Source organism: Lissotriton vulgaris, chromosome 2_1 (assembly GCF_964263255.1).
Source record: "Lissotriton vulgaris chromosome 2_1, aLisVul1.2, whole genome shotgun sequence".
Lineage (NCBI taxonomy): Eukaryota > Metazoa > Chordata > Amphibia > Caudata > Salamandridae > Lissotriton > Lissotriton vulgaris.
Genome location: NC_141687.1, coordinates 214,565,195 through 214,853,552, shown reverse-complemented (window position 1 = coordinate 214,853,552; position 288,358 = coordinate 214,565,195). Strand labels below are relative to the sequence as shown.

Sequence of the window (288,358 nt, the reverse complement as noted above, 5' to 3'; positions counted from 1 at the left end):
ACACATAACAACATAACAGCATAATTTAAACATAACAGCTTAACAAAATGCAACAAAACTACTGCAGTACTACACAAAATTACACTGCAATAATGCAGCACAAAACATAGTCACACAATAAACTGTACACATCACCACCACAACAAAATATCAAACAACACATATGCACAAATGTTCTTGTCACACATTATCTGCTCGAGAATCCTGTTTTCATAATCTGGTGGTAAAAGAGGTTTGCTGTAAGCACTGCCTTACCTACCACCAAGCACATGAAATAAACAGCACAAATGTGTTTTTATCCAGCCCAGCGCCTTGAGGCCCTCACTGGTAAGTAGTGCGCTTTACAAATGCTATGATTGATTGATTGATTGATTGCAGGAGAGATTATGAATTAGTATAACTGGGGAATATAACCAGGTCAAATATCCTAAAAGAAGAAAAACGGGGTAACTAATTAGTATCGCACATGTCTAATGACATCACATTGAATGAAGCAGATGTCACCGCCATATAATCCATGCTATGAGAGCAGCTCCAGGGTTGGTTTGAGCAGCCTGCTCTGCCGCTCAGACGCTGCCTTGTAGCATGCAGCATTTCTCCAACCCGGTTGTGAATACAGCTGAGTTGGAGAAATAGAAGTGTGCATGTCTGTTTAGCCGGCTAAACTTACATACGCACTTCTTAAGTGCCCGCCACTCCCCCCAGCCCCGCCCCGCCCTACTCACATTCCTAAGGCAGCCAGTCACAGAAAAATAAAATTATGTTTTATTATCATTTTATTTTTCTATGACTGATGAATAGGGTGACGCTCCTCCGCCATTACGGAGGAGCCGCCCCTGTTTAGGCCTATCTAACCGAGATCGGTGAATGCAAAGATAAGAATGTTTTAAGTCATAACCAAGTCTACATTTAAAGAATAATATGTACATTTATAAATATTGAATAATTTGCACAGTATGAAAGAGTGAACTAAGATAAGCACTTGCGGTGCAATTAAACATAAATAATAGAATGCAGTAATTGTTTCATAAGCCATGCACTCATAAACCATTATTAATTATTTTTTTAATTCTTCAAGTTCATATCGGGGTTGACATAAAAATGTAAAGACAATAATTAAAATGAAAAAGTGACATGATCCACTTAGGAGTCTGTCTTGTAATGTGAATGGGTTGGGATGCAAGATTAAAAGAGGGAGAGTGGCACAGTACCTCCGTCACCTCATCCCAGATATAAAAATATTGCAAGAAACCCATCTTTTGGGGAACAATTGGAAATGTCTTCAGTGAGGCAGATACGCCTCGTTTGTGCATGCAGGGTACACAGGGTGAGGGGGGGGAGGGGTGCCACGAGGGGTGGAGAGCAAGGTTAAAAACCACCCCCCATTTCAGGTGGAAAACTGATGGTTAGAACCAGGCGGTCAATATGTTGCGGTACAGGAAACGTGGAACAGGAAGACTCTTCTGCTGGTTAATCTCTGAGCATCTCCCACGCTGCAACCAGGTGTCCTTGATAAGGTGGGCTCCATCTTACTAGCCCCGGAGGCATACCTGCATATCATATGGGGACTTCAGTGAGGTGATGTGCAGGGCAATGGACAGAACAGCGGTTCGGGACTTGCCTCAGAGAGGGGCCATGGAACTGTTCCAATTTGCAAGGGCCCTGGGATCGGTGGATGTGTGGAGGCCGAGATACCTCTCGAATAGACAGTACTCATTCGTGCATAGGTCCCTGTTTAGATTGGACTTTCTCCTGGCAGAATAAATTCCGTGGTTCAGGAGGCAACTTATTGCTTAGTGGCATTTCCGATAACTCACCACTACGGGTCACTATAGGCACACAGAGACTGGGGGTCGCCAATGCATGGAGGTGAGATGCCCGGGCCCTACAAGACAGGGAGTCTGTCTGGGCCTAATGGGATGAGTCCAGGTTACACTTTGATGAAATGAGGGGATCGTGAACCCCCCGGTTTGGCTCTGGGAGGCCTAACCATCTGCTTTCCAAGACAAGGCCCAACATTTGGTGGCCCTTAGGAGAAAAAAGAAGGAAAGTCAGGTGCAGGAGTTGGAGAAGAGGCTCCTCGAACTGGAAAATGAATGGAAGCAAACATGGGATTATCTACAGCCAGGGGCAATCAGGGAACACTACCCAAATCTCTCACGTAACACAGTATATAATCAATACTTCTCAACAGAGGCAGTTATGCTAAACCGGGTACAAGGCACGGTTGGGTAGGAGAAAGAGGGGCCGAGATGGGTGACGGAAATGCGGACTGAAACAGGGGAGGGGGCCTGTACTGACAAAGACACAGCAGAGGCATTGACACCCACTACAAGAGGTTATACGCATGACATGACAGGACCAACTCTGACATAAAAGCGTTCCTAAAGGAAGTCCCAGTACAGGTTTTGGAGTAGCCACTAGAAGACGACCTCTCAGTCAAAACAAGCGTTTGCAATGCAATATGTCTCGCATTAGGAAAGTTTGAGCTATTGGTCCTGTAAATGACATTTTTTTTTATTTTTGTGTTGGTTTTGAAAATAGCGAAATTAATAGCTTTGTCATTTACAATGCCAATAGTTATAACTTTCGCAAATGTGACACCTATAGCATTTGTAATGCAATATGTGTTATATTTACGTGACTTAGATGTATTGCTATTACACATAAGAATGGCTTTTATTTTTTTTTAAATAATTAATACTTAAATAAAAGTTATTGTAATTTATAATGGCAATAGCTTAAACTTTTGTAAATAACTTTTGTGAAGATTATGTTCAGTGTATTTTATTGTGACGAAAATCCAAGAACAGAATTGAAATATTAACATCTTTTTGTGACATTTGTAATAAAGCTTGAAACATTGACAGAACATATTTGAACCAGTTGTTGTTGAATGGTTGCTCAGATGGATGCTGTGGTGGCGCTGAGTGATGTTGTGGTGGCGACGAGTGATGCTGTGGCGTTCAGTGATGCTGTGGTAGCGCATAGTGATGTTGTGGTCCCCCTGAGTGATGCTGTGATAATGCGATAGATAGAATGAGTGCGATAGATAGATAGAGTGAGAGCGATAAATAGATAGAGTGAGGGCGATAGGTAGATGGAGGGCGATAGATAGAGTAAGGACAATAGATAGATAGATAGATAGATAGATAGATAGATAGATAGATAGATAGATAGATAGATAGATAGATAGATAGATAGATAGATAGATAGATAGATAGACAGTGAGGGCGTGTGGGGTTGTGTGTGTGGGGGGTGTGGGGTTGTGTGTGGGGGGGTTGTGTGTGTGGGGGGTTGTGTGTGTGGTGTTGTGTGTGTGGGGGGTTGTGTTTGGGAGGGTTGTGGGTGTGTGGGGTGTGTGTTGGGTGTGGGTGTGTGTGGGGGGGTTGTGTGTGTGTGGGGTTGTGTGTGGGGGGGTTGTGTGTGTGGGTGGTTGTGTGTGGTGTGTGTGTGTGTGAATGAAAATATGAACCAGTGCAAATGTCATGTGTCCATCACCATTAGGAAGGGTTCCAGGAAAGGGCAGAGTACTCTATTAAGCAAAAGGAGCGCGTAAAGGGTCTCTTAATGTGAACGGAACGGTGGAGCAGTGTTCTCATCTCTGTACAGTGGCCCCCGGATCTGTGCATTAGGGTCATCAAAAGCAAACAGCGAAATATCACGTTTATCAAGGGGGGCACACGAATTGCACACAGTGTCCTTTGCTATCACTGTTAAAGTTCAAACAAGCACACAGTGTCTAGATTTCACAAGTGACCAAACAGAGTATTTTTTTTTTACGTCAATATGCATAGAGATGACCACACAGGTCACAAGTGGCGGTTCAACAGAGCAGCCACACATGCGCCATGAAAGGGACTCGAGGCTCAGAGATGTTAGCGAAGAACGTCTCGGTCTTTGGCACTGAAAGTCTCAAACGCTGCATTTCACAAGATATTGTTTGGTTGAAATCTTACTTTTCGCATGACTGCCGTTTAATTACGTCTAGACTGCATCTTTTATAAGAGAAACTGTCCTTTTTTGTCTATTTGTAAAAACAAAGTTGTTTCTTTGCTGGTTTTTCACCCACCTTCCATGCTCCAAAGTCCGCCCTACAGCCTAAGGCCTTCACCCTCGGTTCACACATTAGAGGCGAACACAGGCAACGGAGACAAAGTGATTTGGAAATAGCAGCAAACGAGCAGCTGCAAACAGATCGTTGCAGACCCTGCACTGCGCACAAGCGAAAACGGGGATTAGCAGGATTCGTAAACAAATTGGTCAGGACAGATGACACGTGCATCCTTTAGTCCAAACAAGCTTGCTTGCACATGTTGCCACAAGAGGGCGCCAGTGCTCCATTTCTTTCTGTAATGCAGATAAAGGATCCAAAAAATAACTAGCGCGCGCCTCGTGCTGAAGTTAAAAAACAAGCTCTCGGCATTGCGTGGTGGGGGCGGGGGAGCGCCATTGGGTCGCAGGGGCGGGGGAGCGGCTTGGGAGTGGATTCCTTTGAAGTCTGATGCCGAGGCTCAGACAAATGGTGGTGTGCAATGTGGCTGGCGATGTGTACGCACCTGGCTCACATGAACTGTACCCAATCCGCAGTTTTGAGTAGACTTTTGAAAGCCTTACAATAATCTCGACAAACAAGCATTGCTAAAGCAATGCTGTAGTCGAGACCTAAAAATAGGGGTTACCTTGGGGGCGATGAATTTGGGGAAGGTGCTGGGAAGCAATGACCTCCCAATGGGATTGTTCAACCGCCTGAACTCGCTCCTCAAACCGCACCTCAAGAATATGTATCAGGCAGCTAGGGGCGAAGGTCAGCTCCCGCCTGACTTGAACCATGCAATTATAGGGGTGATCCCCAAACCCAATAAACTCACAGATCAATGTGCCTCATAAATGTTGATTTCTCTCTTGAATGCAAAATAACGTTTTGGGCAACCAGGATGGCCAAAGTAATTACCTCTCTTGTACATTAGGACAAGACGCAATTTATGCCAGGACAAGCCCCGTTGTCAATCTTAGATGGCCTCCGGTGTGGATAGATATACTATATTTAGTATATATAATACTTCAGTGGTGGGGTAGTGGTAGTGGGTCGGGCGGGAGCTGTTTCAAAAAATAGAAAATTCCACTTAGCTGCTCGCCACCTCTCCTCTGTTCTTCTTCTGTAGGCTCCCAGACTTCCCTAGCCAATCACAATACTGCTAAAAGCAGCGTTGTGATTGGTCTGAGCGCCATAGTTCGGTGCTCAGACAGGTAGTGCGAGCCTATGCATGTTCTCCACCCAGGCTGTGTAAAACATGCTAAGTGCGAATGACTGCTTGTTCGGCACAAGACCGCCAGCCAAACCGCCAGGCGCACTTAAGTACATATACCACTCCTCTCCCTGCTGGCTGACAGCCGAGCCCCACCCTGCCTGCACCTTAACCCCTCCCATGCTTGTGACGGAACCGCTCCGTCACAAGCACAGCTCGCCCGCGAGCTGTGACGGAGCGGTTCCGTCACTAGTATGGAGCCGCTGCGCGGGTGCCCCACCCCCCTTAGCGATGCGGCGGAATAGCCGCCGCAGCGAAGGGGTTAAACAAAACACAACAGGGCCAGTACGGGAAAAATAAAATGATAACATTTTGGTATTATCATTCTATTTTTCCTGTGGAGCGACATTCCTCCACCTTAGCGGAGGAGCTGCAGCTGTAATACTTATGGACTAATATCTCAAGGATCAGTAAAATTTGATGGTACTTTGAGGTATGGATGCATGGCTGCTTAGACTAATGAAGGGAGTAAGTGTGAATTATTTTTGTTTAGGTTTTTAATAAAATTGTTAATATTGTATAGGCTGAGGTTTTTAGTTTTAGATACAAATTGTGAAAATACAGCATGTTTATTTGTTCCTTGAGTTGCTTAGCATTTAGGTATTTTAATTTTTTTTATATCAATAAATTCAGCCGCTAGGAATTTTCATATAAAATAGTGTTTTCCCTGCCCAATGGAGCGTCCAATATTTATATTGGGTCCTGATACACTAAAATGCCTTTGACTCTATAGATTGGAGTTTTCTCCACATGACCCTGGGGTGACCGGGCAATCTGAGAAAATCTTGCAATATAGTTGGGGTTCAAGTACCTGAGTATTGAGATCACCACTGGCCCTTGAGGGGAATTTAGGAGCAGTCCTAGAAGAGTTTAGGGCAGATGCGAATAGGGAGGTACACTGCCTTTAATGATCACGGGCAGAGCCTCCCCATATAAAATGATTACCCTGCCAGAACTACTGTATGTGCTGCATAATAACCCATTTGAGATATTGGAAGCCTATTTTACTAAGCTTGATACCATTCTTAGACAGTTGTTCTGGAATGAGCGTTAGCATTACAGAACTTCTATAGGTCATGTTACCTGCACTGCCGATTAGTTGGTCGCCTTGTTTGCTTCCGAAAACAAGATGGCAACATTACACCATTTCTCGCCTCCCAAAATGGCTTACGACACGTCCACCATTATAAGAACAGAGTGAGAGTTTTTCCCCCTTACCGCCTGAGCCTCACTTCGAAACAACTCTCTAAGCAGGGAACCTAATCTGACCTCCTGGTGGCTTCCTTTGTATTTTTATGTGAAGATCTCATACAACTCATCAGTGCATTGCAAGTATCCGTAGGTGACCAAAGTGAGTGTTTTTCACCCCTCACACCGCCCGAGCCATCCTCGAAGCAATATAACATACTGTCCACCAGGCGCGCAACACCCATTGGGCTCACGGGGCTTCAGCCCCCCCATCACCCCCGTCGAATGTGTCAGCCCGGGCTGACACAGCTTTGCGGGCTGGCGACCATCTAATTGCAGCCGCACCTGAGTGAATGGTCTTTAAACGACCATTTACTTGTAAATTAGGCGTTTATTGTGTTTTTCCCTCTTCTCTCAATCACTCTTTCTATGGTTGGAGAATTAGCACCCACCCCCTCCCCCCGAAATATTTTTCAGCCCCCAAAATTTGGCTTTAGTTGCCCGCCTGCTATCCACTCAGTCTTGACCGAAACCCTCCCCTCACCTCCACTGCGCACTGCGCCCCAAGGGATACATACGGCCTGCAACTACAGCCACTGAAGGCGCTCCAATCTGGCCGCCATCCCTAGATTTGTCCCTCCTTACCCACGGCTGAATCCTTGATCTAGCCCCGCTACCAAACTTTGAATTCGCACATTTCCATAGCCCCGATCTGGTTTCACCACCAACTTTGGTACCCAGACTGTGACTTCACAAAGTTCGCTTTGCTGATGTGCAAGCACTATAATTCTTTTATTAGTGTCTAATATTTATGTTGATGTGCTATCACTTTAATTATTGTTTCCTTTTCTGAATTTTATACTGAGTGCTGATGTTCCATCAGAATTATTATCGTTACTTTCTCACTCTTATTTTACTATTATACTGATGTGTCGTTAATGTGAATACCTTGCCATGCCATCACTAGAATTATTGTTTCTTTTGTTGAATTTTATATTGAATCCTGATGTTCTATCATTATTATTATTGTTACTATATCACCTATATATTTGGCAATCTATTCATACTCCGTCATACCCTTCTGGCTTCCCCGCTGAATACCGTCTCCACTATATCTCTGGCATTTGGTCTACCCTTTGGTTTTTCCCTCCCCCGCACCACTTACTCCCCTCTCCCTCAGGCGATTCTCCCCCCTGGCTTCTCCTCTCAACCGCCTCCTATTTGTCACTTCTTTATGTCCCACCCCCCACCTCTCTCTTCCTCCCAATTCCCCCTCTGATGGCCTATCATGTACCCCCCATCTCCTGTCCCCACTCCCCCAGTTCCTACCCTCTTAGGACATGGTCCCAATTCCTGGAACATCGTATACCCATCCAATCTGTCCAAAAATGCCAAGAAAAACTTTAAGCATAAATTACTGACTCATCACCCCGAAATTCTCAGTTGACTCCTACCATAGCCTCACCTCTCCCATAAAAACGAACCTAACTTTCTATTCCAAATGCCCCTCAAAATAGAAAAGCATCTTACTGTGCATTCCACCACCCTAATCCCGACCTTATCCAACGACCGACATCCCCAAATCCACCTCACTGCTGATTACCTCTCCACATCTCCCCGATTCCTCTGCCCTGAACGTCCACCCTCAACCCCCCCGGCACCTCAAGCACCCACTACTAACTACACTCCCCCACGCACACAGGGGTAATTTAGTCCCGTCCCCTTCACCCACTGCTTTCGGCTGCTTCGCCCATCACACCTATATCTCCACCACCAAATTACACTCCTCCCCCTCATAATGATCTTACCTCCCCCTCCACTCCTCTCTCCATCATATTATATCCATCATATCTCCTCCCCCAGCACAGTGGCCTGCCTGCATGACTGACCCCTCCACCTTCACGTCCAACCTCCCTAGCTCCCCTCTGACTCCCCCACTCTGCACCTCCTCCCCTCCACCCATCAGGCTCTCGTCTCTAGCCAACATTGAACCCCCGTGCTCCACCCTCCCCGCTGCCCGAGCTAACATTCAATCTTATCGCTCGGACACTTTCTAACATTGAACTTAATCTCTCTACTGTTCAGACGGAACTTATGATACTCAGATTTCAGTGCCCTTAACAACAAGACCCATCTCAATTATAATGGTTCTGCCTACCCTTGCCTCACTTACACCTCCCATCCTAACCACTGGAAAACTTTTCCTATCCGCAACAGATCTTTTAAGCCACACTGTGCTAGGAACGGCCTCTCTTCCTCTGTCATGATGGACATATGCAACTCTTACCTTCCCAATCCCCGGTGCGCCGATCATACCCTCCATTATTCAAGCCTCCCAGTGATTTTGGGAACGAGCAGAACCCTCTCATCTCGCCCAGACCCCCAGCCCAACTTACTACCATATACTTGTGCCCCACCACCGAAACCAACCCTAAACCTCTCTCCTGCATGCTCGTCAACTGCCACTCAGCTGTCCGACACACAACTGAAATATCCGAAACCCTCCTCAGTGGCATCCTTGACCTACTCACTGTGCCTGGCTACTCTACCATTAGGAAAGACAGATCAGACAGAATTGAAGGTGGCCTAGCTATTATTTACAAACATGAACTGCAACTCTCCTGTGTTAAAAACTCTGACCACTTAACCTTTGAATATCTTGGCGCCGAACTCACTATACACGGTTCTCCCTCAATTCACCTACATACCATCTACCACCCTCCGGGTGATCCACTTCCCTTCGCTGAGGAACTATCCAACCTTTTTCCTCAACCTCTCTCTCTCCAACTCAAAAAACCTCTTCCTAGGAGACTACAACATCCACTGGAACAATGCTGTTGACCCCAAAGTCACCCATCTCATCAATCTTCTAGAGATCAATGGCCTTGTTCAACTTTGTCACTCGCCCATTCACACCAAAGGTGCCACTCTTGATGCCATCATTTCCAATAATGACCTGGCTTCCATCTCCAGCATCCTATCCATTGACTGGTCTGACCATCACCTCATCCTGTTCAAGATCAAATCCCTTCCCCCCACCCACTATTAAAAACTATATACCCATGAAATGGACCAGAAACCTCAATCAAATCTCTCCTGGCGAACTCGAGTCTAAGCTACAAGCTGAACGTCTTCTCACCCCTCTCTCTCCCAAGAGGCAAATGAGCTCACCGAACTTTTCAACAATATCGCCAATGAGGTAGTTGATCTCCTAGCCCCTCCCTAACTAAAAAAGCAAAGAACCATTCCATCTAAAACTTGGTTTAACTCTGACCTCAATGACGAAAGGCGCACACTTAGACTGACTGAAAGATCATGGAGACAACACCCCTCCCCCGCCAACCTCGCCTGTCTCCGGGCCGCTAGATCATCTTATAAAAAACTCATCTTCAAGGAAAAGGCCTCCTTTTTCCGCACACAACTCGATCATGCCAAAAACAGACCCAGAGAATTATTTAACATTGGTTGCAACAAAACATCCACAGCCCCCCTTTAACTTACTGCCTCAACAATTAGATGTCAGGAAATTGCCAACTTCTTCTCCGATAAAATCGTCAAAATCAATCAGTCCTTCCACCTAACTGAGTTCCCACCCAACTCCCCTTTTGTCGCTGAATCTACACAAAATGATCCTCCCGTCCTGACTCTGCCTCCTCCCCCTTCCACTAGATAAACCCATTAACAACTTCAACCTTCTAGACCCCTTGCAATCCGGCTTCAGAAAAGGCTGCAGCACTGAAACCGCCATGCTAAATATTGTCGATGACATCCACTCTTCCCTTGACAACGGTGAATCCTGCCTACTCATTCTCCTTGACCTCTCAGCTGCCTTTGATACAGTCAACCACAATTCCCTACTCAACTCGCTTAAGTCCCGCTTTGGCCTTAATGGTCAGGTCCTTAAATGGTTGACCTCATTTCTTCAACACAGAACACAACAAATCATAATGAACGACTGTCTATATAACCCCTCTCAGGTTTCCCTATGTTTCTGCCAAGGCTCTATTCTCTCCCCCTCTATCTTTAACCTCTTTATGGAACCTCTTACCCTCATTCAGAAACAAGCTGGAATCAATTACCACCTCTATGCGGACGACACCCAACTTTACTATAGGATTAGGTCCCACTCTGACGTACTTCACCTTAACCATATCTTGAACAAGATCCAATACTGGTTCCACTCCAACCATCTCAAACTTAACTTTAAGAAAACTGAAATCATCCTCTTCTCCCCTAAAAACAATGGGCTCCCCACCCAAGCCTGGATCTCTAATCTTAATGCACTCAACTGCTCGCTCTCTTTGACCAATACAGTGAAATCACTTAACGACCACATAAAAAACTCTGCCAAAGGAGCTCTCTTCACTCTCCGTCACCTGAAGAAAATCAAACCTTTCATCCCGCCGAAAGACTTCAAATGGGTCGTCCAATCCTTGGTAATTTCTAAAATCGAATTTGGTAACGCTGTCCTCACGGAAACCCCAAAGTCCACCTAGTCCCACTCAAATCTGTGCTCCACCTAGCAGGCAGGCTTATCACTGACTATAACTGTTTTGACCACATCTCTCCAGCCCTGAAGTCTCTCAACTGACTTCCCGTTGAAGGTAGATCTTCCTACAAGACAGCATGCATCACACATAAAGCCCCACACCAGAATGCACAGCTGTACCTCACAAAGAAACTCAAAAAAGCGGGCGGCTCCAGAACGATGTGGAGCACTAACACTTTCCTCCTCGCCCCCCCTTACTCAAAAAGAAAACCACCAATCTCGCTCCTTCTCTGGAAAGCGCCAATCGTCTGGAATGCCCTCCCAAAGGAATTGTGTTGCAACCCCTCCTACACTGCCTTCAAAAAAGACCTAAAACTGCACCTCCTCAGCAAATACGGGGGTCCTTAACCGGACTTCTAACCCAACACTCTGCCTCCTCCATCTTTATCCCCCTCTACTTCACTCCCTCCTCTCACTTCTCCCCTCTTCTCTCTCTCTCTCCCTGTACTTTCCCCCTCTGTTTCTCCCCCCTCCTACTCCCACTTCCCTTTCCTCCTTCCTCTTAAAATCCCTGCCTGCTGACCCCCCCCTCCCCCCGATCTCCCCCAACCTGGTTTCCCCTCGCCTATCCTTTTCTTATTTCTGCCTCACCCACAGCTCAACCCTTTTCCCCCTCTGCCACTCTATATGTTATGTTATGTTAATTTCTATTTATATAGCGCCAAATCACCAACAGGTCTCTTAGCGCTGTAAATCCCCCCATCCCCTCAACCCAACCAGGTGGAAGCAGGATGGATTAAGAAAAAGTTACACAGATTTTACAATCGCAGGCCTTAGACAATTAGATAATAAGGCCAATCACTGGTTAGAGAGATTTTAAAAGCTCAAATATTAGAGCCAATATTCAGGTTTCACTAAGCGTAAGCGTACATGCTCAAACAACAGAACGGTCAGGCTACACCAGTATTAAATGCCCAGGGCTACTACACCCAACATACATAGTGATAATAATGCTGTACAAATATAATAATAGCGATGTTGAAAAACCTCCAGATGAGTCATGCTGCAATAAGCATCATACCAGCAAGCAGGTGCCTTCCAGCGCCAATTACTGTCGGTCAATCAGCTGTGCATGTCTTGAATGCAGCATGAATTATCATTTAAATATCAGCTTTAAATGCTTTTTGAAAAACACTAATTTTAGCCCCAAACATCAGCTTGTCATTTTCTGGAAATACATGCTTCTCTGAGCGCAAGTACTAGTCTTGACTTTTTTTAGCAATTTTTATTTATTCCAAAACAATATCTTGCCATTTTCTGAAAAAGCTATTACTAATTACATATCCAACAATCCGCTTGTTAAGAAAATATATAATTTTTTGCTTTCAAAGGCCAACTTTTCTTTCTTTACCAAATAGGCCGAAATCATTACAGTGATATGAATAATATTAAAACATATTTTGTGTTATATGGTGCTTCAAAGGGCACTTCTATTTCTTAGTGCTGATAGACAGCAGGTATGTTTTTTCTCATTTTCGTGTTAGTCACTTTAATGTCACAGAAGCGCCTCATGGGGTTTCAGTCTGTGAAATCATGATAAGGTCTGGACTCGAGGGAACAGTGGCTGAGAAGCGACATGCCACGTTACATCTTTGACAGCTCCCCCTTTCATGTAGCAACGTTTTACATTCTGTGACGTGTGACTCGGATGTACTCATTATATGCATGAGTTTCAAAATCCAGCATATAGAATGCTCTTGATAAAAAAAATCCTGGAATGGATGAAGATGTCGCTCCGCAGGGAGCCACATGGAAGCTATGAAACCACATATATATGTGGGAGGCACATGTATGATGACATGTGCAGGCCTATGAATTGAAGCTTGCGCCATACTTTTTTATTTACCAATCTGAGATTGATCGGTAAATTAAAAATGAAATTGTGAGTAGCACGAAATATTTTTTTTTAAGGGAGACGGGCGAGCAGTAATTTGCTGACGGGCCCTGCAAAAAAATAATATATATGAAAAAAAGACAACAGGGGTTGTAACCGAGGAGCGGGTGAGGGAGCTATACGATACATGTAAAGCAGGGTGGAAGGGAAAGGAATAGCAGCACATGAGGGACAGAGCAACACAAGGAGTGGGGGGGAAGCATACAAGGGAGAGAGCAACACAGAGGACGAGGGAGAAACACACGAGAGAAAGAAAGCGTGCATCACATGAGAGAAAGCAACATGGAGTATTTAGTCAAAAACGTAGTCCCTACAAAGAGAGCAGTGAAAGGATACAAAGCAGCCAATTAAAAGGATTGTAAAGAAGCTACGCCCCAGGAGAGGGACAAACACAAGAGGAGAAAGATCAGTCAACCAATAAGGAGCAAGCAAATGAGACTGACAATAAAGCCACCCAATCGTAAGCATGGCCAGGTTGTCAGCCCACTGCAAATGCTTTGTAACCCCATAATCCAGGCTTTCACAGTGGAGTGCTGGGCCATGGCCACTATTCTCTAAAATTGCAAGACGTCTGAAAATCTTTGCGTTGGTATCAGTGGTTTTTAGAAAATTCAAAAAACTCCTTCAGCAGCAGAGTACGGGGTGCAGCTTCATATCCATTTTTTTATTAAAACGAGACCCAGTGGTGCATTTTGGAATCTCTCTTCATATATATCAGTTTTATAGATAGTGCTTTACATGAGAACCATATCACATTACATAAGGTCAGATTAATTTTAAGTTGAGGAGATTTAGGGCCCAATGAGGGTAATTCCGATTTACCTACTCTTAAATACCGAATCATACCGATTCGGTATTTAAGAGTAGGTAAATTGGAAGCAGGCAGATGTAGGTAATTTTAATTTTTCAATTACCAATTCTGTAAGATTCGGTATTTACCGAATCGATAAATACCGAATTGGTATTTCCCATTGATTCCTATGGGCCTTGAAGCGCATAGGAATCAATGGGAAATACTGATTCGGTATTTACCGATTCGGTAAATATCGAATCCTGGCAGGGGGAACGGGGTGTCACTTTGACACCCTGTAGCACCCCAATTGCAGGCTTGTGTGCCATGTGGCACACATACATGCCCTAAGGGCATATCTGTGTGTCACATGGCATAGGTGTACATGCACAGATGTGCATGTACACTGGAATTCGGTATTTTACCATCCAATAGGATTGGGTGGTAAAATAAGAATTCCTAAGGGCCTGTGGCACTGCAATCTGTGCCACCTACATATGGATTTACAGAATCGGTATATTTACTGATTCGGAAAAATACCGAATCGGTAAATATACCGATTCTGTAAATTCAGAGCCACCTACATATCAAAAGCCATGTACCGGTCGGTAACGGCCGAAATCGTCCATTACCGACCGGTATTGGGCGACCTACATCGGGCCCTTAGTGATTTGCCCAAAGCCTCCACCAGGACTCAAACCTGGATCCCCAGATCCAAAGGTGGCAGCTTTTGCCATTAGGTCACATACATATTTATCAATTAATGTGTGAAAGTCATAAACAAATGGGGTGATTGTATATGATCATGTATAGTGATCACATTCTCTGGTTAAATGGCATATGAGGTAAAAAAAAAAAAAGGGTAGCAAAACATTCTGGAAGTTTCACCTGTATTCTTGCTTGGGAATAGTTGCAAAGGTTTGTTTTAAAACTGAACTTAGGGAGAAAGTTCAGCACCTTTACACCAGTGGTGCTGATACAATCGTCAGAATGGCGGTGCTGACATCAATGTGACGTCACCGAAGTTATAGGGATTGTGAAAAATTCTAGCTTCAAACATAGTGTAGCAAATGTATTCAGCAAAAGAGAGTTGTAAGTGTAGTAGTAGCTGGAGCACAGCCGCAGATATAGTGCTAAAGCATCATGCGGTAGCACACTTAATTACAGAAAGCACAATTTTCAATGTAATTGCCACTAAATTTGCACCAACTTACAGTTTTACTGATAAAACAATATAGCACACAAATGTTAATGTGTGTAAATCATGTTCCGGTGAATAATTCTCATTTGTGCAACACCAAGTAAAGGTGTCTTGATGTGTTTTGATCCTTGTGTCCATCACACTTCAGAATGACTAAACAATGTGCTTCATGTATCCTTTCTAACTGCTGATATATTTTGAAAAACGTGTACAGTTCATTTACAGGTATTTAAATGTTGCTGTGTTATAGAAAATTACACCCTACAGCCTTTCCCATTCCCTGTACCCTAGCAAAATTATTACATGGTTCACTTTAAAAACTCCTTTCACTTTACAGTCAGAGAAGGTAAACACCAACCCCCATGTTAAAAGAATAAGCAGCAGTCTTTCACAAGACATAGCTTGACATTTGACTTCTGTCTTTGGAGCACAGCAAATGTAACAGGATACATACACAATGTAAAGGCGTCTTTATTTATGCTCTTTCACGACGCACTAGAAATAAAGTGGCAGCCCACCATTGGATCGCGTCCCACTATTTTGAAAATGCTGATCCAACAGCACACTCACGTAAGAACAGACTCGCCAGCTAGCAGTGAGCCTGGCAATGCAGCAACATGTTAACACTGACATATATTGACTTAGCACCACAATTTGGAGGCAGATGGTCCATCAGTGCTTTAAATGGGCCGGTACTCACAGGTACTGAGTTCAGCCACCTTTTCATTTTATTCCACTGAGTACAGCAACTTCTCCTTGGACAAGTAGAGTACCGGTACTCATAGGGGCCTGGCTTCATGGCAGTGGTGCTCTGTTCTTTTACTCGTTTCTGAGCAGCGCCTTCAACACGTCCTGCATTGATTCAGTCCCGGTGGAAGCCTAGGCTGAGCTAGTATAGAGCGTCGAGCACCAGTGCTGGTCACCAGGCTACAGCCATCTTCTATCGGCCACTCTGGAAATTGGAGCAGGAGTGTGGATGAAGGGTCTTTAGTTTATCCATGGATCTTACACCGTAGGCGTAGAGTGGAGGCAGCAAAACCTAAGGATCATGATCCTTCTTTAAAATTACTGAAAATCTTCAGCCATTTAAATTAAACTTATCGACTTGAAAGTAAATCCCTTCCCTCTCTACAATTTCCTGTTTAATCTCTAAGGAAAAAAACATTTAAGACAACATAATTTTTTTACCATTTTCCCTGAGTAGTTTAGTGCATTTATGACCTGCAACTTCTTGTTTTACATTGAAAACCAGGCTTAATCCAAATGTGGCAGAAGGCTCCAAGGAATGTTTGTCACTTTCAGAGAGTTCCGGATTTTACCTTTGCATTTTGGGACTTATAGTTTCCTTTTCTCACCATAAGTTCAGGGGTTTTAACAATTCCAGCATGCAAAGCATTGTTGGCAAAAATGAGGGACTGGTTGAACATATGGCTTAACATGGAGCTACCAAGCCTCAGTCCACATGTCAAGTCAAGTCAAATAACTTTATTCGGTTATTTAAAATAACAACCATAAAAGCATTACACACCAAACATATATTGACTCGTACTTACATAAAGAAGTTAAAAACGGCTTAAAGTAAATGGATTATGTTATGTTATGTTAATGTTATGTTAATTGGATTTTTGAGCGCACATCTGCCCCAGCTAAGGGGCGTCCCGGCGCTATAACTGGAGAAGGTAACATAACTAATAACACAGAAAAAATAGGGAGTAATTAGTAGGGAAGAGGAAAGAAATGAGTTTTAGCAGCTTTCCTAAAAGCAAAAAGGTCATCAAGAGTGCGGATGTAGGCAGAAAGTGCGTTCCATAATTTAGAGGCCAAGACCGTAAATGATCGGCCACCCAGTCTACATCTCTGAAATCGGGGGACAAGTGCCAAATTTTGGTCAGCAGAGCAAAGACTGCGCGAAGGGGTGTACAAAGACAAAAGGTGCTGAAGGATGATAGGGGTGTCAGATTTAAGAATTTTGAAGGCAAAGCAGAGGGCCTTGAACTCTATGCGCCTGATTACTGGCAGCCAGTGCAGGTTGAAGATTGTGCTACGGGCTGAGCAGAAGCGTGGCAGGCCCACCAGGGCTCTAGCTGCCGCGTTCTGCACTCGTTGAAGTCGCAGGACTTCCGCTTGGTTGGCGCCCAAGAGCAGAGAGCTCGCGTAATCGAGCCTCGATAGTACGCTAGCTTGGACCACCATCTGGCGTGTGGGGGCATCGAAAAATTTGAGGATAGGCCTCAAACCACGCAGAATGCCGAAGCATGTAGATGCCACCTTCTTAGTGTGGAACGAGAAGGTTAGTTTGGAATCCAGCCAGACGCCAAGGTTTTTGAGTTCGGAGACCGGCTTAGGGAAGGGTCCCAGCTCCTTAGGCCACCAGCTAGCACCCCACCGATCAGGATGTTTCCCCAACACCATCACCTCAGTTTTGAGGGCGTTGAGTTGTAGGCAGTTGGACATAAGCCATCTAGCAACAGCCCTCAAACCGTCCGAAAAGCTCGACGCCAGTTGGTCAGAGTCCCCGTTAAGAGCCACCGCCAGCTGGGTATCATCGGCGTAGGATACCATAGTGAGACCCCAACTCTTCGCAACCTCTGCCAAAGGTTGAACGTAGAGGTTGAAGAGAGTGGGGCTCAACGCCGAGCCCTGCGGGACTCCTTGAGTGATGGCATGGGACTTGGATCTGAACGGTGGCACTACAACCTGAAAGGATCGTTCCGAAAGGAACGATTGAAACCAATCCAACGCCCTGCCTGAGATACCAGCCTCACCAAGCCTTCGAACGAGAATGGTGTGAGATACAGTGTCAAAGGCGGCACTGAGGTCCAAGAGGACTAGTGCCGCCGTTTGACCTGCATCTAGTACAGAGCGGAGATGTTCGACCATGAATAAAAGTGCCGTCTCTGTACTGTGTCCAGATCTAAAACCATTCTGTGTAGGATCTAGTAGGTGTGCAGATTCCAGATGGTTTGTTAAGATGTTATTAACATGGGCCTCTGTAATCTTTGCCACCCAGGGAAGAAGGGAGATAGGTCGATAACTCTCCGGCTTCGACGGATCCAATCCAGGCTTCTTTATGATGGGCATGACGCAGGCAGCCTTCCAACTAGGTGAAACTGAACCGATGGTAAGGGATTGCTCCACCAGATGGCGGATAGGAGGAAGGCAAAAGGACGCCGAGTCCATAAACTGGGCAGGTCTCAAAGGGTCATCTGGTGAGCTAGACTTGACCTTGGCTGCTAGGAGATTAAACTCCTGCTCCGATGATATAGGGAAAGAGGCCAAGCACTGAGAAGTACGCAATGTCAAGGTCGTACTGTCAGGGTCAGCTTTGGGAAAAGAGCGGTAGATGGCATTTACTTTTTCCACAAAGAAGCTGGCTAACAACTCACAATGGGCAAGGGAACAGATCTCCGTAATAGGAAGTCTGTTAGCTGTGAGCTCCTTTAAGACTTTGAAAACCAGTTTGGACTGGTTGGAGCTCGCCTGGAACTCCTGTGCATAGTAATCAGCTCGGGCCCGGCAGACAGCTCTGTGATATGTCTTTACCTTGGCCAGGTAGCATACTTTCAGGTCTTTATCATAGTTCTTCCTCCATGCTCTTTCGGCTTGTCCGCAGGTAGCTTTAATGCACCTGAGTGCCTCCGTGTACCAGGGATTAGGCTGAGAATGTCGATTCCTACTCCAGCCGGCTGGGATTAATACGTCAAGGACTTTAACAATCCAGGCGCAAAAGTTGGTATACCCGGTTGCAACGTCATCCAAATGAGCCAGAGGTGTGGTGAGCAGCAGACGATAGAAATCCTCCAATTTGAGCTTTTTCCAGGGCCGCCTGAAAGATGTTTTATCAGGCTTCCCAATGGATTGTGTCACCATAGTGATAGAAAGCTCAATGAGGTGATGATCACTCCATCCCATGGGTCTAGGGGGTGAGACCTCGACCAATTGAAGATTTGTAAAAACCAGGTCGAGGATATGACCTCCCTCATGGGTAGAATGACGGACCAGTTGGGGTAGCTGTACTGCTTCAAGGTCGTCCAGCAGGCCTCTAACCACTGGTATCTCCATGGCATCAAAGTGTATATTAAGATCGCCGATGATGGTGATGTTAGAGGAGAGCAGAGAGAGAGCGCTTACCAACTCAGGGAGAGCTTTCCTGAAGGCACTATCACTCCCCGGAGGGCGATAGATCAAAAGACCTGATAATGTTTGATGTTGACTAATGCTGATGGAAAAATGGGCATACTCTGCGCCAACCAGGTCCATAGGCTTCCAGATGCAGGTAAAGCAAGTTTTAAAAGCCACAGCAATGCCTCCGCCTCTCCCCTTGTGATTTAATGTATGGAATGCATAGCCTGGAGGGAGGGCCAAATTAATAATGGCCGAATCCTCATCACCCAGCCAGGTCTCCGTCATAAAGAAGATATCAGGACCTTCTAAGGAGATAAGTTCATAAATATCTCGATGATGTTTCGACAGGGATCTGACATTATGGTGCCAAAGTTTAACGGCACTAAGGGGTGAAGGAACCTTCTTGCGATGCAGCAGTACCTGGCTAGGGGCCATCGTCGGTGCCGATAGTTCCCACCAACCGCACGGGCACGTATGAGGGCCGCACAGGGGGTGCTGAGCCGAATACAAACAGGAGGGCAGACATCCTCTAATCAGGTGAAGAGCCTGACTAGAGTATTGATAGATCATGATTACAGCATGAAAGTGTCCTGCCGCATCCTGCGTCTCCCTTGCGCGGACGAGCGTAGACGAGCAGACTCTGGCTTGACTCAGGCGCGAGTCAGGCACGACCGCTGCGCGGGTAGAGTGAGCTTTAAGTATAGGCTCACCTGGACTCCTGAAAAGCGCTAGAGCGCTCAGGCAAGTGGCGCGTTCAGCAGTAGCCACCCCCAAGATGGCGACCAGGCGCCAGCGAGCAGGCAGCAAAGAAAGCAACAGACTCCGCTCTAAACGCGGTGAGGGCACAATTACAGTGCAAGTGTGTGGGCACATCGGTAATATTATTAAAATCAGGGGAAACAAAATTAAATGAACCAAAATACAAGAAGCGGTAATTTTAAAATAGTAAACAGCGCTGCGCGCTTAAGATCACAGCAGTATAGCGCGTGTGCTATCACCTTTCCAAAGGCCAAGCAAAAGAAATGCTCGCCTTAAGTATAGGCTCACCTGGACTCCTGAAAAGCGCTAGAGCGCTCAGGCAAGTGGCGCGTTCAGCAGTAGCCACCCCAAAGATGGCGACCAGGCGCCAGCGAGCAGGCAGCAAAGAAAGCAACAGACTCCACTCTAAATGCGGTGAGGGCACAATTACAGTGCAAGTGTGTGGGCACAGCGGTAATATTATTAAAATCAGGGGAAACAAAATTAAACGAACCAAAATACAAGAAGCGGTAATTTTAAAATAGTAAACAGCGCTGCGCGCTTAAGATCACAGCAGTATAGCACGTGTGCTATCACCTTTCCAAAGGCCGAGCAAAAGAAATGCTCGCCTTAAGTATAGGCTCACCTGGACTCCTGAAAAGCGCTAGAGCGCTCAGGCAAGTGGCGCGTTCAGCAGTAGCCCCCCCCCCAAGATGGCGACCAGGCGCCAGCGAGCAGGCAGCAAAGAAAGCAACAGACTCCGCTCTAAACGCGGTGAGGGCACAATTACAGTGCAAGTGTGTGGGCACAGCGGTAATATTATTAAAATCAGGGGAAACAAAATTAAACGAACCAAAATACAAGAAGCGGTAATTTTAAAATAGTAAACAGCGCTGCGCGCTTAAGATCACAGCAGTATAGCGCGTGTGCTATCACCTTTCCAGAAAGTTATAGGCAGAATGTACACTCAAAATGTTAAAAGAGAATGTTCTGAGGATATAAAAAGGTTAGTATTTTTCTGAAGATATATCTATTACCAGCGCTATTATCCTTCCATATTTTTCCTAAATTTGAGTGCTAATTTTAAAAAGCTGCATACAAATAAGGTACAATCACAACTTAGCATCTGAAGATAATAAAGTGCTGGTCTAAATTGAGAGAAATTCAATTTTTTAAGACAGGGTTTTAAGTATAACCTCCGTGGTAGAATATAAAATGGACAAAAAAATAAAAAGTGTGCCAGGTCTTGCGGAAACTTTTCGTCGCAGCCGCAAGCCGGCAACACTTGTCCACGGTAGGATCCCTTAGGCACAGCCAGAAGTAAGTGAAATAAGTCCAGCCTGAACCTTGTCAACACGAAACGATCATAGCTTGACATCGGCCATGACAGGTACAGTTCCATGAGCAAAGTTGTTTTTAGTAGCACATGTTTTCGTACACTTCCTTTCCTTATTTCACCAGCCTCCCTGACTAAGTACCTGGAAGAGATAAAAGCCTTCTTCACAAGAATAACATCCAGTTTCGTAATGGATTTTGGTGTTAAAAAGAGTTCGGGGCGACCTATTTCATTGAAGCAGTTACTTAAATACTTTATCCAAGGAACCTTAAGTCTATTTTCCCATGTTAACGCTTCCCTCAATATGAGCTGAGTAAGAGGTACATCGTTATTTAACCAGCAGTTTAGCCAACATACTAGAGGGTTTACTGCTATTTTATCACATAGAAATGGCATACCCAGCTCTTCGTGTACGGAAAACTTTGCTGTTCCCCTAGGAACCCTTAGTATCTGTTTAAGAAAGTTATTTTCTACTATCTGCAGGGCTCCTAGTGGGGCATATCCCCATATCTCACTGCCATAACATGCAGTAGCAACACTCTTGGCCTGGTAAAGTTGGAGTAATGCAGCCACTGGGCTATTGCTCATTTTTCTTGCAAAATAGAATATTGCTGCATTTGCCCTGGTTACCTCTCCCTTTTTTTCTGTACTACGGGTCCCCAGTTCAGTTGATGGTCGAACAGGACTCCGAGATAGGAGAATGTTTTTGTTACTGGGATTATTACCCCATTAACGTTTAGGCAGTTTGGCTTTTTGTTACCTTGGCCAATCTTCATTACGAAAGATTTGGAGTTGTTTATGCTCAGATCTCGAAGTTTCATGAATGTAAAAAAGGAATTTAATAATGTTTGAAGACCGTTAGCACTTCTGGACAAAAGGACTGCGTCATCCGCATAAAGCAGAACCGGCAGTCCCGTTTGTCCAATATAAGGGTAGTCTGCTCCTGTACTTAAAAGATGCCCTTCCAAATCATTTATATATAAATTAAAAAGGAACGGGGCTAAAATGCACCCTTGTCGAACGCCCCGGTACACTCCAAAGTCTCTTGTCACATTTAAATCTTGTGTGTACCGGACGTTTGCTCTCGTATCAGAATGCATATCTGCTAACAAGTTAATTAAGTTCTGCTCTACGCCCATTTTCACCATGGCGTCCCAGAGCTTTCTACGGTTTACACAGTCGAAAGCCGACGATAGATCCATGAATGCCATGTGAATTGTACCTTGACGGGCCTTGGTGTACTTCCCTATAATTAGGTACAAATTTAGACACTGGGTAATCGTAGAGTGACCGGGCCTGAATCCATATTGAATTGGGGATATTACTTTATTTTCATCTGCCCATGAGACTAATCTGTTTAAAATGACTCCCCCCACTACTTTGACAACAGAATTAATTAGAGATATTGGTCTGTAGCAGAGGGGGCTATTACGGTCTCCTTTCTTGAACACGGGTACGATGGTGGATACCCCCCATGACTTTGGGCAACCGGAAGCCACGACCGCATTGAGTACGGCGGTGAGGACTGGTACCCATAGCGATATACAGGATTTAAAAAGGTCCGGTGGGAGGCCATTCGGTCCTGGGGCCTTATTACTTGTCAGCCCTTCAATTCCCTTTTCAACCTCATTTATTGAGAAGAGCAAAGAATTCTCCTTAGGTTTAGCCAAAATATATTCTGCCTGTAACTCATTGCTTTTAAAAATGGAACTAAAATGGTTAACCCACTCTTCCTCTGGGATATTTGTACCCACGGTAGAATTACTTGAATAATCAAACAGGGGTTTATTTATGATATCCCAAAACTTGGCGCTATTTCTCAATGTTTCGGGATCTAAGAGAGACTCCCAAACACTTTTCTTTACCTCTCTCTTTCTAGTAGCAAGGGACTTTTTGTACCTAGCACGCATGACCTTAATGTGCGCCGGGTCTCTGGGTTTAGTTTTCAGTGCTGTCTTAAGGTCACGGCTGGCCTTGGAGCAGGCATTGTCAAACCATTTTGGATTACTGCTAGCATTCCCTTTAGCTGGCACCATTAACATCAACCCTACTATTAAGGCAACACCCTCGAAGGATGCCAGAATTTGTTGCGATGATGATACAGGTGATATACATAGTGAGAGTTCAGAACTGCACAGGTTATTAATAGAAGTATACAGATTTTCACAGTTCACCATTGACCATTTTAAACGACGCTTTCCATTTATACATTTTATGGACCCACGATCCACTCGTGGCTTTCGCTGTTCAAAGATTCCCCCACCCATTTTGATACATATAGGGTTGTGATCGCTATAAATACTCATTTGGATGTAGAAGTCCAGAACTGTGTTGGCGAGGTCAGCAGACAATAAAATGTGGTCTATGTATGATCCAGTTGCATGGCCTTTGAACGTAGGAATGGGAAAAAGAGTTTGGTCCGCCACCGCAGACATTGCTTTAATTAAGTTATTTTCATTCATTAGCGTGTTTAATTCTGTTCCACGCCGCGAGTGATCAAAGTGGAAACCTTCCAGGCTGTTACATCCCAGTTGGTCAATAACAGTCTCTCCGGGGTTTCCACACGGGTGTGTATTAAAATCACCTGCGAGCAGCATTTGGCGGGGCAAATTCCCAGCATTGTCTCTCAAGAAATCGCATAAAGGCTTCTATATTACAGTCACCTGTCTGATTCACTGCGTTATAAAAGTTAATCAGGGTGAAAGTAGTTTTACCCCTCTTTAGCTCTAAAACCTCAATGTTTCTATTTCCAGAATAATACTCGGCTTTAGAGCATGTAAGAGCCAAGTTAACATAGATTGCCAGTCCCCCTTTGCTCTACCGCTAATTGAGGGTTCTGCTGGGATGAAAAAGCTTTGAAACCCCTCAATATGTACATTTTTTTTTCTCCACCAGCCATGTTTCCTGAAGACATATTACCTCATGTTGTTTGACAAAAGACAACCAACCAATAGCGCTAGATTTATCAGAAAGCTCTGCAATATTCCATGATATTAAACTTTCATTACAGGGTGATAATGAGCGCAGGGTTTTGGTATCTGTGTCTATGTTAGCCTTTTCAATTGGGGTAACGTGCGTTGGTCCTGTACATCTATCTACCTGTTCTTCCACAGAATTATGTATTATGTCTACTTGAGTAAAGACAGGGTTATGCATGTTTGATAAATTAATAGGACGATTTATCTGGGCTGATGAAACTGTCATCTCGGAATTAGGTCCGTGCAGCACAATTGTATTATCCTCATACCTTAGTCCTACACCTTGTTGTATACAATTGCTATGAGCAGGAAAAAAGAGTGTATCGGGTAGTCATTCAACCCCTTCCAACCCTCCCTGTCCATAGAAGGCGTCAAACCTGTTGGAAATAGGAATGTTGTACTGGTTGCTAAAGTGGGTAGGGTATTGATATTCATGTTGGTGAATCTGTTGTGGCCCTTCCCACCTTTCTAAACTACACCCCCAATTGTTAACTGAAGCACCTATGCCCCATCCATTTGTTGTTCCATTCCGTGCTGGCCTAGTGAAGGTATGAGTTGTCTTGGGGTAAGTCATACTTCGCTGTTTCTTGCCAAAAAATTCTAAAGTAAGTGGGACAATAGGGCCTCTCCTGCGTTGAGGGGGGAGTATGTTTGATAGGATATTAGGTAGTACAGCTGAATTCGTGAAGTTTAAAACTATACAGTCACCATTAAACTTTTTGGGATTTTGCCCTATCTAAGGTACCCTTCTGGCTGATCTGACCTCTCCTGCTAGCTGTTGTTTCCCCCAAGGGGCCATCTGCATATTACCAGACAACCAATGCAGGGCCTTACTTGTCAGTGATGTTGGGGATTCTATTTGGCCAGTAACCAGAGGGGGAACATTTGCCAGTACCAACACTAAGGGTGAGGCATCTTCTATAAATTGTAATGAATCTTTTTCTGTGCTTAATGTGGTCAATTCAGATGGTTTTGGAGGCGGATCTTCTCTTGTCATTAAATGGTTATGGTCTATTGCTGGTGTATGTCCAGGAGGATTGGTCTGTGCTACATTTGCACCTCCCTCTATCCCACTCATGGTAAGCTCTTTGGTTGTGTTAGCTAGATTTGTGACTATGTTTGATATGTTTGTCACCTCATCCACTATCTTTTTCTTTACTTCAGCGGAGAGCTTATCTAATTTAGCCACCACCGGTTTAATAAAAGCCTTAAGCTTGCAATCAATCATATCCGCTATCCTATTAAGGAACTCATCATCCACATTTTGTTTGTCGCTATCATCCCCTTGCCCCCTACTTTTGTCCCTAGTTTTCGGTGGCGATGCAGCCCTTTTTCTCCCTGGACGAGACCCTCCACGATTTGTCTGAGTTTTTCTACATTTTCTAATCGCCCGTGTAAAAGGCACAAGAACAGGGGGATCTTCAACTACGGTGTCCGCCTGTGTGTCCACCTGTATAGGGGAATCCTGTACTGTATCATCAACCTGAGACTCGGTGTCATTATCGTGATCTGATTCTTGGTCAGACTCTAGAAGTACACTATGGTTAAGGGTCTCGCTATCACGTATCTCGGTATCTAGGACTTCGTTTCCAACATCCTGGGATGGTATATCTACCCACGGGGAATTTGGTGGTGGGCTCAGGGGGTGAAGAATGGGGGATTGACTTAGTCCTAGTGACTGTCTTCTTTCACTATTGATCTTAGATACAAGGTGTACCATATAGTTATCCATAGTGTTTGCCGCAACAGCAGGAATCCTTTTTGGCATCCTAAATAAAGTTAGTTATAGCACAAAATCTATACCATACAATTGGATTAAACACTATGAGAAAATGGGGAGCAATAGTCAACCACAGTGTGGTTATAACCAGGCACAGAATATCTTACTTTGGCCGGGTAGCTTGTTGTCAGCACGGGCAGTATGTCGTGCCCAGTCCAGTCACGGCCTGTCTCGGACTGTCTAAGACTGTCCGCCCTTTGTCTGGGCTTCGTCCGGCATCCCGCTTAGCGTTGGGGCGTGTCTTTATAGGAGGAGGAGTAATATTTTGTGGTAGTCCACACACATCATGCATTTAATCAAATATCAACAACGACCATAGTTTTGGCTTTTTTTAGTGAACAAAGAATCCCTTCAAAGCACTGCTTCTGACATATGCTCCTAAGGCCGCTCACTTGCTCCTTTTTGCATGGAATTTTAACTGAGGAAAGCTGTTTGCTGCCCACGGAGGAATCTACGGACCACAGGGGCTTATCTGGCAGGTCGCGCTGCTGGTGGGAGCAGTTCCGCATTCGGCGGATACTCTGCACGCTCCCAGCGTGCGCTTGACCGAGGAAAAAACTACCGCTGACCACACCGGGGGACTGCGAGGACCAGCAGCCTCTAGCCCTCACAGCTGGTGCCTCTTCCCCCGGCGGCCACGCCCCCTCATTACCGGCTATTTACTTTTCGCGACACCCGCTCCGCGGGTGCCGCTCACTTGCTCCTTTTTGCACGGAATTTTAACTGAGGAAAGCTGTTTGCTGCCCACGGAGGAATCTACGGACCACAGGGGCTTATCTGGCAGGTCGCGCTGCTGGTGGGAGCAGTTCCGCATTCGGCGGATACTCTGCACGCTCCCAGCGTGCGCTTGACCGAGGAAAAAACTACCGCTGACCACACCGGGGGACTGCGAGGACCAGCAGCCTCTAGCCCTCACAGCTGGTGCCTCTTCCCCCGGCGGCCACGCCCCCTTATTACCGGCTATTTACTTTTCGCGACACCCGCTCCGCGGGTGCCGCTCACTTGCTCCTTTTTGCACGGAATTTTAACTGAGGATAGCTGTTTGCTGCCCACGGAGGAATCTACGGACCACAGGGGCTTATCTGGCAGGTCGCGCTGCTGGTGGGAGCAGTTCCGCATTCGGCGGATACTCTGCACGCTCCCAGCGTGCGCTTGACCGAGGAAAAAACTACCGCTGACCACACCGGGGGACTGCGAGGACCAGCAGCCTCTAGCCCTCACAGCTGGTGCCTCTTCCCCCGGCGGCCACGCCCCCTTATTACCGGCTATTTACTTTTCGCGACACCCGCTCCGCGGATGCCGCTCACTTGCTCCTTTTTGCACGGAATTTTAACTGAGGAAAGCTGTTTGCTGCCCACGGAGGAATCTACGGACCACAGGGGCTTATCTGGCAGGTTGCGCGGCTGGTGGGAGCAGTTCCGCATTCGGCGGATACTCTGCACGCTCCCAGCGTGCGCTTGACCGAGGAAAAAACTACCGCTGACCACACCGGGGGACTGCGAGGACCAGCAGCCTCTAGCCCTCACAGCTGGTGCCTCTTCCCCCGGTGGCCACGCCCCCCCAGCACGACATAAGAACTAGTTCAGTCCCTCCCGCAGCGCGGGACGCAGCGCGGGGCGAAGCCCGGGCAAAGGGCGGGCCCGTTTAAGCCCGTTCAAGCCTGTGCAAGACTGGACTGGGCCACTTTATTTCTGGTTGGTTTTTCTATTCCCCTCCTATTTATTGCTACTGTAACAGTATTTTAACTTATATCCCTGAACTTGCTTCTTTTAATTCCACCAACAGTAGTGAGGCATTAATTTACGTTTAGCATGTCTCCTAGAAATACTAGAAACACTGTCAAAAAGCAGGCCTTGGCCGCGGCCGAGGTCATCGGTCCGATAGACCAATTTATAACTAAGGCCAACGATGCCATCGAGCAGGGTATTATTCTACTGAATCGTCGAGTCTCCCAGGACCTGGCTATAGCGAGACGTTCTTCTATGGGCCTATTGGCCACCGCAGTAACTCCTCAACGTCCAGTAGAATTACCCCTGCCAGTGACAGTGCACGGAGAGGTACACACGGTCCCAAGTACGGTGGACCTCTCAGCAACTTTGAATTTGTCAGAATCTCACCTGTCACTTGAAAAATCCCCACTTATATTTGCTACTCACAGTGCCCCTGATCCCTCCCCAGTTACAGATAGGGGTATACGCGAAGGTGCCATTCCCAAAAGAAAGTCTAAAAGAAGGAAAACTGCTCACTTACAGCACATTGCTACTTCCCCATCTATGACTATCCCTAAAACCCCTTCTACCACGCATCTCCCCTCCCAATCCACTAATCTTGTTTTAACTTCCCACCAATCACTCTCTCCCGCGCTAGCACCTGCAACGATTCTTACTGTTGATAACCTAAATCTTAGCAGCTCTAGTAGCTACGATAGTGACAGTAGCCTGGATGATAATGGTAACTTAACTACCAATACCTGTGGTAATGATAGTCTATTGCTCTACAAAATAGGTGAACTATTCAAGTCATATCTAACCCCCATCGAAAAGGCACTACACCAGGTTCAATCTCAATTAGCTCAATTAACCCAACTGTCCTCAGCTCTTGATCTAAGTAAGGGTAGTACAAAAAATCCCAATTTAGCTCAAGGGAAACCCTTACCAAATAACACCAAAACCAGTAAGCCCAGTTTGGCAAAAACGACTTTACCCAACAATAACACTAACCAAAAGGCCCCGCTGAAGCCCATTCAAAAACAACCATCATCAGCTCAGCTTAAGCCCCAAGTCCCACCGAAGCCACCGAAGCCTCTACCACCCCAACCTCTGACCAATCCAAACGAACAGCTGTCCAATCAACAAAAATCCATTCCTCCGTCTTCCCTTCCCTTCCCACTCCAGCCCCTTCCCTCCCGAAGCAACAATCGGTCGGCTTTAACAACGTCCCGAGAAACCGAAAGAGAGGGGGCTGTCCCGTACATCTTCCACCTGAGGCATCCCCTTATGTGGTAATCATGACAGGTGTCCCGGAACTCTCCCCCAGTCAAGACGAGCCAATCTGGTCACTAAAAAATAAAGTTATATACTGGTTGTCCAATAACAGACCTTTACCAACTTTTTTGGACAACAGAGTTACCACCGTTCGCAGAGTGCCATGGCTCGGCACTGTGCCCAAAAACATCCAGGGCGACTGCATCATAGTGAACTTTGATGACCCTAATACGGTTGAGCACATCTGCTCCTGGGGTGATCGCACTTCCGTTGAAGGGATAGCCACCCATAACCTGTCATACTTCTACCCCCCGGCTCCCCGTCACAACACCGGTCCCCCCTGGAGTTGGACGAGAGTGGGCAATTGGGATGGGAACAGAGACCATGGTCACTGGGCAGGTTATGGCTTTTCCAACTCTGACTCCGGACATCTTTCCAATTGGAGAGGACCACCATTATCCAACAGATACGAATGTTTGGACATGGTTGACTGACCATCAGTCCCCTCCGACAATACCCAAGACATTACTGGAACTCAGACCCTTACTACTCACTCTTCCAGTAAAAATTGGGTGGCAACGCCCAATCAATTCTCCCCGCCCGGTGCTGGCATTGAGTCTCTTACTCCTCTGCCAAAGCTATCCTCACATTTGCCATCTTCACAGGTTTGTGTTCTTAGCTCTGCTCCTCTTATCGCTTTTGAGGAGTCACATAAAAGACAACAAAATAGTTTATCTTCACCATCTTGTCTATCTAATAACACTGCCTCTTCCTTTATCCCGTCCCCTCGTATCTGTGATCCAATACCCCCTGATACCCTGTCGACCTCATACCCCCTTTTACCCTCAACCAGGGATCTTACAATCATGTATTGGAACGTAGCGGGCCTTAGATCTAAAACACATCTTCAGTCTTGGATCGACCTGGTTAACAGACATGACATAGTCTGCCTCCAGGAAACCTGGTCCACCGAGCCGATTCATATCCAGGGCTTTAAAACTTTTCATATGTCTGCTATTCCATCTGTTCAAGGAAGACACAAGGGTGGCCTGGCTATCTACGTTTCCAACCAAATTCCATTTACCATGACCGAAATATCCCAGGTGTCCGCAATTTTTCAAATCCTCAAGTTTACTGTTAAAAGCTCCGTTTATTATGTCATAAACATGTATAACAATGTGCCACCTGTCGACTGTGTAAAGTCATTGACGGAAATCACCTTATTTCTGCACGATCAGAAAGCTAAAAATGCACAGTCACAATGTTATTTTGTGTGGGGTGGGGACTTTAATGTCTACCTATGTAGTAACTACAACAAAGGTTTATGCGGCCTCCAAGATGAGCATGACTCTCCCATTACCCACTTCGTCCATTCTAGCCTAGGGTCAGCTTTTAATGCCTGTTTATTCTCACTGGAACTCGAATTTGCGAATGAACTTGTGACACCTGCTGTCGACTTTAAGCCAACATTCTATGGTAGAGGATTGTTGTCCACGATCGACTTTATTTTGTGCTTGCAGATTCTAGGAACCAGATTGAAAAACTTTTCTACTGGCACAGACCCCTCTAGTGACCATTTTCCCAACAGCATTTCCATTACTCTTACCTCTGTTCCCTTATCTCCTACTAAGTCCAGTATCCTAACACAGCAATCCCTGGAGATGGGTAGAACTAACGGCTATACAGTAAAGTGGTCTAAGATCAACCCCAAAGAGGTCACTGAAAGGGTCATCCAACAATCCCTCCCACAAATATACACCTGTTTAGAGGAGACCTCATCCCCCCAGCTGATCCTGTCTAGTTTTGCTAAGATCCTAGCAACTATGCGGCAGGAGGGTGGTGGTTTTACTCCGATTGTCGTAGGGCCCATAGTGCACTCAAACGAGCCCTTCATAGCCAAGACAGGGATACAGCCCTAATCTCACTTTTAAGAAGACAATATAAATTGGCCCTAAAAGCCCGTAAACGGGAAATAAAAAACAACCTTTGGGCCCAACTCCATGAGAGCATAAAATCAAAGGACAGTACGCTATTTTGGCGAACAGTTAAGTCCCCATTCTTGGCAGATGACGCCGCTTCTTCTCATTTAGACGTGGCGGTACCTGCTGAAAAATGGGTAACCCATTTCTCTCGGATATTTGGGGATCCAACACCAATTACCGATGATATTACACCTGGGGAGGCCCGTACCAACAGTGATAACATCTACCCAATTGACATTCACTTTGACCTTGGAGACGTGAACACAGCACTAACGTCCTCCAAGACTGGGAAAGCCCCCGGTCCTGACGGGGTTCCACTAGACATCTTTGTGAATAACCTTGAACTATGGTCCCCAATAGTCACTCAAGTCATGACCGCAGTCTCTCAGGTCGGTTTAATCGATTCCTGGTCTACCTCTGTGCTTCTCCCTATTTTTAAAAAGGGAGACCGAGACAATCCAGCTTGCTACTGACCAATCTCCCTCTTGGACTCGCTGGGTAAGGTCGCTGGGAGACTCCTCCTGGAACGCCTCCAGGATTGGGCAAAGGAGAATAAGATCATCACAGACCTCCAGTTTGGGTTCCAAGAGGGATTGGGTACGGTGGAACAGGCTCTTAATCTCACCTTACTTATGGGGAAATACGCCTGGGCTAAAGGTGGCAATCTTTACCTGGTCTATGTGGATCTAAGTTCCGCATTCGACTGCGTAATCCACTCCAAGCTATGGGAGATCCTAAGTAAACTGGGAGTAGACCCCCCAATCCTGAAGTTTCTCCGAGAGCTTTACTCGGATGCCAAAGCCTGTGTGAGGTATGGCATCAACGGAGAGCTAGCGGACTCATTTGGAATTACAAAAGAAGTTAGACAGGGGTGCGTCCTTGCTCCATTCTTATTTAACATCTATACTAATGGGTTGGAACAAGCGATGCTGATAGGGAACAAGGACCTCCCCTGCATAAATGCCCGCCCGATTCCAGCACTGCTTTATGCCGATGACTCGGTAATCTTAGCAAGGACACCTAATCAGCTCCAGTTGCAACTTGACAAGTATTGCCAATACATGCTTTCTCTTGGTCTTAAAGTCAACAAATCCAAGACTTTTGTCATGCATATTGGCAAGAAAGCCCAGAAATGTAAACCTATCTACATTGAGAACACCAGGTTAGATAGCGCTAGGAACTATCCGTATTTAGGAATCCTCATTGACCATCAAATGTCATGGAAACCTGCTATATCTAGCAGGAAATTGCAGCTCCAGCGCACAACATCAGCACTGACCTCATTCTCAAGGAAGCTGGGCAAGCCCGCTCCTGCAGTAATATTGCAAATCTATCAAGCCAAGTGCATGAGTGTGGCTACCTACGGAGCAGGTGTATGGGGCTACGCCCCTGTCCGCGAGCTCCAAGTAGTTGAAAATGATTTTTTGAAGTACATATTAGCTCTCCCCAGAAGTGCCTCCAATTACGGTAGCCATATAGAGCTCGGTTGGGATTACCTATCTGACATCATAAGGTACCAACCGATTCTCCTTTGGCACCGTATATGGACCAAGGAGCAATGTCTCCTAACCCGGTCGCTAATAACAGACTGTCTGACTCTGACCCATTGGAAAAAGATTCCTTGGCTATTGTACGTTTTTAAATTTCTGAATGACTTGAACTGTCTAGAGTTTTTTACAAACCCTACGTCACTCACGACCATATCAAGAAAGTCTTTAAAGAACTTATGTGTCTCGCATTTGAGTGACTTACGTTTGTGCTCTGAAATCGGCAAACAGTCGACTATCCATCTAACGACGATCCAATCCTCATATGGCCTGCAACCTTATCTGTCTTTTTATTTGTCTAATTATGATAGATATGTTTTAACCCGATTTAGATTTAACTCTTTTTATCGTCTTGTCTCATTTCCTGTGCCCTCTGACTGGTCACGCGAATTGATCAAATGTCCCTGTGACGATTGTACTCCTCAGTCTACACTACATGTAACTTTATTCTGTACCTTTTACGAAATTCCTCGCAAACGTTGGTTGGTCCCTCTGCTTAGATTATTAGGACTGAGAAGATGCAGACCTGCCCTTCTGGCATTACAATGCTTAGACTCCCCTTTTGTTGCAAAAACAGTCGCTAATTATTCAAAAGCTTGTATTAAAATCCGCTCCCAACTTGCGGCCTCTGCACAGTAAATATCTATTTTTATACTGTTGCCATTTTGGGTATCAACATAAAGCAAACTGATTTTATGCTTAAACCGATGTTTTATTGTACATAGCAGCCAACTCCTATACGAAAAACAAAATGTTGTAAATAATTGCATATGTACTGTATGATTTATATCTGTACTTTTATGATTGTAAATTCAATCGAATAAAGTTACTTTTGATTTGATTTGATTTGACATATGCTCTATGCATTTATCAAGGCTGTCAGTGAATCCTTCTATTTGCTGGCATCTATTTTTATAAGGGATAACGGATAAGATCCATCTAGACCAGTAGGCATCTTCTACACAAGGGGCTCCTCTGATGTCCGAAATAGAAATACCATACAGCAATCTAGAAATAAATCAATGCAATAGTGTTTTTTAAAAAAACAGCAGAACCAATATTGATTCCTTAGAATCTCATTTATTGATACAAGTTTCTTATGGAAGTGTGAACTTATTAGGTGCTTTGAAGCCGCCAAATCACCTCTGAAGTAACTTTGCTCCAAAGGGCACAGCCTGAACGAGAAACAAACGTCACGCAGAATGCGACCCAAGCTTTGGAGTTGCATCTGTTACAATTGTTGAGAGCCACCACTGTCCATAAGTGTCTGTATAAGAACGTGTGAGAGAAGGTAGTGATTGCTAAAATATGTGTGAGTCTTAGTGAGAATGAAAAGTGGTAAGTGTGTGTTGCAAAGTCATCCTGTGCCCTGGGCACCCCCAACTTTTTGCTGACTGGAACTGGTGGTAACTGACTCTGACTGACCATGGGATCTGTTTAACCAGGGCCAAGCTAAAAGGAACACATTAGAACACAGTTAAGACACCCAACATACACTAGGGTACACTATAGTATGGTGGGGTACCCCTGTAGTTGGCATGACCTTCCACCTAAGCCCCTGGTATGTAATAGGACAGGGAATTGAAACTACCTAGAAGTCTCCAGTATCCTGGGGCATGGCAGTTTAGAGGCCAACAGATTCTCTGCACCAGCATGTGTGCAGTGCTGAAGCCTGAGGTCAGTTTAAAAGCTGCACTGGTTGCCAGGACAGCGTTTAAACCTTAAATTGTGCCCAAACTCGACTTTGGGGGTAGGGGCCCTTAAAAATTAAAAACCTACCATGTTTTTGCATATTAGGGACCCCCAGGGTCACCCCTAGGTATCCCAAGGGTGGGGGACCAGTTATCTATAAGGAGCGCCCTTATAAAAGGAGTTTTTAGAAGCCTGGGTAAAGTGAAATTTTACATTACACTCCCCACATTGTCTTAACCCCTTCCACGCTCATGACGAGCTGGGCTCGTCATGGCGTAGCCTCCTCGCACGCTGATGCCGAGCCCAGCTCGTCATGAAGCATGGGATTTTGAAAATCTGAGCATGCGAGCAGAATTCTCTGAGCACGGATGCGGTTAAAGAGGTGCTCAAATTCGACTTTGATGCTGGAAGAATTGGGTAAGGGTGATCTGCAAAATTTCTGCAGATTCAGAACCCCTGAAGTCTCCCCTAGTTGCACTGGGAGTGGGGGTCCGGTAGAAATTAGGGAAATACTTATAAAATATGGTTTTATAAGCCCTGGTGCTACAAAAGTGGTGCAAGTCATTTTCCCCATTGCAAACACCATAGCCCATAGGTTAACATGGTAAGAAGTGATTGATTAATAAATATTGATAGGAGAGGACTAGCCGGACCATTCAAAGACTTCCCACGATGGTCGTAGGAAATCCAACAATATTATATTGTTGAATTTCTCCTAAAGTGTACATACAATAAGTTATGAGATTTTCTTGTTTGTAAGTCCAAATTCAGCCTTTCAGTGGTCTGCCCTGATTGGTCAGAGTTAAGTAAGTAAATAGTAAATTGTATAGCGCACTACTCACCCGCAAGGGTCTCAAGGCGCTTGTACGAATACCGCTGTGGAACCCATCCTAGCTTTCCCTGTGAGGCGTCCACTCCTGAGCACCCCCAAGGTAGAGTCCAGGCATCCTTAGCGTTGTGGGGGCCGTTGTGGAGATTAAGCAAGCTATTGCCCAGAGTTGCAGAGTGGGACTCCATGATTGGAATAGGCACCGAGGCGAGAATTATCAGGTCCGTGGAATTTTGAGCCCAAGACCCGCCGAGGCGGGGAATTGAACCCTGGTCCCGGGCTAGACCTCTGCATCAGGGTCTGCTGCTCTAACCATTGAGCCACACTTCTCCACAGTGGATTAGCCAGGCTGCTGGGAGGGCAGTGTGCTGTTCTATCGGAATGCCAGGCCAGGAGGTGGCGTCGTAAACTACGTTCTTCAAAGACAGAAGGGAGGCCTGGGTTTCAATCCACTAAGACAGTCATGACCCAGAGTCAGGGCTTGGTTTAAGAAAGGTATGTGCAGATGTTAGGGGGTGTGTTTAGCCAGCTCTTACCTCCTTGCTGGAAAATCAGCCATTATGGATTTGGAAGACTGATGCACTCTGGGACAAACTAATGCCACACTCCACAGGATGTGGTCTTAACCATTAGGAGTTGCCCTGCTCTCATTGGTCAGCAGTGACCTGGTGCTTGACCCAGAGAATTTTGAATAAGTATCTGAGAGGGGCAGAGCCCTCCAGATCTGCTGCTTGAAACTGAATGATGAAGCAAGACATGCCCTGCTGAAGGTTTTGAGGTGCAAGGAACTCTAAGGCCTGACCGATGAAGACGGCACCATCTGAAACTACAGCCCTGTGGATTACCTTGCTGCCAAAAGACTCAAGAGTGGAAACTCCATGCAAGCTACAGGTTAACAGAGCTCACCTGGACAGCCCCACAAAGAATTCAAAGACTGGAGTACCAGTGGATTTGTAAGGGATTTGTTCAAGTGGATTGCGGAATTGAAGTTTCACACTTTCAAGGACCCTCTTGGAGATTCCAGAACCTTGGATTGTCTGTTGGATACTTTGGGACCCGCAAGCAGAACGCCAGGAAGGTGTTCTAACTGGACCCGCTTGCTGAAGAAGGCGGCCCACTACAGTGGTGAGAATTCTTCAGAACAATTTATAAAGGTGTGCCCCTGATAGAGAAAACAAAAAGACTTAAAGGGGCGCTGTTGGTTTCTAAGCACTAGAAAGTGACTAATTTTTAAAAATTCATATATCAGGTTCCCTACAGTGGAATATTTTTGTTTTTGTGTCATTTAAAAGATACAAATATTACCTATTGTTATAAGTTGGTGTTGGATTTTTATTTTGTGTTGTGTCTTAATTATTTACTGAAATTGTGTTTTTAAATGCTTTACATGCCTGTCTTTGAAGTTAAGCCTGTCTGCTTGCAGCCACGCTACCAAGGGCTGAGCAAAGGAATAATTTTCTAAGAACTATGCTAAGTCCTATCATGTGTTAGTGGCCTTATTGCCAGTGGCAGACCTACATTTGCCCCTACCAAATACCCACTTTCCAGCAGTGTGTTTGTGTGAAACGGGTTGTGTTTCAGAGAGTATGAAATGGGCAGTGTGGAGTGAGTGTGTTTTTAGTGCGTGTGAAAGAGTAGTCATGTTATCATCTTTATATATTGAGCAGAAGTAAAAACACCTGCAAACTTGGAAGCAAAAGCATAAATGAGATGTTTGCAACAGCACTTCAGACTCCAGACTCGGTACAGGAAGTGCTGTCATTTCCTTGCTGAGGTCTTGGAATAAATGACTTTTGGGGTATTGCCCTTCATTGCCAGTGGCAGACCTACATTTTCCCCTACCAATAACCCACTTTCCAACATTTTGTTTTCAGCGGTGTGGATGAGGACTTGTGTTTAAAATGTACACCTTTCAGTGAATATTTTAAGATTATAAAAATCCTCTAAATTGCCTTAGAACAAAACTTTTAAGTGTGATTTTTGGAATTTGGACTAAAATGCTTTTAATCCATTGTTTTGATATTTCCAAATTGTTCTAAGTCCATTTTGCCTAGTTGTTTTGTGACCCAAAACTAGGGAAACATGGAGCTGGACCTGGCTAAACTGTCCCAGTTTAAGATGGCTGATCTTAGGGAACAGTGTAGGCTTAGGGGGCTGCATGCTGCCAAGAAGACGAGGATGGCAGGGTTGCTTGAGTCCCTAAAGGCCTGGGCCAGGGCAGCTGAGGAGAACCCAAGGGGTGGGAGGATGTTCCCCTCAACCTCACCCGAGAGGGGGGTGAGGATGAGACCTTTCCCATTGTGACTAGTGTTAGCCAGGTGAATCAAGGGGGTGGTGGGAGTGGGGAAGGGTCCCTTACTCAGGTACCACTACTGTTCCTTGCAGAGAGACAGCTTCAGACTCAATTAGAGTTGATTGCCTTGGAGAAGGAGAAATTTGAATTGGCTAAGAGAAAGTGGGAGAGGGAGGAGAAAAGGAATGGTGGCAGCGAAAGTGAAGAAGATGCTGAGATGTCCAGGGGTGGTAGATTTGAACCTAAACTTCCCAAGGGCATAGTAGCTAAGTACACTGAGGGGGATGACATTGACAAGTGGCTAGCAGCTTTTGAGAGGGCCCTTAAAATGAGTAGGGTTCACTCTAGGTATTGGGGTGCACTTCTGAGTTGATTCCTGTAGCTGGGAGGGATAGCCTCCTGACCCTGAAGGGAGAGGATGCAGAATCATACCAGCAGATGAAGGCATGCTTAGTCAAGAGATTTGGTCTGACTCCAGAACAGTACAGGGTGAAGTTTAGAGGCACGCAGAAATTGAGTTCAAAGTCTTGGGTAGACTTGGTGGACGTTTCAGTAAATGCACTGGAAGGCTGGATTGTTGGTAACAAAGTTGACACATATGAGGGATTGTATAATTTGTTTTTGAAAGAACACATTATGACTCATTGTGCAGAAGAGAAGTTACGCCAGTATCTAGTGGACTCTAAGCTGACAGACCCCAGCTGGGGGAATCAGCTGATGAGTGGGTGAGAACCCGGGTTTCCATTCAGCATCAGGGGGGTGACCAGAAGAAAGGAGGACAGGTCCCTCCCCAGGGGAAAGCCCAGGGAAATGAAGGTCAAAATCCTAGGGAGTCCTCCAAAGACGCACAAAACCTGCACAAGGAGGGGGGGGGGCCGAGCCAACCCAAATTCAAAGGGAGGGGGTTTCAGGGAAAGCCTAGTAGGTTCTTTGATCCCTCAAAGGTGGGTAAGTGCTTTGACTGTAACCAGCCAGGGCATAAGCAGGGAGATGCTGTCTGCGCCAAGAAGCTCCCCCCTAAGGGGCCATCCACAGGGATTGCCAGTGTCAGTGTAGGGGTGGAGGGTGGTGTACAGAACAGGCAGGTGGTGGAAGCAACCTTAGTGTCCCTGGGTGGGGTGAGTATTGCCACCCTTGCTGCCTTACCTCCAAACATGGACAAGTACAGGCAGAGGCCTAAAGTGAATGGGACTGAGATTGAGGCTTTCAGAGACACTGGGGCTAGTGTAACTATGGTCCTGGATGAACTGGTGCCCCCAGAGAGGTTGCTACCTGGTGAATTTCACCAGGTGACATATGCAGACAGCACTACCAAACTCCATCCCATGGCTGTGGTGGATTGGGAATGGGGAGGTGCGACAGGCCCTATGAAGGTAGCTGTGTCAAAGGTGCTCCCAGTCCAGTGTTTACTGGGCAACGATCTTGAAGCCTCTGCGTGGTCAGAGGTGGCGAGAGGACTCCGTATGAAAATATTGGAGCTTCCTGAGTGGGTATGTGCTGTGACTAGGTCACCGACTAGCCAGAAGGGAGGGGCTGGACACTTGGACCCTGGAACAATAGGCCAAGCATCCAAGGACAAGGGCACTGGGTCTGGTGAGCCAGCCCAGGGAACTCCAGATGCGCAGGAAGAATCTAACCCTGATGAAGAGGATTTGGCCTCTGAGGGAGGGACTCCATCCCTGCCAGAGCTGTCAGATTTGGCAGAACTGACAGGAGCAGGTGGACCCTCCAGAAAGTAGTTCAGTCAGGGACAGCGTGACTATCCCACCCTTAAGAGCTTGAGGTGGCTTGCTTCTAAGCAAGAGGAAGGGGATGACAGTGGGTTTCATAAACTCTACTGAGAAGATGGACTGCTTTATACTGAGGCCAGAAACCTCAAGGAGGGGGCCACCAGGAGATTAGTGGTGCCCCAGAAGTACAGAGAGTTCATCTTGACTTTGAGTCACGATATCCCCTTGGCAGGACATTTGGGACGGACAAAGACATGGAACCGGTTGGTGAACCATTTCTACTGGCCCAATATGTCTGAAAAAGTAAAGGAGTTTTGCAGCTCCTATGTCACCTGTCAGGCCAGTGGCAAGGCAGGTGGCAAGACAAAGGCTCCCCTAATACCACTGCCAGTGGTTGGGGTTCCTTTTGAAAGGGTGGGGATGGACATTGTTGGTCCCCTGGACCCAACTACTGCATCAGGGAATAGGTATATCTTAGTGGTAGTTGACCATGCTACTAGATACCCTGAAGCCATACCTCTTAGAACCATTGATGCACCTGCGGTGGCTAGAGCACTGCTTGGTGTGTTCACCAGAGTGGGTTTTCCAAAAGAGGTGGTGTCAGACAGGGGCACGAATATCCTGTCCAGCTATCTGACTGCTATGTGGGATGAGTGTGGTGTCAACTACAAGTTCACCGCTCTCTATCACCCACAAGGAAATGGTCTTGTTGAGAGATTCAACAAAACCCTGAAGGGCATGATAAATGGGTTGTCAAAGAAACTCAGGAGGAGATGGGATGTTCTCCTCCCATGCTTACTGTTTGCCTACAGGGAGGGGCCACAGAAAGGGGTTAGTTTTAGTCCTTTTGAGTTGGTGTTTGGACACCCTGTGAGGGGGCCCTTGAGCCTGCTTAGAGAGTCTTTAGAGAAGCCTCTTAAAGAAGCTAAGGACAATGTGCTTGATTATGTGCTAGACCTGAGATCTAGAATGGCGGAGTACATGTACAAGGCAAACAGGAAACTGGAGGCCAGCCAGGAGCTCATGAAGCACTGGTATGATCAAAAGGCTACTATGCCGGAGTATACTCCAGGACCGTTGGTGTGGGTGTTGGAGCCTGTGGCTCCCAGGGCCCTCCATGACAAGTGGAGTGGGCCCTATCCAATCTTAGAAAAAAAGGGTGAGGTTACCTATTTGGTTGACCTTGGCACCCCCAGGAACCCTCACAGGGTCCTGCATGTGAATAGATTGAAACCACACCATGACAGGGCAGACATGACCATGTTACTGGCCACTGATGAGGTTGTGGAGGAGGAAACTGAGCCTGTGCCCGACCTCCTCTCCACCAATGTGCAAGATGGGTCAGTGGAGTGAGTTGTGCTCTCTCCCAAGTTGACAGACCAGCAGCACAGACACTGTAAGCAGGTGCTGGAGCAGTTTGCTGGCCTGTTCTCTCTGACCCCAGGCATCACTGAGTGGTGTGTGCACCACATTGACACTGGTGACAGCCGACCTGTCAAAAATAAAATGTACAGGTCGTCTGCCCATGTCAGAGCCAGCATTAAAGCTGAGGTTGCGAAGATGCTGGAGCTGGGGGTAATTGAACCGTCTGAGAGTCCATGGGCCAGTCCAGTGGTACTGGTACCTAAACCTAATCCTCAGGGGGGACCCAAGGAGTTAAGGTTCTGTGTGGACTACAGAGGTTTGAATGCAGTCACAAAGACAAACGCTCACCCTATACCTAGTGCTGATGAGCTCATTGATAGGTTAGGGGCTGCTAAGTACCTGAGTACTGTCAGTCATTCAGTCAAAATACTTTATTTTGATAAATAAATATCAAAAAAAGGCACGGTACAATAAATATACAATATCAAGAATTCATACAAAACAAAACACACATCATTCAAGATTTAAAATATACTTCATTGGTTTTTTAAAGAAAACAATCATGTTAAAAGCAAGAAAAAGAGTAACATTTTTAAAAATACATCACTAATTTCATAAAATCAACATTTAACACAATATAAATTGATCTCTCCTCCGTTGTCCTTACTCCCAATACACGGTATCCTTTATATAACAAGATGCAAACTTCATAAGGATATAGTCAATCTCGCTTTTCCCAAGAGCCTATTCTTTGAACGCGCAGCACCCACCTAGTAACTGGCTACATGGAAGATGACACTAGGGTTATTTAGTAGCTGCAGGTAAACGTGTGCTGCCCTGACTTGCAAAAACCCTGCCTTTTTAAGAACAGGGACAAGAAACTTTCTCCTCTCCTCTATGAAATGACCACAAAACATCATGAAGTGCATAGTATCCTGCGAAGAAAAATTATCGCAGGAACAAGGTAATGAATGTTCAGGCTTACACCATGTTGGATATTGGCCTAATATCAAATGTATCATATTTAAACGAAGCAAGTTAAAAGGAACCTATGAAAGGGGCGGTTAAACAAGGTAAGGTAAAATTCTGGTCCAGGGAGATTGGCAACCAAAAGGTTCGCTCTTACGGTTGGTTTTATGAGCTCCTTTTCCTCTCTTACTGAGGTCAACCTCGTATGCATATCCCTTTTGATTATGGCAATGTCTTTATGTGTAATTATTTCCGGTGAGGAAAAGAGCTCAGGTCTCCCCAGTTCGTTGAACCCATTTTTTACATAAGTCAGCCACTTAATTTTATGTACATTATCAAGTGAGAGACAATCTTTAAAGATAGACCGATTAAGGGACAGTTCATCGTTCAGCCAAGTCTTAAGCCACATAATTAAAGGGGCCACTCTGATTATGTCTGTTATAAAACCAGCCCCCAACTCAGAATGGATAGAGTAAGATGGCATAGAATGGGGCAAAGACAGGACTGATCCAAAAAATGTATTCTCTGTGACTTGAAGACAGTCTATTGGGCCGTAGCCCCATAATGAGCAGCCATAGGTGGCAACAGACAGGCATTTGGCTTTATAAATGTTCATGAGGGCTGAGATTGGCCTTGCCCCCAATCTTCTGCTAAAGCCCATCATAGCCGACGATGTTCTTACAAGGGCGCTGTTTCTATTTTGTATTTGTGGACCCCAGCTTCCTTTATCCTCAAAAATAATCCCCAAGTAAGGAAATTTGAACACTCTGCATAGTTCTTCCTTACAACAATAAAAGGTTTTCACTCTCTTACACCGTGAGCCACCTCCCGTGATCATTATTTGTGATTTTTTAGCATTTATTTTAAGATCTAGGGAGTTCATGAATAGACCAAAGGTGTCTAATAACCGTTGGAGCCCGACCCCTGTACGTGACAAAAGCACAGCGTCATCCGCGTACAGGAGGACCGGTACACAAGTCTCCCCTATGCGCGGTATATCAGGTGTCGCTTCCTTAAGCACAGGTTCAAGGGCATTAATGTAAACTGTGAACAGCAGAGGGGCCAGAATGCACCCCTCTTTTAGATTTAAAATGGCTGGCGAGTCGCCCGTCTGAACTAACCCTAACTGAAGCCAAAAGGCCTGAGTGAAGGTCCGCCAACAGGTTCACAAGAGCAAGGTCAAGCCCTAGATCAACCAGAATGTGCCATAGTTTGGTGCGGTTCACGAGGTCGAAGGCCGAAGATAGGTCCAAAAACCCCAAGTACATCGAACCATCTTTGGCCCTGGTGTATTTGTCCACTAGTAACTGCAGGTTTAGGCACTGATCCAAGGTGCCACGCTTAGATCTGAAGCCATATTGCATATTGGCTAGAACCCCTCTATCATCAAGCCACGTCTGTAATCTATAGAGAATGACCCGCCCCAAGATTTTCACTGATGAATCAATAAGGGATATCAGGCGATAACACACTGGGTCAACCCTACTACCCTTCTTAAAGACTGGGATGATTACAGACACTTTCCAGGAGGCAGGGATGCTATTCTGGCTCAGAACGTTGAAGACACTGCACAGAACCCTAGACCACAGTTTTGGATCACTTTTAAAGAAGTCAGCAGGGACCCCATCTGGGCCAGGGGCCTTGTTTTTTAGTGTCTGTTCAATTGCCCTCTCGACTTCAGAGACCTCAAAAACTACACCGGGGACCTCCAGAGTGTAAAGGGATGAATCTGGCAAGTCCTCATTGAGTGCGCTAGAGTATATCTTTTCAAAATGATTAATCCAATCATCATCCGGAATGTTGGATTCAAGGGAAGAAATGTCCTCATTTGAAAAAAAAGGCTGATTAACTACCTTCCAAAACTCAGCGCTATTTTTAATAACCTCAGCATCAAGTAGTTGCAACCAAGCATGGTCTTTTATCTCCTTTTTCCTGGTTAATATGGCTTTCTTATAGGTAGATCTTTAATATAGATATTAGTGGGCGATCTTTTGGGGTGGCTTTAAGGGCCTTAAGCAGATCGGCATGCGCCCTAGAACATGCACGGTCAAACCATTTTCTCCCCGTAGGCCTAGACAGTTTTTTACTAGATGTAAGGCTACTGTTAATATGTTTACAGATATTGTCAAAGGCAGTTACTACTTGGAGGTTTGATGCCCTTAATTCTAAGCAGGTAATCACATCGCTTTCTGCTCTATCCATGACAGCTTACGAAACTTCCTCAGGAACAACACTTGACCATTTCAATCTACGGCCCTGATCTTTTACGACCACATCTTGACCTCCAATCACCCTTAGCCCCCTGCGAGTAAAAATAGACAGCACCTCTGCTACTACTGGGTTGTGGTCGCTAAATACTGAGACCACGGTTTAGTAGCTAACCACCATAGCTAAAATTTGACCGGTCATAAAAATATAATCAATTACAGTACCGTTGCCGATTCCCTTAAAAGTAGGAATTCTACTTCCAACCTCCCCACAGCTTGACTCATATAAGTTCCATGCTTCCAAGTAATTTTCAAGTGCCTCCCCCCTATTGGAATGCTCAAAGTGCATTACTATCGAGTGAGGTGGCCCCTCTTCTAAGAAACTGGAGCATGGCTCGTTGATGGGATGGATATTGAAATCGCCCAAAAGTATTATTTCAAAATCATTTACTTTAGTTCTATAGTCTGACAAAAAAGATTCAATTATATCCAAATCATGCCTAGTACATTCATTAGGACTAGAATTATAAAAATTTATGAATAACATTTTTGAAAAAGAAAGAGGATTCAATTCAACAATCATACAGTTTGGGGAGCCTACATTATACTGTGTTAACACACCTTTTAGGTCAGTTTTAAACAAAGTTAATAAGCCCCCCTTTGGTCTTCCTGCCCCGCCACTAGTAGCGGGGATAAAGAAGTGTCTGTACCCATCCAAGGAGAAACTGTTTGATAAGTCCCACGTTTCCTGGAATGCGAGAATGTCAAAAGTTTTCAACAATTTAATCCATTCGTCATTCCCAGCCTTGGCCCTAATGCCAGCAATATTCCAAGTCACGATGCGGCACGGGTGACCTGTTGTCCCTGGATTTTTAGACAGTCAATAATTTTCTCCTAATGATGATAACGGGGAAAAACGATTAAACAAGGGCAAGATTGGTTCAGGTTGTGGATTAGGCCTAGACAAATTATAACAATATGCATCCGTGGGCATAGGAAGTTGGTAATCATGTTGGGCCCTAGGGAAAAAAACCTGCCTGTGTATGGGATATGAAGGAGTCTGATGACCAGCACGGGGACTGGTAGTCATACTAAGGTGGTTGTAGAAGAATCCTAACGGGCGCACACATATGTTGTCTTCTGTGACCGGTAAGGAGGCAGCCCTTAACAATACAGTGGGGACGTGCTGAGGGTGCTTAAAGTTTACAATAACGCAGTCGCCTCTGCATGCTTTTCTCGAAGTACCAATCCAGTCAACTCTGCGCACTGACATTATGTCATTACAAAAAGCAGTGGGGAAGCCACAATATTTATTTAGCCATGCTATTACTTTGTTACTTAAAGAACTTGACATTTCCTCCCGTGCTTCATATGAGTTTGGGTCGACTATTGGGACATTAGTCAAAACCACTGTATATGGTGCACAATCAGGGGGTAAATTAACTATTGGTCTTTTTTTCCCAGAGAACGCCCGAGTTATTTCCAACTGCCCTGCTGGCTGAGCTATTGTTCCTCAAAGCCAAAGCAGTAGTATCAGACTTTGGCACAGACTGAGCTGATCTTACGGATGACACCAGTTGTGTCACTTTCTCCCCCCTACCATTAGAGCTTGGGGCCATTTTAGTTGCAGATGTTCCAGCGCTAGCGTTCTCGGGTAATTTAGCCTGGGACAGATGTGAGGATAAAAGACCCCCAAGTCTAGATACCTGGTCTAGTTTATCCCCGACCCCCTTGCTATCAACAGCAGCACCTTTATGTGTTGCATCGCTCATGTTGACGTTAGTGCTCTTCTTTACAGTTACAGCAGCTGGTGGGGATAGGAGAGTACTTAGTCTAGCTACCTCTTTTGAAACTAAATCAACTTTTACCATTAAGGGTTTAATAAAAAGCTCAATTTTGGTGGTCAACATATTAGCAAGGAGCTGGATATGGTCGCTATTTAAGGTGTTCATATCTGCCTCATTTATGGTAGCATTAGTAAGCTCAGGTTGTTTAGGTGGAGAGATAACTTTCTTAGTTCTTCTAAGCACTCCCCGCTTGTTGATCAGCCTTCTGCATGCCCTCACTGGTCTGCGGGCCGGTGATGGCACCGCCGTAGGAGACAAGGGGATGTGAGATGGCAGTGAACTGTCCAATAAATTCATATTGGCTGGGGGGTTAGCAGAAGTTGAAACAGTATCTAAGTCCATCTCCACAGAAGGCAAAGCAACCTGAATGGCCCCAATAGTGTCATCGAGGTTATCTGAGGTAGAAAGTACATTAGTAGGTGAAACAGGGGGGCTGATCCTACTAAGTGAAAGGCGTCGATCAGAGTTGATCTTGCTGACCACCTTGACCATATAGTTATCCATGGTGCGGGACATTGTCGGTGCTTTTACAGAGTGCTGTTTAGCCATTTATGCAGTATAAACCGGCAATTTAAACACAATATGTTAAACACTCCCTAACAGGAGCTGAGTTCTATATCTCAGCAAGAAGGATAAAGGTCCGTGGCCCAGCTCAGCCTCTTCCAGCCCCGGACGGCCACAGACGGTCCCGCCCTTGTCCCGGGCTTAGCCCGGCGCCGCCCGTGCGCGTCCCGCGACGCGGGAGTTCTCGCCGTACTTGCAGGCACCTCCGGGGGCGGGACAGGGCGTGTGCGCCTTCCTGGCGCTAGGGCCGCTGGGGGATGTAGTCCCCGGTCCGCCGCCGCCGCACTGCGATGTCCTGGGGCAGCAGGCTGTCGGTAGACAGTGAGGCAGCAACAACAGGGTCAGCGTGGGAGGCTATGGTCTGCCTCAGCACCCCCAACGATAGCGCCCAGGTCATTGGTGAAGTGTCCCCGCTCCCCCGGAGTTCTCGCCGTACTTGCAGGCACCTCCGGGGGCGGGACAGGGCGTGTGCACCTTCCTGGCGCTAGGGCCGCTGGGGGATGTAGTTCCCGGTCCGCCGCGCCGTGCCGCGATGTCCTGGGGCAGCAGGCTGTCGGCAGACAGTGAGGCAGCAACAACAGGGTCAGCGTGGGAGGCTATGGTCTGCCTCAGCACCCCCAACGATAGCGCCCAGGTCAGTGGTGAAGTGTCCCCCGCTCCCCCGGAGTTCTCGCCGTACTTGCAGGCACCTCTGGGGGCGGGACAGGGCGTGTGCGCCTACCAGGCGCTAGGGCCGCTAGGGGATGTTGTCCCCGGTCCACCGCCGCCGCGCCGCGATGTCCTGGGGCAGCAGGCAGTCGGCAGACAGTGAGGCAGCAACAACAGGGTCAGCATGGGAGGCTATGGTCTGCCTCAGCACCCCCAACGATAGCGCCCAGGTCAGTGGTGAAGTGTCCCCCGCTCCCCCGGAGTTCTCGCCGTACTTGCAGGCACCTCCGGGGGCGGGACAGGGCGTGTGCGCCTTCCTGGCGCTAGGGCCGCTGGGGGATGTAGTCCCCGGTCCGCCGCCGCGCCGCGATGTCCTGGGGCAGCAGACAGTCGGCAGACAGTGAGGCAGCAACAACAGGGTCAGCGTGGGAGGCTATGGTCTGCCTCAGCACCCCCAACGATAGCGCCCAGGTCAGTGGTGAAGTGTCCCCCGCTCCCCCGGAGTTCTCGCCGTACTTGCAGGCACCTCCGGGGGCGGGACAGGGCGTGTGCGCCTTCCTGGCACTAGGGCCACTGGGGGATGTAGTTCACGGTCCGCCGCCGCCGCGTCGCGATGTCCTGGGGTGGCAGGCAGTCGGCAGACAGTGAGGCAGCAACAACAGGGTCAGGGTGGGAGGCTATGGTCTGCCTCAGCACCCCCAACGATAGCGCCCAGGTCAGTGGTGAAGTTTCCCCCTGAGTACTATTGATTTGACTTCAAGTTAAGTTCAAGTTCAAGTTCAGAAATTTGTATAGCGCGCTACTCACCCAGAGGGTCTCAAGGCGCTTGAGGGAGGGAGGGTACTTTAATTATCGAATAGCCAGGTTTTTAGCTGCTTCCTGAAGGAGAGGTGGTTCTGTGTAAGGCGGAGGTGGGTGGGGAGAGAATTCCCGGTTTTGGCCGCTAAGTAGGAGAAGGATCTTCCTCCCATGGTGGATCTATGGATGCGCGGAATTGCGGCGAGGGCTTGATTGGACGATCGTAGTTGGCGGGTGGGGGTGTAGAAGGACAGTCGTGTGTTGAGGCATTTGGGTCCTAGGTCGTAGAGGGCCTTGTGTGCGTGGGTGAGGAGATGGAACGTTATTCTCTTGTTGATGGGGAGCCAGTGGAGGTCTTTCAGGTGACCGGAAATGTGAGCTTGACGGGGGATGTCCAGTATGAGTCTGGCTGAGGCGTTTTGGATGCGTTGGAGTTTTTTCTGTAGTTTGGCTGTGGTTCCAGCGTAAAGGGTATTTCCGTAATCCAGTCGGCTTGTGACCAGTGCGTGGGTGACTGTCTTTCTTGTTTCAGTGGGGATCCAACGGAAGATTTTTTTGAGCATGCGTAGGATGTTGAAGCATGATAATGAGACAGCGTTGACTTGTCTGGTCATCGAGAGCGAAGAGTCCAGGATGAAGCCCAGGTTACGTGCGTGATCTGTCGGTATGGGTGCGCTTCCCAGGGCCGGTGGCCACCATGAGTCGTCCCAGGCGGAGGGGGATGATCCTAAGATGAGGACTTCCATTTTGTCCGAGTTTAGTTTTAAACTGCTGTTCTTCATCCATTCGGCTACTTCTTTCATTCCTTCGTGTAGATTGGTTTTGGCGGTGTTTGGGTCTTTGGTGAGGGAGAGGATCAGCTGGGTGTCGTCTGTGTAGGAGATGATGTTGAGGTTGTGTTGTCGCGCGATGGATGCGAGGGGACTCATGTAAACATTGAAGAGGGTGGGACTGAGTGATGATCCTTGTGGTACGCCGCAGATGACTTCGGTGGCCTCTGATTTGAATGGGGGGAGGCGGACTCTCTGGGTTCTTCCGGCGAGGAACGAGATGATCCAGTCCAAAGCTTTTCCTTGTATTCCGACGTTGCTGAGGCGTTGTATAAGGGTGTTATGACAGACTGTGTCGAAGGCGGCGGAGAGGTCAAGTAGGATGAGGGCAGCTGTTTCTCCGTTGTCCAGTAGTGTTCGGATGTCGTCTGTAGCTGCGATGAGGGCGGTTTCGGTGCTGTGTTTGGCTCGGAAGCCGGACTGTGAGGGGTCGAGGGATTTGTTGGATTCAAGGAAGACGGCGAGCTGATTGTTGACGGCTTTCTCGATGACTTTGGCAGGGAATGGGAGGAGCAAGATGGGGCGGTAGTTCTTAAGTTCAGAGGGGTCTGCTGTGGGTTTCTTCAGAAGGGCGCTGAGTTCGGCATGTTTCCAGATTTCCGGGAAGGTAGCGGAGTTGAAGGAACAGTTGATGACGTCGAGGAGATGGGGTGCGATGATGGAGTCTGCTTTGTTGAAAATGTTGTGGGGGCATGGGTCGGTTGGCGATCCTGAGTGGATGGAGTTCATCAGGCGGATGGTGTCGTCAGTAGTGATTGGGTTCCAGGCGCAAAGGTTGTTAGAGTGCTGTTTTGGTTCGGAGGTGGGTGGAGTTGACTGGTCTTCGGACTGGTTTTCAAAGCTGTTATGTATGTCGGCAATTTTGTTGTGGAAGAATGAGGATAAAGAGTCGCAGAGGTCTTGGGAGGGAGTGATGTCGTTGGTGCCGGCGATGAGGTTGGTAAATTCTTTTACGATGTTGAATAGTTCCTTGCTGTTTTAAGCGTTGTTGTCGAGTCGATCTTTGAGTGCTGATTTCTTGGTGGATCGGATCAGTTGGTGGTGTTTGCGGGTGGCGTTCTTGAAGGTGGCCAGGTTGTCAGTGGTTGGGTTTTTTCTCCAGGCTTTCTCGAGGGTGCGGCAGAGCTTCTTGGATTTCTTAAGGTCATCGTTGAACCAGGGGTCTTTTTTGCTACCTTGCTTGATTTGATGGTTTTTCAAGGGTGCTAGTTCGTCGGCGCTGAGGGTGATCCATTGTGTGAGGTTGGTGGCTGCTTCGTTTGGGTCCGATGATTTTGCAGGAGGGTTTAGGTGAAGCGAAGAGGAGAGCTGGGCGGTGGTGATTTTGTTCCAATTTCTTCGGGGAATAGGTTGTGGGGGGTTGTGGGTCGTGGTCTTTTTGTAGTTGAAGTGAACGCAGTTGTGGTCCGTCCAATGGAGAGCTGTGGTGTGATCGAAAGAGATGTGTTTGCTGGAGGTGAAGATTGGGTCTAGCGTGTGTCCGGCAAGGTGGGTGGGGGTGTCAACAAGTTGTTTGAGTCCGAGATTGGCCAGGTTGTCCAGAAGGGTGGTGGTGTTGTTGTCGTTATTCTTTTCCAGGTGGAAGTTGAGGTCTCCCAGTAGGATGTAGTTCTCGTAGGGGAGGGCATGTGGGCTGATGAAGTCAGTGATGTTGAATTGTGTGCGGGGTCCTGGAGGTCTGTAGATGAGGGTGCCTCTGAGTGTTGTCTTGGGGTCGGTGTGGATCTGGAAGGGAAGGTGTTCGGCGGTAGCGAGGTTATCGTCGGAACTGGTCGTGATGCGGATGGTGTTTTAATGGACGATGGCTATGCCTCCTCCCGTTTAGTTAATGCGGTCCTTTCGAATGATCTTGTAGCCGTCTGGGAAAGCTATGGCGATGTCGGGCACTGATGAAGCGTTCATCCAGGTTTCCGTAAGGAAGGCGATGTCCGGCGATGTGGTGTCGAGTAGGTTCCAAAGTTCAATGGAGTGTCTGTGGACCGAGAGGGTGTTGAGCAGGATGCACTTTAGGTGGTTGTTGTCGGAGCTCTGTTTGAAATGAGTGGATTTGGTGTGAGTCCTGATGCAGTCGAACTTGCAGGAGTGGCAGGTGAAGGGTCCATGGGTGTGTCCTGGGGCGGCTTGGTAGCAGTATGGGAATCGGCCGGGGTTAAGTGCTGAGAGGGAAGCGGCGTCGTACATTATGCGGGAGAAGTGGGAAATACGGGGGCAAGGGGTCTGGCGCTGGGCGCGGTCCAGGCGCGGACGGGCTTACCTTTGGCGCACCTTCGGCACGCATGGGGCGCGATCGCTACGCGTGAACGCTGCGCGCCAAAGCATCTGAAATATGTGGATAGTTGGAGAGGAGGGGCGAGGGAGGAGCAGCTGGGAGGTGGGAGCGGGGTGGAGATCTGGGCAGGGAGGCACAACAACAACAACAAAAACAAAATGGCAGCAAGCCAAAATCGAGACAGGATTGGGGCACAGTCACAAAAAGCGCGATGCGAATGGCAGTGGCACTGGCACAATCAGGCAAGAGTGATTTCTTCAGGCAGCACAGCACAATTGAAAAGAAAGTTACAGCGCACTTTGGCAGTCTCGCGCTACGAAATAATTATGCTTAGCGATTAGTTAAACAGTCAGGCAATCTAGCGCTACGTTATAATAATGTACACGATCTGGCAATAGCAATAGTGGTAGCAAGGCAAGGTGGCAGGCAGCAGTTAGGCGGTATAGCGCTACGATACCAGGTAGAGCAGGGGAGCAGCGTGAGGAGCGGCCGCTTTTGGTGGGAACAGGGCGGATGTGGGGCAGATTGCCCTCACTGATGGAGCAAAGGAGAGGTCAGCATTCTCCACACCAGAGGGACATTATCAGTTCAAGGTAATGCCCTTTGGATTAAAGAATGCACCTGCCACCTTCCAAAGGTTGGTGAACAGGGTCTTGTCTGGGTTGGAACAGTTCAGTGCAGCTTACCTGGATGATATAGCTGTATACAGTTCTACCTGGGGGGATCACTTAAACCACCTAAGGGAAGTGCTTCAGGCCATGCAGCAGGCAGGCCTGACTATTAAGGCAAGCAAGTGCCAAATAGGGCAGAGTTCTGTGGTGGGGGTCATGTACAGCCTCTCCAAGTTAAAATCCAAACTATTTTGGATTGGACAGCTCCTGTTACCCAGACTCAGGTTAAGGGCATTCCTTGGACTGACAGGGTACTATAGAAGGTTTGTTCAAAATTATGGGACCATTGTGGGGCCCCTAACAGAACTGATTTCTAAAAAGAGGCCCAAAAAGGTGATGTGGACCCCAGAGTGTCGGACGGCTTTTGACACTAGTGTTACTGGCCCCTGACTACACAAAAGAATTTGTAGTTCAGACTGATGCTTCAGAGCAAGGGATTGGTGCAGTTTTGTGACAGCTGAATGAAGGGAGCCTTGACCAGCCAGTTGCCTTTATTAGCAGGAGGCTTCTTCCCAGAGAGCAGAGGTGGAGTGCCATTGAGACAGAGGCTTTTGCTGTGGTGTGTCACTGAAAAAGTTTAGATCATATTTGTTTGAGACTCACTTTCATGTTCAAACTGACCACAGGCCTCTCAGGTGGCTCATGCAGATGAGAGGGGAGAATCCCAAGCTGTTAAGGTGCTCCATTTCCCTACAGGGAATGGACTTTACAGTGGAACACAGACCTGGGGTTGCCCATGCCAATGCAGATGGACTTTCCAGGTTTTTCCACTTAGCCGATGAGGACTACCAGGGTGTAGGTTAGTAACCCATCACCTTTCATTTGGGGGGGCTATGTTGCAAAGTCATCCTGTGCCCTGGGCACCCCCAACTTTTTGCTGACTGGAAATGGTGGTAACTGACTCTGACTGACCCTGGGCTCTGTTTAACAAGGCCCAGGGCCAGGGCCATGCTAAAAGGAACACATTAGAACACAGTTCTAAACACACCCAAAATACACTAGGATACATTATAGTATGGTGGGGTACCCCTGTAGTTGGCATGACCTACCACCTAAGCCCCTAGTATGTAATAGGACAGGGGATTGAAACTACCTAGAAGTCTCCAGTATCCTGGGGCTTGGCAGTTTAGAGGCCAGCAGATTCTCTGCACCAGCATGTGTGCAGTGCTGAAGCCTGAGGTCAGTTTAAAAGCTGCACTGGTGGCCAGGACAGCTTTTTAAACCTTAAATTGTGCCCAAACTCGACTTTGGAGGTAGGGGGCCTTAAAAATTAAAAACCTACCATTTGTTTGCATATTAGGGACCCCTGGGGTCACCCCTAGGTATCCCAGGGGTGGGGGGTCAGTTATCTATAAGGATCCCCCTTATAACATGAGTTTTTAGAAGCCTGGGTAAAGTGAAATTTTACATTTCACTCCCTACATTGTCTTAAAGAGGTGCTCAAATTCGACTTTGATGCTGGAAGAATTGGGTAAGGGTGATCTGCAATATTTCTGCAGATTCAGAACCCCTGAAGTCTCCCCTAGTTGCACAGGGGGTGGGGGTCCGGTAGAAATTAGGGAAATACTAAGCCCTGGTGCTACAAAAGTGGCGCAAGTCATTTTCCCCATTGCAAACCCCAGGTTTAACATGGTAGGAAGTTATTGATTAATAAATATTGATAGGAGGACTAGCCACACCATTCAAAGACTTCCCAGAATGGTCGTAGGAAATCCAACAATATTATATTGTTGAATTTCTCCTAAAGTGTACATACAATAAGTTATGAGACTTTCTTGTTTGTAAATCCAAATTAAGCCTTTCAGTGGTCTGCCCTGATTGGTCAGAGTTAAGTGGATTAGCCAGGCTGCTGGGAGGGCAGTGTGCTGTTCTATAGTAATGCCAGGTTAGAAGGTGGCGTCGTAAACTACGTTCTTCAAGGGAGGCCTCGGTTTCAATCCACTAAGACAGTCGTGACCAAGAGTCAGGGCTTGGCTTAAGAAAGGTATGTGCAGATGTTAGGGGGTGTGTTTAGCCAGCTCTTACCTCCTTGCTTGAAAATCAGCCATTATGGATTTGGAAGACTGATGCACTCTGGGACAAACTAATGCCACACTCCACAGGATGTGGTCATAACCATGAGGAGTTGCCCTGCTCTCATTGGTCAGCAGTGACCTGGTGCTTGACCCAGAGAATTTTGAATAAGTATCTGAGAGGGGCAGAGCTCTCCAGATCTGCTGCTTGAAACTGAATGAAGCAAGAAGTGCCCTGCTGAAGGTTTTGATGTGCAAGGAACTCTAAAGCCTGACCTATGAAGACTGCACCAGCTGAAACTACAGCCCTGTGGATTACCTTGCTGCCAAAAGACTCAAGAGTGGAAACTCACTGCAAGCTACAGGTTAACCAGGGGCGTAACACAGGCCCCCGCAGACCACGCAGTGCGGGGGGGCCCGTGCTCCAGGGGCCCCCAGCATGGGCCCCCAGCACGGGTCTGGCCCCCTTCGCAGCAACACAGTGAGCAACCACTTAATGCACTGCTCTGGTGTTTGAACAGTTTAATATACATCATCTGCCAGCAGGTGGTTCGGGTCGCTCCGACCGGCCAGGCTGCCTCTGTTGTGCTCTCACTGGGGCAATGCAACAATGTTCATTTCCCGCCCGAGCCAGAAAATAAAGTCATAACTTGGGCGGTGCGAGCGGGCGGAAGTTATGTTTGAAAGTTTCGATTTTGAAGCCGCCAATACTCGCACCGCCGCATGTGCCTCTCATCTTGGTGTCCTGCTGTAACTGACCGGACCAGACTACTTGGAGGCTCCTCATCGCGGCCGTTGGTCTACAGTCACTCTGATACCGATGTCCACCTGTCCGTGAAGCCGCTGCAGCTGCTATGCTGCACAGGCAAATTAAATGGACTGTTTCGCACTTCTGTGCTTATGGCCTGGGCTGTGCTATTTTCTAAGATGGGTGTAATCATTCCCTCTTTGATGGTCCGCTGACCCAACAATCACCCCAGCCCCACTTTGTGCCGATTCTGAGTCTGATCCTGGTTGTACGCCCCCTCCCTTTCCCTGGCCTCTATTCTGTGACCTGTTGGCAGACAATCCGATGCTCTCTGCGCTGGCGTGATTTGCGAGTTTCAAACCACCTTTCCACCAATTTTTCCGAGCGACAAACAAGCGCAGGGAGCAGAAATACAAGCAAGGGGGCAGGTAGGCAACAGGACTGGTAGGCAAGCCCTGACACAGGCAGGGGAAAAACAGCGGACAGGAAAGACAGGCAGTGGTGCGGGAAAAGGAAAACATTCAGTGGAATAGTGCCTCTGGTAGGGGCTGCGGGTAAACTTATGTTTACACGGTAATCTGTAAGCACAAAAAAATGCCGTGCCATGGGCACAAGGAAAAAAACAAATAATCGGAGCAGCGGAACAAGCACTGTCTGGCATAGGGGACAACATTGATCACATGTTGAGGCAGCAGGGAAACTATTATGCTGCAAAGGTAAATTAAACGGACGGTTTCTAGGACACTCGTACACAGCCACAGCACTTGTGAAATACAAAGGCCAGCAACCACACTGCCAGACAGTCAGCCACCCTTCAAAGGGGTGTGTTCAGAAAAGGATGCCAGCCACATTAATTTGGAATAGCTGGCACACAAACAAAGTCTGTCTCCGGAAGACTCGGCCCATCAAGGTTAGGTAAGCTTCAGTCATCTTAGATGTAATGGTATTTTATCTATAGTGTGAACACATTAGCCAAGCAGTGCACACCTCCTGTTTGCTGGCTTGTATCGTAGTGCCAGAGGGCTGCAGCTATTATGTCTCATTTACCACTTACTTCATGGCAATGTCCTTTTTAGTTAAACGTCATGTTAGTTAGGCACAATTACATACATTGCCAAGTGTTGGGATAGGAATAACCACGTAGTGTGCAGAGAATCCACTTGGCTAGGAAATAAGTCTGTGCTTTACAAAACCGATGTTGAAATGGAACCGAGTCTACATTCAGTGCGCTGATTCACATGCGCTCAAGAGGCCACACACAATTAAAAGAGGGGAGGAGGTTTTCTTGGAAGGAAGATTTTATAGTGTTGGCTTTGCTGTGCAGCGTCATGTTATCTCCCTCATATAATTACCAAACCTTGTGTTGCAACTACAGTTAATGTGTAAACCCTTTACTTGTTCCCTTCCTTCCCCCCTCCTCCTTATCACATGTTGGTACATTCCCCTGGACAGCCCGGCGCTCGCTATGGAATGTTGACATAGCGACCCGGCTTCCAGGTTGACAAGCTGACGGCAGTCTGATGTGTTTTACTTAGCAATAAAGAATTAAGCACAAGACTTTGGATTTCTCATTACTACATTTCCTGGCGACGAGGAGGAGGAAACTGAGCCAGGGACAGTGACTGCCGTTTCCCTGGGATTAATTGAGCGCTTGTCAACAAAGGAACATAAAGAAAAGCAAAACGGAGCCTGTGAACGAAGAAAAGACAGGAGCGAGTGACCGATGCTGGCTGTCAAGAAAGCTGTCAAAGCTTAACAAGTAAGGAGAGACTGCGCCACAAGGCTAGCCAAGTTCAGAGACGATTATAAATAAATATAAAGAATTATACTTGGTGGGGGCAGTCGACTCTCTCGGGTGCCAGGTCGGGCACCGCGCTATCGATTTTGACTGGGGAATGCCAAATAGAGGAGGAGTGAAGTAGAAGCTTTGAGGGGCTGGCGCTATCTTTACACTCGAGTGCCGGGTCGGGCACTAACTGCGAGTTGAGGGGAGAAGTGTCCCGCGATCCAGTCAGAGAGATTGCGGTGACTATATCCTACGAACTTCCTTAAAAGAAAGAAGGGCAGCCAACGGAACCAACTTCTCCGTTCCCTGCAGTGAGGCGCCTCCGCTCCCTGCTTTGAGGTGCCTCGATCTCCTCATCCTGCAGTAAGCCCCTGCGCGTTTAGCCACCGACGCGCTGACTGAACTGATCCCCCGGGCCCTAGGCTTCTCGCGCGCACTGACTAATGGGGCGCTGACTGAAGTTCACCGCAAAGCAGCGCGCTCACCGGCAGACTTCCATTTGTGTCTCCGCGGTTGGTATTCGATCCTCGCTTCGGTGTGGGCTCTAGCTGAGCATAGCCGAGGTGTTGAAGGAGGTTGTTGTCCTGGAAGGGCACGCCCGGAGGCCATTTCTCCATTGAAAAGTCGACTCCGTCCTGACAGGAACAATTCTGAGGGGAAGTCTCCTCACAGGAAGTTCCCGCCTGTTGGGGGGAAGGCGAGCAGTTCCATTGGACCCATCTTCTCGACCTGTGGAAGCAGAAAGGGGACTGCAGGAATATTCATGTTAATGATATTTTCCTAAGTTATATCTTACTAGCATCACGTGGCAATGTGGGAAAAGTGAAGGTTCATGGTAATTACATGTGTAAATCCCTCAACTTATGACAGCCATAGCTAAGGGCAGAGAGTTACTTTTACTTCTGGTGGTGCTGTTGCTTCCATTAAAAGATAAGATATACTAATAGGATTTTAGGAATTATATGGCAATGGCAGGTGCAGGAATGAGCCAACCCCCACCTTTTCTCAATGAGTTAGGAGAACCAGTTATTCCCTGGAGAAGGTGGGAAGGCATATTCAAGTCTTACTTAATAGCCATTGGGGGTAGCAACTACACAAATATACGTAAACAACATATATTGCTACACAATTTAGGCACACATGGGAGGAAAATATATGAAGATGTTACAGGGAGATTGATTGAGGATGAGGAAGAGGTGGTGGAGGAAGGTGTCAACGTTTATGAAAGCACGCTGAGGGAATTAGCGGCACACTTTAAGGAGAAAATAAATGTGGTGATGGAAAGGCATAAGTTCTTCAAGAGAGTGCAGAAGAGGGAGGAGAAAGTGAGCAATTATATAGCGGTATTGAGAAGGTTGTCAGCCACATGTGAGTTTGGTCAACTCACAGACTCGTTAATAAGAGACCAACTGGTGAGGTGCACCAATGACACTAAGACACAAGAGGAATTACTCACTAAGAACCCTAATCTTGAGGAAGCAATAAACATAGCTAAGGGACTAGAGCACACGGCACGTTGCATGAGGGAAATGAAAGCACCAGAGGGGACCAACAGAGAGAGGTCTGAAAGCAAATCTAGTACAGCGAGTGAAACGGTCTGTAAAGTAGGGGACAAGAGTAAAGAGGTCAATCGCAGCAAGCCAAGTTCCTCTGTATGTTATAAATGTGGTAGTCCCAATCACTTGGCCAATAACTGGAAATGTCCGGCAAGGAATGTACAGTGTAGAAAGTGCAACAGGTGGGGGCATTATTCAAAAGTGTGTAAGGCTCCTGGAAAGGCAGTGCATGTTATTGAGGAGTCACCCCAGGAAGAGGAAAGGGAAAAGTCTTATGTTTTTCAAGTGGGGGATGAGGAAGATAACAGTGATGAGGTTTACCCCAAATGTGATGTCTTACTAGATGGAGTGATGTTTAGCATGTATGCAGATTCGTGCTCCCCATATACTTTAGTAGACAAGAAAGTGTTTGATGATAAATTTGCCAACCATCCTGTAAGATTGTTGCCACCTGATATCAGTCCTAAGGGTTACAACGATGGGAAAATCCCCCTGGAGGGCATGGTGACCATGAGAATCTCATTTAAAGATAGACACACAGTAGGAAAGGTGTATGTGTCCACGAGAGGATCGACCCTATTGAGCTGGAAACATCAGAAGCAGTTGGGGATCACACTTGATCCAAACAACAAAGAGCAGGTGTTGTTAATTGATCCTGTAGGAATATCAGAGGATCTCACCAAAGAGTTCAAGGAAGTGTTCAGTGACAGATTGGGTGTATTTAAGAACTACATGCACAAGATAGTGTTAAAGGAGGGGGCTGTACCAGTGGTGCACAAGACTAGGTCTATACCATTGCGCATGAGGGAGCCCCTCCAGCAGGAACTTCAAAGGCTAGTAAGTAAAGGAGTCATTACAGAAATTGAGAGTTCAGCCTGGTTAGCCCCGATTGTTATCATGGCCAAAGATAAAGGGAACAGCATAAGACTCTGTGTGGACCTGAGGGACCTGAATGCGAATATCCTTGTAGACAGGTTTCCTCTTCCCAGGATAGGGGAAATGCTAAGCACTATAAGGGGGGCCAAATATTTCAGTGTGCTGGACCTATCATCAGCCTATTACCAAATCAAGCTTCACCCGGATTCCCAATTACTAACAGCGTTCACCAACCCATTTGGAAATTTCAAGTTTCAGAGAATGCCATTTGGTTTGGCATCGGCAGCTGCTGCTTTCCAAAGAGTCATGCAACATGTGTTAAAAGACTGTAGGAACGGGGGCGTGGCTAGCAGCCGATCATGGCGGCAGCATAAGGGACGAGCTCCGCGGCTGAAGCAGCCTCTTCGTCGATCCGACATACAATCCGTCACTTCTACAAGCCCTACAGGCAGGTACCAGAACCCAGGACCGGGTGGAGTAAGCAGCGACAAGATCCGACGTCCGCTGCCCGAGATACATCGAAGCCTCAGCTCGGCCTACCCCAACTTCCTGAGCCGGAACCTCTCCTGGCTGTCGACCCAGCAGGAAGTGCATGCTGACCGGGGGATCTAGACCGGAAGTGGGCGTCCGCCATTTTCTTGATCGGAGAAGTTGCTACGCGCCTGGCGATAGTCGACGCTTCTCGCCTCCCAGAATACGCCGCTGAGACCTGATCTTTGCCGAACCGGACTGGACAGGGTGTCCACACCGCTCCTCGCATTCTGGAGCGTAGGGGCACGAGGAGCGCGACGTTTAGTGGCATGGCGGGGAAAGGCCCCAAGGGCGGCGTCACACAGACCCGCATTGACCGATTTACCTCCGACAAGCCCACTGTCTCCCCAGCGGGGAAAGAGCAAGGTGGGAAGGCAGCCGACTCCCCAGGAGGAAAGAAAGCGACATTGGAAGACGTCATGCTCGCACTGGCCCAACTGCAAACGACCGTTGGCGCAATCTCCACGGATGTCACCCTACTCAGAGCGGACCTCCATAAAATGTCTGAGAAAGTTAAGAACATGGAGGTGGTCACAAAATCCCTTGTAGAGGACGTTTCAGAACTTCAACGGGAAATGGGGAAGATGGCGCAGGACAATAGACTGCTCCGGGAGAAACTGGATGAGCAGGAGGGGCGTTCTAGGCGCAACAACATCCGCATTATAGGGGTGCCGGAATCAGAAGGCGTAAAGGCTATGGATCTATTTGTGGAGAGCCTGATCACGGATGAACTAAAGCCAAAGGGACTGTCCAACTTTTTTTCAGTGGAGAGGGCCCATCGAGTCCCGGGAGGTCAACCAAAACCGGGGGCTGCCCCACGACCCATTGTGGCACGATTGTTTAATTTCCGTGACCGGGACGCCGTCTTACAGGCAGCCAGAACCTCCCCTCCTCTCAAGGTACAAAACGCTACTGTTGCCATCTTCCCCGACTATACAGCGGAAGTCGCCCGTCGGCGACGAACGTTCTTTGAGGTGAAAAAAGAACTGAGGTCCAGAGAACTGCCATATTCAATGCTCTTTCCTGCGAGACTACGGGTGGTGGCGGAGAACAAAACGTGGTTCTTCGACAACCCTGAAAACGTACAGGAGTGGCTCGAGGGATGGAGACCGGGTCAGAACCACAGACGGACAAATCGTCCCAAGAAAGATCGAACTGGAGGCCAACGCCAGGACTCCCGGGCTTCGGGAGGGGGACCAGACAACAGTGACTCTTTGGGAGCGGAAGGTGGCAGGGAAGAGTTCGAGGAACAATGACCATCTGGAACACTTTTCTGATTTTCCTTTTTTGATACTGTGACTTTAATGCTGCGTAAGCACTTCCCACCATTGGACACTGGGTGAAGGGCCTCCGAGGGTGTGAATAAGAGACTGCCGGCAGCGGAGAGTCCCTCACCCCAACGCGCAAGTACACTGTTTGGGGGATGGGGTATGCACTCTGCTCAGTTGGGGGGGCGGGCAGTTTTGAGTCCGTGCAGCAGGGGGGCAGGGAGGGGGGGGAACAGGAGTTGGGTAAGTTTGCACTGCGGGACTTATTGGTCCTGAAGGTTCATGTTCTAAGCACACGTATGTTTCTAGGCATGTTTCACGTAACTGAGAGCATCAGGTCTATTCGGGGTACTGAGAGAAAGGAATGTGAGATACAATCACGCCTGCCCTACGCCTGCCTCCGCTTGCCACCTCGCCAGCGGCGGAGGGGCCTCATGGCGGATCACAGTCTTCCTTATGGCTGGAACGGATAGTCACACCTCACCGAACCCACTGCTTGTCATGTCCTGGAACGTTAGAGGTCTAGGGGATAAGATTAAGCGGGGGCTGGTGCTTCAGGGGATTAGGAGACGGGGGCCTGCTCTCATTCTCCTACAGGAGACTCACTTGACGGGGGCGGCCACGAAGGCCTTAGATAGGAGAGGCTATCACATGATAGTACACGCTGAGTTCACCTCGGGGTCCCGTGGGACGGGTATCCTGCAGAAGAAATCGTCCAATTTTATTGTAAAGTCTACAGCAACCGATGCTCAAGGCCGCTTTGCGGCAGTTCATGGCCAGTGGGAGGGGAAACTTTTAAATGTAGTTTCTGTTTACATACCACCAGCACTACACTCTGAGGCTTTGCCGGATCTTGGTAAATTTTTGCTGACCCTCCCTGATGGGGACTTACTCATAGGTGGGGATTTTAACATGGCACTCACGAACACCTTAGACCGGTTCCCCCCACGCACACATATAGAAGGGCCCAACAGGCTCCAGACATTTCTGGATGCGCAGGGGTTGGTGGACATATGGCGCACTCTACACCCTAACCAGCAGCAATACACGTATTATTCGGCCACACACAACTGCCTCTCTAGGATAGATTATTTCTTCGCTTTGATCAACGGGCATCTTACTGTGGCCGGGACAAACATACAACCACGGGGAGTCTCAGATCACTCACCACTCACCCTGACGATCACCACCACAGACACGAAACGTCAAAGGCTATTCCCGATCTTCCCTGGTTATCTAAAAGTTCCCCAAATTAATAAAGACCTGAAGAAGACCACGCGGCTCTACTTCGAGGAAAACCGGTCCTCGGTAGATTCCCCCTCTACGTTATGGGAAGCGTACAAGACAGTGTTTAGGGGTCAGGCCATTGCCGTAATTGCGAATCATAAAAAGGCACACAGACGAGAGGCCTTGGACCTAGAATTGGGCCTCGAGAGGGCCAACACCGCCCATATGGCGAGTCCCTCGGACGACACACTCCATGATCTCCAAGTCCATCAGCGTCGCCTCACCGATCACTTGCGGAGGATCATGGTGTCGGACATTGCGGCAACGCAACATAGGGTCTATGACATCGGGGACAAAGCCAGTAAACTGTTGGCATGGTTGGACAAGAGGCAGGGGGGAGGGAGGAACATCCTACAACTTACTGATCCACATGGCAACGACCACACCCGCCCCGGCGAGATAGTGGAAGTCCTCGCGGATTATTTTACTGAAGTGTATACCCCAGAGACAGTGGTGGGAGAGGTCCGGGTTGCCCTTGAGCACGTTCCCCTGCCGGAATTGACGGCAGAGGCGTCAAAAGACATAGACGCACCCCTGACGGTGGAGGATATTCAGCTGGCTATCGGCGCCCTTCATCCGGATAGGGCTATGGGCCCCAATGGGATTCCCATTGGATGGTTTAAAATTATGACGGAGTCCCTGAGCACACCCCTACTTAATATGTACGAAGAATCTAGAGTGAAGGGTACGCTGCCGCCGGATCAACGGAAGGCAACTATCGTAGCAATACCGAAACCAGGTAAACCCCCCAGCGAATGCTCGTCGTATAGACCCATTTCCCTGCTGAACCCAGAGGCCAAAATTATCGCTAAGGTGTTGGCGAACAGGCTCCTGCCGTGTTTACCTCAATTGATCCACCCGGACCAATCCGGCTTCATGCCACATCGCAGTACTGCTTTAAATCTCCGCAGGGTGCATGGAGTAGTGGCGCGAATCCCGCTGCTACGGGAACCGGCCGCGATCCTTTCGCTGGACGCCAAGATGGCGTTCGACATGGTGGAGTGGAACTATCTCTTTGCAGTGCTCACACGTATGGGTTTTGGCCCGGTGTTTATCTCCTGGATACGCATGCTATATAGACACCCCATAGCCAAAGTGGTGGCCAACGGCCACATTTCCAGAACTATATCCTTAGGCCGAGGCACGAGACAGGGGTGCCCGCTTTCACCCCTCCTTTTCGCTTTGGTTCTGGAACCGCTGGCGGTTACGATTCGCACCACGCAACTCCTGAAAGGAATTCAGTGGACCCCGCATTGGGAGGATAGAGTGTCCCTTTATGCGGACGATATGCTGATTTATCTTACAGACCTGGAAGAGAGCCTCCCTAACCTCCTGGCTCTCTGTACTGCACATGGGCGAGTCTCGGGTTACACCATTAACTGGGCGAAGTCTATAATTTTTGAGCTACAGGGACCACTTCGGCCACTCCCGGACTCTTGTCCGCTGGAACTAGCGCACACGTCCTTCAAATATCTGGGGATTCATATCACCCGAGACGAGGCAGAGTTCGCACGACTGAACTTGCAACCCCCCTTAGTCCGTCTCCGTAGTGATATACAACATTGGAAAGAACTCCCCTTAACGCTACTAGGACGGGCCGCGCTCTTTAAAATGATGGCTCTGCCACGCTTCCTGTACGTCCTCGAGAACGCTCCGTATTTGGTGCCGGATAGCTTCCTCCAGAAAATAACGGCACAGATCTCAGGCCTGCTCTGGGGCAACCAACCTGCCCGAATCTCACACGCAAAATTGAACAGGGGGTGGTACGACGGGGGCATTGCGCTACCCAATGTACAGCTGTACTACTGGGCGGCCCAGCTCAAAATCCTTAATCAGTGGATACACGCCCCGCAAGAGGACCCAGCGTTCAAGGCAGATAGGGTACAACTGGGAACGAACAGTTTGCTGGCCCCACTGTACCACCGTGGCGTGGCGGCAAAACTCATTGGACCTACGAAACACACAGTTCGATTATGGTACAAGGCACAGGCAAAGTTGAAATGGGATGGGACCATCACAAAACTCACACCTCTATGGGACACAAAGGCGTTGGGCCACCTGCGGCGCTCCAAGGGCTTCACGCAGTGGGACAACATCGGAATCTCCACAGTAGGGGACATGTGGACGCGGGAAGGAGTAATTTCCTTTGCAACTCTGCAGGAGCAATATGATCTGGGGGACACAGAGCTTTACAGATACATTCGGGTCAGACATGCACTACAAGCGGCGATCCCGCCTGACACATCCCCACCCGAATCCTCCCCTCTGGAGGACCGTTTACTCACTGACTACTTGCAGGAAGAGGCGACATCGATGACGTACCGCAAATTGGTTAACAATATGCCTGATCCACTGGGGAAACTGAAAGACAAATGGATGTTGGAGGTGGGTGATCTAGACGAAACCGAGTGGAACGCAGCCATGGCGTCCCCACGCGAAGCAGGCATATCTTCCAAATTCCGCCTGGTGCAGTTAAAAATTCTACACAGGATCTACTACACCCGCACGACATTACACAAACTACACAGGGCTGATCATCCTTACTGTCTTAGAGGTTGCGGGGCAGAAGGCTCATTCATACACACGGTTTGGGAATGTCCACTGATCGTTAGTTACTGGCAACGGGTAATGCGCACCATGGCCCAAGCACTAAATACCTCACTCACTTTGGACTCGCGACTGTGCCTGCTGAATATCTGGGGGCCGACCGACCTCACCTTTTATGCAAGAACTTGGACTACAGTGGGGCTGGTGACAGCGAAACGAGATATAGCACAGAAGTGGGGTTCGGCTGATCTCCCCACACTGGCCCAGTGGATCCGCAACATGGACATGCTCATGCTGACTGAGAGGGCGGTGTATAAACTGAGGGATAACCCACGTAAATGGAATGGGGTCTGGCAGCAATGGAACTCATACAGGGGGGGACATATGTGAACCATTGGAAGAGGACGATCTCGAGGGATCAGAGAGTGACGAGGACCACTGATTGGGTGTGAGGATGATTGTTGGGTGATATACACGGATGCGGGCTGGACTTGCATAGAGAGGGTGGTATGGGGGGGGGGGTGAAATGGGGCGGGGGGCATAGGAACATCTGATTGGTCCCTCTGTAGATAGGCTGTGATGCGAAATACTGATGACACTACCTCACGTACATGCCGAACTATGTGTGCACTTTTTTCTGTTTAAGTTTCTTAAAGGCAAAACACAAACAAAAAATCATAAAATGCAAACTGTATTTTTACGGTACATGTATATTCCTTTTCATCATGTCACCAGGATGGCCGGATATACAACAGGACATCAAGGGGCTGTCACACCTTATGTCATTCTACGTTTATTTTGTACTCACCAGAGACCCTACGAATGTATATGAATATATGGCTGATGATGATGACGATGCTATTTCTGTTTTGCACCAAAAATAAAAAAAATTTAAAAAAAAGACTGTAGGAACACCATCTGTTTCCAAGATGACATACTGATCTTTGGAGGTTGCGAAGAAGAACACAATGAAATGGCTAGAAGGGTTTTGGAAAAGTTGAAAGAGGTAGGCTTCACCACGAAGCCCTCCAAATGCAAACTAGTAGTAAGTTCGGTGGACTACCTGGGACACACCCTATCTGAAGACGGCATCAAGCCAAAACATGACTTAGTGAAGGCAGTGGAGGATGCTCCCACTCCCAAGTGTAAAGAGGACATACTATCTTTCCTAGGTCTTGCGGAATATATGGCCAAATTCATTAAGGATTTTGCTATGGTGTCGCAGCCGCTAAGAGACTTGATAAAGAAGGACAGTGTTTTGGATTGGGGAAAGGAACAGGATATGTCCATGAAGTGCATAAAGAAGGCTATCATTGAAGCCCCGTTCATAGGGAAGTTTGATCCTAACGGTGCAACCGTCATCTCTACGGATGGCAGCAACAGAGGCATCGGGGCAACTCTGGCGCAGAGAGAAGGCAGCAAGATAAACGTGATAGCCTTCGCATCAAGAACTCTCACATTGTCTGAGAAAAATTACTCGACCATAGAGAAAGAGGCACTAGCTGTCTACTGGGCCATTTGTCACTACAAGTTTTTCATTTGGGGAATTCCATTTGAAGTACAGACCGACCATAAACCGTTGGTTTCCCTTTTCACCAAGAAGGACATGGAAAGCATGACACCTCGAATAGCGAAATAGGCAGTGGGTCTACAAGCCTACAACTTCAGAGTATCTTACATACCTGGACAACAAAATAGAGTTGCTGACTTCCTATCGAGAGCACCCGCAGATGGAGAAGAGGAAGAAGAAGTGAAGGGTAGCTCAATCATGGAGGTGCGTCTAGCGGCAGTGGAAAAGGTGTCATGGGAAACACAGATGGAACTAGATGAAGTAATGAAGAAGGTGAAGAGGCATATACTATCTGGTTGGCCCAAGAAATGCAAGGACGTGGAGACAGAGATCCAGCCATATTGGAACGTGAGGGAGGATCTATCAATGGAAGGTGATTTCATACTGAAGTCAGGGAAATTAGTCCCGCCAGAAGCCATAAGAAACAAAGTAGTTGAACTGGCTCATGAGGGACATTTAGGAAGAAGTTTATGCAAAGCCAGACTTCGTGCAGACTACTGGTTTCCTACAATGGACAGAGAGATGGAGGACAAGGTACGTGATTGCTACGCGTGCGCTCTGAGTGACAAAACTAAGATCACGAAGAGAGCACCGCTGTCACCAGTTGAAGTACCGGAGGAGCCGTGGAGCAAGTTAGGATTTGATATAGCAGGGCCCATCCATGGCAAAGGGCCCCAAGACTGGTACTTACTGGTCCTCGTGGACTACTTCTCCAGCTAGATAACCTGCAAGACCGTCCACAATGTGAGCACCAAAGTGATAGTTGATTTCCTGAAAGAGGTGTTCACACTAGAAGGCATACCCTCAACACTGGTGACCGACAATGGCGTGCAACTGATCTCAGAAGAGATGAAGGATTTCCTCAAAGACTGTTCAGTGACCCACATTCGCACACCACTGTATTGTCCTAAAGCAAACGGGAAGGTGGAGAGAGTTAACCGAATGCTGAAGGAGTGCATACAGTTGGCCAACCAGGCGGGGGAGAATATTGAGGAAGCCATAAGGGACATGTTGTGGGCATATCACACCACGCCGAAGTCTACCACTGGTTGCACGCCCTTTGAGTTGCTGAGGGGAAGAAAAGCTGGCACCAAACTCACACCTGGTTGGATGGGGAGAAAACAAATAAAGGAGACAGATCACAAAGAGGTCAAGAGGAGAATTGAAGACAGTCAACAGAAATACAAGGAATGGCATGACAAGAAGTGGGGAGTGAAGGAGAGAGAATTTCAGGAAGGACAAGGAGTCTATGTAAAGAAACCAGAGAGACTATGGAGAGGCGGTAACAAGTTCTATGCCTCCAAGACCATACAGCGGCAAAATAGGAACTCCGTGGTCATGGAAGATGGTAGACTATGGAGTCATGATAGATTGGTTCCAGCAGAAGGGGGAGAACATAGGACAGTAACGAGAAGAGCGGGAGGTAATGACATCAGTGAAAACATCAGATTAGACAGAAAGAGTGACAGATTTAGGACCACTCCTCAGTGGCACAAACAGTACATAATGAGATAGACACATACTCTAAAGTCATAGTAATCTAGATCATCCAGTACTATATATCCTGACTCTTCCTGTTTTTCCCATAAGGGGGATGATGTGTTGCAACTACAGTTAATGTGTAAACCCTTTCCTTGTTCCCTTCCTTCCCCCCTCCTCCTTATCACATGTTGGTACATTCCCCTGGACAGCCCGGCGCTCGCTATGGAATGTTGACATAGCGACCCGGCTTCCAGGTTGACAAGCTGACGGCAGTCTGATGTGTTTTACTTAGCAATAAAGAATTAAGCACAAGACTTTGGATTTCTCATTACTACACCTTGCCCACAGCTTAAATGAGGGACTCTCTATCTTGGAAATCAGTGGAGTTAGCGGGCAGCACCTTTCTTTTTCCTTGAGGCACCAACATCTCCCATGCCCGAAGTATAGATCATATGACCAGTCAGTGTGTGGGTTAATTTCATTTGGCTGTTTGTGGCTAGTGCAACATGTAATACTGTTGATTTCCCTCATAATGTAACAAAGATGACTTGCCTAGCTGCATGCAGTCTTTTCTATACATTGCAAAAACTATAGAGCATGTTCAAAACTGCTTTTATTTGCAAATGTGGGCCAATTTTAATTTTCTAGTTTGTTAAAGGGTGGGCACTTTTAGTCTGCTGGCCAGGTTTATTTTCTGTCGCAGTGACGCCCTGGAGTGGGGGGTGTTTCTTTTCCAGTCTGGCTGGCAGACATAAGTGAGCTCGCTGACAGCTCAGGACTGAACTGTCAGCAGCTCTTCATCCTACATTACCCTACTAGGCCACCATTCCATTTTTTAGCCTTATTGTACTGAGAGCCAGAGGCATGCTTTTCTTAATCAAAGTATATTTTCAGACAGACTGCACTCCATAATTTACTTGGAGAAGTGTGGCTCTCTGGTTAGAGGAGGCAGACCTGGAAGCAGAAGTCAGCCTGGGACCAGGGTTCAATTCCCGGCTCGGCGGGGTCTTGAGTCTTAAAATGTCCACAGACTTGACAATTCTCGCTCCGGTGCCTACTCAATTCATGGGTTCACACTCTGTGACTCTGGGCAATAGCTTGCTTAATCTCCACAACGGCCCCTCGCAACGGGATGCCTGGCTTTCACCTTGTGGATACCCTGCTGGGGTTATCTCACAGGGGAATACCAAGACGGGTTCCCTAAGCAAGCGCTTAGATACCGAGTCGGTGATTTGCGCTATATAAATACATGTACATGTACTTGGTGCCTGCTACATAGTGTTGATCCCCTATTGATGTCTTGTCAGGCTAAGCTAATGGCACACATCCCCCTGCAAACTTCCTTCTAATGTGTCTTCATTGCCATTAAAGGCTTTGCTGCAATTGTTTTACAGTATGGTCATCTTATAAAGAGGTTATAGGTTAGTGAGATTTAATTTCACGAGTTTTCTATTAGTTTCAAGATATCTTTAGAGCTTCTCATTCTTCAAAATATTGTAATTTCTGATATTTAGCTCTTTCGATGCATATCTTTCCATTGTTTTAATAGAGAGAAAGTGTCACTCTAAGTGTCATACATTTGGCAGCTGAATGTTACTCCTAAGTATATTGAAATCATTGAAATGTTACACCTAAGCAATCGCAAAACTTGGCAGCTAGGACAGACTGTGCGCATCAGAAATGAAGAGGCTGAACATTGTGCAGTGCCTCAGAAAGGAATGTGTGCTGTTGTATAAATAAGAACCATGAAATTCAAGAAAACTATGTTGTGCACTGGTGCTTTGCATCAATGTTAGGATTTTAGTTTCTCGCTGCTCAAATGGGTGTTATTGCTGATACTTATATGTTTCCCTCGTCTTCATTGCCTGATTTTGCTTGCGTGAGAGTGTCACTTATAGTGGTTGAATATCACTCATAATTACACTAAAATTATGAAAATGTCAAACTTAAGCAATCTGAAAACTTGGCAGCTATGGTTACACTGTATTTTAGCAGGGCACTTTGTAAAAATTGACGTCGCATAATTTAGGAAACAATGATAATTAGATGTGCGATTTCCACTGGGGGTGGCTGGTGCGCGCCGCGTCTCCGCAGTCTTCACCCTTAGGGTGGCCCATGCTATGGTGGGGCTGGTCATTTTCATGCGCATGCCACTTTGCGCAATTTAAAATGCGCTTGAGGTGTGAGGTGGCTGAGAGGGACCGTGCGGCACAGGACGGACTGGTGCGGCCTTAATTTAATTATTGCCAATGCTATCCTTGCCGGTCATAGGTAATTGTCCAACCCATAATTTCATTGGTTTAAAAGGTTTTCCGTTTTATCTATAATGCAATGTTATCTGTTTTTTATTGTTTGTGTTCGGGCATGATCATTACCTGCTGGCTTCCTGTACTGCTTGGTCTCATCTAGCCCCCGTATAGTTAAGCTTCACATGCAGTGCTTAATTTGAGATCAATTAGGTGCCAGGGCCCTTGCCAGAAGGCTACTGCAACTTAAACTATCCATTGTTGCTGCCAATGACAGTACCAAGACAACTACTAGCCCTCGCACTTTTGCAGGTATTACAATTCATACTATTCTCTGCCCCCAAATCTCAAAGAATGGCTTGTGTGGAAGTTATTAATCATTGTTAATACGTGCAGGTGCAGGTGCTGACAATTTAGTTCTGGTGCCGAGCACCGGAACCCACAGGCTCAAATTAAGCATTGGATTCGATATTTTGTTTTTCACAGAAGAGTGAACATTTAAGGGCTCATTATCAGTTGCTTATACTTATTCAGTAGGGATAATTTAGAAACACATAGCATGCCATTGAGTACACATATGGAAATGGGGGTGACCGCTCTGGCTGGTGTGAAATCACTAAGCAAGTGATTCAATTAATTAGATTATCTGGGTAGGATTAATGTTCATATTTGAACCTTCCCCATTTGCTACACAGCTTTGGAGAGGCATTTAGACAGACAAGGCGCAAGTTGCTTTTCTGCTGGAGTGTCGTAAAGCAGAGTGTCGTGGAGTAGAGTGGGCTGTTAAGGAGTGGCGTAGAGTCATGGAGTGGTGTAGAGTAGAGTTGAGTGGAGTTTCATTGAGTTGCATAGGGTGGACTGGCATAGTGTTGTGGATTGTCATGGAGGTAGTAGAGTGTCGTAGATTGGAAGGGTGTAGACTGTATTAGAGTGTCATATAGTTGAGGGTGAACAACACTTACAACGCAACTTTTACATCGCAGAGCCTTTACAACGCAACCATTACAACGCAAACTATTACAAGGCATTGCTCTGGGGGGCGCTCTAGGATAGGGAATAGGTTAATTTACTATCCAATAACCTTCCCTAGTGTCCACGGGGACTGGAGTTGGAATAGTAAATTAAACTATTCACTATCCAGCACCCCAAAGCACTATGCGTTGTAATGGACTGCGTTGTAATAATTGCGTTGTAAAGGCATGCGATGTAAATGCATGCGTTGTAACGTCATACATCCATAGTTGAGTATTGTAGAGTGAAGCAGAGTGTCATAGAGTGGAGTGGCACTGAGTGTTGAGGAGTGGTGTAGAGCAGAGTGGAGTGGCATAGAGTGTGTTGAGTGGAGTAAAGTGTTATAGAGTGGTGTAGAGCGGAGTAGATGGTTGTAGAGTGGCACAAAGAGGAGTAGTGTAGCAGAATGAAATGGCACAGAGTGGAGTAGTGTCGTAGAGTAAAGTGGCATAGTGGCATGGAGTGTAGTGCCGTAGAGTAGTGGAGTAGACTGGAGTGTAGTGTAGAATATAATTGAGTAAAATGGCATGAAGTGGCGTAGAGGGAGTAGCATAGTGTCGTAGAGTGGAGTAGCGTCGCAGAGTGGCATACAGTGGATTAGAGCATCATAGAGTGGAGTGTTGTAGAGTGGATTAGAGTGGCCTAGAATGCAGTGGCATAAAGTTCAGTGGTGAAGAGTAGACTGGCATAGAGTGCAGTGGCTGTGAGTGCATTGGTTTTGAGTCATTTGCATACAGTGAAGTAGAGTAGAGTGGTGTAGAGTGGTGCAGTGTAGAGAAGTGCAGAACAGAGTGGAGTGGTGCAGAGTAGACTGCAGTGCATAGATTGGAATGGTGTATAGTGGAATTCCACAGGTAGTGTCATAGAGTGACATAGAGTGGAGAAGAGCGTCAAAGAATGGAGTGTTGCAGAGTGGAGTAAAGTGGCCTAGGCTGAAGTGGTATGAAGTACAGTGGTACAGCGTAGATTGACTTAGAGTGGATTGGTTTTGAATAAAGTCGGATAGACTTCATTGACGCAGAGTGCATTGGTGCAGTGGTGTAGAGTAGAGTGACGCAGATTAGAGTGGTGCAGAGTAGACTGCAGTAGAGTAGAGTGCAGTGGCATAGAATAGAGGGGCATAGAGTTCGGGCTATCAGCGCAGTAGTTGTAGCACGCAGCTGCTGCATGGGTGCACCAGTTGTCTCATATCAGTCCTTTGGCTAGGCGGCCTGCCTCATAAATTAAATGGTGTGCTTCTGAGCCTCTCAATAGTGAAGATGGGTTGGCCCTCATGTTTACCAGCCCAGCATCATAGTCTTTGTTGTAGCACACTCTGATGACCAAGTTATAGATAGAGATCCACTACTATAGTGTCGTAAATATTTAATTTACCATCTTAATTTCTATGCAGGTAAGTACTTGATCAATAATAACTCAATCGGAAAGAAAGAAAACAGAGTCCGTGGTGTTAGAGTTCTTAGGGGTTTTATTCCTTAAAAAGGAATGGTCATGACCTGGAGATCTGGTTCTTACCACCACAGGGGTGTAAGAAGGGATAGAGCAATGTTTTATTGACAGTACATAGCTTATATACTTAATTTACATCATAGAAAGCAATATAGTAGGCGTAACAGCTGAGAGAAGACAAGATAACAGCATCCACGTGTTACTAGTACGTAATCAGAAGGCGTGGACTAGGCGTAGCTGGAGGTGTACTCTAGAAACGTCACAAGTAGGTGTCACATGTGGGTGGCACTTAAACAGAAATGTTGCAATGTCAGCAGAAATCAGAGGCTTGGATGCGCGCGCAGCTGCATGACGTGTGATTGGCGTGAAACTGGAGGGTGCAGGGGGCTTGACATTTACACTGACGGAAAGAGACAGAAGTCTGGCATGTCAGATCAACTTGTGCTTCTATCATATCTGGTATCTGATGTTTTAGGAACTGGGCTATCTGGGCGGAAAGGTCTCTGGGGCAGAAGCTATTCTATACTGACTGTAAGTGCGTGTATAAGCGCCTGAGTGTCTGCATGAGAAGCGTGGGGGCATGGGCCTTCCATGGGAGCATGGTAACAGAGGCTATGAATTACTTGCACGGAGACAGTAAGGCCAGGCCCTTTTGCTCTACAGCTGGAGGAATGTTTACTTAAACTAGTAGGCAGGAATGCATCTTCGGAGAGGAAACAGATAACTTGAAGGTTGAATTCATTCTTGGCAGGCAGTAGGCTGAGCTAAGCGCGGTGGGCCGCGCTGGAAGTAAGGCAGAGTTCACAGGTACGGGGGCAGCCTGGGCAGCCTGGGCTGAGGCTTTCAGAGTCAGAAGGAAGAAAGAGGCTCGGTGGCAGAAATTCAGGGCCTACTTTGCCAGAGCTGAAAAACATGTAAAGTACACTACAAAAAGACGTTGGCATAGCATACTTAGGAACGGACTATCCAACCCATTCAGGGTGGGTCTGAAAGAGGACATGTTAACGTTGGACGCAAATGTATTTGCGTCTTCATAGCTGGCACAGGAGGGAAGTTACATGCACTTTAACTCGTACATGGAGATGGTGGGGTACACGATAGGGAACATAACTTGACCAAAAATTTATATTTCCTCAATAGGCGCAGCAATTACATGTTATGTTACGGTATTTATGTTTACATACTGAATTCTATGGAAATATGGCCCACAGCCCAAATACCATGTCTGTGCTTAGTTAGATGTAAGCAAATGTTCTATTTAATGTGTTGTGTGGGACGATTGTGTGTGTTCCATGCTATTGAAAAGTGCTCTTCTGGGCCACATTGCAGCCAGCTGTATAGTATATCTGCGCTATGTGGGGTGTATGCAAGGTCTGTCCAGTGCATTCTCTTTGATGCTTGTGTGTGTTTTAAACTACTTGCAATTCTCTTGGGAGCTGTGTGCCATCCAGCTATATGGTATTTCTGAGCTATTTGCTATATAAGCTCTACCCATTGTGCACTATTTCATGTCTGCGTGTGATGTACATTATCGAAACGAGTTGGGTGCTACAGTGCCCACCACAGTCAGCTGTACACTCTAACTGAGGTGCACAGTCAACATACCTTTGTAAACTGGTTACCAAGGCTTAGGTTTTTCTGGTTCCAGTACCCCTTGGGCCCCCACTCTGCCTATTCCTTGCATTTGAAATTTACGTTTACTGCTGTATTGTGAGACTGCATTACATGAAAAGAAATATAAAGTAGGGTTGCCAAAAGAAAAATGCCAGCCATGTTTTTAAAGAGCCTGGAAAGACCTTGTCTTGGCACTAAATGGGGTTATAAATAAAACAAAGTAGGTATTCATTTGTAATGTGACTTTTCTGTCTTTGTTGTATTTAATTATCAGTCATGGATCTCATCATTCACGCAGCCCTAGAACACAATAAAAGTAGTTTCTATTTATATTTGCTGTTCGAAGTATGCACAGATAAGTGCTGAAAATACAGCTTTAGGTGACTGCTTATTTTTGTCGGTGAGGCAAAGTGGTAGGTGGTGGTCCGGGCCACTGGGGGGCCCCCTCCATGTACTTTGCAGGGGGGCCCCCTGAAGTTTCGTTACGCCACTGAGGTTAACAGAGCTCACCTGGACAGCCCCACAAAGAATTCAAAGACTGGAGTACCAGTGGATTTGTAAGGGAGTTGTTCAAGTGGATTGCGGAATTGAAGTTTCACACTTTCAAGGACCCTCTTGGAGATTCCAGAACCTTGGATTGTGTGTTGGATACTTTGGGACCTGCAAGCAGAACGCCAGGAAGGTGTTCTAACTGGACCCACTTGCTGAAGAAGGCGGCCCACTACAGTGGTGAGAATTCTTCAGAAGAATTTATAAAGGTGTGCCCCTGACAGAGAAAACAAAAAGACTTAAAGGGGCGCTGTTGGTTTCTAAGCACTAGAAAGTGACTAATCTTTAAAAATTCATATATCAGGTTCCCTACAGTGGATTATTTTTGTTTTGGTGTCATTTGAAAGATAAAAATATTACCTATTGTTATAAATTGGTGTTGGATTTTTATTTTGTGTTGTGTCTTAATTATTTACTGAAATTGTGTTTTTAAATGCTTTACATACCTGTCTTTGAAGTTAAGCCTGTCTGCTCGCAGCCACGTTACCAAGGGTTGAGCAAAGGAATAATTTTCTAAGACCTATGCTGAGTCCTATCATGTGTTAGTGGCCTTATTGCCAGTGGCAGACCTACATTTGCCCCTACCAATAACCTACTTTCCAGCAGTGTGTTTGCGTGAAACAGGTTGTGTTTTCAGAGAGTATGAAATGGGCAGTGTGGAGTGAGTGTGTTTTAGTGCATGTGAAAAAAGCCGTGAGGTGAACGGCCAGCTAGGACAGCAGACAGCTTGCCAATCCAGCGCTCCAGCGCCTGTAACAACGCCGTGAGGGAAACGGCCAGCGCTAGCAGCGCTCAGGGCCATAGCGCTCCAGCGACAACCGAAACTACAACACCCAGGTGCCCCGGCGGCGGAAGTGACGCCGCACGAGCGCCCGGAGGCGCTTGAAAGAACGGAGCGCCCCGAGCCCCCGCGAGTCGCGCGCGGGAGCGCCCGGGGCTAAGCCCGGGCAAAGGGCGGGCCCTCTACGGCCCTCATCGGCAGGAGGAGGCAGGGGCAGGGCCCGACCCCCTGTGCCATCAGAGACACGCCTACAAGTAAGACTCTGCTGTTGTCCCTGTGTTAATTGTCAATAGCATATTATACATAGAGTATGTCTAAAAAGAAACCTGCTGCTTTGCCCGCAAATACCATGGACAACTATGTTGTGCAAACTGTCAAGAAAATTAACGAACAGAGGAGGGAATCACTTGGGCTAAGTCAGTCACCAGACTTGTGCAGACTAAGCCCTACCTTACCACTGTCTACCGATGATAGCCCTTTCGTGTTGGTGGAAACCAGGGTCTCACCAACTGCACCACCTATCATTGATTCTAACAGCCAGCTATCGGTCATGTTACCATCCCCCGTTATTCTGGACGGAGACTCAGAAAATGTTATAGATTCAGACCCAGAAACTGAAATTGGTCCTGTGGAGGATGCTTTACCACCGACTGAGTACACACCCCGGCCTGTGCGCACCTGTGTGAAGAATCAGCGGAAGCAGGGCGGCCCTAGGCCAAGAGTGAAAAGGAAAAGAACATTATCCCCAGGTCCTTCGAGAGCTCCCCAAAAAACTGTTGGGGAAGGGTCTATAAGAAACAGAGGAGACGATGAAATGTTGAGTAAACTGCTCGAGGTTATAGAGGGTAAACTTATTGAAATTGTAAAACCTCTGATCTCCAAAATCGATAAATTGCAGGCTGAAGTGAAAAGACTTGGAGGTGTGCAAACTAAACTGACGGAGGAAATAGGCAACCTTAATACTTTATTAACAACGAGAAGTAGTACTGAAGGGATTAACCTAGTGGGAGAAGGGACATCTGGTGTGCTGACTAATCCAGTACACATGCCGGCCCCGAAAGTTAATCAACCTGTAACAACAGCAGAAGGGCGTCCGTTAACAGTAAATTTACCGCAAGCACAAGTTCACGGTACAGACCCACTGCAGTTTATCGAGGAAACCTCACCCGTTGTACTGGTGCTAGCTAATGTACCCCTTCTGGATGACGGTATCACCGAGTCATCTAGCTCTTTGAGTAGTAAGGCCCTCCATTGGCTCTCAGGTAACATGAGGTTAGCACCTGGAGGGTTACAGCAACTGGCGCATGATATTAAAACAGTTAAACGTGTCCCTTGGATAGGGAACCGCCCCAAAAGATTTAAAGGGGATTGTGTGGCGGTAACTTTTGCACACCCCGATGTACTTCCAAATGTCTTAACACATATTCTCCCGCCTCAGCGTAGAAGAGGTACGGTGGTTCCCCTAACATTAAAATTCTTTTATGGGGAACAGCATAATGTAACCCTGCCAAAAACGCCAGCACTAGGATGGGACAATAACTTAAATATGCATAACCGCTGGGCTACTCCTCTAGTACCAAGCCTGCTATTACATAACAGATTTGATGCCCTGTCTGGTCTTAATAACTGCGATTGACAAGAGGTTAGTCATGAGATTGCCGAAGTGTTCGCAGGAGCAGACTTAAATCATTCCCCGAATTCTATAGATGGTATATTGTCTAAGTCTGTGGGTACTTTTTGTAATACCGTTATGGGGACATCAACATCTTGCCACATTGCTAGTTGGAATATAGCAGGACTAGTTTCCAAATTTGAAGTATTAGGGTGGCTAGAACTTATTAGAACATTTGATATCCTCTGTCTACAAGAGACCTGGTGTTTAAATTTTAAGGGTCTTGATGGTTTTGTAGCATATGAACTACCAGCAGTAGCAACTACCTCAGGGAGGGCCAAAGGTGGTTTGCTGACTCTGATTTCTGTGAAAATGCGAACTAGGGTGAAGGAGCATATCACCGTGGGCAATAACTCCCAACTACTGTGGCTAGCCGATGAGGCAGACAAAAATATCCTGTTAATAAATATGTATAATAATGTTTTTGATGCTAGTAGATATCTGGTTATCTCAGAATTAGACGTCGCAATCAAACAATTGATGAAAGCTTCTAATACAGTTTTTGAGTTCATATACGTTGGAGATTTTAACATTTCTGTTTGCCCACTCTCTGATCAAAAGTTGTGTGGCACATTGAACCGTGTTGGAGAGCCAGCCACACATTTCCAACACAATATGTATGGAGAAACCCTGAACTCTTTCCTATTGGCCCACGATATGGAGATCATAGAGATTGAGCAGGACGATAAGGGTGATAGCTTGCCAACTTTTGTGGGGAGAGGGGCGAACACTGTAATTGATTTTATCTGCATGTCTTCCGAACTAGCTATTTTTAGTTCTGGTGTCAAGGTTGTAGACCACATGGTTAGTGATCATAACTGTCTTGTTATTGAAACTAGGTTTTGGGAAGCTTGCATAACACCAGATAGTAGCCCTATCACAAACATTGAGGTACATAGGCCGAATGGATTCAGAATAAGGTGGACCGGGGATAAGGCTGAAGTAACTTCAAATTGCATTATCTCAGGCTGCTTAAATGACATCACATCAATAATTGATGAGAATTCAAATATGGAGGCCTGTATTTTTCACTTTACAAAAATCAATGTCTTTATTAGTGATAAGTTTACTAGGGTTGCTGGAAATTCTAATAATAAAGCAAGGGGATGGTTCAATAATGCATGTACTGTGGCACTGAAGACTCTAAAAAATGCATTAACCATTAAACCTAGAGATAAAACAGTTATAGCTAAGCTTAAATTTGACTATAATTCAGCTCTTAAGCAAAGGAAAGCTGAACTACGTGAGGAAGCTTGGGAACGTTTTGATCAAGCGGCCGTCTCGAATAACTGTACTCTTTTTTGGGCAGCAGTTAACAGTCTCTTTTTAAAAGATGACAAACTCCCAGTGTTGACCTCAAACGTAGGTAAGGAATCATGGGTACAGCATTTTTCTGGCATTTTTAATCCTAAAACGGTATTGTTGCCGATAAATTGCTCTTGGCCAGTACTTAGCCTGGATATTACCTTACAGGAGGTCCTAAGTAGTATCAGGGCCAGTAAGGGCGGGAAGGCCCAGGGACCCGACGGTGTCCCAGTTGACGTATACAAATTTGCACCTGACACTTGGGGGCCAGTACTGGTCAAAGTTTTTAACGCCGCTGTTCACTGTACTATCCCGTGCACTTGGTCTGAATCAATAATAGTCCCGATTCACAAGAAAGGGGACCGAGGAAATGTCAAAAACTACCGGCCAATCTCATTGCTGGATTCGTCCGTCAAGATTATGAGCCGTGTACTCCTCGTCCGATTAGAAGAGTGGGCAGAGTCTAATCAGATAATGACAGACTGCCAATACGGGTTTAGGAAAGGAAGAGGTTGCATTGAACAATGTCTAAACCTGGAACTCCTGATAGGGAAATACACCCGAGCAAAAAATGGGTCACTCTACCTTTGCTTCGCTGACCTGAGCAGCGCTTTTGACCTGGTGGACCACGCCATACTATGGACTACCCTGCTAGAAATGGGAGCACCTAGGGAAATTATATATTTTCTGGCCCGCCTGTACGAGAGACTCAGCTCGAGTGTCCGGTATGGGCCTTCGGGCGAATGTACAGATAAATTCTGGGTCAGGAGAGGTATTAGACAAGGGTGCGTTTTGGCACCCCTGCTTTTCACTCTATTTATTAATGAAGTAGACTCGATCCTTAAGAAGGCACCAGCGGACGCTCCTAGAGTAAACGCAAGTACAATCCCCGTGTTACTCTATGCGGACGACGCTGTGTTGCTCTCTAGGACTCCCCGGGGTCTACAGCTCTTGATGGACAAATTTGTGGCCTTTATAGAGAAAAGAAAGCTGGTCATTAACAAGAGCAAGACATATGTGATGGAGTGTGGAGCTAGTAATGTCAAAACTAAAAAGCCCTATAGGTATCACATTGATGGCCAAGTGGTGCAGTGTGTGGAAAACTTCTGCTACCTGGGGGTCACCTTTTCCAAAAATGGCCGCTGGGATGTCGAACACAAGGTGGTGCGCGACAAAATGATCAGGAGTGCCAATGGAATATTTGCTTTTGCAAGTAAACTAGGTAGTAGAAGGCCTAAGGTAATGCTTAAGATCTTTGAAGCCAGGTGTCTCTCGGCCGCTCTCTACGGAGCGGGGGTTTGGGGGGTATCCAGGGTAGAACCTTTACAGGTAGAAGAGAACACATTTCTGAAAAAATTATTGTGTCTCCCGACATCCACTGCTAACAGTCTGGTTCATAAAGAATTAGGACTACAACATCTAAATGATCTGTTATTGTTGAAACCTTTGATGTTATGGCGCTCGGTCTGGATGAAAGATGAAACCTCATTAAATAGGGCTATTATTGAGGATTGTTTACGTCTAGACTATTTTCTCAAAATCCCATGGATTAAATACATAATTGAATCCTTTTCCAGTGTGTTTGGATTAAACGTTACATTAGATCACTGTTCTGCCTCGGATCTCTCTAAAGAGAGTCTGAAATTAACTTTTTTAAATCATTGTGCAGAAAGACGAGCCACGGATGATCTTAAACTTTCCACCTGTATACGTTACAATCAACTGAACGAATTTGTGGGCCTGCACCCCTACCTCCCCCAGGTGACCAAAGGGCAACATCGGTTTGTCCTCACCAGGATGAGGATGGGTACGGTCCACTTATTGGTTGCATTTCCTGAGATTAAAATGCACCCTATAGGTCCATGTCGGTGCGACAATTTTTCAGAACAAAGCACAGAGCACTTTCTACTTGTATGTAACCTCTACGGTGAATATCGTAAATTCTTTTTAAAACCTTTATTTATTAAATTTGGAGCAAGAAGTATCAAAGCGGCAATGAAGTTACTTTTTAATTTGCAACACCCTGACATCTGTTTTTATACGGCTAGTTATATACTCAGGGCCATCAGCTCTAGGAAAAGCATGATTTTTTAAGCTATTAATTTTAAAGTAATTTATTTATTGGAAACCTTTTTATAAAAAAGCATATTTGACACGTTATATGTATTTTACTGTATTCTTAGCGGATTGCGATTGTCATGTGTATTTTTTCTTTTAATATGTATTGTATGTATGTACTTTTATGGACATGATTTACATGTTTCCGAATAAAGTTTTTTTTTTGACTTGAAAGAGTAGTCATGTTGTCATCTTTATATATTGAGCGGAAGTAAAAACACCTGCAAACTTGGAAGCAAAAGTATAAATGAGATGTTTGCAACAGCACTTCAGACTCCAGACTTGGTACAGGAAGTGCTGTCATTTCCTTGCTGAGGTCTTGGAATAAATGACTTTTGGGGTATTGTTGAAATTTTGTGATGTCAATTTCTTTGAAAAAAATACCAGATTTGTGCAGCAGAATTACCTATGTGGCGACACATATATTCAAATAATGGCTTCTTATTAGGTCAACATTAAGATTTATTGATCAGGAAAGTGCAAGAGCCAACAGTTGGCAGCAGAAAGTGGGCGGAGTCACAAGGCACAAAGTATGAACGTGCACTTTTGTTTTAAAGTTCTGCCCCAAAGAATATGACAAGACAAATTTGATAGCAACTATATTCTGGCTTGCGTACCTGGTCACAGCAGGCTTCATTACACAACATCACCTTGTACAGAGATCTTTGCTTACCCAGCAAGTTCCAGGGTAAAATGGCTATTTAATATTGAGGTGTATAATGCACTAGTTGGAAGATCTGTGTCCATTCAAATCAAAGGTTCGACTCCCCATTAAGGCCAATGTGAGTTCTGAAAAGCAACGCATCCAAAGGCAGATCACAGATTTGGGACCAGATTTATCAAGATGTGACACAGTGCTACACAGAAAGACAACTTGCCCTGCAGTGTCAGAAATGAGGAAATAGAAATTTTATGTGGCCAATGTGTCCCCTGTATGTACCCTATGTATGTCCATGTCACCCATGCACTTTCCCTCTCATGCCTGTAATAATAATGTCTCTGCATTTCCGTCCAATGTTAGAATGTCAGTTACCAAGCCCTCCATGAAAGAAACGTTAATTCTGCACTGAGGCCTATGTTGCCAATGTATATGCATGGTGCACGTTTAAAAGTCGAGATGAACCCGTTTTGTGGATCAGCTGAGCCAGGACCCGAATTCAGGCTCCATGCCTCCAGACACTCTGAAAGCTGCAGTTTAGCTATGTATCCCTGACCTCTCACATACTTCCTGCTTAGCCGAGAGGTGCCCAGCCCGGCCTGCCAAGACAGTATTTTGCTTACAGTTATCTGCTCTGCTCCACAGAAACACATTCCTGCTTAATGAAAATGGTAAACATAACCCGCCTGCAGAAGATAGGGCCTAGCCTTTCTGTCTCCGTTCAAGTGATTTACAGAACTCGCATCCATAGAAGGCCCATGGCCCCCACGCAATGCACGAAGAAATATATGCACACACTAGCCCTTAGTGATGAGCAGCCTTTGCTCGAGCGACCTTTAATTCAGATGATACATCCTCCAAACTCAAGATATCAGATAATACCAGAAGTGCAGGTCGTCCTGACATCCAAGGCTTCTCTACTAGCACGAAAGTCAGCTCCCCCCAGCTTCCCCCAGTTACACCTCAATTCCACGTCATGACAAAGTTGCGCACACAAGTAGGGTAAAGGTTCCAGCTGACCACGCAGACCCCCTCCATGTATCCACCCACCTATGACACACCTATGACTCCTCAAGGGAACACCCACGTGTACGCCTTCTTACACGCCCTTTTCACGCCCATGTGCTCTTATCTCTCTTTCTCCTGCTCCGCCTAGAGCGCTCCGCCTTCTCTATGCAAGTTAATGTATGTTTAAAGTATAAATAATGTACTCTGTGAATAATGATCAGATGACGATCCTTCCTGATCCTTAGTGGTGATGGAACCCGATTCTCCCTTAACTCGAGTTACTGAATTAAAGCCCTTTTGAATCGGACACCACGGACTCTGCCTCTCATTATATGCATGATCCTTGTTAATGTATAGAAATTACGACAGGGTAATTATTTTATTTACCACATAATCTGGCGCCCGAACAGGGACTAGTCCCCTTCTCCACGCGCCGGAGATGTAGGTCCAGCCCCCTGCCCCCTTCTTCAGCCGTGACGGACTTCAAGTGTACACGACAGCGGGACTTCCTGCCTACTCCCTCAGGTCCACGGAGGAGACGGAGACTGCGACCAGGCATCCACACGAGGCGGTGAGGATTGCGGACCATCCCAACCAGAGCCCAAGCCGTGAGAGAGCAAGGTCCGAGGTATCCCGAGGCCCACCTGTTCCGAGGCGCATGCGCAGCGCAGCAGCAGCAGTGCCCGTACCGTAGTATCGAGTTTCCGAGGCCTTCAAGTTCTGCTTCCCGGTGAGTACCGTTATTGGGAACGCATAGAGACGGGTTCATTTATTTTGAGCTCGGTAAAGACGTGTCTGGGTACACAGGCACGGTAAAGACGGGTCCATTTCGGTGGACACGGTAAAGACGTGTCTCTTTATGAGACCGGTATGGTTGTACTGTATTGCAGTACATAAAGTTAACGATTTTTCAAGTTCATGTTTTCCCCATGTACCAGTCAAACTGTATCTGTTTTCAATGTTTTAGTGTTGTAGTGTGAATGGTTGTTTCAGTCAGTCTATTTTAGTGTATTGTGTTTTCATTACGTTAGTTCCAGCATGCCACTGTTTTCGAAATTACGTCAGATAGGGACCAGGAAAGGGATACTCGAAGAAGCAGTTCCCGTTCCGCCTAGAGACACACCTGGTCATTTTATGTATCAGAAACACGGGCTAGATGCCATATTGTTTTTAGACTTATGGGTAGATTACACGAAGGATCTAGAAGAGAAGTATAGATGGCCTGCCGCAGGAACATGGGATGCTGAATGCATTATGAGAGTAGAGGAAGCATTATGGAAAAAGAAAGTGAGACCGTCCCAGAAAGATGCCATTGAGTTATGGCGTAAAGAAGCGCATAGGAGAGCAGAAAAAGAATCCCACAAAGCAGAGAGAAGTAAAGAGGCAGCTGAAAAAGCCAGAGAAAGAGAACTACAGGAAGAGGGGGAACGGGTCAAGGCAGAATAAGCAGATAGAGAAAGAAATGCCCTCGTTGCAGGAATTTATCCCGTCCTCACAGAAGAACTAGCTAAAGCGACCCCCTCAGAAGTACCCAGTAAGTTGCCATCACCACCAGTACCCTTTAGAGTACGTAGACAGAAGCCGACAGCAGCTGAAGCTTTTATTTCCTCCTATCTAGAAGAGCCCGCTCCGGATTATGTAAACGCAGAATTCCCTCCCTTCCCTCCGTCCCCATCACAGGATCTGCTTTTACAAATGCGGCTTCCGCAGGCCGTGAAAGACGGCTTAGGACAAGGAGCAGTGGGAGGGGGGCCACCAACAACGCCACGAACCCCGCCAGCAACACGAGCACTGCTAGGGTCAGGACTACAACAAACGCCACAAATGACAGCATCACCCTTTAAGCATAATGTAACTATTTCACATTGTATATACGATCAAGTACCAGGCGCGGGTGCAATGCTCGTGTACTCACTAAGATTAAGACACACTGTCGACTATTTGATCACATTACCAGGCATGAAGGAAAATTTAGATAAAATATACCATTTCATTAGAACGGGGGAGGGACCAGCCAGTATAGAAGAGGCCATGGAACAAAGAAAGGTGGAGGTCCAATGCATGATTTTACGTTTTTTGATTAACTGTCTGATCAGGGAACAAGACCAACCAGACAAAGGAGTAAACAGAGGTCTGAAGGATTGGAGTGACAACATAGCTGCCGGTAAACACGATAAACAGGGACAGACAGAATGTATGTACAAGAAAATACGAAAAGAGATCTTAGTATTACACAGGAAAGAGTCTGACGGGAAAGATGAGTCATCAGAAGATGCTGAGCACGAAACAGAGGAGATGGATAAAATGAATTACGTAGGCAAAGCACTGCAGTTTGACAGGCCCAAGTGCCTCGACTACCGCAAACAGGGACCTCCTATAAAAGAAAGATATTCCCTCGAAAATCTATTCCAAGCTACTGAGAACGCACTGAAAAGACGAGTAGAGTGCGATAGCCCCCAGACCCCACACTTTCAAGAATTGGCCCGGTCAGCCGTTCAATGGGTGTCTAATTCTAACATATATAACAGTGATGTAGTGGCTCAGACCTTTTTGAGCCTTCCTCCGAACGAACAGCGTTTGGCTGGTATTTACATGGTTCAACATTTGATAACATTGTACGAGAGTCAATATTCTGATCCCGGTCCCTTGTATAAATTACTAGACGATATACTTCTAGATAGATGGATAGGCCTAGGTACTGAATTAAGTAATGTCATTCTGGACCAACGACATAAGTACTTGACTTCTTTGACCACATGCATGATTCCCGCCCCACACCACGACAGAAAGAGCTTACACCTAGACAGACAGAACCCCCTACGAGAGGTACATACCGTCAAAAATGCGGCGGGTAACCTTCAGCGAGTATATGTCTACACACCCTTGACGAAAATGGAAATACTGGAAATGAAAAAGATGCTGCCCTGCCATGATAAAGACCCGGGGGGGTTCCACCGTGAATTAAAAGACATTCTCCGCATAGGGGATTACACGTATGCTGACATTATAAAATTATTGAAAGTAGTGTTACCTGCTGGTATTTACGAAAAGCTTAAAGAAAAAGACTGGGAGGTGGGAGAGAAAAAGTTAAGTTGGGCAGAATTGGAAGACAAGGATAAAGGCCAGCACCCTGGTGTTGGTCTTGGGGACAAAGCTAAAGAACTACCTGAACTCTTGATACAGGTTTTGCCGAGATTATTGACTACAAAAAAGGAAGATTGGGATGCTATATCAGCCTGTAAACAGAAACAAGACGAGGACACAAGTGATTTTTATTCTAGATTCGAGAAATGTTTTTCTATTAATAGTGGCCTTAAGCCAAGTAGCGAATCATATCCACATCTTTTTGTGAGCAAATTAGTCGAGAATTCCTTACCCCCGATCAAGAATAGAGTACTGAAGGTTGAGAGTACCTGGCAAGCAAATAGACCTTCCCAAATGTTGCAAATGTTACAATATCACCAGAACAGAATTAGAGAGGAACAGGACCATGAAAAGAGACGCATGAAAGATACGAAAATGAAAGTGCTAGTTGCACAATCGGTACCAGCTAATGCAAATAAAAAGGGCACGACACCTGTAAAAGGGAACTGTAATTATTGCAAGCAACCAGGTCACTATGTAAATGAATGTGCTGTTCAGAAACACAATATAGCTACAGGCAAGAAAAAGAACGACCGCATCCTCCTAGACAGAATAGCACCCCACAGAACACGCAACAGACAGTAGCGAATTTTCCACCCCCACCATCAGCTGCCACACAACAAGCCACCCAACAAATGTACCAGTACACACAGTCGGACTATCCAGAATACCAACAGTTCTCATGAAACAGCCTAGAGAGGGAAGTTGGCTTGCCCCTTATTGAGGTTCCTGTAGATCAAGAAGGTCCCTATGTACATAGTCGTGTATTGGGAAAAGACAGAACATTTCTGATTGACACAGGGGCGAGCAGAACTACCATCAGCCATGACGAGGTTCCAGGGGCACCCCTCTCAGGCTCACAGAATGTTTCCCTGGGATTTTCAGGAAAGCCTATTGTTAACGAAGTGTCAAAGCCAGTTTCCCTAGGAGTCGGTCCATTGTCCCGTACCACAGACTTGTTACTTACTAAGTCATGTCCAGAAAATGTACTTGGTATAAAGACATTGAAAGAATTAGGAGCAGTTATATGTTGTTCTCCGGAAGGAGTACGATTGTTCTTACGTGATTTTAAGGGACATTATGTGTTGAAAGATTTTGATCACAGACTCCAGAATGTACCACAGCACTTATGGGCACAAGGTCCGACTGACGTAGGTTACATGCACATTACACCCCACCGCGTCACTCTCAAACCAGGAGTAGTACTGCCACGAATCCGACAATACAAGTTACCACCTGATGCCGTAGTAGCCTTACTGAAAATTGTTGAGGAACTCATTGCACATGGAGTGGTAGTAGAAACTAACTCGAATGTATGTAATTCACCTGTCATCCCTATTCTTAAACGAACAGACCCTAATGCACCACCAGTCTACAGACTAGTGATTGACCTGCGAGAACTGAACAAATGTATAGTCCCTCAATACCCAGTGGTCCCAGACATTTCTTCATTACTGACTGCAATTGATTCCGAGGCGACGTTCTTTACTGTAATTGAACGCCTTGAAAAGAACGCCTTCTTCAGTGTCCCGATTCATCCAGAGAGCCAATACCTCTTCGGATTCAGTTTAAATGGACGCAGCTTTAAATTTACGAGAGCTCCTCAAGGTTTCACAGAAAGTCCTAGTATTTACAGCCAAGCATTAAAGAGACAACTGTACAGTATTCACATGCCTACCAACACTGCATTGCTCCAATATGTAGACGATATACTGATCACAGCACAAACAGAACCAGACTGCGAACATGCATCACTGACAGTTTTACACTTTCTGGCAGACAAGGGGCATAAAGTGTCCCCTTCGAAGTTACAATTCTGTGCACAGCAAGTGGTGTACCTTGGACACTTGCTGTCCAAGAGGGGTAGACAGCTGACACAAGAACGTATTCAGTTAATTGCCAACCTTTCACAGCCCAAGACACAAAAGGAAGTACGGGCCTTCATTGGCCTCACTTCTTACTGCAGACAATAGATTCCCCAGTATGCCTATCTAGCCAAACCACTCATACAGTTAACAACACAGGAGGCAGCGTCTTCGACTGTCCTCCCTTGGACACAAGAACATACTCTTGCAATTGAAAAAAGCCTTATGTCAAGCACCAGTTTTAGCGACTCCTTGTTACAGCAAGCCTTTTACGCTTTTTGTCACTGAACGAGATGGAACAGCATTATCTGTCCTCACACAAGATCAAGCAGGAAAACACAAGCCTTGTGCTTATTTTTCTAGTACATTGGATCCAGTGGCCCAGGCTCTGCCTGCGTGCCTGAAATCAGTTGCAGCAACAGCCCTAGCTATAAGACAAAGTGATTCCATAGTGTTAGGACACCCCCTGACAGTACAGGTTCCACATGCAGTGGAAGTTCTCTTGAATAGAACACAGACACAACATCTGACTGTAGCAAGACTGACAGGATATGAACTGACGTTATTTCAGCCACACATAGAGATCAGACGATGCAATATTCTCAACCCTGCTACACTCTTGCCCTCAAGCACAGTAGACACTGCACCACATGACTGTGTGGAAGTAATTAATATAGTGACGAAACCAAGACAAGACCTGACAGACATTGCGTTGCCAGACCCTGACCTGACACTTTATGTGGATGGTTCATGCATGAGAACAAGCACAGGAGAGTTAGTGGCCGCATATGCCGTGACCACTGATACTGAAGTCATAGAGACACAAAGAATAGACACACTGTCAGCACAAGCAGCAGAGCTCATCGCTCTGACACAAGCCTGCATAAGAGCCAAGAACTTGAAAGTGAACCTATATACAGATTCACAGTATGCCTTCGGGGTTGTTCATGACTTCGGAGTGTTATGGAAGGAGAGAGGTTTCCTGACCTCTCATGGGGCCAAAATTCAGCATGATCCCCTTATTCAGGCTCTGTTAGAAGCAATACATTTGCCTACAGCCATAGCCATCCTGAAATGCAAAGCACATACGAAAGTTACAGACACCATTTCCCAGGGTAACGACCTGGCAGACCGAACAGCTAAACTTACAGCCCAGACACCAACAGACACGACAAAGACAAAAGTACCATCACTGACAAACAGCATGACAGTCAGGGATCCTTCACAAGATATACTCGACATACAGACACATGCTACTCCAGACGAAATAAAGAAATGGACTGAACAAGGAGGGGTCCAGACTGACCAGGGTTGGATGACTAAAGGCAAAGCTACATGGTTCCTCCCAGACTCTATGATACAAGTCATCATAAACACAGCACATAGTCCAGCACACTTAGGAGAAAAGGCAATGCTAGACAGTTTACAGAATATTTGGTTTAACAAGCACCTGCGTGCAGCAGCGAAACAGAAAGTACGCACCTGTATGATCTGTTGCCAGTTCAATCCAGGCAAAGGCATTCCGGTGGAACAAGGTGGATTTCATCCTCCTGACCACCCTTTTGAAGTCCTCCAGATGGATTATATCCAGATGGACAGATGTAGAGGATACAAATATGTCCTAGTAGTTGTATGTGCACTATCTAGATGGACAGAAGCGTACCCAGTCCCAGATTATACTGCTGTGACCACTGCCAGGCAATTGGTACGAGAGTTTTTCCCACGGTACGGATTGCCCCGTGTCGTGTACTCAGATAACGGTCAACCATTCTCTTCTGAATTGATGAAACAAGTGTCCCTTCTGTTAGGATATCAGTGGAAATTTCATTGTGTACGACACCCAGAGGCAGCCGGACTTGTCGAGCGTCATAACCAGACACTTAAGACAAAATTAGCAAAAGTCTGTGCAGAAAAAGGCGTGGATTGGATGGTAGCCTTGCCGGTTGCCCTCTTTTACATGCGTATGGTAGCTCATTCCAGAACAGGCTTGTCCCCTCACGAAGTGGTTTTTGGTAGACCACCGAATATGTTGCGTACGCCTATGCCAAAGAAAATTACTGATGTTGACAGTAACATGCTGACAGATTACCTGGCTTCCTTGATGTCTGCACTCCTCTCTTGTCGTTCACAGGTTGCCGCCGCCTTCCCCGACAACACCCAAGTCAAAGAACATGCCATCGTCCCGGGGGATCTAGTTTTTATCCGGAACTTTGATCGTTCAAGCCCTCTTGAGCCCCGCTGGAGAACACCGAAGTTAGTACTGCTTACCACGAGGACTGCCGTCAAGGTCGAGGGACGTAAGGGCTGGATCCACGCCCAGCATATTAAGAAATTCTTCGGAGATTCCGGAACTTTGATCAAGCCTAAAGACTGCCCCGACAAAAATGACTCAAAGCCCCCTATGCTAGAAAAAACTCCGCAACAAGAGTATAGGTCTAAATTACGGTCTAGTAAGTCAGACAGCGTTTAATTGTTTAAGTCCACTCGGTGGTGAATCGGTTAGACAGGTTCCTGACATGTATAAGATCGTAGACCAGAATAGCAGAAAGAGAGAAATGAAAGTAAAGTACTGCAAGATTTTACGCAGTAGATGTATAGTAACTCTGATTATTATGTTTCTTCTAAGTATACCGATTATATGTATCAGCTTGGCACTACATGTTTTCTTTCCTCCTATTGCTTCACATATACACTCTTCCTTTAATGACACTGTAGAGCACACATTCAGTGATCTGCCACCCCATGAACTGTCATATCGACTAGCACTGCGCAACAATACTTTTATTCGAATGTTGCATCATTCTCATCAGACCAGCAATGTAACGAATTTCTGGGTATGTGGCCGACTCCCACCCTATCAGAAAACGAAGGGAGTTCTGCCCCTTTTTCCTTTTCCGTTCTCGCACAATGGTTCGTGCGGAGCATGGTTTGCTTTAATGTCATCACAAGACAGTAAGTTCACAGTTTCCCAGAGCGATTGGATTTGGGGAGATTTGAATAAAGTAATGAATAAGGGATGTTTTCCAGACGAAGATGGTCTTCCCCAAAGGCAAGGGACCGATCTAGAAAATGAAGTGTACGAACAAGGAAATGCTTCCCTTAACTTTATGATTCTGAATGTCCAGTCCGAGAAAAATACAGGTCCACCGTTCATATCAGTCCTACCAGTAAAAGGTGAATTGTGCGTTAGAAAGAAAGGATCAGTGCATTTAGGACACAGTGATTGTTATACTGTAGTCGAGTTCAATGATAAAGGAAAGTCTACTTTCAAAGCTTCCCGCCATTCCTATATCATTTGCGGTCAGACAGCCTATGTACGTCTGCCCTTAGACTGGGGTGGGACGTGTTATATAGCGTTCCTGCTGCCACCCGTTTTTTTAGCCCCATCCCATTATCATCGAGATTCCCGACTAGTACATGTTAGAAACAGGAGGGAGACCGATTCCCCAGTTGTTGATCAGACCGAGACAGCTTTGGAGCAATATACAGATTTCAATAAAGGATTCTTTTTCTTCATAGGTCCCGTCCAAAACAGTAAACTAATACGCAGGTTAACAAGAACTCTAGAAGCAGTAGTGAATGAGACTGCATCTGCCCTGGCGAACTTGACAGAGGAGCAGTCTGCCATGAGACTTGTTGTTCTTCAGAACCGCCTTGTTCTTGACGTCATCCTGGCAGATAGGGGCGGGGCTTGTAGAGTGATCGGCTCCAGTTGTTGCGTGTCTATTCCTAATAACGCGCCTTCCGTGTATGCAGCAATAACACGGCTTCATAAGATAGCTCACGAGATACACCAAAACTCAGGCACATGGACTTGGTCCAGTTGGCTCTGGAGTGTAATATCAGCATGGGGATGGAAAGTATTGTCGTTCCTAGGAATGATACTGCTTGTTATATTCAGTTGCTGTCTCTGTCTGCAATGTGGCCCAGCGATTTGCGGTTTGTGTGCCACTGCCTGTATTCCCCATCCACGTATACAAAAGAAAAAAGACAAACAAATGATACTGTATGATCAGATATATGGTATCATGAATATAGATGTGTCCTGAAGGGCACAGTAGGGGACAAGGAGGGAATGAGGAAATAGAAATTTTATGTGGCCAATGTGTCCCCTGTATGTACCCTATGTATGTCCATGTCACCCATGCACTTTCCCTCTCATGCTTGATTGATTGATTGATAAAAATTTATAATGCGCAAAACAATGACCCGCAGGTATCAAGGCGCCTAACAATAATATCAAAGTCTGAATCAATCATCATTACACATAGGCCTGCAAGAAGAGGCGGGTTTTTAAGGCACCGCGGAATGTCTGCAGGGAGGGTAGGGACCTGAGATCCAAAGGAAGATCATTCCACCATTTGGGAGCTAAAGTGGAAAAAGCCCTGCCATCCCATTTAGCTCTTCGCACACGAGGGGCTGACAGAAGCAATTTCCCGGAGGAACGCAGATTCCTTCCAGGGGTGTAGTGGGAAATGATAGAACCCACTCCAGAGTCACTGTTCCTTGCGATGGCTCTGTATGTCATGCACAGGACCTTGAACCGTACTCGGTACTCTACAGGGAGCCAGTGCAACGTTTTTCTGGCCAAGGTGGCCGAAGAGCGTCTAGGAACATCCAGGACGAATCTGGCCGCGGCATTCTGGACAACCTGCAAGCGCTGCAGGAGGGTCTTATTAAGCCCCGCACACAGCGCATTGCAGTAGTCCAGGCGTGAGCCAATGAGCGCGACAGCTATTTGCTTTCTGGACTGCACAGAAAGATATTTCCTAATCCTTCGCAGGGTGTGGATAAGGCCCCAACAGGTGGAGATGGTCCTACTCACCTGTCTGCCCATATCCAGGGCAGGATCTATCATCACCCCAAGATTTTTTGCAGCTGTAGTGGGGGAGGGACACACTCCTAGCGAGTCAGGCCACCAGCTGGAAGACCAGATGTTTTCGTTCCCACCAAACACCATCACCTCAGTCTTCTCCCCATTCAGTTTGAGAGAGTTCTGAATCATCCAGTGACCAACCGCCTCCATACAAGATCTAAATTTGGAGACGGTCTGCACATCTGAATGGGAGAGAGAGACGAGTATTTGGGTGTCGTCAGCATAGGAAACTACCTCCATCCCGAAAGTTCTTATTAGTCTGGCCAGTGGGGGTCACATAGATGTTGAATAGGGTCGGGCTAAGAGCCGACCCTTGTGGGACCCCACATAGCACAGGCCGGGATGGAGATAGAAACTCACCCATCTTGACTCTTTGTTCCCTCCCAGTAAGGAAGGAGGTCAGGAGATCTAGAGCTACGCCCTTCACCCCCACATCCCTCAGGCGAGATGAAAGAACTGAGGGAGAGAGGTTATCAAAGGCCGCAGTTAGGTCTAACAGGACCAGGAGGGTAGTCTGGCCTCTATCCACTGTCGTGCGGATGTTATCGAGCACGACAGTGAGGGCCGACTCGGTGCTATGTTCCCTCCTGAATCCATGCTGGGAAGAGTCAAGACAACCCGAGCTTTCCACAAAGGCGGCGAGATGCTTATTCGGGTGTACCTCAAGCATCTTCGCAGGGGCGGGAAGCAGCGAAATTGGACGGAAGTTTTTCAGGACTTCCGGGTCAAGGGAGGCCTTCTTTAGCAGAGGTTTTACTACTGCTTTCTTCCATTCCAAGGGGAAGACACCATCTCTTATTGCTAGATTCATAATTTCTAGCAGTGGTGGTAGGAAGGACTCCCTGCACTGCTTGATGATTTTCAGAGGGCAAGTATTCAAAGGCGAACCGGATTTGATCTTATTAAGCAGGACTTCAAGATCCTGCGGTTCTAGGGGTGGGAAGGAGTCCAGGGTACCTAGAGGGGAAGCATCGAAGGTGGACACGTTCGACTGAGCCAGAGCATTAGACACACTAATGCAAGCTCTTTGTTTCTCAAGAGCTAGGTGGATATCCAATATTTTAGTATGGAAGAATGAGGCAATCCTATCACATAGGTCCTGCGAAGGAATAACAGGGTCAGGGGTTTGTAAGTCGACTAACGAGTCGACAATTTTAAAAAGCTCCTTCGGGGAGGAGAGCGAGGTTGTCAGGGTTACAAAGTAATCTTGTTTAGCCTGCACAATCTCAGCCTTATATTTCCTGACAAGGAGTTTGTGGGCTTCTTTATTCTTAAAGTCCCAGCTAGAATGCCAGAGCCTCTCCTTCCTCCTCACTTCTTGCCTGAGGAGCCTAAGGGAGTCGGAGAACCACGGAGCAGAAGGTCTCTTCCTTGCTCAACATCAGGTCTGTATAGGAGCTAGCTCATTCATAGCTTCGGTGACAACCTGTTCAAAATGACCAACTGCGGTCTGTACATTGTCCATGCCCGTGATAGAAAGGCTAGCAGCCCAAGGCGCAAAAGAATGGCTGCTGTCCCTAAGGTTTCTAGACGTAACCATTGTATGATTCCCTTTTTTACTTCCATCCCTCATAAGGTATTCTAGCTGGAATGGAACTGCGAGGTGATCGGACCAGGATAGATGCACCGGATCCTTAGTGGTTATACGATGGTCATTCGAAAAGATGCCGTCTAACGTATGACCTGCCCGATGAGTGGCCCCACTGACTCGCTGCGTGAGCCCACAGGAAGCCAGAGCCTCAATGAGTCCTGAAGTGTCAGAGACATCCTGTCGTTCTAAATGGTAGTTAAAATCACCTAAGATGGAAAAGTTTTCTCGACCAAAGTATGGTTCCAAGGCCTGAAGGAAATTAGGAGTAAAATCAGTCCGTGGGCCTGGTGGTCGATATAATAGAATTCCATGGAAAAATGGACACTGTGCTTCCTTTATGGTAAAATAAAGGGCTTAGAAACAGTCCGGGAAATCAGGAATAGGTATAGTGTGACATTGAAGGTGGTCTTTATGAAGAATCGCTATACCACCTCCCACTCGACCCTGTCTGTCAAGTCTAGCCAGGCAGTACCCTTCAGGGACCGCTTCGATTAGATCGGGGCCAGAAGAGTCTTTGGCCCAAGTTTCAGTAATGAACACTAGGGTCGGTTTCCTATCTAAGACCATTTCCTTAAACATAATCTTGTTTTTAACAAGGGAACGAGCATTAACCAGGATACCTTCTACTACCGTAATTGTAGGCCCAGTAGCACCGGAGTACCCAGGAGAAGAGTAGCGAAGGGAATTGGAAGGCCTAGAATTGAGGACACAGCCACAACGCAGAGGAAGGAGTAGGTCGTCTGGTTCAAAAGAGTGCGAACACCCTGATCTGCGGGGTTTCAGACGCAACATTTCTTGACGGGAATAGCTAAGCAGAGGGGATGTAGCATCGGCAGAATCCAGAGTCCAGCCGTCCAGCGCGTCCTCAGCGCGGACGGGCGCAGACGGGCTGGACTCTGGCGTGACTCTGGCGTCACTGCGGCGCCCACGATGCGCATACACGCTGCGCGTCGTGTCCATTTGATTATAAAGGGCTCTAGCGAGTCCACGTGATTGGCTTCAGCCAATAGCTGAGGAGTCTTACTTCGACCCACCCAAGAAACAAAGGTAAACAAAGCGCGGGGACCGGCCCGCCCTAATGGCAGTGATTGCGGCGTAATACCGCTGTGCAAGGAAGCGTTCCGTGAGATTACGACACAGGTAGGGGAACTATAAAATTATTCAACAGTGCTAAGCTATTTTTAAAAGTAGGGGAAATACGGCTAAATTAAATAACATAAACGACAAAAATGGGTTGAATTAAAATTATCCAGTAGCAACCAGCTTCTTACGAGAAGCGCGATGTGCACAACGAAATCCAAACAGAGAATGAGCCTCTCAACCTACCCGCTTTAAGTAGGACACCAGAGTGCAGCCTCTAGCCAGTCCACGTGATTGGCTTCAGCCAATAGCTGAGGAGTCTTACTTCGACCCACCCAAGATGGCCCCCAGGTAAACAAAGCGCGGGGACCGGCCCGCCCAAATGGCAGTGATTGCGGCGTAATACCGCTGTGCAAGGAAGCGTTCCGTGAGATTAGGACACAGGTAGGGGAACTATAAAATTATTCAACAGTGCTAAGCTATTTTTAAAAGCAGGGGAAATACGGCTAAATTAAATTACATAAACGACAAAAATGGGTTGAATTAAAATTATCCAGTAGCAACCAGCTTCTTACGAGAAGCGCAATGTGCACAACGAAATCCAAACAGACATTACATTACATTACATGCCTGTAATAATAATGTCTCTGCATTTCCATCCAATGTTAGAATGTCAGTTACCAAGCCCTCCATGAAAGAAACGTTAATTCTGCACTGAGGCCTATGTTGCCAATGTATTTGCATGGTGCACCTTTAAAAGTCGAGATGAACCCGTTTTGTGGCTCAGCTGAGCCAGGACCCGAATTCAGGCTCCATGCCTCCAGACACTCTGAAAGCTGCAGTTTAGCTATGTATCCCTGACCTCTCACATACTTCCTGCTTAGCCGAGAGGTGCCCAGCCCGGCCTGCCAAGACAGTATTTTGCTTACAGTTATCTGCTCTGCTCCACAGAAACACATTCCTGCTTAATGAAAATGGTAAACATAACCCGCCTGCAGAAGATAGGGCCTAGCCTTTCTGTCTCCGTTCAAGTGATTTACAGAACTCGCATCCATAGAAGGCCCATGGCCCCCACGCAATGCACGAAGAAATATATGCACACACTAGCCCTTAGTGATGAGCAGCCTTTGCTCGAGCGACCTTTAATTCAGATGATACATCCTCCAAACTCAAGATATCAGATAATACCAGAAGTGCGAGTCGTCCTGACATCCAAGGCTTCTCTACTAGCACGAAAGTCAGCTCCCCCCAGCTTCCCCCAGTTACACGTCAATTCCACGTCATGACAAAGTTGTGCACACAAGTAGGGTAAAGGTTCCAGCTGACCACGCAGACCCCCTCCATGTATCCACCCACCTATGACACACCTATGACTCCTCAAGGGAACACCCACGTGTACGCCTTCTTACACGCCCTTTTCACGCCCATGTGCTCTTATCTCTCTTTCTCCTGCTCCGCCTAGAGCGCTCCGCCTTCTCTATGCAAGTTAATGTATGTTTAAAGTATAAATAATGTACTCTGTGAATAAAGATCAGATGACGATCCTTCCTGATCCTTAGTGGTGATGGAACCCGATTCTCCCTTAACTCGAGTTACTGAATTAAAGCCCTTTTGAATCGGACACCACAGACTCTGCCTCTCATTATATGCATGATCCTTGTTAATGTATAGAAATTACGACAGGGTAATTATTTTATTTACCACAATATGACAGGACAAATTTGATAGCAACTATATTCTGGCTTGCGTACCTGGTCACAGCAGGCTTCATTACACAACATCACCTTGTACAGAGATCTTTGCTTACCCAGCAAGTTCCAGGGCAAAATGGCTATTTAATATTGAGGTGTATAATGCACTAGTTGGAAGATCTGTGTCCATTCAAATCAAAGGTTCGACTCCCCATTAAGGCCAATGTGAGTTCTGAAAAGCAACGCATCCACAGGCAGATCACAGATTTGGGACCAGATTTATCAAGATGTGACACAGCGCAACACAGAAAGACAACTTGCCCTGCAGCGTCAGATGGAGAGGGCAGGAATGTGCCATATTTACAACATATGGCGTATTCCTGCTCTTTCTGCTCTGGCGCACTTGTGGCTGCCAAGCACCGACACAGGCGCACTTGCGCTGCGGTTCAAGGGTGTCTGTGTTACACCTAGGATTGTTTTTTTGTTTTTTTTTACTGAGTTTTATGTAGCGCATACTTAACCAGAATCAGGTATCAGAGCACTTTACATGAGCACCAGTTGCATTACATGAGGACACACATTCATTTTTGTTAGGCACAGGGTAATTAAGTAATTTGCCTGGAATCACAGGATGTTCAGCGTCATTGCTGGGACTAGAACCCAGTTCACCCAGATTCGAGGTCGACCGCCCTAGCCGTTATGCCAACTCCTCTCCTCTCAGGTCTGTGTTTGTGCAGGCGGGGAAACCTCTCTCACAAAAACAATCATTATTATTCTGCAGCACACTCACAAAGAGTAAACAACAAGGAAAAATGAAGAATTTCCTCCTCGTGCCTCCACTATGAAGGTGCACAACTGTGATGTATTCCCAGGTTTACCTGTCTAGGTAAATCTTGAGATGTGCCAAAGTACATGGGAATACCAACTCTTCACCCACGTACTTCTTTCCCGACGCAGAGTTATGCAAGGCAGTGCGTGACCTTGCATTACCCCAGATTTTTCCAACCGCGCAGGGCCACGCAAGGTGGCCTTGCATGGCTTGGTAATGTTTGACTTAAGGATTGCATTTCCCTCGTGTCACCCTGCATGACTGAAAAAGCAGGTAGTAAAAACATAAACACTGCCAAAATCCCAACATTACATGAACATCTCCATTTAAAAGCGTCAACCTTTTTAAACTCCAAACCCAATCAAGCTCACCTCTCATTTGTAGAACTGAGCAAAGTTACTATTCAATGGTAGAATTGGAGGCAAGCTTCTTTACTTTCCTATATCAGCTTTACAACAAAAGCACATTAAATGTGCAAATCCAAATATTCAAATGGATTAAACTACAAACATGTTTATTTTAATAGTCAATCTAAATCAAGTCTATAACCCCAAAAAGCACAGCCATTTGGCCTCTTTCTTTGCAGCGATCAGCTGTAGGTAACTACACGTTTGCTCTTCTGTGTAGGTTTCATTGTGGGTGGCTCTATGTTCTGTTAATGCGCTTGTATTTGATTTCCATATTATTTTTAAATTGGTGAATAGCCAAGACAATTGATTTTATCAACATTATATTATAATATACTTTACTAATTTGGGCCTTCAAACGGTCCTCTACTCCATTGATCTTTTATTGAGCGATTCACAATTTACTTTCTATCAATACAGCAAGGGCCAATGGATCAGCCCACTTCAGCCATTGGGTAACTGTACTGTGCGAAAGGGCATTCTTCACGTTCACAAATGAGCACATCCACACACAAGTAGTTGTTCCCTTCAGTGCCAAGGACTACTGTAGCAATGTGTACTTTGCAAGACCCAAAAAATATATTTGCTTTTAGATATTTCTTTTCAAATTGGCGAGGGCCAGACAGCTTCTTCAACAATAAAGTAGACAAAAGAAAATATGCTTTAACAAGCATTTGCAATGCAATAGGTCTTGCATTAGGAAAGTTTGAGCTATTGGTCTTGTAAATGACATTTTTTTTATTTATGTGTTAGTTTTCAAAATAGCTAAATTAATAGCTTTGTCATTTACAATGCCAATAGTTATAACTTTCGCAAATGTGACACCTATAGCATTTGTAATGCAACAGGTTTTGTATTTACGTGACTTAGATGTATTGATATTACAAATAACAATCGCTTTTAATTTTTTTAAATTATTAATACTTAAATAAAAGTGATTATAATTTATAATGGCAAAAGCTTAAACTTTTGTAAATAACTTTTGTGAAGATTATGTTCAGTGTATTTTATTGTGACGAAAATCCAAGAACAGAAGTGAAATATTAACATATTTTTGTGACATTTGTAATAAAGCTTGAAACATTGAGAGAACATATTTGAACCAGTTGTTGTTGAATGGTTGCACAGATTGATGCTGTGGTGGCGCTGAGAGATGTGGAGGTGCCCCGGAGTGATGCTGTGGAGGCCGTGAGTGATGCTGTGGAGGCCCTGAGTGATGCTGTGGAGGCCCCGAGTGATGCTGTGGAGGCCCGAGTGATGCTGTGGAGGCCCGAGTGATGCTGTGGAGGCCCCGAGTGATGCTGTGGAGGCCCCGAGTGATGCTGTGGAGGCCCCGAGTGATGCTGTGGAGGACCTGAGTGATGCTGTGGAGGCCCTGAGTGATGCTGTGGTGGCCCTGAGTGAAGCTGTGGAGGCCCTGAGTGATGCTGTGGAGGCCCTGAGTGATGCTGTAGTGTTCCAGAGTGGTGCTGTGGTGGTGCTGAGTGATGCTGGGGTGGCGCTGAGTGATGCTGTGGTGGTGCTGTGGTGGTGCTGAGTGATGCTGGGGTGGCGCTGAGAGATGCTGTGGTGGTGCTGAGTGGTGCTGGGGTGGTGCTGAGAGATGCTGTGGTGGTGCTGAGTGGTGCTGGGGTGGTGCTGAGTGATGCTGAGTGATGCAGGGGTGGTGCTGAGTGGTGGTGCTGGGTGGTGCTGTGGTGGTGCTGAGTGATGCTGTGGTGGTGCTGAGTGATGCTGTGGTGGTGCTGAGTGATGCTGTGGTGGTGCTGAGTGATGTGCTGAGTGATGCTGTGGTGGTGCTGAGTGATGCTGTGGTGGTGCTGAGTGATGCTGGGGTGACGCTGAGTGATGCTGTGGTGGCGCTTAGTAGTGCTGTGGTGGTGCTGAGTGGTGCTGAGTGATGCTGAGGTGGTGCTGAGTGGTGCTGCTGAGTGATGCTGTAGTGGTGCCGAGTGGTAGTGTGCTGGTGCCGAGTGATGCTGTGGTGGTGCTGAGTGGTGCGGTGGTGATGCTGAGTGATAATGTGGTGGTGCTGAGTGATAATGTGGTGGTGCTGAGTTGTGCTGTGGTGGTGTTGAGTGATACTGTGGTGGTGCTGAGTGGTGCTGTGGTGGTGCTGAGTTATGCTGTGGTGGTGCTGAGTGGTACTGTGGTGGTGCTGAGTGGTGCGGAGTGGTGCTGTGGTGGTGCGGAGTGGTGCTGTGGTGGTGCTGAGTGGTGCTGTGGTGGTGCTGTGGTGGTGCTGAGTGATGTTGTGGTGATGCTGGGGTGGTGCTGAGTTGTGCTATGGTGGTGCTGAGTTGTGCTGTGGTGGTGCTGAGTGGTGCTGAGTGGTGCTGTGGTGGTGCTGAGTGGTGCTGTGGTGGTGCTGTGGTGGTGCTGTGGTGGTGCTGAGTGATAATGTGGTGGTGCTGAGTGGTGCTGTGTTGGTGCTGAGTGGCATTGGCATAGCCGATAGGTCTCGCCTTTGGGAACTTATAAGTGTTTAACCATTCAACAGTTGATGTTGTTGTACCAATGATATTGGCCTGCATAACTCAAAACGTATAAGGTGCCAAAAGCGAGACCTATTGGCTATGCCAATGCTTGTTTTTTGGGGCAAATTGTGGCGTGATTCATATTGTTCGATTAATTTATAGTATAAGATTGGAATAGGGAATTATATGTAATATACTTTATTAGATTATATATTTATTATTAGATACGTGTAAAACAGGAAGCGTAATTTACTTCATATGAGAGATACTCGAAAAATAGAAAGTGCCATGATAGTGATACTTTAACTCGGGTTGGGAGAAGTTGATGGCGGCCATATTGGGCAAATTGGTTGCGGTACATATTTATTTTAATTGTCAACAATTAAGCTGTTTTTTCGTTACAAATTGGAGGGACAATATAGACTTAAATGGGGAGTAATGTGTTATAAAAACAGCAGGACATAGATAGCGTTTCCGTATAGCAAGCCTTAGATCGATGTCACTGCTCCCTATGTAAAAGAGAACTAAGATGGCGCCTGTTTACCACGCCTTCCGGAACTATGCATGGAGTACTTTCCGTTCGAAGAGGTATGTAGAGATGATTGTGATCGCATTTGGCGGTCTGTTGTGCGATATAGTTAAATATATTTGAATTTGGAGATACAGAGTGATTCCTAGTGAGATATATATAAAATATCATGTGGCTTATGGTACTGAATGCGCTCTGAAACATGCTGTCATACATTATAGGTACGGTAGTGATATAGATATTTAAAGGAGGCAGTATGTTTGTAGCCCTTATAACTGCGTGATAAAGAAATAGTGATTTGCCCAATTTTACTTGTGAAAGTTCAACTGGATGTACTAATGTCACGTAAAGTAAAGCTGAGATAATTTTAGATTTCCGAAGAGCTGGTAGTGTTCTAATAAGAATTTACCTTCGAGTAAAGTTTTCGCTATAGAAAAGCGCATTAAATAAATAGACCCGATTTGGTTTAAGTGCTTACTGGTAAAGTTTAACTTGTCAAGGAACGTTGCTATTTTCACTAGTGAATTTAACTGAGGTAAAGTAGATGAACGTTTAGGCCTGCAACGTTGTTAAAAGATGTAAAAAAATGAAAAGCGGCCGGGATATGCTCTCGGCATTGCGGGGGTGGGGGCGCATTCCTTTGTAGTGTGAAGCAGGAGGCGGGAGAGCGGATCCTTTTGAAGTGAAGCTCTCGGTGCGCTGGAGAAGCATGAGCCTGGTTGGGGGGGGGGGGGCGAGATGCCAGCGAGTGGGAGGGAACGGGCCAAGCGCGCGCTCGAGAAGTCACGGATGAACAATTAACACGCATTGTAGGATATCCGGCTGGTTTGAGAGTCTTCGGTTTAGCAGTAATAGGTTCGAGTATAACTCAAAGAGCTCTTTATGATCCTGAAGGAACTCTCTGCCCAGCCCGCGAGTTCAGGGGAAGTCCCACCCACGACCGAGTCATGCAACGAGATCGCAGACTTCTTTATAGGGAAGGTAGAAAAGATCTATGCTTCGTTTCAGACTAATTCAGATGCGACTAATCTGCCCGACCCTAACTACGGTAATAAGGTCAGTAAAGAACTTAGGAAATTTGTGGTTCCCCAAACTGAGGAGTTTATCAATATCCTATCGGACATTCACTCGGGCTCTCCCCTAGATGCGGTACCAGCGAGAATTCTTCGATATCATCTTCCCCAGGTGGCGAAGCATATAGGCAATATGGCCTCGCTCTCATTCCATGAATGTCTTGTTCCGGAGAGCTGGAAACTAGCCCAAGTCGTCCCAATAAAAAAGAAAGCCCACATAAGCATAGCGCAACTAGACAATCTAAGACCAATCTCCCTTCTCCCCTACTGCGCGAAGGTAGTTGAAAAACTGGCTAACCGACAGTTGGTAAACTTTATGGAGGAAAACTTGCTCCTGCACACGTCTCAATCGGGTTTTAGAGCTAAACACTCGACTGAGACCGCCCTCCTCTTATCAACAGAATTGCTGCGGAGCAAGGCGGATGAAGGTCACACGGCCGCACTGGTCCTACTGGACTTAAGTGCGGCGTTTGATACCGTATCACATCACGCACTACTGGACCGACTGAGGGAAAAGGGAATAACCGGATCTGCTCATGAGTGGCTGGTATCCTTTCTTAAGAACAAGAGATTTCAAGTGCATTGCCCACCTTGCAAATCCAGTGTAAGATCTCTCAGGCAAGGGGTTCCACAGGGCTCGATTCTGAGCCCTACATTATTCAATCTGTACATGGAACCCCTTGCCAAACTGGTGGAGTCATATGGTGTGGCAATAGTCTCCTATGCAGACGACACACAACTGGTGATCAATCTGTCCCGTGATCCAGTTGTGGATGCTGAGAACTTCTCGGCTTGCCTTGTTGCACTTGACGGCTGGATGAAACAGAACTGTCTCCGCCTTAATGGCAACAAGACGGAAGTTCTTATTGTAGGTCCATGTCCTTCCATCTGGACCTCTGCCTGGTGGCCCACGGAACTGGGCTCTGTCCCCGTCCCAGTAGACACAGTTAAGAACCTTGGCTTTCTTCTGGACTCTAATCTAGCCTACACCAATCACGTGAGTAAGGTCGCGGGAAAATGCTATGGACTCTTGAAGGTCCTAAGGAAAATCCTGGACCTATTGCCCCCCAGCTCCAGAAAAACTATGGTACACGCCCTGGTCACCTCCCAGTTAGATTACGGGAACTCTCTCCTATGTGGACTTAGTAAAAAGGGCCTGTCACAGCTACAACGCGTACAAAACGCAGCTGCGAGGCTGGTCCTTAACCTCCCTAGGAGAGCTTCTGGGAAACATGCATTACGCTCCCTTCATTGGCTTCCAATAAGGGAGAGAATTAAATTTAAAACTATGTGCATCACCCACCGTATAGCTCACAAAAAAGCACCTCCATATCTGCAGGACTTGCTTCCTGTCTATCGCCCTTCACGTCCTTTGAGGTCGATGGGTAGCATGCTATTAGTGGTGCCCCGGATCCATAGAGCAAGGATGGGAGGACGTTCATTCAGACACCATGCAAGCAGCGAATGGAATAATCTGCCTATTGAACTGAGGATGGAGCCGTCTGAAACCAGGTTCAGACAGAGGCTGAAAACCCATCTTTTTCCCATGATAAACTCAGTATAGTCCTCCCTTGTTCCTATGCTTCCCCTCTGTGAGCTAAGCTGAAGAGTTGTAGGTAGGTTCGTCAGCGCGGGGACGCACTGTTCTCTGTGCAACCAAGCGCTCAACAAATGTCATAAACTAAACTAAACTAAACTAAACCTAAAAAATCATCAGGCAGCCAACACTAGACCTATTGTCTTTGCCAATGCTTGTATTCGTTTACAGAAGATAGCAAACAAACTTGGCCCATCATTGACTCTTCCGGCTATCGGCTGTCAGAGAGAGCGACACAGGGGGGTGGGTCATTCAATAGTCCGGTCGAAAAGGCGAGGCGCTACTCGCCATTTTGTGTGTGTCCGTGGCTCCACATTTCTAGACGGGAGCTTTCCTGAGCCAGTTCATCCTTTAACAGTGGCCCAACCTCACTGCCTGCTCATTACACTCCTGCCCTATTTTCATTTAATTAGGGGATCGTAAACGATGATGGGATGGTTACCATTTTAATTTTGGACCTTGGATTAGGTACCAAAGTATTTTAAATAGTTGCACTCATGATTCCCTTTCTATTTAGGAGATTAGTAATAGTGTAGGGATGTTTATGGATAATGCTGGTACAACAATATGTGTCAGGTTGAAAGTGACAATTTTTCATGGACATGTTTGCTACTAGTATTTAAATGCGAGACCTATTTCACTTCAAAGAAGTGGCCGCTATTGTCCCGGGGTGCTTGAAAAGTGAAAGCGGGTTTGGGGCACTGAATGTTGCAGGAAAGCATGACGTACCTGCAGTTGGAGAAACTAGTTAAAGAAAATAGTGCTTACAGAGTAAATAAGACATACCGTGTAACAACAGAAGTAAAAGGACCAGACCTCATGGGAGGTTACAACTGAAGACAAGGTGGTACTAGGGAGGGACCAACAAGCCTATTAACGAATCGGAAGCCAGCATTTACATGTTCTGTGTAATGGCCAATAATGTATTTGTCTGGTAAATGGCGAATGTAATCAGCCTCCTAAAATACCTACATTAAAATACATGGGCGTAAGGGCTTGACATCTGTAGCCTGCCTAGTACTGAATACAAAGTCTGCAGCAAATAAACAAGGAATGGGCAAGTACGAATAATAATACTATTAAACATGTCTAAAGCAGTTTCCTGCCCTGTCACCTTCTTCCACTGGAAACAAGACTGCTTTCCAGCAAGTGAACATAGGCAGTTAGGAGCGAGCCACAAGACCATGCTCTTCATTTAGTTAAGAATGCATATCTTTGTGTGGGAAGACTCCAATCTGGGACGTGCAGAGCAAACATGGGCTAGGTTAGGTTGGAAGGTGGCGAAAAGCAACATAGCCCTCCCCTCCATGTGTGCTGTGGCGCGCAGGAAAAGCACTGGCGCGTGGAGTGGACGGCGCGCGCTTTGAAGAGTGCTCGGTGATGGGATATATTATCCTTGCCACTTGCGCACCTTGGAAAATACACTGCGTCAAGTTCTCATCCTTGGTGAAGTGCAAAAAATTTTTCGAAGCCGTGGAAGCAGGGTATTAGCATCACAGTGTGCTATAAATCACCCCAGTAACACAACTTGTCCAGGGCACTGATGATAAAAAATAAAACGCTGCATACTGTCGCAGCCAAAACACACTGTTGACCGCAAGCAGTCAGCAGCCATAGGTAAACTGAAAGCACACCATGCACAGCCGTGCATAAACAAATAAAAGCAGGAGGCGGCTAGGTTAGTAAAGTGAAAATGTGCCATGCCACACTCTAGCATTAAATTAAATAAACAAGTAAATAAACAAGTAGTCCACAAATAACACTTACTAGTGTAAGGGAACTGCAACTGGCCAGTGTTCCTCACGAAAAACCAGAAATTATATATACGTTCGCTAATGAATAAGGAGCAAGGAAACGACAAGCATTTACAATGCAATGGTTTCGCCTTTGCAAAAGTTAGAGCTATTGGCATTGCTCATGACATTATTTTAAATAAATGGCATTGTCATTTACAATGCCAACAGCAGGGCAGGAGAGCAAGCACAAGCAACGAGGGGGCAGGACAGCAAGCACAAGCAATGAGGAGGGGGGGGAGAGGACAGCAAGCACGAGCAACGGGGGGCAGGGAGCAAGCACAAGCAACAGCAGGACAGCAAGGGGCGCAGGACAGCGAGCACAAGCAACGGGGGACAGGGGAGCAAGCACTGAGGGGGAGGACAGCAAGCACCAGCAACGGGGGGCAGGGGAGCAAGGATTACAATCCTCACCCCAAAAAAGTCCCACACAAAGAGGTCCCAAAAAAACAAACCACTGTTCACATTTTTTTTTACTCTGAAAGTAAATATCATTCTTATATTGTGTCGAACATATCATACCTCACTTAATTATGTACTCATTCGCTTGTAGCTCCGACTTTCGTTGTACACAAGAGGTGCATAACACCCCTGCTGTGCATTAGTATTTCATTTTGAGTGCTCCATCCCTTGCTAATCGTTACCTTGCAAGGGGACAGATAAAGACAGGGCAGCAGGTTGCACAGAAAGTAATACCAAAATAAATACAACCTCATCAAGCTGTAAAACGCCTTTGGGTGGCTAGTGAAACTCTCCAGATGAAGCTGACCTCCAGACAGCCATCCACTGCCCAACCAGCCCATGGCAGCTGATAGGGGCGGGGAGGTGGGGCAAAAGCCCTTTTCGCCCAAGCCCCTCGTATTTAATGTATGGTTCATATGTCCTCCAAGCCTTTCAGGGAACCTTTTGAGAAGAGCTAGTTCTTTCTTTCCATCTAAAATGACTCCCAACCCCACTATCTCCTACTCCCTCTCACCAGCGCTTTTGAGGCAGTGTCACAGCAAGCAACTAATATAATATAGGAAACTCCATGGAATAATTTGATTCTATGTTTAGGTCTTTCTTATGTGTATATGATTGTTCCACACTTGTCCTGTAGGCTGTACTCCATCATTTGTCACATAATCAATAGACAATTTTTCACTAAAAATTTGTTTGCCATTAAAATGGATCAAAAGCAATAAAAAATCTTGCTCATGGTGTTCAAAACCATGTTAAGTGCTCAATCTCCATCTACCGAATATTGTATTCAGGCATTTAAAGAGGTGATCAGTTAGCCAACACAGGGTAAACATCTAATATTGCCCACTGACCTAGGAAACAAAATCCTTAAATACCTGAACGTAATTTGAACGGGGTGAAATCAAAGATATTTTCCTTGTCATGAAAATAGCTTGTTTCTCTATTGACACATATTACTGTTTACTTAGTAGACAATGTTTTCAAATAAGCACGTTACTGGTTTGAAGACTATTTAGGGCCTTGGCAAGGGTGAACACTGAATTCCCAAAACATAAGTCTAGATTTAGAATGTAACTGCCGTGCACAGAATAAACAAGGCACGTCTTATATAACAGTGGACATAAATGCGGGCATGCCTGCTGCCTTTCTGCCGAGTGCAACAATATTTTTATAATGCATACAAACTATTTCATACCGGGAGCCAGGGATGTTTAGATGTTCTTCTAATTTAGTAAGTCGTCCTATTAAAGAGATGGTCACCATTTACAAAGCTACCGCTTTACAGACTGCAACCTAAGATGGAGGTCTGTTGAGCTACGCAAATTCCAACCCCTTACACGTTGAGGAAAACAACTTCTTAAGGCGTTTGCTGTGAACCCCCCTCCCCACCTCATCTGGTTGACATTCTGCTTTCTAAACCAATCGCCTTATTGGACTCTCTATATGGGCCGAAACTAAACTCACTAAGGCTATTATATTGGGCTGCCTAACTCTCGATCACGCTCTCCAAATACCATGGCAAGCCTCATTAATAGTACCCGTTGTGAGAAGTTGGCCTGATATGCAGTGCTCACTATTCTAGTGATCACTATGTATCAGTCCAAACAACCCTTATTGATGATTGGTTGTAAGTCAACCTTATAGACCAGCTATCCTAGTAGCATGGACAAGAGCAGTCTTTAGGCTACACTCTAGAGGGCGTGTTAAGCCAGCTGTTATACCATCACATATACCCCTTGAACACCAAGTGAAAGGACACCACACAAGTTGTTATGAAAATAAAAGGATATTTATTTAGAACACAACAGCCCTGGACTCTTTATGAGGACAGGGTGCTAAGCACAATACAAAGCTCTTAAAGAAATACTGAAAGTCGCACAATTTACACAAATGCCCAAGGGGCACGGAAAACCATATACTACAAAAGTGGAATGCGAAATTACTAGCAGGTAAGTACTACTCTCAGAGACTTTAGAAACGCTAGGTCTACAATGCTGAACCCTTAGATTAGAAGCAGGAGGCCTAGGGACGTCGTGTGCAGAGTGGGAACTCTCACGCGTAATGCGGGACAAAGTCTATGGATACTAGCAATTGCAAAAGTTAGTGTTCTCGGGCGAACCTGACTAGGTAGGTCAAAAACGAAAGTGGATCTAGACACTTAGAGAGTTGGTCTACGCTGGAGCACCGTAGTACTCGGTTTACCTAGCCCAGGGGCTGCGGCTGCATAGGGTTCAAGTGTTGTCGGGTTTCTTCGTTTACGAACCAGGAGCCTGAAAGAAGAAGTTGCTGGCAGGCGACCAGTGAAGATGGTTGATGTGATCCAAGCCTGGATCGATGATGGAGACGACCTGTAAGCAGAGGGGACCAAGTTCTGAAGCACTAGCCAGTGATTAGATGGGCACCAGGATGGCACCGGATGAAGTCACCTAGACCAGGTGAGTGGGCGACGCTGGGCTCTGCAGTCTCTCGGACCAGGAGGCGTTGTCGGCAACCAGGATGGAGGTGCGAGCTGTCCCACAAAGGTATCTGCTGTCGGCGATGCTGGACCCAGGATTGGGGCAACAACTCTTGGCAAATGCAAGCCCACGCGGTGGACTCAAAATAGCGTCTGGAGTGGACCAGGAGGGTCCGGGGTGCTCCTCTGTTGGAGGGGAGCAAGGGCCAGTCTGGAGCAACCAGACCAGCGATGGAAGTGTCGTCGTTCGTCGTCAAGAGGGCTACAAGCCAGCAGGCAAGTGGCCGGACAACGCGATGAGCAGCAAAGAGCAGAAGGGCCCCACGCAGATATCATGGATGCTGGGGGGCTGGACTTCGGTGCTGGAGCTGCTCAGGGTTAGGGCTTCTCAGACCCCAAAGCACTCACTCGAGGATCCCTCGGCGGTCGTGCTGGATAAGCGTAGTGCAGTTCTGAAGATGGCCGGTCCCTCGAGGTCTCGTCACACCCACGAATCTCAGCTGGGCTGATGATGCAGGTAGAGGTCAGAGGTGCCAGGGAAGCCGGGTCTCGTCGTGCTGGTCGGTCTGGTTCCGGAGGAAGGACGTGCAGCAAACCGCAGGTTACTTAGTTGGTGCCCGCTGATGCAGGGTGACTACTCCTTAGTCACAAGGGAGAAATCTTAGGAAGAAGTCTTGAGTTCCTTTCGTAGAAAGTAGTTTCAGGATTCAAAGATGATCTAATTTGGAAGGGTCCCAGCTCCCACCTTTATACTAAAGAAAGGGGCTGGTACGGGACTAGGTCCTGCCCATGGGTGGGACCAGGAAGGGGGGTGGTTACACCCCTCTCCCATACCGGACTTTTCCCAGCTCAGGGGCTGGTGTGCCCCTGGAACTGGTTCTAGCCGGCCTATGCATAGTGAGCACCGGGGTGCCACTTGCAGTCACCTTCCTATTCAGCCCTGCCTACCCAGGATACACAAAACCCTGTCTGGGATGGTGCTAGCACCGCCCCTGACAGGAAACCCTTTGTCCAAGCTCTCCTCGCTGGAAGGACTCCCAGCAGCAGGAGGTCAGACTTGTGTCTGTGGTGGCAGCATCCATTTTGTGATGCTGAGGCTCAAGTTAACTTTAACCGGGGTTCACAGTTACACACGTCGTGTCCCTCTAGAAGGGTGGAATGCTAACCCCGTCGCCAGAATTGGCGAGGGGTTAGTATTCCAATTCGTATGACACCTTACTCGACATGTTTTGATAAAGCGATACCAGAGTTGACATATAACCGCGAGGATTATAATGCACTTAAGAGTATATGGTATGTGTTATCATGGAACAGCTATTAGGACTTGGTTCCGCAAGCTGCAAACGGGCTCAGCTCATGCCAGAGCACCATCTCACATGATTCCAAGCACTCTGCCTGCAGGATTGATAAGGCCTGCCATAGGAGTGACTGATAGGAATATATGTGTCCATTTTAGGGTTAGATATAGGTATACTATATCTAAAGCAAGGGGTGATTACACCACCTTGCCCCAGCTGTCGTGCAGCCAGTTGTGTCAGATTTAGATGGCCAGCCAGGGGTGGCATAATACATGCTGCAGCCCCTGGTAGGCCCTGGGTACACCTATGCCCTGGGTTACAGGGTCTGATAAGGTGGCCAGTACCAATTGGTAAATGCACCTAAGGTACACGTGTCAATTTAGTGAGAGAACAGCTAGGCTGTGGGTCTGATTAGCAGGCCCACAGCCAGGGAAGTCGTAAACCAGTGAAACAAAAAGCAAAAATCTGGGGTGATCATAGGATTGCAGACCCTACTCTCCTACATGACCCCCCCCCAAACTTTGGGACAATAAACTAACCTTGACCAGGTGAGTCTTCTTGCTCTAAGTGGAAACACCTGGAGAGCCCATCTGCATTGCCATGATCAGTGCCAGGTCTATGCTCCACTGTAAAATCCATCCCCTGTAGGGAAATGGACCACCTAAGCAGTTTGGGGTTTTCACCCTTCATCTGATTTAGCCACAAGAGGGGCTTATGGTCGGTCTGAATCTTGAAATGAGTGCCAAACAAGTATGGCCTCAGTTTCTTCAGGGCCCAAACCACAGCAAAGGCCTCCCTCTCAATAGCTGACCAATTTTTCTCTCTGGGGGTCAGCCTTTTGTTTATAAAAGCAATGGACTGGTCATGACCATCAAAATTCAGCTGAGATAGAACAGCTCCCACACCCAACTCAGAAGCATCTGTTTGGACAATGAATGGTTTAGAGTAGTCTGGACTCTTTAGGATAGGTGCTGTGCACATGGCCTGCTTTAGGTCGTCGAATGCTTTTTGACAGCCTGCTGTCCACTGAACTTTCTTTGGCATCTTTTTACTTTTCAGGTCATTAAGTGGAGTCACAATTGATCCATAATTTCTGACAAATTTCCTGTAATAACCAGTCAGGCCCAAGAAAGCTCGAACCTGAGTCTGGGTGGTTGGAGGAGCCCAGTCCTTGAGGGACTGTATCTTGCTCTCCAGTGGCTGAACCTGGCCTCCACCTACAAGGTGGCCCAGGTATACAACCTGTGTCTGCCCTATCTGGCACTTTGTGGCCTTGATAGTGAGACCTGCTGCTTGCAGTGCCTCTAACACTTTCCTCAGGTGGACCAGGTGTTCCTCCCAGGTGGAACTAAAGACAGCTATATCATCAAGATATGCTGCACAGAAGTCATCCAGCCCAGTGAGAACTTGATTCACCAGCCTTTGGAAGGTGGCAGGTGCATTTTTCAGACCAAAGGGCATTACCACAAACTGATAATGCCCACCAGGGGTAGAAAATGCTGTCTTGGGCTTGGCATCCTCAGCTAACCTTTTTTGCCAATACCCAGCTGTCAGGTCAAATGTGCTTAAGTAGTTGGCAGAAGCCAATCTATCTATAAGTTCATCTGCCCTTGGTATTGGGTGGGCATCAGTCTTAGTGACTGCATTGAGGCCTCTGTAGTCTACGCAACACCTCATCTCTTTCTTACCACCCTGGGTGTGAGGCTTTGGCACTAGAACTACTGGACTAGCCCAAGGGCTATCTGACGGCTCAATGACTCCCAGCTCCAACATTTTCTGCACCTCTGTCTTGATGCAGTCTCTGACATGATCAGGCTGCCTGTAGATTTTACTCTTCACTGGCAGACTGTCACCAGTGTCAACCTCAGGGTACACCAATTGGTTTGACTGGGTGTCAGAGAGAACATATGTCTAAAGGATTGAAGAACTTGTTTGCAATCCTTTTGCTGATGCTCAGAGAGGCTGCCACAAAAGACAACACCATCTACTGACCCATCATCAGGGTTCTGAGTGAGCAGGTCTGGGAGAGGGTCACTCTCCTTCTCCTGTCCCTCATCTGTGGCCATGAGCAAGCTCATGTACTTCCCGTCGACATATGCCTTGAGCCTATTCACATGGAGCACCCTGAGGGGGCTCCTGGGAGTTCCAAGGTCCACCAGGTAGGTGACCTCTCCCTTTTGCTCAATCATTGTGTGGGGCCCAGACCATTTGTCTTTGAGTGCTGCTGGGGCCACTGGCTCCAACACCCACACCTTCTGTCCAGGCTTGTACACAGTCAGGACAGCCTTTTGGTCATGCCAAGCTTTTTGGAGTTCTTGGCTTGCCTCAAGGTTTTTAGAAGCCTTTTCCATATACTCAGCCATCCTGGAGCGGAGACCAAGTACATAGTCCACTATGTTGGTTGCAGGCTTTTTGAGAGGTCTCTCCCATCCTTCCTTCACCAAACACAGGGGTCCTCTTGCAGGATGCCCATAAAGAAGTTCAAAAGGGCTGTAGCCAACCCCCTTCTGTGGGACCTCTCTGTAAGCAAACAAAAGGCAGGGTATCAGGACATCCCATCTACGCCTGAGCTTTTCAGGTAGTCCATGAATCATCCCTTTTAGGGTCTTGTTGAACCTTTCAACAAGCCCATTGCATTGTGGATGATAAGGTGTGGTGAACTTGTAGTTGACACCACATTCCTTCCACATAGCAGTCAGATATCCTGACATGAAGTTTGCACCTCTGTCAGAGACAACCTCCTTAGGGAAGCCCACTCTGGAGAACACTCCAACTAGGGCTCTTGCCACAACAGGTACTGTAGTGGTCCTAAGGGGAATAGCTTCAGGATACCTGGTAGCATAGTCCACCACCACCAGTATAAACTTGTGCCCTGATGCTGTTTGGGGTTCCATTGGACCAACAATGTCAATCCCCGCTCTTTCAAAGGGTACCCCCACCACAGGCATTGGTATAAGGGGGGCCTTTGTTGTGCCACCTGACTTACCACTGGCTTGGCAAGTGACACAGGAGCGACAAAACTCCCTGGTATCTTCATTCATGTGAGGCCGGTGAAAGTGTGAGACAAGTCTGTCCCAAGTCTTATTCTGGCCTAAGTGTCCTGCAAGGGGAATCTCATGGGCCAGGGTAAGAAGGAAACCTCTTTGTGACAAGGGGACGACCAGCCTCCTGGTTGCACCAGGTTTGGGGTCTCTTGCTTCAGAGTACAGGAGTCCATCATCCCAGTATACCTTGTGGGTACCTATGGCGTTCCCTGCAGCCTCAGCAGCAGCCTGCTGTCTGAGGGGTTTAAGAGAAGGGTAGTCTAACTGTGCCTTCCCCAGGTCTTCTCTGGAGGTTCCCCCTGAACCCAGAAACTCAACCTGATCAGGTTCAAGTTCTTTAGGCTCAGTTTCCCTCAGCTCTTTGAGGTCAGCCTCCTCTGAGACTTGATCCACAACCTGGGGCAAGGGGGAAGGCAATGCCTTAACCCTACTGCTCTTCTTCTTGGAAGGTGTCTGGTCCATTGTTCCAGGATCCAGCACCTGTTCAGTGGGGCATCTTCTGGCCTGTGACCTAGTCACAGCAAGGACATGTGCTGGCACACCTAACATTTCCATGTGAGTCCTCTGCTCCACTTCTGACCATAGTGATGACTCCAAATCATTGCCCAACAAACATTCAACTGGGAGGTCTGAACTAACCACAACTTTCTTTTGGCCACTTACCCCTCCCCAGGAGAAAGCCACAATTGCCATACTATGGTGGGTAGTGACATTGCTGGCATTGGTCACTAGGTAGTCTGTACCTAGTATGATCTGTCCAGGGTCCACAAAGTTATGTGTCACCATTGTGACACTGGCACAAGTGTCCCTATAGGCTTGAGCCATCTTTCCATTTATAAAAGGTGTCTGCCTGTATTTGCCCAAAGTATTGCAACTTGCATCAGGGGATATATCCATATCCCCTGTACAGATAAGGACAGCCTGAGTGAGTGTGCCAACTAAGTTGTCATACCCCTCAGATCCCAAGTTTAACCCAACTATTCCCTTGGGAGGTGCACTACCACTGCTGACTGTACTAGGGGGTGCAGGTGCCTTAGGGGCTGCAGTGGTAGGAGTTTGCCCTCCTTTCTTGGTGCACTCACTAAACCAGTGAGTTTTACTTTTACAGTATTGGCACCACCTTTTAGACTGGCCTTCTTGAGTCTTCTTTTTCTGCTGTGAAGCCTGACCCCCACCCTTTTTGGTTTGTTGGGGGCCTGTCGAAGACTTCTGGTCATTTTGCTCATTCTTATTGTTACCCTTTTGGTCTGATTTCTTCTGACCACCCTGGTTCTGGCCCTGGTTCTGCTTAACCCTTGTTCTGACCCATCTGTCTGCCTTCTTTCCCAATTCTTGGGGAGAGGTCAGATCTGAGTCAACAAGGTGCTGATGCAACAACTGGTTCTGACAATTATTTAAAATCTGTTCTCTCATGATCAGATTGTACAATCCTGTATAATCAGTAACCTTACTGCCCAGCAACCAGCCCTCCAAAGCCTTAGTGGCACAATCCACAAAGTCAGACCAATCCTGAGACTGAGTTTTCTGGGTATCCCTGAACAGTAACCTGTACTGCTCAGTGGTTAAGCCAAACCCATCTATCAGTGTATTTTTCAGGACTTGGTAATTGTTAGCATCCTCAGCTCTAGTAGCGAGGAGCTTATCTCTACCTTTGCCTTCAAAGGAGAGCCACAAGACAGCTGCCCACTGACTCTGGGGGACGCACTGGACAGTGCAGGCCCTCTCCAAAGCAGTTATCCATTTGTGGATATCATCCCCTTGTTTAAAGGGGGGCACTATCTTACTCATGTGTCTAGTGTCTAAACTCCTGTCCTTTTCTCTAGGTAAAATGCTGCCACCAGTGGGGTCTGCCCCACTCAATTTCGGCTCTCTATCAAAGGCAGGTCTCTCTTTGGCCAGGGCAAGTTCTTCCCTTTCAATCCTCAGATTGACTTCCCTCATCTTCATGCTCTCTTCTCTGAGGGGATGTCATCCCTCTGTGAGAAGAGGTCTGAGAGCCATTGGTTCGAATGGATCTGTTAGAGCCTCTGGATAGAGACCTAACTCGTCCACTCCCAATGTTAAGCCTGCCTGAGAGTGGCCCTGGGGGTCCCCCAAATCCATTCTCATGCCTGCTTAAGTTGGTCCTGGTGAGTCTACTGACTTCTACCTGACCCTTGTCTGCCTCACCCCCTGACACTTCCTGATCCTCCTCCTCTCCTTCACTAACTGTTCCATTGCGATGGAGGTCAGGGTCCCCAAGGGTTCCCTATAAGGGGGGCATGTTCCCATCTGGATTAGAAGGGCCTGTGTTAGAAGCCCTCCTGGCATCATAAGTCTCTAAGAGACCAATCAGGAATGGGATTGAAGGGTTAGAACCCTGTTTTAGCTTCCTGGAGGTACACACTTGTCTCATCTCCTGGAAGCTAAGAGCTGCATATCTTGAAATGACCTGTGGAGGGTCAACTGACACAAGGGGGGCCTCTGAGTTCCCTCCTTTGTCTGACATGCTTCTAGTGTGGTGTAAGTGATGCACCTACCTACACTATTTGTTTGCCTACTGATCCCTTGCTAAGATTTGTAGTCAGGGTGTGCTAGGCCCTGTTGAACTACAACAGCTGGTTCAGTAGAACTCAGAGTATTCTAAGCTAAGTTATATGTACCTTTGTACTTATGTGATCTTTCAAATGATATTCTTAGGATACGTGTGGTAAAACAACAGCAAGCTCAAATCCCACCGCTGCCACCAATGTGAGAAGTTGGCCTGATATGCAGTGCTCACTATTCTAGTGATCACTATGTATTATTATTATTATTATTATTATTAGGGAGTTTTGTAAAGCGCCTGGTTTACGCCAAGGCGTGTCCCCGCGCTGTGGTAGGTAGGGTGTCCGTGAGCAGTCAACAGTAATTAGCGTCTGAAGAGATAGGTCTTAAGTTTTCGCCTGAACAGGGTTTCCGAAAACTCCATGCGTAGTTCCCTCGGCAGATCATTCCACCGCTTAGCGGCCAGGTATCTGAATGATCTACCCCCCATTCGTATTTTCTTTATTTTGGGGATTTTCAGAAGACCTGTACAAGACGAACGCAGGCTCCTGGTGGGCTCATACCAGGTGACCAGACTTTGTAATGGAGCAGGGGCTTTTCCTCTCAGAATGCGGTGGCATGTGGCCAAAGCCCTGAATTCCACCCTACTCCTAACCGGAAGCCAGTGCAACTCCTGGAGCGCTGCCCTGGAGGGGGATCTTCTGGGAAGCCTCAAAACAAGGCGGGCGGTAGCATTCTGCAACACCTGGAGGCGGTTTAAAACCTTTTCCGTTGCCCCCAGATACAGCAGATTGCTATAGTCCATGCGAGAAGTAACTAACGCATGCACCAGCGTCCGTCGAGCATCAATGGGTAGGAAATCCAGGATCTTCCTCATGGTTTTTAGAATGCCGAAGCATGTCCCCACCACTCGACTAACCTGGGAGTCAAAAGCAAGATCCTCATCTAGCCATACACCCAGATTCTTTGCTTCATGACATGGAACAGGTACCTCTCCCAGGCAGGGTGGCCACCATGCCGACGACCAGACAGGTGGACCCCCCCCCACCACGAGCACCTCGGTCTTGCTGCCATTAAGTTTTAGGCAGTTGGCGGACATCCAGGCTGCCAGTTCTTGCATGCAGACTCTGAACTTGTCCGCCATTAGACCAGGTGCGCGTGAGAGGGATACCACCAGCTGAGTGTCGTCAGCATAGGACACAAGACGTAGTCCGTGGCCTTCAACAATGGTCGCCAGCGGGGAGACATAGAGATTGAACAGGGTAGGGCTCAGGGACGAGCCCTGCGGCACTCCCTGGCCCAACCCAATCTCCCTAGAGTAACACTCTCCCTGGCGAACTTGGAAACACCTGCCTGTCAAGAAGGACCGGATCCATCCAAGCGCAGCTCCTGCCACCCCTCCATCATTCAGACACTGTAGCAGGGTGGAGTGAGCTACAGTGTCGAATGCTGCGCTTAGGTCCAAGAGGATCAGGGCCATGGTTTGGCCCTCATCCACTCCCTGTCGCAGAGCCTCCACTGCCATGAGCAATGCTGACTCCGTCGAATGGCAAGGACGGAAGCCAAATTGAGAGTCATGGAGTAGAGAAGCTTCTTCAGCTTATCAGTCCAAACAACCCTTATTGATGATTGGTTGTAAGTCAACCTCATAGACCAGCTATCCTAGTAGCATGGACAAGAGCAGTCTTTAGGCTAAACTCTAGAGGGCGTGTTAAGCCAGCTGTTATACCATCACATATACCCCTTGAACACCAAGTGAAAGGACACCACACAAGTTGTTATAAAAATAAAAGGATATTTATTTAGAACACAACAGCCCTGGACTCTTTATGAGGACAGGGTGCTAAGCACAATACAAAGCTCTTAAAGAAATACTGAAAGTCGCACAATTTACACAAATGCCCGAGGGGCACGGAAAACCATATACTACAAAAGTGGAATGCGAAATTACTAGCAGGTAAGTACTACTCTCAGAGACTTTAGAAACGCTAGGCCTACAATGCTGAACCCTTAGATTAGAAGCAGGAGGCCTAGGGACGTCGTGTGCAGAGTGGGAACTCTCACGTGTAATGCGGGACAAAGTCTATGGATACTAGCAATTGCAAAAGTTAGTGTTCTCGGGCGAACCCGACTAGGTAGGTCAAAAACGAAAGTGGATCTAGACACTTAGAGAGTTGGTCTACGCTGGAGCACCGTAGTACTCGGTTTACCTAGCCCAGGGGCTGCGGCTGCATAGGGTTCAAAGGTCGTCGGGTTTCTGCGTTGACGAACCAGGAGCCTGAAAGAAGAAGTTGCTGGCAGGGGACCAGTGAAGATGGTGATGTGATCCAAGCCTGGATCGATGATGGAGATGACCTGTAAGCAGAGGGGACCAAGTTCTGAACCACTAGCCAGTGATTAGATGGGCACCAGGATGGCACCGGATGAAGTCACCTCGACCAGGTTTGTGGGCGACGCTGTGCTCTGCAGTCTCTCGGACCAGGAGGCGTTGTCGGCGACCAGGATGGAGGTGCGAGCTGTCCCACGAAGGTATCTGCTGTCGGCGATGCTGGACCCAGGATTGGGGCAACAACTCCTGGCAAATGCAAGCCCACGCGGTGGACTCAAAATGGCGTCTGGAGTAAACCAGGAGGGTCCGGGGTGCTCCTCTGTTGGAGGGGAGCAAGGGCCAGTCTGGAGCAACCAGACCAGCGATGGAAGTGTCGTCGTTCGTCGTCAAGAGGGCTACAAGCCAGCAGGCAAGTGGCCGGACAACGCGGTGAGCAGCAAAGAGCAGAAGGGCCCCACGCAGATCTCGTGGATGCTGGGGGGCTGGACTTCGGTGCTGGAGCTGCTCAGAGTTAGGGCTTCTCAGACCCCAAAGCACTCACTCGAGGATCCCTCGGCGGTCGTGCTGGATACGCGTAGTGCAGTTCTGAAGATGGCCGGTCCCTTGAGGTCTCGTCACACCCACGAATCTCAGCTGGGCTGATGATGCAGGTAGAGGTCAGAGGTGCCAGGGTAGCCGGGTCTCGTCGTGCTGGTCGGTCCGGTTCCGGAGGAAGGACGTGCAGCAAACCGCAGGTTACTTAGTTGGTGCCCGCTGATGCAGGGTGACTACTCCTTAGTCACAAGGGAGAAATCTTAGGAAGAAGTCTTGAGTTCCTTTCGTAGAAAGTAGTTTCAGGATTCAAAGATGATCTAATTTGGAAGGGTCCCCGCTCCCACCTTTATACTAAAGAAAGGGGCTGGTACGGGACTAGGTCCTGCCCATGGGTGGGACCAGGAAGGGGGGTGGTTACACCCCTCTCCCATGCCGGACTTTCCCCAGCTCAGGGGCTGGTGTGCCCCTGGAACTGGTTCTAGCCGGCCTATGCATAGTGAGCACTGAGGTGCCACTTGCAGTCACCTTCCTATTCAGCCCTGCCTACCCAGGATACACAAAACCCTGTCTGGGATGGTGCTAGCACCGCCCCTGACAGGAAACCCTTTGTCCAAGCTCTCCTCGCTGGAAGGACTCCCAGCAGCAGGCGGTCAGACTTGTGTCTGTGGTGGCAGCTTCCATTTTGTGATGCTGAGGCTCGAGTTAACTTTAACCGGGGTTCACAGTTACACACATGTCGTGTCCCTCTAGAAGGGTGGAATGCTAACCCCGTCGCCAGAATTGGCGAGGGGTTAGTATTCCAATTCGTATGACACCTTACTCAACATGTTTTGATAAAGCGATACCAGAGTTGGCATATAACCGCGAGGATTATAATGCACTTAAGGGTATATGGTATGCGTTATCATGGAACAGCTATTAGGACTTGGTTCCGCAAGCTGCAAACGGGCTCAGCTCATGCCAGAGCACCATCTCACATGATTCCAAGCACTCTGCCTTCAGGATTGTTAAGGCCTGCCATAGGAGTGACTGATAGGAATCTATGTGTCCATTTTAGGGTTAGATATAGGTATACTATATCTAAAGCAAGGGGTGATTACACCACCTTGCCCCAGCTGTCATGCAGCCAGTTGTGTCAGATTTAGATGGCCAGCCAGGGGTGGCATAATACATGCTGCAGCCCCTGGTAGGCCCTGGGTACACCTATGCCCTGGGTTACAGGGTCTGATAAGGTGGCCCAGTACCAATTGGTAAATGCACCTAAGGTACACGTGTCAATTTAGTGAGAGAACAGCTAGGCTGTGGGTCTGATTAGCAGGCCCACAGCCAGGGAAGTCGTAAACCAGTGAAACAAAAAGCAAAAATCTGGGGTGATCATAGGATTGCAGACCCTACTCTCCTACACCCGTAACAATGCTTTTGGGTTCCCCATTCTTGATGACTCGGTTAAGATTTTAAAATTACAGAAGCCCGTAGTAAAGGCTGCCATATTAGATATAACTGCAATAAATAGAGCTTCTGCTGAAAGTGAGAAACACACAGTAATAACATATATATCATGTAGTTACCAACAGGATCGCAACCATATTTAACCTTTATATCAAATCACAAGCACCGTTATGCCCTGACCAAGCTACATCTGAATATAGAGCACCACTTCATCTCTTTCCCCAAAATTAAAGAATGTGACTTGAGATCTAACCCATGTACACGTGAGGGGATGCACCAGCAAATAGTTTCGCACTGGGGGCCACTAACGGTAAAGCTGATCCTTGGGCCTCCCTAATCATTTCCTGCCCCTCCCCTTTAACTGTTCCCCTGTCCACTCCCTGCTCACCTTGCTTTGTTCTCTAATGGCGCTGTCCCATTCACTCATTCTCATGTCCATTTGGTGCCCCATTGTCTATTTATTGGCCATTATAGCTCTTTCGCGGACTCCTTGCATCGTCCACAAATTCAATGTTTACACCGACTCGTTCATTGTTTAATGCCTCGTTATCTAATCGGCCTTTCCCTCCGCCCTTGTCCTTTCACCGGTCTGTTGCTTCGTCCATCAGTCACAGTAAAGTATTCAGTGATGATCACTCTAACTCTATCGCAGTTTCACCTGCATTCATTAATCACGGCCTCCCATTCATTTTCCCAAAGTATCGAAAAATGTATTTCAGATGACTTGTTCTTAGAACGTTTCGCATCTTCCGTTCCAAGTGTGAACAGCAGAGGGCGCTCCGAACATTCGGTCTACAACCGAGCTGAGAACGGCGCACCAAAGACTAGTTATTTATATGTTAATTTTCATATTATTGTGCACAATATCTCACAAGTGATCATCTGCAACACAGTGTACTTTACACTGTACATTTAATACATTCCAATCAGTAATTTTGGGCAGGTTAGGGGAATATTGAAAATATGTAAACACGCCTAAATAAACACCGTGCACGTGGTGAATGTGTTTACCCTGGACGGGTTTGTGCGTCCCTTGGGTGTCGGGAGTTCCGCTCCCGGCCGTGTTCGGCTCGGTTTGACCTAATCTGACGTTGTGGGTGGACAGCTGGAGGGCACTCTTGGGGCAGTTCCACCGGCAACAGACACATTGGAAATGAGAAAAACATGGCGAAAAAAAAGAAAAAATAACTACCGCCCACTGCCGCATGACGTGGGCAAAAGCCTAAAATTCTCGGGAACGCCCCCGAATCTGCTCCGGCTATGACGGACAGATCTCTGTTCCAATGGCTAGCCTCCATTTATGGAGCTAGCCAATGGAACAGAGAGGCGGTGACCAAGCCACATACTGTTCTCATTAGATTTCGCCTGCGCCGAAAAGCTGCGCGGTGCGCAGCTTTCGACAGGCGAAACCAATAAAATGACTCACGAATTAACCAATTGCAAGAAGCATGCCAAGAATGCCAGATTACACTCTGGAGAATAATTACTGCAGATCTTGCAGACAGCGCATGCATGCTGAGGCTTGACCTAAAAACGGCCCCCTATTGCTCCAAAACCGACCCCCACCCACCCCACCCTTCCAGCCCACTGGGAAAATGCCAGATGCCCGCTATAGCCAGTCCGGCCCTAAATATGGGTCTGACAAGGAGTTGTTGATTGCAATAAAATGTATGAAGTGACTAAGTAAATTGTATTGACCACAGCATGTAATAGTATATTTGCAATTGAACTGATAGGTTTATAATTACAATCTAAGTTGTTAGGTCTTACATCAATAAGGCAAAAATGTATTGAGGAAGCACATCTGTCCCGGTGACGGTCATTGGTTAAATTATTTTGAGGACCGAAACACTGAATTATGTAGCTTGACTGAACAATTATGAATTTTTTTTTCACAACAAAATGTTATTCTCAACAGCCAAAATATGCCTGTAAAGGCCATATACCATAGCAGCAAAATATACATAGTACAAATGTTGATGTCGACATTTTGTAACCAAATATGCAAAAAAGGTTCATATGCATAAAAACATATTGCAATAACAATTAACTGAAGTGTCATTTGTCCACCGTAAACTATAAAGCATGTAAAATCAACCCATGAATGCAGAATAGAAACTCATAATCTGTACATCCAACCTTTTAGCAGCTGTATTCAACAACAATCCGTTGTATGGTCTGGAACAGGTTCCAAATAGATCCCCCGGAAGTTTGCCCATCTCTTCCATTACTTTGTCTAATTTCCTTCTGACGAGTTTCAGTTGTTAAAGCTCTAGTTCTAGATGGCGGGATCTTTAAACATTAGAGATTCACTGTTATTTCTAGTTAAACAAAGCAAGACCTCTACAATATCGATTTCTTATCCTACTTAGTTTTTACTGATCTTTCTCATTAATGTGTTGTTCATTGCTTGAAAGAATAGGAGGATAGAACTAGAGAAATTAGCCATAAAAGACCGAGGCAATTGTTAATATCCTATGTGAAATTATAAGCTCCAGTTTCTACTGTTTCATTGGCCAGGTGGGTTAAATGAATTATGACAAAAGCCGGAAAAAATGTTTCCGGGTTTGGGGCACATTTTGTGGGAGGGCCCAGTATTACGAAGTCTGCTGATTGGTCTAATGACGCCACATTGAAAAAGTTCTCCTTTAAGCCTATTACTGATATTGCATCTGATGTTACTGCTAAGCTCTCATCTAGCATAATACTCCCCAATGGTGCTGCATTAGAGTGCAAACTGTCCTAGCTTTTGCATCTGAAAATTTAGATTTTATTATGAACATGGTGGCAAGTATTATCCCACCCACATACAGTCTTACTGCAATGTAATTAAGTTATGATATTTTATATAGTTACTCGGTTGTATGTGTTTTGACATAACCCCGCTTTTCGGATGTACTGTAAGTTATTGATTGTTTTCAGATTGAATTAGAAGTAGATACTATGGGTCTGATTCACAAAGGCAAACTTACATGTACGTTTACGATTGCTTGCTATTGACAAATAGATTTACGAGTAGTATATTTACGCGTGCGGATTCTCTGTACATAAAAACCTATGTTTTTATGTGCGGAGACTCCATGTTTTTGCACATGGTGCCCATTAGGTTCCCATACTTGCGGACAATGTCAATTAGGAGCAAACAGTATTTTTAACCATCAGCGGTATTTCATTTTATGCTGCTGCTATCATTTTATCATATAACTTTTAAGAGGCCATATATATATACCTGCCCACTACTGTTGATTTTAGATCCACTCCTGATGTTAAAATAATAAAATGCCACTCTCTTGACTATTTCATGGAATGTTTCACTTGTTCCCATTGGTAATTGATTGCCCCCTCCAATTTCCTTCCACCTGGAATCAATGTCTATAGTTGACAGTGTAAATATACGAGCAATGGTATCAACAATCCTAGACTTTCCATCTGTATTTGAGTTTTACTTCATGCTCTCCGTATATGAGGTTCTTACAAAAACAAAAGTATTCGTTTTCAGGATACAGAAAATCCGGTCTATGTGGTGGTTAAGGAGGCAGAATCTAGAAATTGCAGATTACTTCCTGTATGTAGCCTTATTGTTCACCAAAAATCTAAAGTTATAAGTAGAATCTCACATAACTCATACAAAAGGCATACAAAAGGCAGTAACAGGGAGGATACAAGTAAACTCGGGGTGGCATTTTAATGGTGTTTATGGAATCTATCAAAACCAAAGACAGATCACTTTTGAACAGAATGTATACATCTGCTATGCTTCACTTGGTTTTGGATTCCTTTTTTGGTGTATGCTGGATCTTACAAGCGACCACTGTTTAGGTCTCGGCCTATTCCATTCCGCAGGAATGAATAGGACAAGTCTATTGCTGGGAAACCAAGAGTTAAACTAAGCTCTCCAAAAAAGCAGATTTCCACGAGTGCATGTGCTCTCGTGCACGAGCTTTTGTCCGAGCCGCCTGCTTCCAAGAGCTTCACATCCAAGCCATCCGTTACTTCCCCAGCGTGGTGCCGCCAGCAGCTTCACTTCAAGGGGTTCCGCTCCGCCCCCTGCTGCATCAAAGGCTTTCATTTCGCGGCCGCAGAGTTTTTCTTTTATGCCCCTTCAGGCCACAGATTTGCTCCATTACTTGCGTCCTATTTTTTTATGTGATACACATCATAAGTACAAAGTGTGGCGTCCGACTTGTATTTTGCTGTTTCCGTCATTGCATCTAAATATATGATACAAGTTTCATGTTTTGGGTAAAATGTATTTCTTTTCCTTTACTGCGTGCAAACACGCAGACCACAGCCTCTCTCTCAGTCAGCTGCACGTTCGTCCATTCCACCCCCCCTTCCTCTCATGCACGCTCTTCGCTCTCCATTTTTTTAATATCAAACACCATTACTCAGGCCACAGACGTGCTCCATTACTTGCGTGCTATTGTTTATTTAACAAGTGACATAAAAAATACTCACTATGGCCTCTGCACCACAACATTAGTACTTTACAACACTTAGCACAACCACAGTAACAACACAGCAGAAATCATCAACATCACAGGCAACATTCATTACCAATACCACAACCACTCACCACCAACACAGCAACACTCAGCACCACCACAGCAACACTCAGCACCACCACAGCATAACTCAGCACCACCACAGCATAACTCAGCACCACCACAGCACCACTCACCACCACCACTGCACCACTCAGCATCACCACAGCATCACTCAGCACCACTGCAGCAACACTCCGCACCACCACAGCATCACTCAGCGCTACCCAGGTTATGGGTGTCACACTTGCAAAAGTTATAACTATTAGCATTGTAAATAACAAATATATTACTTTAACTAATTTCAAAACAAAAACCTAACAAAAAATTGTCATTTACAAAACCAATAGCTCAAACTTACCTATTGCATTGCAAATGCTTGTTTTAAAATATGTTTACCTTTGGCATGATGTAGCTATTCTCCTGGGGCAAATAAAGTTTTTAGATATAGCAACTATCTGCCTATTTTTTTACTTTTAGATATATCATCTAGCTATTCATTGAAATAGTGAACATGTGTAGTTTGGAAAGTACTGTTTTGAAGTGGTTTACGTTTTAATTTAAGATGTGTTTTTCTCTGCAATGTTTTTACAAACTGACCTACAAGAGACAACTTTTCAGTACATATGAAGCTACAAATATGCCAAAATTACCTTTCCAATATTTGTCTACAACTAATTTAACAATGTATTGACATTAAATCCTGCAAGAAATGGTGTGGAGCTTCCCAAGTCACACACGTAACTTCCCTTCCAGTTCAAAATGACAATTACCTACATTTAAGATGGATGTGTGTTGGACTTGCTCAATCAATCCATACAGTTGTCTTCTAGTAAGAATATAATTAAGATGCAAGATTCCACCAAACAAGTTCTGATTTGTAATCCAATCCAATCCAAAAATTCTTTATTTCGGCCATAAAAGAAGCGTAAAAGACATACATACATTTAAAATTCAAGCATATAAAGTGCAACAGAGAGCAAGTGGCAGCATTCGTGACATTTAAAATCTGGAAGATGGGGTACTTAAAAGAAATAAGCAACAACATTTCATATCATTGGAAATAAAATAGACGAAGTGTGATAGGGAGCGTTGTTGACAGGGGCCAGATTTTACAATGTCTCACTGGTGTAGGCATACATCCGCGGGTGTGTTTGCCTTGATCAACTTGGACCTAATGCGCCACATGGCTAAAAGATATTTTGCGACCGCGAAGACAATGTGGGGGGAGGAATCAGTTTTCAGTATTCTGAAAGATGTTACACAGTTCCTTATTGCCATATTCCCGCATAAGGGCACAAGCCAGTATTTCCTAGGTGACTTGTAGGAAGGGCAAAAAAACAGAACGTGAATTTCCTCTTCATCGCAGGAATTGCAGCCGGGACAGGTTTTGTCCCCTCCATTGGTCCATTTACTGGTAAAGGATTTGAAAGGAAGAGTGCCAAACTGCCACTGTAAAAATAGCTTCCTTGCCATGATTGGGTAAATAAAATCCATAAAAGTTTCGAACTTATAAGAATTTTTGGATTCAATAAAACGCTGTGTAAGGGTGCCCATGCAGGGTGCAGTCACATGAGAGACAAGATTTTGTTCCTTGTAAGCTACCACAAGTCTTTTCCGGGGGACCATAGAACATCCTATTTTCGGGGCCTCCCACAGCTCGTTAAATCCGAGCCGGAACAGTTCTCTTTTGACAAAGGATAGCCAAGGGATCTTATCACTGTGATTTAAATTCATAACATGCAGAAGATCTTGTCTGTAGTGACTGAGCTCCTTTGTTGACCAAAGTCTGTGCCAAAATCTTATGGGTTTGGAATCAAGGTCCTCCCTGATAGATGGTAAACCCAAGTCTAGGCGTAGGGGAAACAGAAGAGTTGCAGTTGGGAGGGCCAAAAGACACCTCAGAAAGTTGTTTTCAACACGCAGCAACTCGTTTGCAGCTTGATGTCCCCATAGTTCGCTACCGTAGAGTGCAGCTGATTTCGCTTGAGTCTTGTACATCTCAACTGCAGGAGCTATAGGTTTATAGGTTGAGGTGTTCGTAGCCCTTAAGATAGCCCCAGAGAGTTGAGAAAGCCTTATTCGCGAACTTGAAATCTGAGGGCCCCAGGATAGGTTTTCATGAAGGGTTACACCCAGGTACTGAAATGTTTTAACCCTTTCCAATTCCGTGGAATTTAGGGATGGGTTAGGTCTGGTTGTGGGAGAGGGATTGAAAACCATGAATTTGGTCTTCCCTGTGTTTATCTCAAGGCCATACTGCCTGCAGAAAAGACCAAATCCGTCTAGGATTTGCTGAATTCCCATGGGGGATTTGGAGAGCAGGAGGGTGTCGTCAGCAAACATAATTGCCGGCACCCTCCTGCCAGCCAAAACAGGGGCGTCATTGTCCCTAACGTTAACTAGATGTGAGATAACATTGTTCACGTAGAGACAAAAGAGAGTAGGGGCCAGGACACATCCCTGCCTAACCCCCAGGAGCACAGGAAACCTTTTTGTCAAAACTCCACCACGCCCACATCGTACCTGGGCGAAATTCCCCTGATGGAGTCTTATTATAGCCTGTAGTAAATTAGTGGGCACTCCCATCTCCTTCAAGACCTCCCAAAGTTTTTTCCGTGGTACCAAGTCAAAAGCTGACTTCAGGTCTACGAACACCATGTACAGTCTCCCTCCCTCGATGCTCACCGATTTCCAAAAAAGGAGGACAAGGCGGAAGACTTGGTCCATGGTGGACGTATTTTTCCTGAAGCCAGCCTGGAGAGGGCTTAAGATTTCATTATCCTCCATCTAGTCCAGTAGTTGGTCCAAAAGTAGTCGCGAATAAAGCTTTTGGGGGGCGTCTATGAGGCTGATCGGCCTGTAGTTGGATGGGAGCAGAGAACAGCCCTTCTTATAGATTGGGACTATCTCTGCCCCCAACCAAGTACAGGGGATCGCCATTCCACGTGCAATTGAATTGAAGAGAATATGAAGGTAAGGCGCCCAGATCTCTGGTTGGGACCTAAAAAGGTCACCTGGTAGTTTGTCAAGGCCAGGAGCCTTTCCCAGCGCCAGACCATCTATTGCACGGACCACTTCCCCAAGCGTAAACTCTAAGGTGTCTCCTGGAAGGGATAGGAGTGTAGCAACAACGGCATCAGTATCCTCTAGGGTATCTGCATAAAGTTTGCTGAAGTGGTGTTCCCATATGTGTGCAGCAATATTAGGTTCAACTGCAGCTTTGGGTTCCCCTGTGCCAGTGGTGACTAGAGATCAGAATCTTCGCAAATCCTTGGTTGTCAAGGCTGCTGAAAGATCCTGCCATCGATCCCAGTCCCAGTCAGCCCTCGCACGGGCCATTGTGGCCTTGTACTGACGCCGCAGTTCGGCCACCCTGGTCCGAGCAACACCATCTTTGACTGCAGTAATAAGGTCAGATTTGGCCTTTCTGCAGTCGGAGTTGTACCAAGAGGAGGTCCTGGTCTTTTGCTTGGACTTAGGCACCTCAGGGTTAAGGACCTCACCTAGAACTCCCACTAGATCTTCATGGATGAGAGGTAGAGTTTTAAGTAAATCCTGGGGGCTGGATAGGCTATCTAAATCACTCAGGGCTTCGAATTTGGGCAGCACCAAGTCGTAGATTTTCCCAATATTTTCATCTGACTTGGAGAATTTCTGCCATTTCACCCTACGCCTATTAGAGGTTAGAACTAAATTACCCCGATCATCTCTATCCTCAGGTGTAGGTGATCCGGGATATACTGGAAGATAGGCCAGAGAAAATAAGAGAGCGTTATGGTCACTATCTGTGCGGGGAATTATTTTAAAATCCTCAAGCTTTGGCCAGAGACTGGTATCTAGAAAAATGTAGTCCAGTCGTGACTCATGATTTTTCCTGTTAAATGTAAATTTTGAGGGGGTGTCTGAGGGTGTGCGTCCATTGCAGGCTCTTAACGCAAAGTTTAAGGTCAGCGACATGATTTGGACCGCAAGTGGGGACCAAGATCTCGGGTGGGGCGATTGACACACTGGAATGCCCCAAAAGTTGTCTTCAGCCGTAAGGGCCCCTTCCCTCAGGCCCTCTAAGGGCTCAAAGTGGCAGTTAAAATCTCCACCCATTATCACCTTATAATCGGTCGGCAGCTGGCCCAAAAAGGACGTAAGATCTTCTAGTGTGGTGGACTCCGCCGTAGGGCCAACTGGGCGAGAATAAACATTTATAATTGCCAGCTTGGGGACGCCCGACCAATTCAGTACAACGCACTGGATATCTTGAGAGGACGTGGCTAAAGTTTCTGCTGTGCAACCAATATGACACGCTATCCACACCGCCAAACCACCCGAGGGCCTCTCCTTGCCATTCCAAGTAGCATGAATTTCAAATGTTGCATATCCAGTTTTGGGCACAGGTTCCCTCGCCCATGTCTCTTGGAAGAGACAAATGTCACTATTTGTTATTAGGGTATCCCAGTCTTCAGTGTGCAATTTGTTGACAATGCCTGCTACATTCCATGACAGTACCCTCAGAGCTCTAGAAGGAGTATACAAAGTGGCTCCCTGCCCCCCTCTAGTATCACTATCGCAGCTAGCATGTGAGATTGAAATCCCTAAAGAAGGAGATGGACTATGGCTGGAAGTAGGTGAAAGAGTTTGAATCATGCCATGGGAATCAGTTAGCATTTGGGGAGGGGAGTTTGCACTAGATGAATAGGAATTAACATCCCGTGCACTTAGCCCCCTCTCCAGAGCAGGATGACTAGGAGAAGTGCCCAGGCGTCAATTACATAAGTCCAAGCCAGAAAAAGCATCAAATCTATTACTAACTTCCAGGGGTGTGAAAGGAAGCAAGTGGTCCATCCTCCCTACTTCAAGAGGGTAGTCCAACCTCCTAAAGTTTGTACCATATCCCCTTTGCGGTATGGATTCCCACCCATATGCATTCTTTGAAGCCGTAGGGCCAGGCTGCGGGGGGAAGTAATGATTGTTATGTTTTGGGCCTAGTGTACCTGTCAGGGCCATAGAAGGCCAGGGGCATGTCATGGGGGCTACTAGGGCTCTGGGATAGAAATAAGTTAAGTCACACGGCATAATTGATTTGCCAAGGTTCCCTGGCATCCAACTCAAAATGTGCCTAACAGCTTCTGGGTCCCTAAAGTTAATCACAATCAGATCACCCTCAATGTCTTTCTCCCGCCCCCCCAACCAAGGGAGTCGGCGCACGTGAACTATGTCCCCATTGACATTACCTGGGAGTGGCCTATTCTTAGACAACCAATACATAGTTTTGTTTTTAAGCTGCTGGGGACCTTCTCGCTTATCTGGGTCAAGAATGGGAACACCCGTAAGCACCACTACATAGGGTAGTGCTTCCGGAGGAAGTTCAACCCGAGGAATTCTGCGTTTTACTACTCTACTTGGGGGTTCCCTCTCTCCAGCCGGCTGGGATGGTCTTGCAGCCGTTCTGTTTCCACCCTTCGGGATAGCTCCTTCCGTATGCATGGCTGGTCGGGGGGAAATAGTGGAGGATGTAGACCCTTGAGGATTGTAGTTCACTTTTTTAGTGGGAGCATTGGGCTTAGGGAATAAGGCCGTTGTGGTAGTAGTGGATGTTGTATGAGCCGCCTTGGCTAAAGTAGGTTTTGAGATATTGGTTAAACCGTCCGTAGCCAATGCTGAGTTAGAAATAAAGGGGACCTTCTGCTTGTCCGGCTTGTTGACAATAGCCTGTTCCAAGTTCCCTAGCCGTTGTTCAATGGCCAATAATCTATCTAGGATAGGAGAAGTGAGTGGTGGTGCTTCTTTGGTGGTCACTAAAGTGATTACAGGTCTTGAATCCACTATAGGTTTAGAAACAGGAGCTACACCCCCCCCTTTCCCCTTGCCAAATTCAGAGTGACTAATTTTGCCCTTTTGAATGGAACCCCCCTTCCTCCTTCTCTTATTGGGCGGAGGACCATGAATTTTCGGGGCCTCTATCTTCCTCGGTTGCTTTTTAGCGGTGATTTTGCCAGTGCGGGGGGTAACTGGTGTAGCTTCCTGACCTACCACAGAAGTACAGGAAGGTGAAGAAGCGATAGTGGGTGGACTAAGTAAGGCCCTAGGAGAGGGTGGTGTGGGAGAGATATCCCTTAATAGTTCAGGAATTCCCTGGGTTGCGAAAGGATCCTCAGTGATAGGGGCCACCCCTAAACTGGATGTGATAAGTTGCGGGGATGCTGTCACTGAATGTCTGGCCTTGTATCCCTCGATGGAACAGCGGCGCTCCATCCTTTTCTCCACTAGGGCTTCTTCCCTTTCAATTTCAGAAGTAGATTTCTTGAAGCAGTTGTCTAAAGTGTCCTTATTGGGATTTCCCCCCACAATCCCAGGTGAAGCAGTATCCATGTTGACAGGGCAAAACTATGGGGCTTAAGCAAGAACTTCAGTTCAGGACCTGAAGGGTGAACGGAATAAATTTGGACCTACAGATGAAGGGGAAGAAGGAAGATGAATAGACGGGCCAATCAAGCAATGGCAGTGAAACAATTACTGGCACAGAGTAGTGATGTCAGCCGCACAGAACTACGCAAGGGGATAGGATAAGTACTGTTGTAAACGTGGGGAGTTCAAGTCTGAAGGGCAAAACAATGGGGATGTAAGGGACAGGGCCCAGCCCAGCCTCTCCAGCCACCTAACGGCCACACAGCGGCTCGCCCTTTGCCCGGGCTTAGCCCCAGGCTGCGACCCGCGCGCGTCCCGCACTGTGCGTCACTGGGCTTACTAATATTCTCTTTGGTGGAGAGGGGGCGTGGCACTGGGAGGGGGCGCGGCTCCGCCAGGAAGAGGACACAGCTGTGGATGATGTATGCTGTCCTCGCAGTCCCGGGGCCGCACCTCTCACCTCCTCTGCGGCCTCACTGCTCACACCTCCTCACGCCGGTCAGTCCAAGGGCAGGAAACAGTTAAATGCTACTCCTGTAGCGCGATTATGCTTCTGGCAGGCAAAGGGCTCCTCACACAAGCGGCTCCCGCGAAGCGGGGTCCGCGAGGAGTAAAGGGCACTTTGGTGGGGGCGGGCACTGGGAGGGGGCACGGCTCCGCCGGGAAGAGGACACAGCTGTGGATGATGTATGCTGTCCTCGCAGTCCCGGGGCCGCACCTCTCACCTCCTCTGCGGCCTCACTGCTCACACCTCCTCACGCCGGTCAGTCCAAGGGCAGGAAACAGTTAAATGCTACTCCTGTAGCGCGATTATGCTTCTGGCAGGCAAAGGGCTCCTCACACGAGCGGCCCCCGCGAAGCGGGGGCCGCGAGGAGTAAAGGGCACTTTGGTGGGGGCGGGCACTGGGAGTGGGCGCGGCTCCGCCGGGAAGAGGACACAGCTGTGGATGATGTATGCTGTCCTCGCAGTCCCGGGGCCGCACCTCTCACCTCCTCTGCGGCCTCACTGCTCACACCTCCTCATGCCGGTCAGTCCAAGGGCAGGAAACAGTTAAATGCTACTCCTGTAGCGCGATTATGCTTCTGGCAGGCAAAGGGCTCCTCACACGAGCGTTTTGTAAGAGACATTAAGAAATCTGAATGCCTTTGAAATCCGGGTTATCTAGGTACCATCACCAAAGAAATCTTCAAATATATTATTTTATTTAATCTAGTGATTTATCAGACACTTGGCCTGGAAAAATGGTAGATACTGTGGGCCGAGCACAAAGGCTGACAATGCAAAGCAGATCAAAGGATGTGGTGCACGAATATGTGACGTTATCCCGCAAACTTTTTTTCCGCATACCATGACTCCGCATTTGTAACAACGCAGGTGCAATTACTGCGCAATACCATCACTCCGCAATCTTTTACCGCACATATAACTTTACCACGCATGCATTTTACAACGCAAAGGCATGTGTGGTGAAGTTATAAAGTTAGTAAAAGTACTTACCATATATATATATATATATATATATATATATATATATATATATATATATATATATATATATATGGTTAGTACTTTTACTAAGTTTATAACTTCACCACACATGCCTTTGCGTTGTAAAATGCATGCAGCCGACTTGTAAAATAAAACTTGTTTGATAAAAGCAGAACATGGCGTCGTCTTCCTGTGCCTGTGGGTAGAGGATTGTTTGATATATATATATATATATATATATATATATATATGGTGTGTGATCAAGAGTACCAGCTACTCGAAACGCGTCGCCAGGAAGGTTCTAAATAAAAGCAACATCTTGCCTAAAGCCGTGAGGTCTGTCTCCTTCTTTCGCCGCGCCGCTGGTGTGGAAGTTAGAGGATTTTCCATAGATATATATATATATATACAGGGATGTACATGCTGATTAGATCATGCCATGGTCCAGGACATAAATCAGCTCTTTAGATTTGAACACAGTGAAACGATCCATCCTCTGCCCTAGCTCACAATGTGACTGGACATGAGAAGTGGGATCTGTGCCTCCCCAAATCCCAGCAGGCAATGTTGTAGTCATGTACAAGGTTCTCAGATCTTTACCAATTCTGATTCAGTGCTATTATAGATATGTAGGCTTTCCTGTTTTCAGTTTCTATTTTTGGTCAATTCTGCAGTTTTTCCAGTATTTTCTAGTGATTTCAATACCTTTACAACAGTGGTTATAAGTAGTTACACATTTTCTCACCATTAGAAATAACTGAAACAGGGGTTTTCAGGTGTTTATGGAACATTTCACTTTATTATTGCTTGCTTTCTGCACTGGTAGTGCATGGTATATAGACAGTGTTTGTACAGTATACATGAGGTCCAAATATATTTATACAAATCAAATTTATTACATTACATTCAATACTTCTTCAGTGAGTCTTTGGTCATGTGCCTCACTCTTTCCTTCCCATGTAAACTTTTTTCTTTGGGAGAAGGCCCTATCAACATTGACACATGACACGGGCAACAACAAAACGGCCAGTACACAATTTGCTAACTCTGGCACCGTACATAGCTTTCCATGCCAATACTGGTGCACCTGAAGATTGCAATATATATATTATAGGTTCTGCAACATATGTGTTGAAGTGGGCGCATATGCTCACAGAGTTATTGAAGCGGTCAAAAATGAAGCAGTACTTTTTTAAGTCTGGAGAAAATTCCCTTTTACAGAAGAAATCTAGAACTTGTACAGAGTACCACAGTGAGGCTTCATTGACTTCAAATGCAATGATTGGTGAAGGGACATTTCTATGCATCATTGCAAGCCATTTCTCATGCATTGTAAAATAAAATTTCCTGAATTGCTCCTCAACATTTCTTCAATATCAAGTGACAAGAATTTTAACATAGAACATGTTGCAGTGCCAAAGTCCCTATAAGTTTTGCTCAGCCAACTCCCAAGGAGGTGTTTCACATCTACACCAATTACACTGAACACTTGGTAGACAAGGGTGTTTTCAGACTCTAGTTCTTTAAATATGTCCACTACAACAGTTTTCCTGTAAAAATCTAAGAATGCAGTAGAATGTACTTTTTTTCACATCACTATAAATATGCGATCAAACATCCTCACATTTCTTGCCTTTGACATAATCACTAAGCAAACATTCTGTAAAGGTCGCCACATGGATAATATATCATTAATGGGCTCTAGGACTGAGAACCATGGGCTAAATCACACAGTTGGGATGACTCTTTCCTTGATGCCACGAAAAGCACAAAATGAGAAATATTTGCATTTTAGTTTGCACGCATAATGAAACAGTGCATCAGAATGGACTACAAAGTCACCAGCATTCTTCGTTAACTCTGAAGATTGTAAATATGATTTCATCATACCATCTAGCAAGTGGCAAGGATTTTTTAAAGGGAAGTAATTCAGCTCAGGTATCGATATTAACAGGTCATCACCTAACTTTTTCATATATGTAGCAGAATCATAGCAAAGACAAACAATATCACTCCAATCTTTGTTGAAATTGGTGAGAACATTTTGCAATAGCATTCCAAGAGGCACTGCGTTTCATGTTTTCTAAAAGGTTGGTGTCATATTTTAACCACTATCCCAGATGCTTGGTGACACCACTTGTTTCATATATACCGGCCACTACACCTTGCATTGAATGTTTAAAGCTTGCAGTATTTGAGAATTCACCTACTATCAATACTGACTCGCTAGAAAAGGGGGTTGATATATCCAAGGGTTTCACCCATTCCCTGTCTGTGGGTAAATATGATGGTACATATTGGGAAAGATTCTCATGAAACAAGCCATCATACCTATCAGTGAAAGAATCAAATGTAGCCAAAATATCAAATATGATGTTGATATTTCCTGATTCTCTACAGTTACAAATAATTAAGACCTAAAACATGCTTCTAAATCCTGCATCTTCAGACCACAGACTACAAAACTGAAAAAGGAAGAAGAAACAATATTTTAGTGACATACTTAAACAAAAAAACTCTAGCAGAATAATGTTAGCCCAGTATACCTTGTATAACAAAGTTACATTGTAATGACCAGTTCAGGAAGAAATAAAAATTACTCTTTCACTATCCTCTTCCTTTCTTTTGATTAAATTTAGTTTGTTGTTGTGCAGGTGTTTTGTTCAGTGTTTACATGTTTACACTGGTGAGGGCTATTTCCTTTTCGGTGGGGTGTTCTCAGTTAATTATAGGTTTACACCTAAACCATCGATAGCCTATAAATATGTGATCAGATCCCAAACCTTTGACATAAGAGTATTCCTATTTCTTCTTCATCCCAGTAGTTGGGGCCTTTTCACAGATTTGTACAAAAGCATAATCATATGTCTTTCAATTCCATACCTTCGTTGAGCTATCTAAAGCCTTTGACTATGTGCCTAGGTCTCCCCTAGGGCATATGATAGACTTGTACAAGGGATCAGTCTGCTCTCGCATTAGAGCATTGCTTGGAACTGAACACTGTGATCAGAGCTACCCTGCAGCCAGCTCTTGCTAGTACAAGGAAAGAGTGAAAAGATATCCTCCTGATTCCATTGCTTGATGAGGCCTCTTGATGGACATACACTAAATTACATGACCTATCCTTATATTCCAGTGCCTTATAAGGGTTTTTAATACATAGATAGCTGGTGATCAAATTTTCTTTGGTACTAGTTCTCAATAAGGTTTTGTGATGCACCTTTATGGAGTAAAAGGAATTCCTCATTCCAAACTCTTTATTAGGAACTTTGATTAACGTCTGCAAAGTGATCAGATATCCATCAACTTTCAATAAGGCTCTGTTATTCATGTAAATGCGGTGATCAGACCTCCATCTGCTCCAGCTTTCAATGACTTTTCTCATCAGTGTCCAGATCACCTTTGATCTTCTCATTTGTTAACACTCTTTTAGACACTTGTGTTTTGGAGATCAGGTCACACTCAGTTCAATTCTCAAAGGCTCTTTGAACCTCATTTGTAGAATCATCCAAAATCTTCTTATATTTAGATCCTTGAATTATTTGATGTAATTTTGTCCAAAAATATAAAATCTGATCTCATAACCAGTGTTTATTGAGGCTTCCTGACATATATGAAGAGAGTGAGAAGATCTCTCCTATACCCTAGTTTCAGAAGAGGATATTTTACACGATGGCATAGGATAACGTAATGTCCCATCAGCCCAATCGAGAAACAGGGCAGTTGGATGGCCTACACAAGATGATCATATTTCCTCTTTTTTTAAAACATGCCAATGACCTATTAACAAGACTAAAAGATATGGGGATCATCGGTCAGTTAAAATTCATAAAACTCTAAAATAAATTTGCACTGGATCATCAGATGTGCCCTATGTCACATATTCCTCTAGAACTCCTTGGCAGAATTCCCTGACTATATTATTTTCTGGTAACATCCCATCCATTCAGTACAGAGAAATTTTACTAAGAGACCTGCATTTGTCAATTTTCGACTCATGGAGTAAGATTTTAGGCAAGCCCTTCATTACGCTTATTAATAGGCATCATCTCTTTGTACTACATATTCTAACTGTTCGGAGTGAAGAGAAGTTACCCAGCAGATGGCAGAGCTGATATGTAGGTCTGACTTGCATGAAAACCTATTCCTGATTCACACGGACAGCAGGGACAGAAAAAAGGACTCTCTTCGTCAAAATGAATGCAACCTTCTTCTCATAGTAAGCAGCTTCATTGATGAATAGAGGGTAAACAGTCACATTTCCATCGTACAAAACCTCCTGTCCACTCAGCATCTGAAAAATAGGATCCCCTCGCTTCACAGGAAGAAAATCCTTATCCTAAAAGTGAAGAAAAGACATTGTGAATGTGACTTTGCTTAAAAACAATTAGTACCAAGGATTTTGCCGATGACAGTCTCATATGTCAAGGAAACAACACTTTCTTGGTTTTTGAAGAAAGTCTTTTAATTTAACCAATAGTTAACTACAAAATAGGAGCCTGCAGTAAATGTTGCATCAGACACACAAACGGATGCAAAATATGTAGACCGACTATAGACAACCCTTATGTACCCAGTAAAGTACACTTCTCTTAAAAATTACATACAACACAAAATGCACAACAAGCAAGCAAACTACCGACAGTGGAACAGAACAGTTACAGTATACTTAATCCACCTTTGGAGACCATAGCCACAATGCAGGCAGCAGTACTGCAATCTCCCCTCATACCAACAGAATAGGTATACTGCACTGCAGGCTAGCCCATACAAAGGGTGTATGCAGAGGCAGCAATAGAGCACGCTTCCCCCCATAAGCAGAGAACACTTAAGCACAGGCAATAAATCTGCAAATTTCACTCGTCCACAGTACAGGAACAGCACAGGTAGCATCACAACAAAACCACAAATACACACATAAAACAAAAACAGTAATGTCAGCAACAAAGCTTCCCTCATGCACCCACAACATACATATCAGAATTACCAGCGAAAACACCCACTTCAAACACGTAGGGTCTGATTCACAAAGGTAAATGTACACTTTTATGTAAGTTTATGATTGTTTGCAATTTATAGAGGCATTTTTCTAGTAGTATCTTTACAACTGGAGAGTCACCGCACATAAAAAGATAGGACTGTCCTATCTTTTTATGTGCTGAGACACCACAGTCGTAAAGATGCTACTAGTAAAATACCTTTGTGAATAGCAAGCAAATATAAAGTTACACAAAAGTTCAAGTTCATCATTGTGAATCAGGCCTATAAAAAGAATAAGAAAAGAAAAGGTAGCAGAAGTGCTTGCTCCTTCTTGTGCGCACACTATGTACAACAGTGCAAAGTTTTGACTATCTCAAATTACACAGCGAAGATATAGTGTGGCATACACAATGCTAGCTTCTCATACACGCAGAAAAATACACTACACACAACAGCACATGCCTCAGTCACACCTAGACCAGGATATCACTTGCAGCATCAAAGGAAGCCTCTTTCATCCACTGACAGGAGACTATGGGATCAGCAAGTGACTAAGGTTAGGAGCAACAAGAAGCCTGAGATTATGGCCAGATAAGGACGTTTTACATCTGTCTTTTATAAGGGGAAAAAAGCATTGGTAGTTGCAATAGTTTGCGCCCATGTGATTAATAATATTTTTTGTTGTTGTAAGTTTTAGCTTGGTGAGCAGGTGCAAATTTTAATTATTGAAACTCCATAAAACTGTTATGACTTGTTTAATGAAAATGGCAATATATTGTGCAGCGACTGGTGGTAATATAAAGCAGGGAAATTAGGTAAAAAAAAGTAGGACAAAGGAAAAAAACATGCAGGCGACAAGCACGCTTGAAATCACACCACAGAAGTCTTTACAAACCTGCCCTCATTGCCAGCTGACATTATCCAATATTAGGGTACAGCGTTTAGAAACGTACGGATTTCCTATAACAAAAGCTATGCCTATCTCTAAGATTTTCAATGCCACTCATAAATACTAGATCCCTTATTAAAAATACCTTAGTTTTCTGTGACTTCCTGGAGGCCCATGCGTTGGCTGTGGCGTTCGTCACTGAGACATGGGTTGATGCTGCTTCAGCTTCAGATCTCATTATGGTCAATCCCAAAGGATTGACCATCACTAGGCTTGACCGAATAGGGAAAAAAGGCAGTGGATTAGCCATGATATGTAGGGCATATTTCAAAGCCTCTTTTGGGCCATTGGAGGAGATTTCGAAGTGTGGAGCATTGGCTTTTAAAATATCTTTGACCAATCACTACTCTTTCAATGGGGTTTTTATTTACAGACCCGTCGGTCCCAGAACAGCTTTTTTGGATAGCAACAGTCAATTGCTAGATATAAACATTCATTGTTCAGACTTCACCATTCTAGGTGATTTTAATCTCCATCTGGAGAACACGATAGAAAGGTATGCAGTCTTTTTTTCAGAATTTGTGGGCGGGGGGGGGGTTGGGGGATTGTACAACTTATAAATGCTCCCACACATTAGATAGTATTCTTTCCGACAATCCCTTTATTACGGTCTCATCCATCCTCCCACTGGCATGGTCAGACCATTGTGCGGTTATGTTTCCACTTAATATGGAAAGGCAAGCCTCAACTGTTGTCTCCCAAACATCTTATTTCTTAAGTCGACCCTGAAGTTTTTAATGAGCTGTTAGTCAATTCTAAACTGGAGATTCCCCAAGATTTGGAGGAGGCTATTTCAGATTATCATAATTGGATCACCTCCAGTCTCAATCAGTTTGCCCATTTCAAGTCTTTTAAGAATAGGAGGATTTCTCGTACTGAGCATTCGATTGATGACACTCTTAGGAGCCATAAACAAGCTGGAAAGAAAATGGTGGTTACAGCATGACCCCATTGATAAAAAGTCTTATAAAAAGGCCCTTCAGGTGTATAAAGTGGCAGTTTCTAATACCAAATCTAGCTACTTTACCGCCAAAATAAAGGTCTCTTTCAAATGTCCCTAAAGAGATTTTTTGAGACATTACGCAAGCTGAGCAAACTGTCTGAACCTAATAATGCCGAAATTAATCAAGATTTTTGCAATTCTCTGGCAGACTTTTTCTTGAGCAAATTTGAATTGACCTGTAATTCTTTTGTAATCAGCCACTCAAGAGAGGCACATATTGAAGAAACGGCCTTTACACCCTGAGCAGGGGAGTCTTCCTCTTCTAACTCCCCACTGGAGAATAACCATATTGGCGAAGATCTTAACTCTCTCTCTGAAGCTGCATAGCAGGCTATCTATCCATCAGAAAGCTACTCTAGTTTGAATGAGTTTAGCGCTCTTGACGAAGTTACTATTTTGGCCCTTTTGAGTCAAACTTACTCCGGTTCACCATTGGACTCTTCGATTACCTTGTTTAATTGTTCCAATATTGTTCCGAGCTTGGTCCGTCTTCACTTTCCAGGCGAGGAGCCTACCTGCGCCTTCGCCGTATTCAAAATGGGCAATTTTACTTGCCTCTCACCTACGTAGTAGGCGTGTATTTAGGACTGTTTCTTACGGTCCTTTTAATCGTGTTAATTTGTTTTGTGTTTCATTGCGAATGTCAACAGAAGTATTTATGAGTTGGTCTATCTCAACTTGCAATTTTTTAATCTCGGCCTCAATAGTGGAGATTTCACTTCCATACCATTTTTTCCTATAGGCAGCTATACTTGTAATTTGTCCCCTTAAGAAGGCTTTATAAGCGTCCTAGACACTAGCCATTGAGGCCGAGCCTATATTTGCTTCCATAAACCATTTTGTCTCCATAGTTAGAGATAAAACCTCCTCATCTTCCAACAATAAAGAACTATCAAAAGACCATGATCTAGGTGAAACAGTGATTATTCTCTCCAACTCCAGCCAAACTGCTGAATGATCCGATAAATGAGAAGGAAGATACAAGATGTTTTTAACAATACCTTTCAGTGCCTGAGTGACCAAGATAAAATCAATCCTTGACTGATGCCTATATTTGTAATTGCGAAATGAAAATCCTAACTTTTGCCCTGACCTTAACCTCCAGATATCAAAATAGGTGAATTACTTCATAGCCTCCAACAAAAAAGTCCTGATTTTAGAAGGGACTAGAGCACGACTATTAGATGACAAGATAGGGGTCTAAGACTATATTAAAGTAACCCGCCAAAATAACTGGTTCCGGTAACAATAGTAGGTGCGAAAAGATGGAATTAATAGCATAAGGGTTGTCCTAATTTGGGCCATATTATCCCACAATAGTGATCTGCGCGCCGGAAATGTTGACCGTCACTATGGCCCATCTGCCACATTGGTCCACTAGTTTTGAAATAAGACGAGCCTTAATTGATCTCTTAAAAATTATCGCAACCCCTCTGATAATTATAGACTGAGTTGTCGAGACTTGAAAGTCTATCCATTTATTATTTTGAGCCAATAAAAGCATCTCTGATTGCAATAAATGTGTCTCCTGAAGCACAATGACCAGTGCACTAGAATCTCAGAGATACTGTAGAACCGTATCCTTTCAGGGTCTAGTGTGCAGGCCATTGATGTTCCAGGAGAGTACCTGCAAACTACTCATATCCAGAATAGCCTCTATTGCCTTGTACACATTGGCTTAACCCCCCCATCGGCGTGTCCGATCTAACTTTGATTGTAAGAAAGGTATATTTGAAGAAAAAATTGTTTAGGCGAGAACGAGGATTTTTTTATTTTTTACCTTGCAGCACCCACTGCTGTGCCCTATGACCAACCCTTCCCGCCCCCCCCACCCCTTGGGAAACCCTTACCCCAACGATCCGGACAAAGTCCAGAGAGTTGCACCCCACAGACTCCCGGTGACCCCTACTCCCATTAAGCTAAAAGAAGAAGTAAAAAGAAGAAAATAGAGATGTCTAAAAAAAAAAAAAAAGAAAACTTTTTATAATTTAGTTTTCTTTTCTTTATCCTCTTACCTTTTTTTTGCTTTCTTTTTTCTTTATCCTTTTAGTTCCCCTTTTTTTATTTTTTTATTTCTAGTGCCAATTTCATTGGCCAATTACAATGCTAGTCTGAAACCCCCAAAATTTATTTATATATAAGAAATATAGCGTGACCTGAGAGCCAAAAAATATAGTAGGGTTACCATCACTTAAGCCAACAGTTAAACCAGGGCCTATAATAGTCTATGGTAAACCTAGGTCTAACCTGACGGGCCTTCCTCTCTACCCAGGTCCGACAAAGCTGACAATAACTCATCAGCAGCCAACACAGATCTAACATTGTACATTTTATTGTTGTACATTATTTTAAGGCAGCTGGGAATTTAAGCTGTGCGACTGCCCTAAGCTACCTAAAGGCCTCCAATCTCCTGCCCAACTCCCACTGCCTGTCCAGGGTCGCCCTGGATAGGTTTGATCTTATCTGAAAGGTGAAACCTTTAGCGCACAGAGTCTTTTGCTTTAACGCTTGATCCAAAATGTGTTCTTTTAAAGAATACGTATGGAAGTTGACAAGGATCTTTCTAGGTTTAGACCTCTGTGGATTCCTTCTAAAAGGATCCCTATGTATCCTTTGGATGTCAGTTCCCAGGTCTTCTATGGATTGATCAAGATTTAGTGCATCTTTTAAGAGAGTAATCACATAGTTTTTAATATCAGACCCCTCGCTCCCCTCTGGCACATTAAGAACTCGTACATTGTTACGACGGGCGTTATTCTCCAATACTTCCATTCTGTCAGAGAGAGCAGCGTCTTCTTTTTTGAGGTTGATAATATCCAATTCAGCTTTATCTGATGGGCAGACAGACTAGCCACCAAGTCTTCCAATGCTACTGTTCTTGAGTTTAGCACATCTATCTTGCTTTCCAGGGACTCACAAAAGCCCCTAACTTCAGTTTGATTAGCTGTGGAGACTTCAAACCCTCTTTTGATATCCAGAGATAAGGCCGCAATCATAGACTCCAGGAAGGACCCCCCCTTGGGGGTTTTTTGTCTCTGGGATAATTTCCTCCTGAGGCTCCTGCTGAGACACTATTTTTCCCCCAGTTGGTTGCTTAGAACTTGGGGGTCCATCGCATGGCCCATTAGTATTACCTGGTCCATTACCTCAGTAATGGTATCTGAATCTCTCCTATCAGGTTGAGAAGTATCAGCCCCTGACAAACCTCCCGTCTGCCCTTCCATATCTGAGACTCCGGCTAAAGAGAGCTTGCGCTAAGATCACTTTGCAGGAGTTCCACTCCTCCTTCGCCCCCTCTTGTGTGCCTTCTCTTGTCAGGTCTAACAATTGCAGCAAAACTTTAAAGTAAGACCTTAAAGAAGGCTTATTTTAGTACTAAGGACTAGAGTAGACTGTTTAGACTTGCGCGTCTTCGCCCACTTTGCCTTAACCTCGCCACATAAAAAAGTGGAGATATTCTCTCTATTGGTATCTATAGGGGAGACCTGACTTTTAGCGAACTCTTCTATCACAGGAGGGGGAGAGTCTATAGAATCTGTGCTGCACTGGATTTTCACTCCACGCTTTCTGCCTCTCTTAGAAACACTCCTAGAAACACTGGGTGGGGTGTTTGCTCTAACCTGAAAAAATGCAGAGAGATCCTCTTGTAATTCCGCTCTTCTTTGATGTTTGTGTTGCAGCGGTGGCCCTTTCTCTCCCGTGTCTCTGCCCTTAATTCGTCTGGCAGCACACTTCTCTTTTTTCCCACACGAAGCTGCCTTGGACATGCCAGAGGCACCAGTTCTGACGCTGCCTTGAGTCCCCCGGAGAAGGAGGCCACAGACTTTACGGGCCCTCAGGAGCTCCAGCGCTGCCGTACTCCACCACAGCAAGTAAGGTAACGGGGGGGGGGTGGGAGTAGGAGTCTCCAAACCCCAACACATTTGGTGGACGCCTACTGTCAGTTTTCCGCAGAAGAAAATCTCCAGACGCTAAAAGGCACACTCGGAGTAGCGATAGCCACGGACTCGCGCAAAGGAATGGGAGAAAAAGAGATATTTGACAAATTTCACCAAAAAGTGACGGAAAAGAGAACTTTCCCGCCAAACCTAAGGTCGAACGAAAGGCCCGGCAAATTCAAGACATCTCCGCTGCTAGACGCTGTAGGGGGCCGGAGTCACTACAGGAGCCTCACTGGAGTGCAGCGGCTGCTCAACAAGCTGCCGCCATGTTTCCCCGCCCCTCACCACAAGATGCTGGTTACTGGTCTTTTAAAAATGCAGGGCTAGGGTGCCGAATATTACATTTTATGACAAGGTGCTATAATGCATCGATACATCTGGGGTCCAACCATGAATGAATGAATGAATGAATGAAGGGCATCTTGTATTGCGCAAATTTAGCCTGTGGGCATCAGTTTGCGCAATACAAGATGCCCTTCATTCATTCATTCATGGTTGGACCCCAGATGTATAGATGCATTATAGCACCTTGACATAAAATGTAATACTCGGCACCCTAGCCCTGCATTTTTAAAAGACAAGTAACAAGCATCTTGTGGTGAGGGGCGGGGAAACATGGCGGCAGCTTGCTGAGCAGCCGCTGCACTCCAGTGAGGCTCCTGTAGTGACTCCGGCTCCCTACAGCGTCATGCAGGTATCCACTCCACTCTTTACATGCCCAAAATAGATAATTAACTGCAATTTTGGCACACTTTGCCCAGACAGTTTGGGCTGACACTGGAGAGCTGTGTTGAAGTACACTCAGGGCCTGTTGAGCCAGGGGTTTGCTGCTGCCGCAGATCGTGTAAACCCCAGTGTGCTCTGTTTGAACAACCCCCTTTCAAATCCGTTCAAGCAATAATGGTTTGTGCCGGACATTCATAATTCCCCATTATCGCTCGTGGCCTCGTTGATTCTACATGCCTGACCTTGTCTCCCTGTGTGTGTGAGAAGCAAAACAATTCACAGAGGCAACAGTGCTCAAGCATCAAAGGGGGTGCACAGATGATTTCCTTCACTGTGGGTGGCTGAATAGGAGAGCATGCAGGAAGTGCGAGGGTAACAAATCAACTTGATTTTATGATGGTTTATTTTAGTAAGTTGTAAACTCCGTATTAAAAAGCTCCTAAACACAAAATTTATAACAACTGCAGATTTACTGTTTTGAACTCAGTCCATTTGCCAATGCCAAACATAGTGTACGTAGCGCCAAGACACCCTCAGGTATTCGAGCGCTTTATGAATCTCAAAAATAAATAAACATTGTTGCAGTTTACAAAAGGGTAAAATTGTGCAGGACTCTTACATTTAAAACCGGTCGCTCACTTGAATCGGTGCTACAGATTATGACTGCGATTGTAAGGTGGCATGCAGATTGGTGTTACGCGCCACCTTAGAGCTATGTATTTTGTTTAGAGTTAGTAAGGCAACCAGGAAAGTGCAAGACGCGTGGCAGAGCTCCATTTTAGTTCGGGTAAAACATAGTTCCCAGTGAAGATACAAAGGTGGCATATGCTCAACCGTGCAACCAGTTTGAATCTTGTTCTGAGGCATAACCTTCAAGTTCAGACTCTACAAAGGTGCGCTTTAATTAAGAGGGAGTAACAGAGACGGAATGTATGTTGTCTAGAGTAGTTCTGTACTGAACAAATGACGGAGCTCAAGTTATTCCGAGTTAGACGCAAAGTGAAGTGAGCAGGGGTGCTGACGGTTTGCTCTTTAGAAAGAAGTTCCATCAAGCAGATGACCATGAGTACTGGGGTCATGGGACACTGATAAGAGAAACACACAGAGGAACAACAGGAAATAGTATGCTACAGCCAATAGAAATGGAGGAAAAGTGAGTGGCAAGCACAGTAACCAATGAAAAGCAAGGGCAGAATGTAAGGCCACTTTTAAGATTCATATTAAATAAAATAGATTACAGGCGCAACCTAAAAACTAGGTGCATGTGTGCCTGACATGTAAAAAATTGCTCAAATCAAGGCTGGTGATTCCAAGTGTCTTCCTTGGGAGAACATCACACATGAGGACTTGTGGCGAGCTCAAAGAATTTGAGACAAACCGTCAGGCGTTTTGAGCACAAGGAAGAGGCACTAAAAGCTGATAGGTGAGTATACTTAGAAGAAGGAAGGCCACACACTGATGCAAACACCAAAGAAAGGGTACAGGTCAAGCAAATAAGTTTGTTAAGGCCTGCTGGTGGATTTCCCAATTCAATGTAAGCATACAGACATTACAAAAAAACAGGGGTTTATTAGGATTGAATTTAGTCATTGCAATGAACTGGGAGCATGTGCAGACCCTAGAGGGGCGGGCTATACACTAGTTATTGAGATGCTATTTTAGGGCATTTTTTCAAGTGGAAAGTCTTTAGTAAACATTGCTTCACAATCTGTACATGGAAGCAAGGTGCATCAGATTCATGGAGTGGCCCATTCCTAGTCATAGGAGGAGGTGCATCACGGCTGGGCCTCAAGCACGACCTGTGGGATGCCCCAACATTAAGCCCGATGCCCTGTGGAAAAGATCTGGGAAAAACTACACTCACTAGAATCCTGAACAAATCATAATCCATGTATTTAACCCCTTCCCTGCTGGCCCGTTTCCGCCGCTGTGCGGTAAACAAATGGACACGGGCAGGCCATGACGAACCCCAGCCGTCATCAGCACACGAGCACCGTAGTGCATGACGGCTGGGGTTCGTCATCAGCATGGAAGGGGTTAATAATTGTGTATGTAGGGCACCTGAGCTTGAAACTTCTAACCCAGAAAGCAATGGACAAGTCAGTAAAATATATTTGTTGGACTAATTATCGTAGACAAAGTACAATGTTATCACTTCATCGTTGAAAAGGGATGTCGTACCCGTCTCATTCACCTCACTTTACTGATAATGGGATTTTATGGCATGACACAGAGGCTAGGATTATGCAATCTCCTTTTATTGCCAGCTCACAGCAGCAACAATGAATAAGAATTTAGAACTTTGAGGACATTCTAAACACCTATAAAGCTCAGCTACAGGCAGCCATCTTCCTTCTTTTATTGCTGCTGCTCATCAGATAAGTAATCTCTACTCTCTTCCTTATATTATTACCCTTTTAAGTGCTTTACTGTAAGCTATATTTGTCTACATGTGACTAACTTTTATGAGTACTTTTACTGTAAACGACGTGTATTCATATAAGACTTTAAGCTTTAATATTTCATTTGCAGTTTGTCTTTACCAATGTACGCCTTTAATGTGCTGATTTAATTAATTCTACCTCTTAACAGCTTTACACCTCGTGTCTTTTCTAACGCTTCCTCAAAGGATTCAAATCCTTCATTTTATACTCTTTTCCCTAAAATCCGTCACCGCTGATCCCCTAGCTTTCAAATATCACGCTGGAGCCTCGCTCGTATGAGCGTAGCCCAGCACGTGCTGCTTCCTGACTCCTTAGTACTCTCGCGACCCTCTCCTACAGCAGGTTTCAAATGTCGAGCTGGTATGAGCTTGATCCCCCGCGTGGCCATGCACGTGCTTTCTCACTCATTAAGGTTCTCGCGACCGGCTCCCAGCTGCCGACGCGTATGCGAGACGATTTTCATGTAACGCCATTAAAAGAAAACAATCATCACTTACACTCCCTGCGACCTCTTAATCCTTGTCCCTTTCCAATACCGGGCGGCGGCTTCTCACAACACGTGGCTTCTTATAACGCGCCCCCCACCGGCATCTTTCACCACATTTGCCAAACGAGGAAATAAAGCCTCACTTTGAAACATTAGAGGAAAGACCCTTTGTCACACCATCCTCACCTCATAACACCGTTCATTTCAATCCCGAGCGACAGTTCTTTAACACGGAACATCGCTGTTGGCCTAATTTTAATATAACCCATTAAATAGACATTCAAATCCTCATCTATATTTTTATAACTATTTTATTCTTATTTCTAGCTATATTTAATCATTTAAAAAAAAAATGCCTGACCAACAGTTAGATTATTTGGTTGAGGGCAAATTGGAGGAATTAGTCAATAGGGCTTTAGGAAAATTAATGGGGTCGTTGGATGACACCAAAGCCTTTCAAATAACTAACCAATTGACCAACCCGGATGCTCCTCCTGGTCTGATAAACCCCCAAAAAGAAGGTCATCGGGTGACCACCTTCAGAAAAAATCCAAGAAAAGTAAAGGAGTCATTAAGGGTCTACCGGATGCCGCCAGTGATGGACTCAGTGTGTTCGACACAGTGGATGGGCATGACGGCCCTGTTGTCTCTATACACAGCGAGTCTGATGAAGACCAGACTTATGAGCAAGAACTAGTTTTGTTCTGCTCTTCAGAGTTCAAAACTGATGATGAAAACACGCCCATGACTAAAAAAAGGACATCTGATGAGGCATCATTGGCCTCTGGGTCTGAGATGGGGATCCTTGACCCATTTGGGGACAATATGTTCAATCCTCTCATGATAAAACACCCCCGTCACTCGAATGGACCCCTTTCCTACATGTGGCTAAATACATCACCTTCTGGTTGAGCAGAGAGATACCTACGGACGTAAGATCTCGTTTACGGTCCGAATGCCCTCTGCCATCACTTCCTGATAAGATAATCAAAACACCCGAACTCGACACAAAGGTCGTATCATTCATTAACAAGGGAGGCAAATACCCTAGAAGAGGCCTGGATAGAGGCTTGAAGTCCTGATAGGACAGACTCCTTGACATTACTGGTCCAGTCACCAAAATCTTCGAGATGGCCGAGACGCAGGGGTGTGGAATTTAATAAAATATCTACTTGTCCATGGGGCAGGTTGCTTCATAAATCTACTTGTCCTGTAACGAAATCCACATTTCCGCAGATCTACATACTGGGGCTGAAGTAATAGTTCCAGGGTCAGAGTGCCCTTTTGAGACGGTGCAAACCTACTAACTTGCATGTTTTAAGGGTATCAAAAACTCCTTTCTAATATATTCCCATACAGAGAAATGTTGGAAATTTACTCCTGACAATGGTAGACGTAAACCTTCTTCTAGGGTTAGGAAAAAAGTGGCTGGAGGGAAAGTGAACTTGCAAACACTCAGATTTTCACATGAGCAAATCTACACATGCATATTTGCCCATAGAAAAATGCAATTCACAAATATTTTCTAGGAGTACTATTTATTGTCCTACTTCTGAAAATTCTTGGGAATTCACGAAAGCCGCATAACTATCCTTAATGCAAGGATATGTACCTTGGGTGCATTTTTAAGACTTTATTTAATAATTGGGCCCCGAATTTGGTCTGGCGTGGACCGTGACCTTTTGTGTTTCTTAAAGTTCTGTTCGGCTGGCTTCACTGTGAGTTGACAGCATTCTGTTCTTTCACAAGGAGCATATCGGCACACAAAGTATTTTTGTTTATTGTCAGTAACTACTGTGGCAGTGTGTGCTTTTTGAGACCAAAAAACAATTTTTCTTTTTGCCAATGTTTGTTATAATGGTGAGGGCCTAGCAGCTCGCACCCCAATAAGGTTTTACAAAAACCACGCATAAACAAGTCACACATTGACATAACTAAAAAGCTGACCACTAATTTCAGACCCACTGGCTTTGCCAATGCTTGTTTGTTTTTGTTTCCCATAATCATATTGAAACTGGTTACACGGATTTTCCGTTATGAATATTTTTGGGAAACACTAGCATGCATCAACATATGTTACTAAATGATGATGCAAAGAAAGGGTACCTGAAACTTTACAGTAGTTTAGCTAAATGTTTTTTTTCCTGCTTTCATGTTTTTTATGAACATTTTATTTTAAAAGCAAAGAATCATCAATCTTGATTTCAGGCTTTTGCAAATATTTGCATCAAATCAGAGAGCATTCCGGGAGCATTATACATAGCTTCATTTTGCTAAACTTTGAAAACATGTGCAAACATTTTTGTACTGGCACCACTGTCAGCAGTGTAGTCAGCGCTTACAACATTTAATTAGAGCGGTCACCCTAATAATAAAGGCTTTCAATTAATGAACCATAAATACAAGTTTGAACAGCAGTAACATATGGGCAAAATATTACCTTAACTGCAGATAGTCTCCTTCCCTGATCCATAATGTGGTACTGCAAACAGGCATCCAAAGAGCTTGTGCTGCAGGGGGTTGGGCCTACTTGCCCCAAGGACAAAATAAACATAAAAACTTGTTGCCCTTGACCCCAAACAACATGTCCGGGCGTCGGGCTATACGAATTCCAAATCCCTGCCGAGACGGCTTACCTGAACGATACTCGGGTTGACCCAAAAGAATTACGAGAATGGACTCAGAGAGCTGTTTGCCTCCTTGGCAATGCAAATACGGCTCTTTCAAATAAGAGACAGAAGATCATCGTTTTAAAACTAGATCCTAAATAAATGAACTAACCACCAAAGAAGGAGGACCTTCTTCCCAGGGCCAACTTTTTTGCCATTAATTCATAAAGGTGACGGCCACATATGTGGGGATCTTCAGCTCCACCCAGAAGTCCCAAAAAGAAATAAGAAAGGTGTTCAATGATAGGGTTTTTGCAAGGGACGGGCAACAAGGGGTCGGTTCCCCGGCCGAGGTATATCTTCCCAAAGACCCTACATGCCAGGAGGCAATAGGTCCTTCCAACTATCCTATTTCTTACATCCAAACACCTACCCCCAAAGACAGAGAGGCCGCTTCAAAAACTCCAGAGGCGACAGGAGACAAAGAAACGTTTCATAAGGTAAGTCATATGAGAAAGACCTTTCAGATTCCCCTATAAGGGTGGGAGGGAGACTAGCCCAATTATGTGGAAATTGGAACCCTGTGACTCAGGATCCCTGGGTGCTACAAACAGTCAGGGGATACCGAATACAATTCACAGACATCCCCTTTCAAGACAAAATCCCAAGAGAAATCAGTTTTTCTCAAGAACACTCAAAATTAGTAACAAAAGAAGTACAAGACCCATTGGCCAAAGGTGCCATCAGAGAGGCAACCGATTGAGAGGTTGGCTTTATCAGCAACATATTCCTAGTGGTGAAAAAGAACAAAGAAATGAGACAAGTCAAAAATCTCAAAGACTTAAATGAATGGGTAGTCTATCGTCATTTCAAAAAGGAGGGAATATACATATTAAGAGACATCCAATGGAAAGGGGACTGGTTAACAAGACTAGACCTCAAAGACGCCTACCTTACTATCCCCATCTGGCCTCCACATCAAAAATACTTTTGCTTCACATGGCTAAGCAAAGTCTGGGAATTCTCCAGTCTCCTGTTTGGACTATCCTCAGCACCTTGGTGCTTCACAAAGGTACTCCGTCCGGTAGCGGCCTGGCTCAGGGCAAAAGAAGTAAGGCTAATTATTTACTTAGGCGACATCTTAATAATGGGTCAATCCTAGGGCTCTGTATCCCTTCACACTCAATGGGTAATAGAGATCTTAGAGACTCTAGGATTTGTAATAAATCCAAAAAAAGTCTTGTCTAACTTCGGCACAACTCAGTTCCTGGGCTTCATTGTAGACACACTGCACACAGACCTATGCTTACCCAAAGAAAAGCTAAAAAAAATGTTATCAGAAAAGGTTAGTACTGTAAAGTATCTAGCAAGAATCCTGGGTCTGCTATCCTCAACCAACCAAGCCATATTCCTGGGACCACTCTACTATCGAGCCCTCCAAATACTAAAAAAGAGATACCTTCGCGTAAACCAATTGTACTCTCAAACCTTATCCCTAGATCAGGGCTCAAGGGAGGAATTAGAATGGTGGCTCAAGAACGCTTAAGCGTGGAACGGGAGGGCAATCTTCGGGGAGGAACCAGAATTGGCGATAGATTCATAGGCAAGCCTAGAGGGTTGGGGAGCGAGATGCGGAAACTATTCCACAGGGGACGTTGGTCAGACCAATAGAGGAACATGCACATCAACTACTTGGAACTCTTGGTGGGCTCATTTGCAGTCCGCAGTTTCACTCAAGAAAAGATTAAATGTTGTGTAATGCTTCGCATGGACAACATTTCAGCAGTCCAATATGTGAGTAAGATGGGAGAACCACATTCTAAAGATTTAGCGGACCTATCAAAGGACGTTTGGGGTTATTGTTTGTGCAAAGGAATTTCAGTTGTAGCTCAACAAATTCCTGGTTTGAGCAACAGAGTAGCATACTGGTTCTCCAGGACCTTCAGAGACTCCAGCAAATGGAGACTAAACAGGGAGATATTCCTACACATCCAACACATATGGGTCCTTTCAGCATAGACCTCTTTGCAGACAGATTGCATATTCAACTGACACCGTTTTTCAGCTGGAAGCCAGACCCTCAAGCAGCTAGGGTGGACGCCTTCCTTCAAGACTGGATATGTGTAAGGCCATATGCCTTCCCTCCATTTGTTATGCTTCCCAGGTTCCTCCTACAAACACGCAGACTCAAGGAAACAGTAGTACCGGTAACTCCACTTTGGAGACCCCAGGCGTGTTTTCTTGTAATTCTGGAAATGTCAATAGATTTCCCCTTACTAATACCCCATTTCGAGACCCTACTCCTAGGCCCTCGAGGAGAAATCCATCCTCTGATAGAAGAAGGCTCCCTCACACTGATGGCATGGAAGATTTCCGGAGACAATGGGAAATCCCTGGCCTTTTGTCAAATGCTTTAAGACTCATATCTGAGTCATGTGCACCTGGCACGAAAAAAGCATACAGACTGGCATGGAACAAATGGATTTGTGGGTGTGTTCAATGGACTATCAATTCAATTTAAACTGATTTAGTCCATGTAATAAATTACCTAACAGAATTATTTGAGTCATGTTTGTCATATAGGACAATAAACATTTATAGATCAGCCATTTCTGCAAGTCATTGCCTGATAGATGGATTACCCGTCAGTCAAAATGCTTTGACAAGGAAGATAAAGAGAAGCATTAGGGTACTCAAAACTCCCATACCTAAGAACAGCTCTCTTTGGCACGTTAAACTGATCATTCAAATTCTAGAGAACTGGGGTGATAATCAATATCTGTCCCATACACCACTCTCTTACAAGCTCACAACCCTTGTATGTCTGGTTTTATTTAGACGTACATCTGACGTTTGAGCTTTAGATCTCACTAGTAAATCTTAACAAACTGAGGGAGTATGTTTCTACATTAAAAGAAGAACCAAGACCCTTTCCTCTACTATCTTCTATCCTTATTTTTCTAGCAACCCAAGACTGTGTGTAGGGCAATGCTTGTAAGAATATGAAAGGAGAACCCTTAATGTAAGAAATGGTGTTGCACAATTATTAATAACTCGTAAAAGACCTCACAAAGCCGTTTCCCCCCCTACCCTGGCTAGATGGGTAAAAGATGTTATGATTGAAGGAGGTGTGGACACCTCTATTCTTGGTGCACATTCACTTAGAGGCGCCTCAGCCTCCCAAGCTTTCATCTTGGGAGGGGGTTTATAGGACATTCTAAGGGCAGCCGACTGGTCTAATGAGAGCATGTTTAAAAGCAGTTTTTTTAAACCACTGTCTAATGTAATTGATAATTATATTGAATGCACTTTGAACATTCATAATATTGGCCTTCGTGTCGTGCCATTAATTGTAGATTTTCCACAGCCTGCTCAACAGAAAATCTGGATTTTATTAAGGACACAGAGGCTAAGATTATCCCACCACTGATACCCACCCAGGTAGAGTAACGTATTCTTTACTTTCAGAGCAATGAAGTTTGGACCTGGAAGCTTTCTTTTCCTGGACTTATTCTTTAGGAAATTGTTTGGATTAAAGTTTATCTCTTTGGCAGCGCAAAATAAAAGAAGGAAGATGGCTGCCTGTAGCTGAACTTTATATATGTTTACAATGTTCTCAAAGTTCTAAATTCTTATTCATTGTTGCTGCTGTGAGCTGGCAATAAAAGGAGTTTGCATAATGTTAGCCTCCGTGTCCTTAATAAAATCCAGATTTTCTGTTCAGCAGGCTGTGGAAAATCTACATTATTTTTCGATAAAACCGATGGAAATGCTGGACATATATTACATATCCATTAAAAAATTCAATATTGTTATCTACAAATCACACATTCATGACAAACCACCTGCTTGTCTGTTACTGAATTGCAGCAGTGAATGTAGAGCCAATGCAGGAGTCTATATTTCAAAAATAATGCATCCATAAATAAATATTCATTCATTATTGACATGTAATAAAACAGGTATAAGTAGTACAAAGATCTTTTTAAGAAGCTATGCACACTTATGTTAGCATCTTGTATAGATGGAGATAATCAGGTGACTATCAGTCTTGATGGGTCCCATGTAATGCATGTATCAGTGAAGTACAATGTGCTGGAGCATGAGGGGGGCTTTCAATCCAGAGTTCTCAGACATTGTGTTTATGTTCTCGGTTAATTAACATTCTGAAATTGTATGGATGCTGTCCCAAAATAACATATACATTAGACATTATTACACACAAAAATATGAAAAACCCTTTCAAAAGTAGGTTTACCACACATTAAAAAGTAATACAGCTTTGAAATAATACCAACTGACCACCCTTTAAAATAAAGAGAAGTTAAACTTGATTGGTACATTTAAAAAGGGCTGTTTAAAATGAGTTAAACAAATATATTGAACAGGTTTGTTTAAAGTGTACATGAGTAGGGTGACGAGTGCCAAAGATGAAAGAGCACTGCAGTCTTTGGTAACTCCACTTGGCCCTTTAGGCATGCGGAACAATCTATACAAGTCCTTTCGAAAAGGCAATGCCTCATAATGATTAGGGAGCCCATAAATGAAAGGGTTTGCTTTAATGTGTCACTCATAGCTCATAACACCATAGTCAACAGGGACACCATTGTCTTTCTCTCAGGGCCCTTACTTGACTTACTGTTGGGGCCCATCCTCTATAGGCCACTTTAATCTAGCGCCCATGAGGGTGTGTTAACTCTCCTGCTGAGCTGGCTCGACTCCCTGATGGAATTCTAATGGGCCCTGTGTTTCTTTGCTTCCTTCTTAGCTCGGAGGAGCTTGTGGAAGGCTTAGATAACGGCATTGGAGCTGATAGATCTTTCACCGGTAGGGTCAGCTCATGGGCTGCCTCATGTAGTTTGCTGCCAGTCAACTGGATCCTGATCAATGCATTATACGTTAATGGCTGCTTTCTAGGAAGTTAAAAATTGCTAGGTTTAGTTTCTTGGTATAAAGTACTTTCTTTGCATTCTGTATTTGATGATTGGATTTTAGCTTGGATAGTAATTGTATCTTATGCAACTTGTACGAACCTGACCCCAATGCCACGAGGCTGTGCTTCAAATCACTATACTAGTGGGGGCTGAAAAAAATGAAAACAACAGTGCAGGTTTTAATCTGTTATAGAATGCGTACAGAAAGCAGCCGTGCAAGCTTCGTTCACACACAGAACCGGTCCAGCATGGAAAACTGAATATTCTTCCTTCTCACAAACATAACAGGAGTAATGCAAGCTTCCCTAATTTACACACAGAATATCTACTGAACAGGTGGCAGCAGTGCAAGTTTCCATGCTCTTAAAGAACATATGCTCCACAGTGAGAAGCACTGCAGGCTTTTCTCAGCCACACAGAACAAACATAACTCAAGTAATATTAATAAAAGCTTCCATCACACACACAGAACAGGCACAGCACTGGCAGCAGAAGTGCAGCCCCCCCCCCCCCAGAACAAGGATAGTGTAGTATGGGCAGTTACAGTACATGTGTCTCTCAAGTGGCCCGAAGGTGCAACAGATTGGCCATCTTTGCAAGCTTCCGTCACACACAGAACAGGCACAGCACTGGCAGCATCAGTGCAGGGTCCCCAAGAACACAAAACAGTGTAGCATGTGCAGTTATAGAGCATGCGTCTCTTATGTAGCATGCAAACGCAACAGATTCGCAATCTGTGCAAGCAAAGAACAGGTAGGGCAGGGGGAGCAGCAGTTCAAAGTCCCTTCACAGCCAAGCAGGGACAGCATAATGAGCAGCAATGCAAGCATGATGCTACACTCACAGGAAAAACAGGTGCAGCACAGCCAGCACAACGGCAAGCTTCTCTGGGCAGGTACAACACTCACAGGACTCATTCAAGCTTTTTTCAAACACAGCCCACAAGAACAAGAGAGCCACCTGCAGTGTAGTCTTCAGTCTTACACATGAGATACAGAACTGACAGCTGGAGTGCAAGGTCCTATGGAAATTAAACAATAGCACACAAAACAAATTAACCTGTATGTTGGCTTAAAAAAACAGCTACACTTGAGTATACGGACCTAAATGAAAAAAATATTTTATACTGAAATGGACAATGGTGACCGCACATTTTCTTGTACTAAATAAATAACGAAAGAAAAATACAGTTTTTTGTATTCTCAATGTATCCGGACTGAGCTATCGACTTCAAGGAACTGTATTTTAAGACTATTTTCACAATGTCCATATTTGATTATTGTATGTTGGATTTTTATTGTTTTGGTTTTGTCTTACACATAAATATTGGCTATTTTTCTAAAACTGGCGTGGGGTCCTTTTGTAGTGTGTTCACTGTATTACTGTGTGTTATGTGCAAATGCTAACACATTGCCTTTGAGATAAACCTGACTGCTTGTGCCAAGCTACCAAGGGGGTGAGCAGGGGTTATTTTAGAAGTGTAATCCCATTACCCAGACCAGAAGGAATGGTCCCTACTTGGACAAGGTGCAGAGCTCTGTCAACTAGAGGCTCATTCACCATGTTCAATCATTTAAAGGAGGAGGAGTGTGAGTATCCAGTGGGCACAATGCAGACAGCCCTAAACTTAATTCTGATGCCTATCCTTTGAATACTACGTACGCTTAATTAGAGATGTGTATATTAGCAGCAATAGCAAAAGGGAGGCTACTACGCTTAGGAGTTAAAAAATGCATGTGTTTTTCTATTTTTGGTTTACAAATATAGCATAGCACAAGCAGCCAAAAGAAGCACATTGCTACAGGATATTGAAATGCATCTGCAGACGGTTACGCTGATTTGTTAGTGATCTTAGAAAAGGTATTTTATTATATTTGCTAAGCATCACATTAAAGTATGTTAATGTAGGAGTTTAACTCGAGTATGTGAACGAGCATTCCTTACCTTTCAATAGCTAAATTATAGACTAGGCTCTTTTATTCCTCTTTGCATATCCAAAGTTGTTGAAGAACAACTTGTGGCGTCTGATATTCACACAGGTCATGTTGTACTAACCAGAACTCGAAACTGTGTTTTTCTTTCTCTGAGGGGGAAGATTCCCATTGCTTTATTTGAGAAGGTGGTTGCAGATGGGAGTCACCGAGGCTCATTACTTTTCATCATACTTTGACCCAGAGCAAGATGGAAAAAACACAAAAGGGAAAGTGAGGAGGAAGAGGATGATGGAAAAAACAGGGGCGAAATAGAAACTTCAAGAGTAAGATAAAGGGGCAGGGAATGTCTGCTTGTGTTTGAAAGAGGCATGAAGTGGAATCAAGACTATGGAGCCTTGGTACTCAAACCTTCTATAGCGCTGGTCATGTTTTCTGAGCAAAGCTTTGGGCCCCTGCACTTATTATTGTACAAATTAAGCACAGCGCGCCATTTCATACTGTAGTTCATCTCACAACAGGCTCTGGGAAGTCCAAACACCCTGCTCCCATATCTCAGTCGCTGCTTTCGGAAGGCAGCATACACTTGTATTCAGGGTGCCTTACTAATAAGGCGCTTTATCCTCCAACAATACCATAACAGAGAGTGACGAAACCCCAAGGTGTAGGTGGCTGGTGTAAACTATTAGCAAGCTTTGGCTTCTGCCTTATATGTCAGAAATGAAGGATTCTTGGGCTCGGAAAAACTGCTTTTCTGACATTTGCCATAGGTTGTTGTACCACCTTCCATCTTCCTTAAGACTCAGTCCTACTCCCATGGTTTTCTGCATAGAGCTGAATACTTTTCGATTTAATACACAATTTGAGCTGATCAGTTATTTTGTTTAGGGCTTCATCTTTTGAAATCCAGTCCCATCATTCTATCCCTACTCCAATCTTGACTAAACATGGATGAAATCAGGAACACAAATAAAACACAACTAATGTCCAAGAAAGAATATTTGTACTAACCTACTACTACTAATATTAGGTTAATTCCCTCATCGGGGATTGTAAGCGCTATATAAATACATTTACAATTACAATGTTTTGAATTGTAATTTTATGTTGTCTGGGGTACGTACATTTATATTTCCCTGCATTGTCGCACTGTGCTCTGCTAGCCTATCCGGCAAGGTTTGAGCGTTGTAAACTTTTAAAAAACGTCCTACTGACCTGCAGTTTGGAGTGTATGACCGCCAGCGGGTGTCCAGCATCGTCCCGTGGGTAGTCCACCCTTTCTAGCACCTCGTACGCTTCCATTTCGAAAGCGGGGAACTCTGCACCTGGCGTGGAGAGAGAGGACATGGTGGTGAGGTAAATGCATGGACACAGGGGTGAGTGAGACACATGGGGAATCAGGACACAAGGCTATGAGGTCGACCCATGGAGATGTGCGAGAGAGAGATGCATGAAATCCTGGGCTACACTGTGAGGCTAATCCAAGGGGGCATGAAGAGTGGGGAGCTCCAGACTGCCAAGAACCTGACCAAACGGTAACTGGGACTCACAGAAAACCAGAAGAGTGGTAACTCTGGGACAAGGAAGACTCAGACAGAGAAAATATGGAAGAGTACTGAGTGTAACTCATTAAGATCAGGACTAAACTATGATTGAGATACATGGGGGACAGAGAAGAATGGACAGTGTTACAGAGGGACGGGCCACACATCTTCGACATGGAAGTGCAGTGAGTTTGACACCCTAAAGGTAAGCATTGGGAGGCATTGCGGAGACCCGTCAGATAAAACCAAGTTCACGCTCATTCTCAGATCTCATCAGCTTCTAAAGTACTTTAATACACAACTCAAATAAGGTGACAGAAATTAACAAGGATTACTACATAGTAGCATTGATGCACACCCAAGGAAAAGGAAGTCCAAGACGATACAGTGAGAAGTTGGCCTGGTATAAGCTGTCCACTAATTAAAGTTGGCACCTTGTACCAGTCCAAACAACCCTTATTGATGATTAGGTTAAAGACAACCTTTATAGAAAGCTATCCTCGTGGTAGCTATGGAGAGTAGCCTTCAGGCTAAGTCTGGAAGGAATGTAAAGCAGCTTGTTTTACCAGATCATAACCTCCTGAATGACCAAAGAAAAGGAGATCCACTCAAGAGATATATAAAATATATGCCTTTATTACTAAACACTCTCTACGAACCTCTTTATGAGAATTGAGGACAAAGCACACAATATCAAATTACTAGAACATCAAATAGCACAATACACAGCGGGCTACAGGAGGAGACCGGACCATATACTGAGAAAGTGGTATAAAAACCACAACTTGACTAGACACAGTGCCTAGAGCATGTAGAATCGCTGGGACCCCAAGGAACCACCCAAAGTAGTGACACAGGACACCCACGGAGGACAGGTGCAGTGTGTGAACACAGGCGCAAGCTCCGTACAATCCTATGGGAAAGCGCAGTTGGAATTTTAAAGATTAAGGACACTTCAGGGAAGACTCTAAGCCAACCCTTCCAAACATAGAATGTTCTAAGGCCAGCATCCTTGAGAGTACCGAGATACCTGTGTTACCTATCCCAGAGTAGCCGGGTGCATAGGGGTCCAGTGATGTCTGGAACCTTCATAGTTTTCTACGGGTACTGCCATGAAGGTGAAAAATGTCAGGTGGAATCCAGGCCTGGATCCGAGGTGAGAAGAACCTGAAAGCAGAGGGGACAGAGTCTGGGTCACTTGACAGTGACCAGGGGCATGATAGACGAATGCCCACCAATGTCGAGTGCTGTAGGTGAGAAGATGCAATCCTTGACTTTGCAGTCACGGGCACCAGGAGACATCGACGATGACCAAAGTCTGGAGATGAGCAGTCCCATGAAGGATGTCGAGTGCTGGGGGGGTCGGTGTCAGGATGGAACACCAACAAGCCTTGGCAACTGCAACCCACGCGGGCAGAGGAAATCAGCTTCGGTGAGGACCAGCAAGGTCCAGGGGACTCTCCAAGCTATGGAGAGTCAGAGCACGTCTGGAGCAACCGGGGAAGCCCACATAAAGTCAAAGTTACCTTCACAGGGACCCACAGGCCAATTGATCAGGGATCACCAAGGGACCTCAAGCTGAATCACAAAATACCAGCCCACGGAACACTTGTATGGTGTAGGCCGGAAATCTTCGGTAGAATTACTGCTCGGGGTCAGGACTACAAGTAGCCCAAAAGCATATGCTGCTGCAAAAGTACATGGTGCACAGGCGTTCGGGTTGCAAGGTCCCCACGAGTGATACTGGTCTCAGAATTGCTGAGAGAGCAGATCGACCTCAGAGACCTCAGGAATTCACCTCCTGTGTTGCAGAAATCTTCGGAGTCCTCAGGAGCCCGGGAGATGCAAACCGGTCAGATGCGTTAAAGGTGCCTGCCTTGCGGGGGAGTAACTCCTTTACTCCAAGAGAGATTCTTCAGTCATCCAGCGCAGTGTAGATAGTCGAAGTACTTGGTTTTTGTAGCAGAGTTTAGTCCAGATAAAATCTAAAGTCCTGTAGTAAGGCGTTCTTACTTTATACCCAAGGAAGGGGTGGGACAAACTCTGGGACCCACCTATGGGAAGGTCAGGACAGAGGGGTAGCTACACCCATGTCCTTTGCCCAGTTTCGTGCCAGAGCAGGAGCAAATGGCTCTTGCAACTGGTTTGAGCTGGACTATGCACAGGGACACCAAATGTGCCCCCAGTGCAGACTTCAAAGCACTCTCAGAGTGAACACACCCGGCCCCAATACACTAAAGCCTGTCTGGGAGGTGGTCACACCTCCCTGCGACAGGAAACCTATTGTCAAGCCTTCCCCTGCTCGAGCTTGGCTCAGCAGTAGGAGGGCAGACTTGTGTCTGTGGCTGGCAGCATTAATTTTGTAATGCCCAGGTCGAGAAAGCTGGTACCGGGTAGCCCGGTGTGTCACATATGTCTCTCGAGAAGGGTGGAATCAGACCTCCCCACCAGTTACAAGTGGAGAAGTGTGGCTCAATGGTTAGAGCGGCAGACCTTGATGCAGAGTGCTGTCCAGGGACCAGGGTTCGATTCCCGCCTCGGCGGGATCGGGCTAAAATTCCTCTGACCGGATATTCTCGCCTCAGTGCCGAATCTAAGCATGGGCCCCACGCTGCAACTCTGGGCAATAGCTTGCTTAGTCTCCACTACGGCCCCCGATACACAAGGGATGCCTGGTTTCACCATTGGATGCCCAGGAGTGGACACCTCACAAGGAAAAGCCAGGAGGGGTTCCCTTGTGGTAGGAGTACAAGCGCCGGGATGCTTACGGGTTACTGTTCGCGCTATACAAATACAACACATTTACATTACTGTTTCTAAGCAGCCATTTTAAAGTTAGCATTTACCATGAGGTTATAATACCCTTAAGTATATATGGTTGGCTGCATCACAAACTACCCAAATAGGTACTGAAGGCTGCAGAGGGGCTCTGCTCATGCAGGTGCACCCTCTCACATAAAACCCAGCACCCTGCCTTCAGGATTGATAAGGCCTGCCATAGGGGTGACAGATAGGTTTATATGTGCAGTGATTCAGAATAGATATAGTGAACCGATATCTAAGTAAGGGGTGCATGCACCACCTTACACAGGCTGCAGTAGCAGACCTGTGTTGCCATTTTGAATGGTCTCTCAGGGGTGGCACAATACATGCTGCAGCCCCTGGGAGGCCTCTGGGGTACCTAGGCCCTGGCTACATAGTATACCCTAAACTAGGGGCTTATAAGGGTACTCAAGAATCCAATCTGGAGTATACCTAAAGTACATGCATAACCAATTTAGGAAGAAAGCAGATAAACTGGGGTCCTGATTAGCAGGATCCCAGTCAGACTAGTCGAAAACCAGTAAAACACCAGGAAAAAAGTGGGAGTAACCATGCAGTCAGATTCCACCTTCCTACTGATAATTTTAGTACTACCTGTATTGAGACGCTAATGGTACTCAGCCTGAGCACATTCCGCCATGTATTCGTCACCCATCAAACCCTATGTAAATGTGTCAGAAGTGCAAATATAATTAGATCAAACTGTGCCAGTACACGGCAACATACTGAATACTTATGTGCAGGTAGTGCAATATGGTTATTCTAAGCTTGGCCATAAATATAATAATCACTTGTATAACTTGTTATAAAAAAACTTGTTATAAAATAAGGCAAAAAGTGAATTAATAGTTGGCCATATCCTTCTTCCGACAACCAACATGTTTGATCCTTGTTCACTGCACTTTAAAAAGGCTCAATTGGCTAGTATGGGCATTTTTGCTTAGTACATGTTAGAACATTCTATTTCCAAGTGCAGAAATTACTATGAAACAGAATCGGTCTGTATATAGTTTATGAATCCATTCTATTGAAACTACGTCAATGGAGATACGTGTACCATGCCTCTATGTGGTGGACAGATAGCTAATGATAAGCACTTAAAGGGTGCAAGAAGATTCAGGTTTAAATATTACAAGGAAAGTGATGTACCAGAAGCCAGGTTAATCCAATTCCATGTATGAACAGTGTGGACACAATTACGTTATCTCCAGCACTAGCCAAAGATACTATTAAGGCAACATATATCACCAGTTCTGATTCATCTTCACAGGTTGTTAATTAAGAACAAGTTCCATTTAAACCCATGCGTAGTGTTCTTAGGGCATGGCGATGTCTATGTTTTCAAACTTCTTTTTCAATTCATTTAACGCAGGGCCCCCGCACTGCTGACAATGTCGGAGATAGTCCAGCTGTAGGACTTTTCCACAACTCTTGACAGTTATTTCTTTTTATCTTTGTTCTTATGCAGTGTCCTACACCATGAAAAACCTGATAACACTACTTCATGTCAATAGTCATAAAGGAATAGACACCGGGTAGTGATCAATATTTTCAGTCGGCCCTTGGATTTTTTTTGCAGAGTAGATTGTTTCATACATTCAACACCTTATGTCGCACCTGACTGCTGGTGAAAATTCAAGACTCCATAGCCATACATTTGACAAACGTGTGGTGACCCTAAATCAAGTGATCCCCAGTCAGATGGTACAGGTGATGGAGTGATGGATGCACTTGACTTAAATGGAGCATACAAAATAAAAAAGAGTAAGATGGCAGTCCTGTGCTGATATGTAGTCAACCTATTGAGTCCTAGCTCTACCTCCAAGTCGCGGCCGCTTCAGGTAAGAACGGTGAGGCTTTTCAAGGGGATTTCAAGGGACGACCTCGAGGGAAAATGTATCATTTATTTATAAAATTTTTCCTTGTGGTCATCTCTCGAAATCCTGCCCCACTGCTCTTTATTTATTTATTTATGTGCTTTTATAGCGCCTGAATAAACCCCCGAAGGGGTATCTCTGCGCTTTTGCCAGTGGGGGAGACTGTCCTGTGCACGATCGTTTCGGTGACTGAGAAAAGGGAAAAGATTAACTATTACTAAAAAGATGAGTCTTGAGGGTTTTACGGAAAAGAAGGTGATTGGTAATGGTTTTTAATGTAGGGGGAAGGGAATTCCAGAGCACTGGTCCAGTGTGTGCCAAGGCCCGGCCTCCCTGACGAGACTTTCTTATTTTAGGGACCTGTAGTAGGTGGCGGCTGCTGGATCGTAAGGAGCGGCCAGGGATGTAGGGTTGAAATGCTTTAGAGAGATATTTGGGGCCCTTCCCTATCAAGCATTTGTGAATCGTACACAAAATTTTAAATTTAGTGCGTTGCCGCACAGGCAACCAGTGAAGTTTCGCCAGTAGAGGTTGGGAGGGAGTTCTGGGTGGAACATTGAGGACTAACCTCGCCGCCGTATTTTGGACTACTTGCATTTTGTTCATTTGGCCTTCATTAGTTGAAAAAAGAAGGCCATTGCAGTAGTCCAATCTACTGGTCACTAGTGCCTGGACTAGAGTCTTCCTGTGATTATCAGGTAAGTAAGGGAACACCCTTTTCAGTAGACCAATGATCCTGAAACATGTGCCAGCGACTTGATCGACATGATGTTTGAAATTCAGGTCTTGATCAAACAGTACTCCTAGATTTTTAACAGTCTGCTTTGGGATAGGTACTGGTCCTAGTTCTGCGGGCCACCATTCATCAGACCACAATGTCGCCGCCTCCCCAAACAGTAGGACCTCTGTTTTGCCCACATTGCACTGTAAGCAATTCTCCGCCATCCATTTTGATACTGCCCTCATTCCTTCTGAAAAAAAGACTTTTGCAGTGCAGGGGGGAAGGTTTTAAAAGGGAACAGAAGTTGGGTGTCATCGGCGTAGGACACCGGGGTAAACCCAAAAGACCTCACCAAGTCGGCCAGGGGGGCCACATACACATTAAATAATGTGGGGCTTAGGCATGACCCCTGTGGCACACCCCTGGTGAGCTCCCTGGAGATGGATTTATGGGAGCCCAGCCTGACTTCTTGGGAGCGGCAGGAAAGAAAGTTTTCCATCCAGGACAGCGCCACTCCTCCCAACCCTACATCCCTCAGACGGCCGAGATAATCTGCAGCGGCTGAGATAATCATTCCTTAATACACCACGCTCAAGCTTTTTAATCCCTTCATCATGCTGGAATACAGATGTTGTGATTTAGGAAGAATCATATCTTGGGAAGAGCATTCTCAGTTCTGGTGCTGACTATTTAAAATGGCCTACTGACAGTTTACCATTGTGCATTCAGGATACTATTTGAAAACTGTTTGCTTTCTTGTAGTTATACATACGTGTGCATTCCCTCTTCTTTTTAAGACAACTCCACTGAAATTCTCGGTTGTCTGTGCCACAGCACTTCTTAAGAACGTATGACAACTTTACAAAAGTCCTGTACACAACATGGTATTTTGAGGGCTCAGAGGAACTGAACGGTGTGAGAAAAGGTTGTTCATCCCAAAAGAAGCATACCTCATACTGGCCTCTGCCAATGCCAATGTTTCCACTGGGCATCACAAATATACTCATGTTTCACCAATCTCTACTCGAAACTTAGTTACATCCGTGTTGCTTCCAAAATACTGTAGTTAAAAGATCACCTGGCTAGAATTTTGGCTTAGCATCCGGGTGGTTCGGCTATTCAAACCAATACCGACCCAGCACCCTGCAACACGGTATTGAAGAAGAAAACATTTGCATGCATCACTTGGCATCTGGAAATATACAAGTAACCAAGATGCTCACATGATGCCTCTTTATAAAGCACCCTAATAAAACTTGATTAAAAAAGGACCCATGTTTACGGGTTTAACCAATCCAAGGAGAGTGGCAATGGATTTATTTATTTATAAAGTTCTTGCCTATCCACGATTGCATACAACCTCGACCTGTGGACAGAAATGTGAAGAGGAATGCAGGTTATAAAAGAATGAGTCTTTTAACTTACTAACTAATGGAGAATGATGCATGATGGGAAAGAGTGAGTACCTTACCCAACCAATGAGGAGATATTAATTATTGGGGGCCAGTATTAGTCAATATCTAGTTTGATTAAGAGATGTGCATATATTTCAAAATTTTAATTACGACCAGTTCAGTGCCCCAAACGTCTAGTTAAAAATCTTGGCTTTTGGGTGGATAACAAATTGTCCCTACAATAATAGGTTTCTAGAGGCTTCCAATAAGGTATAGGAGAACTTTGATCCCGGCCCACATTGTGAGTTGCCTGGATTATGGAACTGCTCTTCTAGCAGCGGCTAACTAGACCTTTCTTTCCAAAATACTGGTGGCATAAATTACGGTGGCTCATCTTGTCTGTGAACTTCCTCCTGGCTCCCCTCCTGGTACCCACCTTAAGAGCAGTACGCTGGTTTCGTGTCAGACAGCACAATGTGTTTAAGCTCCAATGTCTTATCATAAATCCTTGGTGGGGAATGGCCCCTCCTACCTACTAGCTAGGCACATTCGGTATTGTTCGAGTAGAAATCTGTGGTCCAAGGAAAAGGCCTTGTTAACCTCCAGGTGTGGCGGTAAATTATTATCCTACCTAGCCCCTTATCCTTAGAGAGCCTTCCTCGCCATATTCAATCTTTTTCTGATTTTGGAAGATTTTTAAAAAAAAACGCTGAAGCTTGTTATTTCTGTTTTTTTGCCTTTCCTTTTGGTTCAGTGGAGCGCGTAGATACTCTTTTGGGAGTAAGTCACATGCGGTATGTATGCTTTTTTAGCATAACATAAAACAACACACTGAACACATTTTGAAAATCCAATTCAACATTTTAAAAAAATCAGTTGTCATTGATTCTCTAAATTTACCTTCGTTTTTGACCCCATGTGCCTCACTCAATCTTAGTTCTATTTTCACTACGAAGCCTATTTTGTTCCGCATTTTTGGGATCTAACGTCTTTAGTCTCTACTAACAGAAATAAGGCTGTCACTTCATTCAGATTTTTTTTAAATGAATGAATGAGTGCCTACAAATTCTAAAATCAAACACGTAGACTGTGTAAAGACACCAGAGGGATAAGCCACTGTCTTTACTCGTAATGCCTTGATTCTGAGAGATGAAGTAATATCCTACGATTGCACATCCACTGGTTAGCTTTCTCACGTAAAATGTAGACCTAAATGTAATACCCTGCACAAGACTCAATATTTAACCTTCCCCTACCAACTGAACTAGCTGGGACTTACTGACCACGCAGGAATAATCTTACCTAGTTAGGAGACCTAAATGTGTGGTTGGACAATCCACCAGGGGCAATATTCGATTTCAAAGACTGAGTTGAAACGGTTATCCTGCAGCTCCTATCCAAATAACCCACCCACTGCAGAGACATCTTATGGACTCCATTTTCTCCAATTTTCATGAAGTTGTGATTGGAGAGCCCATTCCACTGATCAGGACTGATCATTTAGCCATATGCTTTTATATCAACTTCCTTGCCATGGTTAGTGTCTATTCATTAACAAGATACTGGAACCATAGCTCTTCTGACTGAATTGACTCAGAGGTAATAAATAACTTCAGAGAAAGAGAACAGGAACCATCCTAGTTTGATCGCAAGGCCTTTGAACCCACTGTCAACCAATCTCGATAAGAGGTATTAGACAGCACTCTTCCTTTACATGAGAAGAAATTCACTTAGTAAATATAACCTATAAGTTGCTGCAGAACTGGATAAACTGAAGCTACCAGCATTACAACATGGGAGGCAATGAAGTATAACCTATTATTTAGTCCTCAAAAAGTCTTATTTAATAAAAGCCAACGCATACAGGGTTCCTATCCCAGAAGCAAAGTGTATTTCAAAAGGCGTTTAAAGCAAGCAACCAGATTAACCAAAGAACTAAACAGAGCCATTGATAATTTATAGCAGCCATTCATAACCAAATGTAAGGTGAAGACTTCAGATAGACTATGCAAAATCTTACCGCAATTTCCAAAAGAAAAATATAAACACCGTCAAGACCTTTATACATGAGACCATACCTAAACCTGCATAAAGTGTTGTAGATTGCGGCCTGGAAAACAACACTACCAATGAAGACATTTTGTAATTTATTTCTGAAGAGTCACTGATGGAGACTATCAACAAAAGTCTCCCTTCTAGCTCTCCTCTGAATCTCTGCCTCAGCAAATTGCTACACACATTAAGCCTTTTGCTAAATGAAGAACATTATCCATAAACAGCTCCCGGGCGTCAACATCGATTCCAGTCTGTTGGAGTACTGGGTCAAGCTACTGAAAAAAGTAGTATTCTCTCAAATCCAGAGCTACCTGGAAGAAAATGGTATACTTGGCTCTTTCCATGCAGGCTTTTGTCCGCCTAGAAGCCAGGAGCTAGTTTTGCTCTCAGTACTCAATCTGCACTGACCTGCAGACAGTGGTGGTGTCAGTGCATTAGCCCTTTTTGACTTATCTGCTCCCTTTGATAAAACTGTTCCTATTAATAGACTCGTAAATGCAGGCATCAACGGGTCTGTATCAAGCTGATGGATCTCATATTGGACATCACGTATCAATCAGTGACACCACTTGCGTTCAAGCCTAAAAACAAAGCTCCCATTTGAAGGGTCCCCCGGGTGTCAATACCCAACCTTTTATTCATCTATAAAAAATGATCTGCATCTGCTGGCAAAAGACCTCAATCAAACTGGAGCTAGGTTTTACATGAACGCAGAAGATACACAATGGATTTTTGGTTTGTAGAACTCTTCCACTCTTGGTGAAACATGTACTTGACCCGCTGGTAAAATCAGGCAAATTTAATTACATTAAATCCAACTGACAGTAAATTTCTGATTACCGCTCAGGGTCTATGACTTCAAAAGACTTAGACTAACCATTTATTATAGACCCACCACACATACCAGATTCCAATGACAGAAATGTGCTGTTTGTAACGGCCCGGATACTCTGACAGCAAAGATAACTCATGTTCCTTTTTTTTACATTGAAGAAACTTTGAACAATCTTTCCTTTAATGAAAATGCAATTTCATGTTCCAGGGAGTGCAATTTATATTGTTCCCCAGATAAAATGCTGAAAAACAGCAGCAGATCTAAAGTGCAGCAGCTCATTTAATCGCTAGCATCCCCAGGTCAGCGCATCGTGCCCCTATTTTAATGCAGTTGCATTGGCTACCTATAAGGCATAGGGTCACCTTAAACAAATGGTGGCAGTTTACCTACCGAAGCTACCCTGATTTCAGGGTCTCTAAATTTACTTGCCACATACTCTCAGGATCAATAAGGTCTACTCAGGGGCTTTTGTTGTCTATCCCCAGAGCTACAACATTCATCTTTAGTGACAGATTAATTTCTGTTGCTGCAGAGCTGGGTAAGGTTGTCAGCGATGATTTCCTTTTAATTGCTTGCACTTCCCTTTTTAATTCCAATTCATGCTAAAATCTCCAATACGAGACTGCTTTCTGAGGATAGGATCTGATCAGCCATAAGCTCTATAAGTTTGCCTTAAGATGTATCCTTACCTGGAGGGCAATATTGAACGCTCAAGCTAGGATGCAAGGCACTGTTGTTAGGGGTGGTCACTGTGAGACATTTGAAGAGCAGAATGGGTGTTCTTTACATATACATCCAATTTACTACCTGTCTTAGCAGGACTGGCATTGCATAGCATATAACAGACTTGCAGAAGTCGGGAGTTAACTATGGGTTGGGGTGCAGAGCTGAATTAGGTGTCTGTGAGCTTAAGAGCAGAGGATCTGCAGTCCATGAGATTGCACTTGATTTGCTTGTATTCAGTTATTATGAGTGGATCGCTACTAGTATTTGTTGGACTTGCTCTTTCTGCAGGGTCTTCCCGAGACTTTTTTGCCATCCTCCTCCTATGCTTGCTGAATTAGCTTTGGCTGGTCTTAAGACTGTTAACCAGTGCTAAAGTGCTTGTGCTCTCTCCTCTAAACATGGTAACAATGGCTTATACTAAATTAGCATATTTAATTTACTTATAACTTCTTAGTAAAGTGGCACTACACTTTTTTATTTAAAAAGTTTTATATAGCACGAACATGACCCTAGTGAGTATCACAGCGCTTTAAATAAGAGTTGGGGAACTTAAAAAGTAGTGATATAAAGCAATAATAGCCAATAAAATGATATAAAGCAATGATATAAAGCAATAACAGCCGGTAACAAATTACAACAAAATGACATAAAAGAGGCAAGCAATGGGGTGATACAGTTGCCAAGTAGGCCATTAATCAAAGGTACATGATAGGGGGCAAAAGGGCAAAAGTTTCTAGCTCAGTGCGGTATTCATCAGAAACGTTTTTACTTCCCTTTTGAAGGGAAGTGTAGAAGGAATCAGTCTAGTTTCCGGAGGAAGGGAGTTCCAAATTCTCGGGGCAATACCTGAGAAAGTACGATTGTAGGTTTTCATTTTTTTTATTTCTTCGGCTTGAGAAGCAAGGTGCTGGAGCTCCTTGAGGAACGGGCGCCGCCCCACAGTTCGAGCTTATATGCCAGGTACAGAGGAGTGTTGAAATGCAGTGCTTTATTAGTCATACACGCAAGTTTTAATTGAATCCTTGCCTCAAACGGAAGACAGTTTAGAGATTTCAGGTCAGGAGAAATGTGGTTGGATTTCTTGGAACCAGTGATGAGCCTAGCTGCCACATTCAGAGATGCTCTGAGGGGGGCTAATCTGTATCTCGGTTGTCTGTGGAGTGTGGCACTACTGTATTCCAACCGTGAGATGACTAACTCTTGCACCAACGCTTTGAAGTCATTATGGGGAAGGAAGGGTTTAAGTTTCCTGAGGATGCTGTTGTGATCCTGCATGTTTAAGTTCTTACCCAGCACTATCTCTAGCAATTTTGTAGAGTCAATGATGAGAGGTTTTTCCCATATTTCTCCACAATGGGGGTTTGCTTGGATGGTGAGATAAGTAGGAATTCCATTTTGAGGGCGTTATGTTTGAGGTGGTTGAAGGTTAACCAATTTTCAGTTTTGAGCAGGGTTGTGTTGAGTATTATAGTAACTTTAGGGGAAGAGATTTTCATGTACAATTGGGTGTCATCTGCATACATGTGATATTGGATGTTAGATGCTTTGAGGATTGCAGTAAGTGGTTCAATGAAAAGATCGAAAAGCGTGGGGGAGAGAGAGGACCCTTGTGGCACCCCCAGAGTGCAGGGGCTGGAGTTGGATAGAGTTTGATTGGATTTGACTCTCTGCGTTCTGTTATTGAGAAAGGAGGAAAACCATTTTACTGCAATGCCTGAAAGCCCCATTCTACGTTCCAGAAGGCTCAGTAGATTGTCCTGTTTGACAGTGTCAAAAGCAGATAAGGGGTCGAGTAGGATTAGTAGCCAAGATTTGTTCTGGTCAAGCATTGTGAGAGCGTCGTCCACTATGTGAGTGATGGCTGTTTCGGTGCTGTGGCAATGACGGAAGCCAGATTGGAATTGATCAAGAAGTTGGAATTCCTCAATGTGGTTACACAGTTGTTCATGCACACATTTCTCAAGGAGTTTTGCCAGCGTAGGGATGTTTGTGATTGGGCGAAAATTATTCAGATCTTCCAGGTCAGATGTCGGATTTTTAAGAATTGGCAGAACTGGGCCCGATTTCAGGCAGTCAGGGATCTCACCTTGAAGGAGAGAAGCATTGATAATCTTGGACCAGAGTGAGACTAGTGATCTTAGCATTTCTTTACAGAAATTGTGGGGGTGAGGGGGGGTCATTGAAGTGATTTGAAGGTTTCAAGGTCGAGAGAATGTTGAAGATGGATGTGTCATTGAGTGGTGTGAATGGACTCCAAGAGGCATTGTTTTTAGGGGAGCGAGAGGGCACAGTGAGAGGCAGGGCTGGTAAAGAGGAGTCTGGAGCGGGAGATATATTGATCAGGGCAGACCTTAGGTCCGATTCAATCTTGCTTGACTTTTCAAGGAAGAAGTCGGCAAATGTATCGCAGTTTGGCTGAAGGCAAGAGATGTGAGGATAGGTGTGTTATTGGCTTGTAACTTAATCAGTTTAAACAGCCTTTTGGATAGAATTTTAGCTTTGTCCAGTTGAGATTTGTAGAAGGTCGCAATCGCCGATTGATGTGCTTGTTGTAACTACTCCTTTTATTCTTAGAATCTTAAGGAGATCAATAAATAGATGGAGAGGATCCAGGAACGTTCTGCTAGTCTCAGGTTGCGTCTATCTGCGTTTAGGCTGTCATTAAACCATAGTTTGGAGTTTTTGATGGACTTATTTTTTAGTTGAAGGGGGGAAATCGCATTCAGGGTAGTCAAGATGGAGTTGTTGTAGTGTTTGTGGGGGGTCGTGAACGTCAGACATGCAAGTAGGTGGTGGGAGGGACAGATTGCAGTGGGAAATTAACTCATTTACGTTTGTGTTATGCAACGATCTTTTCCAGTGTTTTTGTTTTAAAGGTTGCCCTCTTTTGGAGTTCCAACTTTCTAGGATTCGTAAGGTGATAGAGTGATGATCTGACCAGTCACACGGGTCCATAGATTCAAGCTGAATGGAGTTGGAATTGGAGATGATTAGTACGTTTGGGTATCACAAAAATGAGTCAGGTTGAGGTCAGCTAGGACATTTTTGAGACTGATCACCGCCTGATCATTCGAGTCATTCCAGTGAAGATTGAAGTCACCAAGGAAGATCTGAGGGCTGTGGAGACCCAGGTTGGACGAGATGGTTTGCATGGTTTGTTCTATCAGTGGGAGGTTATCACCAGGAGGATGGTAGAAAATGTGCAGGTTGCATAGTGGTCTATGTTTGATGATGATGTCTATGTACATATATTCACAGGATGAAAGAGTTGCAGAGGGGGACTGACTTGCTGAGAGACTGTTGTGGTAAATACAGGCAATGCCCCCTCTCGTTCTCTTAACTCGGTCGCATCTAATAATAATGTAACTAGGATGGATTAGGATGTCAAGGATAGGACCTGAGGAGTCATTAAGCCAGGTTTCAGTGAGGATTAGGAGGTCTAATTCCTGATCTAGGATAAGATCAGTGAGGCCCGCAGCATGTTTCACAGCAGATCTACAATTAAGCAACATGCATTTCAAGTGAGATTTGAGGTCAGTGGTAGTAGTCTGAGTAATGGGGATTTGCATGAGGTTAGCAGTGTTTAAGCCATTAGCATTCTGTTTTGGCGCTCTGAGTGGGTTAGATGGAAGGGATTGTATAGCCTCAGCTATGATTTGCTTGTGATTTGTAGCTCCAGGAAGGTTTAGAGGAGCAGTTTGAGCGGTTCCAGTAAAGACTTGTTTGACTGATAGAGAGGAGTTGTAGTCTCGTAGGAGGGAGAGAATGTCTAATTCAGATAAGTGATTCTTAGATCTAATGGGTCTAGATGGGGCGATAGCACAGCGGAAGGAGTTGGTATTTTGGGGTATTGGTTGTTTATTTTCAGTATCTCCTTCGAAATCTTGTTAGAAGATAGGTCACGGGCCAGCTCCGAGGTGATGTTTATGAGTTTTTGTATGTTAGTTTTGAGTTTTAGATGAACTAGATTTATTTGGTTAAGCCTAGAGGTGGGCCCAGATTGGAATCATAACTATTGGGTAGTGGAGGAGGTGGGTCGTCCTCAGAGGAGGATTTCCCAAGATGTTGGTTTGAAGGGAGCTGCAGGGGGAGCCTGAATTGGAGCAAGGGTGGAGGGGGAGAAAAGTTCAAGGGATGAGGAGTTGCAGAGGTGTGAGGTCCCTTGCTATTGAAGTGGTTAGGGATAACTGCCATCTGAGTGGAGAATGGGAGAGCTTGCAGTGGAAACATAGAAGTATCTAGGCAAGTGACAGGAGGGAGGGTAGAGAAGGAAGTGTTATAGAGGAGATGGAGGGTGAGTCCGTGCAACCAAGCTGTGGAGACACTATGTCCATATGGGTGTTGTTCAATGTAGGAGGGGAAGTCAACAGGTGACTGTGGCGCATTAAAAAGAGTTAATGGAAGTCCTGAGGGACGGTTAGGGTGCTAGCATCCCTAGAGTAATTAAGAGTGTTACTTTGCTCAAGAGATTTTTTGAAGGAGGAGAAGCTGTCATCAAAGATACCCAGACTCCGATCGAAGGCTTGTATGAGGACAGTCCCATTGTTGGAAATGGATATGGTGCATTTGCTCCGTATGTAGGACATGTGTAAATTTCTTAGCCGAGACGATTTTGAGTGAAGAATGGAACGCCATTTTATATGGCCTGGTAGTGAAAAACTCGTACATTCGTTTTTCCCTACTGCAAGGCCTATCTCTACAATAGGATAGCACTGAAGTTGCCTAGTTAGATTTTATAAGTGCAATTTCAAACTTCAAAGATTTAACCAGTTCATGTTTGGTGTCTATGGAATCTAAATTTATTATCAAATCATAAAACTGTCTGGAGCATGCAAAAACCTGGAAAGCATGCATAATATTAATCACAAGCGTTTTGGGCCAAGGTTTGTGAAAGACGAGTGAGCCGTAAATGCCTTATAATACGTAAGTAAACTGTGATAGCGTGCACTGTTCTTGTGGGAGAAAAAGACTTGTGCATAATCATGCTTTGCAAAACCTTCCACTGACCTGTCATTTCAGTTAGTCCAGGAAAGCCCTCATATAGTTCTTTCTGATTGTCTCTTCACGTTGTGTGAAGAACTACAACGGCTGTAACTGACTCTTCAAGGGATGCTGTCTGACACCCAGAACAGTCACTGTCTTGTCTCTTGCCCTTCTACAGGGTTCCTAGTGTGTGTTTACTTAAAATTCCCTCATTTGCTACACAGACATGGGCAGTCTAGGTATAACACAACATTTGTTTAAGGAGAATGCTGTAAGTCACACTCTTTTAAACTGCAGTTTCTGTGAAATGGTGGAAATTATATCAGACAGCTGACATCACTATCAGTAAATTGTGCATAGTTTATTTTGAGGGGTATTTATTAGAGAGCCGAAAAACACTTGCATTTGACAAAGGTCTACAGAAAATTGGTGTTGAAGTAATTGAGTACTATTGAACAAAGTTCTCTAAAGACGTACAACCAAATGATTTTGAAGAGGATTGCTTGTATATTCAGACAGCAAGAATCCAATGCAACTTTTTAATGTTGCGATCAAGAGCAGAAGGAAACAAAGGGTGAAGATAAATGACATGTTGACTTTTCAAATTATTTTTGCCATGGACAGTGACAAAATACTTTCAGTTCTGTGGCTTGCAATGAGTAACTCCACCCTCTTTCACTCAAATAACACTGTTTCCTGATGGAGACCACATCGCTTCATATTATGGGTTGATTACTTTAAAAGGACAGGGTTCCTGGAGATTCACTACGGGACAAATATCAACATTTTAAGCAATGTTTTTAATTTTAGAAGTGATATTTAGTACTTAAGGTCACAGGTTGAGTGTTCATGTAAAGCTGCAAATGTATCTACAGGGCTGTGCCATACCTTACCCTGGTTATAGAGATCCATGAAGTCCAAGCAGCATTTCACCAGGGCCCTCATGCGATTGAGGATGTCGGCTTTCACCACACCTTGTGGCTGAGGTCCCACTTCCAGCGCTATGCATGAAACAGAATAGAAACATTGAGAGATGTTGTAAGAAAAATATGCAGAAATTGTTCAGCGTTAATTCGACACCACCAAACTCTCCTTTATAGTTCTTAAGCATTTGCACCAAGGTTCAAGGAACAGATAGGAGGTTTTACTTCTAGGAATTCAAACAGAAACACAGAAATTAAGGAATTGAATCTTCAAAAGTTCAATGAAGCTCAAAAACTCCTTCCGAAGGAATCCAAAAGTCATGAAAGGAGTGTGTTACCTATCCAGTAAGCATCTGTTTGTAGTGCTGTAGATTCACGTACTCTGCAAACTCCTGCCATCAAGCATTGGGCTGGAACATTACAATTTGTTTTTCTTTGAAGAGATTTCAAGACAAATTGGAAGCTATGAACATAAACTGACACTCTATGCTGTTGATGCATTAGTGGCAATGTCAGTGCCTCTCGATCTTTTCCCGCCCTGCTGAGTGACCCTGAAGCATTCAGCCGGGTGACCGGCTTCAAGATAAATACCCATAAACCACAGGTACTGAGCCTCACTCCGGTTTCTCTACAAAGAATCTTTCCAATCAGTTGAGCCAAAAAACACGTGCAGTTACTAGGATCTACCACCGACAGACCAGCTACCCAAACCTACTCTGAATTACTATTAACCACTCAAAAGGACTTGCAGTCGTGGCAACTGAGCGGTCTGTCCTGGTTGGACAGAATTGCAGTTATTAAAATTACGCTGCAAGATAAACCCTACAAATGAACAGAAAATTTCACATTGGAGGGTAAAAAAAAGCCCTGAACAGCAAAGAAGCATGCCTACCTACCTACCAGTAGAGGAGAAAGACTTGGGATTTCTAATCTCATGAACTACTAGCTAGCAGTCCAAATCAGATGTAGTGTGGAATGGAAGAGGACTGGCTCAGAGAAACACTGATGCCTCACAGATTAACATATAGAAAGCATACACATCTGGTTGCTTTCCTTGCTGGCCAGAAAATACAGGCCATAGGGCGTTCATACCTCTCTGGTTCATAGAACCACACTAGACGGCTCTCATCTATGTCATTCCCACTGACTCCTATAATAGGCTGCTTGGAGCTCTCTGCTGCCCTAGCCAGGAATACTTACTCAGAGTTGCAGAAAGTAACCAGCAAGAGATAGGGAACTTCTACAATGCTGAACGAATCCAATATTTCAAACACCTGAAGACTAACATTGGAATCCATGAGAGAGAGACGGAGATACTTATAAATCAGGCATTGGGTAATCCACATTTCTATTAAGCCCCACACCAGAAGGCCACTTACTCCCTTTGAAAAATGGGCTACCGGGAAACAAAATCAATAAACACATACTATCTGACATTTATACATTTCTCTGACCCTCAATGCACACCAGGAAAACCTCACCACAAAGGAGGAGGGAGGCTGAACTATCAATCAATCAATCAATCATAGCACTTGTATAGCACACTACTCACCAGAGGGGTCTCAAGGCGCTTGGGGAAAGGGTCCGCTACTGCTCGAACAGCCAGGTCTTGAGTTGTCTTCTGAAGGCGAGATGGTCCTGGGTCAGCCGAAGGTGGATGGGGAGGGAGTTCCATGTCTTGGCCGCCAGGTAGGAGAAGGATCTGCCTCCGGCGGTGGCTCTCTGGATGCGTAGTACAGCGACGAGGGCGAGGCTAGTAGACCGTAGCTGGCGGGTGGGCGTATAGAAGGTCAGGCGGTCGTTGAGGTATTTGGGGCCCAGGTTGTGGAGAGACTTGTGTGCGTGGGTGAGGAGCCGGAACGTGATCCTCTTGTTGACGGGGAGCCAGTGCAGGTCTCTCAGGTGTCCGGAGATGTGGCTGCGTCGGGGGATGTCCAGGATGAGTCGGGCGGAGGCGTTCTGGATACGTTGGAGTCTTTTCTGTAGCTTGGATGTGGTTCCGGCAAATAGGGCGTTTCCGTAGTCCAGTCGGCTGGTGACGAGTGCCTGGGTGACCGTCTTCCTGGTTTCAGTCGGGATCCATCGGAAGATCTTGCGAAGAATGCGTAGAGTGTGAAAGCATGAAGAGGAGACGGCGTTGACTTGTCTGGTCATCGAGAGTGAGGAGTCCAGGTTGAAGCCCAGGTTGCGTGCGTGGTCTGTTGGCTTGGGAGTGGTGCCCAGGGCGGGGGGCCACCAGGAGTCGTCCCAGGCGGAGGGCGATGGTCCCAGGATGAGGACTTTCGTCTTGTCTGAGTTCAGTTTCAGGCGGCTGTTCTTCATCCACCCGGCGACGTCTTTCATCCCTTCGTGTAGGCTGGTTCTGGCGGTGTCGGGGTCTCTGGTGAGGGAGAGGATCAGCTGGGTGTCGTCGGCGTAGGAGATGATGTTGAGGTTGTGTTGGCGTGCGGTGGTTGCGAGGGGGCTCATGTAGACGTTAAAGAGGGTGGGGCTGAGTGATGATCCTTGTGGTACGCCGCAGATGACTTCGATGGCCTCGGATCGAAACGGGGGGAGGCGGACTCTGTGTTCTTCCGGCGAGGAACGACATGGTCCACTCCAGTGCCTTCTCTTGGATGCCGATGTTGCTGAGGCGTCGAACTAGGATGCGATGGCAGACAGTGTCGAACGCTGCAGAGAGGTCCAGGAGGATGAGTGCCGCTGTTTCCCCGTTGTCGAGCAGGGCTCGGATGTCGTCGGTGGCTGCGATGAGGGCGGTCTCGGTGCTGTGGTTGGCTCTGAAACCGGACTGCGAGGGGTCGTGGGATCCGTTCGTCTCGAGGAAGGCGGCAAGCTGTCTGTTGACGATCTTCTAGATGACCTTAGCAGGAAAAGGGAGGAGCGAGATGGGGCGGAAGTTTTTGAGGTCGGTGGAGTCCGCTGTGGGTTTCTTCAGTTTGGCGCTGAGCTCGGCATGCTTCCAGCTCTCCGGGAAGGTGGCGGTGTTGAAGGAGGTGTAGATGATGTTCCGGAGTTGGGGTGCGATTGGTGGAGTCGGCCTTGTTGAAGACGTGGTGGGGGCAGGGGGTCGGTTGGAGATTTGGAGTGGATGGTGTTCATTGCGCGGGCTGTGTCTTCGGTGGTCACCGTGGTCGAGGTGCGTAGGGTGGTGGTGGTGGGGGGCGTTGGTTCGATGGTTGGGTGCGTGGGTGGTTCGCCGAAGCTGTTGTGGATGTCAGCGATCTTGCGGTGGAAGAACGTGGCGAGGGAGTCGCAGAGATCTTGAGACGGAGTGATGTCGTTGTTGCCGGTGCTGGGGTTGGAGAACTCCTTGACGATGCTGAAGAGTTCCTTGCTGTCGTGGGCGTTGTTGTCCAGTCGTTCCTTCAGTGATTTCTTCTTGGTGGTGCGGATGAGCTGGTGGTGCTTGCTGGTGGAGCGTTTGAGGGCGGTCCTGTTGTCAGTGGTCTGGTCGCGGAGCCAGGCTTTCTCGAGGGTGCGGCAGGTCTTCTTGGAGTCCTTGAGTTCGTTGGTGAACCAGGATGCCTTCTTGCTTCTGGGTCTTCAGTGGTGCAAGGTCGTCAGCGCAGGCGGTCAGCCACTGCGTGAAGTTGCGGGCTGCTTCGTTGGGGTCCGTTGTGCTGGCGGGTGGGTTCTGGCTGAGGGAGGTGGTGAGCTGCTCGGCGGTGATCTTGCTCCAGCTTCTGTGGGGAGCCTGTTGCGGGTGGTGGTGAGTCGTGGTTCTTCTGAAGCTGAAGTGGACGCAGCTGTGGTCGGTCCAGTGGAGTCCGGTGGAGTGGCTGAAGGTGATGTGCTTGCTGGATGAGAAGACGGGATCAAGCGTGTGGCCGGCGTAGTGGGTGGGGGTGTTGACCAGTTGTTTGAGTCTGAGGTTGGCTGAGAAGTGCATCCTCTCTGAGCAAGATTGGGCCAGCATGTTTTACAGATCCCGCGCTGCCCCAATCAATGCTGCTGCACCCCATCCTGCATCGCTATTGGAAACATAGAAAATTGCCTGCCTACAGGTGAAAGTGGAGGTTGAATGGCACCCTGACTTACCTGCTGTGGCGATGCCCCAATCTAAAACAGTACTGGAAGGAATATCTAACTAATGTAAATTAATCTTCACCCAGTCATACCCAATTCCCTGCACACAGCCTCCCTAAAACACATACCACCATTATCCAGGAAAGGTAGGGCAAGAACACCTGCTTTAAGCTTCATTAAGCAAGCGATCACTGTCCTTTGGGGAACAGATGCTGTCCCAAATTACAATGCCTGGGTAAGCAGCTTGTGGGAGCTTCTGGGAATGGAAAACAATCTTCATCATCCTGGATGGCATAAAAACAGAATTTGAGAAGATGTGGAGCTCCTACAGCACCTACTTGGCCCAGGAATTTAGAGAGAGCACCATAATTGGGTAGCGAGGGTCTGGCCACAAAAGAGCCAGTGCTTCTACAGGCCCATTTTAAATGACTTCTTGTTGGCTTAATTCAAAACTAAGCCAGAAGATTAGTGTCAAGAGAATGGCTACCAAAGAGTGGATTTACAGAAGACAAGGTTAAGATTCAAGAAACAAATACCGGATTCTGAGCGTAGTAAACCTACCATTGGAATTGTGAAGATATGCTGATTACTTTCTCAAAAAGTCAAGAATTTACTAGACTTCATTAACTTGTCTAACAGGAGTTATTAGGAAAGCTTGGCATCTTTTTATTGGACTGTCTCTGGTTTCTATTTAAGTTGTTGTCATAACTGCCAAGGTTTCAGATTGATATGTGACATTTTCAAAATGTATGAGTGGCACTTTATTGCGAGCAAAAAAAAAAATCAAGCAATGAAGAATGAGGGAAACATATAAATGTTAGAAATTAGACCGAGAGACTCTAAGACGATCTTAAAACTTGTGCAATTGATTGCGACGGCTGAGTCATAATTACGATGAAATTATGAAAATGCCACATATAGCTATACGAAACCTTGGTAGCTATGGGCAGGCTGGCCTGATCCCTCACCTGGGAGAATGCCTGACCAAGAGTTAATGAACGCCTTTGCTTTCGCTTATCATTAAAGCTTCAGTCCTTCTGAAATAGATGCCACTTGTGGAGCATACTCAGAATAGTGTCCCAACTTCACCTATCCTGAGTGCCAAAGTTCAAGGTGCTGATTGCAGTGTGATGTTGCAATCCCGTATCTGAAGAGGGCCCTGATATGAAGGTGTGGGGTACCAATAGGTCATTTGTCTGTGTTAATCAACACGCACATTCCTGTGCAGTGCAGACAGGCAGTGATTGAGCGTTAAATATGCATTTAAACATGCCCTGGGCCAGGGGCGGCTCTAGGCTCATGGCGGCCCTGGGCAGGGAGTGTAGGTAGGGGGCCCCGGAAGAGGGGGTCCAGGCGGGGCGGATCGCAGAGGCCAGTGAAGGGGGTGTCAGGGTGTTTGGAAGTGGAACAGAGCCGAGGCCGCCAAATCCCTGCCAGGGGCCGCCACGTAAATATGTATCCATCCTCAGAGGATTATTATATTAAGGATATATATTGGCGTGGCGACCCCTGGGGTTTGGTGGCCCTGTGCAGGTGCACAGCTTGCACATGCCTAAGGCCGCCCCTGCCCTGGGCTGTTTCCTATCCAAGAGGGGCGCCGTGTCCACCCTCTTACGCCCCGCCCTGTTTACACCACTAACCCGTTCCACATGACGGATTTTCTCACCGACCTGGCCGGTGAGTGACAGATTTCGAAGACTGAAGTTCTCTTATCGGGCTCTGCTTTTCTGTACACCTTTAGTGCTAACGCTTGCTTAGGGCAGACCACAGACATATAAATAGATACACACTTGCATGTACATTCTCAAAAATTCTCCCACACCCTGGAGTTTGGATTTGGCTTATTTGATGTACTTACTCATTCAGTAATGCAGTCATTTTTCAAAACCACTGTAATCGTAATGCATTGCCAGTACGGACCAGAAACCATGACTTTACACTTCTTCCAGTCACACTGGTCACTCCTGAGACAGTGCCAATGCTGGTACCCTACCAGGCAGGACAGATTTTCTTACCAATGCCATGTTTCCAAATAGTCAACAAAGAACTGGGCTCTCTTGTCATCTCACGCACAATGATGACACGACAGGGGCTTGAGCTGTCTACACAGTGGATCTGCAGAGGGAGGAAGAAGAGATGGCAGAAACAGAATACTGAGACTATGTTGATGGAGAGCAGAATAACACAAAAGAGGACAGCGATGGGTTCTTGAGCAGATAGCTTCATAAGGGATATGCCCCAGCAGCTAAAGAACTTTGCTTTCACAGTATCAATAACCAAATAACATGATGTGCAGGCTGTGTGACTTGTAAGCAAGTTGATACATGTTCTTCGTACACAAAATTAGGCCTGAGCGAAAATTAAATTACACCATCAAATTCCCCAAATTTTGCATTAAATAAAAATCACAAAAGCTCTTGAAGTTTCACATTATGCAGATTTGTGTCATACCTAATACACAGGATGACATCAATCACATCTTCCTAGACAAATAATGCTCACTGTACAAAGAGACGTGAGGACCCTTCACTGCAGGAGTATTTTGTCAGAATTCTACTCCCAAGGCTTGACCCCATACAGCGCCATACACTAGACAAACCGCTAACGTTGGAGGAACTTCGCGCGGCAATAGATCATAGAGCACGCAATGGAACCCCAGGAATGGACAGCAAAATACCAGAATCACTTTAGCATTCTCTAGATTCCAGTCCATAGAAATTGTCTTCCACGAGGACTCGTAAACAATATTTTTTAAAATCTTGTATTTTCAGTGATGTGACCACCGAAGGCCCTGATTTTATATTAATAGAACTTTGGAATACACCATTTAAGGCAATATTTCTCTCCATGAGTTCCCATAACTGGCGCGTCACGCAGTGTGGTGCTTACTTTCCCTCCATGTTAAAGAACAGTAGATGTTTCAGCACCCAGGCCAATGTGCTGCACAGCTATATACATATAAGGCGAGACTGATTGCATTGCAAATGCTGGTTTTGATTACAAATGAAGTGCCTGCACGTGACCGGATGTAGGCAGTGATCCAGGTCACATTGGACTCCACTCGACATCCTCAAGCATCAAAAGTTAAGACTGAGGATTGTGCATCGGAAGCTTGGGCGGAGAACGTGGCAGTTTTAACTCACTAATCAAGTCGGACAGTATTATGAAATGTAAATTCCGATTGTGTTTATTGACTATGTGGGGGTATTTTGTGCTTGAAACTGAAATATTGTTGTCTGTGCAGGTGAGAACGGTATAAACCAGTTTGGACAGGTATGGAGGAGTCCCGAGATACTAGGAGCTAGCTATGACATGTGTATGAAATTCACGGAACAAGAGCAGGAGGCTACAGGTACAGAAGAGGTGGACAAAGTGTCTAGGACCAGTAGTACAGACCCTGGGGAATGAATGTGTGAAAAAAAGAGGTACACTTATCTAGCCGCCCAGAGTCCGGGTGAGCCCCAAAAGGCTGTGATCGCCTGTGTCTCCAAATGAAAGGGACTCAGTGGACATGCGTAAATGTGCTTTCTACCTCCATCCATGAAAAACATCTTACCCTTCCACCCATCCCTCCACAGCTGTGGCACAAGTCAGGTAGACACTTAAATGTGTACCTGATTGTGAATAAGTTTGCAGTAAGGAACAAGCATTTGCAATACAATTGGTCTTGCCTTTGGGACCTTATGTGTATTTAGCTATGTAGCACATTAGCCTTGCTTTCAGAAAGCACGGCCTCTCATCTCCTAAGAAGCGTTGCTTAAATGGCACAATTTCCACCAGGAAATGTGAGGTGGCAGCTCGTTCACCTTTACCGCTCTCATCAAGGTGCAGGCCTCCGAGAACCCCACAGATAGCATTGTTTTTCAGCTTGAGCTGCCTGCAGAGGAAGTGCTCTGAGGAGCCTCAAACACACTCAAGTTTGAAGGGTCGTGGGGGAGATGACACTGCTTAATTCTGAAGCATTATTAGGGGGCCTTTTATACAGGTAAAGTGCACACTCAAGAATCAACCCTCTACCTTTGAGGTTACGTGGTTTTCGACTTCGCTTCGTATCCAGCCACCATTTTGTGTTGCCTCACTCAGGCAGCACGGCGGACGTGGTGAACGCAATGTTTTTGCTTTTGCAGCTGCTACGTGTCCTTCCCGTTTAAGAATAACTTCTGCCTATGTTTATGAAACTGATGTCAGGGTCTCCCGAGATTTTGTAAATCCATGTCTAGACTGATTAATCCATGTCCTACTCCACTGTTTGGGTCCCACCATTCTTCTTGACTTTATCTTGTTTAACTGGCCTTCGCTATTCTCTTCGTGTGTTCTCTTGTTACATAGACTATCCTTTAAAGCATTCAACATGTTCTATCACCTGCAAAATTGAATTACGAGCACTAGTGTTGATTAACCTGGAGGGAGGAGAGCACACAGGGTCTGAAAGGAGGGTGTGTTTTAGACATTCGATGACTTGTTTTCGAACTATTTCTATTCGTCAGTTTTGTTTGTTTTGGGAGTTGGCATTGTAAACTTGTGTACTATAATAGTCTGCGTGCCACGGAATGAAGTGGCAGTCTCCTGATAACATACCCGTTGGTGTACTTACAGGACCACTGTGCTTAGCTGCAGCTAATAAATCTGCTTTTCCACGCCGAACAGAGTGTCACGTGTCTCTGTCTGCCAAAGCAGGTGAACCCGGAGATCTTAGGCGTGCCCTGCGCCGCCTGGCCCGTAAGGTCAGGTTCTCCACCATGTGTGATTTTCATGCCCAACACCACACTGGGGTAGCACCACTGTTCAGCATGGGTGCACTTTCATCATAGAACATTAGCAATTGCAAAATAACTGTTCCTGTGTATGCAGAAATAGGCAAGACATGCCATGATTTCGACATTTGTTTTGAAGTAAACTGATTCCAAGCTTTTTTATGCTGCAACCACACCATTTACAATAATGTGTTGATAGACCAATAAACATGAAGTATGCGGGCATGACAATCTCAATGTTCTCACATTTTTTCTCTCTCATTTAAGCGTTTCATTCCACAGTCAAAGGAATTGTGTTAAAAGATATTAGAAGTACATGAACATATGAGACAAATATTTCATACATAATATTCTTAGATTAAGCATATTACAATAATTATTATAGGAGACAGTGCACGTCCGAGATTTTGTACAGATGAGTAAGAAGCTTATTGCATCATTATGAGGACCGCACCTTAGTATTTCATACCAATGCCACAGTAAATACCTCTCCTCCCTATTGTAGGTAGCAGAGGCCATCCAGGAATCCTGTTCCTGCTGTATATATTAAGGAAGCCATATTGGGTCCACAGTGCACTTACAGGCAGGGCCACAGGGAGTCCTCCCTTTGTTGCCTTTTTCTATCGTGAATCCCTCCCTAACACTAACCCTTAAAAACATGTCACTGATCAGTGTACGTTATGTTTCTTGCTCTTGAGTTTTTGCACTAACGCTTCCAATGGTGTTAAAGGCATTTGTGCAGCAAACAACTCCATTAGGAGCAGAAATGGTAATACTGCCCAAGGGTCACAGGATCAATGCAATGGAGCCAGCAGCATAATTTACCTTCAATGAAAACCGGTGTGGTCTTGTCTACTGCTGGCGAAATGTTAATGTACACATCCAGCACTTTTCTCCAATGTCGCTGAGAACTGGCCCGCATTGTTCACAATTCACAAACTGGTCTACAGTAAAGTGGATGCGCGATTCTCAAAGTTGGCAAGGGACAGCCAACTGCACGATATCCAGGGCGGACTCTGCTAAACAATGCCTGCAGCAGAACACGATCACGCCGACACATCTATTTGAAAATCGCGAGGCAGAATAAAAAATAAAAAATCACGTAACGGACTTAAAATACGTTTACAGTGTGCCTCGGTGTGCAGCGCGCCTCAAGGAGTGTAGAGCGCGCCCCAAGGAGTGTAGAGTGTGCTTCATGGAGCGTAGAGCGTGCCTCAAGAAGAGAAGAGCACCTCTGTGTGCCTCAGTGTACACAGCGCCTCAATGTACACAGCACCTCAGTTTCCTGGTAGTGCTCTCTTCGGCTGGCCAAAGTCCCTTTCTGTAGCTACTATTACTGCTCAGGCAGGGAGCATGCACCCCTTTAATAGAAGGGAGGGTTGTTCTAGAAAATGTGGCCACCAAGAAGCAAGTGCTTTCTTTTGCTCATTTTTAAAGGCGGGACAGATCATTGGTTCCTGCAGTTTGGCTGCACTGGTGCTCCTAGTGGGGATAGAAATACTTGACACACTAGACAGCAACTGCGTATGAGTCACAAAAATGCTTCAGCAAACTTAGGACGAGCCGAACAGCTTTGTGGATTTTCAAAGCTGCATCTCGGTTTAAACAGAGCAGCTTACAAGTTTCCATTCACTCACTATACAAGTCTATTAAGTATTTAACAATACACAGAAAACTAAAACATTCCCTACTTTACAATCATGTGAAACTCAAATACTCTACATTAGTTTGTAATTTGTCTTACATTTTTAAAATCACTTGTCAGGGAGTATGCAAAGAGCCCATCTGCTTCTTAGTGGGGCTCACCAATAAAGACACAGAAAGCATGTAACAGTTTATGGATGTGAGCGTTTGTGTGTATACAGATAGCAGTGACTTCCACACTGAGCTGCTAACGATCAAGATGCTGTAAATGTATAAATTGTGACAAGAGACATGGGTCGGCAGAGAGTGCCCACGGTTGCCATTCACCCAATATCTCCAGCAGCACGTCCCGGAGGCTACTGTGCGCGAGCCGCGGCAGGGACGAAAGCCAAATTATGACCAGAGACAGGAGTCCGCAGAGAGCACCCACAGCAGCCACTCACTAGAGATCTGCAGCAGCACGTCCTGGAGGCTTCTGTGCGCGCGCAGTGGCACGGGCAGGAAGCCAAATTATGACCAGAGACAGGAGTCCGCAGAGAGCACCCACAGCTGCCACTCACTAGAGATCTGCAGCAGCACGTCCCGGAGGCTGCTGTGCGCGCACAGTGCTATGGGCAATCAGCTGTACACCTCTTTGTTGCACAACACGCTAGGAGCACACCCCCCTACGTCACAGAAACAAACATGGCCTCAACCAGTCGAAATGGGCAGTCTTAAAATCGGACAAGGCGATAACCAAAAAGCCCAATCGCCAATCACATGACATCATTTAACATAAACGATGACGCAAACCAATTTGAAAGAAGGGCGTGGCTTAAAGCACCCTTCTGAAACCGTATCGATTCCAAAAGGCCCTCGCATGGCGAGAGCAGCGCATGCACACTGCTAACACCAGGAGAGACCTAAAAATAGAGGCAGATCAATCAAGACTAGAGAAAGCCCCAGAAAAAGGAACTCTCGCCCATGCGAAGTACCAGAAGTATAGTAAAAGCACACACAGACATAGTGAAGACTGGGTTAAGTGCAGTAGCAGTGAAGATCAGAAGTACTTGCTGGAACAAGGTACCACGGACAAAGAGCCTGAATAGTCTCCATAAATGACTGAAAGATTCTAAGCATACATCAAGCCAGAACAATGGCAGCCTTTTCGAATTGGTATTAAAAGCCAAGAAATGAAAGAAGGTATCAGAGTGGCATGGACTGAAAGACACAAACAAGAAACTGAGACATCCAGGTAGTCCCTTGAGGGTGACCCAATCAGGGCATGTGCACCTTTTACCCTCCTCCTTCTTGTTATCCACCAACAAATATGTCGTATGGAAGACAAGCACTGGGTTAACCAATAGATATGGCTTTAATGTAACGCTTGGATACAGTGCATGTGCCAGCCTGTATCTGAATATGTAAATGTTAAGACTTACTGGCATTGACAAAGCCTTTTAGCATGTTTGAACAGATCCAATTTCCTGGCACGTAATTGGAATAAGGCCGACCTTAACAAATTTACCTCCCTTTTGAGCTCATCTGCCCCTCCCACCATGGGACCCACTATTCCTATCGACTCTCAGTCCAAGAATCTCAACCAATGGCTAACCTCCGCCGCTGACTCGGTGGCACCTTTAAAACCAGTCAAGACGAGGCGCAGTCACAACGCCCACAGGTGGTTCACTGAGGACCTTAAAGTACTAAAACTTGGTCTTCGACAGGCCGAAAGGCGCTGGCGCCGGGGATATGCCCCCGAGACAAAAGCGATTTTTTCCTCTCAGCTGAGAAAGTATAAGTCTGCTATAGCCCGGGCCAAATCCAGTTACTTCTCTAACAAAATCCTGGACTCCTCCAACAAGTCCAAAGATATATTTTCTATTGTCGAGGAACTGTCCAACCCGGCGAGAGTCACCATTGCTCCCCTCCCATCCCAGTCCCTGTGTGATTCCCTAAACCAATTCTTCGTGGACAAGATCACCAAGATTAAAACTAGCATCTCGGCTCACGCCTTATCCATTCCTCTTCCTCCAAGCGTCCCCTGCCACTCCAACACTCACACCCTAACCCAGATTCCCCTCATTTCTAAAGATAATCTCCCCCCACTTCTGCTTAAAGTCTCCTCTGGTTCCCCTAGCGACTGTTGCCCTCCCTCGGTCCTCCGGGAAGCTTTTACTTCCTGCCCGGCTCCCCCCTAGCCCTTTTGAACAACTCTCTGACTACGGGAGTGGTTCCGGGATCCTTTAAACGGGCCGAGGTGGTTGCCATACTGAAAAAACCTTCGGCAGATCCATCCATCATGAGCAACTATCGCCCTATTTCCCTCCTTCCCTTCCTCAGCAAAGTCCTGGAGTCGCATGTTACTCAAACCCTCACCTCTTTTGTGGAAGACTCGTGTGTGCTGGACCCCCAGCAGGCTGGGTTTAGGCCTGCGCATTCCACAGAAGCAGTCATCCTTTCTATGATGGACGAATTGCGCAGGGGAGCCGACTCCAACACCTGTCAGGCTCTGGTCCTCCTGGATCTGTCGGCCGCCTTCGACACGGTCGACCATGATATTTTGGTCGACCGTGTCGGAGAGGCTGGCATCCAGGGTACCGCCCTGGACTGGGTCCGCTCCTTCCTGACCCAACGCCATCAAGCTGTCAGGCTGTCCCAGTTTTCTGCTACTCATGTCGAGTTGACTTGCGGTGTCCCACAGGGCTCCTCTTTATCCCCTCTCCTTTTTAATCTATACCTGGCCCGGTTAATCCGCTCCCTCCGCAGATTCAATGTATCCGCGTTTAATTACGCGGATGACATTCAATTGGTTTTCACCATCGACTCTGGGGACGAATCTATTACCACTTTTCAAAACACCCTCTGTTTCATCAGCGATTGGATGGGCTCAAGCCATCTGAAGCTCAACCCCGACAAGACCGAGCTGGTTCTTGTCGGGGGATCCTCCAATCCCTGGCATTCTTCCTTTTGGCCCCCTAGTCTCGGCAGCCCCCCCTGTCCTGTCAACTCAGCTAAAAGCCTGAGAGTCGTCATAAGCAACGATCTTTCTATGACGCCCCAGATAAGCGCCGTAGTTTCCTCAAGCCATTTCCAACTCAGGAAAATACGCAAAATCTCTCGCCTACTTACCACCGACGCCCTTATTTTGGCCCTGCTTGCGTTAGTCATGTCTAGACTTGACTACGCAAACGCACTTTACGTAGGCATTCCTACATATCAACTTAGGAAACTTCAGTTGATCCAAAATCAGGCTGCCCGCCTGATCCACCACCAACCAAGTGATCAACATGCCCGCCCCCTCCTAAAAAGTCTCCACTGGCTGCCGGTTTCTGCCCGCTGCAAATTTAAGCTTGGTTGTATCATTTCCAAATCCCTTACAGGCCATAGCCCCCTTTTTATCTCCTCCCTACTTCACCCATATGTCCCTCCCCGCACCCTTCGGTCATCTCAAATGGCCCTGCTATCTATTCCCAGATTCAAGCGGAAGAAACACGGTGGCCTTAGGTTTTCATTTTTAGCCCCGTCGTTTTGGAATTCCGTACCCCTTTCTCTTAGGTTGTCTTCTCCTTACTCCAGGTTTAGATCCTCCCTCAAAACGTATCTCTTCACTGAAGCTTATAACTAGCTGGTCACCATTGTTATGTTATTTCCTGTCTCTTCTCCCTGCTCTCTCTGTATAGCGCCAAGGAACCTAAAGGTGTTAGTGCGCTCAAAAAAGTTCATTTAACATAACTTAACATAACATAACACAAGATAAACAGTGGATTCCAAACTGATGAGCAAGCAATGGGAAAATTAATTCATAAATTGGTTAAAAACTGGAAATAAACAAATATAAAGTCAATAGGAAAGATACAGAGACAAAAGAACAATAGGGAAGCAAAATGTATACGAGTCTTGATTAAAACATAAAAAAGACTGCTGCAAATAAAAATAAAAAAATGGTTTCTATATGCAATGCGTGTGTGAGGTGGAAGTGTACTGATTCACCAAACAGAAAATAACATGAGGTGAGAACAAAACACTAAGAAAGTGTAAAACGTGAGAACCTATAAAGGTTTTCTGAGAAAAACTGCACATCAATATTACCTATAGGGACCCATTTCAATCTCTTTAAGACCAACCACTGAAGGAGGTTTTGGGAGTGTTTCCTCCAACTATGTCATGTAAGTTGAATACTACATGCCATCATTAAATTAAGAGAAGACGTGAACACCGTAAAACAAGAAGATTAAAGTGAATGTCCTAAAAAGATTGGAGGACCCCCCATAAAAAAAACAATACCATATACATCTTATCCCTATGTCACTGACTGGAATACACTACGCCAAGCTGTAAAGTAATGATCTTCTTATGTAAAACATGGTGCAGTTGACACTATCTTCCTGAGGTAAAGTGGAGAACAAAAATCCATCAAGTACACCAAATGAAAACGTGATGAACTGGAATATCATCTTAAGAAACAAACATGTAAGTTTTACCATCCCACAAATTATACAGACTACACAAAATACTGCAATTGCAGGAAAGGATATGTAGAGAAAATGGCAACCTCGTATGTACATGCATACCTGTAAATAGTTGCAAAGGTGCATGGCTAGGTGATCATCTGGTGTGAAGATTAATACTGTGGATCCCATGTTGGCCGTTGTATTGTGTAAATCAATCACAAAATCACAAGCGCTTGCGGACCCCCTGGGTCCATAAAGCTGGTTGATCTCTCTGGCACGTCTCTCCTCATAGGAATCATTCTCAGAATCCGGGGCCCTTTCACAGCGAAAGAAGTAAAATGTTTGTACATCATAAAGGTACCACACTACATAATGCACATTAGTACAACACACTCAGATTTTCAAGCTCTCCCTGTATAAATGTTTGTTCATGCCTGCAATGCCTGCAGTACCACTCTTCCAAGTTGAAAAATCTCATATAATCAACAAGGTTGCTTTGCTGGATGATAATATACATTCCTGGTTTTTAAAAGTTTTATAACATGATAAGCAAGAGAAGTATATTGATGTCAAATAGTTAAATGTTTATTGCCTTCATCCTTGGTATAATGGTGGTCGTCTCTGGAAATATTAGTGGTAGCTTCTGGCACAACAGTGGCCATCTCTGGTACACTGGCCAGAGATGGCATAATAGTGGCCATTCTTGGTGCAATGGAGCGTCCTCCCACTGCTTAATGGTTAGCATAACATAATGGAGACCATTCTGGGCATAAGGGCCAGCTTGCAAAAGATTTTTCCTGGCCAAAGGGGGATTCTTGAGATAATAGTGGAAATCCCTGGCATTATTGTGGCTATTCCTTGGATTAAAGTTGACTACGGCATAAAGGTGGCCACCCTTTGCATTAGGATGGCCATTCTTTTTTTTATATATATATTTTTTTAAATTAATTTCAAACTTCACAAAGCATTTGTATGCACAATTTTCATAAATAGTATAGCACTGTGTTTCCATGGTAAAACATTATACAGTCAGTTTGTCTAACAATCCGAATAGCTGATTATTGCGCCTCGATATGTCCATTACGACTGTTGGAGATGTACATAAACCTCCTGTGTGTGTGTTCCACCCTCCCCATTCTTTATCCCATTTTTAAGGGCACCCTAGTGCCTGATCGACAGTTGTTCCGCTGCCCCCCATTTCATTGCTATCGCACTCTTGACCAGTGTGTATCCGAGCGAGGCTAATTGCTGTTCGATTCCTGTAAGATCAGTAGTGTCTCAGATATTGAGAAGCCCCAGCGATGGTGTGAGTCTCATTTGTTTCCCTGTGGCATCCTGCAGTTGTATTGTCGCCCCTTCCCATATGTGACGCAGGAGGGGACAGTCCCATATAGTGTGAAATAAGGTTGCCTCTTGATGACAGCCACGCAGACAGAGAGCACTCTGTCTGGTTCCCATTTTCACTAGGGTACCTCCTGTGAGGTTTGTTCTATGAAGGACTTTTAGTAGCAATAAACGAAAGCTGAGTGTGATATCTGCTTCCCTCAGAGACATCAGTGCTGTCTGCCAGTCCTCATCTTCTTCTGCCACCTATCCTGCAAAGTCTGAAAGGGATCTGGCAGATTATAACAAAGTTTCCGATACGTTAGTGATATAGCTTTGTTTGGCATGAGCTCAGAGAGTAGCCGGTCTTCCACAGGGGTCGATTCCTGTAGGGTATTTAGGTCCGGAAGTGTTGTCATGAGTTCATGGCGGATTTGCAAATAGTGGAATTATTCCCCTTGGGCCAATTTATATTTCTGTTGTAGTTCATTAAATGTAATCAATCAATCAATCAATCAATCAATCAATCAGGAGTTTGTTAAAGCGCAACTACTCACCCGTAAGGGTCTCAAGGCGCTAGGGGTGGGGGGAGGGTGCAGGTTCCATTCCATCAAGGAGGGGGTCTGTCGAAGAGCCAGGTTTTGAGGTTTCTTGCGAAGATGGGGAGCGATGTTGTCTGTCTGAGGTGGAGCGGAAGGGCGTTCCATGCTTTGGCCGCGAGGAAGGAGAAGGAGCGGCCTCCCGATTTGGCCTTTCCGGTGCGGGGGACCTCGGCGTAGGAGAGCTGGGCTGATCGTAGGGTCCTTTGGGGTGCGTGGAATTTGAGCCGGCTGTTTAGGTATGCTGGTCCTGTGCCGTGGAGGGCCTTGTGTGCGTGGGTGAGCATCTTAAAGGGGATTCTCGCCTCGACGGGGAGCCAGTGGAGTGTGCGCAGGTGCTGGGAGATGTGGCAGTGTTTTGGCAGGTTGAGGACCAGTCTTGCGGCGGCTTTCTGGATGTTCTGTAGCTTGCGGATGAGGTTTTTGTTTATTCCGGCGTAGAGTGCGTTGCCGTAGTCGAGTCTGCTGGTGACCAGGGCGTGAGTGACTGTCTTTCTGTGTTCGAGGGGGATCCATTTGAAGGTCTTACGAAGGAGGCGGAGGGTGTGGAAGTAGGAAGATGAGACAGAGTTGATCTGGCGGTCCATTTTGAGCTCGGAGTCCAGGATGATTCCAAGGTTGCGTGCGTGGTCTGTGGGGGTTGGCGGGTTTCCGAGGGCGGTGGGCCACCAGGTGTCGCTCCAGGCGTCGGGGTTTGGGCTCATGATGAGTACTTCTGTTTTGTTGGTATTTAGTTGTAGGCAGCTGTTTTTCATCCATTTGGCGACGGCTTCCATGCCTTCTCAAAAGTTGCGTCTGGCGGTGTTGGGCTCGTTGGATAGGGAGAGGATGAGCTGGGTGTCGTCTGCGTATGACACGATGTTGAGTCCGTAGGTTCTGACGATGGGGGCAAGTGGAGCCATGTAGACGTTGAAGAGCGTCGGGCTGAGGGAGGAGCCCTGGGGGACTCTGCAGGTGGTAGGTGTGGGGTCTGAGAGGAAAGGGGGGAGTCTGACCCGTAAGGATTTTACACTTCTTCACTAGATGGCCAATGTTAGATATACCAATTGTGTCCTATTTATCAAAGCCCGATTGAGAACACAGGAACCCGAGTTTCTAAGTAGACCATAAGGGCGTGGCCTGGGTCAACACCTCAGTCCAACCTAGGTGTTTATTTGTCTGATGCCAAATTTCGACCGTCTGCACGGTAGGGCCCACATATCTCCCCCTCCGAACCTTTGTATATAAAGCTCCTAGACACCCTTCCCTTCCCTTCCCATCTGATATCTATCTAGCATATATGCAGGGTCTACAGGGAAAAGGTACAGCCAGCGATTTATGGCCACTAACTGTGAGGCCCAATAATAAAGTCTGATGTCTGGGAGAGCAATCCCCGACATCATACCACCCTTTAGTCAGTTTCAGTAGCGCTATACAAGGCGCTCCCCTGTCCCATAAGAGCAATCGAGCCTCACCTTCAATACTTTTAAAGTATGAGTCAGGAACTTTGTAGGGGCAATTTTGAAGGATATATAGGAATCGCAGGAGAGCCAGCATTTTAAACAGAGAAGCTCTGCCCAGCAGGGATAGCGACAATGATCTCCAGTATTTGACATCACTACGTAATCTTTCTAAGGGGACGGCCAGATTCTTATAATGGAAGAGTTGGGGATCCGGTGTCATAAACCCCTAAGTATCTGAATATCCGTCTAGAGCTATTTCAATCTCAAATCCCGAGGGAGCCTGGGGACAGGACCCCGAAGAACAAATAGCACCAATTTGGTCCAATTCATGGCGTATCCTTAATATTTGTCAAAGTTGATGAAAATGTTCAACAGGGTGTGTATTGAAGCATATGGGGACGCTAGATCTACCAGAATATCATCTTTATACAACAAAATTCTATCTTCGTGTCCCTCCGTCCATTTCAGCCCTCTAATGGAGACGACCCATCTCACCCAGGTTGCCAGTGGCTCAAGAACTAAGGAGAAGATCAGGGGGGATAAGAGGAAGCCCTGCCTGGTGCCTCTACCCAACAGAAACACTCTAGACGTGTGGGTATTGACTTTCACCTGGCCCCTTAAGTCCCTATAGAGAAGTCTGATCCACCCTAGAAATCTCGGGCAAAACCCCAGGCGTTTCAGCACCTCGAAAAGATAAGGCCATTCTATAGAGTCCAATGCCATAGAGGCATCCAAAAAGAGTACTACTGCATCTTCCTCAATGAAGGTTTGGCGCCCAAGGACATTGTTAACGCGGCAAATGTTTAGAGCAGTGTTCCTCCCCGGTATGAACCCGGATTGGTCCGCTTGGACCACCAAAGGGATTATTGACACCAAGCGAGAAGTCAGGAGTTTGCCAGTACGTTTGCCTCAAAGTTAATTAACAAGATTGGCAATAGGATCCGCAACTGTCAGCGGGCTCCGGTTTCCGAATGACAATAGAGGCCAGACGCTGGATCTCCGGCAGAATCCCTTTCTCAAGGCTTTCGTTATACACTTTTTCAGGTGGGGAGCGACCCGTTAGGCCATGGTCTTAAAAATTCTATAGGAACCCTGTTAGGCCCCATTGCCTTCCATGACTGGATACTAAGTATGGCCTTGCAAATTTCACCATCATTCAGATCTTCGTCCATGAAGTCCCAATCTACCTCCGATAGGGTGGGTAGGCGTAAGTCAGCCAGCAGCTGCCGGGAGTCCTCAGCTGTATACAGAGTTGAGAGGGTATAGACCTTTTCTGAATGATCCCCGAATGCTTCCGCGATGTCCTGTAGATCTGAGACTTGTCACGTCCCGCCAACGGTCAGTTGCGGAACCCAGCGCCCCTTCCCTGCTCTCTCTTCTCCAGCCATGCCAACATTTTCCCTGCCCGGTCTCCCATTTCATAAACCTAATGCTGCAATTGGAGTAATCTGGCCCTTGTCTTTTCCCCCGCCAGGGCTTTGTATTCTAGCTGTTTAACAATTAATTGATGCTCCGTACCCTCACTGGGTAAGAAAGCATTTTGTGTCTCTAATCGCTGGAGTTCATTCTCCAGATGAGAAAGTTGCTGGTTTTGTTGCCTGACATCATGTTTTGAGCGATAGGGCTTGCCCTTTCAGAACTGCATTATAGGCTTCCCATATTGTCCGTGCCTATTCTACGGATGCAACATTCTCATTAAAGTAATGGCCTGTCTGCATAATTAGGGTCTCTTTGATGTCTGGAATTTTAAGCAGCCAGGGGTTGAGGACAAGCTTGTTGCGGTGCCTTGTATTGCAATACGTAAGCTCAATCAACACTGGAGAATGGTCCAAAATGCCTCTTGGAAGACCACGTCGGTGTCTAAAATGTCCGGCATCTGCTACATGGGTGAGGAAATAGTCAATGCAGGACATGCTCTTGTGGGCGTTGGAGTAGTAGGTGTAGTGAATCAGGTCTGGGTGCAAGGTGCGCCATATGTCTACTATGCCCATGGCCCGCCAAAGGCTTTCATTTAGGCATTGGGCTGCATCAGAGGATGCTGGGGATGTCTGTCAGTATGATCGTTTATAGTCATATTAAACCCCCCGTATAAGTGTGCTTATAGGGAGATCTAATAAAATTTTCCCTAAGTCAGTAAGCGCCTCTTTACCCAACGCAGGGGAAAGATACACTGAGACCACATTAAGCGGTTTCCCCTCCCAACTGGCTTCTAGAACTGCAAACCTCCCCTGTGGATCCACCCATGTGCGGTGGGAGTAAGCTAGTATCCCCACCGTGAGAGGGCCTTACACTTATTACCCACTGTGTGTGTTTCTTGCAACAAAACCAGAGCTTGGGCCTTTCTCTTTAGATACTACAAAACAACCCGCATTATTTTTGTCCCCCAACCCTTTTACGTTCCACGTTAGAATAGACAGTGAAGTTTCTACCTTAGTCCCAGCCATAGGCCCTGCATAAGGAAAATGTGAAAACCTGCGAGTACTGTAGGAAGGGCTACCGCCTCTTCCGACATTGCCACAACCAGGTGGATAGACATATAAGGGCAATCAAGTACACTCCGGCAAGAGAATCACATGAATGCATACTTTGCAATTGAAATGAAAACAGAGGTAATTAAATCTTTCTGTCTGTGCTTTGTGATTAAAAACCAAACTCAGAACATAAAAACTCTTCTCCCCTCCCTGAACCCCTGCCAGTGGATTTCAAACTATCCACTCCCCAACAAGGCAGAATGCCTGTCGCCCCACCCTCTATTAAAGAGGTGCTTAGTTGCAGCCAAACCCTCCCGCCATATGTGAGGATGGGCTCATATTACAATAAATACCGGGGATAAAATCCGGCCCCATCATCAGCTGCGATATTAAAGCTATGGATTGGAAATCTTCCAGAGCCTTACTTTTGTAGTGATAGAATAATCACTTGTTGTAATCTAGGGCGATGTCCCAGTATGGTTCCGCGTAATCAGTACCCAGCCTGGTAGATACAATTTACTACTATGTCCATGCAAGCCCCACAGGTGCCGTTTGTTTAGACACTCGTTGTGGGGTTAGTTTCCCTTTGAACTGGGTCACCTCGCTGCATGGCGTTGCTGCCCGGTCTGGAAGAGCAAGGCCCTCCGTTGCGGTCTTTTTGTGGCTTCTCTACCCGACGCCGACCCTCTAGCCAGTCCCACACGTCTTCAGGGGAAGAGAAGAACCATGCCTTGCCCTCGGATTCAATACGGAGTTTTGCTGGGAAAAGCTGGAAAAAGCATAGCGTACTTTATCTCTCAGTGCCCAGTTGACCACCATAAAGCTGCGACGTTGAGCTTGAACCTTTGTGGGGAAGTCTGGAAAAAAGGAGATCACACTGTCATCTGGATTGAGCGGTAGGTTAGAGCGTGATGTCTGGAGTATGATGTCCCGATCTCAGATATTGAAAACTCGCGCTATAATCGGCCTCGGGGGTCCCTGGTTTAGGTCTACCCCCAGGGACTTGGTGCGCGCTCGATGTAAAAATAGTTTGAGAGTAGTGCGGCTTGCAGCTGCTTTAGAATTAGGTTTTCGACAAACAGATCAGACGCAGGACCTTCCGCCCGCTCCAGGACCCCCAGGATACGTATGCTATTCCTTCGGGCCCTACCTTCATAGTCATCGAGTAACGCCTCCATTTTAACCTTTTGTTCCTGCAGGTGGCTCACTGATGAGGGACACGTCAATATTCACCGAATCTATGCGAGTCTCCAGGAAGGTCCGTACTATTCCAATGGCCGCCATGATGTCCTGGAGCGTCAATTCCTTCAGTAGTGGTGGACATTGTTGGCTGTCTGCACACTCTTGAGAGGTGGCGTCTTTATTGTCCTTTGAATTAGACCAGGCAAATTTAGCAAGCTTAATTTGCACAGGTGTCTTGGACCCCTTCCCACTTTCCATCGTGAGGGTGCAGCGAGGTATATATGACCGATATATCAAAGGGCGGTTCCAGTACTCGCCACCGCCTGCACAGGGAGGAAATATTCCCTCCCAGCCTGGCAGGTTTCCCAGTTCACTGATCTTGCTGCTTTCGGGGGGGCAAGCGCGGAGTCAAGCAGGTAGAGCCCCTTTGCACCTAGGGGCCGTTAAGGCACTTGTAGGGTGGCAGCTCCTCTTTCACCACCGTCTAGAGCCTCACGGAGTCCAGACTACAAACAAGGCAGAAATTGGTCCAGGCAGCGCCTGGTACACCAAGCACTGCACTTCGCAACTGCCTGTTCAATTTGGAATGCAGGAGGGCTGCCCTCAGCACACCACTCTGTAGAGTTCCATACCCAACTTGCAGCGGACGCCACACGGCTTCGTCACCGATCTGTAATGCTTGGCAACAGCAGCGGATGGGCCCTCATGGGCTCCCAGTAGTGCAGAGAGGCCCTACCCAAGTTGCTGCTATCATAAGTAATAACCTTTTACCACTGTGTTGATTTGAAGAGCAAAAGTGAGGTCACGATTTCCTACTTTTGATGTACTTTTGATGAGGTGTATCGAGGTATTACAAGGCCTGCAGGTCAGACAAATGATAGTGACCTGGCCTGGAAGTCTCTAGAATCTATGAACCATTCATGCACCAAAACCGTTCCTTCATCAAGTAGGACATATGATCCAAACATGGTAATGATGGTTGGATTCGCGGGTTTATTTTTCAAATCAAAACTGATTTTTATCCATCCAGGGCACAAGAGGGCACTCAAACGTATGATTATGTGGGCATTAACATGTCAACATGCTTCTCTAAAAAAATCAAACTCACAACTTTTATATTAAGGTTAAAAGTTTTGTTTAAAAATACAACACAGTTAACTACTCAATCATTTTGAAGATTTTTAATGCAAGATTTCTCGTGTGTTTTATTATTATTATGTCTTATATATATATATATATATATACCAGTAAAACAAATGCTGAACTGGACCATTTTCAGGCATCTCATGTTAGGAGCAGTTTTAGGATCAGACAGAATACTCCACTGGAATAGTAGCCTGAATTTTATTAATCTGTCATTGATAAATTATGTGACAAGTCTGTTCTTTATTTTTCAACTTAAGTAGACAGGGACTCAGTTGTTCTTCTATGTGTTCGCTCCCTACTTAAGTGCTTTAACTAAACCAAACATGCAGTCTTACTTCATGTAAAAAAACATTTCATAACTGAGAGTTGGCTCTGACATGGCCATAACAGAAGATTTCTTTGAAAGAGTTTATATTTAAAATAAAAATATATCTTTAACCAGGGGTATGCTTTTCCTTTAGAAGTAAATTTGGGCATATATTGGCAGCTACTTATTCCTCCCTGGCCCCGCTAAGATATTTAATGGTACCAATGTCCCAGAGTCAACAATAACAGTAGCTACAGTTTTGTATCACTATTTTGAGTTAAGGCTGATGGAAGCTTCAAATATGGTAGTGTTAAATGCAGCTTGTCATATCTGTGAGTCAAGAAAGGAATCATTACCTCATTTCCTATGCATCTACCTGGTTTATTTGCATATATAAAACATTATTTAAAACCTATCTTTAATTTTTACTCAATGAAAAAATGAGTCTACCTATGTTTTACCTCTCCTAGGCCGTACTAATCAGACAAGTATAGTGAGACGTATTTTGCAATTCTGGAATAAGGACAGTAATTCTTTTGATCCACAAGAACCATTATGATCACAGTTATACCCTACTAAATCGATATATTGCTATTCAATTTTGATGACTGCAGTTTTCTAACTACATTTGTCTAAATTTTTCTCAAGGCTTCTTAATTATTATATTGTGCTTTGCATTATGATACTCTGTTTATCGAATATGCAATCAATACATATATAAATACATCAAATAAAATGAGCTGGAGACCGAACATTTTTATTTAAAGAGATAGTATTTCAAGCAAATATAGGGTTTTCACAAAATGACAAACTTCTGTTTGATGCTAGATGGCTGAAAACTTCAAAGGAGAGAAGACCACCTGTCAAAGCAATTGACTATGTGTAACATTGTAAACCTTGTCTTGTCCTGGTGGGTGTGGATTAAGTTAGTTAAATTGTGTTCATTTTATGGGAATATGTTATAAAACGTTTAGCTCATTGTTATGGGTTGGACTCTATATTTGTTTTGTTTTGTTTTGGTTTTTTAGGAGAAAGATGTGTTGGGTCTTGGTCATGGAATGTTGTGGGGCAAGGGAAACAGAATGTCCTGGGGTGAGATACAAGTATTGTCAGTTACGAGCTGAATCTCAGCCCTGCCGGTTGTACTTAAAATCCTGAAGAAAACATAAAAAACTTACCTGCAGTAGTGCCCAATGTCGTCTGGACTTTGCTTTCTTGTGGACATTTCAGTGGTGACAAGCGGCTTCTGAGCCTAGCAGGTTGCTCACACACTCCTGTTTGACTGGCAGGGCGAGTGTGTGAGGGATCCTCCGCGGCGGCTGTTGATGACCTGGGAAGGCAACCGCACTGCTGTTTGTTGGTTTGTGGTGTTAGAGTGGTGGTAGCATTAACGCATTGCTGTGCGGTCTGCCACTACCTATGTACGATGGGATGTTCATGGTGACGTCAGTAAATCGGACGCCATTTTCATTTGGGCTCACGGTCTCAACTATGGAATGTGCCTGAATCTGCGTAGCGACACCAGTAAGCGCAACAGCACCACTATTTGAAAAAAGGGCAGTTCTCGGTTGGCAGCGCTTCACCATTCTGGCTATCTGCATATCAAATAACAGTGGATCTAGGTGATACAAACAAAAAGCTTATTCGGCTGTGCCAATATTAACACCATCACTGCTTGAGATCTTCCCCTCCTGTGCTGAGGGCCAATGTTAATGGGTGTGGTCATGACGGAACGGTTCGTCATGAGCACAGCGCGACCGATGCTCATGACGGAACCGTTCCGTCATGAGCATCGAAGGGGTTAAGGATTAAACATTGAGCATATCACAGTACTACAGTGACACGAACACCATGAAATAAGGTACTGAATACAATTTGAAGATGCTGGACATTGGTGTTTCTATTTAAAAAAAAAAACTAAATGTTATAAAGGAGAGGCATAAGTTGAATATGAGACATCAGTTACCTGGTCAATCTGTAGAAAGTGTCACCAGTGATTTAAAGATTTTAGCATCTGCATGTGATTATAAAACATTTGAGGATGAAATAAGGGATCTACAGTTAGAGAAAACCAACAGTAGAAAGGCTCAAGAAAAGTGAACAACTAAAAACTTGATGTTGGAAAAAGGATACTGAAATTGCTAGAGTGCTGAGGCTACAGCATTATGTATGGACTAAATGGCCATAAGTGCACAGGCACATGCTATTCAGACTGATAATATGTCTAAGATGAAGTGGAAAAGAAATGATGCGGAAAATTAAATATCTGGAATGTTACACAGAAATCATCTAGGCAGTACTTCTTGCTGCCCAGCTGTGGACCAGTTGTGTGCAAAATGCAAGAAAAGGGGCTTTTTGCCAAAGTGTGTAAATCTAAAGTCCAGGAATGTTCTCATGATTGATACCAAATCTTTAGAGTTGGTGCAGTCAGATGAGGAGAATGCGGTTATGATGATGGATGGCATGAGTAACAGGTACTTAGGTAAAAGTGAGGATAGTATGGATGGAGTGTTAAAAGTGGGCATGTATTCCATTACAAGACCTTATTGTCAAATTGATATTTTGAATATTCTCATTTCTATGATGGCAGATTCTGGTTCTTTCTTGACTGTAAAGGTTTAAGAATGCCAATCTTAAACGATTACATTTTAGACCTGTTGTATATGGGTGTAAACCCATTGATGGTTTTGGAGAATTTTATGCCACTTTAAGCTTTTAAGGAAGCCGTACATCTGGAACTATTTATGTAGCCAAGCATGGGTCATGTATGTTGGGCTGGCTGGAACAGAGGAACTTAGTAAAAATGTTGGATACCAATCACCCCGAACAAGTGATGTTAACAAAAAGAGTTCATGTCTGTGTTGAGTGCAGGCAATTGTGTTTGGGAAATGGTTTTCCCTGAAGTTTTTAGATATAACCTAGGCAAGATGAAGGGTTTTACACATCAGAATATACTGAAATCGGGTGCATGTCCAGTGGTACATAAGCTCAGAGGTGTACGGCTTGCTATGAGGAAAGAGCTGAAAGCAGAGTTGGAATCTTTGTGTCAATAAGTTATCATTGAACCCATCAAGAGTTTGGAATAGTTATCTCCAGTGGTGTTGGCGACAAAGAGTAATGAGTCCTTGAGGATGCGTATTGACTTAAGAGATTTGAATGACAGAATCTGGATAGATAGACATCCTTTGCCTGATATTTTTGAGATGTTGTATTTTCTTAAGGGAACCAAAGTATTTTCAGCATTAGATATGTTGTCAGCTTATCACTAGATTATATTACATCAGGGGAGTCGCCGTGATGACCCATGGTGGAGCCTGTAGGTTTAAACAAATGCCTTTTAGTTTGACTATGGGCTCATCAGTTTTTCAGAGGGTGGCGGAGGCCATGTACAAATATGTCCAAATGTACAGTGCTTCCAGGATGACATTCTGGTATTTGGACAATATGTAGTCTCTCATGGCAAATCAATAGAAACTGTGTTGATACTCTTAAGGGAGAAAGGTGTCACTTTGCAAGCTAGCAAGTGCAAATTTGCAGTGGATTGTGTGGACTATCTGGGTTGTAAACTGTTGACCCAGGGAATAGAGCTGTAAAGGAGTTTGGTGACAGCCATTGTGGAATTTTGTGCACCATAAAACAGGATCAATTGCAGTAATTTTCGGAATGTTAGAGTTTTATACACGTTCATTCCTAAGTGGAGTGAGAGGACTCATCAGTGTAGGTCGCTGTTGACTAAAAATTAGATATTTGTATGGAATGAGGAACTGAGTAAAAAGTTTGATTCTATTAAGAGTGATTTGGTTAATGGTATTCCCCTAAAACCATTTGACACGCGGGATCTATGTGTGGTGGTTACAGATGATTGTCAGTACGGATTGAGTGCTGTATTGTTTCAGGTGCGAGAAGGAAAAGATATGCGGTTAACTTTTCCTCTGTGAGGGGCTAAGAGTACTTACTCTGTCATAGAACGTGAAGCATTGGCCCTTTGGTGGGGCATTGACTACTTTAGGAAGTACCTGTGGGGAACTGTTTTACCATTCGGATGGATCACAAACCGCTTACAGTATGTTCACACCCAAGGGGGAAGGAAACGGCTACATCCAGAATCCCCAAGTGGCATTACAGATTGCAGGAATTTGAGTTCCGTCTGTAATACATACCTGGTGTGAAAAATGTCTTCTCAGATTGCTTAGCCAGGTTACCCCTGAAAATAAAGGACGCTGTACGAGACAACAACGATAAGGATACAGTTGCTTTTACGTGAGGATGTGAGCAGTTACATATTTCTGAAAAAGAATGGAAGGTAGCTGTTAGGGAAGATGAGGTTTTGCAGGATGGTATAAATTAGTTAGGTATGGGATGACCAGAGAAAAGAACGAGTGATTCTATTATGGCCTTCAAGCATGTGTTCCCTGAATTAAATGTTGGGCATGGCATTTTGTGGAGGACAGATTTACTGGTCGTTACCCCTGTGATAAAAGAAAAAGTATTGAGGCTGGCACAGGAAGGTCATGTGAGCCTGAGAGCCATGAATAGGAGTATCAGAGAGATGTTCTTGAGGCCAAGGGTAGGATTTGTGAGGAAGCGTGTGGCTTGTGTGATTTGTGATAAAACCCATATTACTTTTCCCAGTCCGGTTGAAGCTGTCATTGGACTAATGTATGTGTTTGAAGAACATTGCAGGTATGATATTGTACTGGTTGATTAAAGGACACAGTGGCCTGAGGTGGACTTTGTTAGAACGGCTAGCTCGGACGAGGTCATGGATTTCTTGAAATTGTTGTTCTTGAGGGAAGAAGCTCCCATGGAGATAGTAATGAACAATGGGGTGCAGTTTGTTTCCAAAGAGTTTCAAAGGTGTTTGGCCCACTGGGGCATTAAACATGTGACCACATCTATATATCATCCCAGGAGCCATGTGTTGGTAGAAAGGTGTAACCGAGTCAACACGGATAATATTCAACTGTCAGTGGCAAATAGGTTGGATTGGAGAAAAAATCTTAAGGATTTGTTGTGGGCAATTCATACTTTCTCTCATGCCTTCACTGATTTATCTGCTTTCTCGTTGATCAAGGGTCGTTGGACAACCACTAAGTTGGTTCACCCCAGATGAGTGAGTCGACTGTGTCTGAAGAGAGTGAAGTGAGAGACAAGTGGGAGAATATACAAAAGAGGTAGGTGAGAGTGAAGGCTGGCATAGGGAGGCATCAAGTGGATTTCAAATACAGGGATTATGGCAGTGTTAAATTACCTGACATAATATCCAAAGACCATTCTAAGTTTTCTGATGTAAAGAGAATACTGCGTGTTAAAGAACATATGGTGACACTTGAGAATAGAAAGTGGTGAAACAAGGACAAAGTATCTAAGCAGAGAAGGGAGGTAATGTCGACAAACAATTCTGTGGTCCAAGGATCACCAATGGTAGCCCTACATGCTAGGTGGCAGAGGACTTCAAAGGAGAGAAGACTACCTGTCAATCTAAGTGACTATGTGTAATATTGTAAACATTGTCTTATCCTGTTGGTTGTGGATTAAGTAAGTAAGGTTGTGTTCAGCTTATAAGAATATGTTATATAACTTACAGCTCTTAGTTAAGGGTTCAGAATCTTTGTTTTGTTTGGGTTTTAAGGGGAAAGATGTGCTGGGTCTTGGGCATGGAATGTTGTGGGACAATGGAAACGGAATGTCCTGGGGCTAAAATTCAAAGCATTATTAGTTACGAGTTGAATCTCAGCCTAGCTGGTTGTACTTGTGATCCTGGAGGTAACATTAAACTTACCTGCTGTATGGATCTTTTCACTTTTGTTTGATGAAATTGTCTTTTTGTAACCAAAATAATAACAAGTATTTGATAAAATAATGTGTGTATTTTGAGAACAAAAGTACTTAATTTCCAAACTGTATTTAAATTGAATACGGAGGTGATAAATCATGCTGTGTTGGGGAGACTGTGATGACAGCCAAAGAAGATGAGAGGCGTCACGTAGTTCAACCAAAAGGATTTATTGAGGTTAACATATATACTGCAACCTCAGCCACAGCCTCCGCTTTCACCTTTTCGCACTCTCCTTCCCGGCGCTCGCCTTGAAACGCTGGTCGCGGTGACATTCCAAGTGATGTCACCGCGAGCAGCTCCATTACAAGCGGAGCCGCCGGGGGGGGGGCATTATGATGGGGGATACCACACATCCCCCTCCCCTGCGGAAGGAAAACAATGAAACAACGCATGAACAACAGAGTGGCAGTAAAAGACACAATACATGCTGATCGAAATATTGGGAGGGTCTAGTCACTGTCCTGCTAGGAAGAGTAACTCCTGAATGACAGAATGGCAAGGGTTACATCATAATATATTGATCGAGGTATCTGGGGGGTCTGGTCACTCTCCTGCTAGACCTACCACCTGGGTGGGGGAATGACGACCGCTTCTCAGCGTTAGGACCCTCGTTCTGTCTAACATCGTTCTCTTCCCTCCTTTCACTACTAGAGTCATGCCCTGGTGGGTGGAATCTCACTACCCTCCCTAGGTTCCAGATCTTCCCCTCTTGAGTTTTGACGGCATTCTTGAATAGTTTGGTAATTTTGGTAGGATTACTGTACCCTGACCAATTTGCTCTCCCAGTAGGGGTTCTGATCTTGATGCTATCCCCTACATTGAATCTGGCCTCCCGTGTGGCCTTGAGCTGGTCATATCTTATTTTCCGTTTATTCATGGCTTCCTCTTGCTTCTCTAAGCTTTCTGTTTCTTTGGAGTGGCCTGACCATCCTTTGTGCCACCCCATCCACCCTGGGGATAGCTTGGTGTTGGGTATCCTTGCACGGAGCAGCTCGAAAGGGGTGACTCCCGTCGTCTGGTGCGGTGTGAACCTGTATGCTTCTAGCCGCCTCCACACCTCTTCTTTCCAGCTTATGCCACTGGCTCTGGCTAGCTGGATGCTCTCTTTGAGGGTTTTGTTAAAACGCTCGACCATGCCGTTGGTTTCGGGGTGATACAAGGCGCAACGCTTGTGTTTGATGCCTCTCTCCACTAGGAAAACTTCCATTTCTCTCGAACACAGTTGCACCCCATTGTCCGTGAGAATGTTGCTCGGTAGCCCTTCCCTGATAAACACCTCTTCCAGGAACCCGATGACTGTCTTGGTCGTGACTTCATTTACCAACTTTATTTCAGGCCACCTAGAATACAAATCCATGAGCACCAGGATGTAAGGCGTCCGCAGTTCTCCAGACAATGGGCCCACGATGTCTAACGCCAGCTCTTCCCAGGGTCCTGACGGTGGTGGCCTGCATACCATTGGGGCGTCAGTTGCTTCAAGACTTTGTCACTGTTGCTGCAGGGAATGCAGTCCCTAATTTTCCTTTCAGTGGCAAGATCCATGTTTGGCCATCAATAGTTCTCCCTGAGTCTTTGTTTACTTTTGGTGATACCCAAATGCCCCTCGTGGGCTATCTCAACCAGGTTGTGTCTCACTGACGCAGGCGGTACAAGCCTCGTCCCCCTGAACAGGCATTCATCAACCATGTACAGCTCATCTTTGACAGCCCAGTATGGCCGCAGGTTTTCTTCCCGTTTATCTTCGTTCTTCCACCTGCCTTTTATTCTTTTGCACACCTCCTCCAGGATCTTGTCTTCTCCCAAAGCCTTCCTCCACGTTTCTTCACCCAACGCTCTCTGGATGGTGCAGACATTCTCCATCTGAAGTTCATCCTCTTCATCATCCACCTTCCTTTGCTTCTCCCTGGCCTCATTTTCGCTGACGAGTCTCGACAGACAGTCTGCTGCAAAATTTCGAGTTCCCGGGACGTACTCGACACCAAAAGTGTATTCTTGGAGGCTGACCACCCACCGCCTTATCCTGCTGGAGATGGCATCCAGACCTTTTTTGCTGAACACTTCCACTAGCGGCTTGTGGTCGGTGCGAAGAGTGAATTGAGTTCCCCACAGGAAGTCTCTGAATTTCCCCAACGCCCAGGATACTGCTAGGGCTTCTTTTTCTATTACCGAGTAATTGTTCTCGGACTTCTGGAGTGACCTTGAGGCAAATGCTATGGATTCTTCTCCGTCTTTGCCTACTTGGGTGAGGACTGCTCCCAGCCCCTTGGCACTAGCATCGGTGGTGACTACAGTCGCCCGGTTGGGTATGTATGATTTTAAACTGGGGGCTTCTGCAAGTGCTCTCCTTACATCTTCAAACTCCCTCTGGCACTCCTGACTCCAGTTGAATTCAGCCTCTTTCTTCAACAGCAGTCTGATGGCATACGTCCTCCCTGCCAGGTTTCTTACAAATTTCCCGTAGAACTCCAACATCCCCATGAATGACTTGATTTCATCCTTGCTTGTGGGAGGTGCCAAGTTTGTAAGTCCTTGTGACTGGAACCTTCCTAGCACCCGCCTCAGTCTCTCATCGTGCTCCTCATGGTCCTTGGCACTAGCATCGGTGGTGACTACAGTCGCCCGGTTGGGTATGTATGACTTTAAACTGGGGGCTTCTGCAAGTGCTCTCCTTACATCTTCAAACTCTTTGCACGCGTGGGTTCGTATCCCACCCTCGTCGCCAGTGTGATGACAGCCAAAGAAGAGGAGAGGCGTCACGTAGTTCAACCAAAAGGATTTATTGAGGTTAACATATATACTGCGACCTCAGCCACAGCCTTCGCTTTCACCTTTTCGCACTCTCCTTCCCGGCGCTCGCCTTGGAACGCTGGTCGCGGTGACATTCCAAGTGATGTCACCGCGAGCAGCTCCATTACAAGCGGAGCCGCCGGGGGGGGCATTATGATGGGAGATACCACAGAGACATATTGCTTATATTATTTATTTAGTGTAAGAGGACACTTGGTGCTATATCTGTTAGCTAATTACTCCTGTGTAGACATTTCATCATCTAATCTTTTTATTTAATGACATCACCACTTATGCTGCCTAAGGCCCGCTAGTGGACAGATTGGTTTACGGTGAGGCATAGTCCTGTTGTCGGAACCTGTGTAAGGGGGTAATTTATATAGTTTGGCGGACAGGGCATTCCGCTGTGTTTGCGATGGAGTATTTGGTATGCCAAAATGTGGGTCACCTGCCCTATATAGTGTTGAGAAGACCACCAGCTTTCTGCCAACAAAGCCCCTATTGGCTCTGTCAATGGAAAGCGTCCTCTGACTGCTCAATGTCAGATTTGGGTGGACGATGTGATAGCTTTTTTTTCTGTCAGCCACCTGTCAGTAAGGGACAGAAAAAAACTTATAGTTACTTCCAAACCCAGAGAAAAAAGTTCCTGGATGTGGAGGTCATTTTTTTTTTCCAATAAATTAGAGAGAGCGAGAGACGCTACAAATCTAGTAATTCATTTCTCAGCAAACCAGCCAGACAAATGAGCACAGGGTTAATGTCCTATAGGAAGTATATCATGCATAGTTCACCTTTGAAGATGCATGTTCTTGAAGAGCTTGCAGACCAAATCAAAAGTCTACTGCGTACTTCTAAAACAATGGGTGCATGTTTTTCAGACATAGGGGAACTATGGTGCGTTTTTTAACTGAGGAAAAAGAATAAAATTGACAATACTAACTTAAGGGGCTGAAATCTAAATTAACTTAATTTCAAGCACCAGCGCAAGAATTTCTTCTGAGCTAAATAATAACCTCTGAATCTTTGAATTCCTACAGCTGCTCATCCGTTTTGCTTGACTAAGCCGCAAAATAGGCTCTAATAAAGGATTTAGGAAGAATGTAGGTGCCCTTTACCTATGACAGAGGTGGCTTCTCTTTTCCATGAAATGTCACTTGAAATAGCCATCTATTTTTGGGGTGGAGGGTTAATTCTGTGGCTATAGCTTTATTGTGGGAAGGTCATTGTGTGGTTGAATGGGATGGATCTTTGTAATTTCACATATTTAAAAGTCTCCCTAAAGCTATGTACAGATGTCTCTCTGATGGATCAGCCAATTCCAATAACATAACACACCGATTATGCAATTTTACTTGCACAGTTGGAGGATGCCTACTCGGGAACTCCTGTAGTCATTCGCTAGCTATCTTGCAAATTTCAAGTGCGCTTCAGAGGAGGGTTCCTTATGTAATTACCTTGGATATGGAATACCATTTAGAGCAGTGGAATGACTATATAAACAAAAGTTGGGTTACTGTGGCAGGGACATCAAAGGCCATTTTAAGGTATAGCTTTTGCTTTATTTAGCGCTCTGCTTTGCATCTACTCTAAAATGTACATCTAATTGTCTATGGACACAGCTCTTGGTACAGCATCTGATTCATTACTAATAAATGCCAAGACCAGGACAGCATTCAACTCACTGCAACATAATGCAACTGGATGGGAGATCATAATCTCCGGACAATAGGGCAGGCCGTATTCACCTTTTTGTCTGATCCTAGAATCTTTCCGTTGACCGTGCATCCTCTGAAGAAATTTAAAACAAGTATTTGACAAAATAATGCGTGCATTTTCAGAAACTGGCAAGCTGATGTCTGTGAACAAAACTACTGAATTTCCAAAATGTATTCAAATTGTATATGTAGGTGATAGATCATGCTATGCTGGGGAGACATGTTGCTTATGTTGTTATTTAACTTTAAAGGACACTTGGTGCTATAGCAGTTAGTTAATTACTCCTAAGTAGATATTTCATCATCTACACTGATAACATATTTGATGACATCAGCAGGTCTGAGGCTTGTAAAACAGTGAGTCTGGTTTCTCAAGTGGATGGTTTCACCTCCCTGTCACCCTTCCTCTACTGTGGTGGTGGGTATGGACATAGTCCATGGTCTTCCTGTTAGAATTGCAGGCGTATTGATCCTCTTATACACCACTAACATATGCTGCCTTGATAGCGGAAAGATTGATTTCAGGTTTAAGGTAAGGCGTAGTCCTGTGGTTTAAATCTGTGTAAGGGGGGGTTTATAGTTTTAACAATTTCAGGTGTACTCTGACACAGATGCTTCCTTGGCTCCACAAATCAGCTTAATGGTTACTGCCTGACATCTAAATAGTACCTCATACCCTGCCTCTACTTCCAGTTGAAAAAAGTGAAATTGCATTTAGTGCCCTAATCAACTCGAGACTGGATTACTGCAACAGCTTGTATGCCGGAGTGCTATCTTCATTAACTGATCAGAGGAGAGAGCCCAGAATGTAGCTGTACATTCCGTTTTAGGCGTGAGTAAATAACTTCAGGTCTCTGCCTTCCACAGATCACTACAATGATAATCTGTGATCAGCAGTCTAGCCGATAAATTCTTTATTTCAGGGGTCTCCAACTTTTTCTCTAATAAGGCTTACTTATGTTCAATGAAACTCACTGTGTGCTACTAACATTACTGTTGATTTAATAGTGACCACATCCGACAAGATTACAGTACTGGCTACAAGATTACTGCTGGCAACCATGCCTGATGCACTGAGGTGATTGCTAGTAGTAATCTATAAAGGTTTTGTCAATATGGAATGCCTCTACATGGGTGATACATATCCTTCATAGCTGAAAAGCCTGTGGCAATATGGTGATAACATTTGTAAAAAAAAAAAAAAAAGGATTCTTCCAAGTACCACATGATTTATCACTCAAATATCAGCTTTAAATATTTTGGGGAAATTTATCCATTTTTTTGCAAGTATCACATTTTTGTCCCAACTATACATTCTACATTTTGGTATATGTATATTAATTCAACCAAGTAAAAGCTTTAACATTATTAGTCTGGCAGCACACAAGAGAGCTACTTACAACGTACCTGGCGAGCTACCAGTAGGTCATGAGCTACTCACTGTAGAAGCCTGCTTTAATTCCTTAACACTTCTCTACTTACTGCTGAATCTTAAATCCCCCACTCATAGCTAAAATCATAGCGAAAATCAGCCCTTACTGTTTCAAAACTCTATTTATCCACACAAGGCATTTAATCCTTCTCCATTCAGACCCCTACTCTTTGGAATACAGGCTTGACTGAAGTATGAAATAGGGAACTTCTCTTATTAGATACAGACAAATACTGATGTATACTTTATTTGTTAGGTTCTATTTAAGACTAGTGCCAAGAGACCAGACTGATAAGTTTGTGAGACCACAATGCCACTTGCCTGAACCCTTTCCTGGCCATTCTTGCTGCCCAAATTGGATTGTCATATAGAAAAACAATGGTCCTGAACCTATTGATTCTAATGATTCACTTAATCAATTATAATGTCCAAAGTTTTAAGTATAGAACAACAACAACCAGTCTGCTCTATTGTACTCAATTTGCTTAGTACAGAGTGATAAACCTACACCACGGTTAAAGAAATACTTTTAATTCATTAGTTCATTTTTGGCAGTTCATTTTTATACGCAATATATCATTTCAAAATAGATAAAAACAAGGTGGTTGCCCAAGAGGAGCGTGCAAAGAAAAGCGTGATTGGAGTGTGAAATAAGTGAGCAGAAAGGAAATTCACAATGGTGGACAGAAAATATTCACATTATTTAACAAGCAATATCGGACATATGATTTGCCGTATTGAGTCCCTGGCCAAACCTTTTTAAATTTTCGTAATCAAAACATTATTACATCCAGACATATATGTCCTAAAATGTTTGCACTATATAAAAAAAACTGTTTTGTTGGTCCAAGGTTATATGAAGGTAGCGTCGACGTTTCGACTCGTCTTATGCCCAATCGGTGATTTGAACCTGGGGAGTGCGAGTCTTCATCAGGACTGGAAAAACAGATGGGGGCAACCAAGGGATAATAATAACCCCTTCAATGGAGAGTAATAGGAGGTGGTCTTTAGTTACAACTTTCAATCAAGTCTCCTTAATGTAAGATTCTCTCCTCACTTATGTTGGGAGGGCACAATACTTCATGTATGCATCACGGCGAAGTGATACCTTGGTCTAATTTCCGTTAGTCGAATTCTTATTTGAGGAGCTCCTGCTGATAATGTCAGGTAGCTTCTTGAAGGAGTTCCAAGACATATAGATAACCAAGCCTTAATTTAATGCTTGTACGACGTTCGGGGTGGCGTCCTTGTACACACTGAGGCTTGGCTATGCATACGGGCTGATAATTCGGCAAGAAGCTACCTGAGTTCACTAGTAGGAGCTTACCCAGAATTTCGTACAAGCATTAAATTAAGGCTTGGTTATCTATATGTCTTGGAACTCCTTCAAGAAGCTACCTCACATTTTCAGCAGGAGCTCCTCAAATAAGAATTCGACTAACGGAAATTAGACCAAGGTATCACTTCGCCTTGATGCATACATGAAGTATTGTGCCCTCCCAACATAAGTGAGGAGAGAATCTTACATTAAGGAGACTTGATTGGAAGTTGTAACTAAGGACCACCTCCTATTGTTCTCCATTGAAGGGGTTATTATTATCCCTTGGTTGCCCCCATCTGTTTTTCCAGTCCTGATGAAGACTCGCACTCCCCAGGTTCAAATCACCGATTGGGCATAAGACGAGTCGAAACGTCGACGCTACCTTCATATAACCTTGGACCAACTACTCAATTTTTTTCATATAGTGCAAAAATTTTAGGACATATATGTCTGGATGTAATAATGTTTTGATTACAAAAATGTAAAAAGGTTTGGCCAGGGACTCAATACGGCAAATCATATGCCCGATATTGCTTGTTAAATAATGTGAATATTTTCTGTCCACCATTGTGAATTTCCGTTCTGCTCACTTATTTCACACTCCAATCACGCTTTTCTTTGCACGCTCCTCCTGGGCAACCACCTTGTTTTGATCTATTTTGAAATGATATATTGCGTATAAAAATGAACTGCCAAAAATGAACTAATGAATTAAAAGTATTTCTTTAACCGTGGTGTAGGTTTATCACTCTGTACTAAGCAAATTGAGTACAATAGAGCAGACTGGTTGTTGTTGTTCTATACTTAAAACTTTGGACATTATAATTGATTAAGTGAATCATTAGAATCAATAGGTTCAGGACCATTGTTTTTCTATGTCATAATATACCCAGGTCCATACCTTACGGGTTACCCCATTTTTCTTAATGGTTCAAATTGGATTGTCTGCACACTGGGGGCCCGCGCTGCTGAGAGCGCCGTCATCCGAGGCTGGTCATCCTTGCACCTTGTCCCCCCCGCCGCCGCTCATCACATCTTCTGCGGCCGCCGAGCGGGGGGACTACAGCGCCCATTATTCCCGGCAGGGACAGCCCCTCCCACCTACCCCCTTTCCCGCGCCCGGAGGCACACAAAACACCGGTCCTCCCTTGTAGGAGCGAGAGACCGCACCGCCACTTGCCTGAACCCTTTCCTGGCTATTCTTGCTGCCCAGATTGGATTGTCTGCACACTGGGGGCCCGTGCTGCTGAGAGCGCCGTCATCCGAGGCTGTCCATCCTTGCACCTGGTCCCCCCCGCCGCCGCTCATCACATCTTCTGCGGCTGCCGAGCAGGGGGACTACAGCACCCATAATTCCCGGCAGGGACAGCCCCGCCCACCTACGCCCTTTCCAGCGCCCGGAGGCGCACAAAACACCGGTCCTTCCTCCACTTCACGGGACGCGCGCGGGTGGCGCCGGGCGAAGCCCAGGCCAAGGGCTGGCCCGTTTAAGCTCGTTCAAGACTGATCAAGGACGGGACGGGGCACCCCTCTTTCAACCCTGTTGTGGGAGCTTTGATTTGTAAGTACTCTTTTTCGCCTTAATGCCATACCTGCTTTACCATGGCTACGAAGGAGGCTAGAAGTAGGGCGGACACTGCAAATCTCACAGGAACAATGGACAAGTTCATTACTAGGGTCAATTCTGTCATAGACTAGGGGATCACGTTGATGGAACGACGAGTCTCACAGGACTTAGCTATCGCTAGAAGGTCATCTATGGGGCATATTGCCAATGCACGGACCCCTGAACAACATGGACAAAGTAGTGGTATTGGTGTACTAGCGATCGTAGAATCCCCAAAAACACATCTAGCATCTCACGATGTAGACCATGTCTCCTTTGGGGATCAGTCTACGGTCTCCGAATCGCTACTATTATCTCCCTACAAGCTTCCCTCTATGGCTAGCCCAGTGAAGGAGTATAATACTAGGCAACTACGTGAGAGACGCCAAGGGGCTATTCCTAAGTATAAGCAAGGGCTGGCCAATGACAACGGAGGGAAGAAAGGGAAGGTGCCAAAAAACACTAGAGCAACTACCACTAGTAGGGAGCAGGCTGCTGTGGCTGCCACGGAAAATATAGCCACACCTATAGTCGACCCAATACCCATCAGAACGGTACCCCAGGCTGAAAGCAGGGGGAAAAATGTAGGTGAAAGGGTGGAGGTGGAGGATCCCCTACTGGCTAAAATAGGTGACACAATTAGACTCCTTCTCCGTCCAGTAGAGGATAGACTAACTATGATTGAACAGCATCTAAACAAGAATGAGCTTGACTCTAAGGGAATTGTTGATATTCTAAAAAAGGGAAACACATCTAGGGTTGCTCCACCGCTAAATAAAGCCAGAGGGGAAAATGCGCCTATAGATTTGAGGGACTCGTTAGCCACGATCACAGCTCCACAGGCCATAGCTGCCCCTCCTTGTAATGTTCCAGCCACGGCTGCTGCAAAAAAATCATGCCAGTATAATCCCATTCAGCCGAATGAGGGTGGCGGGGTTCCTATAGCCCAGGCTTCCAGGGGGGAAATTAACATCAACTTGCCCCCGGAAGCTAGCCCGTACCTGGTAGTTCTAGCGGGGGTTCCTGACCTGAGCAAGCATGAAGATGAATCTCCCACGGCCCTGAGGAATAAGGTTGCCTATTTGCTAAATAAAAACAGACCACTGCCAATACATATAGTGAGCAAAATACTCATGGTGCGGAGGGTGTCCTGGGTGGGACATCTGGCCAAGGATATAAGGGGGGATTGTGCGTTAGTCAACTTTAAAGACCCAAGAACAGTCAGGTATATTTGTAATTGGAGACACTCTAGCCCAGGAATCTCTATTCGTTCTCTCCCTCTGTCCTATTTTTATCCCCCCGGTCACTTTGCATTAGTAGCGGATGGGTGGACACTTGCACAGCGGAATAGGAGGGGCTGATCCACGGGGGTTGGCTCGAGTCTTTATCAGTTTCGAGCCAAACTCCTATCCAAAACCGGTTCAGTAGTCTGGAGGTCGTTGACTGACTTCAGGCTTATGAAGGGGCACCAACTAGCTTTATTTCTCCCCCTGGTAGCTGTATTGTTAGTCCTCCTGGACCGCTCCAGTCTCCTGGTCCAGAATTATCAACTTCGGTCCCTGTAACCCTGAGGACAATAATTTGACTGGCCGGGGGTCCCGATTTATTTCAAGCCGCCCTAACCCCCTGTGGTGGTTCTACTGCTAATCTTAAACTTGTTTCATGGAATGTAGCGGGTTTACGTAATAAACTCTCATTACCGGACTGGAATACTTTTATGATGGTTATGATTTGTGTTTATTCCAGCAAACATGGAGCCTGGAACCTTTGTATAAGCCTGGTTACTCTTGCTTCCATTTACCAGCTTCTTCCTCTGGCCGAGGACGCCCATCTGGAGGACTTATGGTTTTGGGTTAAGGCAGCGCTTAACAGTAAGATTACTCACCACCTCTGTCCAACATCAGATTTAATTAGACTCTCCATTAAGGGCTTGAAGGGCAATAACACCTGGGAACTTTTTAATATCTATGCTAGAGGCACCCAAGGGGGGGGCAAAATCTCCAACTATATCCATTCTTTCTGAAGTGCTTCTCTCTTGTCCTTCAGACTCCTTTGTCCTGGTCGGCGGCGACCTAAATTGTTCATTTGAACCTTTGGCGGCAGATGATATTTTGGGAATTTATGATGAGGGTGCCAGATGGGGCATACCATCTTTGTCAATTATGCCAGTGAAGAAATGGTCGCCGGTGGTCATTCAATGCCCTAACGCTGGAATTTGGGCTAAGAGCAGTTAATGGACGTACGTCCTCTGATGTTATGGGAGCAAACACATCTAATAGGGTCTCTTGTCCGAGTAGAATTGATTACATATTGGTTGACAAGAGGTCATGGAAGTTCGTGAATTACATGATCATTATACCATCTATAGACAGTGATCATAACCCCCTATCACTTACAATGACGGAAATGTGGCAAAAGAAGGATCCTACTTCCACTACTGGACCCAGGATGCTAACAAAGGCAGTCATACCGTCTAATTGCAATAGGTTCCTTAAATGGCCAAAATTCATTTTGAATGATCAAAGATTAACCGCATGCGCACTAGCGGGTTTTCCCGCTGAGATGAAATTTCAAAATCGCGGCTTTCGTGACAAAGCCAGCTCGTCATCGCAGGTAACGCCCATGACGAGCTGGCTTTGTCATCCGCATCTAAGGGGTTAAGCACCTTAGGGGAAATCTTGAGAGATCAGACTCTTATGCTTTCTGCAGCTTGTAAGAATGAGGTTGGGCCCACAGTTGTGGAATCAATTTATGTTGATACAATAGACATGATCGGTTCTCTATATGTAGAGCCTTCGTCCATTAAAAAGCGCCCTACGAGTGACAAGCCAGTTGAGAAGAGGTTTGACAAAGACTGTAGAATGAAAAAAAACAGTTTGATACTTGCCATCAAATCCAATAATTCTGTTGAAGTTAGGTTGGCGAGATTACAGTATAGGCGAGCTATCATAGAGGCGAAGAGGGTATGGGAAGAATCACATTGGGACAGTCTAAAGGTAGTGAGCCAGTCCAAGAACGGCGAGCTTTTTTTGGCTTTGGTGAGAAGATCCAATGGTCATGACCCGGACCAAATTCCTAATCATATAACTGATTGGGAGTGGTTTGAGCACTTCAGGAAACTATATGTAGGAGATGAGGCTACCGGTAGATCAGGGCCCTCTAGCTGTTTCATGGCAGCCACACCAATCGTTCAGGGTTCCTTTATCAAGATAGGGAAGAAAGAGGTTGTGGCCGCTATAAATAAGATTGTACCTGCTAAGGCCCCGGGACAAGATGGTATACCGGGCGATTTATTCCGAGCTAATGCTGAGGACTGGGCCACTTACTTTGAACTCCTTATTAATGCTCTGCTGGAAGGATCCCCGGTTCCAAACTCCTGGAAAGGGGCCGAAGTAATTCCCATCTACACGAAAGGGTCCAGGGGGGACCCGGCCAACTATCATCCAATAAGTCTTATAGACGCTGGTCAGAAGGTGGTTGGCAGGGTCCTCCTGGAGAGGATCCTCCCATGGGCCGAGGAGAATAACATTATTTCGGAGTTACAGGCGGGCTTGTACAAGCACTATAGACCAGGCATTCAGGCTGGTACTTTTGCACTGGAAGGTGGTTACCATAGGCAAAGGCGGTCTTTATCTAGCATGTATCGATCTGAAGACCGCCTTTGACTTGGTCCCACGAGACCGCCTATGGTTGGTCTTGCAGGAGATGGGGTTTCCCCTATCGATTTTGAACCTCCTGGCATGCCTGCATGATGGAAATTATGCCCGCATTAGATGGGGTACGCAGGAACAAAAAACAGATAAAATCCCTGTAAATAGAGGTGTCTGTCAGGGATGTGTATTGGCCCCTACTCTATTCACGCTTTTCGTGAATGGGGTAGTTTCCTTTTTGCTTGAAATTAATGCTGATGCTCCAGTTTTGGCGGGTGACAAAGTCCCCGCCTTACTCTTTGCGGACGATACATTGCTAGTATCAAAAACTCCTGCAGGATTACAGAAACTGTTGGATCGTTACTACTTGTTTTGTAAAATGAGGGGCCTAGCCATTAACACCTCCAAAACGAAGCTTCTTTATTTTAACCCCAGTAGATCGGCTAAATCCACATTGGTTCTTGATGGGGTGCCTCTAGAGCGTGTCAAAGAGTTTGACTACTTGGGGATTAGAATCTCCGATAAGTTCCAAGTGACAGCCACACACTGATAAAATGGCTTTAAATCATAAGCGGGTAGTGGGGGTGTTAGGTAAGGAAACATCGCGCCTCAACCTCTAGGCCCATTTCCCCTGCCTTGGAAATCTACGCTGCAAAGGCTGTAGGCTGTGCCTTATATGGAGCCGAACTCTGGGGCTTTGGTTGTGTAGACGTGCTAGTCACCGCAGAAAATAAGTTCTTTAGGGAGCATGTTTCGCTCCCTAGGGGCACCCCAACTAAGCCACTTTTGAGTGATTTGGGTCGTCGTTCTATCAAGGACTTAATTACGTTGCGACCTCTTTTATACTGGGCTCGGCTATGGCGCACCCCAGAGCTAGCTAGATATGCCGACGGCCTAAGAGAGGTAATGAACCTTCAAGGATCCCACAAGATTGGCTGGCTAGTTAATATAAAAAAGCTCCTTCTGGTTACTGGCCTCAAAACTGCATGGGAGTCTGGGGTTGCACTGACCAAGGCAGAAACCAAGAGAGCCTTTAGGGCATGGGTTGATAACCAGGAGCACAGGGACCCTAATCTGGGCAGGCTGACTGTCGCATTTCGTCAGCACAAGCAAGTGCCTCGTCTAGAGCCTTACCTAGATTTCATCCAGAAGCCAAGAGACAGGACTCTTTTTTATCCAGTTTAGAATGGGTACCCTTCCTCTTCGTGATCGTACAAGCAAATGGAAGCCCCCGCACCAAACACCCTTGGATTGCCCAAATTGTGTAGGTGTTATTGAAAATATTCCTCACCTCTTTTTTGTATGCCCAGCTTACACCAAACCTATACTGAAGTGGCTTAAACCTGTATGCCTACAGCTTGAGACTAGGAACCATTCTGTTGCTCTTAGAATACTCCAAGCTGAAGCCAGCACAACCTTGGCCTGCGGGGTGGCAAAATATTTAAGCTGGGCTTGACTGATAAGACTGAAGGCTATATGATGAATTTCTATAATTAACTATTAACTATTCTAAATCTCATCAAAGCTGTTATAGTTTAATACATCTTTTAACATATTGTAAAAATGATTTTTAGATGAAACTTTTCTTTTAATGTATTTATTATGAAATGTGTTTTAAATTGTAAAAATGCTTTTATGATATTTTATATTGAAATAAAGCTTTGTTGATTGATAAGTTTGTGTTTTATAAATGCTGCCATTCAGTGAGTCCTCCGAATGTTGTTGCGGAAATCCAGTAGTTACAGCTGCTTATGGAGCACAGCTGTTGGGCGCCACACAAATGACCCAAAACCAGCAGTAGTATTAAACTACTGAGAAAGAAGACTGCTGTAATTTAGTCAGTGCATGCTTATTTCACTCTTGAATTTCAAAGTAAGTCTGAGCAGTCTTCACACAACTGATGGAATAAAACCATCAATCTTCCAGGTCTGGCATAGCATTCTGTGCCCAGCTATCATAAATGCATATACAACATCAAAACTCAGTGGAACTCTTTAAACCGTAACTACTTGTGGGTCACTTCTGAAATATCCAGGTGCTAAAATAATTAGTTTATGAAAATACGAGAGAGACCAAAGTAAGTGGGGTCAGGAAACAAATCTGAACAAGATGTCCCAACTAAAGACCAGCTAGGCCTGGTTAAGGTTCGGTTGTCTACCATCTACCACAAATACTCACAGAGGGTCTCATAATGTGAAGATGTTCCCTTATTGAATACGCAGTTGTTCAACTCCTGAAACATCTGGTGAATTTTTCGTATCCTACCCTTTAAAGGACTTAAAAAACTAATGCCAGATAAGAATTCTCATATACCTACTCAATTCATATATACAAATATTTTATTGAAGCACCGTTGTCCCGTTTATCTGTAGATGCAGGAACCAAATAAAAAAATAGTTTTAGTTCAAATCAAAGTTTAAACACTGCTTAGTAATCTAACCAATGATTTTTAAAGTATTTCAACGTAGGCTTCTTGGAGCTTTTTTGCACCATTGTGTATTCACTTTAAGTAGTGATTGTTAATTTGTTTATAAAATGTAATGTGAGAGCAAAGACAGCAGCAACCCTAATTGTAATCCCCATTAAGAAAATACACTAACTCTAAACGGATTGCATAAATAAGGACGTCTAAGAGCCAAAAAAAACAGTAAGTATGAGTCACTTTATCAGTTTGGGGCATACATTTCAAGGATTACTCCAATTAATTTTTATTTTAAGTAATGATTAAGAGGGGTGGATTTCCACATTCGTTTTATTTTTTTACTATTTTCTGAGCTGACTAATAACAACAAACCCTGCATAGGTTTACAAAATAAACAAACCGGGATTAAACAAGTTAGATCATAAATATTATAGTAAGCCAACCTTTGCAATAAATTCACCACTGTGAGACTGTCAATCAAATCTACACTGTCATAATGGAGTAAAACTCCAGTGATATCCAAATCTAATGTGCTTGACGGTTCCACAAAAGTGGAACAGGAAATTTTTTGTCCCCAGGAATTTTGACAACTCTATCCCCATTATCATTCCCCCAACCCCACTTCCTACTCACGTCAGGTTTCTTTCTTCAAAGCTGCGGTTCAAGTCCTGATCAATGTACCGCACACGCTTCTCCACGGCCATGGGATTTGCCAGGAATGGTTCAGCAGTGACTGTCCTTCTGCGCAATTCAGTGGCATCTCGGATCCAGTGCCTGACAAGATAGACCCCCGACATCTCATCGCCGTGGGTGCCACCTGCAATTACCACTCGCCTCAGAGGGTCAAAGTTCATGATGTTGCTCATCTCTGCACATGTGTGATCCAGAACTCACCAACAGAAAGCACATAAAGGCCTTGGTAGCAATGACCAGTCAGGAACTTCTAATAAAGACAAAAAAAAATAGGTTTGGTAAGGAGATCAATCTATGACTTTGATATTTTGGTACCCACGAAGGGTGACAACAAGCGTCTTCTGTCATGGGCAAACTGCCCTCTGGCTCAGAGGCCGGGATATTTTGGGGGTTCCCTACTCTCTGAGCATTTCATAAATTTTAAACTGTGACGAATCATAACACTGCACCAAAAGAAGACACACTCACCAACAAAATCGAGAAGCCTGATAGAAACTGTAAGAAGTGTCACTTGCTTTGATTCCTTGCATTGAGAGAAGGACCTCTCCCTCCTCCTGTTTTTACTCACAGTGTCACGCAACCGGCTATATACATGTAATAAGTGATGTGCTTAACTGTGCTGGAGAGACAGCAGAGAAAAAAGAGGAGCAAAGGTTGCTGAAGGAAACGAGGAGTCACCAAAAAATATGCAAAACAATCAACATGCAAATATTTCAAATACCTGTGCACTGAAATGGTGCTAGCTTTGGTATGAATTAACATTTTCGGGATAGACTGAGAAATTGTGATTTTCCTTACCAAAAAAGTAGCTAAATGTAGGCAGTAGAGTAATACAACCTCAGGGTCCACAATGCAAGGCATGATGATGGGGCCTCTCTCAACCTCGTACTCTTTCCACAGTGGCCTATCACAGTTAATGCCCTAGCAAAAAAGTGAAGGGAATTGTAAAACTTAATGCATTGTGTAATCTTTGTCTAAAGTTGACAACTTGTGGTGGTAGAAGAGGAAATCTGCAGGTCCACAAACAAACTAATTCTTGCTTTTTCCATTATGTTTATGGTCGCTATGTATTTAAAGGAGAGTACCGCCTATATTGTGTGTTTATAAATCATTATCATTAAATGTTGATCTAATCCGAATACAACTATGCTGTTTTTTATTATTGAAAATATCACATATTCTACAAGAGTAGGAGAATATGTGGCCATCATTCTGCATGGTGCAGGAATACCTTTGCAATATCCCGCTTTCCAAAATGTTCAATCGCACGGGCATGAGTAAATCCAGGATACAAGACTACTGTGATACTCTAACTGGAGAAGTGTGGCTCAATGATTAGAGCGGCAGACCCTGATGCAGAGGTCTAGCCCGGGACCAGGGATCAATTCCCCGCCTCGGCGGGTCTTGGGCTCAAAATTCCACGGACCAGATAATTCTCGCCTCAGTGCCTATTCCAATCATGGAGTCCCACTCTGCAACTCTGGGCAATAGCTTGCTTAATCTCCACAACGGACCCCACAATGCTAAGGATGCCTGGCCTCCACCTTGAGGGTGCCCAGGAGTGGACGACTCACAGGGAAAAGCCAGGATGGGTTCCACAGCGGTATTCGTACAAGCTCCTTGAGACCCTTGCGGGTGAGTAGTGCGCTATACAAGTATCAATTTACAATTTACATTTAGCTTACATCCTGAGAAATGGGCAATTTCCTTGGAATTCAGACTTACAGCGCCTGATTCCCTTGGTAATTCTCCATCTATCGCAGAGATTTCATCAGCTTTTAGCTGGTGAAATGTCCAAATTGAGGGTGTGCTTCTCCTGCATCTCCTGTAACTCCAGATTCGGCCATCCACACCGGGTCCAGACGAACTTGGACTTACGCCATACTTGGATTTAAGGCCATTAGTGCTACTGAGCAGATTTTGAAATGGAATTTAGGATACTACTCAGAGAAAAACAAAGAATGATCCCAGTTTTAAATCATCCAAACACTGATTCAGAACACCTAACTAGCATGTCAAATTCTCAAAACTTTCCCTCTGGATAGACCTGAGTTGCTCCTGACTGTTGACTCCCCCGGTAGTAAGGCACATATACTCAGCACAGAAAGCTTTGAGAAACGCCCCCATGAGCTCATGTGGAGTGGTGTGGCTCACCAGTTAGAGGCGGCAGACCCGGGAGCAGAAGTCGGCCAGGACCAGGGTTTAATTCCCGACGCGGCAGGGTCATGGACTTGGGTCAGTGGACTCGATAATTCTCGCTTCGGTGCCTACTCGAATCTGGGGTCCCACTCGGCAACTCTGGGCATTAGCTTGCCTAATCTCCACAACGGCCCCTCCCCCCCCCAACGCCGGGGATGCCTGGCTCCACCCTGGGGACTCCCAGCAGGGATCATCCCACAGGGAAAGCCAGGACGGGTTCCCCAGCGTTGCACAGCGCCAGGAAACCTCCGGGTAGCAGCGCGCTTTACAAGTGCAAACATAATAATAATAATAATAATTCACTGTGCTGGTCCATAGGCACAAAAATGTTGCTGGGCATGTCCCCCTAAAATTTCTAAAGGTTCATTTTGGTATCACTCTGAATAAGTGCGGTATGGATCCACCAGAGAAGTGAACCTAAAGCAAGCATTTACATCCATTAACAAAAGACTGCGAGCTCAGTCAGGAGCATCTAAAGATAAAACCATGTGCTATTAAAAAATAGTATTTGTTCACTTTCGCATGCTCACAATGTCAAAATAGATTTGTTGTTATGGGGAAGGTAGAGCAAGGAAAAAAAGAAAACAGGATATTTGGGGGGGGGGGGGGGGTTGAGAGGTGATGAGAAACCCAAAAGTCTTTTTTGCAGAGGGAGAAATAAAAATACATGAAATTCTAGCACTTTTCGTAGAAGGGAATCATTGAATGTGACCATAGATTTGAATATTATGTTCAAAGTTCTCACCTGGCATGACTTAAATGGTTGTCTCTTTGAAAAGAAGTTGAAAAGAAGTCAATTTTTGAAAAGAAATACCAGCTGATATGTTTTATTAAATGCTAAATAGTGAGAGATTCAAAACCTGTAATATAATAATGTTAATACTTGGATTTGCAAAGGCCGGTTAATCACCCGTAAGGGTCTCTAGGCGCTGTCCATAGGAACAAGGAGATTAAGTGATCTGGCCAGAATCATAGGATGTTGAAACGACGCTGAGACTTGAACCTGGATCCCAAGCTCCGAAGTTGGCAGCTCTGGCCGCTACGCCACAACTTCGACCACAATATCAGTTCTTTTTTATTACCTATGAGCCTTGAAATTATTTTTCTACCTGTGGAAGCATGAAAAGCTAAACGTGGCTTCCTGTGATTCAAATCTGAGATCAGCAAGCTACATACACTTCTGCAGCAAGTGCAATAATTGGCTGAGCTGTATCTCGGGGATTGGAACTCAGGGCAGCAGGGACATACATCTCTGAAATATACTGCCACTAAAAAATTGACCTGCAGGTTACCTCTGCACCATAAGCGTAAAGCAGCCACCCTTTCTTCCTGAGGCTGGAAAACGGGATCTGCAAGTAAAATATTAAGGGCAGGTGCTCATTTTCTTTTTTTTAGAGGACACACCCACTTTCCATGGCTCCACCCACTTTCTCCACTGGTTCCATCCAATTATTCTACTGGTTCAGCCGCATCCTCAACTGGCGCTGCTGAAAGCCAGATGTATTACCCCATGACTCCATGATGTATATTGGGTTATGTCTTTAAAAAATAAAAATAAATATATTGGGTCATGTCCATCAAACGTCTTACACAGTCAACCAATGTTCCCTCCAATTTTCTTTCTTCTGTGTGCAGCAGTGTAAGGTCTCTGTTCGCTGGAACTAAGGCTCTGCGCACCAAGAACCCGAACGTGCGTTTGGGTACAGCGAGAGGGGTTCCTGCTTGATTGTGCAGATAACTGACCTAGGTACTGGAATGCAGGAGGCCTGGTGATGGGGCAGGCAGGGCCGGACTGGGAACCCAAAGCAGCCCTGGCAATTTTTTCAGAACAGGGGGGGCAGAGGGGGGCAAGTGTCAAGCACTGCTGAACAAAACCGGTCCCCAGCACTGCTGCTTTTGTTACTGGGGCCAATATTGGAGCATCGCTACAAAATTGCCCACAGTAACAAAACCAGCCCCCACTGCTCCTAAACTGGCACCCACCCTTCCAGTCTCCTGCTACAGCCAGTCCGGCCCTGGGGAAGGCCTTCGTGTTGGTGACTGGCATACACTGGTTGTTTCATGTTGGAAATTAACAGGTGCAGTGCAGAGCATCTGCAACCACAACAAAGCTACACTAATATATATTAGGAAACCAGGGCAACCGGCCTCATTCCATAGCACCAGTGAACCTCTGCTTTCCTAACTAACTACACAGCCATGGCTGAGGGACATCTCAAGGATTTTAAGAGCCCTAGGCCAAACATGTTTAGGGGGCCCCTGTGCTGATCACCTTTGAATTTATGATTCAGTTTCAGCTCTCTCATGTCCTCTTTGGGCAGATCACAAACAGTGCACAGACACATGGGTTCAAATTCTAAATGTGTTTATAGTTAATATTCAGGGATAGTGATGTATTTTTCCAATATTGTACAATAGTAGAAGCTCACTAATACTACTGCAAATAGTCACTGTGGCATCCTCCTGTTTCCCATATCTGAGATCCAGTTTGGATCTAAAAGAAAATGTTTTTATGAATGATGCATGAAACCAAAACACATTTGTCACAAACTGTAACAGGCTCTCTCACATTACCCAGATTTAAAATAAATTAAAGTAAATGCTATTTGCAGCAATCTGTTTAAGAATTATTCAAGGTAAGCAGGGCAAGACTCTCTGCAGAACAGAGCTGGCTCTAGGGGGGGTCACTCCACTCACTCTTCAGAACTGATAATCATTAGTTCACTTATCAGCTCTACAGATGGTTCCCTGGATACGCAGGGGGAGGAATGTGTATAGAAGTCCACCACGTATGCTTTTAGAATCACTAATATATGTTAGTTATTCTGAAAGCACACATGGTGCTTTTAGGCTTGTTCAGGGCTTTAAGTGAGATAAAAAAAAACTGGGGGTTCTCTCAAAGGGGCGTGACTGATGTAATTAAGGGTGCGGATTAAAAACATTTGAGCTAAAAATCTGTGCTTAGCGTAGTGTGCCACATGATTGTTATGGTGTTGCCTCTGTATTGCAATCAGATATACTGTATTGTAATTGCATTTCTATAGCGCTTGCTAACCCTGTTGGGGTGTTGAAGCACTTTTTCGGCGAGTAGCACGCTTCTCTGGAACTCATAAAGCATTAGTGGTGAAATAGTATAGTGAAATATGAAAGTAATTTGAATGGTGGATATGTTAGTTATTTGGACTGAGAACGATAGTGGAGGGATAGAAGTGGGATAAAAGGTTTGCATTTTGATAGTGCTTGCCACCCATGATGGAGTGTTGAAGCATTTTGTGGCGAGTAATACCCTACTCCGGAACCCATAAGGGATTAGTGTTGAATTAGTAAAGTGAAATATGAAAGTAATTTGAGTGGTGTATATGTTAGTCATTTATTTTGATTGAAAAGGATAGTGGAGAGATAGAAGAGGGCAGGATATATATTTTTTTAATAAAACAAACTCTGCACAACTATCCTTCTAGAGCATCTGCAAGGATTTCCTTGGGGATCTTAAAATACCAAAGCATGTACCTGCCAAATATTAGACTTGCATCTCCATCGTGAAATTCAGCATTTATTTGAAAACACTTATGTTAAAGTCCCCAGTTATATGGAGTTTTGCATATTAATCCTACATTTAGACATGTGCTCCACTGCAAGCACTGCTAGCCTGATTGAACAGCATACCTTTGTTGCGTGTTTATCTAGGCTCCTGATCGATACTGTGACCTTATGCCCCTATTCGGCTATAAATCCATTTATTCCCTATATTGGCATAACCGTTCAAGTGCGATTTTCAGAAAAGTCATCTCTGGCCTCACACGAACAGAGCCACATTCCAGCATAGCTCTCTGCCACTTCCTTTGCGACCAATTAGTGCAATGACAGGGCAGGAGTCACTATCTGAGATTCCTAGATTAACACTCCGAGTTCTTCAACAAGATAAAAACTCAGCAAACCTGGAAATCCCCGCTTGCTGTGTTTTGATTAGTAATGGAACTCTAATGAGCAACTGATAACTATCACTTCCTAGTGACATCTTTAATTGACGTCTTATGTCCAGCAAACTTGCGTCAAACCCGGCACCTGTCAGGTATAAATATTACCAACGTTGCCTTAAGCAATAGCTCGTTGCTCGTTGCCTGTTAGCTGTCTGCAAGACCCCGTGTTGGTGAAGCTAGCACCCTGTCGCTGCAGACTGCTGTCCCCTTGGTGGTGAAGCTACTGATACCATTATCGCTGCCAAAGCGCGAACGATGGTGCAGTACGCTTAGGAGCTGAACAGCCGTCCCTCTGCGAAGACATCCAGCAGATTCCAGCTGCCCGCGGACGCTGTCCCCCGCCTCCTCCTCCTCGACGCGCTGAGAAGAGAGCCACTGCCTTTCTCCTGCAGAGAAATCCAGCTCCAGCGTTTCTGGTCTGCCCTCGCGGGTGACTGGGATATCGAGTGCCCCCTGAAGGAAATACCAGACTTCCATCATTCTATTCAGAGGTATGGTGTTGACTAAACCCTTAGATGAGAATTCTTGAAGCAAACCTTGGCAAAACCAACTTAACTTAAAGCTACTTACTTACTCCCCTTCCACGTGTTAGGCTTAGGTCAGGCACACTGGGGTAGGCGTAGTTAGAAGCACCAGTTGAGTATGTTAGCCTAATGTATATATGACTGTATATATGTTTTATTACTTTTAAACCATTGTATGGCTAAGAAACCATATCAATGCTTTTACAGTTCTATTACGCAATCCTTATCTTACTGTACGTACTTTTCATAATAACAAGTCTTGCAATTGTGGCAATACATTTCTCTTGTACGAGAAGAAAGACTGTTCAATAAATGTTAACCTTTATTGACAAACGCCCGTCTCTCTATTCTCTACATCTCGTGAAAGTAAACTGCACTAAACTGACTGAGTGAAATACCTGTCTATTATTTCACACGACCCTAGAGATTGACTCTTGATCTGAGGAGCAAAGTTGTCATGTTGCACGGTTGTTGGAAAGCTGAATCCCTTCTTGTCTGTGCCAAGGAAGCTGATCACTTCCCATGCAGAGAAGAAAGTTTCCAGTGACCTCTGAGCTAGTTGGTAACACACCCAATTAAGTTTAGCATAGTCAGTGGAGGCCTGGAATATCCGCAGTTCCACGGCGATACTACTGTTTATGTTATTCCAATGCGCAGGGCCTAGTGGGAAACTAGGAACTACACTACATGGCGCCCAAACGTTTGGTAAGGCGATAAACTAACGCAAGACGTTAGAGTAACTCAGTCGTGCATATTTCACACAGACCCCTTTCTCCCGTAAATACTCCAATAGACGTCTGGAGTGGGTGAAAGGTTAAAATCCCCCCGACCTTAGTAGGAAGAGATTCCTATGTAAAGCTCTGGTTTATTCAACGTTGAAGGATACAGTGTTCCAAAATATTGTGCACCTAATCTTTGTCTCCTTGGAGACCTACTCTGCAAACCTTGCATTTTAACAAATGTCGGTAGAAAATAACGGAACCACTGGGGCCGCAGTAAATGCAACTCAGCAGGATTCCGACGATATGGTACCGGGTGCAATAATCCTCCCGGCACACTTAAGAAAATCTATAACATTAAAACTTATAGAAAACGGACTGACACCACAAGGTGGTACAGTAATTTTCGTGATAGAGGTATTCTATTCATGGATAAACTTTCCAGCGGTAAACGCTATAACAAAAGAGTTTCACTATTACAAAATAGAGAAACCTCCGGAAGAGTACGCTCCTTTCGAGGAGATTGAAATTCCACTTAAATTTCAAGAGCACCTGCTCTGGTTTAATGGCGCCCTAAAACACAATGATCACATTACCAGGCTCGGTCCACTAGGTAGACCAGGAGCAACGTGGCCGGTTCTAGCCAGCTACACACCACATCCTGACATTGTAAAAATGTCTAGAGAAGAGCTGTTAGTACAGCTAAAAACACTAATAAAAATACATAGGCAATTAGTCCAATATGTAATGCGGACTGCAACAGTCCAGCCAGCTGTTAATGTACCACAGCTGACCCCTCATCAGGGGAACACTAATAAAATCACACCACAGAACATACAGTCATGTCTTGGTAAAACACCCGTAAAACGGGAACAAATTCCTTTCTGGTTAGCACAGAAAATCACTCAAATAGAGGCAGTATTTCCTGATACTACCCCTATAGAGAAACACAGAATCTTGACCATCTGCCTTCCTATGGGAATCGCACCACACGTGGAGGACTGCGACACTTGGGGTACAGTCTTTGCTTCCATTTACACGAAAACACACGGTGTTCCGTCTATGGCGGTAATACCAGAAGTGCTAAAACAGATTCAAAATGAATTCGGTCCAGAGCCCGCTTTAAATCTAGGTATGAAATTACTGAAAGACTTCAAGCAGGTCTCGGCTATATTATTAGCCAACATAAAAGGAGAAGCAGCATCTGTGGCGATTCGCCAGAAGTTGAGGGAAACAGATATAAAAGATCCTGTTGAGCTTGCAAAAATCATAGAAAAATGCTATGAAGAATTAGGTAGAGACAGCTTGGGTGGGAAACCAGTAAAGCCCCAACTGCTCGGAAATCCTGAAAAATTATTAAAAATAATTTAAACACTCCTAAAAAGAACTGGGATGGAAATAAACAATCCACTCCCAAGGAAAAAGTTTTCCAGACCAGAGGAAGGTCTCCTCGACGGAGGGAAAGAACTCCGACTCGAGAACGCCAGTCTCCCCAGAGGGAGCCCTCTGAGAAAAGATAGAACCTTAGAAATAGGGATAATTTGAAAAAACCTGATAGATATCAAAGTATTGATACACGTCCCTCTCGATCTTTTCCACAGAATTCGGAAAGAAGAGGACGGTCAGACCCAGGAGAGCACACCAAGTCCAAAGACAAGGAACCTGCTCAGAGTAAAAAATCTCAATTTCAGAAAAAGAAGGTAGCCAGTATTAGAGTAATCAACCATGCCGAGAATACTGAGGACACAGTTGAAAAACGGGGAGTGGGCATTGACAATGTTGGACAGTGCAGCAGAAATCAGTATAGCGCGCAAGATCCTGATGAGTTATCTGGAGACAGTGGACACGAATGAATACATTCAGGTTGAAACTGCCGACACCAGACTTAGCGAGCCCCATAAAATATACGAAATAACATTGCGTATGGAGGGTGATAAGACTAGGAAAATTAAGGGTCTATTTTGGGATAAGCTCTCAAAAGGCTATGATATTCTGTTAGCTGAAAAAGATTGGCCCCCAGAGTTTGTCAGGGAGTGCCCTCGTGGCGAAGAAGTGATTATGCCTGCCTTCTCGAATCACATTCCGATTCATAAAAAATATACATACGCAAGGAAATGGGCAGTAGCCCAGGCATCTGCATTATATAAAAATCATGTAGGATGGGATGAGGATTCACCTCCTCACAAAATCCAACTGAAAAGTGAACCAACTGCCCAACGGCAGTATCCCATAAAGCAAGAAGCTAAAAAACAGGTCAGGGAGATCTTAGATCAACTTGAATACCAGGGGGTGATTGAAACATGCACCTCTCAAATGAACAATCCTTTGTTTCCTGTCTCCAAGCCAGACAATTCATATTGTCTAGTTTTGGACTACAGACACCTTAATACATGTTGTAAAACCTTTGCAGTACAAAACTCGCATAGTGCAGCCCTAATGAATAACATAGTTAGGAAAAAATATAAAACAACATTAGACATATCTAATGGTTTCTTTTGTCAAAACATTGCACCGGAAAGCAGATATTTGACCGCTTTCTCTGCATTTGGGTCGCAGAAAAATTCTGTCGACTCCCACAGGGGTTCAAGAACAGCCCAGGACTATTCTCAGCTAGGGTAACAGAGTTACTACAAATCTATGATGATGAGGCATTATCTTACGTAGATGATATCTATCTCACAGACGATGACTTGGATACTCACTTGAAAAGAGTGAACACCATCATACTTGGGTTCGCAGCAGAGGGTTACAAATTCAACTTTAAAAAGTCTCGGATTGCCCATCTGACAGTACTATTTTTAGGGTACGAATTATCAAGTGAAGGAAAAAGCCTAGCGGACAACTTCTTAGAGAAATGCGCTGTACTCCAAGCTCCAAAAACGCTGAAGAATTTACAATCCATTCTAGGTTTTCTGAATTTCGGAAGAACTTACATCCTAAATTACGCAGAGAGGGTTAAACCTCTCTACGAACTAATTAAACCCGATTTCAAACAAATCAATTGGACTCAAAAACTCACAGAAATTTTGAGATCACTGCAAACAGACATGTTAGCAAAAACTAAATTAGATACACGTGACAACACACGTGATCTTGTAATCCGAGTCATCCCAGGAAGATGCGGATTTACATACCTAACCTCTAATGAGGGAGAAAAGGTTCCAATAGCTTACAAATCACATTTGTACACAAAGGCTGAAATAAAATTCAGTTCAACTGAGAAAATTCTAACTGCGGTTCAGACTGCTGTAGCGAAGGAAAGGCCCCTAGCACAAGGTAAACGAATAATAATCGTAACACCTATACCGGCTTTAGAAGCGGTAACTAAAGCAAGCATTCCTAATGCTAAGGCTTTGCATCCGAGATGGATCCAGTGGGTTAATTCTCTTGCTGCAACAGACGTAGTTTACGAATTTGATCCTAACTTAAAAACACATGAATTTTTACAATATGAATATGAATGTCCTCTGCCAATTGAAATCCTGCCTCTCGAAGAATACGGAAGTATTATATATACTGACGGATCAGCACAACCCGCAGTTGGGGGTAGGCAAGCTTACAGTGCTGCGTGCGCGATTGTTAAAGGTCGCTGGCACAAAGGTAAATTTAGACCAATGGTCACCAAAACACAATCTCTAGGAGATTGCTCGGCTCAACGAGCTGAATTAGTAGCATTTAAGATGGCGCTAGAAAATACACTAATAGTGTGCGATTCTTTTTATTGCGTACAATCTTATAATGAATACTTGCAGAATTGGGTGGAAAATGGTTTCAAAGATGCAAAAGGTGGCACAATAAAGCATAAAATGCTTTGGGAACAGGTGGTTCTTTTGCAAAAAGAACTACAAAAGACTCACGTGATACACACTCTGAGTCATCAACGTGATGGCGTTCACGTTGCAGGGAATTCATTGGCTGATGAAGCCGCGAAGGCAGCTGTGCAAACGGCTTCCGTAGCTGCGATAACTCGGTCACAAACAAAAATAGACAGCGATATTCTACAAGCTGTCAGTGCGTCAGTAAAAAATTATAAGAAAACACTCCCAAAAGGTTTTCCAGAAAAGTACTTATACTTGACGGATACGAATAATGTTCCTTTTGCTCGAATCCCTGGAGTGGGGGATAGAGTAATTCCAAACAGGGAACACAGATTAGGACTAATCAAAGCGGCACACGAAGGGCTTGCATCTGCACACGCTGGCGTTTCCGCAACAATATCACTATTAAAACAGAGATATTGGTGGCCTCGCTTGGGAATACAAACTAAAACGTATGTATTAGAATGCGACATCTGCCAAAGGATAAATGTATCAACAGTAAAACGACCAGCGCAGACACCCCTTCTTATCTCGGATAAACCATTTGCATGTGTTTACCTGGACCACTGTGGTCCCCTACAAAGGGACGGCAACTATAGATATATCATGGTAGCAGTGGATTCCTGTACGAGGTTCATATGGATGTGGCCCCAGCGCTCGGCTGACGCTAGAACGGTTATAAAAGATTTGCGAGTCTTGATCGGCACATACGCAATTACCACGTTCCATTCTGATCAGGGTCCTGCTTTCAGCTCTCGAGCTTATAAGGAGGCCATGGCTAGCATGGGAATTGGGTTGCGGTATTCTTGTCCGTCGCACCCCGAAGGGAACAGTGTGGTAGAAAGAAAAAACTGTGACATAAAGCAATCTATAACAGCGAAGGTATTAGGTTCAGCCGCTGGGTGGGTCAAACATTTAATAAGTGTCCAAACTAGTCTTAACAACATGCCAAAAAATTCTCTAAAAGGTTTCAGCCCATACGAACTATTGTTCGGAATTAGAATGCGTATTCAGGACCTCGATAGTCAGATGTCAGTGGTACAAGAAGAAACAACGCACTTTGATGTAAAGGATCGTTTGGCTGTTTTACAGGAACTGAACGAAACAAGAAAATCCTTAAGCAACATAAAGTTAAAGCAACAGCCAAGTACCACTGACGAGGCACCACCAGCAACAGCCCCAGCAAGGCCTGTCTGGATTCCAAAGATTGGGGATCTAGTCAGAGAAAAGATCGCGGTGAAGAAGGAATTTGGGCCTTCTTACAGAAAAGCAGTACCTGTCTTGGCAGTCACCGGAACAAGATCAGTTGTGCTACCGCCCCTTGCTGGTAAAAAGGAGAACAGAGTCGTGTCTATCGATCTGGTAAAACCACAAGCATGTGGCCTATAATCAACAGTAGGCCCAGTGGACTCCCAAGAAACAACAGAATACCCAAACTTGCAACAATCCAAGAGGTTCAAACTGAAAGACTCATCACATTCGATCAGCCTGGAGTGCACAATGAAGGACTATGCAATAATGCCATGGAACTCGTGCCTCTTGAGACACAGATTGAAACAGTTCGTCAAGAAACAACACCAGTCTACACTAATGTGGCATCAGAAAGTGCTACCGAGAGACAGATTGAAAGAACAATCCCATCAATTGACAGAACTGCCTCTGGTTATTTCATCAACTTCGACAACTTCTCTGAAGATCAAAACGACCCAAAGTGATGCCAGAAACAAAAAAGTATTCTAAAGAAAATACAACAGGACTCCTTCAACAAATCAAAGAACTATATCTGGATTCACCGTTGATTGAGCATTGGATTATTTCAGGGGTATTCATACTCCTACTATGCCTAATTTTAGTTTTAATTTTAGGAAAGTTTATTACAATTGAATGGACACAGCAAGTCAGAACATCAACCTAGTCCTGAAACCACACAGATCATCCCACGTGAAGAAAAGAGAACTGTCAACAGTAAATGTCACTGCAATTCCAATACCTGGTGGGGTAGTATGGGAGAAAACAGACTATGAGATCTATGGTCCGGTCGAAATCCTGAAGTATCCTCATCAACTGAAGGTTTCCTTAAGTGACTTTGTAAAACCTAGTACATTCTCTGATGATTGGGACTTTAATAGTATTAATGACATGATGTCTGATTTAGTAATGTCAGCTATATTCACAGATCATGATTATTTACAAGGTTCATCTAGTTATGAGCAGTTATTCTGTTACACACACTATGGTAATCACTACTTGCATAAATCTGCACAGCCTAGAAATGTTTGTATGTATAATCAATGGGAACATTGTGCTACACCACCTAAAAGCAGTTCTAAAGCATTTTTTGAGAAATTCAAATACTTCTCAGGGTTTAACACCAGTAATGCAGAAACGTTTTATTACAAACTGTTAGATAAAACAGGAATGAAAACAATGCTGACAAATTCTAAATTGATATATTCAGAAGCATTTTATGACAAAATGATGACATTTGGTTTTGATTATTGGAAAAATAATATTGAAACGAAAACAATTTGGGGTACAAAAGATTGGCAGGTGCAAGGCATTGAAGCACTATTTAGAACCTGCATGATACCAGAACAAATGTTGTTTTTAAATGACACAATACACCAAACATCTTGTCTTGGCCTAGCTAAGATCAAAGACCTTAAAACACCGTCTATACCAAAGCCAATACCTGAGAATGCAACTGCAGATATTGAGTTAGACGTATCACAAATTTTACATTTGAACAGAACATATCCTGATTGGAAAAAGTGGTTAATCTGGCCTACTGACACAAACAGCTGTCAAGATAGATTCCTGAATAAAACACAGGGGTTAAAAATGACCAGATTAGACTCGAGATATTCCCAGAGACAACATCCAGGGATAATAACAACATACAGTGTAGGGAAACTCTGCCTTGAATGGCTAACAACGTCCACACTGGCTGAAATTAAGCAACACTTGTCTTTACTAAAAGATAGTGCTGATTTCCGCAATTTCATTCTTGGACCACGCAAACAGCGTCAAAAGCGTTTCATAGCGACTAGTATCTATGCTGCTTACAACGAGGCTTGGAAAGTCAAACAAATTGAAACTGCTGAAAAAATACGAGAAATTGATCGTATTAATTTGGAGAAATCACTTTCTGTAGTAGACAATGGGTTAATGACTCTGTCTTCCAGAATATATTCGTTGGACAATATTGTATCATCTGCCTTTGATGTGATAGACAGAGACTTGCTAATGTTACAACATGGCCAGTCGCAATTGCGCTCTATTATAGAATTAGGCTGGATGCTGCAAAATCTTCGCTCAGGCTATGTGCCTTGGCGTTTAATCAACACAACGTCATTATTTTCCATTTTTAACCTTACTGATAAACAGATCAGTTTGGCACAGAAAGGAGCAGACTATACAATCCTGAGCATCGAAAAACTCGAGAGATTACCATTGACAATGTCAGAGAGTCCTGTCATTGAATGGATAATACACGGAATTATCACCATTCCGATAACAACTTTCCGATTTAAAAAGTGCCTTGAGTACATACCTGCTGGCCAGTATGAACAATTGGGTAAAGGATATGTAAAATCTGAATGGAAATTACCATACACACATTCTTGCTATAGTGAGAGCGACAAAAATGTATTTCTTAGTGGTGAGAACTGTAAACATTCACTAAGCGGTATACTTTTGTGTCAGGGTATTAATTTACACGGAGCATGTGATGGAAATTCTAACAACCTTTCATGCCACCAGCTAGTCACACCTGCAACTCAGATAGAGCCCTTCTTTATGCAACTTTCAAACGGGAGTTACATTCTTAGAACGGATCACAGATGTTGCGGCCTCGTGCCAGGGAAAAGTTATCTAGTAAAAGTAACATCCATGGTCAAATGCTGTATGCAAGCATTGTTTCCAAGTGGGCCTGCAGACACAGTGACTCCCATCTGGCCTCGTCTGAATCTCTATTCTATACGAATTGATACATTAAGCAAAATGAAATCTGTACTTTTACAGACAACAGTGCCTATAACGTCATCAAAAGAGACGTATGATCTTCTAGTTGCAAGGACAGCTACTGAAGTTCATGACCTTTTATCAACAAATTGCCCCGTGCATTTCGTAGAAATGTTGAGCCAACTCCTTAACATGTCTAGTGCCACAAGCATCCCAAGCATATTTAAGACAGTCTTTACGGGACTTCTTACACCCTTCCAGGCAATTTTGGGAATCGTTCCTAATTTTGTACACTCTGTTTTTGGCGGCATACCATTATTTTTGGGACTCGTCGCAGGGATTTTATTTTTGACCCTCCTGCTTCGTTATGGCAAGCCGAAACTCAGACATAGCTCCCATGGGAATGGAAGAGACAATCCTAGCAATGCGCTACCGGGACAGGATAATTAACGTCCTTGGATTGGCCAGGCTGAGAGATCTAAACATGACCTGGTTCCTTTCATTCAGACCTATATGGCAGAACTGTATCTTACCGGTACTAAGATGTATGCTATGCGGAGATGAATGCGTGTTGGACATCTGTCTTTCACTTCCATCAGCAGTACCAACGGACGTCGATACTTTGCTCAGTCCAATAACGGCTCACGCATTGTGTTGTCCCCAGCGGCTACCAATCCTGATGACAGCATTCGTTGAGACTCCTGTACTACGACTAGGTGGTAACAGTGGAGCAAGTGACAAAAGCAACATCACCCAGGTACGGCCTTTTGTGAGCATTGCTGCTCCTGACTACGATGACAGCAATCATTCTCACACCTGCCAAGTTACAGCGCTATCTAATTTGGTTGAACTGTCACCTGATTTTGTAGACCAATTCTTTGAGAGCCTGTCTGATACGATGTTCTCACCCGTACAGAAACAATAATTTTTGAGAAGCTTTCCGACTCACAGCGTTCCCATGAACTCTGAATTCGGCCTTCAGTTTTGATCAACAAAAACTGCAGAAAGTGTTGGAACTCTATTTCCCCGTTCAAGCATTAATTCTTTTTGAATTGGATATTTTTAATATTGACCTTTTTTTGGCACGAACAATTCTTTGCTTAACGTAAAAACTATTCTTAGAGAACAGAAGCTTCAAAACTTCTATTTTTAAACACATCTAGAGACATAACAACATTACATCAGCCTCTAGCACATGTTATTGCAATGCATTTATATGTGATGATTTATCTCGCCCTTCTTCTGTCAGAGATACTTCATGTGTAATTCTTTTTGCATTGATTTCATATGCAATAATTTTTGAATGATTTCTATGCTTCAAAAACGTACCATACCTAAAAATTCACGTATGACAAATACGCCTATTTCGAATGCATATATGTATTTTGGGGTGGGCAATGTTACACATGCATCCTATTGCTCTAGTTTTAGTAATTTGATGGACATGAATACGTGGAGTGGGTGTTGCGTGTTTATCTAGGCTCCTGATCGATACTGTGACCTTATGCCCCTATTCGGCTATAAATCCATTTATTCCCTATATTGGCATAACCGTTCAAGTGCGATTTTCAGAAAAGTCATCTCTGGCCTCACACGAACAGAGCCACATTCCAGCATAGCTCTCTGCCACTTCCTTCGCGACCAATTAGTGCAATGACAGGGCAGGAGTCACTATCTGAGATTCCTAGATTAACACTCCGAGTTCTTCAACAAGATAAAAACTCAGCAAACCTGGAAATCCCCGCTTGCTGTGTTTTGATTAGTAATGGAACTCTAATGAGCAACTGATAACTATCACTTCCTAGTGACATCTTTAATTGTCCAGCAAACTTGTGTCAAACCCGGCACCTGTCAGGTATAAATATTACCAACGTTGCCTTAAGCAATAGCTCGTTGCCTGTTGTTAGCTGTCTGCAAGACCCCGTGTTGGTGAAGCTAGCACCCTGTCGCTGCAGACTGCTGTCCCCTTGGTGGTGAAGCTACTGATACCATTATCGCTGCCAAAGCGCGAACGATGGTGCAGTACGCTTAGGAGCTGAACAGCCGTCCCTCTGCGAAGACATCCAGCAGATTCCAGCTGCCCGCGGACGCTGTCCCCCGCCTCCTCCTCCTCGACGCGCTGAGAAGAGAGCCACTGCCTTTCTCCTGCAGAGAAATCTAGCTCCAGCGTTTCTGGTCTGCCCTCGCGGGTGACTGGGATATCGAGTGCCCCCTGAAGGAAATACCAGACTTCCATCATTCTATTCAGAGGTATGGTGTTGACTAAACCCTTAGATGAGAATTCTTGAAGCAAACCTTGGCAAAACCGACTTAACTTAAAGCTACTTACTTACTCCCCTTCCACGTGTTAGGCTTAGGTCAGGCACACTGGGGTAGGCGTAGTTAGAAGCACCAGTTGAGTATGTTAGCCTAATGTATATATGACTGTATATATGTTTTATTACTTTTAAACCATTGTATGGCTAAGAAACCATATCAATGCTTTTACAGTTCTATTTCGCAATCCTTATCTTACTGTACGTACTTTTCATAATAACAAGTCTTGCAATTGTGGCAATACATTTCTCTTGTACGAGAAGAAAGACTGTTCAATAAATGTTAACCTTTATTGACCAACGCCCGTCTCTCTATTCTCTACATCTCGTGAAAGTAAACTGCACTAAACTGACTGAGTGAAATACCTGTCTATTGTTTCACACGACCCTAGAGATTGACTCTTGATCTGAGGAGCAAAGTTGTCATGTTGCACGGTTGTTGGAAAGCTGAATCCCTTCTGGTCTGTGCCAAGGAAGCTGATCACTTCCCATGCAGAGAAGAAAGTTTCCAGTGACCTCTGAGCTAGTTGGTAACACACCCAATTAAGTTTAGCATAGTCAGTGGAGGCCTGGAATATCCGCAGTTCCACGTCGATACTACTGTTTATGTTATTCCAATGCGCAGGGCCTAGTGGGAAACTAGGAACTACACTACACCTTGCTTGCAAAGAGCCACTGTTACCCCTCTATGCTGGTGCGATTCCACCAGTTGCCCTAATGACAGCTACACTGGGCACAGAGACAGTAAGCTTTTATAGACAATTCACCCACCATCAGCTTAGTTACCACTTACCATTGACTCCTATCCGTTATAACGGAATGCAGAAAGAACAGGTAGGCTCTAAGGGATACAAACATACAAAGGGGACCTGAGGTAAGGAGTGCGATGGTGCAGATATCTTATCATGGGGAGGTAGTCCCTCCTGGTAGATTTGTGTGTATGTGTTGCTGGGGGGGGGGGGGGGGGAACCAACATCATAACACCCAAAATGAAGATCAATGTCCTAATGCTTGACTGGAGTACCTTTTGTTTATTCGCCATTTTTCTTTTTTTTTTTTACTTTAAATCTCAACCTGTCCCTTCTCAAAGGCGTTACTGATTTATGCACCAATAACTCTTTTAAGGCACCATTCCTTAGTCTATGTAAAGCATGACTTGGAGATTGGGGTGGCGTACCAAACCGAAAAATAAAATTACCTTTACTTCAGCTGAAAAAAAAATCTAACACTCATATTTCCTGTCCCTTTTTGTGGGATTCTTGTCGGTTTTAACTGCTTCTAATATCTTTACTCTTCTGGAGAAATATTTCAGGAAATAGCCCCATAACTGTCCAAGAAATACTTGGTACAGCAGCTGTAAACTAAGCATGCTACTCCGGATGAGACTTCCAGTGCTTTTGGGAACAGTTGGCACGAGGTCCCCAGAGGCACCCTATCCCCCCCCCCCGCAGGCGTACAGAACAGGAATCTCAGTTGGACATGTAAATATTAAATCCAATACAGATACAGTCATCAGAAGAATCTGCGAGTATTACAAAGACTGCAGACTTACCTTGCTCTAGCGAAACTGTCCTCTTCAAGGTTCAATACAAGGCTGTTGGAGCTCAAATACACTTTGTTTTGTGGTTCTGCAATCTTTTTTTGTAATATATAATACAACAAGTAACATTATACCTACAACAAGCCAGGACTATTGGCTTTGTCAATGGTTGTTAGTTGCATAGGATACATAAGCAATATCTAGGACTTTGTTGAATCGAATATTGAAGATGCCTCAGCTCTGAAAAGATGAGACTGTAAAAGAACTATAGCAAATCTCTATGCAGTTACACCACAGGGTTTAAGCAGTTGCACTGCTGCAGATGTAAGATTTACCCTGGGGGTGAGGGCACAAATTAAGAGCTCGATAGGGAGTCGTCTCAGCACCTGCTTTTAAGAACTGAAGGTGCTGAGCACCAGCAGGGCCCAGTCCACTTAAAGGTCTGGGCTTGCTGCATGCCTTTTGTAAATAGAGCGTGGCTGCTGGCAGATTGTGTGCATTTTTTAAAGTACACATGTTATTGGCAGCGCAGTGCATAAGCATGACAGGCGCTGCAGTTAACCTGAATAATTTTTTTAAATGCACACAATCTGCCTGCAGCCACGCTTTATTAATAAAGGGCACTCAGAAAGTCCAGAAGCACGTTGTGTGCTTTCGCTATCACTAACATATATTACTGATTTTAAAAGCACAAGTCGTGCTAGAAGGCTTGCTGCATGCCTGTGGCCCATAGGAATGAATTGAAAGCCATTCCTTAATTAAAACCAAGGTTTAAATGTTTGTATATACAACGTTAAAATGGCCGCGCTATTTGCATATGAAATGAAAGGTTTTGAGCCGTCATCGCTTTCAATGTATAGCTTGTAATGACGCGCTTATATACAGCCATCACACACACGCTATGTGAAAACACTGACGAAGGACTAGACGTCCGAAACGTGTCTGTTACTGTTGCCGGATTAAAAACTTCTGACCACTCACCACGGAGTGCTTCTACTTTGTTTCGGAAATACAGCAAAGTTTTGAGCTTGGATTGTGGACACGCGGTACCGGCATGTTGAAGCACCCGCCCGCGAGTGCCCCGGGATTGCCTGGTACAACTGGAGCTTTGATATATATATATTGGAATATGGTATTTGGCGGTCTTCAGTTAATTGCAAATTATATCTACAGGTATCTACATACCGGTTTTAAAAATTGTAACCTTTTCTTCCTGTAATTTGTTTATATTCCACATTTAATGTCCTGAAGCAACATGTTTGATCCTATTGTACTTCCTAGAGCTATATATTATGTGAAAGCTGTATAATCTCTGTAACAAATGCACATAACCAAAATGCAAAAAAAATAATTATAAATAAAAAAATAATGCAGTCCACCCTCATTCTTGGGGTTGTTCTTAAATGTCAAAGAATTCATTAATTCCGTTTTGCATTTGGATTACCTCCCCTGTCTGACCTTCCAATTGTGTTAACAATCGGCCATTTTTAGCAAGTCCTGTGAACCGCACAAAGAAGTTTCATATTGTGTAAGGCTTTGTGCTTAAAATAAATCCAAGCTCCACTGGTGCGGTGGCACGGCGCGGGGGCATATGGCTTGGTACTTCCCCAAATCCCCTTTTTAGGTCTCGGGACGAAGCTGCGAAGCAGCTTCCGGTCAGAGAATTAATGACCTCTAGTGGGGCCTCAGAACCCGCCTCCCTGCCCCGTCTCTCACCATTGGCTGGCTTCCTAAAAGGAGGCCAGCCATTGGAGGAGAGATGCATCACTTCAAACAAGCCCCGTCTTTTTCGGATTTGGGGGCGTGATTTTTTGCATTCTTTAGCCCTGTGACGTCGTCTGTCACTCAGGGCGCAAAAAACACGCCCCCGAATCCGAAAATGGCGTGCGTTTCCCCGAGGCATTGTCTCCTTGCCTCGGAGAAACGTGGTCGTGTTTTTGGAGCTGCTCGCCTCCCTTCCCTGCTGCTTTTAGGAGCTGCTCGGCTCCGCTCGCCTCCCCCCTCCCTCTGCCCTCCTCCGTCGCGCTCTCGCCTCTCCCCCCCCCCTCTCTGCTGCAGCTCTCGGCCCCCACCCCTCCCTCGGCTTGTCGATGGAGCAGAGAAGAAGCCTTCAGCAGACAGTCCGTTCACACCTCCTGCACCATGCGTGCAGCATCCATGTATCTACGGCGGAGGTGGCAGCCAGGCACAGACACGAATGTACCTCTTCGCACGCCCCCCCTCGCCATCATCTGATTGACCCGATGTGAGGCGGCCAGTTTGGAGAACTGTGTACGATGAACCTCGGCTCCGCTCGCCTCCCCCCTCCCTCTGCCCTCCTCCGTCGCGCTCTTGCCCCTAACCCCCCCCCCTCCCTCTACTGCAGCTCTCGGCCCCCACCCCTCCCTCCCCCCCCCCCCCGCTTGTCGATGGAGCAGAGAAGAAGCCTTCAGCAGACCGTCCGTTCACACCTCCTGCACCATGCGTGCAGCATCCATGTATCTAAGGCGCAGACACGAATGTACCACTTCGCACGCCCCCCCCCCCTCCCCCCCTCGCCATCATCTGATTGACCCGATGTGAGGCGGCCAGTTTGGAGAACTGTGTACGATGAACTGGTTTGAAGGAACTGGGTTCAGTTTACGTCCACCTTTATGGCTGCCGGGTCGGCGGGACGTATCTTTCTCACATTTTTTGTAACCGTCTTTAATATGTGTCCAGACAGGTTTGGTTTTCCATGTACTGAGAAGTTGTCGCATGTGTGTGCAACCACCATCGCTCATAAATGCACACACGTCTGACACTTCCACACCCGACGCTCGAGCAGTGCCTCCGCAGCAAACACTCGCTCCCCAACAGCCAAGAGCTCCATGTCCGCCCCGTTCCCTACACCGGTCAGTGGCACAGGCAGCCCATAATACTCTTGTGACGTAACTGTCTTTGCCAGCGCCGTTGCTAAGGTCTGGGCTCCGTGCACAGCTTTACATTTTGTGTGTTTTCTTTCTCCTACCTTCTCACTCTTGTCCGGGACAAGACGGGAGGGGGGATGTGAGTGAGACAAGTTCTCCCGCTCACCCCCCCAACCCCCCCATCCCATTTTCCAACACACCATCAATTGAAAGCGGCAGGTGGGCAGGGGCCAGATTTGCTTTCGCCCAGGGCGCTCTCTTTGCAAACTCCATCTCTGAGAGTGTCGACGTACATAAAAGTCCAGGGAGTTCCTTCCCTGGAAGACGCACCTCCCCCCAACAGAAGCATATTTATTTGCACAGAAAGCTCATCTGAGGCACATCTTTTTAAAGATGTTTTTGCGTGACACTCCTGCGTTACTTTCTGTTTCCAGGGGGAGAGTCTCCTCGTGACGTCACCGGTGTAAATGGTTACTGCCCCTCCCCCCCCCCCAGCACGTGCCCGCCTATCTACGTCTGTTTGTGGCTTGTTGCTACGCGGTTCACATCCTTAAGTACACAGTAGTCAATGCTCAAAGCTGTAAGTGGCAGCGAAGAGGTCTGCCGGCCACCTTGTTCTCTCTGCTTATACCCTTGCAGCAGGGGTGTCCAAATAGGGAACCAGAGGGCCATATCTATGACAGATTTTCAGGCTATACATATAAAGAGAACTACATACAGGGAAATTCAAGTGAACTAATTTACATAGTCAGAGGTAGTGGGTACAATTGTAGGTAGGCTTCCAAGAACAGTTTCAATCAACCCTCCTGGGCCCGCATTGGACACCCCCGCCTTCAGGTCCAGTGGTCTCCAGACATACGCGTCCACAAAACTATCACTCTGGATGGGATGGGTGAAAGAGACTATGCCTTCTCAAAGGGACTGTGCTGCCTCCCTTCTTACTGTGTGTTAGTTGTACAACAGTCTCTGCAGTAGCAGCTAAACCCGCTGGGCTATCTTGTGCCACAGAATGCATGGAGTGCGGCTCAGTGAACAATGCATCGGCAGTGACGCCATGTTGGAGTCATGTCTCCCAAGATCGCGTTCTTTTAACCCTCAGTTGACCCTCAGGTTCTTTCCCTCTCTTGGGCCTTGTATTTCTCAGAGAGGAGTTCCAGTTGCCCAGTTAACAAATGGCTCCCACTGGATGACGTTGCACCACATGCAGTGATGAACATTGGATTTGAGTTATATTGTGCGAATTCATCTACAAATTAAAACCAATGTCTTGTCACCAAACAACAAATGCAAGGTAAAATCACTGAACAACATTAAAAAAATGTTTCCAAGGTAAAAGAGGCTTGGGCAGGAGTTCCATCCCAGATTGACCAATCTTAAATTCTTTAGGTATTTTAAAAAAAAACGACTTTGTAAAATTTAAAACACAATAGGTTCTGCTCTTTAATACCCCTCCCTGCCCACCTCTTTTCAAATTCTACATGTTCATAAACAGCAATGCTCTGAACAGACTTGTTATCTTTGATGTGAACATTTTCTGTTGTAAGGCGCTCTGATGCCTTCGGGTCGAGCTAGCGCTATATAAAAATCTCAAATAAATAAAGTAGCTTTACGTCATGAGGCATCTCTTTGCTATGCGGTTCACATCCTTAAGTACACAGTAGTCAATGCTCAAAGCTGTAAGTGGCAGCGAAGAGGTCTGCCGGCCACCTTGTTCTCTCTGCTTATACCCTTGCAGCAGGGGTGTCCAAATAGGGAACCAGAGGGCCATATCTATGACAGATTTTCAGGCTATACATATAAAGAGAACTACATACAGGGAAATTCAAGTGAACTAATTTACATAGTCAGAGGTAGTGGGTACAATTGTAGGTAGGCTTCCAAGAACAGTTTCAATCAACCCTCCTGGGCCCGCATTGGACACCCCCGCCTTCAGGTCCAGTGGTCTCCAGACATACGCGTCCACAAAACTATCACTCTGGATGGGATGGGTGAAAGAGACTATGCCTTCTCAAAGGGACTGTGCTGCATCCCTTCTTACTGTGTGTTAGTTGTACAACAGTCTCTGCAGTAGCAGCTAAACCCGCTGGGCTATCTTGTGGCCACAGAATGCATGGAGTGCGGCTCAGTGGACCTACTGGTGACACTCCAACAGGTATACTATAACCAGATGAAATCTAGGCTTTTCAGGACTCCGTTTCCCACTTCCAGCTCTAGAGCCTAGACCCAAAATTGAGATGGCGATTTAAAAGGCAACATTCTGAGAGGACTATTTTGAAATTGTATATCAAAAGTGAGACTTATTGCCACATTTATTTAATAACTAAAAGGGACAACTGGTAGGAGCATCTGCAACCCCCCCCCGCCCCCAAGCAGTTTATTTGTTTTTAAAGTTCATTAGGCATTCAAACACATTTTGACAAGCAGAGGTGTAGCGATCCATAGTGCAGCAAGTGCAGTGGCACCAGGGTCCAGCGCTGTGAGGGTCACACCGCTTCACAATTATGGATGCTTTTACTTCTCGGCACGGGATCAGAGGGCTCATTTTCCATGGTTCCAGTGGGCCCTATGGCACCCTTGCTACTCCGCTGTTGACAAGCCCATGATTGTTATGTTAAGTTGTGTTATGCAGATTCGTAGAGTGCAGTATCACCTGGTACGATATCCTGGCGCTGAGCAGCTGCGAGTCTAGACACACCTGGAGCCTTGTGGGACTACTCGAAAAGCCAGGTCTTCAGCTTCTTGCAGAGTGCAGAGTGCAGAGTGCAGAGTGCAGAATGCAGATTCAGAGTGCAGATTTAGAGTGCAGATTCAGAGTGCAGGTGCAGAGTGCAGGTGCAGAGTGCAGGTGCAGAGTGCAGGTGCAGAGTGCAGATTCAGAGTGCAGATTCAGAGTGCAGAGTGCAGGTGCAGAGTGCAGGTGCAGAGTGCAGATTCAGAGTGCAGATTCAGAGTGCAGAATGCAGAGTGCAGAATGCAGATTCAGAGTGCAGATTCAGAGTGCAGAATGCAGATTCAGAGTGCAGAATGCAGATTCAGAGTGCAGATTCAGAGTGCAGATTCAGAGTGCAGATTCAGAGTGCCGATTCAGAGTGCAGGTGCAGAGTGCAGGTGCAGAGTGCAGGTGCAGAGTGCAGGTGCAGAGTGCAGATTCAGAGTGCAGATTCAGAGTGCAGATTCAGAGTGCAGATTCAGAGTGCAGGTGCAGAGTGCAGATTCAGAGTGCTGATTCAGAGTGCAGGTGCAGAGTGCAGATTCAGAGTGCAGGTGCAGAGTGCAGGTGCAGAGTGCAGGTGCAGAGTGCAGAATGCAGATTCAGAGTGCAGATTCAGAGTGCAGATTCAGAGTGCAGATTCAGAGTGCAGGTGCAGAGTGCAGGTGCAGAGTGCAGGTTCAGAGTGCAGGTTCAGAGTGCAGGTTCAGAGTGCAGATTCAGAGTGCAGATTCAGAGTGCAGAGTGCAGATTCAGAGTGCAGGAGCAGAGTGCAGAATCAGAGTGCAGGTGCAGAGTGCAGAATGCAGATTCAGAGTGCAGATTCAGAGTGCAGATTCAGAGTGCAGGTGCAGAGTGCAGATTCAGAGTGCAGATTCAGAGTGCAGATTCAGAGTGCAGATTCAGAGTGCAGGTGCAGAGTGCAGGTGCAGAGTGCAGTATGCAGATTCAGAGTGCAGATTCAGAGTGCAGATTCAGAGTGCCGGTGCAGAGTGCAGGTGCAGAGTGCAGGTTCAGAGTGCAGATTCAGAGTGCAGATTCAGAGTGCAGATTCAGAGTGCAGGTGCAGAGTGCAGATTCAGAGTGCAGAATGCAAAGTGCAGAATGCAGATTCAGAGTGCAGAATGCAGATTCAGAGTGCAGAATGCAGATTCAGAGTGCAGATTCAGAGTGCAGATTCAGAGTGCAGATTCAGAGTGCCGATTCAGAGTGCCGATTCAGAGTGCAGAGTGCAGATTCAGAGTGCAGATTCAGAGTGCAGATTCAGTGGGTGACTATGTGTGTGTGGGTGGCTTTGTGTGTGTGGCTCTGTGTGGGTGTAAAATGCAATAGGTCATGCATTTGCGAGCGATTGAGCTATTGGCATTGTAAATGACAAGGCCATTTATTTAACGATTACGCTATCGGCAATGTAAATGACAATGCCATTTATTTATGATTTTTTTTTTAAAACACCCCAAAAAAATGTCATGAGCAATGCCAATAGCTCTACCTTTAATAATGCCGAGACCATTGCATTGTAAATGCTTGTTTACCTTTGTTATCTGCAGCCAGCCCTTGCCCGGATGGGGTCTCCCTCCCTCCTTCAAGTCAAGTATTGAGACCACACTGTTTTAGTCACTAACAGTTCTCCCTGTCAGATTTAGAAGGTTTCAGTGCCACAGAAACCAATGAAAGTGTTGCTCTGCAGAGGGCGGGCCCTGTATGCACGGGACAAAATCAGGCCGTGTAATTATGGCAGCCATTACGATGATTTCATAACTGTTGGCTTCAACACACGTCGCAAATCGCAATCCCGGGTGAAAATCACTGATCGGTGCTCGAGACTAGGCAGGAGAATGTGGCGCCTCTTTTATTGCGGAGATTAATTTCAAAAACAACAGAATTTGGAAAACGAAAACGGGGGTTGCAGTCCTGTCAAGTATCACGCATCAGGTGTGATACGAACGCATTTCGGTGTGGTAATCCGCATTACCGCACCGAAATGCTTTGTCACGCATATTCATAGTGTCTCAGATGTTACTGCAAACTAATAAATGGGGCAGGAATCAGCGCGCCAGCAGCGCGTCATGCCCACGCAGCTCTCTCAGGCTTGGGGCTCCGTTCGCAGCGAGCTAAGGCTACTCAGCAGTCAGGCTTACACTCCATGTGCTACAATGTTTCAAAATCGCAATTTCACTGCGTTGCGACTCTGGCTGTCAGCCTGACGCCACGGGCCCAGTCCGGTTACGTGCAGACCGTCGTCACATCCTGATTTCTGAGCGGGGAGCCGGAAATCAATTTGTGGAGGGCTGGTTGCTGAATTTGGCACGCAGCCCCGCCCGCAAACAATGGTTCTCGCAGCTTCCTGCTGCATCTCACATCGGCCCGAGCCGGGCCGCAGTGTGCTCTTAGCTGCTACACCCTACCAAATTTAAGTGTTGCCGCAGCTGAGAGGAGTCAGTCACCCGCGATGTAGCGGCCTCCAGGACAGTCTGTCAATGTCTGGGCTGTCCCGCTCGGGTCTCACTGGACATCCTGGACGATACTTCTCCCTTAGGAAACGTGAGTGATAAAAAAACGAAGTTTAGCATTTACTCTTTCATTTGTGATAAGTGCTGTACCACGTGTCGGCCGTTTGTTTTCTTAGTGCTAAATGTCAATACCAGCTTCAGTGAGGTAATGGAATCTCTCACTGCGCTCGTTTTTAATCAAATTAAGAATATGCCTTTAAATTATACAACACTTTCCTGTGCGTGGCGCTGGGCCGATCGGGGTCATTGAGCCGCACTGTGACAAAGTTGTGGCAATCAGCACTGCTCGCACCACAGGGATTATTTAACCCCTTCGAAGCTAATGACGAGCTGGGCTAGTCATGGCGCTTACCTGCCGTGCGCGGATGACAAGGCCAGCTCGTCATCAGCCCCACCCTCAGGGGAAGCGCTGGCGCTCCCCCAGAGGTTCTCTGATCTTTGTTGTTTTGCTGGGGGCGGCAGAGGAAGAGCTTCCGCTGCCCCCCCTGTTCCCCCCCGTGGGAATCCCTGATGACGTCAGCGCGCACAGCGCGCGCTGACATCATCAGGGATTCCCAGCGCTCGGGAAGCCATTTGCTTCCTGAGCGCTGGAGAAGAAGGTGGGTTTCTGGTGTCTGGCGGGGGTTTGGGGCAGCGAAGAGGCATCAGGGGAGAGGAAAGAGATTTTCCTTTCCCCTGATGTCTCTTTGCAGGGCATTTCTGCCTCACGATCGCGCACAGCGTCGCGATTGTGCGGCGGAAATGCCCCCACTAGCACCAGGGATTGTTTATTTAGCTTTTCGGAAGCGACCCCTTGGGCAAGGGTCGCTTCCAGGTGGGCAGCCATATCATTTTCGATTTTCTGACCCCCCTGGGGGCAAATCGGCCCGTTTTTTCGGCCGTTTTGCCCCCAGGGGGGGCAGAAGTTTCCCACTAGCACCAGGGTTGTTTTGTGAAGCCAAGATGGCGGCCATGGCTTTTGTTTACGTTTTTCTGTCCCCCCTGGGGGCAAATCGGCCCGTTTTTTTGCCGTTTTGCCCCCAGGGGGGACAGAAAATGCCCACTAGCACCAGGGATTTTGTTTTTAGCTTTTAGGAAGCGACCCCTTGGGCAAGGGTCACTTCCAGGTGGCCTCATATTTAACTTTTTGTTTTTCTGCCCCCCCTGGGGGCAAATCGGCCTGTTTTTCGGCCGTTTTGCCCCCAGGGGGGGCAGAAATTTCCCACTAGCACCAGGGTTTTTTGTTGGGGCAATGTGTTTGTTTTGGGAAGCGACCCCTTGGGTAAGGGTCGCTTCCAGGTAGCCATGATGGTTTTTTTTGTTTTTCTGTCCACCCTGGGGGCAAATCGGCCCATTTCTTTTGCCGTTTTGCCCCCAGGGGGGGCAGAAAATGCCCACTAGCACCAGGGAATTAAAATGTTGTTTTTAGGTAGCGACCACTTGGGCAAGGAGTAGTGCTTGGCTGGCGGTGTGTGCGGAGTGGCGCTTGGCTGGATGTGCGTGCAGTGGTACTTGGCTGTCTGTGCACAAAGTGGTGTTTGGCTGGTGGTGTGTGTGGAGTGGTGTTTGGCTGGCGGTGTGTGTGGAGTGGTACTTGGCTGAATGTGTGCGTGGAGCGGTGTTTGGCTGGTGGTGAGTGGCGCTTGGCTTGCGGTGTGCGTGGAGTGGTGCTTGGCTGGCGGTGTGGTACTTGGCTGTCGGTGTGCGCTGAGTGGTGTTTGGCTGGCGGTGTGCGTGGAGGGGTACTTGGCTATCTATGCACGGAGTGGTGCTTGGCTGGCGGTGTGTGTGGAGTGGTACTTGGCTGTCTGTGCACGGAGTGGTGTTTGGCTGGTGGTGTGTGGCGCTTGGCTTGCGGTGTGCATGGAGTGGTGCTTGGCTGGCGGTGTGCGTGCAGTGGTACTTGGCTGTCTGTGCACGGAGTGGTGTTTGGCTGGTGGTGTGTGTGGAGTGGTGTTTGGCTGGCGGTGTGTGTGGAGTGGTACTTGGCTGGATGTGTGTGTGGAGCGGTGTTTGGCTGGTGGTGAGTGGCGCTTGGCTTGCGGTGTGCGTGGAGTGGTGCTTGGCTGGCGGTGTGTGTGGAGTGGTACTTGGCTGTCGGTGTGCGCTGAGTGGTGTTTGGCTGGCGGTGTGCGTGGAGGGGCACTTGGCTATCTATGCACGGAGTGCTGCTTGGCTGGCGGTGTGTGTGGAGTGGCGCTTGGCTGGTGGTGTGCGTGGAGTGATACTTTGCTGTCTGTGCACGGAGTGGTGCTTGGCTGACGGTGTGTGTGGAGTGGCGCAAGGCTGGTGGTGTGCGAGGAGTGCTACTTTGCTGTCTGTGCACGGAGTGCTGCTTGGCTGGCGGTGTGTGTGGAGTGGCGCTTGGCTGGTGGTGTGTGTGGAGTGGTACTTGGTTGTCTGTGCACGGAGTGGTGTTTGGCTGGTGGTGTGTGTGGAGTGGTGTTTGGCTGGCGGTGTGTGTGGAGTGGTACTTGGCTGGATGTTGTGCGTGGAGCGGTGTTTGGCTGGCGGTGAGTGGCGCTTGGCTTGCGGTGTGCGTGGAGTGGTGCTTGGCTGGCGGTGTGTGTGGAGTGGTACTTGGCTGTCGGTGTGCGCTGAGTGGTGTTTGGCTGGCAGTGTGCGTGGAGGGGTACTTGGCTATCTATGCACGCAGTGGTGCTTGGCTGGCGGTGTGTGTGGAGTGGCGCTTGGCTGGTGGTGTGTGTGGAGTGGTCATTTGCTGTCTGTGCACGGAGTGCTGCTTGGCTGGCGGTGTGTGTTTAGTGGCGCTTGGCTGGTGGTGTGCGTGGAGTGATACTTTGCTGTCTGTGCACGGAGTGGTGCTTGGCTGACGGTGTGTGTGGAGTGGCGCAAGGCTGGTGGTGTGCGAGGAGTGCTTCTTTGCTGTCTGTGCACGGAGTGGTGTTTGGCTGGTGGTCTGTGTGGAGTGATGTTTGGCTGGCGGTGTGTGTGGAGTGGTACTTGGCTGGATGGTGTGTGTGGAGCGGTGTTTGGCTGGCGGTGAGTGGCGCTTGGCTTGCGGTGTGCGTGGAGTGGTGCTTGGCTGGCGGTGTGTGTGGAGTGGTACTTGGCTGTCGGTGTGCGCTGAGTGGTGTTTGGCTGGCAGTGTGCGTGGAGGGGTACTTGGCTATCTATGCACGCAGTGGTGCTTGGCTGGCGGTGTGTGTGGAGTGGCGCTTGGCTGGTGGTGTGTGTGGAGTGGTCATTTGCTGTCTGTGCACGGAGTGCTGCTTGGCTGGCGGTGTGTGTGGAGTGGCGCTTGGCTGGTGGTGTGCGTGGAGTGATACTTTGCTGTCTGTGCACTGAGTGGTGCTTGGCTGGCGGTATGCGTGGAGTGGCACTTGGCTGGTGGTGTGTGAGTAGTTACTTTCTGTTGGTCACTACACACATTGCTAGTTGAGTGACACTCTACGCAGTCCATCTTTTTCTGTAGTTGCTGTGTCAGATATGTGGGCGTGTGAAAGTGATGGGCCCTTGAATGGCGCTGGCGGTGTAAATGTTTTGTATGTGTCACACGTACAAAAGGTATATGAATGTCCTTACTGCCCCTGTGTGATGGGTGTACTGTTAGGAGCAAAAGACTGACTGGCACCAAAGGGGTCTGGCAGTAAAAAAAAAAATCAAAAAATTAACCAGTGTCTTGATGTTAAACCTCATCTAATCCCAATTGGTCTAAGCCCTATTTGGTGGCCCATCTTGCCGAATTTAAATTTAGGGGGCAAGTTTGTGTGTTGTTTTTTGAATTGTTATATTGTTTGTGAAATGTGGTAGTTATTTTTTTTCTTCTCTATTTTTGTCTTGTTTCAGGCTTTTGCTGTTTGGATTGTTGTAGGTTGCGTGTCTGTTTGCAGCTTGTGTAGTTGCTTGTTCTTGGTAAGTGAATGTATTTTGTACTACTTTCCCTTGATGTTTGTCTTTTTGAAAAAGGTTGTACTTCTACCAGTTTGTGTGGCTCTGTTTTTTTTTGTTTATTTTTTTTCAGTATTAGTGCTTGATGTGCACTTTGTTTTCTAATCTGTCATTTCTTTTTTTCTTTCTAGTGGGATATCATTTCTTTTTGCTGTGTCTCAACAGAGTAGGTGCTGGTGAGTGTAGCTATATTTGGTTAGAGTGAAATTGTTTTGGATTGTATTTATCTGTTTGTGAAAGCCTTACCTTGTTTACTTCTTACTTTGCACAGTGTAGGTTGTTGTTCACTTGTGTGTGCAGTCTTCTTGCTTTTGAAAGATAATGGCTAGTCGCAGGATTACTGCTCAGCAGGTTCTTGGTTTGCTTTTTGAGTCTTCCTCTGACCATGGTTCAGAGTCTGACTCCGATTTGGACTCCCAGGTGGGGGCAGAAGATTCAGGCAGTGAGTTTTCTCTTCGCATGGTATCATCATCGGATGATGAATCTTCTTCTAGTGCTGATGAAGGGCCTATGTTAGAGGAGGACATTGTGATGCCGGTAGTGGGCAAAGAGGCATCTGTGCTGCTGCCTAGGGCCGCAAGGTTTCCTTTCTTTTTACGTCGGCAAGAGGTAAGTGGCCTGGAGCCTGCGCCCAAAAGGCTTCACATTGCTGTGGTGTGCAAAGAGGCATCTGGTGCTTTTCGTCTTCCTGCTGGTGTAGTGCAGCAAAAGGCATCTGTGGCTGTTAGGCTTGCCGGTGGTGTAGTGCAGCAAGTAGCATCTCAGGCTGCTGGGGTTCCCGTTGGTGTAGTGCATGAAGAGCCCTCTGGGGATGCTATGTCTTCTGTTGGTGTTGTGCAGCCTGAAGTATCTGTGCCAGTTAGGCTTCCCATTGGTGTAGAGGGGCAAGAGGCATCTGGGTCTGCTTGGTTTCCCGGTGGTGTAGTGCAGCAAGAAGCATCTCAGGCTGCTGGGCTTCCCGTTGTTGTAGTGCAGGAAGAACCCTCTGGGGATGCTATGTCTTCTGTTGATGTTGTGCAGCCAGAAGTATCTGTGGCTGTTAGGCTTCCCGTTGGTGAACAGCAGCAAGATGTTTCGGTGCTGCAGGCTGGGGTAGCTGCTCCCCCGTTGATATGGATGGCCTCTGGGTTCCCCCTGGCATGGTGCAGCCGGCATTCACTGGTGTTCCTGGGTGTAGAGTGAATACTGAGAATTTTCTGCCAATACATTTTTTTGAGTTGTTTTTTGACAATGTGTTTTTGCAAGAGATTGTTGATCAAACCAATTTGTATGCAGAACAATATTTGAGGGCCAACAGTGCCAGCCTTAAGCCCCATTCTAGAGCAATCCGGTGGACTCCCACAAATGTTGAAGAGTTGAAGAAGTTTTTGGGATTAACTTTTTTGATGGGCTTGCTAAGGAAGCCATCAATTAATTCATATTGGTCCACTAGTCCCTTGATGGCAACAGCTATATTTCCAGCAATCATAAGTCGTGATCGGTATACGCTTCTTCTTCGGATGTTGCATTTTGTTGATAATAGTTTAGCGTTGTCACGCGATCACCCTGATTGTGACCGTTTGTTTAAAATTCAACCTGTCCTGGATCACTTTGTTGATCGTTTTTCTGAGATCTTTGTCCCTGGTAAAGAAATTGCAGTGGATGAGTCTTTGCTGTTGTTCAAGGGCCGCTTGGTTTTTAGGCAATACATTCCTAGTAAGAGGGCACGCTATGGAATCAAAATGTATATGCTGTGTGACAGTGAGACTGGATATGTCTACAATTTCAGGGTGTACACTGGTAAGGAGTCCAGCATTAACCCTCCTGGTTGTCCTTCTACTTTTGGAGTGACTGAGAAAATTGTGTGGGAACTAGGTAGAGGATTATTTAACAAAGGCCATCATTTATATGTAGATAACTTCTACACTGGTGTGCGGTTGTTCAAGGAGTTGGGCAAAGTGGGCACTGTTGCTTGTGGCACAATGCGCAGTAACCGTAAAGGTTTCCCAAAGGAACTTGTTTGCAAAAGGCTTGTGCGGGGACAGTCTACGGCTTTGCGATGTGGGGAGCTTCTAGCTGTGTAGTATTCAGACAAGAGAGATGTGTACATGCTGACTACTATCCACAATGAAAGAACAGAACCTGTGCCTGTTTGGGGTCAGGGTGCTGAAGTGCGCAAACCTGTGTGCCTTTTAGATTACAATAAGTTCATGAGAGGTGTTGACAGAGTAGATCAGAGGTTGGAACCTTATGCTGTTCTTCGAAAAGCTTACGTTTGGTACAAGAAGTTGGCTATCCATCTGTTCCACTTGGCATTTTTTAATGCTTTCGTTGTGTATCAGAAGTCTTGTCCTCAGAATAAGATGCCTTTTGTTAAGTTTCAGGAGTCTGTAATAGGCAGGCTTGTACTTTTGGAGCAGGCAAGTGTTCCTAGATTTGGAGTGGTGGAGGAAGTGGCTAGATTGAAAGATCGCCACTTTCCTGAATCTATTCCTTCCACTCCGGCAAGAGACTTTCCGACTAAAAGATGCAGAGTCTGTTGGCGAAGAGGTGTGCGGAGGGAGTCTCGTTTATACTGTCCTGACTGTCCTTCTAAGCCTGCATTGTGTCTGTCAGCTTGTTTTAAATGGTACCACACGCAAAAGAAGTTTTGGGAGTTTTAATGAGCTCTAAATTGAATTGCCTGGTCTGCATTCTGTAAGACATTTTTAGTTTGTTTCAAGGATTGGCATTAGTGCAAAGTGTTTAGTTTAAGAATTTGTGTTAGCTGTTTTGTAGGTATTTCCATTTGTTTAGTGTTTTTTTCAAAAAAAGAATTCTAAATGTGTTTGTGGTGTGTGCCGGCTGGTGCTTGGCTGGCGGTGTGTGTGGAGTTGCGCTTGGCTGGTGGTGTGCGTGGAGTGGTACTTGGCTGTTGGTGCACGGAGGGTGCTTGGCTGATGGTGTGTGTGGAGTGGCTCTTGGTTGGTGGTGTTCGTGGAGTGGTACTTGGCTGTCTGTGCATGGAGTGGTGTTAGGCTGGTGGTGTGTGTGGAGTGGTGCTTGGCTGGTGGTGTGCGTGGAGTGGTGCTTGGCTGGCGGTGTGTGTGGAGTTGCGCTTGGCTGGTGGTGTGGGGGAGTAGTACTTGGCTGTCTGTGCACGGAGTGGTGCTTGGCTGGCGGTGTGTGTGGAGTGGCGCTTGGCTGGTGGTGTTCGTGGAGTGGTACTTGGCTGTCTGTGCATGGAGTTGGGTTTGGCTGGTGGAGTGTGTAGATTGGTGTATGGCTGGTGGTGTGTGTGGAGTGGTACTTGGCTGGATGGTGTGCGTGGAGTGGTGCTTAGCTGTTTGCATGGAGTGGTGCTTGGCTGGCGGTGTGTGTGGAGTGGCGCTTGGCTGGTGGTGTGTGTGGAGTGGTACTTGGCTGGTGGTGTGTGTGGAGTGGTACTTGGCTGTCTGTGCACGGAGTTGTGCTTGGCTGTCGTTGTGTGCTGAGTGGTGTTTGGCTGGCGGTGTGCATGGTCTGGTGCTTGGATGGTGGTGTGGGTGGACTGGCGCTTGGCTGGCAGTGTGTGAGTAGTTACTTTCTGTTGGTCACTACACACACTGCTAGTTGAGTGACACTCCACGCAGTCCATAATTTTGTGTACTTGCAGTGTCAGAAATGTGGGCGTGTGAAAGTGATGGGCCCTTGAATGGCGCTGTCTGCTGGTGTGAGTGTTGAAATGTGATGGGTCCGCGGCTGGCGGTGTGAATGTTTTGTATGTGTCACACATACGAAAGGTGTATGAATGGCCGGTAAAGAGGTTGGTGCCTTGACGTGGCTTTACAGCTCACGAGCTGTGAGTCAGTGGTTCAGTTTATCATACTTTCAATTATACGCAGTGTATTTCATTTTTTTGAATTTACTTGCGAATACAATTGTATGTACTGAATCATCACTCACCCTCGTGCCAAATCCAACCAGAATGTGTGTGTGCTTGCGGATTAGATGGCTGTGCAGTAATGTTTGTCTTTTATCTCTTTCTGAAGTAGGGTGTACCTTGTCTCTTATTGTGATTGTTGTAATGTGTTGCTGTTCTTTCCGGATGGTGTCAATGGTCTGGTTTGTATCGGGTATGAAAGGCGCGTGAATGGCCTGTAAAACGGTTGGTGCCTTGTCGTGGCTTTACAGCTCACGAGTTGCGAGTCACTGGTTCGGTTTTTATGCATTTATTTATTGACAGAGCATTTCATTTTTTGAAATATCTTGTTAATAAAATTTTATGTACTGAACCATCACTCGCCCTCGTGCCAAATCCAACCTGTATGTGTGTGTCTTTGAGGAATAGTTAGCCGTGCCTTGAATGTTTGACTTCTGAGTAACTCTGTTACGGTGTACATTATAGCTATAAATAACTTACTAAATTTAGTTATTATTGTTAAACCATGGAAGTATATGGACATGTCTTTCTGGTGAATTTTATTGTTGATTTTTATCCAGAATCTCCTGCAAACTTGAAATTGTCTGTCACAATTTCCTTGAATCACACGCTCTCAAATTGAAAACTTAATTCTCCACTGTACGATTTGGACCGTTTCCTATTGCTGCCACTATGCCTACCCACGCAAGTGAGGTACCATTTTTATCGGGAGACCTGGGGGAATGCTGGGTGGGAGGAAATTTGTGTGAGCCCAGTGATGCCACGCTTTCCCATGCAAAAAAGTGTGAAAAAACTGATTTTTCCAGCAAAAATTGAGGTTTGCAAGGGATTCTGGGTAAAGGAACGTTAGAGGATCCACGCAAGCCATACCTCCTTGGAAGCCCCCGGGTGTCTACTTTTCAGAAATGTATGGGTTTGGTAGGTTTCCCTAGATGGCCGTCTAGCACGGGGCCAAAAACCCAGGTAACCCCTCTTGCAAAAGCTGGTTGTATTGAATGTCAATACCGCCAGCTTTTGCAAGAGGGGTTACCTGGGTTTTAGGCCCCGTGCTAGACGGCCATCTAGGGAAACCTACCAAACCCATACATTTCTGAAAAGAAGACACCCGGGGGCTTCCAAGGAGGTATGGCTTGCGTGGATCCTCCAACGTTCCTTTACCCAGAATCCCTTGCAAACCTCAATTTTTGCTGGAAAAATCAGTTTTTTCACACTTTTTATGCGTGGGAAAGCGTGGCGTCACTGGGCTCACACAAATTTCCTCCCACCCAGCGTTCCCCGAGGTCTCCCGATAAAAATGGTACCTCACTTGCGTGGGTAGGCATAGTGGCCGCAACAGGAAATGGTCCAAATCGTATGGTGGAGAAATTACAATAACCAATAGCAACATTACCTTCTTTTTTGGGGGGTAGGATTGAGTTTCTGGACCGGGGCTCGGCGGGCATCTTTGGAAACTACCAAAACCAAACAGTTCTGAAAACTAGACACCCGGGGTAGTCCAGGGAGGTATGGCATGCGTGGGTCCCCCAATGTTTTCCTACCCAGAAATCCCTGCAAACCATGAATTTAGGTTAAAAAAAACAGTTATCCATACTTTTTTGCGTGGGATCTCCGTGTCGGCACAAATGTCCTGCCACCCAGCGTTCCCCTTGTTCTCCCGAGTAAAATGATACCTCACTTGTGTGGGTGGGCCAAAGGCCTGTGTCTAAGGCAGGGGGGCTTAATTTGTAAAACTCAAATACTACTTTTTCAAAATTCATTTTTGGACTGTTCTGCTTTGGGGCACCCACACAAGTGAGGTATCCTTTTACTCGGGAGAACAAGGGGAACGCTGGGTGGTAGGACATTTTTGCCGGCACGGAGATCCCACGCAAAAAAGTTTGGAAAAGTGATATTTTTACCTAATTTTAAGGTTTGCAAGGAGTTCTGGGTAGGAAAACATCGGGGGACCTACGTATGCCATACCTCACTGGACTCCCCCGGGTGTCTACTTTTCAGAAGTGTTTGGGTTTGGTAGTTTCCAAAGAATACCACCGAGCCCCGGGCCAATGAGTCAAGTGCCCCCCCCCCCCCCCCCCCCCCCCCCCAAAATCAAGGTTGTTTTGCATTTGGGTATTGTAAATTCACCACCGTACAATTTGAACCGTTTCCTGTTGCAGCCACTATGCCTACCCACGCAAGTGAGGTACCATTTTTTTCGGGAGACCTGGGGGAACGCTGGGTGGGTGGAAATTTGTTGATCCACGCAGATTCCAGAACTTTCCACCATAGAAATGTTAGGAAAATGTGTTTTTTTTGTCAAAATCTTAGCTTTGCAAGGGATTCTGGGTAACAAAACCTGGGGGTAGGCAGACGAGTCACCCCATTCTGAATTCCCCTTTGTGTCTACTTTTCAAAACTGTATAGGTTTGCTAGGTTTCCTTAGGTGCTGGCAGAGCTAGGGCGCAAAAACAAAAGGTAGTCTTTTTGTCCAAAAAGTGCAAAATTTTACTGGGAAATTGAGGTGCGACCATGTTGCGTTTTGCGCTGTTTCATGTCGCAGCCACTATGTCTACCCACGCAAGTGAGGTACCATTTTTTCGGGAGACCTGGGGGAACGCTTGGTGGGTGGAAATTTGTTGATCCACGCAGATTCCAGAACTTTCCACCACAGAAATGTTAGGAAAATGTGTTTTTTTTGTCAAAATCTTAGCTTTGCAAGGGATTCTGGGTAACAAAACCTGAGGGTAGGCAGAGGAGTTAACCCATCCTGAATTCCCCTGGGTGTCTACTTTTCAAAAATGTATAGGTTTGCTAGGTTTCCTTAGGTGCTGGCAGAGCTAGGGCGCAAAAACTAAAAGGTAGTCTTTTTGTCCAAAAAGTGCAAAATTTTACTGGGAAATTGAGGTGCGACCATGTTGCGTTTTGCGCTGTTTCATGTCGCAGCCACTATGCCTACCCACACAAGTGAGGTACCATTTTTTTCGGGAGACCTGGAGGAACGCTGGGTGGGTGGAAATTTGTTGATCCACGCAGATTCCAGAACTTTCCACTACAGAAATGTTAGGAAAATGTTTTTTTTTGTCAAAATCTTAGCTTTGCAAGGGATTCTGGGTAACAAAACCTGGGGGTAGGCAGACGAGTCACCCCATCCTGAATTCCCCTGTGTGTCTAGTTTTCAAAAATGTATAGGTTTGCTAGGTTTCCCTAGGTGCTGGCAGAGCTAGGGCGCAAAAACAAAAGGAAGTCTCTTTGTCCAGAGAGCGCAAGATTTCACTGGGAAATTGAGGTGCGACCATGTTGCGTTTTGCGCTGTTTCATGTCGCAGCCACTATGTCTACCCACGCAAGTGAGGTACCATTTTTTCGGGAGACCTGGGGGAACGCTTGGTTGGTGGAAATTTGTTGATCCACGCAGATTCCAGAACTTTCCACCAAAGAAATATTAGGAAAATGTGTTTTTTTTGTCAAAATCTTAGCTTTGCAAGGGATTCTGGGTAACAAAACCTGAGGGTAGGCAGAGGAGTCACCCCATCCTGAATTCCCCTGGGTGTCTACTTTTCAAAAAGGTATAGGTTTGCTAGGTTTCCTTAGGTGCTGGCAGAGCTAGGGCGCAAAAACAAAAGGTAGTCTTTTTGTCCAAAAAGTGCAAAATTTTACTGGGAAATTGAGGTGCGACCATGTTGCGTTTTGCGCTGTTTCATGTCGCAGCCACTATGCCTACCCACGCAAGTGAGGTACCATTTTTTTCGGGAGACCTGGAGGAACGCTGGGTGGGTGGAAATTTGTTGATCCACGGAGATTCCAGAACTTTCCACCACAGAAATGTTAGGAAAATGTGTTTTTTTTGTCAAAATCTTAGCTTTGCAAGGGATTCTGGGTAACAAAACCTGGGGGTAGGCAGACGAGTCACCCCATCCTGAATTCCCCTGTGTGTCTAGTTTTCAAAAATGTATAGGTTTGCTAGGTTTCCCTAGGTGCTGGCAGAGCTAGGGCGCAAAAACAAAAGGAAGTCTCTTTGTCCAGAGAGCGCAAGATTTCACTGGGAAATTGAGGTGCAACCACGTTGCGTTTTGCGCTGTTTCGTGTCGCAGCCACTATGCCTACCCAGGCAAGTGAGGTACCATTTTTTTCGGGAGACCTGGGGAAACACTGGGTGGGTGGAAATTTGTTGATCCACGCAGATTCCAGAACTTTCCTTCACAGAAATGTGAGGAAAATGTGGTTTTTTTGTCAAATTCTTAGCTTTGCAAGGGATTCTGGGTAACAAGACCTGGTGGTAGGCAGTCGAGTCACCCCATCCTGAATTCCCCTGGGTGTCTACTTTTCAAAAATGTATAGGTTTGCTAGGTTTCCCTAGGTGCCGGCAGAGCTCGGGTGCAAAAACTACAGGTAGGCACTTTGCTAAAAAAGGGTCAATTTGTAACTGCAATATTTAGGTGTCACCACGTTGCATTTTGCGCCGTTTCCTGTCGCAGGCACATGGCCGACCCCCACAAGTGAGGTACCGTTTTTATCGGGAGACTTGGGGTAATTCAGATTTGTAAATCAACTGTTATTACCAATTGAGCTTTCGCGCATTTCTCCCTTTCAATGAAAGACATTGTGTAAAAAAAAAAATTTGAAAAATGACCAATAATTCTCATGCTAGTATGTGTATTCCCAATTTTGAAAATTAGCAATTATATACTGTTTCTGAACTCTATAATTTGTACCCAATTCAGAAATACATAGATGTCTTTCATACAGATTTTTCCATGTATACATTTTCCAAGACAAAGTGCTCTATACCCAGTAAATGAAAAAATACCATTGCAAGTTGCTGCTCAGTTTTTGGATCTGGGTTCGTCGGGTTCTTGGTAAAACTACAAGTATATCCCCACAACCAGGAAGGTCTAACGGATGTAACGGTATATTGCTTTCCAAGAGCTGTCAAAATTAGAAAAAGTTATAGGTGAAAACGTTGAGACAAAAGGCTGTTTTTTTCAACAAATTTTCAATTATTCCAATATTTAACTGTTAGTTTCTATAAAGAAACCTTCATGGATTTAGACAAATAACCCCTTTCTGAGTTCAGAATTTTGTCTACATTTCGAAAATGTACAGCTTTCTAGGATCCATTATTGCTTTCAAACTCATTTCTACCATTAACTGGAAGGAGGTGGAAAGCTCTAAAAATAGCAAAAATAGGCTATGTCCCAGAAAAATGCCAAAACTGTGTGAAAAATGTCGGTTCTCTGACAAAAGACTGTCATTTCCTAAAAGCTGAAAAAATGGAGATTTCAGCCCCACAAACCCTTTTTTGATAACATTTTCAGGGAAAAACCCAGAGGCTTTCATTTGCAGCCCGTTTTTCCCATTTTTCTGATAAAAACTAAAAAAACACTATATTTTGGTTAATTTCTGGGACCCCTCCAAGGGAATCCACAAACCCTGGGCGCCTTTAGAATCCACATGATGTTGGAAGAAAAGGACGCAAATTTGGCGTGGATACCTTATGTGGTCAAAAAGTTACAAGGGCCTAAGCGCGCACTACCCCAAATCGCCAAAAAAGGGCTTAGCACAGGAGAGGAAAAGGCATAGCAGCGAAGGGGTTAAAACATGTGAGCCCTGCCACCTGTGACCCTCCCGATCACGGACCATAGACCATGAAGGCTGTGGAGCCCTGAGCACTCAGTTGTGCAGCCTTGCTGCTTAGCTATGTTTGAATCATGCCCAGTCCGCAGCGACATCACATTCTGGTAGTGCTGCCGGAGCTGCTCAAACTGCCGCCTGGCTGCAGTGAATTAAAAATCGTAATCCTGATCATGGCCAAACCCTCCACTCCCCCCGTGAAGTGAGAGGGTATGACTGTGCAGGCCAGGCTGGAGTCTGAGGTCGGAAGCAGGCGGGACTCGGAATCTGAAGTAAATCAGATAAACACTGTGTTACCTACCTGCTTTTTTTTGTGTAAGCGGCACCTGATCTTACCTATAATGTGTGTTTTTAGTGTAAGCGGCAGCGCGTTATCAGCCGTCTGCAGTGTTGCTGAAGTTGTGCCCTGGGCATGGCTGCAGGCTCGAGGCTGCCTGTAGGCCACGGCCAAGTGTGTGCTGCCTCACAGAGCCTGAGGCTGCCTTGCCCAACATGCCCGGGTTGCATGCTGCTGTCTGCCGCCAACGTTTTCATTTCAGCCAGCAGCACCAACTAAACACGTTACTATAGGGTGCTTTTACTAACTTGTAATTTTGACCAGGAAGCAGTAAATTGTTAACATGAAATTAAACACAATTCACGCATTACTTGTGTGAACCAACGCACAAATATTTGTGCAGTTCTCTGCATTGCTTTTCTAAAGAGTCCAATCAAAGGAGATTATGATGCACACCTGAAAGTACGGCTTCAGAGTTCAGACTCTTGGGGGTGGTTCTGGTTCCCCTTAACAGTAGCATTAGAAACTATATAAAGTGAAACTCTGAAAGGAAACCCAAAGTTTTCAAACTATGTGCATTCATACTTTGCCTTCCCTGAACACTACTTCCAAGAATAACTGCAACATTTAAATCATTAAAGTGCTGATTCTATTATGGGAAGTTTGTCATCCAACATTTGGTTTACGTTCATTTTAACAGAACAAAACTGAAAACTTTTTTATTCCAACATGGTATCTATGTTAGTGTGCATTTCCACTTGAACTCAACTGTCTTACCCGGAATTACGATGACAGTTGACGTATGTTCATATATTTTTTTCTTCATGTGGTATTGTGAAGTTTGTGTTTTAAAACCCTGCCCCTCAGTCCACACCCATGGCTCTTCATCTTTCGTTCCAGAGATAGGTGCAAGTTACATTTTGCGAGTACCTATTGCTTTAGGTATTTTAGGGCTGTAGATTACTAATTGGACGAATAAAACTGTCTTGTATACTCTTCCTTGTGCACATAGTTTAGTCTTGCTCTAGCTGGTTGTAACCTATGTGAGCTTCAGCCTCACTCGCCTGATGCTTGCCCGATGCTGAGTGTCAGTGACTACTGTCCAATCAGGTTACAAGGCCACTTTCGTGTCTGGTGCTATACAGCAATTTTAAGATCCTCTTAAGAGTTTCCTGTTGCTCAAATAGGTGTAATTTCTGATAATTAAATGTTTCCCTCGTCTTCATTGCTTGCTTTTGCTTGTGAGAAAGTGTCACTCATAGTTGTTAAAATGTCACTCATAATTACACTAAAATTATGAAAATGTCACACATGGCAATCTGAAACCTTGGCAGCTATGGGGTTGTCTGAAACATGGTAGGTGCTTGAAGTCCACATTGTAGATATCGAAAGAAACAGCTCATGCGCTGCCTTGGAGGGACATAAAAAAGCAATGCCAGGTATAAGTGCTCGTATAGATGCACTGTAGGGGCTTGGTTGAAGTCTAACGGGGATAGCTGTGCTTAGTGAATGTCCGAATAGCAATGCGTGGTGCAGATCCATTGATGGAGCTCTGGAGACATCTTAGGCCAAGGGAAACAGCGCAAGCGCAAATGAGGACCGACACACATTGTGGATCTCTTTGAAATATCTGTCCTGTGATGACACTGCAGGGTGCAAGTGACAGGGTTGGTGGACATCGTAACCCCGGGGGGGAGGCGGGGGCAGAGGATAGTGAAAGACAGGACAGAGATCTATATTGTAAAGCTCAGCGACTGTCTGTCACTTCCCGTGCTGAGATAGCCGTGCATGTTGTAAGTAAAGAAACATGCTTTACCGTGTGTTCATATACCATTCACGAGTAAAATCCTGACATTACTAAAGAGGCTCTGTATCTTGGTCCATTTGGGAACACATTGGACAGAAGCAATTTAAAGAGCTACAATCACGACAGACAGATCTAGCTCGTTTCTAATATCTGAAGTAAGCGGGGCGTCCAGTTTTATATTAACTTTCAGCGTACTTTAGTTTGGTTTTTGCCACTATTCCCTACAGGACTACAAGTATCAGAATGCAAAGCTAAAACCCGGACTGAACGAGCATCGCAAGCCTGACCTGGGTGTGGTAAGCTGCCGGGGCCTTGTACACATTGCGAACTCCAGAAATAACATAAAGTATCAAATGTAGTTCCCTTCTGCCCTCCTCTGACTCTCACTGGGGTTACGAGGTCTTAGCGCTGCACTGCTGGTGCAGGGTCTCAAGACGAATCAGTCTCCCTTCTGGAGTAAGCATTGGCACTCCACATTACGGGTGAGGGTACCAGGATTAGGCAGGGTGTCTGGGCGAGGCCGCTACTCTCTTGGAGTAAAGGTGCCGGCTGCCTGTGTGTCAGATGTCACACATGAAATGTGCAGGCACTCCGCATTCTGCGTAACTCTGGCTGGACTCTGGGTGACACTGCGGGACAGCACCTTGATTGGAACATTTTATAGTAACATTTCAAACAGGAAGGGGCAGTGCCGACAAGCAGGTCTCCCCACGCTAATTTAAACGTATGGATATAGCCACTTTGAAGGACCAACCCTCTTGCTGACAGGAAGGCATCAGTAGCCATACATCCTCAATTAAAGGTTCAACCTTCAGTTTCAAAACAAGGAGCCTACTGCAGGATTTGTGTAAAAAGAGAAAAAGAACAATTCCATGTCTTGTTCACTGTTTATTGTTCACTAGTACAGTTTGAAGTAGCTGAGCGGGCCAAGCTTGTTCCCCTCCCTACTACCAGGGGGCAGCAGGGGCTAGAGACTCTTCTTCTTCAGGGGCATTAACACTTCACAGCGCCTGGAAGGAATATTGGGCAGTGTTGTCCTCAGCGTCGGAGCCAGGAACTGCTGAGGAAAGAAAGGCAGACAAGAGAAGAGGTCCTTTGGGAAGAAGCCAGGAACTGCTGAGTAAAGAAAGACAGACAGCAAAAGAAGGGCAAACTAAGAACAGTAAGTGAAAGTTAAGAGAAACAAGCATTGGCAGAGCCAATAGGTCTCGCCTTTGGGACCTTATAAGTTTTTAGCCATGCAACAGTTGATGTTGGTGCACCAAGGATATTGTGCTGCATAGCTAAATATTTATAAAGTCCCAAAAGCGAGACCTATTGGCTATGCCAATGCTTGTTATAACTGATTTCCCCCCAGTAGGTACAAGATTGGAGCTTCACGTAACATTTCTTTGGAAATGGACAGTAAGCAACAAATAGCAGGTAAGTGTGAAAACACAAGTGATGATGAGATATTAATCCAAATCTGTACAACTCACAAAAAGAATTGAGAACTGTAGAGGAACAATGGTGTGGCCAGGTATCAAGTAAAACCAGTAACACTGTCATGTGTGTTGCAGAAATATATGGGAGCGGGACTAACTGAAGTGTACTGGGGTGATCAGGTTGAAACTAATATTATTTGTCCCACTGCGAGCATCTCTAAAATACTGAAAAAAATGAGTCAAAGAATAAAAAGCATTCCATTGACTAATGTGACCATAAGATCTGGGAGAGTGTCACCCAGAAGAAAACAAGCAACGGCAGATCAATATAATTTCTTGATGTTAAACAAAAGAAATTGAATATAAAAACAACTCTACTATAATCTGAAATGTCCCAGACAAAGCTGACATAGATGGTCTACCTTAAAAAGCAGAAGAAATGAGAATAAGTGGCCAACATGCAAAAGATCCTAAAACGAGGACAGTCTATGGCCCACCTTCTACTAGTCTGTCAAAATAAGACTTTATGTCGAATTACGAGAACAAAAGGACGTGTCTGTATTGACAAAAAAACGAAAGGCTCAATAAGAGACATGGACTGCACTGTAAGCGTAGCCAAGGGATAAAAGACTATACACCACAAATCATGTTGCATAGAATAGGCCAAAAGGGTGGCTCTTGAGCAATGCCTATATTATACTGCAAAAAAGAAAATGGTGTTCGATTCCTTCATTGACAATGCATAACCAAAAAAAAAACACATTACATTTTTTACCTGAACTTTTTAAGAAAAAGCCAAACAACTGAAAATAGCCAACTGGTTTGAAGATCACAAATTAAACCATAACTAAAGCACCCAAACACATTGTAATAAACATGAACTCAGAGCATGAACAAACACTGTAGATTCAGCCTGGAACAAACAACAACAGAGACATTATGAAGGAAAGTTCAAACGTTGTCACTGATGCACGCTTTAATCATATGAAATACAGTTTTAAAATTAAATACATAAATCATGTATTTTTTTAATATGTTTTTAACTCTTACATTTTCTGTTGAGACATAGCAGGGGTTCTGGACAGCTGAAAGTGTGTAATGAACTAGATGAATCTACACCTCTTGAAAGGCCTTCTTGTGGGCTTGAAAGTGGCCTCCTCTGGTTCAGAGAGGAGATGCATGCATACTTCAAGCATGTTGAAGGTGACGGTGATGGAGTGGAGAGGAGAGGCAGGGTGCTCTGAGCTTGAGGGGTGGGAAGGAGTGTTTGATTTGCGATGTGGTTCCTCGTTGTTGTCCCTCCTGCTCTCTGCAACGCAACAGCCTGTGAAATGTATGTCACCAGTGAATGCCACAGAACATTTGGACAAGAAAGGCAGCCATGTCTGCGACAACAGGCAGAGCCGCACATGTGGCTCAAAACAAAGAAGCATTGGCCGCGTCGCGAAATGAAATAATAAAAAATAAAAAAACACGACGAAAAAAAAGTGCTGTGCACGTCGCGCGCATACTTGTGCACGTGAGGGTTAGCTGGTCGCCGCTTTGGAAGCACTTCCAAAAGCGTCTAACTAAATGTCTAGCTAGACCAGTGCATGTGCTGGGCTCTAGCGAGACCTAAAAAGGGAGAGCCGAGAGAATTTTAAAAAATCCAAGAGCTGCTGGGAAGCAAATACAGGCAAAACTCAGGAACTATTGAGACTTCTCTACATGCAAGTTTATTAAATCAGTTTGTTTTGTCCGGCAGAGGGTGCAGTACTGAGGAACTCGCATGCAATCTAAATTATTGTGCATAGGTGGGCAGAGTATGTGCTGTGAAACGCAGCTCTACTGTTCCTGCCTAGAAAGGATACTAATTTGGAATCATTAAAGTTCGGGTAGAGTGATCGCTCGCATGAGAAGTTCAACGGGATAGCTTCAAGTTGCCTACAAAGAAACCTTTTTCCCCATGACCATATTGTGTGCTACACCCCCACGCCATGGGGTATGAAACCAATTATAAATAGACCCCCCCATACGAAATAACCATGATGAAAGGCAATAAGGTTTGCTTTCCAAACCGGCATTTATGTTCAACATTTAAACAGTGCTGGCTCCTCCGCTAAGGCAGAGGAGCGTCACCCCATTGCTTTTCAGCAGTGTAAATAAAGGAAAAATAAAATGATAATCACTCAATGTTATTATAATTTTATTTTTTCCTGCTGTGGCAGCTTTGCGGGCGGGGCTTCTCTGCTCACAGATAAGGGGTGGGTACTCTGTAAGTGTGCATGAATGTTTGGAGAGCCATCTTGGGCTGACCAAACACTAATGCGCACTTTGTTTGCTCTCTACCCAGGCTGTATTACAGCCCGAGTGTATTATAGCATGGGTGGAGAACATGCCTAGGTTTCCCAGTCTCCATCTGAGTGCTGAACCACAGTGCTCAGACCAATCACAACTCTGCATTGCAGCGTTGTGAGTGGCTTAGGGGAGCCTGGGTGCTTCCTGTTCCAGCCGGACATGGAGAGATGGCAGAAGAGAGACGTGGTGCAGGGATAAAAAAAAAAATTCTTTACATCAGACCTCACCTCGCCACCCTGATCCAGGCTAAAAAAAAGTGAAGTATTCCATCAATGGTATGCAGCTTGAGTTGCTGCTTCAAAACATTCAGCAGGCATTAAAAATATGCATAAATAACATTTTATAAACATATCGGTCAAGCAATGCAAGAAGAGCCGCAGACTCAGTGGCCAGGAATGGCAGCAATGAAATGCTGGGCACCACAGATTATGGCAGTTTATTAATCAATCAAGTGACTACTCGCCAGTAAGGGTCTCAAGGCGCTGGGGGGCAGATGTGGACGGCTGATCCGTTGAATTCCCGGTGGTTCAGTCGAAGATCCAGGTCTTCAGGTCTTTCCTGAATTGAGGCAGTGAAGGTAATTACCTGAGGTGGAGAGGCAGAGTGTTCCAGGTCTTTGCTGTGAGGTAGGAGAAGGATCTTCCTACGGCCGCGGTTTTGCAGCTACGTGGGACAGCGGCTAGGTCCATTTGGGTGGAGTGGGAGTCTCTGGTGGTTGCATAGAATGCGAGGCATGGTTGAGGTACGCAGGTCCCACGTCCTGTAGGGCTTTGTAGGCATGTGTGTGGAGCTTTTGTTTACTGGGAGCCAATGGAGGTCTCAATAGGCCTGTGATGAGGCTGCGGCTAGAGATATTGAGGATGAGTTTTGCGGAGGCGTTCTGATAGTTCTGCAGTTTCTTGAGGAGTTTCTGGGTAATGCCGGTGTAGAGTGCGTTGCCAGTGTCGTGTCTGCTGCTGATGAGTGCATGGGTGACTGTCTTTCTGGACTCGTGGGGATCCACTTGAAGATCTTTCAGAGCAGGTAGGACCATGAGTTGGCATTGATCTGAAGGTTCATGGTGAGCGAGCAGTCCAGGATGATGCAGAGGTTATATGTGTGGTTTGAGGGTGTTGGGGAGAGACGGGCCAAAGATCTCCGGGCTACCTTGCGGAAGGGGTGGAGTCCAGGATGAGGACTTTGGTCTTCTCCGAGATTAGCTTGAGGCAGCTGTCCTTCAGCCAGGTGACAACAGCCTTCATCCCGTTGCAGAAGTTGTTCTTGGCGACTGTGAGTTTGTTGGTGAAGGAGAGGATCAGCTGGGTATCGTTGGCGTATGAGACTATGTTGAGTCCTGGTTCCTGATGATGGCTGTGAGCAGGGCCATGTAGATGTTGCAGAGAGTGGGGCTCAGGGAAGAGCCCTGTGGCACTCGGCAGCTAATCTCTGTAGGTTCAGAGTGGAACGGTGGTAGTCTAACTCTCTGTGTTCGGCCGGTAACGAAGGAGCGGATCCATTCCAGGGCTTTGTCGCGGATGCCGGCATCGTTGAGTCTTGTGCATAGGGTGTGGTGGTAGACAGTTTATAAGGCGGGCGAGAGGTCCAGGATGATGAGGATGATGAGTTTTGCCTCTTTCTAGGAGGGTGCAGATGTTGTCTGTGCTGTGGTTGCATCAGTAGCCGGATTGGGAGAGGTCTAGGATGTGGTTTGTTTCAAATTTATGGATGAAAGAAGGATAGTACCTAACTCACAGCATGGCCAATGCACCAACACTAATTAAACAAATCAATCTGTACTGGGTGCATGCACCAAAGAGAGAGCAATAAGTGATGTTTCGGGGCGCTGGCCAATTAAAGAGCCTGTGAAGAAGAATGATGTGAAGACAACAAATGGTTAAGCTATGGGATAGCTCTAAACCCTTTTCTGTATACAGTAGTGTCTCCCAAGATGCAAGCGCATGCACTTGCAGGCTCGACCCTGAAAAAAATAAGAAATGTGGAATTTTATAAAATATATACTTGTCCAAGGTATAAGATACTTCAGAAATCTACTTGTCCAGTAAAGATAGAGTCCACTTTTCCCAACTGGTACAACGCAGTTAGGTAAAAATTGCTGTGGCGTTCGCCTTATTTCAGAGCTCTGATAATAGCTTCTCTGCTTAGTCTACAGTTTGTATTATTTCAGGGATTGGATTCCAGTAAGGCGTCAATTGTGCAATCTTTCCTAACATACCGAAACCTGAACACTTCAGAACTCTATTTTTGTCAAGTCTTTCAATAATCCCAGGCTCTGCTTATGCAGTGGTTTCTATCCAGGACAGATAACGTTTTAAAATCTCAGTTTGACAGGTATTAGGGTTCTTCATATAATCAGAATATGGCTTGCTTTCACGATGACAGAGAGTCTCAAGATTTTGTTCTTTTTAGGATCCACACAAGCGCTCTGCTACCAGGATTGAGGTGCTTTGGTTCAGTGCACCTAACTGGGTCCCTGTAGCTGGCCCACCTACGCTCCATCACAGTCAGCCTTAACTTTTGACTTTATCCTGGTCCGGCATGATCAGATATCCCCGGTTGGGTCTTCATGAATCTAATAATTGTTTTACACTTTATCTTTGAAAATTCATAACTAAAGTTCTACTTATTGTATTTTTGTGGATTTGGTAATCTTTAATTTATTAAACCAATGTCTATTGTTTTAACCGGGTGTGGAATCTTTTTGTGTGGTGTTTTCACTGTTTTACTGTTTGTAGTTTTACACAAACAGGCCTAAAAAAACTATACTCACAATTGCAAATCACATTTTATCAGGTTGAGCTATTTTTAGTACCTACTAGTCTCATCTGGCGAGTGAATTTTGGCTGGAAAGGAGCAGGTATTCTTTTCATTCAGAAAGTGAATGAGCAATAAAGATGCCATGAATCTTGTATTTATCTTGACACATTTGCTGTCTGTTCAAGGAAAGAGGTTAACTGTCAGTTTGTTTTTTTACTAATCACTGCTTGGAAAATGGAGTTTACTTTTCTCTCTCATCCTAGAGTTAGATGTTTTTGTCAAGTGGGCTGTTTGAAGATGTCAGTTATTTTTCTCTAACACATAACATTTAAATAAATACCCTGTTAATTAATATTATAAATATTTCAAAATATATCAGGAATTATGAAAGCACATTTGTCGTAATTGAGAAGTGTAGTGCAAACAGAGTTAAATAGGAGCAAAACAAACCAGAAAACGTTACTTGGTGATATGCAAATGACACATATTTGCAGAAACTCTATTTCCAAACATTATTGTTTTTAACCCTTAAAGATTTATCAGTAAAATGCATATCAATGGAAAAGTTAGTGGCCATTTCAATGTAAAATCTACTGATTACAAATGAGTGTGCTACCACTTCATGCTTTAATTATGTATTTATTAAAAGTGATAGTTTTTATACATGATTTGAGAAACATTCCTGCCACTGCACTAATGACAATGCTGTTAATGAAATAAGAGGCAAGTCGGGGTTCATTTGTATCCTATGGCTATATTTGTATTATACATGGAAAAAAGTTTTTTCTATTAAATCAAACAAAAGAGTTTTTTGTACAGCAGACATGCTAACTCGCACATTTGAAGGTGCACTCATGAGTGATAATGAAAAAAATGGCAGCTCAATGTAATAAAACAGTTGCCTACGTTCACATAATTTGAAACCTGTTTATGGGTCAAGAGCATTACAAATAGGTTGAGTAGATTATTTAAGTCACTAGACCTGAAGGTCTAGTAACATTTTTATGATTTTTCGCAGCCTGACAAATACTTTACACATTCCCTCTAAGTTAAGCCTGACTGCTCTGTGCCAAGCTACCAATGGGTGAACACAAGTTAATTTGGAGTTTGCTTGTACCTTAACCTGACTATGGGTGTGGTTACTGCTTGACCAGGGCTCACACCCCAGTCAATCAGAAACCCAATTTCTAACATATAGAAGGGTATTCTGCAACTCTTCTTCAACACTTCCCACACTGGATAAGTCAGAAATGTAACCCTAGCAAAGGAAAAAATAAAACATTTTCTAGGGCGCTAAGGGACACACCATCCCAATAAAAGGTGTGGGTTCACGGAGGGAGTCATATTTTCCTACTAAATAAAAAATGGGAAAAAAGATTTAACAGGTGAATTTGCTAAGCACATTTTTACTTCAGCAAATGTGCATATGTATATCTGCTCTTGCGAAAATTGAGTTCACAAATGTTTTCTAGGAATGCCTGAAATATGCCAGAAATCCTGTTTATGTTACAGGTTTATATTCTATTTTAGTAAACTACAATGTGAATTCCTGAAAGTCGTAAATCTGAACCCATACAATGTTGCAGACTTCAGGGTGTACTTTTGAGACTTTCTTAAATGTACTTATTAACAAATTGCCCATAATGGTTTTACAATGATTTTCCATCAAACAGATTGTATTTAACGATGCTTTACACAAATGGTATTTAATGTGGTCTTTCATCCACATTTCAAGTTGCAAGTATTTTGGTTAAATCATATTCGGAAAGCAAATAAATTGAATGAAAATGATAATTTAGGAAAACTGTCTGCAACCTTTGTCATTATTTTTTTCAAGTTGCAAATATTATTTGAATACATTTTATTTTGAAAGCAAACTATCATTAACCTTGAGCGTATTCTTCTGCACTAATTTGCGTATAACCAAGGAGCATTCTATTCTGGGAGATTTATAAATTGTCACACTTTGTTAAGTTGTGCAAAAATGCATACATATTTATATCGGCAATACATTCAGAAATACAAGATGACTTCACAGCTTACTGTATATTGACAAAGGGCCCACTTCAATGATAAAGGCTTTGCAATAATTAATCATATATCTTTTAGCACATTCATTTATGGAGATCTTGCCTGAGCAGCAGACAATCCTTGTTTCCACCACTATAGTGAAGCACCACAAACCGACAGCCAAAGAGTTTGTCCTATAGAGGGTTCAGCATACTTTTCCAGTGGACAAAAGGCTTGCTGAAGCAGAATAGGCAACCTGTCCAGCTTAACAGTCCAGTCACATTACAATCTCAGTTCTTGATAGATAGATTGAGCAATGCTGCACATGAGACTGAAAGTCAATATTGTAGCAACTTTTTAGTTCAATACAATTTATCATTCTCTTTTTTCCAATTTTCTAGTACCATTATTAAGAAGGTCCTTATGGGCCCAAGTAGAAACTATTTTAAGCTCAGCATGAAAAATTTTAAAAGTCCAAAAAAAGAAGCTTTCGAGAACCTCCCCAAAAGACATTAAGCCCACCTGAAATCTGATAACATCAAATGTGATCAAGTTACAAAGACATAAATGCTTTCTCCAAGATACTTCTTCTGTTTGATCAGTAGGATTTGCAGGATTAGAAACAAAAATCCAGGTAATAGATCTTCTTTAAAGGCAGCAGGGAACATCAATTAAAACACATTCTGCATGGCAATGATTAGTGGGTAGTTCCCTCCATGCACCCTTGTGTGGGTGGTGGGGGAGAAGGAAAAGATGTTGTGAGGTGCATTCTACAACTAGCAGCTACCGAAGTGATCCCTAGATTAACAGGAGGATAGCTGATATAAGGAAAGTATATGTGATAGCTAACCTCTTGCACATTTTAACTGACCCGTAAGTCCCTAGTATGCAGGGCATTTAAGTTAATTGTCATTAGTGAACTGCAGCACCTACAGTGCCATGCACTACAGTGACACTGTAAAAAACATGGTTTCAGGACTACCATAGAAGCCTGACTGTGGCAGTTTAAACACTACAATTCGACCAGTCAAAATAAACCATTTTGACAGGTCAAAACCTGCCTTTTAAGATTAAGTCACCCCTAAATATGTCGTTTAGCCCACAAGGCAAGGTGCATGGTATCTAAAGTATGACATGTAGAAATTTTATTTTAATATATCCTTACAGTGACTAGCACCCAAACGCAAATTTTCCCTGCGGCAGAACTAGCAGTCCTATGTACAAAACCAGTTACCTCAGTGAAAAAGCAAAAAACCTCAGTATCATCATCAAAGACAAATTCATCCGTATGAAATTTCTGGAAAAGGTTTTCAAGTGGCTCCCATACAACACCAAGCATATGGTCAGCCAAGCCTTAATCAGCAGAAGACTGTACTACAAGAATACAACAGAATCCTAAAACATCTCACAAGCAGACTACAGACAACACAGAATACTGCTTCTCCACTCATCCTCAATGTCCCTCGAAGGGAACACATCATACTGCACCCCAGGAAGCTCCATTGGCTACCAATACACAACAGAGTAATGTTCAAGCTTCTCAACAACACATACAAGGCTCTCCACATTAAAGGGCCAGGAAACTTCAACAATCGAATCCAGCTCTGACTGGTAGTTCAGCAAAGAGAGAGATGGGAGCCTTAACTGCTGCAGCTTTGCATGTGCGAGAAATGGGGGGGGGGGGATCAGATTGGGGTGCACGGAACGGATAGCCATCGTGAAAGGTGCTCATGCACACACGCACTGCCCTATAAGGCAAAAAGTGACATGTCTGCTGCTGGAGGAGTGGTGGCTTCCTCAGAGTCATGTGCATGTCTGTGGAGATGATGTCAGCTCCGGTATTGTTCTGCGATGATCCAAGAATACTAAAAAAGCCCTGTCCTTTCACAGATGGAAAGGGCAAAGGCTGGTCAGCCATAATTGGAGCACCCTGATACTTTATCCAGGACAGGTTTTTTTATGTGACCTCGGGGCTATTGGTTAGAGCTTCCGCTTTTCATTGGTGAGTCACAAGACCTGCTGACCATCATCTAGATATGAATGTATACATAACTTTAGAGAAGGTGCTCCTTACATTTATAAGGGATTTTGATTTTTTTAAGAAAGATTTTAGTGATGCTGATCTCTCATCCTTTAACCCTGGAGTTTAACTTTTATCCTGGTTCCTGTAACAGAGAAGCACCTGGTGTAGAACAAGGACTTCCGGGCCTTCCGAGGTCTAATTACTGTTGGACTCCCATAACATGTAGACTTGTGTGTGTTTCCACATCTGGAATGCAGTACCACAAACCCTGCTCAGGAACGACCTAAAGACACACCTCTTTAAACAGCACAACATTACAATGCAGTAATAGTTCACTTATTAGAGAACCATGTTTCACTCTTATCAGTCATTGACACTACATGGGGCTCTGCAGTTTTTATTTATTTTAATGTTTTATAGAGCGCAAACTTGATCCGTGAGGGTTTTAGAGCGCTTTACAGGTACATAGAGTAATACAAGAAAGATGGTTGTCAAAGGGAAAAAAAAAACAATACATCAGAGGGTTATACAGAATCAGGGGTCATATGGTAGGCGGGGAGTCAAAAGGGGAATGTGCAAGGGAGGGAGGGGAAGAAAGCTGTACATAGGAGCAATTTACACAATAGAGGGGCATACATTAAGGAGGATGTTACAGGGGTGCTTTACGTTAAGGGACTGAAAAGGAAAAGAAAGCTGTACCACAGTGTTCTTTACAGAGTCAAAGAACATGCAATAGAACGGGATATCACATGGGTACTAAGTCTCTCGGAGGCTGTGGAGCGGGTTAGCCAAGGAATTTACCCATGAGGAAGGATTTAGCCTCTTTTTTTAAGCATGCCAGGAAGTGGATACTTCTGATGTCAGGCGGGAAGGAGTTCCATATTCTTGGAGCGGTCCCGGTAAAGCCCGGTTGTAGGTTTTTGTTTTCTTAAAATGTGCAGGCCGGAGTAGGAGGGTATTAGCCGAATGGGAGTTTCTGCTTCCTCCGGATATCACAAGCTTCTATGCTAGATACGCGAGTTGGAGTGTACGGCCTTGTGCGTGATGCATGCAATCTTGCCGTTGGTAGGATAGGATAACATCTATGATTATAATACCTTTATCAGCTTCATCCCAATTATTTTCAGGGAGAAAAGTGGAAATACTCCAGAGGCAGGGCTTACATCCATCCACCCAACTAAAAAATGTCACATAAAGGGGAGCCGTGGCTGAACGAACAAGCCAAGGGAGTCACGGGTTGAAAAATTTTGGGAACCACTGCCTTTTAGGTATGAGATTGGGCTGACTCATCAGCGCTTAACAGAAGATGTAGATCTCTAACAGAGACAATGCTCTTCTTATGTCTTGCTTTACGATTACTATTTTGAAGCCCATAATAATGACTATTTCTTAAAGCACATGATTTTTGTCACTTAGTAATTATGTTGATTACTACCCAACTCAATGGCACTTATTTTACTAAACTAGAACAAATATTTAATTAAAGACTGTAGGGCTTCAAATATTTGGTTAGCATGTAAATAAGGAAGTTAGGATTCAAACAAGTGACGTGCAGATTACACACAGATCTTTACAGTTGGTATGTTAACCACCGGAACTAGCCTAGCAGTTTATTATGGAGACTTGCTAGATATAGCGTGGCTTAAGCAGCCATCATATAGGATGTGCTCTAGACAAGCTCTGCTCTTCACCATGATTATCCGGTGGAAGGTGACACACATGAGTGGGACCTACTGTACTTGGGCCCCTGCCTTAAAAAGCCTGTGCTGCCCCTACGGTACTCCCCTGCTGCCCGTTAAGAGTTAGGGCTGCTGCGATACGGGCTGTCCCTTGTTTTAGAGCGCTGCTGCTGGCCGCTCCCGGCTCCACCTGCAGTGAGGTGAAACAGCGTGCAGCAGCGCCTGTCTTCTGCAGGCCTGTGGTCAGCTGGAACCTGCACGTGGGCATGCTGAGGTTGTGAAGTGTCATACAGGTGGGACGGGTGAGGCATCCCTCAGGATACGCCTTGCCCCCGTCGAGCTGATGATCTTGTTGCGGAGCAACTATGGACCCCCTGAGCCTGCTTTGCTGATACACGCACACCTTTGAGCAACTCATGATGGATGCTGGAATCTCCCCTGAACTAGCATAGACCTGGCCCAATGGGTGACTACTCCTACTCTTGTTCCTCCTTTTTCAATCTGCTTTGATTGTCCATGTGGCTTACCGCGTTATGTACCAATTAGGCTGCATGTGCTACAGTGCTTATGGACCCTGAATGGCGCTCAGACTAATCACAATTCTGCTGTCATGCAGCGTCAGGATTGGCTAGGGGATTCTGGGAGCCTGTGTGCTTCCTGTTGCTGGAGAAAGGGCGGAGGAGAGGCGTCGGAGGTCCGTACCAAGTTATGTCTTTTTTTTCTTTTTATTCTCCCCTCACCCATAACTCCATGGGGTAGCAGCCACTACTGCAGCCTATAGCGCCGCTCCATTATCCTGCACTCTATATAATACTCTAAGCTCGGAACATACCACCTTCTTCCACGTGATTTCAAACACTTTATTGAAATGGAGTGATACACTGTGGTTCATCAGGGGCATTTTAGCAGTGTTGTAGACCGAGCGCTTGATCACTCCTTTTTCCCACCAACCCGCTCAACTGCATCCTCCAATGCACAAATGCTCACAGATCGGCTCCAACAATGGCAGCTGGTTGATTAGTGGCATTCCCGAAATCTGAATACGAGGGTGTATTCCTTCTATTCCGTATTTCACAGCGTACATGTCAGCATTGACAGACTGGTCGGGGCTCCATCGGGACTTTCCTTTATCACGTGGGTGGAATACATGGGTCGTACCCATCCCAATCACAACTGCCACATCCCACAACTGCAATGGGAAGTCGACCCACCTCCCATCCCAACATTGCGCTTCCAGCCTGCATTGCTGGAAGATCCCCTATTCGAGCTTCTCTGGGGTCCGGGATGGAGGACTACTTTGATCACAATTCTGGCAATGCCTACAGTTAATTGATCAAATGGATGCCTTCAAGGAGACACTGCAGGGACACTGTCTAGGCATGCAAGGGACCATGAGGCAACTACTTAACACAGACATTACTAAGTTAGAAAATACCCTCCTAGAACTGGATACTCGAGTGGCTAACGATCCCAAAACTGTCGGGAAGCTGGCGGAAGAGCGGAGTGAACCCGTCAATCTGGTGGAAAGACTGCGCTGCCTCAACTATGCTGCGCATTCAGCTTGCACGCATGCCACAGCTGACAGAGTTGGATGGCTCTTGGCCTGGCTTACCCAACAGAATCAGCCACAACGCCCAATAGCGGCACTACATTCAGAAACAGGTTCTATCCTCTATAAACAAAACGCTATCCACAAAGAGCTTACACAACACTATACACAGATATATCAGTCAATTACAGGCGCAAGACTGTATGACTACGACCCCTTCCTTGCCAATCTGACACTGTCCCGCATTACCTCGGACCAGCGAACAGAACTGGATGACCCTATTCCACTGGTGGAAATTAAAGATACAATTGCAGCTTTGGCCACTGGCAAGTCCTCCAGACCAGACGTTCTACTGGTGGAACTGTGCAAGGCCTATGCATTTATTTTATTTTAAGAGTTTTCTATAGCGCGAACAAGACCCTTAGGTCTTCACACTTATTGACAATGTACAAAGAAGCCCTCTCCATTGGCAGTCTCTCTGACTCTCAGAGAGGCAACGGTTATTTCCTTGCCTAAACCCAACAAAAATCCCCTAATATTGGGCTCCTACAGGCCACTAGCTCTGCTCACTACTGATTGTAAGGTGCAGATGAAAATACTGGCGTACTGCCTAGCACCCCTGGTCCCGACTTTGGTTCACCCGGTTCAGAACAGGGTTGTTCCCGCTCGCGACACCTCAGTGAATTTGCGTTCCTTCTTTAGAGTCACGACTTATGCTGCAGGCCTGCTCTTAGATCTTCAAAAGGCCTTTGACTCCTTGGAGAGTGAGTATCTCTTTGCTGAGCTATCCCGATATGGCATTGGCCACCGCTTTCTGCAATTAGTAAAACTCGTACGTGTAAACCCCCTAATTAAAGTCAAGATGACGCCGCTTCTTTCAGATGACATTACCATACACTGGGGTACGAGACTGGGATACCTGCTCTTGCCACTATTGTTTACGCTGGCAATTTGACCACTGACAATGCGCTACTGGGGGACACAGTGGGATATCCCTCTGGGCAATGGGATACATACAATATTGTTATATGCAGACGATATGCTGCTGTACATAAAGGACACGCACAACATTCATGACAATTGCTTCAACTCTGGCCCATTTTGCAACCATCTCCGTACTGCGAATTAATTGGATGAAATCTTGCCTCTTCCCCTTTCTCCCTGATGTCCCAAATTCATATGTTGTTCTCGGTGGGATGCAGGTAGACAGGCAGAAACACACATTCAGATATTTGGGGGTGTGGGTTTTTCACTCTGCATTTCAAGCAGTACTACCTTGCTGCCCAAGTTCAATGGAACCCAGTGGCTGCGGGTTTACACCTGTTGTACACAGCCTCGCCCTCCCCTAGCTTGAGCCTGCCTGCTATTTTGCATCTATTTCACTGTTGCACACTAACACAGGTGCCTAACTCACTATTGCTGGGCACTGTGTATTATTTTTTTCATAGATACCTACGTACCACTAACCATGTGTTCCCCTATGCCCCAGGATTGGCACAGCTGGGTATAAGGCCTGGGGGGCCCACATCGACAGCTGAGCTGGCACTACGGCATGCAGCAGGATTACACACACTGGGGGACCTCTATGGAGATGGTGAATTGTCAATGTATGAGATGCTAATGGAGGAGGATGGCCTACGTCCTGGTTAATTTTTGCTTCACAATTCAGTACTTGCTACGCTGGGGCGCCACTGGGGCGAAGCAACTACCGGACTGCCCATACATCTTACGATTAAATATCTGCACGTAATGGGTGGAGTCAAACACCTCATACGTTGGTTTGCTGATTCACTCCGCTCCTACTCTACTCCACAGCTCCTCCCTTTGCGTCACCGCTGGAAGCAGATTTGCCGCGCCCTTGCACTAAGAAGGAATGGGATGCCTTACTGGAAGGTCCAGGACACGTGCCACACAGGGCCTGATTGAAGCTTATCGAGCTCCACATTGTACATAGGGCTTATTTCACACCTGCCAAAATCAATAGGTTTGATCATAGGGAGGATCCAGCTTGCCCACGCTGTTCCAATGTAGATGCTGACTTGCACATGCTTTGGCCCTGCCCCCACTTACACACATATTGGACCAGCATCACCTCAAGCATATTTGCCTTCACTGAAAGCCTGGACCTGCATGAGTGGAAAACAGACCTGTATAATTGAGAAATATGCACCTGGGAATGTTTAGTAGGAGGTAGAATCATAGGGTTACCTCCTGCTTCCTAGCTTTTAATAGTGGCTAAGCATCTTATTACTCGCAGATGCAAAAATACACGGAGCCCCCACCGGTCACAGCTTGGGAGCATTCAATGCTAACCTAGGAGCAAGCAGAAAGTGTAGCCCTGCATAGAGAAGACACACTTGGGCTGAGAAAGTACCTGATTGCTACTTACTGGGACACCATTATAGCTGATTTGCAGTCTAAATCACTCACCTGCGACGAGCAGTAGCCCTGGTACATACTGTATATACGACACCTCTCACGCACATTCTCACTGGGGTCGTTGGTGGTGGCTATTTCACACAGCAACTGTCTGACGTGACAGACAGGCAGAATGGGGGCGGCGGCTCAGTTGTGGGAATCGTTATGATGTTTCGATTGGGTTTTATTGCTTCACATTCATCAAAATCTATAAATCTGTTTCCAATGTCAGATAAGTTTGCACTGACGCGCCGCCTTTCTTAAGCTTTATTGCAAGGGTTGCCATATAGAAGTACTATTACTTGCGCAAGTATATACATTTAGATCGTATAACAGGGCTCGACAAATCCACTCGCCTATATAATATTCTAGAGCTCAGCCAAAGTGTTTCTCATATTTTTCAATACTAATCCTTTATGGGTTCCGGAGAAGCGTGCTACTTGCCAGAAAAGTGCTTCAACACCCATCAGGAGTAACAAGCGCTATATAAATAAAATCCTTTTTAGGTTTCGCCTGGCGTCCGCTGCGCAGCAGCGTTCGCGCAGGCAAAATCTTTTGAGAACAGTGTATGTGGCTTTGTCTCGCCTCTCTCTTCATTGGCTAGCTCCATAAATTGAGGCTAGCCTTTGGAAAAGAGAGGCGTCCGTCATTGTCCGAGGCGATTCGTGGGCGTTCCGGCGATTTTTTCCCTCTCTGTACCCTTGCGATGGTCATTGCGGCAGTGGGCGGTGGTTTATTTATTCATTTATTTAGTTTTTTTCGGGTCATTCCTCCAGGCCGACCGCCGCCGGAAGAAGTCCTGCTGAGTGCTCCCCTCCCCTCCCGCTGTCCGTGTGCCCGTTCCCGCCCCCCCTCCCGCTGTCCGTGTCTCCGGTGGGAGTGGAGTCTGATTGCTGCTGAACTCTGGTTCTTCCTCGACCTGGGAGAGATGAATGCAGCATGACTTAGTAGTTTTGCTTAATCCAGGGCGTTAACACTGGCGCTGTATGTGATTCTGCTTGTTTAATGTGTGATTGTCAGACTCTGCAATGTTTTCAGCATTCTTTGATGGATTCAGACAACTGTTACAGTTTTGCTCGTTATAACATTTTCCAATGTTTAAACATCCTCCCTGCATAAAAAAGTAGGCAAAAAAAGAGGCCAAGAAAAGCCTCATAGTGACATTGCTGTCGGGGCGGTGGGATTTCTCTCATGCTTGCCACAAGGAGACACATGTTTCCATTTCTAACTACGTGCACGACGTTTTGCAGCTCAAAATGGTGTATTGCGCATAGCGTTGAACCTTTTGTAAACTGCTGAGAACTCCCACTGTTACACAGGCCTTTCAGCGGTAAGCGATGGCAGTACATTCTCAAAGCATGGCCTGTAAGTAAGGTTACCAGATCAGTTCATATAACCAGGGACTCAGTTGTCTAGTTCTGGATTAAATCATACTGCATTCTGAAAGTTGTAGTCCTGCTGTTTAAATGAAACTCAATAGATAGTCTCTTGCCTACATTGGCAACATGGTGTGGGCGGAGTCTCGGCATTGGCTCATCTCGCTGATAATACAAAATGTAACATAAATGCCGTGTGTTTAAAAAAAAAAAAAAAAACGCCAGCAGATGACGTTTGTTTTGGAGGCAAGAGAAAAAGATAACCAGTGAGTTACCCCCCTACACAATTTAAAAGTAGATAGGCTTTTTAAACAATGTACCAGAGCGACTTCACAGGAACAAATCCAGCAGGAATTTCCTCTTCAGGGACCACCACTGGCAGGTAAAGCTCATTTTATAAAGCTATGTTTTCGGGTTAGTTTACTCTCCTAGAACGCTTTTAAAAATCGGATGAGGAGGGACTGTCTGGAGGAAGGTAGGGTGATTACTCGTGGCTATCACACGTAGTGACTTACTGCTGTAAAGGTCAAAAGTGGCAAACACATCGGTTCCAGCTGCTGTTCTGGATTTCGTTGCTAAGAATGAATCTAGGCTCCTTTCAGCATAGGCGCTGGAAGCTTTGGTGCGGGGGTGCTGCAAATCAAAACAAGCATTTGCAATTCAATAGGTCTCGCATTTGCAAGAGTTTAAGCGATTGTAATTGTAAATGAGGATGCCTTTTAGATTTGTTAGAAAAACCAATATGTAAATAAAAAGGCATCGTCATTTACAATGCCAATTGCTCAAATTCTTGCAAATGTGAGACCTATTTGTAGTATCCTCAGGATATACTCGACTTATGGACGCCATAAACTACATAAAATCATCTCGGCTACGTCTACTTTGTCACCTGAACACGCGGGACCAGCCCACTACACTTTGCATTTCAAATGCTTGTTTTAAATGTTTTCAGCACAGTATAGAACATATGCATTTGTGCCACTTGTTTTTACTTTTGCTCATACAGTTGGTTTGCAATCTCCTGCTGCATGACATTTATTTAGTTGTCTGGCAGCGTTTAGGATAAAAATAAAAACAAGCACTGGCGTAGCCAATAGGTTGCGAATTTGGAAAGTTGGAGCTATTGGTTTTGTAAATGACATTTTATATTTATATAGCGTTATTGGCATTGTCAATAACAATATATAAATATAAAATGTCATTTACAAAACCAATAGCTCCAACTTTCCAAATGCGAAACCTATTGGCAACGCCAGTGCTTGTTTTTCTTCTTCTTTGATAGAAACCGCATGTGCGTTTAAGTAACATAAAATAACAGCACTCATTATGGGTATACATACTATATTATTCCTTATCAGTTTGTTGGAAGGGGACTTATTTCGAACAACTAAAATGTAACCTAAACCGTTTGCAAGAGTGTGAGGGGAAGAGATTGCAAGTGAGGGGTAGCCCATACATTATAACAGAGTACATTTTCCCCCGGAACTGTTTCACCTGAAAAGTTTCTTTCTATGCTGTGGTTGGTGCAAGAGTTTGTTCTAATGTATGTAAAACGAGCACGAGGCACACATTACAGCGTTTTGACACAACGTGTACATTGTATGTTTAGACTTTTTAATTGTAAATGAACACTAAAACAATGCTGTTTTCTTTCAGAGTGGGCTTATTCATGTTGAGTTCACATCGTGTCCCAAAATGCAAATGCACCCTGTGACGTACGCCACTACATTTGAGAGAAACGTGGGACTAAGAGAGTTCCCCACTCCCTCCTCCCCCAACACACACACTAATTACCTTTTACATAAAATTGACGGAAATTATTATTATTTTCCAAGAGGCAAGAAGTTCAAACGTGAGAAAGGGGGTCCTCTGTTGGGGTGTCAACCCCAAGTGGTTCTCATCAGGCGCAACACTTCGAAGTATTTACACTTCAGTAGCGGTAATTGTGTTAGTGGCGCTCAGCTAACAGAGAACAGCCAGCATTAGGAGTCCTTTGTCACAATTATTGCTAAATTGGTAGAATTAAGGCTTCGTGGCAGCCAGTCGCTTCTGAATAGTAACCACTTCTTGAATCATCGAGCTTGACTTTTTTTTTTAAGTCTATTTGAATCCTTCTATTTCCATTGAGGGTCTGGCACCAATAAATCTGAATTAATGCAGGATGGACTGAATAACTTAATTCAACTCGCAAATATCGCGTTCAATATTTTAGTGGTTTACTGAAAAAAATGATTATTAGGTTTCACACAGTGCACATCTTAGCTCTCACATTCACACATAGTAAAAATATACTTCGACATACACATTTGGGTTAAACATCTGCACGAACGAGGAAGACAATAAAAATACTATACTGCATGCAGTACTCCACAATGGCCACCAAGTGGCAGTGATGAATTCTAACAATTTTCCCAGGCCAACCCCGCCCAAATATTTGCATGCCATGCTGCCATTGGTCAGCAATCGACCCAGCCTTATCAATCGCGTCATGCTGACCATAACCAATCTCTTTTCTCGTCGTACATGATTGGTCAACGTCAGAGGCATCAATCATCTCAAATTTGCATAGTGTAGCTCTAGTTCTCAAACAGCTCCAGTCTGCGGTTGTACTCGGCGGAGGAAGGTTGCTGCAGACCGCCGAAAACCAAGACACTGGAAGCTTCGCAGATAATTGTTGCACTCAAGCAATAGTTCACACTGTTGCCTGCTGAAGATGCATGCGCTCACACGCACTACAAAGTTTCAGTGTAGAAGAATTGTAATTTAGGAATATATTCATAAACTCATACAATACCAAATTCTATTTTAATGTTGAGTGGAGTGACGTATTAACTGGTGTATTGTGAATTTTGGACGTATCCTGCTCATGGTTAGGGATGATTCCACTTTACTGCGGATCGGGTGCCAAGTAATAATGGAACTTTTCCTGAAAGGCGACCTGAGTTGCCTGTAGTAGCAAACAGCGCCACAATACCTCGGACTCAGTTAACAAACCAATGAATACACATTTGGGTTAAACATCTGCACGAACGAGGAAGACAATAAAAATACTATACTGCATGCAGTACTCCACAATGGCCACCAAGTGGCAGTGATGAATTCTAACAATTTTCCCAGGCCAACCCCGCCCAAATATTTGCATGCCATGCTGCCATTGGTCAGCAATCGACCCAGCCTTATCAATCGCGTCATGCTGACCATAACCAATCTCTTTTCTCGTCGTACATGATTGGTCAACGTCAGAGGCATCAATCATCTCAAATTTGCATAGTGTAGCTCTAGTTCTCAAACAGCTCCAGTCTGCGGTTGTACTCGGCGGAGGAAGGTTGCTGCAGACCGCCGAAAACCAAGACGCTGGAAGCTTCGCAGATAATTGTTGCACTCAAGCAATAGTTCACACTGTTGCCTCATGAAGATGCATGCGCTCACACGCACTACAAAGAAAACACTGATCAATATATTTTTAACTTGTTACTGTTAGCACGCGAACCCATGCAATATATTGTTGTGAGCAGCAAGATGTCCCCGTATTGTACACTGCAGATAGGATAAACGGCAGAAGGCGGCAGCCATAGCGATAGGAAGATGGCTAGACAAGAAGACTGGCAGCTGTGGAGCAAAGAGCTTAAACATTCTAAACGCGTGGCAGGCGGATTAGGGAAATGCGCAGAGGGAAGCCGGATGGGGGCAGGAGAGCCTGGTGGGGGGGCGGGAATGCGAGCGAGGGGAGATGCGCGTGCTTGTGTGGTCACGTGACCCGCTTTTGTGGTCACGTGACTCACATGCACTGTGGAAAAACCGCAGTGGTTTCACGAGTCGAATGGAGCACTTGAATTTTCGCATATTTTACATTCGCAAGCCAATGATAATAGGCGAAACCTAAAAACCTTTGTTGGTTTTTCTCTCAGACCTTGTTGGTAAGTGATTGCCTTCAGAATGCAGTGTACTGCCTTCCTTCCCTTTGTTCAGAAGGGGAAGTTGTGCAGCACAGGAAAGTGATTTTTGTGTTGGCAGCAGGGGGGGGAGCGGGCACTGCCTGTTTGTATGAGATGGGCGTTGGTAGCTGGGAATACAAGCCCCACAAACGAATAGGTTGTAAAGGTTTGGGTAGTCTGAAATATATGGGTGCAGCTCTTTGGCTGTATGTATGCACGGTGAATGCCAAAATGACTGCTGATTTCAGAAAGAAGCATGAAGGAACCCCAGTTCCTGCAGATCAGTTCATATAACCAGGGACTCAGTTGTCTAGTTCTGGATTAAATCATACTGCATTCTGGAAGTTGTAGTCCTACCGATTAAATGAAACTCAATAGATAGTCTCTTGCCTACATTGGCAACATCGTGTGGGCGGAGTCTCGGCATCGGCTCATCTCGCTGATAATACAAAATGTAACATAAATGCCGTGTGTTTAAAAAAAAAAAACGCCAGCAGAGGACATTTGTTTTGGAGGCAAGAGAAAAAGATAACCAGTGAGTTACCCCCCTACAAAATTTAAAAAGTAGATAGGCTTCCTGGTGCCTTTTAAACAATGTACCAGAGCGACTTCACAGGAACAAATCCAGCAGGAATTTCCTCTTCAGGGACCACCACTGGCAGGTAAAGCTCATTTTATAAAGCTATGTTTTCGGGTTAGTTTACTCTCCTAGAACGCTTTTAAAAATCGGATGAGGAGGGACTGTCTGGAGGAAGGTAGGGTGACTACTCATGGCTATCACACGTAGTGACTTACTGCTGTAAAGGTCAAAAGTGGCAAACACATCGGTTCCAGCTGCTGTTCTGGATTTCGTTGCTAAGAATGAATCTAGGCTCCTTTCAGCATAGGCGCTGGAAGCTTTGGTGCGGGGGTGCTGCAAATCAAAACAAGCATTTGCAATGCAATAGGTCTCGCATTTGCAAGAGTTTAAGCGATTGTAATTGTAAATGAGGATGCCTTTTAGTTTTGTTAGAAAAACTAATATGTAAATAAAAAGGCATTGTCATTTACAATGCCAATTGCTCAAATTCTCGCAAATGTGAGACCTATTTGTAGTAACCTCAGGATATACTCGACTTATGGACGCCATAAACTACATAAAATCATCTCGGCTACGTCTACTTTGTCACCTGAACACGCTGGACCAGCCCACTACACTTTGCATTTCAAATGCTTGTTTTAAATGTTTTCAGCACAGTATAGAACATATGCATTTGTGCCACTTTATTTTACTTCTGCTCATACAGATGGTTTGCAATCTCCTGCTGCATGACATTTATTTAGTTGTCTGGCAGCGTTTAGGATTAAAAAAAAACAAGCACTGGGGTAGCCAATAGGTTTCGAATTTGGAAAGTTGGAGCTATTGGTTTTGTAAATGACATTTTATATTTATATAGCGTTATTGGCATTGTCAATAACAATATATAAATATAAAATGTCATTTACAAAACCAATAGCTCCAACTTTCCAAATGCGAAACCTATTGGCAACGCCAGTGCTTGTTTTTCTTCTTCTTTGATAGAAACCGCATGTGCGTTTAACACCTTAGCTGCGTGTAAACATTTCTCCCCAGTGCTGCGCTGTCCATTAGAACTAGTGCTGAATGGACGTTCAATGGTCGTGCGCAGCACTGGGGAGGTAGTGCTGCTGACGACCATTGGCCGTCAGCAGCACTTAAGGGGTTAAGTAACATAAAATAACAGCACTCATTATGGGTATACATACTATATTATTCCTTATCAGTTTGTTGGAAGGGGACTTATTTCGAACAACTAAAATGTAACCTAAACCGTTTGCAAGAGTGTGAGGGGAAGAGATTGCAAGTGAGGGGTAGCCCATACAATCTAACAGAGTACATTTTCCCCCAGAACTGTTTCACCTGAAAACGTTTCTTTCTATGCTGTGGTTGGTGCAAGAGTTTGTTCTAATGTATGTAAAACGAGCACGAGGCACACATTACAGCGTTTTGACACAACGTGTACATTGTATGTTTAGACTTTTTAATTGTAAATGAACACTAAAACAATGCTGTTTTCTTTCAGAGTGGGCTTATTCATGTTGAGTTCACATCGTGTCCCAAAATGCAAATGCACCCTGTGACGTACGCCACTACATTTGAGAGAAACGTGGGACTAAGAGAGTTCCCCCACTCCCTCCTCCCCCAACACACACAATAATTACCTTTTACATAAAATCGACGGAAATTATTATTATTTTCCAAGAGGCAACAAGTTCAAACGTGAGAAAGGGGGTCCTCTGTTGGGGTGTCAACCCCAAGTGGTTCTCATCAGGCGCAACACTTCGAAGTATTTACACTTCAGTAGCGGTAATTGTGTTAGTGGCGCTCAGCTAACAGAGAACAGCCAGCATTAGGAGTCCTTTGTCACAATTATTGCCAAATTGGTAGAATTAAGGCTTCGTGGCAGCCAGTCGCTTCTGAATAGTAGCCACTTCTTGAATCATCGAGCTTGACTTTTTTTTTTAAGTCTATTTGAATCCTTCTATTTCCATTGAGGGTCTGGCACCAATAAATCTGAATTAATGCAGGATGGACTGAATAACTTAATTCAACTCGCAAATATCGCGTTCAATATTTTAGTGGTTTACTGAAAAAAATGATTATTAGGTTTTACACAGTGCACATCTTAGCTCTCACATTCACACATAGTAAAAATATACTTCGACATACACATTTGGGTTAAACATCTGCACGAACGAGGAAGACAATAAAAATACTATACTGCATGCAGTACTCCACAATGGCCACCAAGTGGCAGTGATGAATTCTAACAATTTTCCAGGCCAACCCCGCCCAAATATTTGCATGCCATGCTGCCATTGGTCAGCAATCGACCCAGCCTTATCAATCGTATCATGCTGACCATAACCAATCTCTTTTCTCGTCGTACATGATTGGTCAACGTCAGAGGCATCAATCATCTAAAATTTGCATAGTGTAGCTCTAGTTCTCAAACAGCTCCAGTCTGCGGTTGTACTCGGCGGAGGAAGGTTGCTGCAGACCGCCGAAAACCAAGACGCTGGAAGCTTCGCAGATAATTGTTGCACTCAAGCAATAGTTCACACTGTTGCTTCATGAAGATGCATGCGCTCACACGCACTACAAAGTTTCAGTGTAGAAGAATTGTAATTTAGGAATATATTCATAAACTCATAAGATACCAAATTCTATTTTAATGTTGAGTGGAGTGACGTATTAACTGGTGTATTGTGAATTTTGGACGTATCCTGCTCATGGTTAGGGATGATTCCACTTTACTGCGGATCGGGTGCCAAGTAATAATGGAACTTTTCCTGAAAGGCGACCTGAGTTGCCTGTAGTAGCAAACAGCGCCACAATACCTCGGACTCAGTTAACAAACCAATGAAAGCAGAAAACACTGATCAATATATTTTTAACTTGTTACTGTTAGCACGCGAACCCATGCAATATATTGTTGTGAGCAGCAAGATGTCCCCGTATTGTACACTGCAGATAGGATAAACGGCAGAAGGCGGCAGCCATAGCGATAGGAAGATGGCTAGACAAGCAGATTGGCAGCTGTGGAGCAAAGAGCTTAAACATTCTAAACGCGTGGCAGGCGGATTAGGGAGATGCGCAGAGGGAAGCCAGATGGGGGCAGGAGAGCCTGGTGGGGGGCGGGAATGCGAGCGAGGGGAGATGCGCGTGCTTGTGTGGTCACGTGACCCGCTTTTGTGGTCACGTGACTCACATGCACTGTGGAAAAACCGCAGTGGTTTCACGAGTCGAATGGAGCACTTGAATTTTTGCATATTTTACATTCGCAAGCCAATGATAATAGGCGAAACCTAAAAACCTTTGTTGGTTTTTCTCTCAGACCTTGTTGGTAAGTGATTGCCTTCAGAATGCAGTGTACTGCCTTCCTTCCCTTTGTTCAGAAGGGGAAGTTGTGCAGCACAGGAAAGTGATTTTTGTGTTGGCAGCAGGGGGGGAGCGGGCACTGCCTGTTTGTATGAGATGGGCGTTGGTAGCTGGGAATACAAGCCCCACAAACGAATAGGTTGTAAAGGTTTGGGTAGTCTGAAATATGTGGGTGCAGCTCTTTGGCTGCATGTATGCACGGTGAATGCCAAAATGGCTGCTGATTTCAGAAAGAAGCATGAAGGAACCCCAGTTCCTGCAGATCAGTTCATATAACCAGGGACTCAGTTGTCTAGTTCTGAATTAAATCATACTGCATTCTGGAAGTTGTAGTCCTACCGATTAAATGAAACTCAATAGATAGTCTCTTGCCTACATTGGCAACATCGTGTGGGCGGAGTCTCGGCATCGGCTCATCTCGCTGATAATACAAAATGTAACATAAATGCCGTGTGTTTAAAAAAATTTAAAAAAACGCCAGCGGAGGACGTTTGTTTTGGAGGCAAGAGAAAATGATAACCAGTGAGTTCCCCCCCTCCAAAATTTAAAAAGTAGATAGGCTTCCTGGTGCCTTTTAAACAATGTACCAGAGCGACTTCACAGGAACAAATTCAGCAGGAATTTTCTCTTCGGAGACCACCACTGGCAGGTAAAGCTCATTTTATAAAGCTATGTTTTCGTGTTAGTTTACTCTCCTAGAACGCTTTTAAATATCGGATGAAAAGGGCCCCCTGGTTCCCCTTCCCCTGGCTGTGCTTGCTCCCCTGCAACCTGGCTGTGCTTGCTTCCCTGCCCCCTCGCTGTGCTTGCTTCCCTGCCCCCTCGCTGTGCTTGCTTCCCTGCCCCCTCGCTGTGCTTGCTTCCCTTGCTCCCCTGCAACCTGGCTGTGCTTGCTTCCCTGCCCCCTCGCTGTGCTTGCTTCCCTGCCCCCTCGCTGTGCTTGCTTCCCTTGCCCCCTGCCCCCTCGCTGTGCTTGCTTCCCTGCCCCCTGAGTGTGTGTGTGGCTCTGGGTGTGTGTGTGTGGCTCTGGGTGTGTGTGGCTCTGGGTGGGTGTGGGTGGGTCTGGGTGGGTGTGTGTGGGTCTGGGTAGGTGTATGTGGCTCTGTGTGTGTGTGGGGGTCTGGGTGTGTGTGTGTGTGTGGCTCTGGGTATGTGTGTGGCTCTGGGTATGTGTGTGTGGCTCTGGGTATGTGTGTGTGTGGCTCTGGGTGGGTGTGTGTGTGTGGCTCTGGGTGGGTGGGTGTGTGTGTGGCTCTGGGTGGGTGTGTGTGTGTGTGTGTGGCTCTGGGTGTATGTGGGGCTCTGGGTGTGTGTGTGTGTGTGTGGCTCTGGGTGTGTGTGGCTGGCTCTCGGGGTGTGTGTGTGGCTCTGAGTGTGTGTGTGGCTCTGGGTGTGTGTGTGTGGCTCTGTGTGTGTGTGTGTGGTAGTAATTGCTGTCTGCTGAGCTCGTCCGTAGGGTACAATAGGTCTCACATTTGCGAGAGATTAAGCAAATGGCAATGTAAATGACAATGCCATTTATTTATCTGTTTTAAAAACCAACACATAAATACAAATGTTGTCATTTACAATGCCAATATCTCCTACTTTTCCAAATGCGAAACCATTGCATTGTAAATGCTTGTTTCCTCTTCTGTCCTTCCGAATCCAAATAACTGGCTAACCTATCCACCACTTATGATGTACTTGCATGTTTCACTATACTAATTCAACACTAATCCCCTATGGGTCCCGGAGTAGCGTGCTACTCGCCGAAAAAGCGCTTTGACGCCTCGTCAGGGGTAGTAAGCGCTATACAAATGCAATTACAATACAATTACAATAGTGCACGAGCTTACCAGTGCACACTCACCTCTATGATTCAACCGTTGTTGGAATTTCATGAATTGCACTATGTTTTAAGATTATATGCCAGCATGTTTTTCGCCGTGTATCGTCTCCTGCTATGTCATTGTATTGTGCGGAAAATGAAAATCTTCAATAAACAGATTTTTTTTTTTTTTTAAATAGAGACTTGCTAGATAAAAACAGTTTTCCATCAGGTGCCATTACCACTGTAGTTGTCTCAAACCCCCTTCTGTGATTCATAGTCAGCCAGAACAGTCGTTTAGACACACAACAACAGCCCCTCCCAGTATCCTCACTTAGAGTTTGAATGAGAACCCTGTGTAGCCTCTGTGTCTATGTTCAGCAATGCAACAAAACACTCCTTCGCCCACCAAGATGATAAAACAGATTTGGGCGTCCATTGGAAAAATTAGAATTAATTATACACTATGGATGTTTAACAAAACCAAGGGAAAATAAATACAAACATGTCATTCCTAAAGAACGCCTAACATGCGTGTCTGGCAATAGAGCCCCCTAGCGGAGAACTGAAGATGCATAAAAAAAACGTTGCAGGTTAATCAAACAAGAAACAGTCCCCCGTGGGGGAATTTCGTCCACAGTGTGCCCAGTTGTGAAGCTCTCCCGTATTATGTCCACGCCTTGAAGCGCCTGAACGCCTCTGCCTCCCACCGCACGCGCCCCTCGCGCCACCCAACCTCTGGTTTCCTCACCTGCTTCGCCGGCCCCGGCTCCCCCGCAGGTCCACGCTGCCGCGTCAGCCTACCTTGATCACTCACTGTAAGTGTCGTCTTTTCCTGCATAACCTTCGACCGAGGCTGGGACGAGAGCTAGAATCGCCCCGCCCCCTTTTGCACAACTCTACCAACATCTCCTGCCCTGGGACCCAGCCGCCGCAAACAGAAGCTTCGAGATGCTTCTCAGCCGCCTACACTACTTTCAACTACAACTGAAATTCCGCATATGAGGCATTTGCTTTTTACAACTCCAGTTAAAGTCCTGCCCCGTGAGAGTAGCACGCCCATCTGCAGCATGCTTTTTTAGGTCTTTCTAGAATATTCATAAATAATATATATTGATAAAG

General features: G+C 45.5%; 1 protein-coding gene across 4 annotated transcripts; it reads right to left on the bottom strand.

The window, feature by feature from the left end:
• Positions 1-131,450: 131,450 nt before the first annotated feature.
• On the bottom strand, positions 131,451-288,108 carry LOC147729863 (N-acyl-aromatic-L-amino acid amidohydrolase (carboxylate-forming)-like). 4 transcript variants are annotated; one of them, XM_086954779.1, is made up of 7 exons: positions 288,041-288,108; positions 217,289-217,598; positions 187,534-187,729; positions 178,598-178,697; positions 172,527-172,634; positions 155,891-156,000; positions 131,451-135,010 (listed from the first exon to the last, which is right to left on the bottom strand). In XM_086954779.1, exons 2-7 carry the CDS (start codon positions 217,519-217,521, stop codon positions 134,813-134,815), a joined length of 945 nt encoding a protein of 314 aa, XP_086810905.1. In that variant the 5' UTR covers positions 217,522-217,598; positions 288,041-288,108; the 3' UTR covers positions 131,451-134,812. The 4 variants fall into 4 exon arrangements, with proteins under 4 accessions (XP_086810905.1, XP_086810902.1, XP_086810903.1 ...); XM_086954776.1 differs by having other exon boundaries at positions 287,988-288,091; XM_086954777.1 differs by lacking the exon at positions 288,041-288,108 and adding an exon at positions 218,147-218,269.
• Positions 288,109-288,358: the final 250 nt, after the last annotated feature.

Coding starts and splice junctions, on each gene's coding strand:
- LOC147729863 (XM_086954779.1), bottom strand. CDS start 217,521: ATGAGCAACATCATGAACTTTGACCCTCTGAGGCGAGTGGTAATTGCA. Junction 178,698..187,533: donor ACCTTTGCAACTATTTACAG/GTATGCATGTAC, acceptor CTCCCTCTGCAG/ATCCACTGTGTAGACAGCTC. Junction 156,001..172,526: donor CATGGATCTCTATAACCAGG/GTAAGGTATGGC, acceptor TCTCCACGCCAG/GTGCAGAGTTCCCCGCTTTC.